The sequence below is a fragment of the Leuresthes tenuis genome, unplaced genomic scaffold (genome assembly GCF_036924035.1).
Source record: "Leuresthes tenuis unplaced genomic scaffold, fLeuTen1.0.hap1 SCAF_6, whole genome shotgun sequence".
NCBI lineage: Eukaryota > Metazoa > Chordata > Actinopteri > Atheriniformes > Atherinopsidae > Leuresthes > Leuresthes tenuis.
This window is the reverse complement of record NW_027325360.1, coordinates 33,877,549-34,165,906: the sequence shown is the minus strand read 5'-3', so window position 1 is coordinate 34,165,906 and position 288,358 is coordinate 33,877,549. Positions and strand designations below refer to the sequence as shown.

At 40.6% G+C, this 288,358-nt stretch overlaps 7 protein-coding genes and 1 pseudogene across 10 annotated transcripts in view; 4 read left to right on the top strand and 4 right to left on the bottom strand.

The window, feature by feature from the left end:
* The window catches only part of ppm1f (protein phosphatase, Mg2+/Mn2+ dependent, 1F), a 27,956-nt gene extending 18,425 nt beyond the window's left edge, over window positions 1–9,531 (bottom strand). The window contains exon 1 of the mRNA XM_072388587.1: window positions 9,326–9,531. The gene's annotated coding sequence lies outside the window, so the exon portion shown is untranslated. The remainder of the gene's footprint in view (window positions 1–9,325) is intronic.
* LOC140309263 (general transcription factor II-I repeat domain-containing protein 2A-like) lies at window positions 2,910–4,579 on the top strand (annotated as a pseudogene).
* Window positions 9,532–42,473: 32,942 nt separating the features above from the next.
* On the bottom strand, window positions 42,474–46,881 carry LOC140309225 (uncharacterized). Its single transcript, XM_072387050.1, has 3 exons — window positions 46,721–46,881; window positions 43,682–43,857; window positions 42,474–42,881 (listed from the first exon to the last, which is right to left on the bottom strand). Exons 1-3 carry the CDS (start codon window positions 46,733–46,735, stop codon window positions 42,653–42,655), a joined length of 420 nt encoding a protein of 139 aa, XP_072243151.1. The 5' UTR covers window positions 46,736–46,881; the 3' UTR covers window positions 42,474–42,652.
* Window positions 46,882–63,631: 16,750 nt separating this feature from the next.
* top3b (DNA topoisomerase III beta) lies at window positions 63,632–136,182 on the top strand. Its single transcript, XM_072388586.1, has 18 exons — window positions 63,632–63,869; window positions 67,608–67,739; window positions 69,139–69,245; window positions 75,695–75,769; window positions 86,898–87,094; window positions 95,015–95,171; window positions 95,648–95,761; window positions 109,895–109,985; window positions 112,854–113,008; window positions 115,812–115,917; window positions 116,765–116,911; window positions 120,871–121,044; window positions 125,665–125,793; window positions 126,053–126,202; window positions 127,487–127,587; window positions 133,173–133,374; window positions 134,188–134,375; window positions 135,130–136,182. The coding sequence occupies exons 1-18, from the start codon at window positions 63,800–63,802 to the stop codon at window positions 135,409–135,411; spliced, it is 2,577 nt and encodes an 858-aa protein (XP_072244687.1). The 5' UTR covers window positions 63,632–63,799; the 3' UTR covers window positions 135,412–136,182.
* Window positions 136,183–145,779: 9,597 nt separating this feature from the next.
* On the top strand, window positions 145,780–200,375 carry man1b1b (mannosidase, alpha, class 1B, member 1b). 2 transcript variants are annotated; one of them, XM_072388583.1, is made up of 14 exons: window positions 145,780–145,990; window positions 146,604–146,723; window positions 147,446–147,554; window positions 147,730–147,848; window positions 149,128–149,261; window positions 156,377–156,471; window positions 156,745–156,921; window positions 157,077–157,225; window positions 181,006–181,194; window positions 182,904–183,094; window positions 184,260–184,380; window positions 190,397–190,591; window positions 195,416–195,547; window positions 197,504–200,375. In XM_072388583.1, the coding sequence occupies exons 2-14, from the start codon at window positions 146,619–146,621 to the stop codon at window positions 197,708–197,710; spliced, it is 1,923 nt and encodes a 640-aa protein (XP_072244684.1). In that variant the 5' UTR covers window positions 145,780–145,990; window positions 146,604–146,618; the 3' UTR covers window positions 197,711–200,375. The 2 variants fall into 2 exon arrangements, with proteins under 2 accessions (XP_072244684.1, XP_072244683.1); XM_072388582.1 differs by having other exon boundaries at window positions 145,781–145,990; window positions 156,742–156,921.
* A 12,873-nt stretch (window positions 200,376–213,248) lies between these two features.
* dpp7 (dipeptidyl-peptidase 7) lies at window positions 213,249–224,686 on the bottom strand. Its single transcript, XM_072388581.1, has 13 exons — window positions 224,538–224,686; window positions 223,798–223,924; window positions 223,585–223,724; window positions 222,667–222,830; window positions 221,131–221,266; window positions 218,934–219,015; window positions 218,555–218,721; window positions 216,055–216,109; window positions 215,197–215,321; window positions 213,979–214,135; window positions 213,610–213,674; window positions 213,456–213,526; window positions 213,249–213,354 (listed from the first exon to the last, which is right to left on the bottom strand). The coding sequence occupies exons 1-13, from the start codon at window positions 224,610–224,612 to the stop codon at window positions 213,249–213,251; spliced, it is 1,470 nt and encodes a 489-aa protein (XP_072244682.1). The 5' UTR covers window positions 224,613–224,686.
* Window positions 224,687–225,435: 749 nt separating this feature from the next.
* Window positions 225,436–263,615, top strand: LOC140310310 (neutrophil cytosol factor 2-like). 2 transcript variants are annotated; one of them, XM_072388584.1, is made up of 16 exons: window positions 225,436–225,534; window positions 230,631–230,819; window positions 233,010–233,092; window positions 233,412–233,520; window positions 238,335–238,469; window positions 245,081–245,188; window positions 245,282–245,341; window positions 245,433–245,470; window positions 245,609–245,747; window positions 247,495–247,563; window positions 247,719–247,806; window positions 250,630–250,736; window positions 256,482–256,645; window positions 257,444–257,552; window positions 262,828–262,951; window positions 263,107–263,615. In XM_072388584.1, the coding sequence occupies exons 2-16, from the start codon at window positions 230,646–230,648 to the stop codon at window positions 263,211–263,213; spliced, it is 1,614 nt and encodes a 537-aa protein (XP_072244685.1). In that variant the 5' UTR covers window positions 225,436–225,534; window positions 230,631–230,645; the 3' UTR covers window positions 263,214–263,615. The 2 variants fall into 2 exon arrangements, with proteins under 2 accessions (XP_072244685.1, XP_072244686.1); XM_072388585.1 differs by lacking the exon at window positions 245,081–245,188.
* Window positions 263,616–279,333: 15,718 nt separating this feature from the next.
* rad17 (RAD17 checkpoint clamp loader component) overlaps window positions 279,334–288,358 on the bottom strand; it is a 52,048-nt gene continuing 43,023 nt past the window's right edge. For both annotated transcript variants that reach the window (XM_072388578.1, XM_072388579.1), the window contains 3 exons: window positions 287,306–287,426; window positions 286,841–286,898; window positions 279,334–279,845 (listed from right to left, as the gene is read on the bottom strand). In XM_072388578.1, the coding sequence (XP_072244679.1) occupies window positions 279,662–279,845; window positions 286,841–286,898; window positions 287,306–287,426 (363 nt within the window). In that variant the 3' untranslated portion in view covers window positions 279,334–279,661. The remainder of the gene's footprint in view (window positions 279,846–286,840; window positions 286,899–287,305; window positions 287,427–288,358) is intronic.

Sequence of the window (288,358 nt, the reverse complement as noted above, 5' to 3'; positions counted from 1 at the left end):
ATATTAAGATTAATCTTAAGTAGTCTGTTTGAAAAATGTTCAACTTAGGAGTTAAAGCACAGTATAATATAATCAAAAGCCCCTCAAGCGGAGACGGGGCACATTCATTTGTGATACAGCTATTTCTGGTTTCATAAGTGCAGCAGATAGAAACGGAATGAATGATGTTGTTAAGGCATATGTCAGGATTCTTGGAGTTCAGCGGTGGATTTTCAAACACAATTAGAAAAGTTCTGAACCTTAAAACTACATTCTTCTGACTCACTTTAAAGTACACCAACATTTGTTATTTACATTACAGATCCTGAAACTGCCCTGGAGCACTGGGGAGGTAAGACACAGTACAGGTTGGTTCTGTATTAGGCAGAAGGCTAGACTCTCTCAGTGCTGTGGTGAAGCAAGAGATGAGGACGAAATTATATTCTGTTTTGGAGAACAATAAACATCCTCTCCACAGCAGCCTGGTAGGTCAGAGGAGCAGCTGCAGTGAGAGGCTGCAGGACTGAGAGGTTCAGGAGGTCCTTTGTCTCCACAGCCATAAGGCTGTTTTTCTTAAATTAATTTATGTATTCATTTATTATTATTACTCTAATATGCAATCATTGTAAGAATTTAAAAAAGTAAATAAAATTTAATTTTTCCCACTAGGGGACGAATAAAGTATATTTCCTATTCTATTCTATAAGGAAAAACATACTTTTTCCATATTAAGTACATTAAAGAAAAATTCCATTGTGCTGCTATTTTTAGGGCAGCATAACAGATCCTTGACCACAAAAAATAAGACTGGATTGGAAAAAAAAGACCAGGTAAAAGAAAACAAACAAATATGGAAGATGCAGCAACAAGACTGAAGACAATAGTATAAGAGGAAGTGAAGAAGGAGAGAAAGTGTAGAAGCAACCTCTAAACATCAGATTTAATTTTATTAAAAAAAAACAGACAGATACAGGGTTTGCTTGGTTGCCATCAATAAGTAATAACTGATTTGCTTGGCTCGGACAGTCAAGTTGCTGACTTGCAGGTTTAAATTCATGTAAATAATAATATCGATAGTTTCTCCTCCCCCTCTCTGTAGGCTTTAAATCAGAAGACATTTAAGCTGTGGTTGATTTCTGTAATTAAACTAATGAAACATGTTAATATAATCTAGAGATTTACTTTTAGTTCTCTGCATCATGACTAATGGGAACACAAACCATAACACCAATATGTTGATCCGTGTTATGGTATGATGAGAAATTTAAATGTAAATTATAAATCATGTCATTATCACCTCTGTCTCACAGATGAAGCCTCAGTTAGCACCTCAGCTCTGTTTCAGACTAATATGGAAATGTGTTCAGTTTGTTCAGTTTTAGCAACTTTCATACCAAAATCTGTCAAAATGTTCTGTGCTGTTATACAACAGAGGACAGTATAATAAATACAATGCATATTTATTGAAATCACACAAACCCCACATTCAAATTCTTCAAAAATGTAGATCAGAAAGCACACTGGATTACAAATAAACTAGAAAATTTAATTTTTTGTTTTGTTTTGTCATTTTGTTAGTATGTTTGTTCATCACGTAAAAAGTACGTAGAAACTGCAGTTATTCAGCTATTTGAATTCTCAAAGGAAAGGCGCTCCAATGTTCCCTAATTATCTCCTTTATCATATAAAGACACACCAAACCATCCTTAATGACAGAAAGGAGATAATTCTGTTCCACAATTCCTTGTGGATGCAACTGTTATTTTCATACAGTCTTACTTCATGAAATTCATGTTTACAAATATGAGGAGTGGAGGATGAGTATGATCTAGGGCTGGGCGGTAAAACGATTGCAAAATTAGATTGCAATTAAATCCATGTCGATCTCAGTGACAAGCATGCAACATTTTCAGTCGATCCATCTACAGACTCAGCTGTATATTCCAAAGAACACTCCAGTCCAATGAGGTAAGGAGCCTCGAAGCTGGTTGCAAACCACCAAGAAAACCCAAAAATACAATAACCTTCCTGTGGACAGAGGACGGAATCTGAGAAGAAACACAGAACTGTAGCTGCAGAGAGCTACAAAAGTGGCGTCAAGGCTGAATTTGCGTAATCTTCCCAGATTGTGGAAGCAGTTGACAAAAAAAAGGTCCCACTAAGTCAGTCATACGGAAGTGGGTTAGATTCAGTAAAAATTATGAATTATCTCGAATTTGATTTAAATTATATCTATATTTATATTGCATCATTACATTTAATGTAAAAACATGAAAATACTACCTTAAACGTCTAATCTAAAGCACTTTTTGTAGAATACTTATTGAATATTTGTAGTTTCACTGCTGCAGACCCACATCACATGTATATGCTATGCTGATGATACTCAGCTGTACCCGTCTATGAAACCAGATGAAACCAATAGGTCGGTCAGGCTACAAGCCTGTCTTAAAGACATAAAGACCTGGATGACTCAGAACTGTCTGCTTCTACATTCAGACAAAACTGAAGTTGTTCTCTTTGGACCTGAGCGCTTCTGGGAGAAATTATCTAGTTATATCAGACCTGGGCAAATTACGGCCTGCGGGCCACATCCAGCCCTTTGTGCGTCCCTGTCCGACCCGCCTGCCAACCTTAAATTACAACAATAAATTAAACAAATATCTATGTCGTGCGTGCAATACAACTGTGCTGCTTTTATTTTGAAAGTGCTACATTTGTGTTACTTCCATGTGCGTGCGTGCGCGTGAGCTGTGAGTGAAGGTGAACAGCCAAGTGATGCTAGCCAGATTACCCCAAGATGTCAGCTCACGCTAAGAAAAGAAAAGTTGATAACGAATGCCGTGTTTTCAACAAGACATGGACTGCCAAGTATTTCTTTACAGAAATTAAAGGTAACGCTGTGTGCTTAATTTGTGGTACACAGGTCGCTGTGTTTAAAGATTAGAATTTGAATCGCCACTACACCACCATGAGGATAAATACAGAAATCTGACTGAGAAAGAGCGCGCAAGGGAGTCTGATGCGTTGCTAGCAAAACTGCAAACCCAGCAAGGACTTTTTACCAAACTTCACACCCCCAAAGATGCAGCCGTCAGGAGAAGCTATGCAATTTCTCACAAAATCGCCAGAAAAAGTAAGGCGTTTTCTGACGGAGAGTTCATTAAGGAGTGTTTTTTTGGACTCTGTTGCACTGATATGCCGGAGAAAAAGGCTGCGTTTGAGAACGTGTCACTCTCCCAACGCACTGTAACGAGGCGGGCTGAGGACATCGCTGAGAACTTGGAGCTTCAGCTGAAGAATAGAGTGGCCGACTTTGACTATTTTTCTCTGGCTTTGGATGAGAGCTGCGATGTACGCGACACCGCCCAGCTCCTCATCTTCTTACGTGGGATAACTGCAGACTTTAAAGTCACGGAGGAGATGGCAACCATGCAGTCAATGAAAGGGACAACCACTGTTAATGACTTATTCACAGAGGTAAATGCATGTTTGGACATGTTAGGACTGAAATGGGACAAGCTGGCAAGTGTGACAACAGACGGTTGTCCAAATCTGACAGGGAAAAATGTTGGCCTTTTAAAGAGAATGCAGGATAAAGTGACAGAAATTAACCCTGTGCAGAAATTGACATTTTTGCATTGTATTATACGTCAGGAAGTGTTGTCCAAGACAGAGTTAAAAATGAAACATGTTGTTGATGCTGTAACTAAAACAGTTAACTTCATCAGAGCGAGAGCATTAAATCACAGGCAATTTGTTGCACTTTTGGAGGAAAATGAGATTGGACGTGGTGACATAAGCTATGACTGCACCGTCAGGTGGCTCAGCCTGGGCAAAGTGCTGAAAAGTGTGTGGGACCTGAGAGACCAGATTCAGGAGTTCTGTGTGAAGAAAGGACATGACATCAGAGAGCTTTAAGATGAAGACTGTGTGGCAGACCTTGGATTCGCTGTGGATGTGACTGCACTCATGAATGAACTCAACGTCAAACTGCAGTGCAAGAGCCTTTTTGTACATGAGATGTACAGTGCAGTGAAGGCTTTCATGAGAAAGTTGCAGCTTCTCTCAAGCCAAGTGAAGGACAACATTCTGACCCACCTGCCAACACTAAAGGAAGCAACAAGATCAGCCGATCACCTACACAAGTACTCATCCATGTTAGAAGCACTGCATGGAGAGTTTGAGGCGATTTCAAGATTTCAAAACTCTTGAAAGTGAAATGCACATGGTTTCTTCTCCCTTCAACTGCAGTGTGGATAATGCACCAAGTGATGTTCAGATGGAACTCACTGACCTGCAGTCTGACATGCTTCTGGCAGAGCACTTCAGGTCAGTCTCACTGCTGGACTTCTACTCCTCCCTCAAAGAGGAGAACTTTCCACACCTGAGGAGGCATGCTCAGAGGATTCTAGTCCTCTTTGGATCTACTTATGTATGTGAACAGACATTCTCAGTGATGAAGTTCAACAAATCCAAACACAGATCCTCTATCACAGATGACCACCTCTCAGCTGTCCTTCACATAGCCACCTCAGACATTCAGCCAGATTTCAATGCCCTTGTTCAAGCCCAGAACAGACTGGATTATTCTCACTGAAGAGTTAAATGAGGTGGAAAACATTACAAGTTATTGTTTGTTGTATTGCTGTATTTCTATAAACTTGTTCAGATACTGTATTTTAGTGCATTTTACAATGGAATAAAGTTGAGCAGAATTAAGTTCAAGTTATCGTCGGTGTGGCCCTCTGACACAATTCAGGTTTCTCATGAGAACCCTTGTATAAATTAATTGCCCACGCCTGAGTTATATAGTTACTCTAGATGGTATTTCCTTGGCTTCTAGTTCTACAGTGAGGAACCTTGGAGTTATTTTTTACCAGAATTTATCATTTGATGCACATATAAAACTGGTTTCTAGGACTACCTTCTTTCACCTTCGTAATATTGCTAAAATCAGGAACATCCTGTCTCAGAGTGATGCAGAGAAACTAGTTCATGCATTTGTTACTTCAAGATTGGACTACTGTAATTCCTTATTATTGGGCTGTCCCACATATTCTCTGAAAAGCCTCCAGCTGATCCAAAATGCTGCAGCCAGAGTTCTGATGAGAACTAACAGGAGAGATCATGTTTCTCCAGTTTTAGCTTCTCTTCATTGGCTCCCTGTTAAATTCAGAATAGAATTTAAGATTCTTCTCCTCACATATAAAGCTCTTAATGACGAGCTCCATCATATCTTAAAGATCTCATTGTAAGATATTTTCCTAACAGAGCACTTTGTTCCCAGAGTTTCTAAAAGTAGAATGGGAGGAGGAGCCTTCAGTTATCAGGCCCCTCTCTTGAGGAATAAGCTGCCAGTAAATGTCCGGGAAGCAGACACCCTTTCCACTTTTAAGATTAGGCTTAAAACTTTCCTTTTTGATAAAGCTTATAGTTAGGGATGGCTCAGGTGATCCTGAAACATCCCATAGTTAAGCTGCTATAGGCTTAGACTGCTGGGGGACCTCATCTGTCACACCTTTCCTCACTTTGCTCCCTGAGTCTGGTTCTGCCAGAGGTTTCTTCTTGTTAAAAGGGAGTCGTTCCTTTCCACAGTCGCCACAGGCACGCTCAGGATGGGAGATTGGACTGAAGACAAGTTTCGGTGCAATCTGTTGGGTTCCTTAGCTAGGATATTATTTTTTGAATTGGCTCTATATGAAACCATTGGATTATGATTACAATGAATTGAATTCCAATTGGCTTGAATTGGACTTTATTACTTAAGTGACTTGAGATGACAATTGTTGTAATCTGGCGCTATATAAATAAAATTGAATTGAAATTGAATGTGTATGGCTGTACATGCGGAGTGCCACACAGAGATTTGCTTTTATGACAGTGTTGTTATATCTCACAGCTGTGCCAACGAGAACAACATTGCCTAATTCTTTAGTGTTACTTTAAAGGGAAAATAATGACTAACCTACAAGAAATACAATATAGTCAAACTGGACAAAATGGCTGTTTTCTTCTGTCGTTGTGAAGCTGAAGTTATATCTAAATTTTATCTTTTTTTTTTTTTTTTTTTTTTTTTTTTTAAAATCACACCTTTGTATTTTGCACACTGACCAGATCACACTTCATTACTCTAGTAAATAAACTGGATTACTCAATCTGCCATAATCCGTGGCCCATGTTTCCATAACTTAGATATTCTACCATCAGATGTTTTATTTTGCAAATACTTCATACCTGGTAACTTTGGTGAATATGGTGAAAATCCTTTCCTTAATTAAATTGAAAGGAAAACAGACCAGAATCTGTGTCCCCTGGGTGTATGGCTTTGATTATATCTCATCATCAGGTGTTTTGTTCATACTTTAAATCATGCCTAATAACCTTGCATAATATGGTGAAATGTCGTCTTCCCTTTCGAATGCATGATGTGATCCACGATAAATCTCACACGATGGTAAATTGTTTTGCAAATGATGACACTTAATAGTTTCATGCATTTTTGTCAAGACCAAAATGAAAATGACGAGACGTTGTTATTACTGAAATGGATGAGGTCCGTCATTTAAATAAGTAATCACTTTTGAGTCCTGAAAGCAATTCTTATCAATAATATTTCTCATATATGTCTCAATGTTTCAACTATGCAGCAGTCAGCTTTTGATTCACAGCTTCCAGTTTGTAAACTAAAGAGATACGTTTCACTGCATTTTTGGAACGCAGATCATGCCAGACAAGGTCCTGTATGAAAAACAGTAGGAACACTGGAGTGACTTATTCCACAGATGGCATAGAGCAATCAATGGTTTGTGTCTTATTTGTGCAGAAATGAGCAATGTCACTGCTTTATCCGCATGTCGATTATCCTAGACTAAATAGACTAAGTTGATCAAATCTAAAATAAATGACTTTATTGTAGATTTTTAAAACACAATTTGTGAAATCTTTCCTTTTCACAAAAGTCCCAGAAGTCCTTGTCTTTCCAGGTTAGTCTTTATTTACATTAAGATCTCCTGCTTCTCACTTCATAGTAAAAAGAGAAGAAATTTATGCATTTTCAGAATTACTTATCTCTAGGATAATATATCCATTTACATGTACCATCATTTCAGACCCTCTCCTTCTCCTTACAAACTTACCTATCAGACTCTTCTGTGAACATCATCACCTGCATTTGATCCTTTTTTTATGCAAGTTCATTCCCATGTACCTCATTCTATTATCTCATCTTGGTGTCCTAGTTTATCTTTGCTCACAAAGTAAACTGATTTTAACCTACATTTATCTGCTCTAAGTGAGGAAGTGAAATCACCATATTACTTAAACTACTGATAGCGAAATACTCAATCTAAATCCAACTATAATCATTTTTAATCCCAATTTTCGGAGTGCTTAAATTACAACTAAAACCTTCATATCCATGTTTGTCTTTCTTTATTCATGCTAGACAAATTTGACATAAAATCACATTTATTTCAGACCTTACAATCATAATTCAGCCTCTTTCGGGAAACTTCAAGTTGTCGTTGAGATTCAAGTGATACTTTCAAGGAGTTGTTAGTGAGAAGGAAACTTCCTATCAAGTTGTTATCATATATATATTATAATGATTAATGTGGTCAGTTAAAATTGTTTATGTGTATTGTTTTAACATATTTTAAACACCCATTGTTTAACAATGAATAAAAAGAAGGTTAATAAACAGAATATTACAATGCTGTTGACCAACCTCTGAAAATATCACATTTAAGATGTACTTGTCTCATAAGATGCAATAATGCAGACCGCAAGAGAGAGTAAAATTAGTAAAAGGGGCTCTGTACTTTTTGTCAGATTTTCGTTTCATTCATAAACAATTATGTTCTACAGTATTTTGCAGTTATAGACTTTGAATATTGTCTAGTAAGCACTGACAATGGCCATTCTCAATTTCAGCACTTTTAAGTCCAAAGCATAGTGTGATATGTTGATCAAATCATTTTCAATACGACAAAGCCTTTATTTATATGTACTTCCCTGTCCCAATGGTAAATGGACTTGTATAGCGCTTTTCTAGTCTAACTGACCACTCAAAGCGCTTCACTACATGCCACATTCACCCCACTCACACACATTCATACAGCACGTCTTAAGATACTTAACTACGTGCTTTTCTAATCACTCATACACACATTCGTACCCCCAGTGATACACTGGGAGGCAACGTGGGGTTCAGTGTCTTGCCCAAGGACGCTTCGACACGTAGCCCGGGGAAGCCAGAGTCGAACCGACCTTCCGATTGGTGGGCAACTGCTCTTCCTCCTGAGCTACAGCCGCTCCCAACCAATGCAACCAGGTAGTTATGGTTCTTGAGGCATTGTTGGTTTGTCACAAAACCCTTAACTCCAATTGTTTTCCCCCACTGGCATAAGACATTAAATATGGTGAAAGTGCAGGAAAGGTCTCAGATCAACTTTTAATTGTCAGTTGGGGATAGGCCTCAGTTAAAAAAAAAGAAAAAAGAATAACTCGCAGGAGGAGCAGGAGAAGAAGAGCAGGGTCTGAAATTTTGACAGTAGTGGAAGGACTATTGAGATGACAAACATATTACTCCACAATGCACAGTAGGCTTTGACAGAAGGATTCTCCAAAAAACTTCAATATCAATTATTGAAGGGCATAAATTAGTTCAGATTTAAAAAGTCTAACTATTGTTATTTTCATACAGGACCTAGTCTAATGTGAAATACATATGAAGAAAGCCAAATTACCCATTTCTGCATTTTCATAAATCAAATGAAAGACTTAACAACACAAAGTACTGATAACCCTTTACCCTCTGCAGAATAATCTAACTGTTGCGGTAAATGTAATGCTAAACAGAGTCTAAGATGCTCTACATGCTAAAAAAAAAAGTACTGAAGTAGACTTTTATGCATATCCCTTTAAATCGCAAACCGGGAGCTGTGAATCGAAGCCAACTTCAGTGTCGTCTCGTCTTACCAGTTGGTATAAACGACAGTTTAATCAGAGCATTAACATGTTAGGAGAAGAGGGTCCTGCACACTTCTGCAGGTTCCAATAAGTAGATCAGTTTCTGCAACAGTGCAGTTTCCAGAATCTGCTTTAGATCAGGACAACTGTCGCAACGACTAACATTAATACCAAGCATCGACAGTCTTTATATTGTACTTGACACACCCATGAGAAATTAAATTCGCTTAATGGTGTGTTGTCGTATTACTTCGATTTTGACCGGAAACTTTGTCAAGGCTGAAGTTACACTCTGTGCGTGTCATCGAGAGCTTGAATAAATATACATTATCTGCTAGGTTGGTTGCAAAATTTCACTGTTTTGCTGTCTTACCTGGGGCTGGGAGCAAAATGCGTACACCCGAGCTCTCTATCAGCACACAACTGAGGGAAGCACGCCTTTAGAAAGACAAAGGGCTCATTTCCCTTTTTCAGTCTCTTCGCTCGACTCATCTGTTTTACGAGCCTGTGACCCGGAAATCGATCTCAGTAAACCATTCGGGAACTTCTGAAATCCCAAATGCACCACGAGGAGGGTGGATCCCGTTGGTGGAGCTGTTTGCGAGAATTACACAGCAACTGTGCATTTCTTTTTCTTTTTTTTTTTTTAAAGCACCTGTGACGTCTGATGGCAGGGGGGGTATATTGTTTGTTTGCTAATCACTTGCCATAAATCAGTATACTTGCTATACTACTTCAAAGAGGGCAACAAATGACAAACCCTTAACAGTTCATTTCAATAAAATGTCTATCTGCACTCAGAAACGGGTGAAAAACCTTTTTTTCCCATCACTCCAGAAACAAACTAAAAGCATTGCTCACTGGCTGTCTGAGTAACTGACTGACTCACTCACTTATGAGCTTAGTATTGAGCAATTACTGCAGAAGCTCACTTTTCTCAGCAATATGTTATGAAGATGCCGGAAAGTATTGCAAAGTAACCATGTGCATAAAAGCCTCCAGATAATGTGTGACAGACAGGGTAAGCAGGCACTTGTATGCAAGGCATGTATCTGGCAGTACTACCAGAGAATACGATAGCAACACAATGGACAGTACACGCAAGATAAGCACCTTTTGTTCATAATCTTCCTCTCATTTGCATCACCCTCTGGTCCAACTTCTGTTATCCTGCTTGTGTATTCGTCAAACTTTTTCCCCATTGTCCTGCAAAACTGCTGAGTTTATTCCATAAATTTGCCACCATAGCTCTGTCATAATAGGTAAGCAAACATTTGGTTAACTCTTAGACAGCTGTATTTGGGAATCCACTGGCATAAGATGTTACATGTTACCTTATAGTCATTAATCTTGTATGACGTTTCAGCACCAGTCTCATCTAAGGACATCTCTCCAGGTAAGATTTTCTTCTTTTCGATCTTTTTTTTTGTGGCAAAAATACTTTAAACTCCATCTGTCTCCTTTTGCTTCTGTGCCTCACTCTTGGTCCACTGTTCAAATGTATTGGCTATTGTTTCAATGCTCTCAAAATTTCTGGCCCTAGCTTTCAGTTGTGTTTCTACAGACACAATCATCTGATGAGCTTTTAGGATGTACGATCCACTTGTATGCAGATATTTTGACTCTGGTGAGGTGATCTGAAAAAAAGTATTGTTTAATACCTAAGTTTGGAGGTACCAAATTACCAAAGTTATTTAACTCAGAGGGTGTGGAGGACATCAACAAACAGAGAAAAATTCAGAATATATAGTATTTTTTCTATGAGAATCTCAAGTTTTTAGAAATATAACAGACAGGATGGTCAATGCCTGCAATCCTTCTGAATAAGAACATGTCAAGCTCCTGCACAGCAAGCATCAACTTCAAGTATGAATGGAACAGCAAAACTGAAAGGAGCAAGAACTAAGGGGTGTTCCACAAAGCTAGATTAAGGGAAAGCCTGGCTTATCTCGATAATTCTGGTTTATTTAAGAGAGTTCCGTTCCATCAACATGGCTTATTTGAATGCCCGCTGAGTAACCATGGTAACTTATGCCGCAAAACAAGACTGCTCCTGGGCAGGCTAACATTCAAGCTTAGCTTAGCTGTGTCTCAAAGAATGTCCAACAGGCTGTAACAGACTCACGAAAGCAAGTTCCACCAGGTAGAATTCCGCGCTCCCGCCACTCATGTCTCGTATAAAAAACAAAACAAAAAAACTTGTGGTTATCATATCACCACTTTCACTGTCTCAATAAATCAGTCAGTGCAACTAAAGAAACACAACTATACAAGTACTGAACATGAAAAAGAACATGGTATTCATTTAAACTAATCAATACCTTATTACAGTGTTTCTCAATTCCGGTCGTCAAGACCCACCACCCTGCATGTTTTCGATGTTTCCCTCCTCCACCACACCTGATTCAAATGATCAGCTCGTCATCAAGCTCTGCAGTGGCCTGATAAGGAGCCATTCATTTGAGTCAGGTGTGGTGGAGGAGGGAAACATCGAAAACATGCAGGGTGGTGGGTCATGAGGACCGGAATTGAGAAACACTGCCTTATTACATCTCCGTCCCATATTTCACAAACACCCGAACTACACCCAACCAGGACCAGAATCAGAAAGATGGGGGACAGGTCCTTTAAGGCCGCTGCTCCACGGCTCCGGGATGCCCTGCCTGTCCAGGCACCTGAGGGTGCCACAGACAGACATTTAAGAAGCACCTGAAAATGTTTTCATTTAGAAAGGCTTTTATATAACTTGAATAATAGTTAGCCTACAAAATTGTGTTTTTATGCTCCTTGTATGTTTTTATGCTTCTGTTGATTTTAACTTGAAGCACTTTGAGATTTTGATTAAAATGTAAAGTGCGTTACAAATAAAATGTATTATTACTACACTATCTCTGGTTGGCTAATAGCAAAATTGGGAACAGCTGAGCCCTTTCCACACAGGACTAGAGTATTTAAAGGGTGCCAGCCAGCCAGCCAGCCAGCCAGCCAGTTAGTTCTCAATGAGTACCTGTGGGAGAAGTACAGGTTCAGATGGCCTGGCAAAGTATACCTATGGAGCCTGCTGGAACCGCATTTCACCAAGACCACACGACGCAGCAAGGCCCTAATCACTGTGCAGTCTGTCTGCATTGCACTGCGGAACTTTGCCTGTGGGACATTTCCTTACGGTGTAGGTGATGCTGAAGGTCTATCCATGGCAAGCGTTTCCAGGGAAATAAGGAGTGTATCCCTTGCTTTGAAGCATTTCTTGAACACCTGTCAAGTTATTCTTAGTGACTGTCGCATCAACAATGATCAGGTTATAACTTTGGCACAAAGCATCAAATGGCAACAATTAAGTTTAGTTGTGAACACGGTTCCTTTACAAATAACAGTAATAAGGAGTCTGCTACATGCTTTGCATCCTCTGACGGACTGTCTGGTGGCCTATGACGAACAGTTCTACTATTTCCTTTATTTTTAAACCATTCAATAAATAGCTTTCAATGGACTGAACGGATGTTGATGGTTGGTCGCCTTCGTCACATTTGAGGCTCCACAGCATCCAGCTGTTCCAGGACTGAACAGAGGTTTACTGGCAACCTCATTAATGTGTAAATCTGTGACAGCAGAGTATGCAGCCAAGCTCCCTGACTTGTTCTACTCGGCCACGGGCATCAGACCCAGATATATTATTAGATTCTACCTGCTCAGCTAATTCTAACAGTGTCTGCACTGTGTCTGCATCTTAGGGAGCACCATGATCTGTGATGCATCCTCTAAAGACCCGGCAATTCAATCAATTTCGCGGCACATTTGCAATGTAATACAATGCAGATGTGCACACCGCCCCCTACCGAACAAGATGGGTAGCTCGGTCAGCAGGGAGCTGAAGAAGAGCTGACGTCACTCTGTTGCGCCGCTCAGATTGCTTTTTCCTTTTCGAATCGTGGGCAGTACTCTGCGGGCAGACCATGAAAATTAAAAAACAATAATGTGCAGTCTTGAAGAAGAAAATGCAAATGGAATAATTGATTACTAATTTTATTTATGAGTCCAATAATGCAGCCACATTCTTAAAATGTTTAATTTTCAAATTTTACATTTCAAATTTAATTTTGGTATCTGTTTGCTGGGGCATATTTTGAAAATTAAATCTCAAATGTCTTTTTCTTATTTATTTTAATTAAGTGAAAGATTGAACACTCTTGAAGAAAATTAAAATGTAAATAGGATGATTGATTACTAATTCGCTTCCATAATTTTGATCATGTTTTACACTGTAAAGTAAATATTAAGTGGCTATTTGACTGTGCAGTTCTTTTATCCTAACATAATGCTGCTTTCACACATATAAATGTCTTCTCATCTATATCATATTCTGTTAAATAATTAAGCCTATTTAAACTAACACAGACTTCTACTCAGCCAACAGAAAGAAGGCAGATGCCCGTAAAATGGGTGGTGGTCCAGCACCGCCACCTCGAACGGAGGCAGAGGAGCTGGCCCTAAACCAGAATATTAGAAGGTCAGTGGCTGAGGGGATCCCTGGAGGGAGCTCATCCTCCAAGTCCACCCCCTAAGACGCAAGTGCCTTGTAATAAGCCTATAGAAGCCTCTTTAAGCCTATTCATACAAATATTTGTATGTATTTTTTTTCTTTTGTCCCAACAGATTCTGATGGTGCCGTTAGATAATTGTCTGGGAATGCTAAAACATCTATTCGCGGTCTGATAGCCATCTCCCGAAGAATATTTAATTCTCTGTGCAGTAATGCTGCACTTTCATCCACGGGATCGTTGTCAAAAGGACATGCCGTGTTCATGAAATGCTGTGCCAAATGGACTTCCAGAACTAGAAGAACTAGGCTACGCTAAAACTCACCTGCTGACTGAACGAATGAATGAGGATATCAAATGGCGTGTGTGGCTGAAAGAGGGCAGAGACAGAGAGAAACTCGAGGTTTATTGAGGGAAAAACCTGGGGGGTATTCCAGAAAGGTTCAACAAACTCTGAGTCTATCCCTGAACTCTGAGTTGACTTGCTCTGAGCTGGGAAACGGAGTATCCGGTTCCAGAACAGCTGGACCTGCGTTAGTTCAATCAACTCTGACTATGTTCACCCGGAGTTAAGCGCGTGCATGACAATAATAAAAAGCCATCATCAATGGAGCCCCAATACCACCAGTCACCATGACAACAGAAAACAAAAGAGCAAGTTATTTCACTGCGATGGAGTTGGAGGTCCTTCTGTAGTCCTACAGCGAGTATGCGCAGTATTTCGCCGCAAATGTAATACAGCTGCAGCAGCAAAGGAGAGAGAGAGATAGAGGGACGGCATGGCAAAAAATTGCTGCCCGAGTCAACGCGTAAGTTTGAATGTACTATTCCACTGACGTTACATTACCACCTCTGACAGAGGCTGAGGAGCTGGCCCTCAGCCAAAACAGCGGTAACCTCATCCTGTCATCAGCCTCGGCCTGTCATCCCCAGGACACAAGTGCCTTCATCAGATGCAAGTATGCACTTGAGTCTTTTTTGAAAATTAAAACTAATACATAAATATATATGTGTGTGTGTGTATAGCCTACTTTTTAATAAATCTATATCCACACACCCAACAGTTATGGATGGTGTCATCTGCCTAGTTCAGCCTCCAACTGAAACAATTGTAAACCCTGCAGCTGTCAGTATTCCATAGTCAGATCTTGCCTCAGATGGTAGTTGAAAGTATTCTGAAACAGTATCTTTTCCTACATCACAGGAGGAGGAGGAGGAGGAGGAGGAGGAGGAGGAAACGCTGTCTGCTGCCACAGGGAGAGATCCGGAGGGGCCTGCTGAAGTGTGTCTTAATATTATGTATAGCTACTGGCAGTGCTCTACCCATTCACATTCCTTTACATTCTTGAGTGGAATTTGGAGTTTGACATGTACACTGAAGTGATGAGCACAGATAATGGCTAACTAGAACATTCTTGTTCTTCAACAGAGCATGGGCAGTCATCACCAGGAGGAGGGTCCATCAACGTACACAGCACAGCTTGACATAGTGAGATTTTCGGTCAATACTGTGTTAAATCTGTATGTAGAACTGTAGGAATTAAATGTTGCCCATATGTAGGTAAAGGAGTTTTACAGGGTGCACCTGATGAAAAAAATCTTTTTTTAAAAACAGAAAGAAATGGTGTACCTGGATTGGCAGATTAAAAGAAAGCTACCTTGAAATTCTATGACTGGAATGCCAGTTGAGTTGGGTGCATTGTCATGGTGAAACAGGTGAATATGTTAATGTTTGGAACTATATTACAAATCCTGACTGTTGCTTTTGTACTCTTAGGGAATAAAGAATCAAATCACGTGAATTTGTCTGTATTTTATTTGGACTCAAAACTAATTTCAGGTACAGCCCTTCCATCCTGGACATCTGCAGGGTGGATGGGATGGTCATCCTCAGGGTAATTAAATTGTACGGCAGGGTGTTGCTCTCCACTAATAATTGCAATATTATGGAGAACAACACATGCCACAATGATGTCACATGCCCTCTCTGGGATGACCCTGAGCTTACGCAGGCACTGGAACCGGGATTTGAGTATGCCTATGGCCATCTCAACCCGGGCTCTAGTCCTGCAGTGGGCTGCATTAAAATGTTGTTGGGGCCCCAGCTCAGGGTCAGAGTAAGGGGTCAGCAGAGAGGGCTGGCATGGATAGCCTCGACCCCGCCCGAGGTCGCAGCAGAATGTACATCACGATTTAAAATAATAGAATATATTTCTACATCGGTCACCTGCAATCCTGTGGAATTCCTCCTAACAGGTTTGTGTCAGGGGAACACCACCATCTCTGGGAACAGGCATTTTAGTGCGAGGGTTACTTTCCTCACAGCTCTACAAACTGTTGCCTTTCAGAAGTGCTCTGCATCCCCGATGTTGTAAAGAAAACTACCATTTGCAAAAAAACCTAACGCGATGCATAAAAGTTCCGCGGTGTGTGAGGTTGGTGATATATGGCAGGAAAATGTTATCAAGATAAATTATACTGTTTGAGGAAAAGCGGTAACGTTCAAACAGATATTTCTCTGGAAATTATAAAAATGTCTAATCTGGGTCGGAAGATTCTCTCACGACGTAAAGCATTTCGAATCAATACGGCTTCGATGTCAATCAGATTTGGTAGCAATGGGCAATCCATTTCTACCAGCTTTCTTTGTGTGGGAGGAAACAGGTAGAAACTCTAGTTTCTTATAGTAAACCTGTCAGCAAGCAGGTTGTGTTCACAGAGTCTGTTACCATGGTGATTGACTTAGTTTCAGGTACCTCTCTTTCTGGAACGGATAACTCAGAGTTTCTCTTATCTCAGGGTTAACTTACTCTAACCCGCTTTCTGGAATACCCCCCTGGTCCCGACCAGGTTAGGTTCATAGAGTCAGTTACTACGGTAGCTGACCGAGAGCTTAAATCATTTCTCTCTCTCTGAAACAGGCTAGAGTTACCTCTCTGGTTTGAGTTACCTGCCTTTGTGAAACGGAAAACTCAATTTCAGGGTTAATAAATTCAGAGCTGTCACTAAACCTGCTTTGTGAAACAGACCTCAGACTAACAGCCAGGCTAAGATTAATCCGAGTGATTCACCTGTATTTCCACTGTCAATCCTGTGACGAATTAATGTATTTTATAGCATGTCCATGGTCTTTCTAAGTAAGTTGCATCATTTTAATTATCCTGCATTAAGATAATACATATATTGTCATTTCATTTAAATCTGTTGGCTGTTTGTAATTGCAACAGTGTTTTTATATTGATTCAAGTGGTAGTATTATTACTCTGGTCAAGTGTTACATTGTTATGCTAATGAAGACTAATGAATTGCTGTCAGAGGTTTCAATGTTTTTTTTGCAGTATTTACGATTACAAAACACAGCTGATGAAGTTGCAAAGGTGTTTTCAAATAAATCTGTGACGAGGGCAATATAGTATATATAAGGTGATTCCTCCCACTCACCTGTTCCCTCTTCATAATGGCTTGCCCCTTTTTGTAGGATGTACTGGATGAGGAAGCCCTAATCCTCAAACGAGCATTTAGGCATGAAAGAGTCTTCCAGGACAGGTGAAATCCATTGGCCTTTGGAGATGACCATCTCATTGAGAGATAGATTCTCAGGTGATGGACTAAGATATTTATGTAGGCTGCTAGGTCCAAAAATACAGCACCAGACGGCGCGGAGCCATGCTCAACACTGTACCACAGATGGTCTGTGTTAAGATGTTGAGATGGTTTGCAAGTGGGAGCTTCCTTTATTCTGTTGGAGATGCAGAGAACCTAAATAAAGGAGCCATTTGCCACACAATAAGATGCATTTGTCTGGCGCTGAAGTCATTCAGCAGCATATTCATCCCCTTCCCTGGCCACAGAAGATCCTCTACATCAAGTTTTACAAGATTGCAGGTAACCTCAATTTCAATGTGCAACTATTAGTTTCTAATTTGATCAGTCACAGTTAGATACTCACCGTTTTCCCTAACATCATTGGTGCAGTGGATGGCACACACAAAAGGATCAAATGCCCCTCAGGAGAACATGAGGGAAATTACGTTAACAGGAAATCCTTCCACAGCAGCAATGTTCAGGAAAGAGTGATTTGTGGTTATTGTGACATACAGAAATTAATTCTGTGCATTTAATGACCTTAATATCTTACAACTTAACATTTCAGATGATCTGTGATGCTGACAGCCTTGTCAGCAATTTAGAGGCAAAGTGGCCTGGCTCTGTGCATGACTCCAGAGTCTTTCGTGCTAGCCCAATTTACGAGTGTCTTTCACAAAGTAAGCCACACATTTTATTTGCACTGGAAGTACCTTGGACATCATGAGTGCAACTCTGCCGTGTTGTTTTCTAAATTATATCTTGTCTGATCAGGCCATCTCGTTCTATGGGCCAGTTTTTTTTTTTAGTTTTTTTTTAAACTGCTACAATATTACAGACATTCAACATGTCAGCAGAAACCTAATCTATTCAGCGCATTTGTTCACTGTTCTACTTTAAAGTCACTTACCAGACTGCAAAATTTTCTTATATTTAATTTGAACTTGCTGCCAGGTCCTTTTATGGCCAGACAAGTTTGTTCTTTATGGAGGATAGAAAGATAAAATAGCTCAAAAGGTAAAATGAGAAAGAGATCAAATGACACATATTGTGGATAATTCTTTGAACTTAATCATACTCTACATTTCCTGAGTAACATGCACCTCTGCTTGCCACTTTTAAAGTTAAGTGTAGTTGATTAGAGGACTTGAAAAGTAACTCCCTTAGTCCTTTAATTGTAGCCTAATTATGTCAGTTCCAGTGGAGTGTACAGTTTTGGACTACTTACGCATTAAACCGGTCCGCTATTGTCTGCCAGGCTTTCTCCTGTTCTTTAATTATGATATTGTCTTTTTTTCTAATGGTGTCTTTCACCTAATCAGAAAACTCCATCAGGAACTATTGTTCAGCGGCGGTGAAGTATGAAGCACGACTTTTACCCATGTTCCCCATCGGTGATTTTGTGAGCGATCGCAAGGTCTATTTAAGTATGCCGTGAACACGCATTTATCCCAACTATCTTCACCTGGCTTAACATTGCCACGCCTTTTCATCATGGCTTGGCAAACATGCAACCAATTAAGCCAGGACACGCCGAGCAGACTAGGTCAAGCCTGGCTTTCTCATTTATCCTGGATTTCTTTATTCTACTTTTGTGCAATACCCCGCTGGTCATTAGTTCAGTTCATTGACCTTGTGCTCAATCCTTTCAGCTGTATCCATCTACTCATCAGGCTTCCCTCAGTATTTAAGCTCCCCGTTTTCCCCTCAGTCATTGTCAGATTCTTTCTGTCGTTTCATCCATGGTTTATGCTTGATGGTCTTCGCTCCTGCCTGTTTTTTATAATTTATTAGGTTTTTTGTTTTCTCACAGTTTAGTTTAATGGTTTTCCAGCTTGGTCATTTTGTTATAGTTTTAAATAAATCAAGTTCAGTTAACCTTCAGTCTTCCATCCGTGCCCACCTTTGGATCCTTTCACCTTCACCCACCCTGACAGTTCCACCATGTAGAAATTACAACATTTATTATACTTCCTCCTCATTTCAGGGCACTGTGACGTTTGGGACAATTGGCTTCTCAGCTGCTTGTGATTACCCATAACTGTTTCATTACTGCACAAGTGCAGGAATACATACCTGGGCTTGCTTCTATATTTCAGAGTCTGTAGTTGCCAATATTCAACATGAGGAGAGAAGCTGTGTCAATGAAAGTCAAGGAAGCTATTATGAGGCTGAAAAACAACTATTAAACCATTAGAGACATCAGTCAGAGTTTAGGATTATCAAAATCAACTGTGTGGAATATCTTTAACAGGATTGCCAGATTACAATTGGTGAAAAAAATAGAACTGCAGAATTCAGGAAAAAGGTGTTATGGATAGACAATACCAATATGAACTCGTTTTAGACTGATGGCAAGAATGAAGTCGAAAGGAACTGTCACAGGTACTGGCACATTAATCTCTATTGATGACGTAGCTGCTGTTGGCAGTTGCACAATGAATTCTGGAGTGTATAAAATCTTATCTTATCTGCTCAAGTTCCTGTAAATGCCTTTAATTCAGTCAACCGCACTTTATCCTGCAACAAAATAATGATCCCCAAACATACTGCTAAGGAAACAGAGTTTCTGAAAGCTAACAAAAAAAAAGAAGAAAAGTCTTGAGTGGTCAAGCCAGTCAGCTGATTTAAATCCAATTGAGCAAGCCTTCTATATGCTGAAGTAGAAACTTAAAAGGGACACGTACCCATAACCAGCAGGAGTTGAAAGTGGCTGCAAGAGGCTTGGCAGAGCATCAGAGAAGATAACGCCTGTCAATCACCGACCTCAAGCAGTCACTAAGTGTAAGGGATATGCAACAAAGTACTAAAGTTGACTGCTTTTATGTACCTAATATTATTTTGTGCAAAACATTATGGTGCCCTGAAACTATTTTAAAACAAACAAAAAAAAACAATAGATATATGATCATAATCTATACTGGAGCAAAATAAATTCCCTTACGGGATTAATAAAATGACTGCTGGGATAGGCTCAAGCCCCCTGCGACCCGACCGACGGATTAAGCAGGTATAGAAAATGGATGGATTAATAAAATATTATCAGACTAGCACTTGGTGACATGAAAGCCCTACTTATGTATGAGGCAGGTAAACAAACAACAGCACCTCTGCGAATGGTCTTGGCTGGAAACAGTGTTGATAATTTGGGCTTTTATAGACGTAATCAGGTCTGAGGAAACATTACCCAGAAAAGATCAATCAAAACTGGAAGGAAAAAAAAACTGTCAACAAAAGTGTCTGCTAAAGTTTTTGCAGGACTTCAAACTTGTTATGGTTTATGGATTTGTGGACTTTGTCTTAGATTTTCTGAAGTTGGTTTAGTTTTTTTAGGTATTGGTTTTTCTGTAGTTTGTTTCTGTCCAGTTTTATTGTTTATTATTTAGTCATTTATGGTTATTAGGATTTTTGCTGTTTGTTTTCATCTTGTATAGAATGGTGCCTTGGTCAAGGGCACCTTGGCCGTGGACTGACACCCCTCCAGCTGTCAGTTTCAGTCTTTTTTTTTTTTGAGTGGCGAGAGTGGGAATTGAACCGCCAACTGTGGGGGCTGACGTGGCTCCCAAAAGACGTTCAGAAGAGTATAGTCCAATCCTCCGCTAGATAACTCCCATCTGCTACAACAATATGTTGGAGATGTGACCAACCTGGACAGGATGTAGGTTGCAGGAATGCCCAGAGAAGCCTTAGGGGGACACTGTGGCACAAGCTATTTCATCACAGCTACAAGAGGAGCGCACTATAAAACTGTTTGGAGGAAATCATTAATAAAGAGCTTTATTTAATCACTGGCCCCTGGAATACATTTGACTATGGTCGCTGGTGTCGCTAATACCACGTTTCTGACTATAGAGCTGTCAATTACCAGGGTTTTGTCCTCAGCGGTTGTGTCGCTGAGTGGGGAAAATCTATTTGAAACATGTTGATGGTGAACCACGGGCTTGACTTTAGGGTTGTGACTCCTCGTCCTGAAAGTCATCCAGCTAGCCTGGGGTCCCAGCTGCTCAGGTTCTGCTCGGGGGCGACTAATGGAGCTAGCTACGCTAATTGGCGCCGCACTGGCTAAGGGGACCTGGCTCACTATCGGGTGGTTTTCAACAATGTAGAGCCGAGCTTACGATTCAGATAGCCTCACCTCCAAAACTGCAAAAAGACTACATTTGTTACGTGTACCATTAACGCTAAAAGAGGCAGAGGAGTAACTAAATATCTGACACACTGAGCAGGTGAAAGCAGGAGATAGAGGAAGAGAACTGGTAGCCATGCTAAGCTAGAGAACCAGACACACCACTAAAAAGTGAAAATAAGGACTTATAAATATCTGTAGGAGTAAGTGTTAGAATAAAACAAGTATGCGATAGAGTTAACTATGCAAAAATGTGTAAATTATAGGGAGAAATAAAGAGATTATTAATAGTCCAAGTGAAGCAAGAAATTCCACAGTACACAAACAAGGTAACAGGAAGAGATGCAATATGTCTTACAGCAAAGCATCAGTGTCACTGATCCTCGTATAATGACAATAATATTATAATTACAATAATGACTATACAACATTATTGTCCAAATTCAAATACTGTGCACCTCTATGCTCAACAATTTTCCTGAATATTTTTCAGCAGCCTCCCTGTGCAGAAGAAATAAGAGGCTGAGCTCTCCACTTTCCTGTGTTCTTAATTTGGGGAAAAATACCAAAGTCCCACTGTACACCAAACATCTGCTCTTTTAATGGTGAGGAATAAATATCTTACCTTCTGGCATTGATAGTTTATCTCTGCTGTCGGTGCCCAGAGGACTCCCTTAGTGGGGCTTCAGATGCCATAGAAACATATTACATGAAAGGATACACAGAATTCCAGACGACAATAGCTTGTGAGATTCTCTTATACTTTCTGATAACATTCCGTGCGTATGTGGCCAAAACCCAATCTCTGTTTGGCACCAGTGTCTAAGATTCCCACATCTTCCGTTATCACCTTGACAGAGAGCATGCTGACCCTAAAAATATGTTGTGTGAACAATGGCAAGGCCCTGCTTCCTCCCACACAGCCACTAAGATTGACACTTACACAAGGACTGATTAACCCAAAAGGTAGCTCCAAAGACTGTGAGCATCACACTCTTTGAACCTAGGAGGAGATGTGCAGAATGAGGCCTACATGTAAAGTTCCAATCCTGTGAAACACTTTCAGTACAAAGGAGTTGTTTGACTCCAAATCCCAACTGGCTTTGCAGTTCATACCCATGTAATAAATCCCCCCCACTAATGAGGGGGCCCCAAAACGACTCCCTACTCAGCAGTGACATAGGCACCTTTAGCTCAGGGAGAGCTGTTGTTCTTCTCCCGGTTCGACTCCTTGCCTCCCTGGACCACATGTTAAAGTGTCATTGGGCAAGACACTGAACCACACATTTTCTGATGCATTCATCGGTGTGTGAAGTGTGTGGTAGAGAGAAAAAAAAAACATCTATGTAGCCAATAACATTGTATGGACTAAGATGTGCTGTTCGAGTGTGTGTGTGAATGTGTCTCGTAGTGTAAAAGTGCTTTGTGTGGTCAACTAGACTAGAAAAGTGCTGTGTAGGTACAGTCCATTTAACATTTATCCAGGTTATAAACACTGCAGTACAGAGATACTGCAATTTGAGGCACTCCATTCAAACCAAGAAACTAGGGTCTTAGTCGTTAACTCGCTGGATGAGTGAAAGACACCGTTCAAAAGAACATTCTGGATCCTACACTACCTTAGCTCTCTGTGTATTTTGCAATCTTCCCTCATACCTGCATAAATGAAGATACCGACTCTGCCTGTGGATGGACCAACCATACCAGTGGACTGCTGGTGAGCACTCCACTCAGCTCTCTTTTGCTCGAGCTCCAAGGACCCACATTCCTTTCCCTGTCCGAGGGGCTTCACTCAACCATCTCTATCAAGGGCAATCTCAAGTAAGAGACTTGTGTCAGGGCAGTAACTTTTAGATTAAAGTGTGTGTCAAGGTTAATTTCTTTTAATCTTCTTGTATTCTCATTTAGAGTTGGACCACCGACTCCTGTAGTTTCCTGTTTGATAGTTATTTCTCATTTCTTGCTGCTGTGTGTTAAACCACTGCATACTTGAGTTGTGTATTTGCACCTACGCTGATGGGTATTTGATGATAGGTTTCATACCATGTGAAGCAAAAGTGTCAGAGTCTATAACTTACAGGGTCGGGGCTGCATGTGGTGAGTTTTACTGATGTAACACCAGTCACATGTAGCTAGGAAATATTGACTAACAAATAATTGGGGTGTTGTAGTACAGTGGGACGGGGCCTGAGATTGTCTGAAGATGGCGCTACCTGTGATAAATGTGATATAAAATAACTTGGCGGTGCCTCCAATAACGTTTAAGTAGTAACACAAAATTTGGTACTTCCCCTTTCCAATAAAAAGTTCACTAACCTATTTAATATTTATCCAAAAAGTATAAACCTTGTAAGTACACAGGACTTAGTTGAAACAATATTACAAAGTTACAAATTGGATTTGTAGATTAGTCAAATAGTTCACTGTTGACCTTTAAGTGTGCATCGATAACAGTATTCAAAACTCTCATATGCTCTGGAAGGTTTGACACAAATAAATGATGAACCCAATGAGAAAATGTGAAATCAAGATAAACAAATGAACTCAAATGTCCACAGCCCAGACTCACACACACATTCACGCAGGGCTATTAAATGTAAAACGTTGCAGGCCTGGTCGAAGCTTGTGAGCGTGGAGGCTGAAAACGAATGGCCGTTTCACTAGGTTTTAACCAGCATGTCACAGTCTGCACTATTAGTTTGTATTGTTATGTCACAGTTTGTTTAACCATGTTATGTTCTAGTCATGTTTTTCCCCTGTCACGTTCAGTTCACTCACGTCACCTGTCTAATTGTTCACTCCCTCCACAGTATTTAGCTTCCTGGTTTACTTTCATTCATCGCAGAATCCTCACAATCCCTCCATGCTTCGTTGCACAGATAAGTCTAGTTTTCCTGCCTCATAGTCTAGCCTTGTTCATAGTATTCATAGCCAAAGTATTTATCCATAGTCCTGTTTCTTTGTTAGTCATAGTTTTGTTTTCACGTCATAGTCCTTTTTGAATCCGGCTCTGCCGCGCTTTGTTTTTGCCTTTGCTCCCTGTCCTTTGTTTTGAGAAATAAACCTTGTTTTGATCTAAAAGAGAACTGCATCTGGGTCCTACCTTCCCATCGATCCTGCTGACACAGCATAAACAAAAAGCACGTGCACAGTGTTAATGGTGTACTCACGAGTCCAATAACAGTCAGAGATTAGGATGGAAAAGGGGCAAAAGGCAAGGTGCAGTTTCAGCGGCAAGAAAATGGAGCGTGCAGCAACACAGTGCGGTGAGCCACGTTCAAGTACAGCAGCTACAGTCTCCCTCCAAAGGTCCAGGGCTCTCCCGGTCCTCACTCTCTCCCTCTTATGGCAAATGTCCGGTCCTGAATCACATAATTCTCCTTAGTAACTAAGTTACAGGCTTACTTATGGCGGAAAACCAACAGTAGGTCTTAAACGAATTAGCAATTGCTAACTGCAATGTAGAATTAACCATGGGCAAGTCTATGAGCAGGCTAAACTAAAGGCTAGCAGCGATTAGCAATTCAGCTCGTCTTTAACAAATTACAATTACATAACAGCACAAAGTACATTAAAACACATGAATTTACCTCTGGCAGCTTCTCAGAGTTCTCACACAAACCACGGGACGACTCTCCGTCCGTCTTGGGAGTTAGGAGTATTTTATTTACTTTAGTTTACAGCTATCCAGCTCGGATGTGATAATGTAGCCTCTGCTCTCGCTAATGTGCTGTGGCACGTTGGTGATGCTAAACACCTCCTCCCTGAACAAGGTGAGGACAGGATTGGCTAAGGCGACATACATTCAAAGCTGAGAGAGTAAAGAGGTGCTTCACTATCCCATAAACAAAAGTGGTCTCCTATCTTTTGTGCCGACAACCATATGGATTTTAAAACTAACATCACCCTTTTATCTCTGACTTTTAACTATATATGAAATTACTTATTAAACATTTACACTTCATGAACTATTATTTATTAGCAACATCCATCCATCCATCATCTGCCGCTTATCCGAGGGTCAGGTCGCGGGGGCAACAGCTTGAGCAGAGAAACCCAGACGTCCCGGTCCCTGTTATTAGCAACACAAACATTTTAATATCTGTATATGAATGAATGGAAATAATACCCACAGGGTTACACTGATGTGCAGCAACTGCTCTTGCCTTGTCTGCTGCTGTCCACCTCTCCTTTCTTTACCAACACACATGCACATCTCTGACAGACCAATCTGTTAGGGACACACGATGAGATTACCAAGAGAGGAATTATCTTGATACAAATACCTCAGCTGAAATATTGCCCTTTTTCTATGGGACTGTGCAAAGGCATATATTAGAGATCAAATCATTTCCTTTACAAGTGACAGGAAAAGAAAAAGAAAAACAGCGAGAGATAGATAACAAAATAAGGCAGCTTGAGCAGCACCACAAAAGAAACCCGTTATTGAATAACCTTAAAGAGGCACGCAGGGACCTAAACAACTTAATTAGTGAAAAATGATAGAGGGCAATTTAATGTTTACTAACCAAAAATACTATGAAAACAGTAATAGAGCAAGTAGTTTACGAGCATTAAGACTTAAAAAACAACAATCATCTAACATAGTACAGAAATTAAAGGATAAGAATTTAACTCTCACCAAACCGGATGAAACATCACAATCTTTTGCAGAATTACAAGACCCTGTAAAAAAATACGGATACTTGCACCAATGCTGAGGCATTAGACCCGTAAACATAACTGGAACCATGGAAGTCTGAATTCTCAGAGTTTTTATCCCAGTTAGTGCTGAGTACAGATAAAGTCATTGTAGTGGGTGACTTTAATATTCATGTAGATGTTGAAAATGACAGCCTAAATATTAACTTTAATTCTATATTAGACTCTATTGGATTTTCTCAAAGTGTTCACAGACCTACTCACTGCCTTAATCATACCCTTGACCTTGTGCTGACTTATGGCATTGAGAGTGAACAGTTAACAGTGTTCCCTCATAACCCTGTCTTGTCTGACCATTTTTTAATAACTTTTGAATTTACATTACTTGACTACACGGTTTCTGAGAAGAATTCTACATATAGAAGGTGTCTGTCAGAGAATGCTGTAACCAGATTTAAAGAGTTGATTTCATCATCCTTTTCTTCACTGCCATGTGCTGATATGACAGAGGATGGCTACCTAAATTTTACTCCAGTAGAACTTGACTCTCTTGTTGACAGCACTACAGCTTCAATGCGTACAACACTGGACAATGTTGCCCCTCTGAAAAGGAAGGTAATCAGTCAGAAGAGGTTGGCTCCTTGGTATAATTCACAGCTGCGTGCGTTAAAGCAGACTGCAAGAAAGCTGGAGAGACAGTGGCGTTCCTCTAATTTAGAAGAGTCTCAATTAGTCTGGAAAGATAGTTTAATAACGTATAAGAAAGCACTTCGTAAAGCTAGAACTGCTTATTATTCATTATTGATAGAAGAGAATAAGAATAATCCCAGGTTTCTTTTCAGCACTGTTGCCAGGCTGACAAAGAGTCCGAGCTCTGTTGAGCCATGTATTCCTTTAACTCTCAGCAGTGATGATTTCATGAGATTCTTCATCAATAAAATTGTTTCTATCAGAGAGAAGATTAATGGAATCCTTCCCATTATTATCACTGATGTATCATCAAGTAGAGCAGCTTTAGAAGTATCTTTAGAACCTGAATTGTATTTAGACAGCTTCTGTCCAGTTGATCTTTCTGAGCTAACAACAGCAATAGTCTCTTCTAAACCATCAACTTGTATGTTAGACCCAATCCCAACCAGACTGTTCAAGGAGGTTTTCCCCTTAATTGACACTTCCATATTGGATTTGATCAATCGGTCTTTGTTGATAGGATATGTACCTCAGACTTTTAAGGTTGCTGTAATTAAACCTTTACTTAAAAAACCTACTCTTGATTCAGAAGTGTTGGCTAATTATCGACCTATATCCAATCTCCCTTTTTTGTCCAAAGTTCTTGAAAAAATAGTTGCAGTTCAACTTTGTGATCATTTACATAGAAATAATCTGTTTGAAGAGTTTCAGTCAGGATTCAGAGTGCATCATAGCACAGAAACGGCACTGGTGAAAGTTACCAATGATCTCTTGTTAGCTTCTGATAGCGGACTTGTTTCTGTGCTTGTCCTGTTGGATCTCAGTGCTGCATTTGATACGATCGATCACAGCATTCTGTTACAGAGACTTGAACATGTTATTGGGATTAAAGGAACTGCATTAGGCTGGTTTAAGTCATATTTATCTGATAGATTCCAGTTTGTTCTTGTAAATGAAGAATCTTCCTCACACGTCGGAGTAAGTCATGGAGTTCCTCAGGGTTCTGTGCTTGGACCGATTCTTTTTACTTTATACATGCTTCCATTAGGTAACATTATCAGACAGCATGGCATAAATTTCCATTGTTATGCTGATGATACTCAGCTGTACTTATCTATGAAACCAGATGAAACCTACAGGTTGGTCAGGCTACAAGCCTGTCTTAAAGACATAAAGACCTGGATGACTCAGAACTGTCTGCTTTTAAATTCAGACAAAACTGAAGTTGTTCTCTTTGGACCTGAGCGCTTCAGGGAGAAATTCTCTAGTTATATAGTTACTCTAGATGGTATTTCCTTGGCTTCTAGTTCTACAGTGAGGAACCTTGGAGTTATTTTTGACCAGAATTTATCATTTGACGCACATATAAAACTGGTTTCTAGGACTGCCTTCTTTCACCTTCGTAATATTGCTAAAATCAGGAACATCCTGTCTCAGAGTGATGCAGAGAAACTAGTTCATGCATTTGTTACTTCAAGATTGGACTACTGTAATTCCTTATTATTGGACTGTCCCACATATTCTCTGAAAATCCTCCAGCTGATCCAAAATGCTGCAGCCAGAGTTCTGATGAGAACTAACAGGAGAGATCATGTTTCTCCAGTTTTAGCTTCTCTTCATTGGCTCCCTGTTAAATTCAGAATAGAATTTAAGATTCTTCTTCTCACATATAAAGTTCTTAATGACCGAGCTCCATCATATCTTAAAGATTTAATTGTAAGATATTTTCCTAACAGAGCACTTCGCTGCCAAACTGCAGGTTTACTTGTTGTTCCCAGAGTTTCTAAAAGTACAATGGGAGGTAGAGCCTTCAGTTATCAGGCCCCTCTCTTGTGGAATAAGCTGCCAGTAAATGTCCGGGAAGCAGACACCCTTTCCACTTTTAAGATTAGGCTTAAAACTTTTCTTTTCGATAAAGCTTATAGTTAGGGATGGCTCAGGTAATCCTGAAACATCCCATAGTTAAGCTGCTATAGGCTTAGACTGCTGGGGGACCTCATCTGTCACACCTTTCCTCACTTTGCTCTCTTTTTCCCCCTGTTTAATTTCAAAATTGATTTTATGTACATGTGACATTATTGTGGTTATTAACTTGTGTTTCCCTGTTCCAACAGATATCCTTTGAATGGCGTTATGGTGTTTTTCCCCCCTCTTTTCCCTCTTTTCTGTCTTCTCAAACCCCAGCTGGTCGAGGCGGATGGCCACCCTTCCTGAGTCTGGTTCTGCCAGAGGTTTCTTCCTGTTAAAAGGGAGTCGTTCCTTTCCACAGTTGCCACAGGCACGCTCAGGACGGGAGATTGGACTGAAGACACATTTCGGTGCAATCTGTTGGTTTCCTTAGCTAGGATATTAATTTTTTGAATTGGCTCTATATGAATTAATTGGATTATGATTACAATGAATTGAATTCCAATTGGCTTGAATTGGACTATATTACTTAAGTGCCTTGAGATGACAATTGTTGTAATCTGGCGCTATATAAATAAAATTGAATTGAATTGAATTGAAGTAAGGTGAGGATTCTGCAATGGACTGAGGGAAACCTGGAAACTAAATACTGTAGGTAGGTGATTAGTGATGGGGTGTAGCTGTGAACGAAAACAGGTGACTTGAGTGAAACTTAACGTGAATAACAAGAAATTGACCTAGAAACCTGAAAGCAAGAAAAAACAAAATTCAAAACGTGACACTTAACAGCTATCCTGGCGAGACATATCAATAAAATCACTACTGAAATCATTCATTCTGATCATACAGGATTCATTAAGGGAAGATACTATGGGGACGCCTGCCGGGACGCACCCAAAAGTTAAGGAAGACAAGTCAATAATACTGTCCCTAGATGCCATGAAAGCATTTGATTGAGTATCCTGGCAATACCTAATTCAAACTCTGAAACGTTTCCAATTTGGCCCAAACTTTATCAAATGGGAACAAATCCTATGTTTGGATCCACAATCTGCGGTTAAGGTGAATGGGTTTCTCTCAGATCGCTTCACCGTAGCACATGGTTGTAGACAAGGTTGCTCACTATCTCCTCTGTTATTTGATATCAGTATTGAGCCAGATTTCAATGTATGCAGATGACGTACTGTTGTATCTTACAAAACCTATAACAACAATACCATACTGAAAGGACCTTATTTTCACGTATGGTTACTTCTCAGGCTACAAGTTAAACGTAGACAAAACAATGGCCATGGACATAGGTGCCAACATCTCAGATACAACTAAATTGCACAGCGGGTTTAAATAGTCTGTAGATGGCATGAAATATCTGGGCATTCATATACCACCTTCATTAGAAAAACTGTACGATTTTAATTACAAAAGTCTAATCCAAAACATTAGTAAGGACTTGGACCGATGGTCAATATTGCCCTTATGTCTACTGGGCCGCATTGAGAGTGTCTGCATGAATGTGCTGCCTAAATGACTATATCGTGTTACAAGTTTCTCGTGTTTACCTCAAATTCAAATCTAGCCTAGCTGTAAATAGGGCAGCTGGCAATAAGGGAAAGACCGTGTGACATATTGGAAAGACAAATGACAGGAGGCAAAGACCCCAAAGGAAAACAAAAGTCTGAAGGATATTAATAACACAGCCACGGAGGTGGAGGAGGAGGTTCTAAGAAGGGATCCAGTTGATACTGAAGTGAATAGGCCAGTTAGAGAGATAAATGTGGAGCAGAAAGCTAGAGAAGTGACCTTGGGCAAATAGCAACTAAGAATGGGAGACAGTCAGTAGAGATTTGTTAATAATATTAGGTAGGTTAGGAGGAAATGCAAGTGATAGGCTAGAGAAGATGGGAGATGTAATTTACTCCTATGTTGTAGAAAGATTTGGGGTGCAAGATAGAAAGAGGGTTGAAAACATACATTTAGTTAAGTCTAGACGGCAAAGAGAGATGGAGAAATTGGTGAAGGAGAGAAGAAATTTAAGAAAGCAGTGGAAAAGAGCTACAGAGGAAGAGAGGGAGGGAATCAATGTTTTGCAGGAAGAATTGAGATGCAGGCTAGCAATACTCAGAAGGACTGAATATCTCAGGAAAAAGAGAAAGAAGAAAGAATATGTAAGGACTGCGTTTTACAGGGACCCATTCAAGTTTGTTAAAGGGTTGTTTAACCAGGAAAAGAGAGGGCACTTTAAGGCAACAAAGTCAGAGGTGAAAGAGTATCTAAGAAATACATATTCAGGTCTTGAGCAGTGTAGAGTAGTAGGCCTTCCACCTGACATGCCACCATTAGGAGAGATAGCTCATAAGATGGATATTAGGCCTCTTGGGTTGAAAGAGGTTGAGGAGGTAGTCAGACGTGCAAAGGCTTTGTCGGCCCCAGGGCCAAATGGAGTCCCCTACCGGGTTTATAACAGTGCACCTGATATCCTAAAGTTTTTGTGGAGGCAATTAAGAATAGTTTGGGAGAAACAGTTTATTCCTAGAGCATGACGTAGGGCAGGAGGCGTTCTTATTCCAAAGGAGAAAGAGTCCTCGGTCCTGAGCCAGTTCCAGATGATCTCTCTCCTAAATGTAGAGAGGAAGATTTTCTTTAGTGTAGTTGCACAGAGATTAGCTAGTTATTTAGAAAAGAAGAGCTTAATAGTACTTTAAATACCAGGTTTTGCAGGGTGTTTAGAGCACACTAGCATGATTTGGCATCATATTCAGATGATGCCAAATCATGCTATCCCCACCCCGCTATGACTGGTGTGGAGTTGGTGAGAGGCTGGGGTAGCTTGTGGCTGTGGAAAAAAAGATGGTTGTTGTGGTGTGAGGAGCAGTGATGGCTGGCATTAGGGGAGTGTCTCTGGGACGCCAATGATCACTGTCTAGCCTTCTAGAGGTGTAGTGGGCCCAACTTGACAAAACACTGATGAAAGGAGGTTTTACCTTATGACCCCAAGGACATGTTGGTCAGCACTGCTCACTGGTATATATAGCGATTATAGGGAATTATCCACTGAGTCTTGTCCATTTTTATTTTATTTTTTTTAACACAAGTTTCTTGTGTTTAATTAGTATCTGTTTCAAATGTTATCTGTTGACATCCCCAAAAATACATTTGACAAACTGGACAAGCTAATCTCAATATTTATCTGGCAAAGAAAGCGACCAAGAATCAGACTTAAAATATTACTGTTATCTAAATCAAAGGGAGGGCCCAGACTTCCAAATTTGAGATATTACTTTTGGGCTGTGCAACTAAAACTGTTAATAATATGGATTCAGGACTCATCATGTACACGCTGGCTTGATATTGAGAAGAGTCCATGTGAAAGGCCTCTACAGGCCTTGCCATTCCTAGATGCCCATTCAAGTAAAATAAATATGGGAGAATGGACTCAAATCACATTAAAAATGTGGAAGACAATAAAATCTACATTTGTCTAAAACAATTTCAGCACTTACAAATATTGGATACATAAATGATTTTGTGCCCTCTAAGGTAGATAAAGAACCTTTATCTACCTTAGAGGTAGATAAAGAACCTTTACCTACCTGAGGTTCTTTCGGACACCTGAAATTACGGCTAAATTTGGCACTATATACTCAAATAAATGCTCTTCTGGCACCGGCCGCACAAGGCCGCTGCTGTAACAACCCCACCCTCATCCCCATCCCCCCTCCCCCTCCAAGATCTCTGCTGTGAGACGCTCTGAACTACTTTTCCTTCCTCCCTTTCTTTGCGGACACCTGGGGCCTCATGTACAAAGGGTACGTACCACACTTTTTCACGTCAACGATCAGATGTATCAAGAGCGAAATGACCGTGGAAATGTGCGGTGCCTCACGCAAATTGCAGGGCTGTCGTACGCACTTTTCTACCGCTGTTGTTTCTTTGGCGACACTTGTGATGTTGGGAAACTGTTATAATAAATAAATGTGAACACAATTTATCCTCAGACTGAGTGATGTGCACATCTGAGACACATGAACAATTAATACACGTGTCTGCAATTACACAAGTGGATATAAAAGCATGCGCAAAGTGTTGCAGTGCATACTTTTAAAAACAATGGCAGTTTTAGCGGTATTAGAAGAAGTGCAATTAGAAAATAGCGTGTTTTAAGAGACTGAGAGGATTTGCTGGCACATGATGACAACTGGCTCATCAGCCGTTTTGAGGGCAATCCTCCTGGAACTGTGCGCAGAGCTGCGGCCGGCGTTGGAGCGCAACACAGCGAGGAGCCATGCGCTGCTTGTGCCACAGGTGATGTGCACACTGGGGTTTAAGAAACCGGGGCATTCCAGAGGGAGCTGGCCAACCGATTGGGACTGTGCCAGTCGACCCTGAGCCGAGCCATGCCAGCTGAGTGGGAAAAATTATCTGCATCTCAGCAGGTATATCACATTCCCACAAGGCAGTTGAACAGGCCAACATTGAAGCGCAATTTGAAGCGAGAGCCGGTTTTCCTAACGTAATCGGAGCTATTGACTACACACACAGTGCTATAAAAGCCCATCACATGATGAATTTGTATATCAACAGGAAACATTTTCATTCCATCAATGTACAGATCGTATGTGATGCGCAAATGCTTTGTGGGGGTGGCCTGGTTCAACGCACGATTCATACATTCAGTAACAGAATTGTTGGGAACAGACTACAAGCTGGCACTGTGCGTGATGGGTGGCTTCTTGGTGAGTAACTTTATTCGTGTAATTGTCCTAATATTATTCCCCGTGACGTGCATTGAGCGTGTGCGCCCCCAATTTCTATCCCGTCTTCACAGCATCATAGTTGGTTATTAAAGTTAGTAACTTGCTGTTTTTGCTGCGTCCACCCTTTTGTACACATGTGGATAAAAATTTGTTATTGTTCCACCATCATCTTGGCATGATGGGAATTCCAGAATTCCAGAAACCTGGTCAGTTACCTGACTTTGAGTCCTGTAGTGGTTCTGCTGCTGATGCAGTTAATTTAACCTGTGGACAAATGTTAGCAGGAAAAAGCAACATATCATCTTTACAATGCTCTACATTCAGGAATTGCTTTTTAATAGGTCTAATTCCCATATTCATTGGTCTTTCATATGAACGCAAAAATAATCATGAAACAAATCATTGAGAATTCACTCGGGGTCATTCAAAGTACTTTGAACTTTAAATGTTATCTGTATCATCATCTCCATCATCCATGTGTCGATCGTTGTCATCATCACCCTCTACCTGTTGATACATTATGCGGGTAAGGATGGTTTCAATCAGTCTTTGGGACAGTCCTCTCAAGCATGTGATACAACATCAAGCACAGGTGGCTACTATGGCTCTTACAATAGACAGAGACCAATGCATCATGTCAGTGAAAGGGTCGTTGATTTTCTATCAGCTCTGCAGAGAGTGATGCGAGTCCCTCTTTGTGATTCTGCCATCTGCGGAAGTATTGTTAGGAATAAAGGAACAGGAAAAAGTTCCAAACATTTTAATTGTTCAGCAATGCCTTGTGGATGTAATTTATCCAATAAACATTTTTATTTATTGTTGCCCACCAGAAAAGAAAAGATTCAAAGTCTGTAGTTACTTGATTTCTAGCTTTAAATTAATCTGGGACTCAGAATTCCAATGCTATCTAGGTACACTCTGTTGTCAAATGAACCTCCAGACGCAGTTAAATGCTTGAGACATTGCAGCTTCTCACCCAAGGCCTTAAAGTCCCCCTCAGGGAACAGACGGAAAGGCATCAGTAGTTGGGCCATTGTGCAGCTGCCAGTTAGGCGGAAGGACGGACCTCAGTTTCATATCCCCACACAGCCACCAGAGGTCTGCTCTCATGGAAGTCTGGTTCCGAAACCAAGATGCTGAGTAGTTACCTGCGTCCTGAGTGACAATAGATGGATTCTTGACAATTATCTGACATGAGTGTACCCACATTCTTACCTGTACCCCTGTGGATGAAACATATATAATTACCCTTATAAGCCAACGCTGAGGGCAGTACATCTCTTTTCTTAACTGCTGGGAACAACAAAGAGAGAGTTTTATATTGCTCTGTGTTAGGTACAAAAGATTCATTATGCAATTGTAATGCAATTGTAATGCTTCATTTCTAAATTTATATTCTGGCTTTTGCACATTCAATACAATTAGATTGGTTATTTTGTCATGCTGTATACATTCTAACAAAATTCCAACTGATACACCGGCGATTCTTCAGAAATTTTGTATTAACATACATTTCACATATGTACTTTTCAGAATACACATGGGCTTTTTGGTTGTCTTTAAATAAAATAATTGAGCATAAGTCAATGTCAGCCACCCCATCTATTCCTGCAACAAAAAATAGGTTGACAAGTTGTCTGTTGGACCTGGAGGACCTCCTATCTCTGTGGTCAGTCTGTGTCATGGGTCTGAGGGTGATTCATTGTAATGCATTATCTTTTAGTTTTTTTATTAATCTGTGCTTAATCCCATAGAATTAGGAATACGATAATAAGAATAATGATTAACAATACACAACTGGTTCCTTTTAACCTACAAAATCCTGGTAATTTAAATGGATGCCACCACTGCTGTCTGTCTTTCCCTGTCTTATTTTAGCCACACCCTATGTTCTCGTTTTAGCCGTTGTTTTCTTCACTGAGGTTGAGACGAACCCCCTCCTGTTGAGAGAATTCCCCTTTGTAGTCAGACTTATGCCTCAGAGAACGGTGGTGGGTAACTAATCTTTCCCTACTTCTGCAGGTCGTGGCCTTACTAGTTTACAGTGTGATAAGTGCATCCAGGATATATTAGTTTAGCTGCTGTGGCTTCTGTAAGCAGTACCTGATATGGACCTTCCCACCTTGGGCTGGAGCAGTTATCTTTCTTTATCACTTTGATGAGGATCCAGTCTCCAGGTCTTAGAGATTCCTCCACAGGGGTCACCTGGAATAGACACTAGACAGAAGAGATCTCTCTACTTGTTAACATTTTAACCATGTATCCTGCTAAGGTTTCTTCTCTTTCTTCATCATGTCCGGTGAATAGTTTTAACTGTGGTAAAAATGGTCATACATTATCTCAATTGGAGTTAATCCTGTGCTAGTTAGACTAATATGCATGTTTAGGACTACTAGTGGTAAACAGTAAACCCAATTCTTCCCAGTTTCTTTAGTCTTGACCTAATTATTCAATTGTGTCTCTCCAGCAAACCTGCTGATTGTGGATGATATGCACAGTGGTTTCTGAGATCTTTTTTTTTTTTAGGTTCTTTGCCATCAGGAAGATAATGTCGTAAACATATTGTTTACAAAGTGCGTCCCTGTTATCACTGTAGATTTTTTTCAGGAATTCCAAATCTAGGTATCATTTAATTCACCGGTGTTGAGAGTGCATCTGCCTGTGCATCTGGAAATACTTCAACTAATTTGGTAAAACATCACTAATCACCAGGGAGACACCATTATTTAATTCAATGAAATCCATACAAACGTGTTGAAAAGGGTCCTCCGGCCTCGGGAACTGTCCTCATCCCAATCCTAGGCCATATGTATGGATCATATTTGCACATATTTGACATGTTAGACAAAAATTCTTTATTATCATATTATGATATTATTATTTATTATAAATAAAACCATACACTGCAAAAACCTTGTTCATTATTGCTACCAGCCCTCCTGTAGAGATGACGTTCTCCATGGCTCGATACTGAAGCATATTTAAACAAACTCTTTGGCAGTATAAGCTCTACATTTCATAGTAAATGGCACCTTTATTTTTCCAGATCTGTCCTTGTAAGTGTACATTTGGTTTTGCATCCATGGTCCAATTTAATGGACTAGTATATGCATCCAGTTTCTCAGAATACTCTATTCCTGGCTCCACCTTCTCCCAATCTGAGGCTTCTTCACATGCAGTCACAAACACACCCAAACGCCTCTAGTGGTCATCTGTGGGTTTGGAGAGTGACACATGGGGTGCATAACATGATCTTAAAAACTTTCTCATGCTGTGGGAGAGTAAGCAGCTGACTGCACAACAATCCTCTTTATTCCAGTAAGTGTTTTAACTTTAGCATGTTTTAACTTTCTCATTTGTTTAAAAAAATAAAATATGTCCTCCCCTTGAGTATATTCGTAAGACATAGTGCAGTGTACATTCAATGTAATCTCAGTTTGCTGTCATACTATAAGATAAGTTCAATTCCCTCTAAGTTTAACACTTTTTCTGGCTTTTCTGCTTCTATCCTGGTTACAGCTCCTGTTTTTTTTCTTATCTAGTCATAACTGACTCCTAAACTCTTCCTCTATCTTGCTCTTGCTCCTGCAGTCTCTTGCCCAATGCCCCCTCCTTCCACACAGCCGACATGCCCCTCTTCTTTTATTTCTCTTTCTCTCTCCTGTCTCCTTTCTCCTGTATTGGCCTGTGTGGAGATTTAAGTGGAGTTTTGGATGCTTACTCTGATAAACTGCATACACATCCTCTTCATCTATCAGCGTCAACACCTCTTTTTGTTGCTTATCTTTCTCCTTTTTTTTTCTCTGATTTTCTCCTCTGTGCCTCAGCGAGCCAGGCCTTAGCTTGCACGAGGCCGTTCTTTTTATTTTTATCTTTATTTCTACGGCCTGCTCTCTCTATATCTTTTACTAATTCTGCGCACTTTTCAACGTTGAAATTCTCTTCAAACCCAAATTTTTTCTCCCATCTGCCTAAATATTTAATATTTTCGGGGATTTTCTGAAACATGATTTTAGCACTCCCACTTAACTCCCGGTTAGCTTTAAAACAGTTATTTCCCATACTGTACTCTTGCAGCTAATCAATTTTCAGTGGAGTTATTTTGAGTACTACTGAATGAAACACTACTTCTGTTGTTATGTCACGAGCAACAACCAGATTCCAATGTTCACTTCAACTCAATTAGTCAGTAATACATTTTTCTGTCGACAACATCAGCAACATCACACACCAGCAGCTGTTTCACTCTTATACATATATAGCAAATAAAACAACATTGCAGCAAAGAAGGAAAAACACAACAATTAAAAAAACAAATAATTCAGCAACCAGCCCTCTTAGCAAAACAAACAATTCTGTCACAAAGCAACAATTCAACAATGAAACAAACAATTTAACAAACAAACAATTAAAAAGCCAGGCCCTTTACCATCAGCAACAACACACACACACAGCTGTTTTACTCCCATACATACATAGCAAATAAAACAACACTGCAGCAAAGACTTTGACAAACAATTTAACAAATCACCATCGATGGGGGGCAACAATTCAACAACCAGCCCATTTAGTAAACAAATGTTTTAACAACCAGACGTTCAACAAACAAACAATCAGACGTATGACACAAACAAAACTAAAATGGATATAATTCTTGCGATATTTCATCGCAAACTCTCTTAAGAAAGATTCTGTTTCTAACGCGCGGCGCAGAGTTTTTTATTCCTGTAGTCTTCTCACACAGACTATGGACTAACCTTTTCTGACTGCATTTTTGTTGTCCTTGGTTAATCCTATACACAGTTACCAGTTAAAAAAGCTGGCCTTTTCTGACTGCATTTTTTGGGTTAACCCAGCACAACTTACACACAGTTAACAGTTAAAAGGCTTATTTCCTTTTGCCTCACCTTTTCTGACTGCTTCTTTTATGGGTTCATCCAGCACAATTTACACACAGTTACCAGTTAAAAAGATGACCTTTTCTGACCGCTATTAGGTTTCTATGGGTTAATCCTATACACAGTTACCAGTTAAAAGGCTGACCTTTTCTGACTGCTTCTTTTATGGGTTAATCCAACACAACCTACACATGGTTACCAGTTAAAAGGCTAACTTTTTCTGACTGCTTCAATTGTGAGTGTTCCAACATAACTTATACACAGTTATCAGTTAAAAGGCTTCTTTACTAGGTTGCATTCGAAATAGTAATATTCTTAGGAAAATAGCAACGCCCCAATTTATTTAAAGGCCTCCCGTTTCCACCAATTGTTAGTTAATTAATCAAATTTTCCCTAATAATCACACTATTTCTCGGCAACAATAGTAACAGAAAAGGTTCCTTACCATAAATCCACTGGTAAGTTAAACAACGAAGAATCCAGCGAGTCTGTCCACTGATTCAAAAATAGATCCTGTCACCTTTCCTCCAGCCAGTGCCAGCCGGCCTCTATCAGAAACTCTGCTGAGAGGACTTCAGTTAGGAGTCCTGGACTCCCCCGTGCATGGTTTCAGCTCCGATTCTGGAAGGTGGAAAGGACTTAGAATCCGGCTTGAGGACCATTATGTTAGAAAAATTCTCTTAAAATTAGGCTCAGAGTCACTGGATACAATTAATACAAAACATTTATTTCTTGCAAGAAAGAGACAAGTCCGCACAAATCCACACAACCTGTTGGGAAGATCGCTCAGAGTTGTCTCTCTGACCAAATGGTGCTCCAGCTATTTATGTTGTTTATGCTTGCTGATCACACAATGTTATGAGAAAAGGCGCTTTTCTCACCATTCATTATTATGGGAAGGAACATTCAATGTTATGGGAAAAGGTGCTTCTCTCCCCATTCCTTGTTATGGGAAGGAACATTCAATGTTATGGGAAAAAGTGCTTCTCACCAGTTAATATCATGGGAAAGACTAGTACCAGAGTCAAAACACTTTTGCTTGAATCATAGAAGAGGAAAAGATGGAGGGACTCTTCTGTCATAGTATAACTATATAATTTTTCCAACAAAATGTTAATAACCCCGTACGTAAAGTGTGAAGTGTCATAATTAGCTTCACCTTTTCCCCAGCGCACTTCTGCTCTGGTTACTGTATGAACATGTTTGTTGTGAGTTACACAAATGTAGGTCTTTACCTTTAATCAGAGTCACCCACACTCCCACACCCAAACCCCTGACAGAGAAGTGTCACCCATAGTTTTTCACCTCTGCTTGTGTGCGCTTCTCAGACGCCTCAGCATTAAAGGCCTCGCTCCCGCTCTCCCACCCACTCCTCTTATGTTTGCTGTTTATATCGTAGGACAGCGTGCCAAAGAGCACATTTTTGCGGGCCTCCACTTCAGAGAGTAGCACTGCCATCTCGATTTCCGTTAAGTTATTCTTTTTCCGTCTTACTCATTCTTTTTTCTTTATTTTCTGATCGTGCAGAGAGAGGAATCGCAGGTGGAGGGTTAATTTAAATATGATTTGCATATTTAAGTAGGGGCGTGGACAGGGAGGAGTCGGGTACTCCGACATGTGCGCTCAGTTCCACGTTGATTGGGATGTACAAAAGAAGTGTGCTTGGATTCATGCGTGCGGACACATTGATACATCCGGATATTTTTGTACGTTGGAGGGCATTTTGGTTTGAGCGTACGCCATGTTTCAGTAGGAAATCCACGCAAGTCTTTGTACATGAGACCCCTGGTGATTGTTGACTCCGACTGGGACCCAATCAAGGACTTCTCCATGGGAACCTGCTGTGGTATCACGATGACATCCTGTGAACTTAGTCACCGGTTGAAAGCCAGACATAGCAACTCTTTGGGCTTACCCCCAGCCCACGCCTTCAAGTTGTTTTTGCGTTTTATGTGTGAAGCGAGCAAATGTTTGCTTATGTGTTGAGTTCATTGTTGGATGGTGAGCTAATATAATGTTGTTGGTGTTGCTGAGGTTTTTTTTCCCGACCCCACATTGTTCTCCCTAAGGAGCATAGTCTGGACACTGTTTTTTTTTTTCCACCCTCTCCCTTCGTTTTCCTCTTTGCAACTCTTTAAAGTTGGCGCATGCATTTGCAAGCTGCCGGGCTGATTTCGTTGTACTCATGTATAATGACAATTAAAATATTTCAGATTTCAGAATACCCTGGCAGACCTGTTTTACCGTTAGCATGTGTAGAAACATTGGGCATGGGAAGCGGCAGGTAGCCCTTTAAAGCAAAAATATGATACCTTTTTTTGACACTATCATCTGTGGTCTTATTGAGATGTATGATGCCCTGTTTACACAGCCGGCTGTGAACAGTGTCTTTGGAGGGGTGGAGAGTGAGCAAGTGCTCAACTCCGCCCACACTCCACTGTTCTGGTGAGGTTCACAAAGCTGCAGGTTGTCCAACTTACAGAACATAACAGTACAACTCAAAAGTGTTCAATTAGCAAAATAATGTTCTAATGATAATGTTGATCTTTCAAAAAGTAACACCAATAACTTCATAGAAGTTGGCGTACGTCATCTTCATTACCTAAGCTGTTAGCATGTGCCTCTGTTATTGATCATGTCATTTACACATGCACAAAAGCTGGTAAATAAAGAAAATACCTACTCAAAACCCCATCGCTTTGGCGCCCCCTCTAGTGCAGCGCTGCATATAGTCCATACACACTTTTTGTGCCACTGAGCAAGAGATACTGCTAAACAAAATAGATAAAACAACCGTGACAAACAATTTCTCCGATACTTACATCACCCTTGTCTGAAGTTCAGGTGCTGAGAGTTCAACTAATCCCTTTTTGTGTCACAGCTCCATTGGTCCACGTTGAACTGAACAAAACTGTTAAAACAGTGGGATGAAGTGGTTGCTGCACATACAGTCTTTTGCTGACTCTTGCTGGAACATTACCTTCAAATATAGTTGATTCACTGTGCACTTATATCCTCTGAGTCTGGTGGTAGATGTAAGGTGCATGCTCCTCAGTATAGATGACAACAGATTACTTCCACTAGAAGCTGGCTTCATTGCTCTAGCAGGTTGGATGCGAATGGACAGGGCTCAGAGTTTGAGGCGTTGCAGAAGAGATGCAGTGAACTTGAGGAATGAAACTAAGACTGGCTTGTTAAATGAGGAATATTCAACAGAGGGTCACTAAAAAAATCTCAGGTTGTGTTTTTGGCACTTGCCAGTGACCGTAGACACCCAAATTGTATGCCCTCAAGAACAGAAAATATTGACTTTTTTTTTCTTTCTGTAAAATGTCCCCTTTAGGTGTTTCGATGTAATCAGTATGTATTTTCTGCTTTCTTTGAATATATATTTCATATGTATATTCTTTCTTTTTTCATTTAGTGCATGTTTTACCTTCTTTGGATAAGCATACAAACATTCCTCCTTAGAAGGAAAAACCTTTTTCTCTCTGATACCACATGCTTGGTGAGTTTTGCATTTCTTGGTGTGCGATCTTGCCAGATGTCACCTTGTTTAGCCCTTGGTCTCAGATAAATATTTTATACTTCAAGAATTTTCTCTTTAGCTTTTCTTTAATTGACGAAAATAACAACACGACTGTATCTACTGCCCCTCTAAAGAGAAAACAGGTGCTGTTTGTTTACATTCTGGCTACTGGGACTGAAAATAGTATAGCCTCATGCAATGAATAGTTATTTCAAAGCCAAACCTGCTTATTACATTGTAAAGGTACTTCATTTTGACCCTGCCAATGCCCTCCCTCATGAAATCCACTAGAAAACATAAATCCTTTAAAAAACAATAATGAGAGCTATGGTATACATGTACATAATTTGCATCTTTAGGACTTAACATCTCCAGGACACTTTAACACTCTGTATTACCATTGGCTTGTTGTAACTTGGCCTAATAAATTGTGAAATATTCTACTGGGTGTTTTTAAAATGTGTTTATGTGTGTTGTTTTTTTGTTAGCCCTCTTGCAACTTTTTCAAAGGTTTTGCTGATATTAAATTCTATTTTCAAAAAGTATTTTCAGTTTCAACATTTGTTACATTTCCTTTGCACCATTTTCTAATAAATAAAGATGATTTGAAAATAACAGTTTTATCTATCTCTCTCTCTCTCTCTCTCTCTATCTATCTATCTATCTATCTATCTATCTATCTATCTATCTATCTATCTATCTATCTATCTATCTATCTATCTATCTATCTATCTATCTATATATATGTATATATAGACACACACACAGTGTGGAGACAGGTTGTACTCTTTGTTGACACAATAATACAATTGAATGTAATATGTCTTTAATCATCATGACAAGCTATCTACAGCAAAGCATTGAAATTTTCACAGGAAAATTATTTAGATAAATAAATTTGACTATTTTTCAGTAATCACTATCTTAACCTCTGATTTTTGTCTTCAACTTCACATATATTTATGAAGTTTCCCCACATCTGAAATTGATATTTGCACCACCAGTCCTGTTCAGCTATGCCGGGAGATGGCACATATACATGCAACAGTGACAAGCTCAAATTCAAGAGAGTAGCTAGCTGAGGGGAAGCAGGTTGGGTTTTTCTTGAGGACAGGCATCCTGAGGGATACAGGGATGGTCTCTAGACCAAAAGCATGGTCAAGTCCCCCACAGGAGTGGCTGGTGTGGCAGGTGGCTTCATGGATGACCTGAGGTATGCGGTTCAAGTTGATGTTTTCCCTGTTGAGCGATAAAAAGCAGGGAGAGATGAGTGATAGGTTTTATTCATACATTCATCCATTTTCTCCACCCACTTAATCAAATTCATGGTCGTGGGGAGCTGGAGCCCATCCTTGCTGTCATTGGATAAGAGATGGGGTACACCCTAAATATGTTGCCAGTCCATCACAGACAAATGACCATGCATTCTAACACTCAACCAAGGGACAATTTGAATTTGATTAACTGAGAACCTCCGGATCCGGCCTCGGCCTTTTCTACTTACGTTTCACTTGTTATGTATGTATATGCCAATATTGTCATTAACTTTGTGTTTCTGTCTTTTATCCTTTTTTGTGGTTGTTTTAGGTTTGTTTGTTGTTTGTTTTACACAACAGATATTCCTGACTTGGTGTTTTTCATGTTTTTGCTTCTGTCTTGGCTCACATCCCCCAACCTGTCAAGGCAGATTGCAATCTGTTATCAGTCTGGTTCTGCTGAAGGTCTCTCTATGTTAAAAAGGGAGTTTTCCTCCCAACTGTCACCTGCTAGCCCATGCGCAGCACAGGAGATTAAGTTGAACTGATGAATAAATTAATTCCTTAAGATTTCTTGACTTGGAAATTAAAAAAAAAAAATTTAATTGGAGGGCTTATTTGGAATTAATTTAACCATAATGATTTGCATGGAATTAGATTTTTATTTGATTAAAGTGATTTGGATTATGATTAGATTTAATTGAATATATGCCAAACCTGGTTAGTACCTTGAAGTGACAAGCTACATAAATAAACTTAATTTAACAGAGATATGGCACTTACACATAGCTCCAGGTTGCGATGCTGCGCTCATTGATGTGGCTGGGCAGGTTAACCAGCTGGCTGTAGTAGTCCTGCAAGTTGTATGTGCAGAATGATTCATCAACACACTGGCTGCTCAGTGGCATGGCCAGATGTTGGTGAAAGACCAGAATGCATATCAGTAAGACGCACAGCAGCTGCACACAGAGAAAAAAACAAGAGCGTACATGTTTGGTTAAGAATCTGTGTTAATCCCCTGGAGATATCGATTGCTTTCCTATTTAGGCAGTAAAACTAGCTACAGCACCAAGTTTAAAAAATGGTGTCATATACATCTTGCCAGCTTGATCTAATTCCTGGTATGACTTATTTAACTGCTTCTTGATAAAGTGAGTTTCTGAGTTTAGACTGTATTTTATCTGAAATTATCACACTGCGACTAAGAGTTTGACACCATTTTTTTACATGGAACATTAATGTAATCTTGTTGTTATACCTTGGAAGTTTGTTTAGCGTAGATCATGTCATCATACTATATGCTTTTCATATAGCACATACTCATTACATTAATTTTGTAGATGCTTTAAATCCCAAGTGACTTATCAGATAGTTAGACTGGGAAGAAAGCAACATTCTAATTAAAGGATGATGACTCATTTGTATGCAAATGAGTTGCAATTCAAAAATATATCCTGCAATGCAAAAAATAGCTTTATCTTTTTTTTCAGAGCTCTAGGGTTAACTTAGCATTTCAAATCAAAACATGATCTGTTTTTTAGACCAAGCAGTTGTCGCTAAACTTTTTTAAAAGTCTAAATCTGACTAAACATGAAATGAGAGAGAAGCTGAAAACTTGCACTACATGGTACTTTCAAGGGATTCAAACCAAAGTTGCCAAGACCAAACCAGGTAAAAACCAACTTTGTATATTTTATTCCGCAGTTATTGGTAATGTTTGCTCTCGATGTGAAATATTGACATAACTGATGGACACAACCTGATTTAACAAAATAGCAGTATCTAATGTGCCAGGAATGAGTTGAATAAGAGTTAAACTGAGAAAGGCTTTGACAGGCTTATATTACCTAAACAAAATTTTTGCGCTGGTCAATAAAGTACGTAGCCATAAAATACAAAAACGATTTTTTGTTTATTTTATGCACAAACATTTTTATAGATACAAATCACTGGCAGCTTGTAACTCAAACTAGTAATAGTAATAGCTCTCCACCTTTCTTTACTTTCTTAGTTTCAAGGAAAAATTAAAGCAGGGAAATGAAACCAGTTTCTTTAAGTTTTTGATCATCTTATTTAGCCCTTATTTTGGTACAGTAATTTTCAGAAAGTTCCAGCACATTTTTTTAAAAAAAAGATTGTAGTAGAACAGAATAGCAGTGGCATATTCCCTGTTTTGCTGATCAGACCAGTATAGCATCACAAGAAATTTGATGTAAAAGCAGTCTGTTGCTTTACTTAAAGGGGTTCTAAAATAATTTAAAACAACTTTTTAAAAAAATGCAATAATTGTAATTACAAAATGATAACTCATACTTACATCTATTCAAACTTGGTTGTCATTCTTTCTGCACTTGAACATTTTCAGTGCAGTTCCAATCACGCAGGAGTCTGTTGCCCATAATGAGATTTAAATAAAATTCTCTGTTTCTGTGGCAGGTCATGCACAAAGCCTGTGTGACATAAATATAGTCATCTCTGCCATCAAAGATTTGTACACACCTTTATCCTTGAGTGTGCAAAGTGATTCAATTCTGTAACTCTGTAGATCCAACCCACCACAGCTAGCAAAGACATCAAGGTCTAACTTTAAGGGTTGCTACAACAAGCTAACGGTTGTGTTGACCAATCCAAATCCATGATGACATTTTGAAATTATCTCTTGGCCAACTTTATGTTAATGCTCTATTCTGATTGTTCATTGGTTATAGTGAATATCCTTATTTAGAATGTCTTTTTTTTTGTTTGTTTTTACCAGTAATAGTTTAGCACAAAAAAAAGATTAGATGCCTCAAAACCCATTTAACAACAACAGACCGTCCTCAACCATATAAACTTTATGTTAAATATATACACACACACTCATAGTTCTAAAACATGAAGCAAGTATGAAGGGGCCTTAATTTGCTGAATCAATTGTGGATACGACGCAGTGTCTTCAAAAGACTCACATTTAAAAAGCTTCCATTTGTCTAATGAAATATAATTACATGAAATCTCTCATAAACATTAAGCTAACTTTGCCAGATATTATTATCTTGACTAATTCTTGCTGATCAGTGTGATAGGGATCATTTCGAAGAAAAAATCTCCAGCTTCACTCTCATATCATGTGGTTATTTTTGGCTCCATAAAGATCAGCATAGTGACCAAATGCTGAACTCAATAACTGCCATTGTACTGCTGTCTGTTTGACTATTTACAGTTGCTTTTTATGTAGGATCTTTCTTTGTAATGAGCAATTAGCTTTCTAAAAATGTATGAGTCCTGTGATCTAACCTGGATTATAAAAAAAAAAAGCTGAAATATTGCAGAGATTGAATAGAACATCTTTGCCATGTAAGAAAAAAGAGCAATGCACCCTGAACAAATGCAAACAGAATTTGCAGAAATTATAAATTATTAATCAAATTGTGGAACACTGGCAGTCTGGTGTATGTTATTTACAAGAGAGATTTACAAAGAACAATAAGCAACATAAGTACATCCCTAATGACCCCAAAAAGGCTAAAATAAATGTTACAAAAATACTTTTAATGATAAAAACCTGTAACAAAACATCAAATTACAGTAATATGTTAATCATCCCCTTGATCTGGTTTGAATAATAGGTATCTTTGCATGACATCAAAGATAATGTATTATTCTAACTATAACCGGAGTCCGAAAATGCATGTGAACATCAACAAATGTTAAATGTTTTCAGAGCACAATAAAATTATACATATATATGTATATATGTATATGCTAAAAGTGAGCTTTGTGTAATTTAGTGTGGTTTTCAAGTGGTTATCATTACCATAATAATATAGATGGGTTTCTTACCTGGCGCTGTTCCATAGTTATTCCAAATTGTAGTTCCAAGTTTATGACGGGATATTGGTGCAGAGGAGATTCTAAGTTTGTCTTTGATAGCTTTTATTTAGATAATTGTTTTTTGCTAGTTTATTTCATTTTATTTTCATTAGTCTTCAATGTATAATTTGGCTTGGAGTCTATCTGTAATTTGTACCTGGACCTGCCTCTATATATATGCCATTTTCTTGTCAAGATTTCTGTCAGCCCATGTTTATTCATACTGGTGGAGAGCGTGGTAATTGGGCCATAAACATCCAAGAGGCTGGAGTGGCTATTTTGGATGATGGAGGTTAGGGGCGGGGGTGATGATGACATATTGGTCCCAATTATATTGCTTTTCCTGTCATTAGCATTTAGCCTTGAGAGATTAGCCTTATTTTAATCAGAAATGTCAGTATAAGGTAATGAGACCAGATAACCAGTGGAAGGCCACACAACCCCCTCATTTATCTAAAAAGCTTTAAGAGCAAGAGGGCCCTCACAGTGCTGTCTTACTCATCCAGTATGACCTTGTGTCAATGTCTGTCTGACTCATCAGCTCTAGTTTCAAGTTTTTAAAAAGAATACAAATGAAGTCACTCTTTAAGTATTTTTCAAAAGTTCAACTTCATGGTTTGTTCATGAATTTCCTCTTTTTTAGAAGTTGCCATCATTCAGGCATATACACCATATTGCCAAAAGTATTCACTCACCCATCCAAATAATTGAATTCAGGCGTTCCAATCGCTTCCATGACCACAGATGTATAAATTCAAGCACCTCTGCATGCAGACTGCTTCTACAAACATTTGTGAAAGAATGGGTCGCTCTCAGGAGCTCAGTGACTTCCAGCGTGGTACTCTGATTGGATGCCACCTGTGTAACAAGTCCAGTCGTGAAATTTCCTCGCTACTAAATATTCCACAGTCAGCTGTCAGTGGTATTACAACAAAGTGGAAGTGATTGGGAACGACAGCAACTCAACCACAAAGTGGTAGGCCACGTAAAATGACAGAGTGGGGTCAGCGGATGCTGAGGCGCATAGTGCGCAGAGATCGGCAACTTTCTGCAAAGTCAAACGCTACAGACAATTTTCATGTGCCCTTCAGATTAGCTTAAGAACAGTGCATAGGGAGCTTCATGGAATGGGTTTCCATGGCCGAGCAGCTGCATCAAAGCCATACATCACCAAGTGCAATGCAAAGTGCCGGATGCAGTGATGTAAAGCATGCCGCCACTGAAGAGAGGAAAAAGGCACCCTTCAATCAAACTAATTTGACAGGTGACCTTTGACATACATCCTGTTGCTCACATCTGGTCAGGTGACCTTTGACCTCTCATCGATCAATCAAACTAATTTGACAGGTGACCTTTGACATACATCCAGTTGTAATTTTAAGTCTCGTATGAGTACGTTTCAGGGTGCCGGAAAGTCCTCCTTTTTTGACAGCTTCAAAGACCGGTCCCTGTAAGGTAAAGATGAGAAAATAATTAGATGTGGGAGGTATTGTTTGATCCGTGGGTTTGGGGAGGGGTTTTGAGTAAAGTAGGGGTGGGCGATATGGCAAAAATATCATATCACGATTTTTTTAAAATAAAATCATGATTTCGATTTTATCACAATCTTAAATTGAAAAATGAAAAACAGACAGTATGGCAGAAGTATTTTCGGCTGGGCAGCTCGTACCGCGGGTCAACGACTTGAAGCAGGCGTTCGAACCCCTCCTTTTCTACCGTCTTGAACGGTACCAATACTTTGCAAGATAAAAGGTAACTGCTTCTGTTACCTCTTTCTATTGCTTGCTTGATTTGTCATACAGAGTGCCTTTGTCAGATGACTGTGCTATTGTTGTCTGTTTTGGTCTTACACTAGCTGCTGCCTCCGACTGCGGTGCTAATGCGGCCGGGCCCGGCTCTGTTTGGCTCTCAGCATACTGTTTGGGATGCTTAATTTTCAAATGATTGAACAGGTTCATCGTGTTGCCACCTGACGTGCGAAACGTTTCTGTGCAAACTTCGCAAATTACATTTGCTTGCGCTTTATCAGTTGCGGAAAATCCAAACTAATTCCATATAATGGAGGTGGAATTTTTTTTTAGCGACCAACTCTGTTTGGCTTTCAGCAACGGCTCTCCATGCGGCTCTCAAAGCGCTTCACTGCCCGTAATTCGCTGTGATTGGTCGGTCAGGTTGACGACGCAATACGTCTGGTGCATCGGTGCATCAGTATAGAACTGCAATTTATAGAATGTGCCCTAGACTATCCCATGATCTCTGCAGTTTGACAGATCATTATGGATCGTCTTCACGTTGCAATCCTTCACGATTCAATAACGTCATATCGCCCACCCCAAGAGTAAAGGATAAAACCGTGAGACAGTCCGTGTGTAGAGAACGACTTCGGTGTGAAAGATAGCTGATTCAAGATGGCCAGGACAAGAAGCAGAATGAGAGTAGAAGAGAAATCTACGCAGGCACCGGAGAGGATATGTACTCGGCGGTCTCTCATTTGTGAGACTCCAGTATCGATATATCAAGATCAGCCCTTGATACCAAATGCTCCCAAGAAAAGTATGGTGTTTCTGTGCAGAACACAGCAACCGCCGCCTGAGTCTCTACAGGAAGAATGGTCATTGGAGCCTTATGAACTGCGGGGAAGATGGGGCTATGTGTTCAAATATGAAAGAGGTGACCTCTGTATGTATCAGCTCAACGAGGAAGGTGAGAAGCTGGGACCTCTGACCACTGTGGGTATGCTAACTTCCAACGACTGAGGAGTGTTGAAACTAGCGATACCGCATTATTTAGGAGGAGGTAAGGGCTCGGCTGAGGATGTGTTAACAGTGAAAGAAGAACTCGAAGAAATCCTGGCAGCGTCTGCAGCCAAACGTCTGAGACTGGAGTGTCCTTTGGATGACGTTGAGCTAGCCAAAACAAGGACGGTTTTCACTGCTGTGTGGCAATCGAAAACAGGCGTTACTGGCCACTGGTTCTTTCGTTCAAGCTACCGGAAATCTAATGAGAACGAAGACAGGGATTTTTTTGTTCTTGAGTGTTTTAACTCTGTATGTGGTGTGTTTAGGACACTGTTAGCAATACCTCATGTAGCCTGGGTGGAGAAGATGAATGAAATATCAGATCGGGTTTCCATGCTCTTCCGCAGCTGCCAGAACTGGGGTGAGATTCTAGCAGTCAAGAAAACCCTGGCTCTGTAGACCTGCCTCCACTGAGCTCCCTCCTCCTCAACCTCCACCCCCCAGGCATTAACCACGCCCCCTTCAGGTTTATAAGGACACACTCCAGTGCACAGGTCATACACTGATCAACACAAGGAACAGGATGGGAACTAGCGTCCAGAAGACGTCGTGCAAGGAGATCACTGACCGCGATCTGGAGAATGCTTCTCCATTGATCTTGATGCTTACAGGTAGCCCTTCTGCGTCATCCACATCGCCGCAGTTTGGAGTGTTTCTTCTCCTCCTCCTCCACCTCTTCTCTCGAGATCGAGTTTTCACCTTCAGCGCCTGATGACTGCTTCTTAACACTTTACCGGGTAGGATCCACTGTGGCCGTAACAGCGGAGGAAGCTGAATCTAACGAGATGGAGGACTCCCAGCTTCCACCAGGGCAGGGGCCCCCGGCAGACACTCAGGATGACGGAGGAGAGGAGGTCGTGGATGTCAGGGATTGAGGACGAGGATGTCAGAGGAGAGGGCGAGGACGAATTTGATGGATGGGTCCCCTCAGGTTTTATCAAAGTTGTAAAAACTGCAGTGATACACCTCTTGAATAAGACCATCAAAAAATGTATGATTGAGTGTTGCTATGGGTGTAGTGTGGACCACCCCAGTTTACGGCAACATCGGTGCAAGGATGTGCTCGATGATGACTTTTTTCATGACCATTACTATGGTCTGATGCGGAAACTTTATAATCAACGATTCATTGCTTCTATTCAGCATCTTCTAACTGTGCGTAACATTTGTGAGGATGATGGCAGAGTCAGGGCTGTGGCAGAAGCTTACTTGTACGAACTAAGTCTGGTGAAACAAATCAACACTTCTATACACGATATGTATGAGCAGTTGATTGGAGAAGATGTAAAGAAATTGCAATAGCTTCAAACCATGACAAAGTTTTGGGAGGGTTAAAAGAAGGGTGTAACATTCTTTCTTTCCATCAGTTGGATGTGTTTAGACTAATATTGTAATCATGTGATGTTGTTATAACATTTAACTTTTCTTAAATCCTATATTACTAGCATTCCCGCTTATCATGATCAGGTGTATGTGTATGTATAATAATACATTAGAGAAAAAATAAAAGTTTGAAATATACTTGCGTTTTGTGTTTTCTGTCATTACAAGCCAGAGTTTGAAAGGTAAGATGGCTGAAACGACATTAATGAAAAAGGTTTTCTACAATCCTATCCACCCTGGTAGTTTTGGGGGAGTAGAGAGGTTGCGTAAAGCTGTAAAAGACGAAACGGGTAAGAAAGTTACGTGCGAAAAAGTACAGGACTTCTTATCAGAGCAAGATGCATATACTCTACATAAACCTGGAAGAACACATTTTCCAAGAAACAGAGTTTTTGTCACCACCCCCTTAAAACAATTCCAAGCAGATCTTTGTGAAATGCTTGCCCTGGCTGAGTACAATGACGGGTATAATTATCTATTATCTATTAACCGTCAAGTGTAACCATGTGATGGATGGTGTACCTGAAAATATTTTTATTATATTACAATTATATATTATTATTATATGTTTTTTATGTTAGTATGTTTGGATTTATACCTCCTTCCAACCTATGCCGTATGCCGAACTGCAGCGGATGAATAAAATTATCAAATTTGTGGAAGGATTGCCTCATTCTTTTGAAGATGAAAATCTGTTTCCTCCTGATCGTAACCATTTGGTTGTTTTGGATGGTGTTATTTTTCAGGCTTCAGACCATCCTGAAGTGGTAAAAATTTCATTAAAAAGAATGGTCCCTTACTCAGAGCTCTGTACCACGCCACACCTCAGAAACGTAAGGACATTCTCAGCCATTGTTCACCCGACTTTCTTAAAGCTTTGTGTGAGATTGCTCTGAATATTTTAAAGGGTAACATTAAGCTATCCCCTTCTCAATATCGGAGTTTGAAAAAGCAAAAGAAGGTTATCAGACTGCTGGCTGATAAGAGAAGTGGTTTAAAATGTAAGCAGTTGGCTCTCAAAAGTCAAGGAGGTGGGTTTATTCTTTCCATCCTAACGGCTCTTGCACCCATAATTGGGGATCTAGTGGCTGGAATCGTTAGAAGATAAGAACCATGTCACTCAGGACAGCGCAAAAGATGTCTCTCATCTCACCTCATCAGTTCAAACGCTTGACTCAGTCAGAGACTTCTATCAAACAAACGGCGGAGGATGATTTGGATAATAAAATGAGAGGGATACTCAACGAGTCAGGAATGAGCTCTTTTGAAAAAATTAAGAAATACGACGCCCTGCTGCAAAGATACCTCACCCTAATCAAGCAAGGTCAGATGGAGGAGCCACGGGTGACTGTGACTCTTAATGATCCAATACCTGAATCAGATTCCCGTGAGACGGACTGTGTTCATGAACCCGATCAGTTAGAATTGGATGCAACGGCGAGTGAGGTATTAAAAATCCTTCCAAAGCGCGATCGCAGAAATGCTGAATACATCTTGAGGAAATTATCTGAGAGAAATGGCTGGACCACCAGAGGAGAATTTGTTTATCAGGGGCATGCTGTGAGAGGATCACATTTGGTTGATTTACTTAAAAATCTTCTGCTCCCTTTTAAAAGAAAAGCCCAAACCATATAACCAACAGGCTGGACAAGTTTTCTCAATGTCCTGAATGAACTGAACATACCTTTATCCTCTGTGAATAACCCGCAAGCCCGTGAACAATACCGTCATCTCAAAACAGAACCGAGCGGAATGGAGAAAATATCATCTGTAAAACCGAAGAAGAAGATAACCCTCTCCCCACATTTTTTAAGATCTGGACATGGTGAGCGAGACGAGGCTGCAGATTAACAAAGTTTGCATAAAAAGATAAAACCTCCACGCTGGGTCACCTTTTCACCAAAAATTTCTGTAAGAAATAAATAAATAAATTTTTCATTGATCCTATAGAGTCATCACTTTCATGCATTCACAATTTGTAACAGTCTTTGAACATCTGTAAAGAACAGGCTCCATGATGAAATGACGTACCACTCTGCTTTCTGATGCATCTCTGATATTTTTTCATAAAGTTAGATACCATCACATCATTTTTAAGAACATCATCACTGTAGGAGGATACTTGTTGCAGAGACATTCCGCACGCCCAGTGGAAGAGGTAATAAATGCACTGTTGACCACACACAGTGGACAGGGTGTTCTGAAGTTGGCGATTATGGTACAATATTTTCAGGGATCGGTCTTTCAGAAATGACACAATGTCTGAGGGGTAGTGAGAAAAATCTGGCGGTAGCCCATAACAGTTGAAAAAGGTGGCTCGACCATTCTCCTCCAAAGTCAGAGCCAGTGCTCCCCAGATATGTGAGAAGGATGTGTGTTCACGATAAAGTAAGCCGGTTTTGTAAACATTTGGTTTGTGGCTTTGCTTTGCGGTAAGACGTATTGCATCACTTGCTGTTGCTTTGTGTGTGCACTGTGATATTTCTTTCTCCTCTTGAACTACTAATAATCACCTTATTTCTCCCTATAATTTACACATCTTGCATAGTTAACTCTATCGCATACTTATATTCTAACGCTCACTCTTACAGATCTTTAGTCTTTATTTTTCACTTTTTAGCGGTGTGTCTGGTTCTCTAGCTTAGCATGGCTACCAGTTCTCTTCCTCCATCTCCTGCTTTCACCTGCTCCGTGTGTCAGAGGTTTAGTTACTCCTCTGCCTCCTTTAGTGGTAATGGTACATGTAACAAATGTCTCGGCTCTGCACTGTTGAAAACCACATGATAGCGAGCCAGGCCCCTTTAGTCAGTGCGGAGTCAACTAGCCTAATAAGCTCTGTTAGCCGTCCTTGAGCAGATCCCGAGCAGCCGGGACTTAAGAGTGGCTGGGTGACTGTCAGGAAGAGGAGTCATAGTCCTAAAGTCAAGCCTGTGGTTCACCATCAAACTGTCCACGTTTCAAATAGATTTTCCGCACTCAGCGACACACCCGCTGAGGACAAAACCCTGGTAATTGGCAGCTCTATAGTCAGAACCGTGGCATTAGCGACACTAGCGATCATAGTCAAATGCATTCCAGGGGCCAGAGCAGGCGACATAGAATCCTATTTAAAACTGCTGGCTAAGGATAAGTGTGAATACGGTAAAATAGTTATTCACGTTGGCAGTAATGACACCCGGTTACGCCAATCGGAGGTCACTAAAATTAATGTTGCATCGGTGTGTAATTTTGCCAAAACAATGTCGGACTCCGTAGTTTTCTCTGGACCCCTGACAGATCCGACCAGTGATGACATGTTTAGCCGTATGTCCTCCTTCAATCGCTGGTTGTCTAGATGGTGTCCAGCAAACAACGTGGGCTACATAGATAATTGGCAATCTTTCTGGAGAAAACCTGGTCTGATGAGGAGAGAGGGGATCCATCCCACTTTGGAAGGAGCGGCTCTCATTTCTAGAAATATGAACGAATTTATTAGTCATCCAAAAACACGACAACCCAGGGTTGAGACCAGGATGCGGAGTTGTAGTTTTACACACTTCTCTGCGGCTTCCCACCTGATGTTGCCCCCCCCCTCAATCAAAAAACACAAAAGGAGCAAATCCTCTTGTGCAAAAAAATTAAAACAAAAACTTTAACTGAACAAAAACATCAAACTATTAAATGTGGTTTCCTGAATATTAGATCTCTCCTTTCCAAGTCTCTGTTTTTTGTTTTTTTTTTGTTTTTTTTTTTGTTTTGTTTTTTCCCCCTTGTCCTGTTCACCATTATGGCAGCAGAATTGTAGTCTGAATACCTTTGATGCCAAACAGATTTGCTTTGCCAAGGGAAGTTTTATAAATGTAAAGCTCCCCTTGATGCCCATTTATTTATTTCTGTTTACAATATATGACATGTAATAGAACTGAACCGGACCGGGGGACAAGGAAAGAAGAAGAGGAAAGAAGAGGAAACAGAACAAAAATAGAAACAAAAACCAGACAACCAGCTGCTACACCTGTAAAAAACAAAACAGACAACAATCCATGGCCTCTGAGGGGAATCCAGCCTTAGCGCCACCAGGAGCACCTGAAAGCAGACAAGCAGAGAAAAAACAAACACACAAACAAACAAAAACAAGCACAAGAAGCGGTAATCGCATACAACACAGCTGTGGATATAGATGACCTGAGACGACATGATAATACATCAACTGCTTAGCGACCATGCTACTGGGCTAATAAATGTGTGTGTGTGTGTGTGTGAGAACATGCAACACCCATGGCACAGGATCTACATGGTAACCGTGGTTAGTTATGAGTGTAGAAGTGTACAGGGCCACAATCCACAGCCCCCCCCCAGCAATCAGAAGCAGGCAGAGAGGGCCACAAGACCCAGGCCACCAGCAGCCCCCACGGAGCACAGAACCCAGGAGGCCCACCGCAGGGACAACCACGCATCCACCCAGAAGACTGCAGAGGAAGCCCCCGGACAGAGCCCCCATAAGCATAGGGCAGAGGCCCTCAGAGAGCCAGGGGCAACAGCCCACCGACCCCGCCAGGCCCCAGCCGCTCAGACATGGGCCGTGCACTGGACCCGGGCCCCGGGAGCCCGAGCGCCCCCAAACCCCCCGGCAGAGGCCCCACCCAATACCCAGGAGGGCCAAGTGCCCCAGACAGCCACGCAGTGGGTCAGCGCCTGCCCCAGCGCCCCTGGCCAAGTGCCCTGGGAGTCAAGACGTGCCCACAGGTGGGTGAAGTCGCGAGCAGCGGGGAGAGGCAACACCGCCCCCCCATCGGGAGAAGCACAAGCAGGCCAGGCGACAGCAAGTCCCAGATCCAGACCCAATCATTACCACACACACTTTCACGTCCCATACATCCACACATCCTCCCTCCCTCGACTCTGCTGGGGTGTAGTGCAGCGGGCACACCAGGGGGCCAGCAGCCCCCCAGCCACCACAGACCCCGAACCAGCAGAACAATTAATTAATCCTCTTGGCCCCTCCCGCCCCGAGCAGCAACCAGGAAGCAGGGGTGTGGGAAGAAGACCCCTCCCCTCACCCTTCTGGCTCTTCAATATTTTCTAATAGTGAGCGATTAAAATTGAGGGGCAGCCCAACTTGTAGGACTGGGAGCGCGGCCCTCTGGGCAGCCTACATACCCAAAGAGCCCCGCCCACCAGATGCCACTCAGTGTAACCACCCCCCAAGACCTAATGTGTGTGTGTGAGTGTGTGTTTGATAAGTAGTAATGTCTAAGGTGTAATTAAAACAGGGGCGGGGAACTGCAGAGTGCAACCAAAGGGGACCACCTACGTGGCCCCATCCACTACACCCCACCGAACACACACGCCCCCAAAACCCTTCATGTGTGAGTGTGTGCTGTGTACAGGAGCCAGAAGGGAGAGGGGTATGGGGATATACACCGGGGCAGCTACTCTCCCCCGGGGAAGGCAGCCAGGGACTGGCTGCAATAGGCATCCCCGCTACCTGGGAGCCAACCCAGGGCAGGAGGGGCTGATGTCCACCAGGCTCGGGGCCTGCAGCGACCATATTGCGGGAGCTACTGTACCCCCAGAAGGTACCCATCCCGCCCCACCCCACCCCGGAGGACCTCTACAAACAACAAACAAACAACAACAAAAAACAAACAAACAAACCTCCCGGTCACACCAGTCGCAGCAGCCCGGGCCTGAGACCCACCATCACCCAGGCCCCCCCAGGCCCTCCCCAACAGGGGAAAAGCACCCCCCCCCCCCCCCCCCCACCGCACGCCCCAACACCCTGAAAAAAAAACAACCATCTGCGGACACCTTGGAGGTCCCAGAGCAACAAGCCCGGCACCAGGACCTGCACCAACCCACCCATACTGTGGCGCGTCCAGGACAACCCAGCCCCTCCAGGCACAGGCAGGGCCCCCCCCCGGGCGCAAGGCAGCGCCCAGCCACCAGGGCCCAAGTCTCTGTTAGTGAATGACTTGATCTGTGATCATCATATTGATATATTTTGTCCGACAGAAACCTGGCTGCAGCAGGAGGATCATGTTAGCATTAATGAATCAACCTCTGACTATTTAAATGTTCACGTTCCTCCAACCACAGGCAGAGGAGGAGGAGTGGCAGCTATCTTCAGATCAGGGTTACTAATCAGTCCTAGACCCAAGATTAGTTTTAGCTCCACCCAAAGTGGAAATCACTTGTTGTGTATCGTCCACCTGGCCCTTATTCTGAGTTTCTGTCTGAATTCTCAGAGTTTTTATCCCAGTTAGTGCTGAGTACAGATGAAGTCATTGTAGTGGGTGACTTTAATATGCATGTAGATGTTGAAAATGACAGCCTAAATATTAACTTTAATTCTATATTAGACTCTATTGGATTTTCTCAAAGTGTTCACAGACCTACTCACTCACTCATACCCTTGACCTTGTGCTGACTTATGGCATTGAGAGTGAACAGTTAACAGTGTCTTGTCTGACCATTTTTTAATAACTTTTGAATTTACATTACTTGACTACACGGCTTCTGAGAAGAATTCTAGGTGTCTGTCAGAGAATGCTGTAACCAGATTTAAAGAGTTGATTTCATCATCCTTTTCTTCACTGCCATGTGCTGATATGACAGAGGACGGCTACCTAAATTTTACTCCAGTAGAACTTGACTCTCTTGTTGACAGCACTATAGTTTCAATGCGTACAACACTGGACAATGTTGCCCCTCTGAAAAGGAAGGTAATCAGTCAGAAGAGGTTGGCTCCTTGGTATAATTCACAGCTGCGTGCTTTAAAGCAGACTGCAAGAAAGCTGGAGAGACAGTGGCGTTCCTCTAATTTAGAAGAGTCTCAATTAGTCTGGAAATATAGTTTAATAACGTTTAAGAAAGCACTTCGTAAAGCTAGAACTGCTTATTATTCATTATTGATAGAAGAGAATAAGAATAATCCCAGGTTTCTTTTCAGCACTGTTGCCAGGCTGACAAAGAGTTGTATTACTTACTTACTTTAACTCTCAGCAGTGATGATTTCATGAGATTCTTTATCAATAAAATTGTTTCTATCAGAGAGAAGATTAATGGAATCCTTCCCACTATTATCACTGATGTATCATCAAGTAGAGCAGCTTTAGAAGTATCATTAGAACCTCATTTGTATTTAGACAGCTTCTGCCCAGTTGATCTCTCTAAGCTAACAACAGCAATAGTCTCTTCTAAACCATCAACTTGTATGTTAGACCCAATCCCAACCAGACTGTTCAAGGAGGTTTTCCCCTTAATTGACACTTCCATATTGGATTTGATCAATCGGTCTTTGTTGACAGGATATGTACCTCAGACTTTTAAGGTTGCTGTAATTAAACCTTTACTTAAAAAACCTACTCTTGATTCAGAAGTGTTGGCTAATTATCGACCTATATCCAATCTCCCTTTTTTATCTAAAGTTCTTGAAAAAATAGTTGCAGCTCAACTTTGTCATCATTTACATAGAAATAATCTGTTTGAAGAGTTTCAGTCAGGATTCAGAGTGCCTCATAGCACAGAAATAGCACTGTTGAAAGTTACCAATGATCTCCTGTTAGCTTCTGATAGCGGACTTGTTTCTGTGCTTGTCCTGTTGGATCTCAGTGCTGCATTTGATACTATGGATCACAGCATTCTGTTAGAGACTTGAACATGTTATTGGGATTAAAGGAACTGCATTAGGCTGGTTTAAGTCATATTTATCTGATAGATTCCAGTTTGTTCTTGTAAATGAAGAATCTTCCTCACACGTTGGAGTAAGTCATGGAGTTCCTCAGGGTTCCGTGCTTGGAACGATTTTTTTTACTTTATACATGCTTCCATTAGGTAACATTATCAGACAGCATGGCATAAATTTCCATTGTTATGCTGATGATACTCAGCTGTACTTATCTATGAAACCAGATGAAACCAATAGGTTGGTCAGACTACAAGCCTGTCTTAAAGACATAAAGACCTGGATGACACAGAACTTCGTAATATTGCTAAAATCAGGAACATCCTGTCTCAGGGTGATGCAGAGAAACTAGTTCATGCATTTGTCACTTCAAGATTGGACTACTGTAATTCCTTATTATTGGGCTGTCCCACATATTCTCTGAAAAACCTCCAGCTGATCCAAAATGCTACAGCCAGAGTTCTGATGAGAACTAACAGGAGAGATCATGTTTCTCCAGTTTTAGCTTCTCTTCATTGGCTCCCTGTTAAATTCAGAATAGAATTTAAGATTCTTCTCCTCACATATAAAGCTCTTAATGACCGAGCTCCATCATATCTTAAAGATCTCATTGTGAGATATTTTCCTAACAGAGCACTTCGCTCCCAAACTGCAGGTTTACTTGTTGTTCCCAGAGTTTCTAAAAGTAGAATGGGAGGTAGAGCCTTCAGTTATCAGGCCCCTCTCTTGTCCGGGAAGCAGAAACCCTTTCCACTTTTAAGATTAGGCTTAAAACTTTCCTTTTTGATAAAGCTTATAGTTATTGTGGTTATTAACTTGTGTTTCCCTGTTCCAACAGATATCCTTTGAATGGCGTTATGTTTTTTTTCCCCCCTCTTTTCCCTCTTTTCTGTCTTCTCAAACCCCCGCCGGTCGAGGCGGATGGCCACCCTTCCTGAGTCTGGTTCTGCCAGAGGTTTCTTCCTGTTAAAAGTGAGTCGTTCCTTTCCACAGTCACCTCAGGCATGCCCAGGACGAGAGATTGGACTGAAGACAAGTTTCGGTGCAATCTGTTGATTTCTATAGCTAGGATATTAATTTTTGAATTGGCTCTATTTGAATTAATTGGAATATGATTACAATGAATTGAATTCCAATTGGATTGAATTGGACTATATTACTTAAGTGCCTTGAGATGACAATTGTTGTAATCTGGCGCTATATAAATAAAATTGAATTGAATTGAATTGAATTGAATTGAATCGAATTGAATTGAATTGAATTGAATTGAATTGAATTGAATTGAATTGAATTGAATTGAAATAAGGCATTATCTGTCTTTATTTCACCAATACTTTAAGAAGAATGAATGAACGAATGAACGTATACTATAGCTCTGTTAGTTCATAGGTGCTATTATGTGACTACTTGCAGCTATAGGAGAGCTATAGGAGAGCTAACGGAGGGATTTCTACACACACACTCTACTGGGACTATAACTCCTCTTCCTGACAGTTACCCAGCCACTCTGAGGTCCCGACTGCTTGGGATCTGCTAGGGGACGACTCATGGAGCTAGCTAGTTCCTTTGCACCAGAAGGCATTCAGGGAGACCTTAGCCTTAGAGTAGGCAGAGACGGGGTCTACCACCTCAGCTGAGCCTGGGCCATTTCTTGCCAGTCGTCACAAACATTTGCACAGCTGGGTGCTTGAGGTACAGACACTGCCAGACCAAGACTCCTGTAAAATGTGCCACATGTGATGTGCCCCTGTGCTTTGTGCCAGGCAGAGACTGCTGCAATGATTGGCATGTTGCCAACAGCAAATAATGTAAATACCAATTGTGAATACTGTTCAGTGTTGTTTGTTATGTCATTATTTATGTACATAAACTAATTGCATTTAGACTGTACTATTTGTTTGTATTTTTTGTTTGTACCGTACTACTTTCATTGTATGAACAAAGCTCTGGTTATAGACCAAATGTGTTTGTACTTCTGTTACCCTTCGTCAGTAATACTGACAGTAAATCTGGATATGGGATAAGACAGTCCCAAGTGTAACCTTTCATTAGAGCCCAAGATAATTTTTTCCCCACGGCTCTCCAAATGGCACACTTTTGGCACAGCTTTGGCTCGCCTGGTCCTATCCTTAGAAAAACCTGTACAAAATACTATTTTTTTTGTTGTATTACAGTCAAATTTAAGACTGCAGGCTGTAGTCCCATTGTGTTTTTCAGTCCGCAGCCCAATGCTAAAGTCACTTTTAAGACACATATTTTGGAAGAAAAATTAGGCAGACATAAAAACCCTTCTCTTTCACTGTATTCAAGCTCATATTACCCTGTGACAGTAGCACCTATCAAGATTCTGACTGTTGTGGGTGAAAATTCAGAGTGTTCTCTTTCCTCATCCAGGCCTCTACTCCAAGTGGTTCAAGAACAGCTTTCAATTTACTTTGGGTATCCTTTTTTAAGAAGTTTCAGTCAAAAATTGCCCGACTGTCAAGGGATTAAAATCCCCAGCAATAATGAAGACACACTCTGGATGTGTTGTTTGTAACTCACTGATGGAATGGTAGTAGAGTACACTCAGAGCCTCCTTGGTGTTAGCACTGCGGGGAATGTAAACAGCAGTGATGATAATGGTGGTAAATGGTGGTACCAAAATAAATAAATAAATTAATATGCATAAAAAAAGACTAGTGAGTAAGTGTACAGTGTTATGATTAGTCATTGTCTCATCCAAGAAATGATATTGGATTCTCTAGATAATTTTTGTTCTAATGTACAGTCACTGTGAATATTTTAATTGAGCTACATGACAATTTGAATTTCTTCCAAGGGGGATGAATAAAGTATTTTCTATTCTATTTCTATTCCATATAGGGGGCTAATTTTGATAGATCAATAGACTGGGATATAAATATCCATCCATTTTCTATACCCGCTTCATCCGTCAGTTGGGTCACGGGGGGCTGGAGCCTATCCCAGCGGTTCTCGGACGCTCACACTCACTCCTGGGGACAATTTTTTTAGAGACACCAGTTAACCTAACATGCATGTTTTTGGACAGTGGGAGGAAGCCGGAGTACCCGGAGAGAACCCACACATGCACAAGGAGAACATGCAAACTCCACACAGAAAGGCCCCAGCTGGAAGTTGAACTTGGAACCCTGTTGCTGTGAGGAGATGGTGCTAACCACCACACCACTGTACAGCCATTAATATAAATATGATGGCGAATTAGGCGATCCATTGATTTGCAGGTCTTCTTATCCTAAGATGATTATGTTTTAAGAGTTCTGAAACAAGTCTGTTGGCCTGTTTTTGAGCCTTAATGTTCACTCAAGTCATGAGGTCATTAACCATAACGGGTGGCAACACCCATTCCGAAATCCCGCCATTCCGACATCCCGCTATTCCGACATCCCACCATTCCGACATCCCACCATTCCGACATGCAAACGTCCCACCATTCCGACATCCCACCATTCCGACATCCCGCTATTCCAACGTTCAAATGTCCCACCATTCCGACAAGGCTTTCCATATAAGGAAATGTGCGTTACTCAACAGGTGAGTCCCTTCTTTCTGTTGATGCAATTTATATGTTTAACACATGTTTACAGATAAGCGTTATTAAAAACACAAAGTCTGGGCAACTGGAGGAGGAGAAGCAGTCCGCGGTGGTTTTCAATCACAGACTCCAATGCCACTTGTTTCAACTTCCGAAAATTTAATCCAGGAATAAAAGGCTTACAAACATGGACCGAAACGGCTCCATAACACGCACAAGAATCCAAAAGAAACGAAAGTTAACTAAAAGAAAGCAAATAAACAGCATGAAGTGGTCAAAATTGGTTTTACGCATGCCTATGTGCGTCTGGCACATGCGTCTTCGGGCTCTCCCACGTTGTTTTGTGGATGAAAGCTATATGTTCAGCTGTAATGCCATGTAAAAACAATCTCTACATGACATTTACTCCCAGGTGTGACCAGTTAGGTCCTTAAGATATCAACAGGCTGTATAAAGCCTTGCGCAACGGCTGTGTGTTTGTGCCAAATGCGCAAAGCCCATCCGCGCTTCCCAAAATTGGAGCGAGTACTCATAAATCACGTGAATAACATGAATAAACGTTTTTACTGCATTTTGTTGTGTTTTATACGTTCTATGCTGTAATTTCTCTCTTCTCCTATTGGCAAGGCAAGGCAGAGTGCTCGCAACTGTGTCCTGTGCAGTAGCCGTGATATCTGTAATTGCAATTATTACTTTGGCATATGATGACAGCGTGCAAAAGACTCATGGGCTCTGTGGAGAGCTCCGCTCCAGCTGGCTGCTGTGATAGCTCACTGACACTGTATTTCTGCTTAATCAGTTTCAGACTCCCCAGAGTTACATTCATATATGTATTTTTATATTTGAAATTCAGGGGATTTTGATAATAGATTATTAAAGTTTGTTTGCGAGGCTGTGGCCTCTGCATGTGCAGAGTTTGTGCGCCAAACTTTAGGGCGTATTTGCGCCGGCATATCATTAGTGCAAAATGTTTTGGGTAAAAAATAGGCTATTAAAAGGAACTGTCGGAATGGCGGTATGTTAAAAAAACAAACAAAACAAACAAACCGCCATTCCGGCCATAGGAGGAAAAAAGTGTCGGAATGACGGGACGTTTGATAAAAAATTAAGTGTCGCCATTCCGACAATTGGAGACCCATGTCGGAATGGCGAGATGTCGGAATGGCAGCATGTAACCTATAATAACAATATCTGAACGATTGCAAGCCGTTTGCAGCGACTGTTTTAAAATATAAGTTTCTGCGACTGGAACTTCCTAGAGAATGGCCTATCACTTACATATAAGTTAGAAAACCCGAAATAATGGAACAAAAATCTATCTACACGATTGTTTTAAAACGCGTGTATCCGCGACATAGGTGATTTTCACGGCAGCGCCGCTTCCTGTTCTTTCCACATTATAGGCGACGTGCTGTTCCTGGCGAGAAAGCATAATAAAACGTTACTTGACACCGGAAGTGAATCACATGTAACCTAGCATTGCCAATTAGCAAGCAGATACAAGTAGCTAACACTCATCACTCATACATATCCTTAATGTTAACTAGTTATTGCTACTATTTCCACTTTAAATTCGTTCTTGCGTTTTGAGAGAAGTGACTGAATTGGAGTTTTATAGAGGAGCTGCTGTACACACTTTATTCAAAATGAGAACCGTTTTGATGGTGGCAGAGAAACCGTCCTTGGCTCAGTCGATAGCCAAAATTCTCTCCAAAGGTGAGCACAAATTTATTGCTACTTGATATGTCATAAAATGAGAGTAATTACAAAGTTCATTGTTTAGAAGTGTGTCCGTTAGCTTGTTAATCTTTGACATTAAGATTGCTAGAAACTGCAGTTCTAATATATTAACCTGCTAAATGCTTCCCTTTATGAGCCACTTTTGATCGATTAAAAGTTTTAATTGTCACTGTGAGTTTTACAATGCATTAAGGATTGCCGTTGTTCTGACGAAACATGCCGCCGTGTTGAAACGTCCGCCTAAAGGCTGTTTTTATAGTTTTATATGTCGATCTGTGCTACCTCGTTAAAAAATAATACCTTGCGTATTTTTCATGCAAATCACGGTTTTCGGCTATTAAACGATCATTCTTTAACGATCATTAATCCACATTAATAGTACCTAATTACGTCATATGTGTTCAAATATCAAACAGCGAATAGAGTTATTCAGGTAGGACGTTTCGACAGTCTAAATGACCCCATCAGAGTATGCTTCCCTTTTAATTTATTCAGGTAGGACGTTTCGACAGTCTAAACAGTCTAAATTAGATAGTTCGAGTGGTACTATGGTGATACAATTTTTTTTCCAAAGAGAAATGTCAGATTTAACAGAAGACGGAGAGAAAAAAAAGATGTCTTCATTTACACACATTTGGAACTATTTCCGTTTCACTTGTCAGAATTTACTTTATACATAGGCAGAACTTTCAAATCCAGAATATTTTTATTTACAACACAGTCCCACATTCTTCACATGTATACTGAGAGTGACTCTTGTCATATTTTGCGTATTCAAAATGTGTGCATCCACCTCACCTGGGAAGGCGTGTTTTAATATGCTGAAACATGCATATTAAATAATCAGTCTTAATGATTTTCTTTACTATTTCAATCATGTTGAGCTCAGTATTCCCTTCCAACATGGAACACACCACGCAGCAATCTTCTATGCCTTAAACTTAATGTGTTTCAAGGGAATGCATATATATATATATATGTGCACTGGTCACTGATCCTGGACAGTGACCAGTGCACATATATATAAAAGACATATATATAAAAGACATGATATGTTAACAATACTGCCTACAATAGTCATGGCTGTATGTCATCATGACATCTGGCTCTTCAGGTAAATTACATAGAAAATTAATAAAACAGATTGTTGCAGACTCAATTTTTTTTAAAGATACAATTCAATTCATATTCCAGAATTCAATTAATTCACTTATTGATGTCAACTTACATGCCAAAGTGGTAAAATCTGGAGCACATGGCAGTTCAAATCTTCTGAACCCCAGTGTGTGGGGACCTTGTGGAGGAGAGGAATGCAACTCATGGAAGAGCCTCCTGGTCTCCTCTTTACTGTTAATTGCCCTTTTTGTTCCAAAATGGAGCTCTCCACCTACATTTATTAGGGCTGGGTACACTAACGCATTATTTTTGCGTTAACTAATGAATTCATTGTCACCAGCAATTATTTGTCTCCCATTAACGCAGTTTTTATTATTTATTATTTTTATTGTAAACAGCTTTTATTTTGAAAAAGTCTATTGTGAGCGAGCCTAGTATGTTGCTTACTGCAGCGGCGCTCACAGGAAACAGTCAGAAAAGAAAAGAATGGCAGATGAAGCGGGATAAACAAACATGGAGAAGGTTACGGAACTTTTACATGGCCATTTTCATTTCAAAGTTTTTCCAGAAGGCGCAGTCGACAGGGCCAAAGTTATTTGTAAGCACTGCAACGTTGAATTGTCTTATCACCGGAGTACTTCAATCATAGGGCTGTACAGTTCCAATATGCTACTTGAATTGATTATTGGATTTTGCCTATGACAATGTGATTAATCACAGGAAATCATGCGATTAAAGCATTAAATACTTTGAAAAAAACACTTCAACATTGATCTGATATTGGAAATTTTATTTAATGTATGAAATGTAATGGGCATCTAATTTTAATTAATAATTAAAGCTGCAAGCAGTGATGATCGGGACCGAGCATGTGCGCATGTCCTGGCCAAGTTTGAAGCCGTTAACATTAAATCTGTCGAAGTAGTGTGATCATATGCGAGATGTGGAAACAGAGGGACGTTTCCAACCACCAGCAGGTGGCGCTTTAGGTGAGTGTCAGTATTTGCATATTTATGCAGTCAGGGCAGAGTCCCGGACAAGCCTATGACGTTTGGTGAAGATTGGAAAATGTGTGAGTGAAAAGAAACCTCTATTTCACATATACGCCTGCTGTTTTGGATCTTTTTAAAAGACTTTTGTCATAATGAAACTTATCTTCTGTTGATGAGTTTGATTCATTCTGTGTGATAAAATACAGATTGAGATCCAATTCATGACGATCACAGTGCTAAGCATCACACATTTACACTTTACCATTGATGGACCAAATTTCTTATCCCTCAGGTTGCCATTGCGACAAGAGCCAGTGTGTCTGGCCATTATGTTAAAATTCATGCTCATTTGGTATACTATAAAACATTAAGGTGCTTGCAGGGAAGAGTATTGAATAGCTGTAGGGGAGAATGTGGTCCTGACAGGAGGTATGAAAACAGAGGTGAGATTGAGTAAAAGTGATATCTGAAAAATTCTTGAACCGTGAGCGCCAGAAGGGATGGAGGAAGCCAGCAGTTTAATATTTATTCTGCTCCTATGTATGGTTTGTCTTTTATGGTAGTTTTAAAATGAGTCCTTCACATTGATTTGATGAGTCGGCCTGTTTATAATGGGGTGGAATGGGAGCGGGAATGTTCCATCTCTGTGCTCAGAGGTGATTTGTAAGAAATCTGTGAGGCCAAGCTCAATGGGGGTGACTTTGGGTGAAATAGGTAAAAAATCCCTACGTTTTGAAGTAACGTTTGTCTAGCTCAGGCAGATATTTTGGACGTGAGAGTCGTTTTTTTCACACTCAAATTTAATTTGAAAAAATAATAATAATTTGCTCGAACAGCGTGAGAGGATGTTCTCCGGCTTCCTAAAACGTAAACTGCCATTGTGTCAAAGCTGTAGAATATATCAACAAGCCCTTTAGGTCAATTAAAGTTGAGTCTTTCCTGTCACGTTTAAATTTGAATGATGTCTCTGTGATGGCGTATGGCTGAGTTATAAGGCATCCAAATTATGATGCTCGTTGAAAATTCCCAGTTTTTCCCATTTTTCCACAATTTCTTTCAAGTAATGAGAGAGAAAAGTCATAGCACACTATTCCGATTGTTGCGCATGCGGCGATGTGCTTTTTATGCCGGTCGGACCATCGTTGCAGGACTTGTAGTGCGCCAAAATTTAGGGCGGAAAAGGGAAAATAATAAGCGTCCAACACAATAGTAATATGTGTGCCCTGCCTTTGGCATTGGCACCCATAATTAATAATGCGTGGAAGCATAGCTTGCAGAATTACACTGTTGCTACCTTCACGCTTCTTTTGCGTCATTAAAGTCTTTCAGTTAACTTTTTCTTTCAATAAGAAAACACTTACAACCATCCCTGGTGCAGATTCGAAAGCAGAAAAAGCTTGCGCAGTTTCTCCAAATATGAAGAAGAAACATGTTAAAATAGAATAAATTCAAATAAAAAATAAATTTTACCAAGTGCAAAGGACCTAGCTGTTGTCTCTGGACTAAGAAGACATTAATGAAATGACTTATAATCAAAGGTCTACAAATGACTTGAAATGATTCTATTGATTTAGAAAAACCTCTTTCTTTTTCTTTTGTCCTTTAGGAAATTGTACAAGTCGTAAGGGGCTTAATGGAGCATGCTCAGTACACGAATACACCGGCAGCTTCCAAGGCCAAACTGTTCGCTTTAAGATGACTAGTGTTTGTGGACATGTAATGAGTCTTGATTTTGTTGGTGAGTATATGCATATATTTTGAGTGTAGCCTTTAACGTTGTCCAGCAACATATTCCTCTAAAACAAGACGAAGAGAGAAGAAACTGAGAATAAGCTGAGAAGCTCTGTGGGGGATTGTCTTACTGTGGGGAACAAATAACAGTCCCTCTCTGCCTCTGTGAGAAGACATGAGATAAAGCTTTAAGATTTGAATTAAATATTTATTGTTGGACCTGCAGAAGCAAATCAGTCATCCATCTAATATGTAGACATCTCTATGTCTGTTTTCAGCCACTAACTTTTAATTGCTGTAAAAATATATAAATATTAAACTTAAAGTAAAACAAAAAAATACACAAATGCAGGGACATGACACTATATAAATATAATTTTTCAGTCAGGGTGGTTAACCCTGTTCAGAAGGGCTCAAATGAGGTTATTTTCCTGTTGACCACCTGGTTTACCCATTTACCCATTACATAGGCCTGTTGTATTTATTTAAAAGCATAATTAGTGTGTGTGTGTGTCTGTCTGTCTGTCTGTCAGGGCTGATCTCAGAAGTGTAAGTTTGATTAGGTGAGTGACTTTTGTGCACTGCCTTTGATCCAGCCAAAAAAATCAAAACATACACCCCAGCTCACAGAACTACAGAGAGTCTACATACAGTAAATTAAAGTGAAGTGTAAGTTTGATTAGGTGCGTGACCTTTGTTCACTGCCCTTGATAGTTAGTGGCTGAAAACAGCCACTAATGTCGTGAAAGAAAGTTTTTATGAAAATCTGATACTGCACAACAACTAATTATGCATCAAAGTCAATTATGTTACTAATCTTTGACATATCTGAGACTGTGATAAAATGTAAAAAATTTCTGATGTCCGATCACTTTTTGTATTATAAATAGGTAATTTTGTGTGTATTTTTTCCCATATCAGTGACTTTATTTTTTTTCAATATTTAGCAGTTTTGATTAGAACTGAGGTTGATTAACAAATTTATGCAAAAAAATTGAGAAAAATATTTATCTGATATATTTTTACAGCAGTCAAAGTTAGTGGCTGAAAACAGCCACTAATGCAGTGAAAGGGTAGTAAATTTGTCGACAGTGTATTATTGACCTAGCGAAAATTTTGAAATCATGATTTCAAATTATATGTCAAATTAATGTTCTTCACCAAAAATCATGCCATTTGCTGCAATACTGTGAAAGTTATGGTCAAATTAAGAGGAAAAATTACCCCAAGTGGACGTTTTTTGTCACCAATACTCAAGATGGGTTAAGTTGAGTGGTATATGGCACAGTGGTTCCATATCAAAGTTTGTGTTCAAGACACTTGAATGACTCAGACATTCTAATCTTAAACTGGTTGATTAGGATTTTCCTTTTATTTTCCTTATAGCTCTCTCATTCTTTTTCAAGGGAAATACAACAACTGGGACAAAGTGGACCCTGCAGAACTCTTCAGCAAAGCTCCTACAGAAAAGAAGGAGGCTAATCCCAAACTCAACATGGTGAAGTTTCTCCAAGTAGGTTGCTGTGGTTGTTGGTTTTCACAAAATATTTGTACTGCATTCAGTAGAACTGTTATGCCATGTATCGTGTACAATCTCAATTTAAAAAAAAAAATAAAAAAAAAGTTAGGACACTGCTTAAGATTTAAATGAAAACGGAATTCAAAGGTTTGAAATCTCATAAACCGATATCTTATTTGAGAAAATTCTTCAAATGTTGAATTTGCACATGTTGTTTGATTGGACTTGACTGAATTTGATAGCAGCAAAATGTCTTAAAATAGCTGGGATTGGATCCTGTTTACAGTTGTATGGCACCCCCTGTTAACAGCAATCTGTAAATGTCTGGGAACTGAGGAGAGCAGTTTCTGGACCTTTGGGTGACAAATTTTGTTTTGTGTGTTATTGTCAGAAATGATATATATCGCATATTATAGCCTCTAAAGTCCTGCCCTTTTTTTTTTTTTTTTTTCCCCCCTTGTCCTGTTCAGTATTATGGCAGCAGAATTGTAGTCTGAATACCTTTGATGCCAAACAGATTTGCTTTGCCAAGGGAAGTTTTATAAATGTAAAGCTCCCCTTGATGCCCATTTATTTATTTTTGTTTACAATATATAACATGTAATAGAACTGAACCGGACCGGGGGACAAGGAAAGAAGAAGAGGAAACAGAACAAAAATAGAAACAAAAACCAGACAACCAGCTGCTACACCTGTAAAAAACAAAACAGACAACAATCCATGGCCTCTGAGGGGAATCCAGCCTTAGCGCCACCAGGAGCACCTGAAAGCAGACAAGCAGAGAAAAAACAAACACACAAACAAACAAAAACAAGCACAAGAAGCGGCAATCGCATACAACACAGCTGTGGATATAGATGACCTGAGACGACATGATAATACATCAACTGCTTAGCGACCATGCTACTGGGCTAATAAATGTGTGTGTGTGTGTGTGTGAGAACATGCAACACCCATGGCACAGGATCTACATGGTAACCGTGGTTAGTTATGAGTGTAGAAGTGTACAGGGCCACAATCCACAGCCCCCCCCCAGCAATCAGAAGCAGGCAGAGAGGGCCACAAGACCCAGGCCACCAGCAGCCCCCACGGAGCACAGAACCCAGGAGGCCCACCGCAGGGACAACCACGCATCCACCCAGAAGACTGCAGAGGAAGCCCCCGGACAGAGCCCCCATAAGCATAGGGCAGAGGCCCTCAGAGAGCCAGGGGCAACAGCCCACCGACCCCGCCAGGCCCCAGCCGCTCAGACATGGGCCGTGCACTGGACCCGGGCCCCGGGAGCCCGAGCGCCCCCAAACCCCCCGGCAGAGGCCCCACCCAATACCCAGGAGGGCCAAGTGCCCCAGACAGCCACGCAGTGGGTCAGCGCCTGCCCCAGCGCCCCTGGCCAAGTGCCCTGGGAGTCAAGACGTGCCCACAGGTGGGTGAAGTCGCGAGCAGCGGGGAGAGGCAACACCGCCCCCCCATCGGGAGAAGCACAAGCAGGCCAGGCGACAGCAAGTCCCAGATCCAGACCCAATCATTACCACACACACTTTCACGTCCCATACATCCACACATCCTCCCTCCCTCGACTCTGCTGGGGTGTAGTGCAGCGGGCACACCAGGGGGCCAGCAGCCCCCCAGCCACCACAGACCCCGAACCAGCAGAACAATTAATTAATCCTCTTGGCCCCTCCCGCCCCGAGCAGCAACCAGGAAGCAGGGGTGTGGGAAGAAGACCCCTCCCCTCACCCTTCTGGCTCTTCAATATTTTCTAATAGTGAGCGATTAAAATTGAGGGGCAGCCCAACTTGTAGGACTGGGAGCGCGGCCCTCTGGGCAGCCTACATACCCAAAGAGCCCCGCCCACCAGATGCCACTCAGTGTAACCACCCCCCAAGACCTAATGTGTGTGTGTGAGTGTGTGTTTGATAAGTAGTAATGTCTAAGGTGTAATTAAAACAGGGGCGGGGAACTGCAGAGTGCAACCAAAGGGGACCACCTACGTGGCCCCATCCACTACACCCCACCGAACACACACGCCCCCAAAACCCTTCATGTGTGAGTGTGTGCTGTGTACAGGAGCCAGAAGGGAGAGGGGTATGGGGATATACACCGGGGGGAGCTACTCTTCCCTCGGAGAAGGCATCCCCGCTACCTGGGAGCCAACCCAGGGCAGGAGGGGCTGATATCCACCAGGCTCGGGGCCTGCAACGACCATATTGCGGGAGCTACTGTACCCCCAGAAGGTACCCATCCCGCCCCACCCCACCCCACCCCGGAGGACCTCTACAAACAACAAACAAACAACAACAAAAACCAAACAAACAAACCACCCGGTCACACCAGTCGTAGCAGCCCGGGCCTGAGACCCACCATCACCCAGACCATCACCCAGCCCCCCCCACCCACCCCCCCAACAGGGGAAAAGCACCCCCCCCCCCCCCCCCCCACCGCACGCCCCAACACCCTGAAAAAAAAACAACCATCTGCGGACACCTTGGAGGTCCCAGAGCAACAAGCCCGGCACCAGGACCTGCACCAACCCACCCATACTGTGGCGCGTCCAGGACAACCCAGCCCCCCCAGGCACAGGCAGGGCCCCCCCCCCCCGGGCGCAAGGCAGCGCCCAGCCACCAGGGCCCAGGCCCAGCACCACCACCCATGCCGGAGCGGCCCAGCCACCCGGCATAGAGCCACCCCAAGGCCTCTAAGGGACCCCGCCCCACACCGCAAGACAGTCCCACCCGCAAGCCCCCAAAACTGCCCTCCAAGCCCGACACACAGTCCCCCCCAGCAATGACCAACCCGGTCCCCACGACCCTAGAGACCACCAGACGCCCGAAGCCACACAGCCCCCCCCAGCACACATCCAACCGCCCAGAGCGACGGGACAGCAACCCACCACCACCACTATGTGATAAAGCTAATCAGAGGGGACCAGAGAGAATTCAATTCAGCCAATTGATGTTTTGAGGAGGCAGACATTGTTTCCATGCTAATATAATCTAAAAGAAAATTTCTAAACTGGTTAATACACAGATTGTTCTTCGCTTTCCAGTTCATGAGAATAGTTTTCTTTGCGATACATAACACTGTGAGAACCATGTGTGCTGAGTTAATTTCCATGTTGATGTTGTCTAAGTCACCCAGTATGCACAGTGTGGGGCATGCAGGGATGCTACACTTTAGCCATGTTGATAGGTCCGCACAGACTTCAAGCCAGAACTTCTGGACAGGCGCACAGAACCACAAAGCGTGTGCATAATCATCAGGTGTGTTATCTGTGCAATGTGAGCAGATGTTTGAGTGTGTTAGACCCATCCTGAACATCCTTTGTCCTGTATAGTGTGTTCTATGAAGGATTTTGTATTGTATGAGCTGTAAATTAGGATTCCGAGTCATTCTGAAGGTGTTCAAACATATTTGTGGCCAGAAGCTATGACTAGAACTGATGGATAAATCTGCCTCCCATTTTGAGGATGGAAGAGACATTGTGTCATCTATTTTAGACAATAATTTATATATTTTTGATAGTAGTTTTGGGGTGCAGATGCTTAGAAATTCTGCTACCCTAATCGGGAGTTGTGAGTCTGGTTGGTGGAGGATATATTTCTTTGTTATTATAGACTTAAGTTGTTGATATCTTTGTTGTATTTTGCACTTTATGGTGCACCAACAGAATGACCACATAATTGTTTTCTGCCTTGCCAAAGTTAATTTTAATTGAGCTTTAGCTCTGAGAAGACATGGCATGGTGAATTATGTCCACAAACAACAAGATCTGGATGTTTTTCTGGTTCCAAGCAGGGTTTTTTTCGACAGTCATATCATGTTTTTAATACATATCACTTTTTTATACCACAGAAAATTGATTATTGATTATTTGGTATCGAAAACCAAAACTGTCATAATCAAAAATAGATAATTATTCTGAACTATTCTGCATTATTCTGAGCTAAGTCAGCAATTTGCCTTTTTTCACCAGCAATCTCCTGATCAGAAGCCATTAAATCCTCTGGGTTTATTGAGAGCTGACTGGTTGTCACTGTTTCTCTTAGATGACCAATCATGCTTTAGACCAAAGTTAGTAATGCCCACCGTATTACCATACACTTGAGGGGGAAAAAAAGGGTGAACAAATGTAATAATTTGGAAAAGTGGGAAACTAAATATGTCTATATTAAGAAAAGTGGAAATAGATTAATAAATACATTTGAAAATGTAAAAATGATGAAAATAACACAACAAGTTAACAATAAGCATGTTTACATCACACTAGAAAAAAAATTGTGTATTTTCTTAATGTGACCAAAACTGGACTTTTAAAATGCATATGCAAGATTTTAAAGTCCAGTTTTGGAGAATTGTCAAACAAATTCAAGGTAGGTAGAGGTAGAACACTCATTTTTATGGTCTCTATTCTTGAACCAATGTCAAATGGAAGGACAGCCCACCTGTCCAAATCGTTTGACGTAATTAGCTTCATATAAATGATCAGTGTTCTGTGTTAAAGTGACCCCAAGATATTTAATTTTTAGTAGATCTAGTAGATCGTCCTAAAGTTATGCTCTCAGTCAGAGAGCCACTTTGTGTCTGAATTGCTGTCGTTCCCAATTGTTTCCACTTTGTTATAATACCACTGACAGCTGACTGTGGAATATTTCGTAGTGAGAAAATTTCATGACTGAACTTGTTACACAGGTGGCATCCTATCACGGTACCACGCTGGAATTCACTGAGCTCCTGAGAGCGACTCATTCTTTCACAGATGTTTGTAGAAGCAGTTTGCATGCCGAGGTGCTTGAATTTATACACCTGTGGCCATAGAAGTGACTGGAACACCTTAATTTATTTATTTGGATGGGTGAATGAATACTTTTGGCAATATAGTGTATTTTATTTTCAGAACCCTCTGAACAACCCTCTGAACCTTTTGTGTTACAACAAAAGAATGGAGAAATGAAGAAATCCATCTATTTTCTATACCCGCTTAATGCGTCACTCGGGTTGCGGGGGGTTATCCCAGCAGTCATTTGGCGAGAGGCGGGGTACACCCTGGACAGGTCACCAGTCCATCACAGGGCCACACAGAGACAACCAACCATGGACACGCTCACACTCACTCCTAAGGACAACTTTAGAGACACCAATTAACCGAACAGAGGCCCAGGGACAGTGGGACAGAGAGAGACTACTTGAGTTCCATTTGTCATCGACTGGGTGTGTTGTCTCAGAGGGCTACTGCCAACCAAAAGTAATGTCTGTTATCTTGTTCTCCCCCTCCGACAGTACAGCGGTGTCAAGAGATACAGCATAATGAATTATCAATTACTTTAAAGTTGTTAGCCATTAAATTATAAATAGTGACTAGACTTAGGACCAAACTCTTGAAATTCTGGTGTATTTTTCCATTCGCCATTCCCCAAAACATAAGTAGTTCCCTTTACCGCCATACATAGTGCACAGGCAATTTTAAGTTTTTGATGGGTTTTGAAGTTGGTTTTGAAGTTAGCTATTTTTGTTTCTAGCTCAGAGAGATAGACTATCTAAATACAAACCAAGTTTAACAGATTAAAGATGCTATAACTGATGATACATTAGTGTCAGTAGGAAGTTGGAATCTTCTCTCTGATAGAAACAATTTTATTGGTAAAGAAGCTCATGAAGTCATCACTACTGAGAGTTACAGGAATACTTGGCTTAACAGAGCTCGGACTCTTTGTCAACCTGGCTACAGTGCTGACATAAAAGTCTGGAACTGCTTGGTAACACTGATTTGAAGATTGCTGCCACACCTCCTCCTTTGCCTATGGTTCGAGAAAGGAGTTGATCCAGTAATGCTAACATGATCCTCTTGCTGCAGCCGGGTTTCTGGAATGCTAGATAAGTCATGATAGTGCTCACCAGTCACCACTTTCACCACTTTTTTACTAATAGAGACTTGGACTTAGGCTTAATGTTTGGCAAATCACATTTGATGGTTTAATTTTTTTGTTCTGATAAATTTGTTGTCTCGTGTTTTCTGAGATTTTCAGAATTTGCCCCTTGTGTTTTTAGATTTATTAGATTTGGAGCAGACACAGTCATAATAGGTTTTTGGATGGTGGTAGCAGGTGGAAGCTGTAGAAAAATGTGTAAGATTGGAGCTGTTCTAGTCTCACCCCTGCGTTGTCATGGTTTTGGATGACTAATAAATTCAGCTTTATTCCTGGAAATAAAAGCTTCGCTATCCAAAATGGCAATGATGTCCCCTCTTAGCCCATTTTTGATTAAGAATTGGCTAATATTGTAAATAGTAAAATGTCTCACTTTCAACAATTGATATGTGTTTGATATTTTATTGTGAATAGACTGTGTCTATGAGATTCATATTCTGTTTTTCTTTACATTTTGCAAAGCAACTTTTTTTTGATTGATTTTATGTGTCTCACCCCAAGTTACTGGTGTTTTGACAGGCTGAATCCAGAGGCTGTGACTATGTGGTTTTATGGTTGGACTGTGATAAAGAAGGCGAGAACATCTGTTTTGAGGTAAGTAGGCACCAGGTATTCACATGACATCTGTATTTGTCAAGTTAGGCGGCTTGATAAGGGAAAAAATCATATTCACAATTATTTGTGAATAATTGTGAATATTATAATACATTGTTGAAAGCAAAAAATGTACTTTTTATTTTTACAATCTTGCTTCAGGGGATGTATGTAAGCTTTAGCTTGTTAGTGATTAACCTGGAAAGTTTATTTTTGTTTCGAACGTTGCTATGGTGGTTACTAAGGACGCTACTATCGCTGTTGCTTCCGCAAACGTCGGAAAGCAGTATAGGCTACTTTTTTGTTTGCTTGTTTTAATTTGCTTTTGTTTTGGCTTCGCTGCTGAAACACGCTGTGAAGGAAATGCATGCAGGCAACGGAGAAATAAGTTTGTTTTGGATGAACAATGGCACACCCTGAAAGATCACTGCCCACTGACATCCCCTGCATCGAATCAGTGCGCCGAGGCAACTGGCTATAAACAGCTACAGACACCACACACTCAGTTCTGTTTTGAGCTAAACTAACACAGTTTGGACAGGGTGAAGCAAATAAAATGGAGCGAATAAAATGAGACCCAGGCTGGCTGAATTTACTGCAAGATCGAAATGTTAAGAAACACTGTAAGTGAACGGAAATCCCTCCATCATCTTCACGTCATCGCTAATAAACAACATTTGTATGTATGCAAAAGTTAAAACTGTATATCCAGATACGTATTGGCACTACAATATACTGAAGTCTTGGTCATCAAGGACCATCCTGTCAGCCTGGGGAAAGTAGGTATATGTAGCCAAATTATATATCGCCGACACACGAGGCACCAACAATATATATTTATAGCGGACACATGTAGCGTGATGTGATAAGATATAAGGATTTATCCCAAAGTTCTCACTATCTGAATAAGCCTTATTTTACCTCGGTTTAGGGCACCACCTTCAATCAAAGGAAAAAGACAGAATCTTACGATTCTGGTATGTTAAATTAATAATCCATAATTAATTAATAACTAATAAATTCCAGTCTCACATAGTCGCTACTCGTGAATTCTCGTTTTGTTGGACTCACACGTACGTAAAGAACACATACACAAAAACGATTGATTTTATATATGTATAAATGAAACATTTATTAAAATGACATGAATAAGACAACAGGAGAAATGCTTTGAATATGGATGATTATATAAGAAACACTTAGTGAATTGAAAAGAACTAAAGGGAGGGGATGGATACCGGAATCATTCAAATAGTCGAGCTTTGTTACTATTTGAATTTAAAGGCTGACAGCTTGGATTAATTTATCATTTAACAGCAAATTCTCTCGACACCCACCGCATACCGTCTGAAATTAGACAAAAGACAACTGAGAAAGAAAATCCTATTCTGCAGATTACAAACTGCAGGTGGTAAAATATGCAGCCGAAAAGGGTAATCGAGCAGCAGAAAGAAAGTTTGCTTTTCGCCAGTCCCTCACAAGTTTCTCACTCACTCCAGAGCTTAATCTGACAGCAAAGAAGAAAACAAAGAAAGCTGAAAGCGAGACGGGCAGAGCTGAAGGAACAAGCCCACAGGTGGGTGCTTGAACAACGGTGTGTCAGAAGCTGCCAGCAGACCTCCAAACAAAGGTCAACAGTTTTTGTGAGTTCAATGAAAAGCAGGTACCTGAACACAATCTATTACCGGATCATATTATCAACATGGAGGAGGTCCACCTCACGTTTGACTTCCCCGTAGGCCGAATATCGCAGAGAAAGTTTGTGAAATAAATGCAATTTACACTCCGGAGCAAGATAGTAAGGTAAATATGGTAATGAAAAAACAGAAGGGAGTGAGAATCTGTGTCTGTCGCCGCATTCGGACAGACGTTCTAAGAACACAGTTCTAAGAACTGTACACCTCGAATTTAGTTCTAAGAACTGCCCTTCCCCAGGAGAACCATTTAATTTTGCATTCGCACATGAGTCAGAAACCTTGACAGGGACTGATGTGACGCAGCCGTCTGCGACAGACGTGTTACTTTAGCGCCACACTCTGCAGTTATTGGGTGTATTAGTGATGGACATGAGGCTGAGTACCAGAAGTTGTGAACAGACGATCCACAGTTGGTCAGGAGCCAAACAGGCTTTCAGTTTCAGAAACCGCCCACCGTGCTTACTTCAGCATCTGTGGTGTTTTCACCCTGGAAGGTGGAGCTGGAACCCGGTAGATGTGAGCCGATATTGCGGGTAGCACAGGCGGTATAAATCTAACAGCATTTGACAATTGTATATTTTGAGATTCAAAATTTTTTTCAAAAAACAAAACAACAAATAAATTCAATGAACCTGGACAGCAGACTGGACTAAAAATGCAACACAGAGGCTGTCTTTAAGAAAAAACCAAAACAGACTGTGCTTCTTAAGACTGCTTCAGTGTTTGCACCAAGATCTTGCATATATTCTACAAGTCTGTGGTGGAGAGTGTAATGTGATTTTCAGCTGTCCGTCTTGGCAGCAGCATCAGAGACAGACACTAAAAGAAACATTGAAAAAACTGATAGAAGGCTGTCTCTACTGGGGACCGCTCTGGAGCCCCAGAACCTGATTTTAAAAAGAAAAATGCTGCACAAGGTAATGAAGATTAGAATTTTTTTTAAAACTCCCTCTAATCTCCACATAACATGTCATTGAATCAACAGGATATGATCAGTATGAGGCTTTTTCAGCTACCCTCAAACACAAAAACATTACTGCAGCAATATAATTACGATAATTAAAGTATTTAAAATTTTATTGCATTTTATTTAGTGCATTCAATTTAATTGAAGTTCATAAAATTTGGTGTGCATCTGCAGCATCCCTATTGGTTTAAGGACATGAACAACAGAAGCATATTCTTCCTTTCACTTTGCAGGGCCAGGACTCTTACCGACTAACAGGGATGGCGATTTACATCATACTGACCTTGTGGTAGAGTAGACATGCAAACTATTTTATTGCTTCCATCTTGCTTTGCTCTATCTTTGGAAATGTAGTGTATTTTTCAAATAAAGTTTTGCATTCAGACTTTTGACGCAACAGCCTATTACAGCTGTGGCAAAAATATTTGGGATGTAAGCTGACTCAATCATAAGTTATCTGACTCAATCATAAGCTCCAAACATGAAACTTTGATGAAGCACAACAAAAGTATAGCACATAAGCTGTACAGAAACTTACTGACAAAGCACAATGAATGTGTCTGCAGAATTTGAAAGACGGGAATCAATTTATGAGTTTGCAGAAGAAATTTTGATAACGACAAATTTCAAAACATCCAACTATATTGTAAAGGAAGAGCTGGCATTCACTTCATTTAATTGAAATGCAAACTCCAAAAGTAAATAACTAGCTCCCAGAGGTGACCAAATATTTTTTCTGTTCATAAAAGTGACACTGACACACTGTTGTCAACTGAATAAGTTAATTTGCTGCTAAATGCTTTAACAGTTTAGCCAGAAGAAATACCAAAGTGCTATTTTATTTTTTTTAAAAGTCATCCAGGTCTTGGATGTCTTTAAGACATGCTTCTAGTCTGACCAACCTATTGGTTTCATCTGGTTTCATAGATAAGTTCAGCTGAGTATCATCAGCATAACAATGGAAATTTATGCCATGCTGTCTAATAATGTTACCTAATGGAAGCATGTATAAAGTAAAAAGAATCCGTCCAAGCGCAGAACCCTGAGGAACTCCATGACTTACTCTGGTGTGTGAGGAAGATTCTTCATTTACAAGAACAAACTGGAATCTATCAGATGAATATTATTTAAACCAACCAAATGCAGTTCCTTTAATCCCAATAACATGTTCAAGTCTCTGTAACAGAATGCTGTGATCGATCGTATCAAATGCAGAACTGAGATCCAACAGGACAAGCACAGAAACAAGTCCGCTATCAGAGGCTAAGAGGAGATCATTGGTAACTTTCACCAGTGCTGTTTCTGTGCTCTGAATCCTGGCACTCTGAATCCTGACTGAAACTCTTCAAACAGATTATTTCTATGTAAATTATCACAAAGTTGAGCTGCAACTGTTTTTTCAAGAACTTTGTAGGTTTTTTAAGTAAAGGTTTAATTACAGCAACCTTAAAAGTCTGAGGTACATATCCTGTCAACAAAGACCGATTGATCAAATCCAATATGGAAGTGTCAATTAAGGGGAAAACCTCCTTGAACAGTCTGGTTGGGATTGGGTCTAAAATACAAGTTGATGGTTTAGACTATTGCTGTTGTTAGCTCAGAGAGATCAACTGGGCAGAAGCCGTCTAAATACAAATCAGGTTCTAAGGATACTTCTAAAGCTGCTCTACTTGATGATACATCAGTGATAATAGTGGGAAGGATTCCATTAATCTTCTCTCTGATAGAAACAATTTTATTGATAAAGAATCTCACGAAATCATCACTGCTGAGAGTTAAAGGAATACATGGCTCAACAGAGCTCGGACTCTTTGTCAGCCTGGCAACAGTGCTGAAAAGAAGCTTGACAGTGAAGAAAAGGATGATGAAATTAACTCTTTAAATCTGGTTACAGCATTCTCTGACAGACACCTTCTATATGTAGAATTCTTCTCAGAAACCGTGTAGTCAAGTAATGTAAATTCAAAAGTTATTAAAAAATGGTCAGACAAGACAGGATTATGAGGGAACACTGTTAACTGTTCACTCTCAATGCCATAAGTCAGCACAAGGTCAAGGGTATGATTAAGGCAGTGAGTCGGTCTGTAAACACTTTGAGAAAATCCAATAGAGTCTAATATAGAATTAAAGTTAATATTTAGGCTGTCATTTTCAACATCTACATGAATATTAAAGTCACCCACTACAATGACTTTATCTGTACTCAGTACTAACTGGGATAAAAACTCTGAGAATTCAGACAGAAACTCAGAATAAGGGCCAGGTGGACGATGCACAACAACAAACACAAGAGGTTTTTGTGATTTCCACTTTGGGTGGGAAAAACTGAGAATCAGAGATTCAAAAAAGCTAAAACTAATCTTGGGTCTAGGACTGATTAGTAACCCTGATCTGAAGATAGCTGCCACTCCTCCTCCTCTGCCTGTGGTTGGAGGAACGTGAACATTTAAATAGTCAGAGGGAGTTGATTCATTAATGCTAACATGATCCTCCTGTTGCAGCCAGGTTTCTGTCAGACAAAATATATCAATATGATGATCACAGATCAAATCATTCACTAACAGAGACTTCCAAAGGAGAGATCTAATATTCAGCAAACCACATTTAATAGTTTGATGTTTTTGTTCAGTTAAAGTTTTTGTTTTAAATTTTTTTGCACAAGAGGATTTGCTCCTTTTGTGTTTTTTGATTGAGGGGGGTGGCAGCATCAGGTGGGAAGCCGCAGAGAAGTGTGTGAGACTACAACTCTGCATCCTGGTCTCAACCCTGGGTTGTCATGTTTTTGGATGACTAATAAATTCGTCCATTTTTCTGGAAATGAGAGCCGCTCCTTCCAAAGTGGGATGGATGCCGTCTCTCCTCATCAGACCAGGTTTTCTCCAGAAAGATTGTCAATTATCTATGTAGCCCACGTTGTTTGCTGGACACCATCTAGACAACCAGCGATTGAAGGAGGACATGCGGTTAAACATGTCATCACTGGTCAGATTTGGCAGGGGTCCAGAGAAAACTACGGAGTCCGACATTGTTTTGGCAAAATTACACACCGATGCAACATTAATTTTAGTGACCTCCGATTGGCGTAACCGGGTGTCATTACTGCCAACGTGAATAACTATTTTACCGTATTTACGCCTATCCTTAGCCAGCAGTTTTAAATAGGATTCTATGTCGCCCGCTCAGGCCCCTGGAATGCATTTGACTATGGTCGCTGGTGTCGCTAAAGCCACGGTTCTGACTATAGAGCTGCCAATTACCAGGGTTTTGTCCTCAGCGGGTGTGTCACTGAGTGGGGAAAATCTATTTGAAACGTGGACAGGTTGATGGTGAACCACAGGCTTGACTTTAGGACTATGACTCCTCTTCCTGACAGTCACCCAGCCACTCTTAAGTCCCGACTGCTCGGGATCTGCTAGGGGACGACTATGCTAGGTGGCTCTGCACTGACTAAAGGGGCCTGGCTCGCTATCGGGTGGTTTTCAACAGTGCAGAGCCGAGCTTCCAATTCAGATAACCTTGCCTCCAAAACTGCAAAAAGACTACATTTGTTACATGTACCATTATCACTAAAGGAGGCAGAGGAGTAACTAAACATCTGACACACGAAGCAGGTGAAAGCAGGAGATGGAGGAAGAGAACTGGTAGCCATGCTAAGCTAGAGAACCAGACCAGACAGAACCGCTAAAAAGTGAAAAGTAAAGACTAAAGATCTGTAAGAGTGAGCGTTAGAATATAACAAGTATGCGATAGAGTGCAACTATGCAAGATGTGTAAATTATAGGGAGAAATAAGGTGATTATTAGTAGTTCAAGAGGAGCAAGAAATGTCACAGTGCACACACAAGGCAACAGGAAGTGACGCAATATGTCTTACCGCAAAGCAAATCCGCAAAGAACTAATTCGTGCCGTTGTTGAATTGGGGATCTCAACAGCTGTCTGGTCACTGTGGCCGTTTTTAAATGTGCCATGAAAATAAACCTTGACTTTACTTGTTTGACTTGGCTCACCGGAGCTGCCTAGCAGCATTTTCTTTAAGTTTTCCTCTTTAAGATAGCTATTGGTAATATCTAACTTTTATCACACATTTTATTGCTATGGTTTTGTTAATATCCTGCTCTGACTCACATTTGAGAATTGTTTAATTGCTTTCATTTAAATAGTTAAATGGTTTAAGAAGATCAAATATAAATACTGATGATAAATATTTACTTAGAATTGGTGAAAATATCACCTCTGTCCCTTTACAGGTTTTCAACAGGTTTAAAGACTTCTTTATTAAAGCTGTTTAAGATATGTCAATAACATTTCATTATGATAATTAAATACTCTAATCTCTGATGAATATGAAATCAGTTACTTTAACAATGGGAAAGTTCACCAATCAGATATAATGAAAGCCATTCATCCAGCCATTTTCTATTATTGCTTAATCCAACTCAAGGTTGCGGGGTGCTGGAGCCTATCCTTGCTGTCATTGGGCGAGAGGCAGGGTATACACTGGACAGGTTGCCAGTCCATCACAGGGCTAATGAATTTTTCTGGTAAAACTTATGAAGTTGTTGCAGAAGAGCTAACCTCAAATTTAGAGGAAATATCAGCTTGGCTTTATGTTTACAAGCTATCTACACATTCTAACTGTTAAAATGTTATAATGAAAGGTGATCTCATTGAGCAAGATGCAGAGGATACATATTTAGATATAATTTTAAACTCATTTTAAATTTTAAAAGTAATTTTAAAATTATCTCTAAAACAATAAAGGCTAGGGGCTGTATGGTGGTGTGGTGATACATGAGATTTTGTGGAATTCCTGGTATTCCTGGTTTAAATCCCGGCTGGGTCTTTTTTGTGTGAAGTCTGCACGTTCTCCCCATGTATGCGTTGGTTCTCTCAGGGACTCCGGCTTCCTCCCACCATCCAAAATTTTAGGTTAATTGGTGTCTCTAAATTGTCCCTAGGTGTGAGTGTGACAGTGGATGGTTGTTTGTCTCATTTGTCTCATCGTGGCCATGTGATGGACTGGTACCCCGCCAGTGACTGCTGGGATAGGTTCCAGTCCCTCCCACAACCCTAAGTTGGATTAAGCGAGTATGGAAAATGGATGAATGGACAATGAACTTATGTTGATAGAACAGCTTGATTCAGGACATTAGAGCAGGTCTTCACCACATCTGGTGAAGCTTCTCACAAAGCAACAATTGTCACACTGGACTTTAGAGGCTGTCACTCTTGCTTATGAGAGTAGGGGGTTACAGTCAGAGTTTAATCAGCTTGCATGCTCATTCCATGTGTGGCGTGGCCTCGTCCTGGGCACTAATCAAAAGCATCTCTGTGGAGTACGTACAGTCACCAGCCACTTTACTAGGTACACCTGTTCAATTGCTTGTTAACACAAATAGCTAATCAGCCAGTCATATGGGAACAACTCAATGCATTTAGGCATCGAGACTTGCTGAAGTTCAAGCCAAGCATCAAAATGGGGAAGAAAGGGAATCGAAGGTAACACCCCATACTTTACTTTCTACAGATTGGATGTCTCAAACAGTACTGAGCGTAGGCTCAATGTCTGTTTTTAAAAAAAAAAAAAAAAAAGTCTTTAAGGAAAACTTGTATTGCATTATGGGAGTCTCTGCATCCCATAGTGAGATACCAAAACAAATGTTGAAAGAGAACTCTGGGTTAGAATTCACCTTGATTCTCTGAAACATGAGTGAGGTTTATCACCAGACCACCCTCCTTGCCTGGAGCAAAGAAGTGATGTGTTTGCCAAGACTTAAAGAGAGGAGGTTACGTCAGGCTCTTATAGTAGGATGAAGTTCCTCCTCTACGGAGCAGACGTCACTTCTGTCTGCCAGTCAGGACTAGAGGAATGAAAAGAGCCAGTGGGGACAACACATAGGGGCGTGTCTCACAGTGAGATACCTCACTCATGTTTGAGAGAATTGGGGTTAATTTCTTAACTTAAAGATTTAGGTGGTGCTCCTAAATTTTGTTCTGGTGCTTTTCTTTTCAGTTAGGAGCAGCAGTGTTGCTCGTGGAAAAAGTTTGTCTGAAGCCATAATTAGTACAAAGAATTTATGCCTTTTGATAGATAATTTTTCCTTCCATGGTACAAAAAATTGGCTTTGAGTATTTTCTTTGATTATTGATATAGTTTGAAATTATAGTATTGTGACAACCCTTTTAGGCAGAAATCTGTCAAGCCAAGAACAAACCCCTGGTTGAACGACACCACCCGTGCTATCAGGCAATGTTGCAGGCAGGCGGAACGCAGATTGAGCCGTACGTGAAGCAAACTCTCAGTACCTCTCTAATATTATTTCTAGCAGCAGTCATTGTCCTAAGGTGTTATTCGATACAATTAATGCTGTTGTTAACCCTTCTGCTGTGACGGATGTATCGATAGCCACTTGTGAGAATTTTCTTCTTTATTTTGTTGACAAAGTTGATTCTGTCAGAACAGACACTAAGTGAGTGTTATTTTGAGTACAAATAAGGATCTGCCTGTTGTCCCAACTCATTCTGCTGTGTTTGATCAGTTTGAGCTGGTTTCCCTCTCTTCTCTCTGTGACGTAGTGAAATGTCTGAAACCTACAAATTGCCTATTGGATATTGTCCCTGCCAACGTGTTGAAAATGGGGCCCAGTCTCCTGTTTTTTTTTTATTAACTCCTGCCTTAGATTAGGAACTGTCCCAGCTGCCTTTAAACATGCTGTGGTCAGGCCCCTTCTTAATAGGCCTAATCTTGACCCCTCAATGTTATCAAATTTTAGACCTGTTTCCAATCTGCCCTTTCTTTCTAAGGTTTTCGAAAAACTTTTTATACAAATACAGTCCTTTCTTGAGGATAACTCTGTTCTTGAGAAGTTCCAATCTGGATTTAGGTCTCGTCACAGCACTGAGTCTGCACTGTTAAAGGTGCACAATGATATTGCTCTGTCTGTGGATGCCAAGTGCCCTGTTGCCTTAGTGCTGCTTGATCTCACTGCAACCTTTGACACGGTGGACCATGCAGTCCTCCTATTACGTCTAAGTAATTATGTTGGCATCCATGGCACTGCATGGAAGTGGTTTACATCTTACTTATCCAGTAGAACCTTCTCCGTTATGGTTGGTGACCTGTCCTTTTCCATTGCTCCTCTCTCCTGTGGAGTCCCACAAGGATATATTCTTGGCCCTATCCTCTTCTCATTATACATGTTACCACTTGGGTCAATTATAGCCAGGCACAACCTTTCTTTTCACTGTTATGCAGACGATTTACAAATCTATCTGCCAGTGAAGCCAAATAGTAACAGTGCACAATGTTCTTTGTTTGATTGTATTGCTGACATTAAGCAATGGTTGGCCCAAAATGTTCTACATTTAAATGATGACAAAACTGAATGTATTGTGTTTGTTTGTATTGGATACTGTGACGGCTGACTTTAGCACCTTGTCTTCAAAGCTCAGTTCAACCGTCAGAAATCTGGGTATAACCTTTGACAGTCATCTGAAGTTTGACAAACAAATTAACAATGTTGTCAGGACTATTTTTTTCCAGTTGCGTCTCCTGGCCAAAGTTAAAATGTTTTTAAGCCGTCACGACCTTGAGAAAGCCTTCCATGCCCTAATAAGTTCAAGGTTAGACTACTGCAATGCACTTTATGTCTGCGTCTCCCAGACTTCTCTCAGTCGCCTTCAACTTGTCCAAAATGCTGCTGCCCGTCTTTTAACCAACACTGACAGACGTATGCATATCACTCCTGTTCTTAACTCCCTTCATTGGCTTCCTGTCCTTTATAGAATTGATTTTAAACTTTTAATGTCTGTTTTTAAAGCTCTTAACGGCCCCACCCCATCATATTTATCTGAGCTTTTAACTGTCCGTAATCTTGGTAGAGCTCTGAGGTCAACAAATCAACTTTTGCTGGAAGTGTCCAGGTCAAAATACAAGCACTGGGGTGACTGAGCCTTTTCCGTTGCTGCCCCCAGGCTCTGGAATAAGAGCCCCACCCCCCACCTCCCCCTAAATCTAGGCTAAAACCTACTTATTTCAGATGGCTTTTAATACCCAGTAGTATGGTGACCCTATTATCTTATCTTATTCAATTTTGCTGTATTTTATTGCTTTTACTGTTATTTTATTGTTTTTTACTTATTGTTTTCTTTATTTATTGTCTGCTGTAAAGCACTTTGGTACACCGAAATGGATTATTGTAAAGGGCTGTATAAATAAATTACATTTGCATTTTGAGTTTTTATGCATTAATTTGCAGAAAAACAACTAAACATTCAAAGCAGTTGTAGGATTAAGTTTACTTTTTTTCTTTGTTAACACTTTAAAATGTGAAAATAATATTAAATCTACTTTTGAGGAGAATATTTGATGTAAAAATTGTATATCATGTAAGATTAAGTTTAAAATCATATAAAACGAGTCTGTAAACACACTTGAAGCAAATTGTTTTTTCTTTGCTCCCAGGTACTAGATGCCATCCAGCCTATGATGAATAAGGGAAGTGTCAGAGATCGAAGCGTTTACCGAGCAAAATTCAGCTCGATAACTGACACAGACATCCTGAATGCTATGAACTGCCTTAGAGAGCCAAACCAAAATGAAGCTCTGTCAGTTGATGCTCGTCAGGAGCTGGATCTGCGCATAGGCTGCGCCTTCACCCGGTACAGTGTCTCCTTCAACTACACACTAGTTCTCCCACACAAAGCCTTGTATCCTCATCTTAGCAGTGGCTCAACTGTTTGAATGTAATTTTCACCAATAGTAGGATTGATATTTTATCAAAAGTTCCTTTAGTTCATTGAGAAAAATGCTGAACTCTAAGCTGTTCATAATGACAGTCAAGCACCTTTCATGGCAGCTCAAATGATCAAGTAAAAAACCTTCCATATAAATGCAGTTAATTTACGATGTTATTATTACTGATGTTTTTTCTGCAACACTCGCAGAATTTGACGTAAGACATGTATTTATTGCCATTTGTCAAATCAGGAAAGACAACTGGACCAAACCACATTGTTAGAGAAGCTAAGAAGAACAGCTGCAAACATGCTGTAATTCCACGTGGCAGGTGTCTGTTAGCCCGATTCTTTCATTGGAAGCCCAAGAACAAGCTGGAGAAATCTTAAGTTTAACAAAGTGTTTATTAGTGGTCACATGTAAAGTATATGGCAGCATTGGACTCGGAGTGACAGAGCTCTCGCAGGAAATCTGTCAGGCTGAGCCCCGATATCCGGAAACATTTCATATTCATATTCAGCTTTATCTCACAGAAGTTGTACTTACACTTGACAGAGTATAATTGACCAGCTTTTAGTGGCATGAGCAGGCCAACCACTGTCCTTGTCATGTTCTTTGGCTGTGATTTAAAAAAAAAAAAAAAAAAAAAAGAAAAAAGAAAAAAAAAAGTGTTGTTATAGGTGTGTATCAGTCTGTCTGACAAGACAGAGAAGCTTCATCTGATCCAGTTATTTAGTCTAGTTATGCTATCTTAAAATCTTGGACCATATTAGGTCATATATTGTGTAGTATGAGCAGAGTGGAAAAGTAGAAACTAGGAACATTTAGTAAAATACAGAATATGAATACATAAAAAGAACAAAGCCAATTATAACAACTCCGTCTTTTGACATGATTTTATCATGTCAACTAAATGAGGTCTATTTTAATATTTAATATCTATTTTTTCAATATTCTGTATTGTGTCACACCTGTTAGCGGCAGCCAACTTAGCAGGCCCCCAAACTGCAAGTGGCCACCGACCTTGAGGTGCAGCACAACCAAATGGGAGATTTTTGTTCTCCCCCTTTTGATAAAATTTTAATACATCAACACTTCCTATATGTGAGCTGTTATGTGTAAGCTGTTCTTCTTTGCATTTATCATCAACAAGCAGGACTTCATTGCATATGCACGTGGAAATAGTAAAACAATTCTAATGCATTAGGAGTGTTTATCATAATGCTGCGAACAGAACCTCTTTCCCAGACTAGTTCAACCTTCTTGACACAAATGAAAAAAATTATGACAAATCATAACTCTGCAATCAGCACATTTCTTGAAAAGCTATAAGTATCACGCCTCTACGTGTATGTAAGGAATATATATATATATATATAAATGTTTTAACATTTCTTAAATTTATTCTCTGTGTTTGCGATCCCGAACCCAATATCTGTAGAATCTTAGTTAATTTTCGCCCAAAACTAAATGTGGTTTGAGCAGTGTTGAGGGCTTGCTCACCCATAAGTACCATCTCAACTCCATCCATCCATCCATCCATCATCTGCCGCTTATCCGGGGGTCGGGTCGCGGGGGCAGCAGCTTGAGCAGAGAAACCCAGACGTCTCTGTCCCCGGCCACTTCCTCCAGCTCTTCCGGGGGGACCCCGAGGCGTTCCCAGGCCAGCCGAGAGACATAGTCTCTCCAGCGTGTCCTGGGTCTTCCCCGGGGTCTCCTCCCAGTGGGACGTGCCCGGAACACCTCCCCAGGGAGGCGCCCAGGGGGCATCCTAACCAGATGCCCGAGCCACCTCATCTGACTCCTCTCAATGCGGAGGAGCAGCGGTTCTACTCCGAGCCCCTCCCGGATGACTGAGCTTCTCACCCTATCTCTAAGGGAGAGCCCAGACACCCTGCGGAGGAAACCCATTTCGGCCGCTTGTATTCGCGATCTTGTTCTTTCGGTCACTACCCACAACTCGTGACCATAGGTGAGGATGGGAACGTAGATTGACCAGTAAGTAGAGAGCTTCGCCTTCTGGCTCAGCTCCCTCTTCACAACGACGGGTCGGTGCAGAGCCCGCAACACTGCAGACGCCGCACCGATCCGCCCGTCAATCTCCCGCTCCATTCGTCCCTCACTCGTGAACAAGACCCCGAGATACTTGAACTCCTCCACTTGGGGAAGGATCTCATTCCCGACCCGGAGAGAGCATTCCACCCTTTTCCGGCTGAGAACCATAGTCTCGGATTTGGAGGTGCTGATTCTCATCCCAGCCGCTTCACACTCGGCTGCGAATCGCTCCAGTGAGAGCTGAAGGTCACGGCCTGACGACGCTAACAGAACCACATCATCTGCAAAAAGCAGAGACCCGATTCTGAGGTCGCCAAATCGGACACCCTCAACGCCCTGGCTGCGCCTAGAAATTCTGTCCATAAAAGTTAGGAACAGAATCGGTGACAAAGGGCAGCCCTGACGGAGTCCAACTCTCACCGGAAACGTATCCGACTTACTGCCGGCAATGCGGACCAAACTCTGGCACCGGTCATACAGAGACCGAACGGACCCTATCAAGGGGTCCGGCACTCCATATTCCCGGAGCACCCCCCACAGGACTCCACGAGGGACACGGTCGAACGCTTTCTCCAAGTCCACAAAACACATGTAGACTGGTTGGGCGAACTCCCATGCACCCTCCAGGATCCTGCCGAGGGTATAGAGCTGGTCCACTGTTCCACGGCCAGGACGAAAGCCACACTGCATCTCCTGAATCCGAGGCTCGATTATCCGACGGATCCTCCTCTCCAATACCCCCGAATAGACCTTACCAGGGAGGCTGAGGAGTGTGATACCCCTATAGTTGGAACACACCCTCCGGTCCCCCTTTTTAAAGAGGGGGACCACCACCCCAATCTGCCAGTCCAGAGGCACTGTCCCCGATGTCCACGCGATGCTGCAGAGGCGTGTCAGCCAAGACAGCCCTACAACATCCAGAGCCTTGAGAAACTCAGGACGGACCTCATCCACCCCCGGGGCCTTGCCACCGAGGAGCTTTTTGACCACCTCGGCAACCTCAGCCCCAGAAATGGGAGGCCCCGTCTCCGAGCTCTCCGACTCTGCCTCTTCCGAGCACGTGTTGGTAGGATTGAGGAGTTCCTCGAAGTACTCCCCCCACCGACTCACAACATCCCTAGTTGAGGTCAGCAAAGCCCCGTCCCCACTGTAAACAGTGTTGACTGTGAGCCGCTTCCCCCCCCTGAGACGCCGGATGGTGGACCAGAATCTCTTCGAGGCCGTCCGGAAATCGTTCTCCATGGTCTCACCGAACTCCTCCCAGGCCCGAGTTTTTGCCTCAGCAACCGCCGAAGCCGCAGCCCGTCTGGCCTGTCGGTACCTATCAGCTGCTTCCAGGGTCCCACTGGCCAAAAAGGCCCGATAGGACTCCTTCTTCAGCTTGACGGCTTCCCTCACCACTGGTGTCCACCAGCAGGTTCGAGGGTTGCCGCCACGACAGGCACCGACCACCTTACGGCCACAACTCCGATCAGCTGCCTCGGCAATGGAGTCACGGAACATGGCCCATTCGGACTCAATGTCCCCCACCTCCCCCGGGATATGGTTGAAGCTCTGCCGGAGGTGGGAGTTAAAGCTCCTTCTGACGGGGGATTCTGACAAACGCTCCCAGCAGACCCTCACAATACGTTTGGGCCTGCCAGGTCTGATCGGCATCCTCCCCCACCAGCGGAGCCAACTCACCACCAGGTGGTGATCAGTTGACAGCTCCGCCCCTCTCTTCACCCGAGTGTCCAGGACATACGGCCGCAAGTCCGATGATACAACCACAAAGTCGATCATTGAACTGCGGCCAAGGGTGTCCTGGTGCCAAGTGCACATATGGACACCCTTATGTCTGAACATGGTGTTCGTTATGGACAGTCCATGACCAGCACAGAAGTCCAACAACATAACACCACTCTGGTTCAGATCGGGGGGGCCGTTCCTCCCAATCACACCCCTCCAGGTCTCACTGTCATTGCCCACGTGAGCATTGAAGTCCCCCAGCAGAACGAGGGAGTCTCCGGTAGGAGCATTCTCCAGTGCCTCCCCCAGAGACTCCAAAAAGGGTGGGTACTCTGAACTGCTGTTTGGCGCATAGGCACAAACAACAGTCAGGACTCGTCCCCCCACCCGAAGGCGGAGGGAGGCTACCCTCTCGTTCACTGGGGTAAACCCCAATGTACTGGCACACAGCCGGGGGGCAATAAGTATGCCCACACCTGCTCTGCGCCTCTCACCACGGGCAACTCCAGAGTGGAAGAGAGTCCAACCCCTCTCAAGAGGACTGGTTCCAGAGCCCAAGCCGTGCGTCGAGGTGAGTCCGACTATATCTAGCCGGAACCGCTCAGCCTCGCGCACCAGCTCCGGCTCCTTCCCCAACAGAGAGGTGACATTCCACGTCCCAAGAGCTAGCTTCAGTAGCCGAGGATCAGACCGCCAAGGCCTCTGCCTTCGGCCGCTACCCAGCTCACATCGCACCCGACCCCCTTGGCCCCTCCCACGGGTGGTGAGCCCATCGGAAGGGGGACCCACGTCATCATTTCGGGCTATGCCCGACCGAGCCCCATGGGCACAGACCCGGCCACCAGGCGCCCGCTGCCGGGCCCCACCCCCGGGCCTGGCTCCGGGGGGAGGCCCCAGTGTCCCATATCCGGGCAAGGGATCACGAGGTCCAAATTTTTTGTTCATCATAAGGGGTCTTTTGAGCTGTTCTTTGTCTGGATTTGGTTCTCCTTCTGGCTGAACCTCAGTTCAGCAGTCTGATTCGGAGCTAACTCGGAAGGAGAGGTTACAAGCACTTCAACAATAAAGCATCCAAACACAAACTGAGTGGTGTCGTGTATGCAGAACAGTGCAGCAAAGAGTGTGCTGACCGAACAACAGCTCCACAAGTGCATGGCACAATGTTGTGCCATGCATCTCAAGGAGAAGGGACACTGAGGACAGTAGTTTCCACATTCTGGACAGAGAAGACAGGTGGTTTGAGAGAGGAGTCAAGGAAGCCATTTATGTTCAACTGGAAAAAACATCGTTGACACAGAGGAGGTGGTCTCAGGTATCACCTTCCCAGCACCTACAATACAGCATTGTCTCTCCTCCCCAGGCAGTTTCACAACCATTCATACTTTGGGTCCTGTAACCAAAACTCACCCTTTCAGGCAGGTAGACAATTCAGAGGTGATAATGACTCAAACAACATGCATATTGGTCAGGGGGTTCAGTAACACACGACTGTAATGACCCTCTCTGCTTATAAGCTGATACTCCCCACCATCTATCTTAGAACTGAAGAAACCTTTCGGATGAGTGGGGAAACGTCTTCAAGATCCAAGAAGAAGTCCTGTTGCCCTTATTCAAGCTCTTATGATTCTCATGACCTGGATGACTGGAATCTTCATCAACTACATCATCTTATATCTATCATCTTATGATCATACTGGATATCATCTTATTTAGCTTTATTTGACATTTTTTGGTTTCATTGCACTAGAGCTGTAAAGTCCTACTTGACTGGTCGACTGATTGGTCGATATGTTCTTAGTCGATCAAAGTTCTGATTGGTCGATATTTTTTTTGGTTGCTGTGTTAATTTCATCAGGAGGAAAGTACCAAGTGCTAATGGGAAACCCGGAAACTTTTTTCCACCTTCAAAACTACTTAATTCTCCGTCACCTGCTACCAATCTAACAGCAGACACCTTTGCCTGATTTTTTTTACTGACAAAGTGGCAGCTATAAGCAAACAGTTTATCAAACCTGGTACCACAAAATCTGCATGCAGAAGTCCTACTGCATCTGCATCAGGGAGAGCACACTCCTGGTTTGAATCATACCTCACTGGTCGGTCCTTCAAAGTATCCTGGCTTGGTAACACTTCTGCAGCGCACCACCTCGCCACAGGTGTCCCCCAAGGTTCAGTACTGGAACCTCTTCTCTTTGCCATATACACCAACTCATTAGGACCGATCATCTGATCACATGGCTTCTCATACCAATGTTATGCTGATGATACCCAGCTCTATCTGTCATTTCCACCTGACGACCACACGGTCTCAGCACGAATCTCAGACTGTCTCTCTGACATATCAACATGCATGAAAGCCCATCACCTCCAACTTAACCTCCCAAAAACTGAACTGCTGGTCTTCCCAGCCAAACCAACCATACACTACAGCATCTGCATCCAAACTGAATCCCTATCTCTTGCTCCATCAAAGGTTGCTAGAAACTTGGGTGTCATGATTGATGACCAACTAACCTTCAAAGATCACGTTACCTCGGTTGCTCGTTCATGTCGCTTTGCATTGCTGAACATAAGAAAGATCAGACCATACCTAACCCAACATGCCACCCAGCTCCTGGTGCAGGCCATGGTCATCTCCCGCCTTGACTACTGCAATGCTCTCCTAACTGGTCTCCCAGCCTGTGCTGTGAAATCTCTGCAGATGGTCCAGAACGCGGCGGTGCGTCTGGTCTTCGATCAGCCTAAAAGAACACACGTCACCCCTCTGTTCATTGAACTCCACTGGCTACCCTTAGCCGCCCGCATCAAATTCAAGTCACTGATGTTAGCCTACAAAGTGCGTAATGGAACGGCTCCCATCTACTTGAATGCTCTTGCAAAGGCTTATGTCACAACTTGGTCCCTCCGTTCGTCCCAGGATTGTCTTCTAGCAGTGCCTACACCACGCCTAAGACAATCCAAACTCTTTTCATGTGTCGTTCCACGATGGTGGAATGAACTACCGAGCGCTACCAGAACAGGGACGTTCCTGTCTATCTTCAAGAAACTCTTGAAAACCCAGCTCTTCAGAGACCATCTCCTATCCTAGCACTTACCTTGTACTTCCCTACCCCCTCTACCTCTGCACTTTATCTTTCTGTACTTCCTTCTATGCCTGCATTCTATCTTTACTCTGTCACCTCTGATAGAGTCGGACTAGTGGGTTCCTTCTATGTAGTTCATTGTTAGCTTTTTATATAGCTTGTTATATCTTAATTTGTAAGTCGTTTTGTATAAAAGCGTCTGCTAAATGCATAAACGTAACATAACATAAACAGAACACCCCTTTGGATTAGCTCAACCCACTAGAGGCAGGTAGATTGAAGAACGTCCACGTTATTCAACGTCTGGTGGTTTGCTGAATATTTATTTTGAGCGTTTCATTTACAGTGAGTTCTCCTCTACCATCCATGTCAAAGACATCGGCAGTGTGGCAGAATTTTACCAAAATAGATGGCGGGAAAAAAGTCGAATGCAAAATTTGCAAACAGTTTGCATATCACGGCTCGACTACAAAGATGGCGTATCATCTAAAAACTGTAATATTTCAATATTATAGGCTATTGATATAATATTGAATATATTTCAATATTTTAGTCTAATAATCGTTTATTTGTGGGGGTGGGTTGGACAGGTCTTTCATTACTTATATTATTATTAGTCTTGTTGTTAGTGTTGCTCTGCTCAGACTCATGAGAGACATGCTTGTTCCCATAGCGATAGTGGCGTGCCAGAGAAATCTATATTATACTTTTTTTTTTCAGCGTGAGAAATACCATGTGTTGGCAGCTCAAAATTACTTGTCCACTCAACATTTCTCTTTGAAGCCCAGAATTTGTGATTGTTATGGCATTATAATTAGATGCACATAAAATCAAGTGAAAGCCAGATATGTTCCACAGTTAATCACATTTGTCCAATTTCCCATTTGGCTAATTTCTTTCTTTACAGGTTTGATTAAAGCTAATGGAAAGTCCATTCACACATGTAATGCAAGCATGTGTTTTATTACTTTTTGTCAGGTTCCAGACCAAGTATTTCCAGGGCAAATATGGCAATCTCGACTCATCCTTAATCTCATTTGGACCATGCCAGACCCCAACACTTGGTTTCTGTGTCGAACGGCATGACAAGATCCAGTCCTTTAAACCAGAGACATATTGGGTTCTCCAGGCAAAGGTACAGAAAATTTTAGATGAAAGATGGGCATAGCCATCGCTTATTGGTTTGTTGACTTGAATTAAAAGATTTTGAGATTAGCATTTTGTCTGCTGACTTTAGCATTTTTTTAACTGCTCTTTGATGAGCAAATGATCCGATTGAGAACCCGTGGAAAGCCAAACCCTGCTTTATTGCTAATTTACTAAAATGTAACTATATGCAATGACATCATTCAGTGCTAAAGAAGACTATTTGAAACTGGCTTCCAATAAAAGTGAATGTAGAAATGCTTACTTAAATTGAAAAGTAAGATATCTATGCAATCAGAGCTTTCTTTTCCATCAGACGTATCACCTTAATCTAGCAATTAGATTTTACACACATTGCACTATCCTCACTCTTCAAACCTAAAGTTTATGTTCATCTTTTTTGTACAATCTACAGTTCTTTTCTCACTCTAACCTATATATACAAACGTGCATTGTTTTGTTTAGGTCTTTAAAGGAAAGGACAATCCACTGATGCTGGACTGGAATAAAGTGAGAGTGTTTGACAAGGAAGTGGGACAAATGTTCATGAATCTGGCCAAGACATCCAGGGAGGCCCAGGTAAGAGCTATTAAAAATGTGGCCATGTCAAGTATCTTGTCAGCTTCTCTGGGTCATTATTGTAAGTGACCTTTTAGCTGGATTGGAAAGCTGGAACCCACCTCACTGTGAGTGGTATCAAGAGGATGCTGAAAATTGCTCATAACAGATCCATTAAATGCACTGAACTGCTGAGGACCCCCTCCTGTGTGCCCACCACAAACACTTCGGAGTGAAAAACGCGATTCTGTACATGCTACATCGGGCACATGCTTATTTAGATGTGCCTGGTTTACATGTAAGAGTCATGTTCTTTGACTTGTCCAGCGCCTTCAACACCATAAGGCCTCCCATGCTGAAAGACAAGCTTCTAGCTATGGGTGTGGCCCACTCACTGACATTGTGGATCATAGACTACCTGACTACCAGACCACAGTATGTCAGGATGGAGAGAATGCAGTACTGGGGCTCCGCAGGGTACTGTTTTGCCTCCTTTTCTTTTCACCCTGTACACATCAGACTTCAGGTACAACTCGGATACCTATTATTCTGACACAAAAACAAATAATTAAATTGTTGCAGGGAGCACAAATTAGACAGTTTAATTTCGTTTCATGAACTGTCGTGAGACTGGGTTCCCATCTCCCATGGCACACATGCCACAACAGCCATATCATCGGAATACTCCTGTATGTGGCAGGAGTTGTACCTGAAGTCCGATGTGTACAGGGTGAAAAGAAAAGGAGCCAAAACAGTTTAATTTTGTGACAATTTTGTGCCGTGAGACTGGATTGGCGGTGGACAGGAGAAGGAGTACAGAGACCTTGTGGAGTCCTTCAATGGCTGGTACAAAAATAACTGTCTGCTCCTGAACACTACCAAAACCAAATAACTGGTGGTAGAGGAGATCAGGAGATCTAAAACTTCATGCCAGTCAGTCTGCATTGATGGAGGGGTGATAGAGACTATTCAGACCTGCAAATACCTAGGGGTGGTGCTGGATAATAAACTGGAGTGGTCTGCCAACATAGAAGCAGTGTACAGGAAGGGCCAGAGTCATCTCTTGTTCCTGAGATGGCTCAGGTCCTTCAATGTCTGTAGTGACATGATATGCATATTTTATCCCACTATCACTGAGAGTGCACTGTTCTATGCTGTTGTCTGCTGGGGGAGTTGCACTACAGACAAAAACTGTAGGTGATTAAACTGTCATGAATAAAGTATTTTCTATTCTATAATATTGAGGAAGTCCACATCTTCATCACATGGTGGAGGGGCAGTTTTTTAGTCTGCAATAGCCTGAAAACTATCAATCTACTGTCCTCCTGGACCTGCTGCTGTGTTTTTGAAGGATTTTAGTGACTTTTTATCCTCCATAATAAAGTTGGAATCTGTTCTAATCCTTGAAGATTTTAACCTTCATGTTGATGACAGCTCATCTTGCTTCGCAACAGAGCCCACACACCAAAAAAAAACACGTTTTAGACTTAGTTTTTACCCTTGGCTTAGACATTTCAAATATGTCTGTACAGGACGTCCACCTGAGCAATCATTGTCTTGTTTTGTTTGATCTGCACTTTAGCCCTGAGCCTAAGCCCTTAGAAGTTAGGTCTCAGAGCCGCGTTATCTCTGGTAATACTGCAGACAGTTTTTCTGCTATGTTTGACCCTGTTTTATTCATGGATTGCCCCAATGTGCACAATTTTATGCACTGTTTTACCAATCACTGTGTAAAAATTCTGGATCAGGTGGCACCTGTTAAATCAAACTTGTCAATGCAGAAAAAAAAGTGTGCCCTTGGACAAATGAAGATACCCTGAGTCTGAAGATACTATGTCCAAAGCCTGAATGTCAGTGGAAATCCACTAACCTTGAGGTGCACAGACTTTATCTCAGGGATCATGTGTCCTCATACAATGAGATAATGTAAAATGCCAGATCTGACTATATTCATCAACTGGTAACAGTAAATAAGAAAAACCCCAAAGTGTTGTTTGACATGATTCATTCTCTTGTATGTCCTGCTGCACCAGTTACTTCAGTTTTTTGTGAAGCTGACAGCATTGTTGAGATTTTTTTATTGACAAAATTAAGATGATAAAGGAGAAAATCCCTCACCCTTTGTGTGGAATCCATGCTGTCATTGAGCCTGTCTCCAGCTTGTGGTCCTCATTTAAGTCTTGGTGATATCTCGGCACTGGTGACCAAGATGAAACCCTCCTCCTGGTCATCCGACGTCCTTCCGTGTGGGCTCTTTGTGAAAGTGTTTGATGTAATTGGCCCCTGGGTTACTGAAATGGTAAACCTCTCTCTTTCTACAGGTGTGTTTCCCAATACATTTAAGCATGCCATAGTGGAGCCTTTACTTAAAAAGACAGGCTTAGAACCGGCTGTCCTCAGTAATTTCAGGCCTATTTTAAAGCTACCACTCTTGTCCAAGATCCTAGAGAAGGTGGTCTCTGAACAGCTGTCATCATTCCTGAATCAAAGTAACATCCATGAAACATTTCAGTCTGGTTTCCGCAAACATCACTCGGAGACAGCCTTGCTGAAAGCGTCCAGTGACGACATGTCTGCCTGCTGATTCAGGAAAATGCACTGTTCTAGTTCTCTTAGATCTGTCCTCAGCCTTTGACACCGTCAACCACCAAATCCTGCTGAAAAGAGGGATGAGGTAGGACTGTCAGGTTCAGTTCTGCACTGGTTCTCGTCATACCTTTCTGGGCGGAGCTTTAGTGTTTCAGCTAATCAAATAAGGTTCTGTTTTGGGTCCTGTATTATTCTTGTTGTATTTCATTCCTTTGGGAAAAATCATTCAGAGATTTTCAGATGTTTCCTACCACATATTTGCTTATGACATCTAGCTTTACTACTCTTTCAAGCCAACTGAGCTCCAGAGGCTAAAATCCTTAGTTAATTTCTTGGCGGAGATAAAACAATGGCTAAGTGATAATACCTTACAGTTAAATGTGGACAAAAGAGAAACACTGGTTATTGCCCCTGATGACTCCATTCCAGGGATTAACCAGTACTTGGGTGACTTGGGCCAGTCTGTGAAACCGAGCCTGAGAAACCTGGGTGTTGTGTTTGACAAAGACATGTCATTAGTGCAACACTGTAAACAGCTCACCAAAAACTGCTTTTTTCAACTGAGAAAAATCTCCAAACTCAGAAAAATGGTGTCACAACAGGATTTAGAGTTGATAATCCATGCCTTTGTGTCTTCACATTTAGACTAATTTAATAGTTTGTTTTTATGTCTAAACAAGAAGGAACTGTCTCGCCTGCAGTTAGTGCAAAACTCTGCAGCGAGAATTCTGACCCGCTCTAATAGGAGGACTCACATAACCTCTATTCTTAAAGCTCTTCATTGGCTGCCAGTTTCCTCTAGGATAAATTTTAAAATTCTGGTTTTAACCTTCAGAGCATTACATGGTCAGGCTCCACCCTACATTAGTGATCTGATCCAGCCTTACACCCCAGCTCGGGATCTGATCTGTGGATCAGAATTTACTTATGGTGCCACGCACTCGTTTTCGGACCAGAGGAGACAATCCTTCCTGTTGCTCTCAGGCTTTGGAACGATCTTCCGCTCTCTCTGCGTTCGATGGAGTCTATTGACTCCTTTAAAAGACAACTTACGATCTATTTATTTGTTTAGTTTTTTTTTTGCTTAATTGTCTTGGGGCTGATATGATTGTTACTGAGTTGTATTGGCCTTTTAAATTTAAAATAGTTTGTATTTCCTGTTTATTGCTCTGTTGTAACTAAAGTACATATCTGTACAAATAAAGCTTGCTTACTTACTTACTTATTCGTACAAACAATAACTTATCCTCCTCCTTACAACTGCGCCGTGGGACCAGACAAGGCTGCCCTTTATCGCCACTATTATTTGCTTTGGCGATTGAACCTTTAGCGATTGCTTTACGTGATAATATCTCGATTAAAGGCATATGGAGGAACAACACTGAACATAAAGTAGCCCTTTATGCGGACTATATGCTCTTGTACATATCTGAACCAGTAAGTAGCTTACCATTGATACTTACCCTGTTAGATAAATTTGGAATGTCTGGTTATAAAATAGACACACTAAAAAGATAACTCATGCCTATAAATCCTCTTGCCAAACAGATTGTGCTTAGTTTACCTTACCCTTTTAAAATAAGTAAAAATGAATTCAAATATTTGAGAATCTGGTTTATGCATAATTTCAAACATCTTTTCAAAGCCAACTTCCCTCCAATTATCGAATCTATGAAAACTGATCTTGAACGTTGGAACTCATTACCATTATCATTAGTAGGTAGAATTAACACTATCAAAATGATTGTGCTTCCTAGATTTTTGTATCTGTCCCAGGGTATTCCTGTCTTTTTGACAAAATCTTTCATTTTTACTTATTGATAAACTGTTCTCCTCATTAATCTGGAATAATAATAAAAAAAAGTTTTTAAATTAATACGGAAGAATATCTTACAGCGGTACCGTGAACACTGAGGATTTTCCCTACCCAATTTACAATATTACTACTGGTTGACTAACATACGCGCTATGCTACATTGGCTTAACCCATCACAAGATAATGGCCCAAAATAGTTATGGTTAGAAAAGATGTCATGTGGACCTTCCTCTTTACAGGCCTTGCTCCCATTACCAGAACCTATATCCAGATATTCTATGAATCCAGTTGTTAAGTACTCCTTGAAGATATGGGCACAGTTCAGAGGAGCATTTTCACTGAATAACATGTTAATTAATGCCCCTATATTAAGAAACAATATGTTCAAACCTTCCATTATAGACAGATCTTTTGATATCTGGACCAGGAAGGGATTAGTTACATTAAAATACTTCTATATTGATGATAATTTTGCATCCTTTGAGCAGTTGAGATTAAAATATGAAATCACTAACTCACATTTTTTTCAAATATCTGCAACTTTGCACCTTTGTTTCCTGAGAATCAGTTGAGTTTCCATTTATACTGTCCAGATCTCTCCTTGATTCTCTTCTGCTGCTTAGCCCCGACCACAAAGGGCTCATCGGAAAGATCTACATGTCACTCAATTCTCACAACTTAGAACCTTTAACACGTTTAAAAAATGAACGGGAAGAAGAGCAAGGCATAGAACTTACTGAGGATATATGGGACTCCACATTAGATAGAATACACTCATCTTCAATTTGCTTAAGTCACAAGGTAATACAATTCAAGATTGTACATAGGTTACACTGGTCTAAGGCGAGGCTGGCAAAGATGACACCAAATATTGACCCCAACTGTAACCGCTGTGGAGCAGCAACAGCCACTTTATCACATATGTTCTGGTTCTGCCAAACTGAACAGAGTTTTGGCAATCCATATTCAAATTCTTCCCTGACCTGCTAGGAGTACCCACAGCACCTCTTTCCATAATAGCAGTAATTGGTGTTATACCGGTAGAACTCCTGCCCCACACTCGACATGGCAAAAACATAATAGCCTTTACTATCTTACTGGCTAAATCTGGCTAAATCTCCTCCAACCTTCAATCAATGGATCAGGGACCTCCTGCACCATCTGACTTTAGAAAAAATCCATTATGCTACGAGAGGTTGTGCCCTTAACTTCTATACTATTTGGCAACCAGTTCTAGATCTTGTTGAAAAGATTGATGCCTCAGACATCTTAAATGTGTAGAAGTAACCCCTCCTTCTTTCTCCTCTCCTCTCCCCACAGTTTTTAATTTAAATTTTTTTTTATTATTTTATATATTTTTATTTATTTATTCATGTTTTTGCATTTTGATCCTATGCTGTAATGTTAACCTGTGGGGGTGCAATGGGATGGGGTTGTCTATGGGGTGTCAATGTCAAGTTGTATCTTTTATAACTAAAAAAAATATAATAATACTTTGAACAAAAAAAAATAAAAGAGATGATGCGACACAAGCACAAGTCTCTGTATTACCAATGTCAGAGTATGGTCCGCATTAAGTCATACGTGTTACCGGTGAGGGTTGGACTCTGTCAGGGCTGTCCTTTGTCACAGATTCTGTTCATAATTTTTATGGACAAAATTTCTAGGCACAGCCAGGGTGTTGACGGAGTCGGGTTTGGCGACTTCAGAATCGGGTCTCTGCTTTTTGCGGATGATGTGGTTCTGTTAGCGTCGTCAAGGCCGTGACCTTCAACTCTCACTGGCGCGGTTCGCAGCCGAGTGTGAAGCGGCTTGGATGAGAATCAGCACCTCCAAATACAAGACCATTGTCCTCAGCCGGAAAAGGGTGGAATGCCCTCTCCAGGTTGGGAATGAGATCCTTCCCCAAGTGGAGGAGTTCAAGTACCTCGGTGTCTTGTTCACGAGTGAGGGACGAATGGAGCAGGAGATTAACAGGCGGATCCGCATCGAGAGGAGTCAGTTGAGGTGGCTCGGGCATCTGGTTAGGATGCCTCCTAGACGCCTCCCTGGTGAGGTGTTCCGGGCTCGTCCCACTGGGAGGAGACCCCTGGGAAGACCCAGGACACGTTGGAGAGACCATGTCTCTCGGCTGGCCTGGGAATGCCTTGGGGTCCTCCCAGAAGAGCTGGAGGAAGTGGCTGGGGACAGGGACGTCTGGCTTTCTCCGCTCAAGTTGCTCCCTCCGCGACCCGATTCCCGGAGAAACGACAGATGATGGATGGATGGATGGATGGACAAACATAAGGCTGAATAAAATTTTCCATTACACATTTACTTCATTCATCATCCAGAGTTTCTGGTTAGCCCATGTGATGATGCTCTTTGTGATGCAGAAGTCTTACTGTTGTATGTACTGGTGATATATGGCTTGGATGTAGCTGCCAGAAACCCATTCCATGAAGCTCTCTATGCACTGTTATTGAGCTTATCTGAAGGACACATGAAGTTTGGAGGTCTGTAGTGACACTGCTAAAAGTTGGCGACCTCTGAGCACTATGCGCCTCAGCATCCGCTGACCCAACTCTGTCATTTTACGTGGTCTACCAGGTGTACTGTAAGTAATCAGAGTCTGCTATTACATATACTATATAGGATTTGGTATAATTAGACTTTTAGCAATAGTGGTATCATTGCTCATGACACTGCTCATTGATGCTGATGTTTATCGATACTGTTAAGATTTCCAAGTCACATCTTTGCATTTTTTGGCCATACAAAAAGGAATGAGGTCTGAAAGAAGAAAAAGTGTCTTTTGACTATTGCTAAAGTCTCGGTTAATTTTTGTAAGATTTCCCAGTAAAGTTTCAGGTCCACAGGGCTGATGACTTGAGTCAGCACAGTTGAATTGAGACATGGTTACAGCTTGACTGGGAAATTTAACTGGTCAACTATCTATTGTTCCAGTCTACATGCACTGGAGCAGAACGGAGTCATTGACTAAAGTACGTTTGACTCTACAATGTTGTGGACTGTATGGGAAATGTTTAAGAAGTTCTTTGTTTCTAACTTTCTCTGTGGAAGATCAATGTACATGTTAGTAAAGCCAAATTTATTAGACAGATGTAGTTGAACTTACTTGAGTGGTGTTTTTGTCTGATGATGCTGTGGTTATAAAATCAGGATTTTATTAAAGCAGAATGCAGTCTGGAAATGGAAATGTAATTTAAGCATTTGAGAGGCCACTGTAGGTTAGGAGGAAGAACAGTTATCTGCCAATCGAAAGGTCGGTGGCTTGACCAGCTTTTACCATTTAACCATGAGTTGACACATAGTTTTAATTATCACAATTTTCATATGTTTGACAAAAGGAAAAAACATGTCAATGAGAGCAGCTTTTTTGAGAGTTAGGCTGTATCTATATGGACCTATGCTTTATTGTTTGTTAAAAAAAAATGCAAAAACACTTTTGAGCCATTGTGGAATGCTTTGGCCCATTCAAGTCTAGTCTCATCCCTCTCTGACACACTTAAATACATATTTTGGAAAGAAATTAAATGCATTTCCTCCATAAAGTAAATTGTCCACGGCAATGGGTACTTGAAAGTGTATGCCAAGGAATGAATTTTTGGAAAAATCTTTGGTAAAAATAGAAAAATAAAGTCTTACTGGAAAGTCATACTTCTAGGGATTTCCCAAAAAGATTTTGTGTCCCCCAATACCGGTCGAAGTCATATAAGATAGATATATCTGCTGATACAGAATGTTATATGATATAGAGGTCGTTGTTTTAAATGAAGCTATGTCACTCTGTGAAATAAATCCGTTTTAGAATTTTAGATATATTCATGTGTAGAAAAGATTTGTATTTCTTAAGTCACTCAATGAACAGAAAGTACAAGTGCTTTTGTGAGCATTTGTTCACCTATACAAAGCATAAAACTGTGTAAAACTTGCGTTTTACATTGCCACACTGCGTATGACTCTTCTAGTGGAAATTAAACATTAGATGAACTTATTATGTGAAGACCTGGTTTATAAAGAAAAGTCATAGCACACTATTCCCGATCGAGGGATCACTAGATGAACATATTACTATTGTGAATATTTATTATTCTCCCGTTTCCGTCACGATTTCAAGGGCATAACTAGTCCCGCACGGTTTCTCCGACTGAGATGAAAAGCCTATCCCTACGCGGAATAGTGTGCTATGACTTTTTTCTCTCATTACTTGAAAATTGAAAAAAAAAAAAAAAAAAAAAAAAAATCACGTTTTTCTCACAAATCGCCTCTGAGCACAGAGAGCGATCACTCAGGCTCCCGTTGACTTCCATTATAAACCAGGTTTCCTCATCTCCTTCTAAAATCAAAGTGTTTTTAAACTGCCATAAAAACTATACTGTACATAGGAGCAGCATAGAAATGACATGTGTGAATCACATCTTACTTTAAGGAATATACAGAGACCAAGGCCTATTTAGTCAGATTTTCACAGTAAAACCCTCTGTTACCTACAGTAACATACCATCAGGAAGGCTTATTCACTTTAATCTTAAAATAAAGAGCCCAGTGAAACAAACCAGGAGTTTTCTCAGCTATGTTATACTATCATGTCTCACTGTCAAAGAAAAAGATTTCTCAGGTTTACCTCAAGGGGGAATTTTTGTTCTGAGTCTGTCTGCCTTTATCTGACTAAAAAAAACTGCATCACCATAGCAGCCTGTCATTCAACCGGACCTCGTCTTTTCCCAATGAAGCAACCTAATACACACACACACACACACACACATCACGACCTTTCTCTCCATCTCCCTATGCTGAAGAGATTCCTTGCTGCCTTTTCCTCTGGGGCACAACCTGTCCTCCTCTGTGTCTGTCTCTGGCTTACACAGTGCTGTCCCTCCCTCGTGCTGCCTAAAGCAGGCAGGTTTCACCATGGAAAACCAGTATCTCATATGTCAAACTATCTTTTAGTTTATCTCTGTACCATAGCTGTTTCATGTTGGATTTGAAGTATCTAATGTTTGACTGGCAACAAGCAGGTCTCTCAGCATGCAGTAGCTCCATTGGCACCCTTCAAAATTTCTTCAGAAATGTTCTAGTTATATTTTGCAAGCTGGACTCCCACCGTTATTACAGTATGACATTATCTACAGTTATTACTTTGCCAGTGAAATGGTTTTGAAATGAGTAATCAAAGAAATTTTTTTATATATATTTTTTTTTTAACAAGTGTAGTGCCATATTGTGACGCAGAGTGTGACACGCACATCAGTCTTTTATCTAGTAAAAGAGCCTGAGGTATCTTGACTGTAGCTTGTCAGTCATGACAGTTATTATTAACTTCTATTAACATTTAACTTGTTATTAAGTTATGTTAAAGCTACTGAAAGCAAAATCACGCATTATGTAGTAAACTTACCATTGCAAGTTAATCATCACTGTGGGTCTCTGTCCAACGTACTGTTCTTGTCATCATGAATTAGGAAACTTTTGCTATATGCATTTGTACATGAACAGAACACATGCAGCTTAAAGAATGGAGAAAACTGTGATATCGGTGAGAAGGGAACTACTTAAAATCTGGTGTAATCTTGTGCTCTGCAAAGTACGTTTATATGAAGATAAAGATATTTTCGCTATTATATATGTTCAGGTTTTTACCATCATATAACTATCAGACATGTGTTGCACAGAATATAACTAACCAAAACGCATCAAATTAGCAAAAGAAAAAAAGAAGTCGTCAACTATCTGCACGTTTCCGACTAATCGATTAGTCATGCACATCCCTGTATATATATATATGCACATATATATATACACATACATACACACACACACATATATATATATATGTTTGTGTTGACTGTATGTGTTTATTTGTTTGTATATATATCTAAATATGTATTAATATTCTAGAATATAATTTAAAATTCTTCTTCTCACATAGAAAAATCTTAATGACCAATCTTCGCTCTGAGGTCTACTTGTAGTTACTAGAGTTTATTTGACAAATTCTTAAACAAGAAGCCAATGGCTCAGTGGTGAGAGTGGTGGTTCAATTCCCACTGTCACTAAAGCAGACTGCAAGAAAGCTGGAGAGACAGTGGCGTTCGTCTAATTTAGAAGAGTGTCAATTAGTCTGGAAAGATAGTTTAATAACGTATAAGAAAGCCCTTCGTAAAGCTAGAACTGCTTATTATTCATCATTGATAGAAGAGAATAAGAATAATCCCAGGTTTCTCTTCAGCACTGTTGCCAGGCTGACAAAGAGTTCGAGCTCTGTTGAGCCATGTATTCCTTTAACTCTCAGCAGTGATGATTTCATGAGATTCTTTATCAATAAAATTGTTTCTATCAGAGAGAAGATTGATGGAATCCTTCCCACTATTATCACTGATGTATCATCAAGTAGAGCAGCTTTAGAAGTATCTTTAGAACCTGATTTGTATTTAGATGGCTTCTGCCCAGTTGATCTCTCTGAGCTAACAACAGCAATAGTCTCTTCTAAACCATCAACTTGTATTTCAGACCCAATCCCAACCAGACTGTTCAAGGAGGTTTTCCCCTTAATTGACACTTCCATATTGGATTTGATCAATCGGTCTTTGTTGACAGGATATGTACCTCAGACTTTTAAGGTTGCTGTAATTAAACCTTTACTTAAAAAACCTACTCTTGATTCAGAAGTGTTGGCTAATTAACGACCTATATCCAATCTCCCTTTTTTGTCTAAAGTTCTTGAAACAATAGTTGCAGCTCAACTTTGTGATAATTTCCATAGAAATAATCTGTTTGAAGAGTTTCAGTCAGGATTCAGAGTGCATCATAGCACAGAAACAGCACTGGTGAAAGTTACCAATGATCTCCTCTTAGCCTCTGATAGCGGACTTGTTTCTGTGCTTGTCCTGTTGGATCTCAGTGCTGCATTTGATACGATCGATCACAGAGACTTGAACATGTTATTGGGATTAAAGGAACTGCATTAGGCTGGTTTAAGTCATATTTATCTGATAGATTCCAGTTTGTTCTTGTAAATGAAGAATCTTCCTCACACAACAGAGTAAGTCATGGAGTTCCTCAGGGTTCTGTGCTTGGGCCTCTTATGTCACACCTTTCCTCACTTTGCTCTCTTTTTCCCCCCCGTTTAATTTCTCAAATGATATTATGTACATGTGACATTATTGTGGTTATTAACTTGTGTTTCCCTGTTCCAACAGATATCCTTTAAATGGTGTCATGGTGTTTTTTTTCCCCCCTCTTTTCCCTTTTTTCTGTCTTCCCAAACCCTAGCTGGTCGAGGTGGATGGCCACCCTTCCTGAGTCTGGTTCTGCCAGAGGTTTCTTCCTGTTAAAAGGGAGTCGTTCCTTTCCACAGTCGCCTCAGGCTCAGGACGGGAGATTGGGCTGAAGACAAGTTTCGGTGCAATCTGTTGGTTTCCTTAGCTAGGATATTATTTTTTGAATTGGCTCTATATGAATGAATTGGACTAATTTTGAAATGAATTAATTGGATTTGATTGGATTATGATTACAATTAATTGAGCTCCAATTGGCTTAAATTGGATTATTATTGAAGTGTTTTGTTATAATTTAGGACGGACAGTGTCTTCCTGAGGCTCTTGGGTCCAACAACAGAAACTTGTGTGAATTTAGAAGCAGAAAATTCAGTCAGAAAAGTTTTCAGGCCTATATCTGTTCAAGCAATGCCCACAGTCTAATCAACTGGTTTCATCTGGCTTCATGGATCAGAACAGCAGAGGATCATCTGTTTAACCAGGAATATTTATGCCATCCTGTTTAACAATATCACATAAAAAAAAGCATGTACAAATTGAAAAGTATTGGTCTAAGCACAGAACCCTTAACAACTCCATAACGAGCTTTGTTTTGTGGAAGATTAATTATTTATGTGAACAGACTGGCATTGATCATATAAATATGACTTAAAGTCTAATATGGCTCTGTGATGTCATTTTGTGAAGCACAGACACAATTACATTATATGAAGCCATGAGAAAATCATTGGTTACATTTGACTAGTACAGTTTCTTTGCAATGATCTGCTCTGAATCCTGATTTATTTATTTATTTTCAAAATTATAATTTCTGTGCAAGTAGTCACATAGTTAACTTAAAACATTTTTAAGGAATTTTAAATGTAAAGAAAAAATTGGACAAAGGTCTATAATTAAATAATAATAATAAACAGTTCTCAATCAACAGTAGGTTTTGTAAATAAAGATATAATTCCAGAAACAGAAAAGTTAGTCAAGTTAAAAACCTTGAACATTAAGGTTAGGATAGAGTCTGAATTACAAGTTGATGATTTGGATCAGGGGTGTTCAAACTCAAATACACAGTGGGCCAAAATTTAAAAACTTGGACAAAGTCGCCAGCCAGCCTTGATATTTATTGGGGAAAAAAACATCTACAAAAGTTTTTCCTTTTCATTAGAAATAACCATGAAGCTTTTCATTTGGAAACAAACTTAAGTTTTGCTTAAACATTGAATCTTGAATATCAACAGAGGTATTAACGCACTAATTCACCAGCAGAGCCTTCTGGGATCTGTAGTATTAGCGGTGTATGCACAGTTTACCGGCAGGTCAGCTCTAGTTTGGTATTATTTTGCGCGCCAAATATGATTAGACTGCAGGCCATCTTGGCATGGTGGGCAGTTTTTCTTTAAAATTAAGTTGAGGAAACTCGACAAATGTAGCACATAAAGAAAATTCCAATTATTTTTATCTACATTAGATGAACAGTATATTAAAGTCATGTTAGGAGTATAGGAAAAAATATAGACCTGTTGGACCTTTAACATGCATCTGACCCTTCAGTTGATTGAGCTACTTGAAGTAAAGGTTTTGTATGACATATCAGTATGTCACATTGTTGTGAAGGAATTTTGTCCCACTCTTCTTTACAGTGATGCTTCAGTTTGTTTAGGTTTGTGGGCATTACTTCCTGCCAGAACATTTCAATCAGGTTGAAGTCTGGACTTTGAAAGGGTCATTTCAACACCTTCATTTTTTTTCATAATCAGCCAGTGTGTTGTAGATATGCTGTTGTACTTTTTTGGGCAACATGAAAATCATTCCAAGTTTCAGCAATTTTTAGCAGTCTGACAGGTGACCTCACATTTCACTCTAGAATACTTTGGTATTCAGAGGAGTTCATGGTTAACTCACTGACTGCAAAACAAGCCCAATTTGTCATCCCTCCACTACCGCCACTTAACTGTTAAACTATGAAATGTTTGTGCTGTTTATTGTGTGTCTGTTTTGTGACTAACTTTGCACTGTGTATTGTTACGGAACATCTCCATTTTGTCTTATCTGTTCAAAGGAACATATTCCAGAAGTCCGATTTGTTGACTTGCAACAACTTTCAAACTTTAACTGTACTGCTATGCTCTTTTAGAAAGAGGGTTCTTTTTTCCTGGTAACCTTTTTCTGGTAACCTTTCCAGCTGTATATGGTAACCTTAGCAGCTGCACTGTGTGGAAATCCCTGAATATAATATAGTAACATAAAAATGCAATGAAATAAAACCGTTCAATTAGGGAAAGGTTATAATCAGATGTAGCCATTACACAGTATATCTACTGTGTCTCACCCTCGTACAGTAATGAAAAATATTCTGTAAAGGTATTCCACATATCCAGACCCAAGGTACAGCCAACCAGAAATATACTCTACTGGATGTAGGTGAACTTTCTTAACTTTGGTTTAAGCTCTTATTGATTATCTCTCTTAATGCAGGTGGAGTCGGTGAGTAAAAAAGAGAAGACCAAGCAGAGGCCTCAGGCTTTGAACACAGTGGAGATGTTGAGAGTGGCCAGTTCTGCCTTAGGTATTTATATTAATGTGCCATTATTTTTATTCTATCTTCCTATTAGTAGAATATTTGTTCTCTTCTAGTTAATGAAGGTAATGGGAGGGTAAATATCTGTAATAATCAGTTTCTTACAGGTGTAGCGCCGGTGCTGATTTTTAGCACTGACCCAGCATTTAAATGCTATTATGTTGAATGTGTGTTAATCCAGTTCAGATTACAAGGAATCTGATTTTATTCAGATTTTAAATCAGAATTTCACATTAAACATTGTTGGAGAAGACAGATAGCCCAGATCTGAAGCAAATCTAAGTTTGAGTAATTCCCATGCATGAACACAAAGACATGAATTCCTAGGCTTGTGGACACATCCCAATCTCAGACCTAATATTTAGCATTTTTTTTATTCAGGAGCAGTAGGTCAGGAAGGACTTTTATGATAATAAACATGCAACACACATGATAGAGAGTATGGTGAGGAAACTGCAGTTCTCTCCGTTTTAGCTGAACATTGGTGAAAGCATCCATGACTCTTTGATTTCCAGTGTACAGTATCATAATAAACTCAAGAGAGAAACCAGTTCTCCTCAACTGTTAGGTGAGCAAAATTGATCAATGTATGTTAATAATGAGTGAGACTTGTCTGCATGACAGATTGAACAGATTTAATCAGACCAACTGGAGGTTTAGTATCACAAAAAGTCTTGTAGTGTGTGAGACCTGCTGCAGATCCTTCATGTAATGAACACAAAACTCCCCAAAGGGAAGAACTAGACGGGTCGACACTGAAAATCTTGTGCTGTTAAATTTGCTTAAATTCACTGGTCACTGATAAACTAACTCTTTGGTCTACGCAGTTCAGTTTACCACAGAGAAAACTACTGATCACAACCGAGAAGCTGGAATGAATAACAGTTAGCAATATTTTTAAGATACAAGATTAAGTTGATGATAGTTTGATTCTCTGTTTATTGTTAATTGATTAACCAACTAATCATTAGTGTAAAGTTGTATATAGATAAATAAGACTGACATCACTGTTGCTGCTAACAAATCCCAACAGTGGTATGCAGTAATCCAGGAAAATATTATTTTGATGCTGTGATCCTAATGTTAACCATGTCCTTTTTTTTTTTATATACCTAATAGGATTGTCAAAAACACAGCACAGAGCTGCTACTGTCACTAGCATAAAATGAACTAATAAATTTAAAATAATTTTGTATTTTACAGTGGTATACCAGCGCAAATTAATTCAAATGTGTGGTTCCTCATCTACTTGTGTCCATGCAGACAAGTATTTAAAGTGCTTGTAATCTTCTTGGTTCGCTTCCCACTTTGAGCCATTCGTTCATTTTTCAAAGAAACTAGTTTTCATGCCTCCTGTGGCACAATTGTCCAAGCTGACAATGGCTATAAGAAGGTGAGGTCTCCCTTCATTGAGAAACTGTTGCAGAGTTTAAAAGGTAAAGATGTGAATGCAAGGAGTGCTTTATTTCATGTCCCACTATTGCTGTGGCCCAGCATTTGTGGAGATAACTACTTTGCAGACTCGATGACAAACTTTAAACCTGAGATACTAGTGAGGGCAAAAACAGCCCAATGCATCAACTACACTGGTGAACTGCAAGTCTGTCAGCATCATTTTAAAAGGCAAAGATCGACCGATCAGTCTGTAGGACAAACGGAAATGACAATAAAAGTCATCACATGTGATCCCACATGTGTACCCTTACACATCACTGTGGAAGGGAAGAGCTGCCATTCACTGGTTTACTTAATCATTCAAATCACAAAGTTTAAGGGAAGCTGACTGTCAAAAAGACAGTATGCGTACAGCTCATTGAAAGTGACACTTATGTGTCAACTAAATAAATTAAGTAATAATTTAAATATTTATATTTTACATAATTACTGATAACATTTTGGTAATGAACGGACAGCTTAACCCACAGAAATGACAAAGCGCTTTTCTTTTTTATTACTCTGTGAGATTCTGAATAGGGCCGGGACTTTAACGCTTTAATTAAGATTAATTAATTACGCAAATATTAACACGTTAAAAAAATATGGCTTTTTCTCACTTATTTTTGCACCGTGGAACGTTTCTCACTGGATGAGTTTCAGGTATATCGATTATACTGGAGCACCAACTAACGTTCATGACTTCAGATAACAACAAACCACAGTGAACAATAGTTAAACCTGAACGAAGAAGCTGCTGAGACCGCTTTCGTTGGCCCCATGGACGGGAGATTTGGTTTTAAAAAACAGAGGGATGGGGTGGTCGGTAGGGTAGTAGTGGGCTGTGCAGGCGTCCCGTGTATAGAGGCTACAGTCCTCGCTGCAGTCGGCCCCCGTTCGAATCCCGCATCGGACGGCCTTTTACTGCGTGTCGTTCCCCCTCTCTCTGCTTTCTCTTTTTTATCTGTCCTGGCCATTAAAAGACATAAATAAATAAATGAACAAAACTGGACGGATGGATGGAAGCGTGGATAAGAGCATGGTTGGTTGAGTACCATTGGAAAAAAAAAAAAAAACAATGTTGTTGCTTAAGCTGATGTATTCAGTTATTATTCAATGGTATACTAAAATCCATGTGAAAAAATTGCTTCTCACAGTTTCCAGGTCAAATATTTATATGCGATTAAAATGCGATTCATTTCGATTCATTAATTACAAAGCCTCTAATTAATTAGATTGATTTTTTTTTTTTTTTAATTGAGTCCCGGCCCTAGTTTTGAAATTTTACATTTTTAGTTTCACACTAACCTCAGTCATGAAAGAGTTAGAAGTATAAGTAAGTAAGCTTCCAGTTTTGTCAGGGATTATAAGAAAGACATGAATGAATTGGAAAATAAGATCTGATATTTCATTATGTTTAAGGCATGGGTCCCCAACATGCCATGCAGATTGCAGAGCGCCTGTACATACAGGGCTACATCAGCTACCCACGCACTGAGACAACCCACTACCCAGAAAACTTTGACCTGAAGGGAACACTGAAGCAGCAGATCAACAATCCAATATTTGGAGTGGAGGTGAGGGTCTCATGCAGGGTCAGTCACATTACAACTCCATTGCCCAAAAAATTTGGGAAGTTGTGTAAAATGTAAATAAAAAGAATGTTATGAGATGCATTAATGAATATTTAATTCTCAAATCAACAAAGAAAACAAAGTGTTTAAATTTGATGAAAAGTATTAGCTCATCTTAAATTCGATGGCAGCCGTATCAGAAGTCTCAGAAAAGATGGGGGGCTACAAATGCCTGGAAAAGTATATGGTACTAAAAATAGATCGCTAGAAGAATATGTTGCAACTAATAACGATAACTGGCAACAGGTCAGTAAAATGAGTGGACCTACAAAGACAATTTAAAGAGTCTCTCACAAGTAAAGCTGGGAATAGATTCAACAAAATAGACACTGCCCAAAATCAGTATTTAATGCCTGTCATCCTTGGGACCTCAAGTGGCAATGGCAGTAATGGACACAGTGTCTTTGAAACTAAAATGTAGAGGCACCATCCAGTTTGTTACCAGTGCTCAGTTTCAAAGTCTGCATCCCTGATGGTATACGTGTTGTTATTATTATTATTATTATTATTATTATTATTATTATTATTATTGTCTGTGAAACTGGCAAGTTGCCATCTGGAAACTTACAAATTCTGAAATGTATAAGGGTTTAGAGCAACACATACTCCCCTAGATGACATTTGCTTCAGGGAAGGCTTCCATATTCCAGCAAGACAATGCTAAATTGCATCTATTAGACCAGCATGGCTTTGTAGTCAAAGAGTCTGGGTGCGGGATTGGCCTGCCTGCAGTCCAGAAACTGTCACCAAGTGAAAAGCTTTGGCACATTATGAATCACAAAATTTGACAAACAAGACTGAAGATGAGCTAATATTTTTCACAAAATAGTAAGATGTCTCACTTACAACATTTGATATGTTTTCTATGTTCTATTGTAAATATAATAATGGGTTTATGTGATTTGGTAAACACTGAATTCTGTTTTTATTTCAATTTTACACTGCATCACAAAATGTGGTTTGTTTGTCAGGTAGTCAACAATCCAGGCAAATGGGGAGGGATTCACATCTATTTTGTGGAGCTTCTTACATAACAGAATGAGCTTCCCTGTATTTAAAAGCAATGGAGAAATCAAAGACCGCGATCCAGTTTGACTATAAAGACGCCAAAGGGCCCAATTCAGTCCCTAGCTCCTTGAGTCAGCATTGCATCAGTGTGTGAGCAACTGAAAAATGTGCTCCATTTGTTGTATAAAAAGTGTAAAAAGGGTTGCATGAAAATGTGTAAATGAAAAATGTAAATTTCCAAATGCAGACATTCAGAAAACAATATACATCCCAGCCAGAGCTTGTTGACCCTGCTGCCATCTGGCAAGTAATAAAGTAACCACTGAGACGACAGAATTAATCTTCTAAAGTCCATGTTATGTTTGGATCATCTATTAATTTAGAACTATTACCTTTTTATAAAAGTTATATTTTAAGAGTAAAGTTAAGGGACTAAAGCTGTAAATTCAACATACAGTACAATCTTGATAATGATGAACTGATTCCCTAAATGTTACAGCTCAGACAGCACAGTTACATACAGAGTTGCGATTAGCTGTAACTGTAGGTTGACTAAATTTGGACATATAATTTAATCCCCGGCATAGTCCTAGAACTGGAGTGGAATTAAGTTATCGTAACCACCTAAGTCTGGAAATGATTTAAACAACCACGATTTGAAACATAGCCTTAAGGAGCTGATTTTCAATCACAACTGTTGATACATATCTGTCTGACAAAAGACACAGTAAATAAGATTTGTGAATATGTGCAGCGTTCGTGGGAATTTGGCTGTATTTACATACACTTATGCTTTACTGTTTTTCACAGAAAGATAATATTATAAGTACAGTACAGGGCACCTAAGCCCATTTTAGTCTAGTTGAGTAGACACATGAGTTGTAAAATTACAACTGCATTATCTGGGTGTGCTTGAATAAGGCAACTGGACTTCTGTTTGGATCATGAAATCTTGGATCATCAACATTATCTGGGTGTGTTCGTCCGGTTTGGAAAAATTTGATATTGTACAATTTTGGTCATATTAATGTCTTTACTTGCATTTTTAAAAGTTAGGTTTTTTTGGACTGGCAACAATAATTCCGCACTCCCATGTCAGAGTTTAATTATCCAGCCTCCTGAGCTTTAACTCCACCAAATTTCAAGCACAAATTATGCTGTATTCGTTATACCTGAGAAGTAGGAATATGAAACTCTTTTGCTTTTGCTCCTGCTACTTTCTACTTTTCTATTTGTAGCAAAGTCTCACCAGTAGTCATATAGCTCACTTAAGAAAGAAATTAGCTACTCATACCAATGAAATTGCTAGTCAAATATTTTTCTATCAGTTTGTTGTGTGGTAGAGCTCAGTTTGCTGCATTTGCTAGTGTGAGCTCTCAGGGTATTTACTGTATGCGCCATCATACAGTAAAAATATGACTCAAGGTATATCAAAAGAGACAAACCCTGTGGAACAAAGGAATGGAGTGAAGCTGATTTGATCACTCTGCCCTAAAACTGGCTGCTCTGAAAGGAGGTGTACATTTATGGTGGAAGTTCAAATTCTGTCAGCTTATGAAGAAAGGGTATAATATGTGTCTTTAAGCCTATTAAATGATTAATGCATACATAAACATATTGTTCAATATTTTTTTAGAATATAATTCTTGGAATGTGGTTGCAATTACATGTAGGTTTCTAACACATTATTTGTTCTTTTTTTTTATTTATTTATTTATTTTTTTTATATAAACATCAGGTGAAAGCTCTGCTTTCAACTGGGATAAACAGACCTAGAAAAGGAACTGATGCTGGAGACCATCCACCTATTACACCCATGCACACTGCCTCTGAGGGAGAACTGGGTGAGTCATGCAAGCAACAACAAGAAGCAAATACCATCTCAGAGACATCTCAGCGAATTACTTAAGGCAATACCTTATTTTTTCTAAATGGGATTTTGTTTAAGTGTTTATCTATAGTTTGTCTATATAGCGCCAAATCACATCAAATGTCTCAAGGCACTGCAATGATACAGTCCAATTCAAGCCAATTAGGAGTCCAATTCATTGTAATCATAAATCAGTCAAATCCAATTAATTAAATTCAAAATTAGTCCAATTCATATATACAGAGCCGGTTTAAAAACAATATCCTAGCTAAGGAAACCAACAAATTGCCCCGAAACATGTCTTCAGTCCAATCTCCCGTCCCGTATAAAGCAGCTTAACTATGGGATGTTTCAGGGTCACCTGAGCCATCCCTAACTATAGGCTTTATCAGAAAGTTTTAAGTTTTAAGCCTGATCTTAAAAGTGGAAAGGGTGTCTGCTTCCTGAAGCCAAACTGGCAGCTGGTTCCACAGAGAGGGGCCTGATAACTGAAGGCTCTGCCTCCTATTCTACTTTTAGAAACTCTGGGAACCACAAGTAAACCTGCAGTTTGGGAGCGAAGTGCTCTGTTAGGAAAATATCTTACAGTGAGATCTTTAAGATATGATGGAGCTCGGTCATTAAGAATCTTAAATTCTATTCTGAATTTAACAGGGAGCCAATGAAGAGAAGCTAAACCTGGAGTATAAATATGTGTCATTTTTATTTTTGTAGTTCTTATCATGTGCTCTAAAACACAGAGTTGTCTGACTGCCCCCCCTCATGATCAAACAGCAACATACCTTTTGATACCAGGTTCTTCCTCTTGTGCTGTTTCACAGGAAGTGATGGCTGGCGCCTGTACGAATACATCACACGGCATTTCATTGCCACTCTCAGTCAGGACTGCAAGTACCTCGAAACCACAATAAACTTCAATATCGGCACAGAGGTCTTCTTTTGTAGTGGAAAAACACCCATATCACCAGGTAAAGCCTCATATCTAGAATTGTCATTTTGCAAAGTTCTCATCTCCAAACTGTAAGAAATTGACAAGAAAAACACACTTTAGTGACACTTGTGGTGGTTGCTTGTGAACCTACATAGTTCCCCTATTAGATCACAAAACTTGTCTTTGTGGCCAGATTTTTGGTGTGGCAACATGACTTTATCACAGTTTCTTCTGGGATCGGTTAAATTTAAAGAAACTTTGGAGACAATTTAAACTCATGGTAATATTGTGAATGTGGCATGTAGTGCAAAAAGCACTCTGAGTGACCTCGATATGAATACTGACAACAACAACAACTTCTGGTCTTTTATTTGTGCTCTTTAAGGCTGGTTTATGATCCTGCTGATTCTCATTTCAGAGCATCAAGATTGTAATTCCTGAGACATTTAGATTTTACTAAATTCTGGAAAAGTTTAAAAGTTGTTGCCTAATTTTAGAAAAACTATTTAAAACGGACATATTATTGATTAAGAAATTAAGATTGGGAAGGCGTGTTTTTAAATTTCAAAGTATTTTATGCATACATAGTTGACTGTGACAATTGTTTACAATTGCAATTTTGTACTTCAGCTGTTTGAACACAGATGAAAAGTTTAGACTTGTTTCTTGAGGTCTAGTGAGCATTATTTGCTTGAAAATATTATTTTTTCTTGTTGAACTTCAGCATTTTCTTCTTTTTGTTGAACCACTTGGTGCTTTGGAACCCTTGCAATAAAAGATGAAGTCAGAATTAAAAAGCAAGCCTAATAGTCAAAGTAGTCGTGGTGATATTTAAAGTTGGTTGATTGATTCATAACATTTGTACAACTCGTGCGGATAACTACCACAGCTGACTCCCTTCGATATGGGGGAGCTCTACTCCAAGCAAAAATGGCCAAAAACCACACTGTTCCTCCTGAATCTGAGGTTAGAAAATCCTTTACTCTTCATAACTGGCACCGACAACCGGCAGACCACAGCTCCTGGAAGCACCATCCACAATGGAGGTCCTGAACATGATCCATTTAGATTCCATGTCCCCAGCCTTCACTGATATATGAGAAAATTCTCTTGGAGGTGTGATTTGACAGCTCTGCCCCCAACTAATCTGAGTGTCCAAGACATACAGGTCTCAAGATGCAACTACAAAATCGATCATGGTACATTTATGAACCACCTTTTGCTTGAACAGGGTGTTCATAATGGACAATCGGTGACTAGCACAGAAGTCCAAAAACAAAACACCACTTTGGTTCAGACAACAAGGACGTTCCTCCCAGTCCCCCAGAAGAGCAATGGAGGTAGTCCCTCTAGGACACCACTCATTCAGTGCGGTTACATGCGTGCCATCGGATCGGATTAATTACAATAAGACTGAGTTATTCAGTTTATGTAGACACCTTAATCTGACAAAAAAAACAGATCAGATCAGGTTTCTCGCGATTGAATTAAGACCCCGATATAACTCAATCCAAATGCCCACTGAACGTTCCTGCAGACGACCGTGGATCGGATCGAGCGTTCTGCGCATGCTCGAGATTTTTTCCCGCGATCGTCACCCGGAAGTGGAAGGAGACGATATTACTGTTGCTGTCGTCAGAAAGAAAGAAACAACGCGATGGAGAATGCGCCGTTGTGCATCGTCTGTTCCATAACCAGCTCATCACAGATGTAGAGGGACGCAGCTTCATCTCGCTCTGCGTTCGCCATCTTTCTGAATGCCTGAGTTTGTTGTTGGTGGTGGTGAAGACGTCAACAGGAAGTGGCTCTATTAGCGATAGCTGAAATGGGTACAGCGCCACCTATCGTACCGGGGTATGACATGCTTTGTGATTCCATTCATTCACCGCCATATATCCAAGGATAATTACCCTCAGATAAGGAGCAGAACCCAACTGTAGCTATAATCCAGTTAATCTCATCATGTGGACCCACTGATAGACTCCTGGAAGGTTGGATAATCTGAGCTGCTGTGTGGTGTATATGCACACACAACCATCAGAACCTTCCCTACTGCAACTTGCATCCACAGCAAGGCGACCCTCTTGGTAACTGGGGAGAACTCCAACACTGAGGTGCTCAGCCAGGGGCTTGTAAGAACAGCAATACTGAAGCACAGAGCATGCCTCAAATCATTTTTAAATGTAGAGAATTCCATTTTATGATTTAATCCACGCACAAAATGTCAGACGGGCGAAAACTTGAACTGTTCAAAATGTTCACATACAACCAGAATATTCATCAGTGGGCTCATTGCCTTCATTTCCCTTCATTTGAAGATGGACCAGATGTCCAGACTTTTCTGTGCTTTAAGGCTTTGCTTTTTTCATTTCCCATGTGTAGATATGAGGTACTTATAAACAGAAGTAAACCCATTTTCTTGCATGATGTTAATGCCTGTTGTCCACTTTTTATTTTGCAGGTTGCAAGGAGCTTGGTTGAAACAAACAGGCTTCGGTTTAAGATAATATTAATCTGTCATACTCTCAATCCTGGGGCGGTAGCAATCATGTTTAGTGTTTTACTACTGAAGGGGTGTGTGGATGGAACAGTGACCTAAATGCATTCCGTCTATATAGGTGGAAGTGATTCAAGATTCAAGATTTTTAATAGTCATTATGTTTCTGGAACATAACAAAATTGCAGTGGTGCTTTCAGTGAGAATAATGAAAAGGCATGAAAAAGAATGAAATATGTATACATATAGATGCAAAAATATATGTACAGATTACACAAATTGTTTATATTGCGCTTGTAGTTATTGCATTGGAATGGTTAAGAATGTGAGAATTATTGCACTGATGATAGAGCAGCGTCAACATTTACAGAAACAATATAAAGTACAGTTGGTCCATTAGTGCAAAAATTCTTTAGGGGTCTTTGAGGTGCAGCAAGCATGTGTGAAAGAGTCTGCAGGGGGTCCAGGTGTCTGTCTGTGTGTGTGTGTGAGTCTGCAGGGAGATGGGGAATGTGTGTGCAGAGGGTGATGGCCTAGCTCTCCCATCACATCTTTGCTGGACTGAGCCTTTTCTATTTTGTGAAATGATTAATTTTTCTCACATTTTGAAATACAACTCATTGTTTCAGTGTGTTTCTAATGTTTCTAATCAGAATATGTTGGTTTGTTTTAGTTTTAGTTATTTTTGGGGCCATTAAAACCTTTTGAACCCCAAGTGAGGAGAATAAATAAAGTGATTCTCTTAGAAGAGACAACATTGAGGGGTATCCTTACTTGAGAAATATATTAGTATTCAAAGAATGTCAGAGTATCTATGTGATCGTCAAAAGGATTTTAGCTTTAATGTTCAAGGGATTGAAGACTCATTTTGAATGTCAGATGGCCTAAACATCATGCAATTGCATGATTGTATGATGGTGCATGAACATGATGGGGGTGCTGTAGCTCAGAAGGAAAAGCAGTCATCAGCTAATTGGAAAGATGGTAGTTTGATTCCTGGCTTCCTAGGACCACATGTCAAAGTGTCCTTGGCCAAGACACTGAACCACATGCTTCAGATGCTTTCATTGGTGTGTGTGATAGAGAAGAAAGCACTATGTAGCCTTTAACATTGCAATAGACTAAGATGTGTGTGTGTGTGAATGTGGCATGTAGTGCAAAAAGCACTTTGAGTGACCTCGATATGAATACTGACAGCAACAACAACATTTACATAAACTTGCATTTGAGCCTATTATGCACGTTTGGTGTGAGTTGTTCTGGCAGGTGCATTCCAGTACTTTAACAAATAGTACTACCACCCTTTTAGCTCCTATAGGTAGCCATGCTGAAAAAGTCAGCTTATACAGTGTATAGAATACAGTTTGCACACTTTACAGTACCTGTTCATTCACTCCTTCTGTTGAAAATAAACTTGTACAGTTTGGCATTCACTGAAGAAATACACAAAGCTGCAGATGGTGCAACCTAATTCTTTCTAAGCTTGTATTCTTTCACAGGTTACACAACAGTGATGTCATGGCAGGGCATCCCTTTGCAAGAGGCCATGCCAGCTTGTGAACGTGGAGACACTTTTATAGTCGAAGAGGTCAAGCTGATTGAAAGGCAGACAAGCCCACCTGACTACTTGACAGAGGCTGAACTCATCACGCTCATGGAGAAACATGGCATTGGTACCAGCACTTCCCACTGTGGATAACTGCTATTCATAAAGTCTTACAAACAAGAGAAAAAGCCACCTAAGCACAGTGTTGGCCTCAAAATAGCATTACAAATTTAATATGGGATCAACATCAGTACAGAAATTTGGATTAAACCAGCAGATTTTCTGTAGTGAGAAATGCAAAGGAGATATGTAAAATATACACAGTTAAAATGGCAATGAGGGATTTTAGTGGTTATTTATTTACTTGTTTATATATTTATTTAGTTATGTTACTTGTAAGACAAATACAGAATTTTATGTCCGCATGTTAACTCCCCTTTTTAATGTTGACTCACTTTCCTTTACTCTTATCTGTTTAGTCCTCTATGTTATGTTCACCAGAGATTTTTTTTAAATTACAGCTTGTATTGTATTGTAGCAAGAAGAATGCAGTGGGTTTGCTAGTGTTATGAAAAGTAGCTGCTAGAAACAATGTCAGTAATAGTGAAAGTCAAGGCTAGAAAACTACAACAATGAGATAAAGACGGAAAAAACTTTCTTTAGATGTAGAGAGATGTTGAAAATGGGTTTATCACAGGCTTCTTTCACTTCATACAAATATAATAATTTTGATTCAGTTCTGTTTTATTTATATAGCACTAAATGTCAACAAACAAATGTCATGTCAAGCCTATTCAGGTCCAAGACAAGCCAATTATAATCAAATCAAATCAAATCAAATTAATTCATATCCAGATTAGTCCATTTCATAAAATGCCATTAAAAGGAAAGAAAACCCTATCTAAGGATGCCAACAGATTGCATCCTTATTGCAACTTCTCTTCAGTTCAATCTCCTGTCCTGAGCATGCATGAGGCAATGGTAGAAAGAAAAGCTCATTTTTAACAGGAAGAAACCTCCAGAAGAAACCTTAAACTGTGGTACATAGCCTATCAACGAACATTGATTAATCAAATCCAATATGGCAGTGCTAATTAACCTCCTTGAACAGTCTGGTTGGAATAGGGTCCAAAATGCACGTTGATTGTTTTAGAAGCTATTGTTGTTGTTAACTCCACAGGAAGGACAAAGTCTAAGTACAAATCAAGTTCTAAAGTCACCTCTACGGGTGCTATACTTGATGATACATTAGTGAGAATAGTAGAAGGGATTCTGCTCATTTTGTCTCTTATAGAAAAAAGAAGCTCATGAAATGATCACTACTGAAAGTTTAAGGAATCCGTGGCTCAACAGAGCTCTGACTACAGTGCTGAAAAGAAACCTGGGATTATTCTTATTCTCTTCTATCAATGGTGAATAATAAGCAGTTCTAGCTTTACAAATGGCTTTCTTATATGTTGTCAAACTGTCTTTCCAGACTAAGTGAGAGTCTTCTAAATGACTGGGGTGCCATTTTCATTCCAGCTTTTTTAATTCTTCTTCAAAGCACAAAGCTTTGAATTAAACCAAGGAGCCAGCCTCCTTTGACTGGATGCGTACAACATTGGGCAAAACTGTCCTTAAAATTAAATTAATATTTAACTTAACAAAAACATAAAACCATTAAATGTAGTTTGGTTAACATTAGATCTCTGCCAGTCTCTTTTAGTAATTTACTTGATTGGTGATCATCAAAATTTAATTTGTTTAATGTATTTTGTCTTGCAAATACCTGGCTGCAGCAGGAGGATCATATTGGCATCAATGCATCAAAACCCACTGTTGTGGAGGAATGACCAGAGTAGTCTGAGCAGCCTCTTAGGGAAATTTATTATCAGGCATACATGTTACACAGCAGCATACAAGGAATTCCCAAAGACAGTGGACTGTGGTATTCCCCTAAACTTTCTGATAATGTTCTGTGCATACATGGCCCAGTCTCTATCTGATGCCACCTTGTCTTAGATTTCCACTAACATCTTCTGTTGTTGACCTTACCAGAGAATACCCTGACCCCAAACAATATGTCGTGGGAGCAGTGGTAAGGCACACCACTACCAATTTGAATTTTCACAATCCTAGAACCACAGGTGAAGGAGTGTCTTCAAATCAGAGTTACCAATCAGTTCTAGACCTTTTGAATCCCAGACTCAGTTAGTGCTGATCACAGATAGTTATTGTAGTGGGTGACATTCACATAGATTTTGACAGCCTACAAAGGTAGGGCCGAGGCCTATTGTATCTGATTTATTTATATTTAGGCCTGAGCACAGAAGGCAGTGTCAATGACTATTGTGTCTTCAGTTTTTTTGGGGGGGTTTCTTGGCTAATGAATTGCCTTTTTCAGGGCCTGAACATGTCTTAAAAGTGATGAAAATTTGCACAAACTTCAAGTGAAAATGTTATTATTTTATGGTTCCCAGAAATGGGCATGGCAAAATGGCTCAACAGTGCCCAGTAAACTTCAGCCCCTCCAGCTAATTTCACCGACATGCATAAAAACTGGGAGAGCTGCCAGGACGAACAAAACAGCATCCTAGATTCGAAGTCAAAACTCAACAGGAAGTCAGCCATTTTGACTCTAACATGCGATTTAGGCCAATTTTTGCGTTTTAATGCATCATTAATGCGTCATTTTAATGCAACTACAACAGATTTCAGTCAGAGGCCTGAAAATTGGTCCATAAGATATGTTATTAAAAGTTATCAAACCACCTTCTACTAAATTTTATTCGAGGCTGGAGCTCAAAAACTCTTTGGAAATTTTGGATGCCCCAAGGGTATACGTAAAATATTTTTGGGGGTCTCATTCATTTTTGGAGGAAAATGACTCCACTGGACATGTCACTGTGGGGGGTGGGGGGGGGCATCTCTGCACCCCAGCACCCCAGTTATTAGAGCTGTTGGCTGTGAGTTCCTGTCCATGTTCACTGCTAAGAGAGTTAATCTGTGTTATCTGTCAATGCTGTGTGACATCATCAGCCAAGTTATTGTCAGCCTACAAAATCAACAACCCAATTCATTGCTGGTGATCTCTGAAGACATTTATCCCACCTCTCTCTGCTACACTTCAAATTTCTGAAAGTTTGTCAGCTGGCATAGCATTTCTTCACTAACAATTTATACTGCAGTAAAATAATTTCCCTTTGTGGATTGATAGATTATTATTGAATTGAATTAAATTAAAGTTGAGTGAATTGTGCTGACATTACAGTGAACAATTAATAGTATTTATTCACAACCCTGTCTTATCTTTATAGTAGATGTCCATCAGACACTGCTGTAACCAAATGTTGAAAAATCAATTCCATTATCATTTTCCTCAGTACGACATGCCAATTCAATAGAGGGCAGCTCTCTAAACTTTGCACCTAAACAACCTTATTATCTTGTTGATAAAGCTACAGTTTCAATGCATATGGCATTGGTCAATGTTGCTCCTCTGACAAAGGCTGTAATTGGTCAGTGGAGACTGGTTCCTTGGTTTAATTCAGAGCTTCATGGTTTGAAGTAGACTTCAACAAAGTTGGAAAGCGTAACTAATTTAGAAGAATCTCACTCAGACTGTCAAGCTCCCTGAGCTAACAACTACTATAGCTTCATCTAAAACATCAACTTGCATTTTAGACTCAGTCCAACAAGATTGTCTAATTGTCAAGATTTTCCTTAAATCAACACTTTCATATTGGATTCTGATAAATCTGTCCTTGGCTTTGTCCCACAAATTTTTAAGGTTGCTGTAATTAAACCTTTGCTTAAAAAAATACTTATTCCAGGATTTTTAGGTAATGATAGACCTATATCCAATCTTCGCTTTTATGTCTGTAGCTCAATTTTGTGGTCATGTACATAAACAATATTTTTTAAGAGTTTCAGTCAGGATATAGAATGCACGGAAGCATCACCAATGAAAGTTACCAACAAACCAACAATGGATTTGTGTCTGGGCTTGTCCATTTTAATTTCACTGCTGCTCAACCACAATACTATTACAGAGGCTTGAATATATCATTGGGATCAAAAGAACCGCTTTAGGGTATATTCCAGTTTGTTCTTGTAAATGAAGAATCTTTCTTACACACCAGCGCAAGTCATGTTAGTCTGCAAGGTTCTTTCCTTTGACCGATTCTTTTCCCTTTATACATGCTTCCATTATGTAACATTATCAGACAGCATGGCATAAATTTCCATTATTATGCTGATGATACTCGGCTGTACTTATCTATGAAACCAGATGAAACCAAGCAGTTGGTTACACTACAAACATATGCCAGAGACGTAAAGACCGCTTCTTAATTCAGTCAAAACTGAAGTTGTTATCTTTGGACCTGAGCGCTTCAGGTAGGCACATTCGAGCTATATAGTTACTCTAGTGTAGTGTAGTGTACATTAGGTGCCATATAAATAAAACTGCATTGAATGGAACTGTAGAGGATAAAAAAAAAAAAAGATAAGCTTGAAAAAAGGGTGGACATTTATAGCAGGAGAAAGACTAGGTCCAGGTGTCTCAACAATCATCTGCTTCCAATAACATAATTTCAAACTTGCCAAATTCCAGGAATTTGGAACAGTAACAGGAACATTTTGTTCACTCACTTGATAATGGTTCTTATAAAGCCCTAATTTGTAAAGAGGATCTGCATGATGGTATTTTTTGCAATGGGATAATGATACATGTTTTACACGTGTCTTCTCCTTCCTCCTTCAGGTACTGATGCCAGCATTCCAGTCCACATCAATAACATTTGTCAGCGGAACTATGTAACCGTAGAGAATGGACGCAAGCTGAAGCCAACCAACCTGGGCATTGTCCTAGTACATGGCTACTACAAAATAGGTCATTTTACTTAAGTTTTTGCATGCACTCTTAGATGTACAAGGTTTGTTGTGCAGCCTATATTTGGGGTTTTTAGAATATTGCTGAATCATCTTTGAACACTATGGCAACTGATAAAACATTGGATCATTAGGACATGCAACCAAATTGACTTAATTAGAATATATGAGCCACCGTAATTATGAAAATAGGAAATTTTAAGTGGCTTTTAAAGATTGCCATTGAAATATCAAAGTCTGGCTGCGTGGCTATTTTGCAGATGCAGAGCTGGTGCTGCCGACCATACGTAGTGCTGTGGAGAAGCAACTGAATCTTATTGCTCTGGGGAAAGCAAACTATCAGCAGGTTTTACAGCATGGACTGGATATCTTTAAGAGGAAGTTCCACTACTTTGTGGATTCCATCACAAGTAAGTTCTGTGTCCGCCGACTCTGGCACCTGCAATACATTTGACTATGGCTGCTGGTGTCGCTAATGCCACATTTCTGGCTATAGAGCTGCCAATTACCAGGGTTTTGTCCTCAGCGGGTGTACCGCTGAGTGGGGAAAATCTATTTGAAACGTGGACAGGTTGATGGTGAACCACGGGCTTGACTTTAGGACTATGACGCCTCTTCCTGACAGTCACCCTGCCAACTTGGGGTCATTTCGGGTTCTGCTAGAGGGGCGACTAATAGAGCTAACTATGCTAGGTGGCTCCGCACTGGCAAAAGGCGCCTGGCTCGCTATCGGGTGGTTTTCAACGGTGCAGAGCCGAGCTTCCACTTCAAATAACCTCGCCTCCAAAACTGCAAAAAGACTACATTTGTTACATGTACTATTACCACTAAAGGAGGCAGAGGAGTAACTAAACATCTGACACACGGAGCAGGTGAAAGCAGGAGATGGAGGAAGAGAACTGGTAGCCATGCTAAGCTAGAGAACCAGACACACCGCTAAAAAGTGAAAAGTAAAGACTAAAGATCTGTAAGAGTGAGTGTTAGAAGTTAACTCTATAGCATACTTGTTAGAACAAGTACTATGCAAAATGTGTAAATTATAGGGATAAATAAGGTGATTATTAATAGACCAAGAGGAGCAAGAAATTTCACAGTACACACACAAGGTAACAGGAAGTGATGCCATACGTCTTACGGCAAAGGGTCAGCTTAGCATTTCTCAGTTTTGAAGTTGCACTCATCGTTGTCCTTCTTTAGCTCGACAAAGCTACCAGGAATACACTTGTAATAGTATTCTGGCAACTATTTAACACACTTACATACTATTACGGAGTCATTTGATTCACTTTACTGATTAATTACACAGGTTTTCTCACGCATGCATCTCGTTTCTTGGTCCCATGTGACTCTTTACTGCAGCTTTGGTGTACATCAGCTTATTGGTCTCTGTGGTGATCCGCAAAGGTATAGTATGTTGTGCTACATTCACATCTTCTGAAAGACTTGCGGAATGCTTTCAGATGCTTGGTCTCTTAGCCTTGTCAAAAGGCCTTGCAAGCTCCCAGTAACCCAGTATGTGTTTTTTTCTTATAAGTTCACTTTTCTAATTTGAATGACTAGGTACAAGTCCAAGCCCCAATTTAAATTACAGTTGTTACAACAAAATGGGAAAACACCAAGACAAAATGCACACCATTGTAATATATGTTACAGCTTTATTCCAGTCCAGCCTAACTGTTTGTATTGTGTTGCAGGCATGGATGAGTTGATGGAGGTCTCCTTTTCCCCAATTGCATCCACTGGAAAGCCCCTTTCCCGCTGTGGCAAATGCCACCGCTTCATGAAGTACATCCAGGTCAGTTGACAAAGTTAAAGCTGTTCTTTGATTTTTGAGAAATTCTGGCTACAGTTTCCATCATTGGCAAGACCTTGGTGTATTTGTGCATTTTGAGACTGGTCCTGTCCAACAATTAATAATAAATAATGCAGACACAAGACAACAACACAGATCTTGAAAGCACATGAACCTTCCTTTGTAGATATGAACATCAGAGATTTCTGGTTACTCAGGTCACTTAGGTGCTATCAAGATAGTACAGTGAGATACCGCTACTTTCTTTACATCAGATGGTATGTAGAATCATGTATGAATGAAATTAATTTATTTGTTCATGTATATATTTATATATGTATATGAATATAAAAACAAACTCCACACTCTTGTTCTTACCGGAATCTGCTGGAGCCACTATACCAGTTCAGGAGTCACATCCCTGAGTGCTCTGATTACCACTTGTACTACTAACTTTGATTCCCACATCTCTTCAGCTTTTTCCTTCAGACCTTGCTTTTTTCAAGCTTCTCGTGTTTGTTCTTCTTGATGTTGCTGTCACTTGGAATTGCTGCATTGAACTACTGCCTTCTTCTGTAGTTTTTCAACCACTACAATGTCCATCACCTGGTTATCAGTATGGATATGAAAGTCCCACAGGATCTTAGCTCAGTCATTCTCCACTACCTTTGGAGGTGTCTCCCATTTTGACTCTGGGACTTCCAATTCATACTTGGCACTGATGTGGTAGACCCTGCCTCTATTGCTCATGTGCTCAGGGCCTGTTCTTGAGCTGCTATTATTATTGCCTCTGTGCTGTCTTTCAGAACAGCTTTTCTGATAGGACTTCTCGATAAAAGCCACTTCTTCAATCTGTTGGTGGTATATCCTTCCGTGACTATTCCTCCTCTTCCTCCTTGCTTCCCCTGGGTTTCATCAGCTGGTGACACTCACTTAGCAGTTCATCACTGGAGGCCATCTTCCTTGTTGACTTCCTTGCAGCCTCCCCGTGGTTTCCATTTGCCTGTGGGATCCCAAGGTATTTGTAGTTGTCTTCAACGTTGGTTATGGTGCTCTCTGGTAGTTTGTATCCGTCAGTCATGATCACCTTGTCTCTTTTTTTATATCATTCGGCTGCATTTATCTAGTCCGAATGACATCCCAATGTCTTATATCCTAGCTGTATATCCTAGTGAGGTGTATCAGTGAGTTGATGTCTCACTTGGTCCTGGCATACAGCTCGATGTCGTCAATGCAGAAGAGGTAGCTGTTGGTCACTCCACTATCGGTAATCGGTATCCTTAGGCACTCTTTGTGATGATGTGGCTCCAGGCTCCAATTAGTGAAGAAAAGGATGATGAAATTAACTCTTTAAATCTGGTTACAGCATTCTCTGATAGACACCTTCTATATCCAATCCTTGTATTAAGGCTTTCAGGCCTTTCTAATGGGGCTTGGTTCAGACTTAGCTTTCAGTGAGATGACATGAAGGGTGATTAGTGAGTGAGTGCAGCTGATGACAATGAAACCAGTGACATGAGTGAAACCAAGTGGCAGGGGAAAAACATGACAAGAACACAGCTGGGCTGGAGTCAGCGGTGGTCGTGGAGCTGACAGGTGATGCCGTGGAGTCCATATCTGCAGGGATCCCAGGAGGACCGGCATTAATTGCGACTACGGAATCAATAAGAGCTTCTTCCTCCCTGATCCAGGTTGGATATCCGCTGCTCCAGCTCCGCGATCTTCTGGGACTTGTGGAGGCAGCTATTACAGTCATGTGAAAAGGTGAGTGGACCCATCGGGAGCAGATGAGATAGTCTGAGAAAGAGAGAAAAAACAAACTCTGGCAGCAACGGTGTCATACGTGATGACGTGACGTTTGTGTGTGATGACGTAGGATTGTTTACATGGGGAAGGTAGTTGTTTGTAGCTGTTAGCAGTTGGTCAAACAGCCAGTAGAAAGAAAGAAACTTGCGTGCGGGGACCCCGAAAAGGGGTCCGCGGCATTGTGTAGTCACAGATGTAGGGTTTGGATCGGCAGAAAGCAGCACTTACCGGCACGGGCCGAGGACAGTGGGCTCGTTTAGGTGTCAGGGAGAGCCGCTAGTAGAGCTGGGTTAGCTGCAGTCGCTCCGGCGTCACTTTGTTGTGAGCCCTTGCTTCAAACATGCCCACATCTTCCTCCCATCATCAGTATAGTGTAACGTTTCGTTGTGTGCAATGTCATGAGGTCCTTTCAGGTGCCTACGTCCAAAAACGTTGCAATAGGAAAAAAGAATGTCCTTCTGAGATGAGCCTGTTGGAGCTGTGTAACCCTATTACTTTGACACTATTCCTTTGATTCTGGCAATGTTTTTTTATAGTAAAAAGCTGCTGATATTATTGATTTAATGTGTTCAGGTCTGAGTCCAATTAGAGTTGCATGGTACCCCACGGTGCCAAATCGTTACGGTTCCTACTATACTAGAAATTCTACACGACGATACTACCGTGGATTACTATACTAACGGTGCCAGTTTCCGCTACACAGCGGCCGCCTCGACCATCCTTACGGCTTCTCACCGCTTGCTACTCCTTTGTAAACAAACTCACTCAGCAACCACTGCAACCAAACTACACAGCTGCTGAATGATTGGCTCTTTGCCTGTTACTGGTGGTCTCCGGGATATGATAGACTGTTTCCACACGCTTGGTCCGCCCTTAAGACTCTATGGCACAACCACCCCCACCCCACTGGTTTTCTCGTGTTTCAAATTGAAGTTAGGTGGATGAGACTCAATCAGGACTGCATCAGCGGTGTTTTTGTCGAGCCATGTCTCAGTTAAAAACATAAAATCAAGATTGTGAGAGGAAATAAAACTATTAATCTAGAATGATTTGTTACTTAAAGATCTGACATTGAGTACAAATTAGCTAGAGTTCAACTGGACGCTGTGTTCTTGCAGGGGATATGGATAAGATGACTGATTGGACAGTCTGTCTGTTCCTCTCTTCACTCCATCCCTGGACCTCTGGTTGAGATGGTGCTTACCAAGACAGAGGTCCTTAGCGTTCTAGACAACAGCATTGACGCTGCTGGAAATAACAGCTGTGGGCATCGATGGTGGGGGCCGAGCTGGGAGGGTGCTTTGGTCGGTGGAGTAGGCTGAGGAGGGAGAGGGGCTCGATGCTTCTTTGAGGATAGAATTCTTGATCTTGCCATGTTTGGCGTGAGAGGAACCATTTGAATCCCTGATTTCACCAAGCTTTCAAGGTGATCAGGAAGTCTTATGGCTGACATGGAGAAAAGAACAATAGTGAAACATTTCTGGAGGGTGTAGATGCAGCAGGTGGGTCCCAGGCCTGTGGTGAGGGCCGTGGTGAGGGCGATGGAGGAGCTGCTGAATCCTGTGTTCGGGATGCTGGAGGTGCTGCTGTGGCTGCAGTGGTTGAATAATTTTTTGGGTCCTTGGGTGGTGAGACAGGAGCTCTTCTCTCTCGGCAGCAGCACAGGACCCGGTCCTGGTCCATTCTGATGCCTCAGAGCGTGGCGGATATTATCCATCAGTTGTCTCTCTCCACCTTTAAACAGATCATCTCTTTGCCAGAAAAGATTAAAGTTCTCAATGAAACGCAGTCTTTGAACAGCCATGTGTTCAACTGAAGCAGCCAGCTGAATTTGTTTATCATCCTGTTGATGTTTGAGGTCCACTAATCGCCATTTTATCAAGACTCTCAAATAGTTTCTCAAAGTCTTTTTTTAAGATTTCAGACTGATTCTCTCTGATGTCCACTGCACCCACGTGCACAATCAGCTTTCACCCCGTGGTGTTTTGCCAGTACCTCAGGTAGTAGTCTTATGATGTCAGAGACAGTGGCTCTTGGATAGCTGCAATTAACTATTCTGATCATATGTATGTTAGATATGACTCCGTCTCCAAGCACAAGAGTATCTTTGACCTTGACACACGGCATAGTTTTTCTGTCCATCTGCTGCTTTGTGTTACGAAGTTACATGCTTATTTTGCCATAATTTTACATGACCAAAGCATCTTTTATGTGCTTTTGTGGACCAGATGATGTCACATTGTTGAGTGCTGACCTTCAGAAACAAACTGACAGGATCTATTTACTGACTTTTCCATTTGATGAGAGGGCCACTTTCACATTCATGATTGAATTGTGAAGTTGCGGAACTTTTGTATTGTATTTGCATTGTATCTGAATGTGTGCATAATGGGTAGTGTGACTGTAAAGGGGAGTGCTGTGGTAGACGCCACAGTTCATCCTTGTAAAAATACATAAATCAGTTTGCGTGTTGAAATTGCTTCATGTGAACTGAAGCTGTGCATTTGATCAGATTGCCTCTCTTTGGTTTGAATGAACTTTGTCATCTGGTTTAGCGAAAGTTTCTTGAAGTTAGATCCATATGTACTTAGATACTTCGAGGTATCCTGGCACTGTGTCTGAAAAAAAAAATCTTCACCCCTCTTCCATCTATTTTAACAGTTCATTTGGGGTTTATATGCTAAAATACTGTGTTTTGCTTTCAACAAAAAAACATCTCTACTTCAGTCTTGTCTGTCCCAATGACAATGATTGTTTCAGAAGTGTAATTCTGTAAACCTTAACCACGCTGCCATGTTTTATAGAGGATATGCTTTCTCCTGGCAACCCTTCCAAATATGCCACACTTGTTCAGTCTTTTTCTAGTTCTGTTATCATGAACTTTAGTGTTTTAACACGCTTAATAAGATGTGTGACTTTGCAGTTTTTCTGAGCATTGTACAGTTTGACCTTGGAGTAATCTTGCTGAGATGATGTCCACTTCTTGGCTTACAACCATCTCAAAATAATTGAATGGTTGCTTCTTTAAGGTCATACCTGATCTCTTTGCATTGTTAAAACATGCACCTGAATGCTTCCGACCAGCAAACTGTCAAAACTTCTGCTTTTACCGAGGTGGTCACATTTGCTGATTTTAAAAAAAAAAAAAAAAAAAAAAAAAGAATCAAGTGCATTTGATTAGCAGTGCCCGGCAACTACTTGCTCTGATGATTCCTTTTGAAGTTGTACGGGAGTCTTTGCACTGCCCCTGCATTTTGGCTTAGTTTGTGTTCAATAAATAAAAACAGTAATGTGTTGACATTCACCAGAGGTTGGGTTTACCTCATTTTAAGACTTGGTAAGAACCAGATGATTTTTTAAAAGTCCTGATATATGGATACTATAAGTGAAATGTGACGTCATTTGTTTTTCACATGACTGTGACTGTAAATAAATACTAACACAACGTTTAAGTCTAGGTGAAAATATCAGCATTCAAGTTGGTCAAATCCTCATTAATGGTCTTGGACCAACTGATAAAGCGGGATGCATTTTCAATAGGATCTTTGATTTTAAAAAACCTAATCTTAAGGGGTGCAGACCCTTGCCATCGCAGTAGGAGATCGCTCCTGACAGCAGGTTGAGAAGAATTGTAAGTTTTGGTCCCAGATACAGCTTTCATCCAGAGCACATTTTGTTTTCCACAATTGTTTTCCAGGATTTCATGTCATGGATCACCCAGAGAATTATGTTTTTAACCAGTGTAAATTTACTTAAAATCTGAACTCAAGATGTGCTTGCAGGCCAAGCCCAGCAGGCTCCACTGCTCCCACTGTGACGAGACCTACAGTCTTCCACAAAATGGAGCCATCAAGCTATACAAGGAGCTACGCTGTCCACTGGATGACTTTGAGCTTGTGCTTTGGACCTCTGGGGCCCGCGGCAAGAGCTACCCACTGTGCCCCTACTGCTTTAGTAACCCACCATTTAGGGACATGAAAAAAGGTTGTCTCATTATCTCTTCATCACCTATTTTTCTTTTTCATATTCATAAACAAATTTTAATACATTATAATGTAATTAATGCAGAATATCATGACCAGTGATATATTTTTTTTTTTTAATCCAAATTACAATTTTTGGGTTTTGATTTCAGTTTGGTGATTTCTTTTAAATCTAAAATAAATGAACTAATTAGCCTATGAATTGTTCTTTTGCAGTGGCTGTGCAAGTCACGAGGAACAGTAAAGAATCAGTGAATATAGAAAAGGCTTAATACACACAATTTCTTGTTGCAACCTCTTGGCAAAGGCTAGATCCATTATGATTGTTCGTATGTATGTTCGCCTCACCATCCGTCTTGATCACCAGTTATATGTTGGTGATCAGTGAATAAGCTGCACAGTGGAGTGATGTTTAAAACAGCCAGAAGGCTCCTGGTGTGTATCACAGCTAGGGCCTTTTTGTTTCATGTTTGTAAGCATGTTCGGTTATTTGGTCATTCTAAATGATCGTAGGTGTGATTGTGCATGTTTGCTCATCTCATTTGTCTTGGTCCTGGGATGGACAGGCAGCATGTCCAGGGTGTACCCTGCTTCTTGTCCGACGACAGCAGGGATATGCTCCAGCCCTTCCCACAAGACTGAATTGGATGAAGCATATGTAGAAAATGGATGGCCAACAAATGTCTTAAGAAGATAAAATGATGCTTGGTTCCATGTCTGGACAAACCTGGATGTAAACTTCAACTATAAGTGGTTGACAGACGCATACAAATGAGAGATGGAATAACTCAACTTTCATATCTGCTTTTCCCAGGCATGGGATGCAATGAATGTACCCATCCATCCTGCCAGCATTCTTTGAACTCTTTGGGGATTGGACAATGTGTGGAGTGTGATAGTGGAGTTTTAGTGCTGGATCCTACTTCTGGACCAAAATGGAAGATGGCCTGTAATAAATGCAATGTGGTGGTGCATTTTTTTGAACATGCACACAAAGTGCAGGTAAGAAAATCTTGTCCAATCTCAACATAATATTATTTAGAAATGGTAAAGGCACAGCCACGTACACAGCACAGTCATACAGTATACACAGTATACAGTCATTCTAATATTAAGAAATCAGCTGCTGATTTCTTAAAGGCAGGATGCACACAGGCACAATACAATAACAGGTGGTGGTGGCATGTGATCAGTCAGGCAATCTTATTGGTCTGAGATTTTATTTTCTCAAAGTTCCACTTCCAGCTGCACAACCAAAACAAGGTAACAGACCCAGAATTCAGTTTGGCCACATAAGACATTGTCCCATTCAGAGTAAATAAGTTAGACTGTTGATGTCTAAAAACACATTATCTGAACCCTGTCAATTTAATGCAACTTCAGAGTGACTCATGGGCTTTGTAGCACATGAGTTGTTTTACGTGCAATTTTACATTTAGGTTCATTCTTTGTTTTACTTATTGTCATTATGTTCTTATTGATAATAAAAAAATCCCATATAATGATGCAAAGCAACAATGTATTAAGCAGGAAATTATGGCTCTGTCAAAATGAAATAATCAATTTATTGGTGTGCGTCTCAAATCTCTACTCCAACAACTTCCATAAAGACATGGATTGTGCAGGGAATTTGCATTTTTCAGACTTCCATCGACATTGTTGTGCTCAGTTGTTTAAAAAAGTGACAAATCATCATGTAAAAAAGTAAATAGGAGAGCTATAAAGAAAAGTGTCATGTTCTTGTCTCTTCTTTTAGGTTGCTCAAGAGAGCTGTGAAGCATGTGATGCCTCTCTGGTTGCAGTGGACTTCAACAAAACTCGCACTCCTCTTCCTGCCAGTGAGACCCAACACACTGGCTGTGTTTTCTGTGATCCAGTCTTCCAAGATTTGGTTGAGCTCAAGCATGCCACAATGAGACATTCCACGCATCGGGGTGGAGGTGCGAGACAAGGAGGAAGGGGGCGGGGCAGGGGACGTCGTGGCAATCCTAAAAAACCCAAAGATAAAATGTCTGCCCTGGCAGCCTACTTTGTATAGTTACAGTGCAGTGTGAAGAGGGCCCTGTTAGTTGTTTGTTAGGTAATATTACAAAGCATTTGTCAATACATTGTTTTCTGTTTTTGTGTATGTTTGTGAATTATACTGAAGTAAACATTTATTTAGAAAAACGTTTGCCATAAGAGTGTTTGTTCACCATGAAAAGAGTTGTATATTCCTACTGTGTATGGTCGATGTTTTTCAAGGCATGTGATCACATTCAGTTAAAACTGCGTCACAACATTTACACAGAGAGGGATTGTTTTTAATGGACATTCTGTATGTAACACTTAATTATCCATTCCAAAGAGGAATGTACATTTAAGAATTGAGTGGTGTAGAAACCAGGCAATTAAATTCCAATGCCAGGAAATTGCACCACTTGCACTACATACCTGAAATTCAACATGGTATGTATTGAACTTGTCATTTTCTATTGTCAACCTTTGTAATCACATCAGAATTTTGGGAATTTTGTTTGCCTGTCTGAATATATATATATATTATACATTGCCTCTTAAACGGGTAACACCAAGTCGCACTGGCAGAAACGTTTAGATGAAAGTACCATAACACCCAAATGTTAACTTTAGATAAGAGGAGACCAGGCCATGCAGACACCCCCTTTGGAAACAATTGGTTCCTGGTATCTACTGACAAAAAGACATATCAGTATAAATTTTTACTTTTGTGTTATACCTGTGTAACTGCGTCACATTTCTTGGTATCATGCAATCCTACAAACTGTTAACATAAAAAGGTTTAACTGTTGTTCTGAGTGGTTTGTTTCAAAATTGGCACTAATCACACAAGGGATTTTCTCGGCAGCGTTATCTAGCATAGAGCGACAGGGCCACCCAGTGGTTCCTCCCTGTAAACCTCAAACTGAGAGACTGGAAAGACTGAAAGCAACAATCGAGAAGTTCGTGAAACTTAAAACTATGTGCTTCTGACTCGCTTTGAAATACACTGCTCAAAAAAATAAAGGGAACACTAAAGTAACTTCCTAGATCACATTGAATGAAATATTCCAGTTGAAAACTGTTATTCATTACATAGTGGAATGTGATGAGAACAAAATAACATAAAATGATCAATGTAAATCAAAATTATTATCCCATTGAGGTCTGGATTTGGAATCCTACTCAAAATAAAAGTGGAAAATCACATTACAGGCTGATCCAACTTCAGTGGAAATTCCTCAAGACAAGTCAAAATGAGGCTCAGTAGAGTGTGTGGCCTCCACGTGCCTGTATGACCTCCCTACAACACCTGGGCATGCTCCTGATGAGCCGGTGGATGTATTCCTGAGGGAGCTCCTCCCAGACCTGGATTAAAGCATCAGACAACTCCTGGACAGTCTGTGGTACAATGTGGTGTTGGTGGATGGAACGAGACATGATGTCCCAGATGTGCTTGATTGGATTCAGGTCTGGGGAACTCGCAGGCCAGTCGATAGCATCAATGCCTTCATCATGCAGGAACTGCTGACACACTTCCGCCACATGTAAATGCATCAGAAGGAACCCAGGACCCACTTCACCAGCATATGGTCTCACAAAGGGTCTGAGGATCTCATAACGGTACCTAATGGCAGTCAGGGTATCTCTGGCTAGCACATGGAGGGCTGTGCGGCCCTCCAAAGAAATCCCTCCCCACACCATTACTGACCCACCCCAAACCGGTCATGCTGGAGGATGTTACAGGCAGCAGAATGTTCTCCACAGCATCTCCAGACTCTGTTACGTCTGTCACATGTGCTCAAAGTGGACCTACTCTCATCTGTGAAGAGCATAGGGCGCCAGTGGCGAATCTGCCAATCTTGGTGTTCTCTGGCAAATGCCAATCGCCCCGGAATGGTGTTGGGCTGTAAGCACAAGCTCCACTTGTGGACGTCGGGCCCTCATACCACCCTCATGGAGTCTGTTTCTGACAGTTTGAGCAAAAACATGCATATTAGGGTCCTGCTGCTCCTCCTTGCACAAAGGAGGAGGTAGCGGTCCTGCTGCTGGGTTGTTGCCCTCCTACTGTCTCCTGGTATCTCCTCCATGCTCTGGACTCTGTGCTGAGAGACACAGCAAACCTTCTTGCCACAGCTCGTACTGATGTGCCATCCTGGATGAGCTGCATTACCTGAGCAACCTCTGTGGGTTGTAGACACCGCCTCATGCTACCTCTAGGGGTGAGAGCACTGACAAAATGCAAAATTGACCAAAACATCAGTCAGAAAGGATGAGAACAGAAATGGTCTGTGGTCACCACCTGCAGAACTGTCTTGAAAGAATTGTCTTGCTAATTGCCTCTCATTCCCGCCTTTTGTCTGTTCCATTTGCACAAAAGCAGGTGAAATTGATTGATTCAGTCAGTGCAGTTACATGTGGGCCATCGGATTAATGGCTAAATTACAATAAGATCTGACAAAAAAACCAGATCGGATCTGGTTACTCGCGATTGAATTAAGACCCCGAGATAACTCAATCCAAATGCCCACTTAACGTGCCTGCAGACGACAGTGGATCGGATCAGGCGTTCTGCGCATGCTCGAGATTTTTTCCCGCGATCGTCACCCGGAAGTGGAAGGAGACGATATTACTGTTGTTGTCGCCGCCATCAGAAAGAAAGAAACAACGCGATGGAGAATGCGCCGTTGTGCATCGTCTGTGCCATAACCAGCTCATCACAGATGTAGAGGGACGCAGCTTCATCTCGCTCTGCGTTCGCCATCTTTCTGAATGCCTGAGTTTGTTGTTGTTTTTGGTGGTGAAGACATGACAGTTGAAATGGGTACAGCACCACCTATCGTACCGGGGTATGACAGGCTTTGTGCCAGTGATTCGATTCATTCACTGCCATATAAGTATAATTACCCTTGCTCAGATAGGGAGCATAACCCAATTATAGCTATAATCGAGTTAATCTCATCATGTAAACCCACTTGCTTCCTAACTGGACAGGTTGATTTCACAGAATTGTGATTGATTTGGTGTTTTGTGTTGTTTAGGTGTTCCCTTTATTTTTTGCGCAGTCTTCAGATCAACATACAAAATTTTTCCCCCTTTTTCCTTCCCCACACAGTAAGTGCAAACAGAAAATAAGTCACTTGTACATTAGCAGGGAGATAACAATGTTAGAACCCCTTTCCCTCCCCCCGATGATTCTAATGAACCTACCACCCAGGAAAAGAAAATCAAGGTCGGCCGTGCTGCACCCTCTCTTTAACCAACCTGTGTGCTGACTCTCAGGCATGCAGTCTTATGGCTGACCCTGTGCATAAGGGCCACAGACCACTCCATCAAGACAATTTCAAGAAATTAGTTGCCCACTGCTGCCAAGCCAAGGAATGTGGCGGTTGCCACCTGAGGGCCAGCATCTTCTTGGATGCTATGAGGCAGGCCCATAGAATGCCTCTATGTTGCATGGACAAATTTAAGAAGAGTCATCATTAAGCAGAAATAAGGCTGGGAAGGTTGGTATCTTGATCTTAAGAATGTCACTTGGTGTGACAGATATTTCCTTCCAGAATCTAATCACGCTGGGGCACTCCCAAAAAAACATGCAAGAATGACCCCTGGGTATTAAGTGGGCACAGATCACAATTTGGAAATGTGGTGCTAGGGCTGCACAATTCTGGAAAAATTAGCAAGAATCACGATCTTTTTTGCTTAGGATTGAGATCACGATTCTCTGGCATGATTTATTTTTTTCACGGGAAAAAGAAAAGACTCTGTACAACATCAACTATTATTAGACTTTTCAAAAGTATTATTATTGTTGTTGTGATACAAATAGAATACAGTTATTTTTTTGTTGTGACTTTATAAAGGAGCTCACCTATTGCCAGATGGAGTCTATGGCCAAAATATTGCAGCCTGGTCCAATCATTGAGGGAGAAGGCCTTTACTATGTTTTGACTGTTGTCTGTTGTGATGCAGGTCAGTTTATCCTCTTTCAGACTCCAAGATGAGAGGACATCCTTTAATCCCTGTGCTAGGTTCTCTCCTGTATGGTCTTCAGGGAAAAAAAGCCGTCTGTAAGCACTGGCTTTTGATTGTGAAATCAGGCGCTATAGAATTAACCGTCATGCTCAAATATGGCGCCATGGTGACTGGACCACAAATCAGCTCATGTTGTACAGTGTTTATGGGGCCATATCTTTGGCCAGGTGATATGTGATAGCTGCTGTGATCTCCTTATGTCTACTGGAGTTAGGTGGGTAAGACATTGCATTGCACATTGTTTTTGACGTCTGTCTTTGTTTCTTGCTTTGTATTGTTTTATCGCCCTGTACTTTGTGGTGACGTTTAAGGTGATTGAAGAGATTTGTGATGTTACCTTGTGGTGCTGCAACCAGGGCAACACACACTTTACAATGTACCTCACACTATTTGTCATCCTCTGGCTTAATTTCAAAATACTTTCACATCACCGAATGCGAGCCTTTTTTGGGCACGAGTTCGGTTCGCTTGGGTGGGTGACTCTCGTCACGACCACTTTGTTTTTCGTTGCCATTCATTTAACCCTCCTCACCGCAGACTTTCCTCTGCTCTAACTAAAGACGCTTTACTATAGGTTGAGGGAGGAGGCAGAGGCAGTGCTGCATTTGGGGGCGCTTGAAAAAAATCCGGGAGCAAATAGTGTTGGGAAGTTGGGAAGTCATTTCGTTCATTTTTGCTGTAGCCCTACTGTGGGTGTTGCATAAAAAGGCCACGGTTCTAAACACTTAACACTGAAGGCACCATAGTTATAAAGTAAAACACAAAATCAATATGTTGATATAATTTTCAAAAGTATTTATTTACAAACACACTTCACAGATTATATACACAATAACAATATACACATTTACAAGAAGCAAAGACCACTAATTAATTATGATTTCATGACAAATGAATGAACATCACAAATCAGACATCATTCATTTCCTCCTTCGTTTCTCAGTCCACAGCCCAGTAGCTGAGCTGCAGTCACATGACAAATGAACGAAAGAACGATCCGAATGAACGATCCAGTTTGTGAACGAACTGTTGTGCCTACTGCTCTTCAGCCTGAGCTGACTGTCACGTGACAAATAAACGAGGACCTGAGGAGTTGAGTCGTGAACGAATCATTTCTGTTTCCTCTCCTGCTGACTGAGTTTATGCAGCTGCCGCCTGCCATGTGGCGAGGGAGGGTACTGCATGAAAATGAACGAATCACTCACTGAGACGACTCGTTACTCCTGAGTCATATAAAAGATTAGTTCATGGTGAACAAATTGTTCACGAACGACACATAACTAGAGGAAAATAGGGGCATTGGTTTGTGATGCAGCTCGTGATATAACATGCTTCAGAATCGCTGGGTGTAGAAATGACGTGTGTATGTGTGAATCGAAATTGAGATTTTATAACGATTAATTGTGCAGCCCTAGTGCCAACCTGCTTCATAACAGTACGGTAAGATGTGAGTAGAAATGAAATAACGGGGCCTAAACATAATTTGGCTTTTTTCAGTGGTATGTTAGCATACACTAGGTCCTGCAACCTATGAAGCAGAGCATTTTTTTTCTCAATTGGTCTCAAAGAGACGGAGGAACTAGGGTTAAACCATGTTGATAGATGGCGTAGCACGTAAGACCAGAAGTAGATTTTAAAATCTGGCAGAGTTAGCCCCCCTTGTATTTTGTCTTGCTGGAGAGTTGTGAGTTTCTTTCCTTTCCATATGAATTTAGGAACTAATGATTGAAGTTTATCCCACTATCCCAATGAGGGAGCAAGAGGGATCATAGAAGAGTAAAAGTTAACACGAGGGTGCATATCCATTTTAACTATAGCTTTTCGGGCTTGAAGGGAATTTGGTAGATTCGACCAGCGCTAAAAGTCCTTCTCTATCTGACTGTATATACGCTGGAAATTTTTATTGCAATGGACGGTGTGGAGGGAAAAATTTCAATTCTAAGATATCTATATATCACAAAAATACTGTTGAAGTCCTGTAATTTTGTAACCCGAAGTCCTTCTTCGAATACATGTTACAATACATGTTGTTTCACCAAAGGTGTACTACAGTTTTTTTGGTGGGTGGATAAAATATGGCTTCAGTTTTTCTTCTGTAAACAAAAGATGAACACTACCTTGTACCTTGAAATAATATTTGATAAGATTTGGAGCCATGTTAATAAATGGGTTTTGTCCCTGTCTGCCAATGCAATGTCAGTATTCATACCATGTTATTTGTTATATCCATATTCCTCAAAATTATTACTCAGACTTTAACCACAATGCAGTTTTTTTTCTTTTACAGCTATTCTGTTCTGCACTTTGTTGGAAACCAGGGTAATGTATCATAAAGTAACAGAGATTGTTGCTTCATGCCATGAAGCTGTATAGATAGTCTATTTAATGCAACTAAAATAAGAATACAAAGTTTAGTTTCATTACTCTTTACTTCTGATATTACCTATCAGATAATGGCATATTCATGGAAGTCTTATTTAGAATAAGGTCTTCACTGGGGTAATATCTGAAAATTTCTGTTCGTGTAAAGATACCAAGAGATACCAAAAATAAGAATCTTGGAACTAATTTTAAAGTAAAATGCATGAACAGCTTTCATTTTTGTATGTAATGAAAAGCAGGAGATCTTCATGCAAAAAAAAGAACATTGTGGAGAGACAAGGACTTTTGTGAACAAGACGACAGGAAAGAGGAATCAGGAAGCACCTCAACACCAGACCTGGGATACCTACTCACAAAGAGAAACACAAGTTAATGACAACAATAATATCATATGTACATGGAGAGTTAAGAGAGCAGAGAAAATTGGTGCATCATCGGAGCTCCCCCAGCTGTCTAAGCCTATAGCAGTATAACTGTGGGATGTTTCAGGATTATCTGAGCCATCCCTAACTATAAGCTTTATCGGAAAGAAAAGTTTTAAGCCTAATCTTAAAGGCAGAGATGGTGTCTGCTTTTGGAAGCCAAACTGGCAGTTGGTTCCACAGAGAGGGGCCTGATAACTGAAGGCTCTGTCTCCCATTCTACTTTTAGAAACTCTAGGAACCACAAGTAGACCTGCCGTCACACTTCAAGCAGGGATGGACTCCGAGACTAAGCAGTAGTAGTACCACAGTTGGCTACACAACAATCTGGCGCTGTACAAAAGGAAGCCCAGTCCTGAAGTATCAGCACCTGGGAATCAAGGTGACGAGGATCAGGTGTGCAGGTAGTCACGTGTCCTCAGCAGGTGTGACACCTGCAGTCTGAGAGCGAAGTGCTCTGTTGGGAAAATATTGATCTATGAGATATCATCCCTCCGCTCCAACCTCTGTGTCTAACTATAGAGGAGGTTGGAGCTGAGCTCAGGAGACTTCAGTCAGGGAGGGCTGAGGTGCAGATGGAGTCTGTCCAAAGCTTCTGGGGGACTGTGCTGGTCAACTAGCAGTCCCTCTTCAGAACTCTTCAATATGAGCCTTCAGATGGAAAAAGTCCTGGTGCTGTGGAAAACTTCTTGTCTCATACCGGTGCCCAAATTAGGGAAACCGGTGGAGCTGAATGACTACAGACCGGTGGCTTTGACATCTCATATCATGAAGACCTTGGAGAGACTCCTTGTTTGTCGCATGAGACTGCAGGTTGCTGAGGATCTTGACTCACTCCAGTTTGCCCACCAGAAACACAGGAGTGGAAGACGCGATTCTGTACATGCTGCATCGGGCATATGCTCATCTGGATGTGCCTGGTTCATATGTGAGAATCATGTTCTTTGACTTCTCCAATGCCTTCAACACCATAAGGCCTCCCATACTGAAAGACAAGCTTCTAGGTATGGGTGTGGCACCCTCCCTGACATCGTGTATTATAGACTATCTGACTGCCAGACCACAGTATGTCAGGATGGGGAGATGTGTTTCTGGAAGACTGGAATACAGTATTGGGGCTCCGCAGGGTACTGTTTTGGCTCCTTTTCTTTTCACCCTGTACACATCAGACTTCAGGTACAACTCAGAGTCCTGCCACATACAGAAGTATTTTGATGATACAGCTGTTGCAGCTGATGACACCCAGTAACATGGTTGTGTAGCTGTTGTGTGCGCGTTGGACAGGAGAAGGAGTACAGGGACCTTGTGGAGTCCTTGAACACTACCAAGACCAAATAGCTGGTGGTGGACTTCAGGAGATCTAAAACTCCATACCAGTCAGTCTGCTTTGATGGAGGGGAGATAGAGACTGTTCAGACCTGCAAATACCTAGGGGTGTTGCTGGATAATAAACTGGAGTGGTCTGCCAACATAGAAGCAGTGTACAGGAGAGGCCAGAGTCGTCTCTTGTTCCTGAGGCGGCTCAGGTCCTTCAACGTCTGCAGTGACATGATGAGTATGTTTTATCACACTATCACTGAGAGTGCACTGTTCTATGTTGTTGTCTGCTGGGGGAGTTGCACTACAGACAAATACTGTAGGTGCCTGGACAAACTGGTGAAAAAGGCTGGTTCTGTAGAGGGTAGAATACTACACCCTCTCAGTTTTTTTAGACATTTTTTAGCTACTTGATTTATTCCCCCAATAAGGGATGCATAAAGTATTTTTCTATTCTATTCTATTCTATTCTATTCTATTCTATTTTATGAAGAATTTTGAATTCTCCTCTGGATTTGACATGGAGCTAAAACTGGAGAAATATGATCTCACCTGCTAATTCTATAATTCTGGCTGCAGCATTTTGGATCAGCTGGAGGCTTTTCAGAGAATATGTGGGACAGCCCAATAATAAGGAATTACAGTAGTCCAATCATGAAGTAACAAATGCATGAACTAGTTTCTCTGCATCACCCTGAGACAGGATGTTCCTGATTTTGGCAATATTAAGAAGGTGAAAGAAGGCAGTCCTAGTAACCAGTTTTATACGTGAGTCAAAGATTCTAGTCAAATATAATTCTAAGGTTCCTCACTATTGTACTGGAAGTCAAGGAAAAGTCATCTAGAATAACTATATAACTTGACAGTGTCTTCCTGAAGTGCTCAGGTCCAAAGACAAGAACTTCAATTGTGTCTGAAATAGGAGACCAAAAATTCTGAGTCATCCAGGTCTTTTTGTCTTTAAGACATGCTTGTAGACTAACCAACTGACTGGTTTACTCTGGTTTTCGTAAGTATGGCTGAGTGTTATCAGGGTTGCAATAGAAATTTCCCCTTGCTGTCTTATAATTATACCTAATAGAAGCATGTATAAAGTGAAAAATCAGTCCAAGCACAGAACGTTGCAGAACTCCATGATACTCTAATGAGTGAGGAAAATTATTTGCTTACAAGAACAAACTGGAATCTATCAGATTAATAGATTTAAACCAGCCTAATGCAGTTCTTTTAATGTCAATAAAGTATCTGAGCCTCTGTAATAGAATGCTGTGCAGCACGAGGATTCAAGAAAACAAGCACAGACACAAGTATGTTGTCAGAGGCCAAGAGATCATTGGTAAGTTTCATTAGTTCTGTTATAATGTGCTCTGAATCCTGATTTAAGGGATACTGGATATAGGTAGATAATTAGCTAAAAGTATTGTGTCAAGAGTAAGATTTTTGAGTAAAAGTTCAGTTGCAGAAAATGTAAAAGTCTGTGGTACACAGCCTGTCAACAAAGGCTGAATGATGAAATCCAATATCGAAGTGTTGATCAAGGGAAAAAACTTCTAATGTGATCTACATGCAAAAAAGGAGCAATATTGCCCTTTTTGAATTTTCACAAATAGTATAAATGTTTCACAAATCACAAAGTATATTCTAAATAATTTGTACCCTCTATGGAATAAGTCAGTCCAGAATTGGTCAGTCTTACTATTGTGGTTTGCATGCAGGATGTAGTGCAGAATGATCTACATGTGAAAACAAAGCAGTCAAATTACACTTTTCTGCATTTTCTCAAATCAAATAAAGGTTTAACAAATCACAAACAAGTTATTAATTAAACAACACTCTGTAGAATAATTCAGTCTACATTTGACCAGTCTTACTACAGTGGTTTTCATACAGTACCTAGTCAAATGTATTCTGCATGTGGAAAGTGCCCTTTTCTGCATATTCACAAATGAAATCGGAAGATGCATATTGGAACCAAACTTAAGAATCACATAGACAAGTATGTTTTTTGCACATGACAAATATATTATATTGATAATCAAGAGAAATATAATACTACTGATCGCAAACCTTTCATAATATGGATGTAAACAAATGTTTTCATATCATTATCATACCAAACTCATTTTCAAGATTTTACAGTTCTGGTATCATGCTATCGAAGTCCTCGTGTTTACGATATTTCCGACAGGCATATGAATGCATCATGGGTCAATGTTATTGCTTGTGAAAGGAATCACAACTAAACTGGAGCAAATTTAGAACATTTTTTTATATAATATTAGCAAAAAATTATATTATTATTGGAATATTGGTCGATAGTTATACGATAGTAGAATTGGAGAGTGTTTTAAACATGAAGAGACCCCCCAAATTATTTCATCAACACTGGGCTATTTGCCGTTAGAGCACTGACTGCTATGCGCCCGTAGTGGATTTGGCAGGTTGTATATTTGACTTTGAAAGGTAATAAAATGCAGGTTACTTTTCATTTTCTCTGACCTGCTTTGAAATACTTTGTGCAGTGACGGTATTAAAATGATATTTCTGCTGTACAAGTGCCTAACTTGTTATATGTTGGTATTTATAGGCCTCGAGCCATTCCTCGGTTCAAAATTAGGATGTGAATCCGGCAAGAAATTAACTCGAGGCCGTGAGTTAGTGTAGCGGCTGCTACAGAGGGCTACATCACACTTTTCCCTCTTGCAGAAACATAACTCTCTTATGTTGTTATTGATTGCTACGCCATGTACAAGTTATTATTAAGTGAATGAGCTTTTTAAAATGGGCATTCGTTCTACGTTGAGTTAACAGGTTAGCCTGTTGATAGCTACTTGGTGGCGTCTGTATCTGATATTTAGCTCGTTGTGCTATGCTAACCATCGGCTTATGTTATCGTGTGTTACTCAGCGCTGGGCTGGCACTTTATGTCAGTGTGGAAAAGTAAGACGAATAGGGGCGAAACTGTAGTTTTGTTTTCTGCCCCTCCCAGCCAGGATCACATGCTAATGTTAAACTGTAGTAATATCACTACCGTACCTGCAGCTTCCATCTAGCTCTCCTCTCACTATTCTTTCAGGGCTTAATAACAGAAATGCACCCATCATCTCGGCAAGATTATGTTTCTATAAACCTTGCTGGACAAGGGAGTGGGAGTTACAATAATAATAAGCAGTGGAGGAGGCAGTCATTCTGGAGGGTAAGTTGGTTGCCTATATGAGCTGGAAAAGCAGTTCCCCTCTTGACTGGTTTGCCAACATGTGTCCCACTTTTCCCAGTGCTGGCATAGATGCTGTTACTTTCCTTTTCAGTGAACAATGCTTGCTCCTGTTGTTTGCTGCAACTGCTCATGTGACAAAAATGAAATATTTAATTTATTTACAGACTCTTTAACAGCTATTTCATCTCTAGAATTCCATGGTTTTGCCTGAAGTGTATTAGTTAATTTGATGACCTACATTGCTGAATTTTTACGACATGGAATCATGGCGTTGTCCCTGAGTTAGATGTGAATGGAGAAAAGGGGTACAGTCAATACCCCAAAATCAGCCTTTTTAGCTAGATTGCGCAGTGTGATCAGCGTCAGTGACGGTGATAACCAGCCCTGGTGTTGATATGCAGTTTACAGCATAAGCAGAATATTTAACTGTTAACTGTTTTCACAGTGTTGAGGCCAAGTGGAAATAACTTGAGATTTTTCACACCTTGGTTAAGCAATATGCAATTAGAGCATTCAGTGTATTGTTGTCCTGTTGAACACTTTGCAGCAGCTGAAGACCACAAAATCCAGTGAAATCAAGTGAGACTTTACAGTTGAGTTGCTCGTTTGGTCCAGAGGAAAGCTGCAAATGCTGAACCATTAAATATTTTGGATCAAAGTTGATGTTGTTCTACATTTTTGTCTATTCTGTGTGCTTCCAGAAATGGAAGCAGCTGTCCAGGCTGCAGCGAAGCATCATCCTCTTCATCCTTGTTCTCCTTTTCATTTGTGGACTTGCTTCCTCTCCCACTGTTACTGAACACCTTAAAGGTAGGGCAGCTTGTACATTAACATTTCTCACCATATCCTATGCACATAAATCGCTGGTAGACTGTCAATGATTTCAGGGAGATGGAGTTGTATGCTGAGTTTGTCTTGGGGTTTTTTTGTGGCTGGCCATGCTTGAATTGTGTTATACTGAAGTACTACATCTGTGCTGAGGCAGGCCTTACAGAAAGGGAGCAAGACTCAGGCAGAAGCAGCATCCTGAGACCCTTCAGTTCTCATGTGCTCCCTGATCCTGTTAAACAGTGGCACCAGCTGCTGTCAGAGCAGCCGTCTGAGGTTTGTATATCTAGTTTGGATTATCCAACTGCAATATTTAGCACACCATCATGTGGTTTTAGTGTCACAGAAAAGTACCACATTTCAACTGAGCTCTGAAGTGGTAATAATACATTTTGACTAAATTAATTTGGGTGTTATAACCTAGTCTGTTTATTGGCAACAAACCACTTTTTTGGCACCAGAAACCAACAAATAAAAGAATTCTTATTCTTAAATACAGTTCCAGAGTTTAGTACGGTATCTGCCATATGTTAATAATTGATTTTTCTGTCATTTTCAATATTCTTTTCCATTATCCATTATTTTGATTTCACACATGAAAGTGTAAATGGTGTGTAAACCTTCTCTACGTTCTACTTTTGCATTTACAATGTGGTTCTCATTCACCCATTCCCACAAATACTCATTTGGTGCTTTTTGATATGCAGTATAATAGCACCCTTAATGATGCAGCTCTTTTTTCCTCTACAGTCGCACAGATAAACATAATGGGGGAAATGTGGTGGTTCCGTGTCTTGTATTGCCTTGAACTGGGATCAGACCGTCAGTTTTAGACTCAAAGACGAGCACTCTACACAACTGAGCTGCTCTACACTCAGCTGATATGACATGACACAAATGAGCTGTTATTGAAATGTAGCTTTTCAACTTTGATTTTATGTAGTTTACCACAAAGAAATTGCAATAACTGTTAAGAACTTGCTGAGGGAGTTCTGGCCTCTTCTTGGCTAATTCCTTACAGGTAATAGGTGTTGAGATAAATAAATGATGTAATGAAATACAGTAAATATTTGTGAGATAACAGATCATTAAACACAAAAGTCCCAAGTAGGCCCTCAGAACTTAAATGAAACCTTTAACAAACAGCCACCATCAACCAATGCTTTCATGACTTAAACATGCAGTGTAGATTTCTTAAAGCAATACATGTCATCTAAACTTTTGCTGTTTGTATGTAGATTCAAGTTGTCTTGTATTCTAATTTTAATCATGGTATAACATTAATTAGTATTGTTGCCATGCAGAAAATGTGTTAACAGAGCAATTGGTCTCTCTAAAGCCTTTCAAACTGACACTTAGTTTAGGTGAAGATAGAGCTTATAGGTAAATTAGAGGGCATAATAATCTATCCTTACCTATAAGGATCTATCCTTACCTCTATATATAATCTTACCTATAATCTATTGGTCTGATTTTTTTTTTTTTCAACACAGTTGCTTCTATGAATAAAGAGATATTGTAAATGGTTTCTTGCTTGTGTTACCATTCACCACAGAGGAAATTGTCCAACAAGAGAGGACCCCCTGTCCTTCAGAATGGTGTTGAGAAGAAAGGAAATACCTCAGATACTGCGGTTAAAGATGAGGGAGCTGACAACAAGAGGGAAGGAGAAGAGTGGAGAGTCATCAGGTAAGACATGAAGTGTGTCAGGTTCTTAACTCCCAGTCTGGAAATGGCAGAATGGAAAGCGTAAACCTTTCGGGGTTTAAGTTTTGTAATTTTGATTTGATGTAGCTATTTTGCTTTTTACTGCTATTTATTAGGGATGTACTTTTTAAGTTGAAATAGTATTCTAAATCATTGTCTTTATTTGACTATATGCACACAAACACTTAGAAAAGAGCGAGAACTATTCACTCTTTTCACCAACCTTGTATATTTTGCTATGGGGTTTATACTTCGATTATAGACTGGTTGGGTGTCATCACAGACGTGTGTGCAGTTAGGGTGCAGCAAAGCAGCCTGTTTGCTTGGCAGAGTTGAGCACCTAAGTAGCTGCTAAACGTTACTAGTTGCCTAAAAAGATGGATGAAAAGACTCCACAGTGCTCCTCAGTGTCTCAGAATGCCTAACTCTGATCCCATGTCATGAGGCTCATCTACTAGAACTACATAAAGAGCATGAATATATGTGGAATGGTTCACAACAACAGTTTAATTTTGTTTTTGTACGAACACAAGTACCCAATGGCATTGTTTATGTTGTATATCAGATTATGCAATTACTCTCTTAGAAATATGACAACAATCTCGGTCTGAGTTAGGGTTATTGGCTGGAAAACTGTATTCATTGTTAGCTTATGTTACTAAATCTGTCATCATGGACTGCTTCAATAGTCTGCATAGTGAACAAAAATGAATGTTAAACCAAATGATATTGCAGCACTTTTTCTGCCTGTGAGTGATTGCTTTGAGCTCTTCTGTACAGTGGTATCATGGCTGTTAAATGTTGCAGGTAGTAAAGCATAGCTTCACATGGACATTATTACATATTGAGCTCAGTGAAACTACCATGTTACTGATGTTGTCAGATGAGACTTGAAACACAACCTGTAAAAAATCAGGTGAGATCATTCAGACAAATCGTCCATATTTAAAAATGAACTACAGAATAGCATTTTATGTTTTCAATTGTTAAGTTAAAAGAAATTTTCAAACAGTTCAATTCAATTCAATTTTATTTATATAGCGCCAGATTACAACAATTGTCATCTCAAGGCACTTAAGTAATATAGTCCAATTCAAGCCAATTGGAATTCAATTCATTGTAATCATAATCCAATTAATTCATATAGAGCCAATTCAAAAAAATAATATCCTAGCTAAGGAAACCAACAGATTGCACCGAAACTTGTCTTCAGTCCAATCTCCCGTCCTGAGCGTGCCTGTGGCGACTGTGGAAAGGAACGACTCCCTTTTAACAGGAAGAAACCTGAAGACTCAGGAAGGGTGGCCATCCGCCTCGACCAGCTGGGGTTTGAGAAGACAGAAAAGAGGGGGGAAAAACACCATAACGCCATTCAAAGGATATCTGTTGGAACAGGGAAACATACGTTAATAACCACAATAATGTCACATGTACATAATATCATTTGAGAAATTAAACGGGGAAAAAGAGAGAAATTAATAAAATGCTTTGGTAAAAATACTTAAATACACTGCACTTATATTCTGTATATCAGAGAGTATGTAATATACCAAAAAAAATAAAGAAACTGACAGTTACTAAAAAAATCTGAGTTACCTCATCTCTAATTTCCATCAGGGCCATGATAGAGAAGCAAAGTGAGGAAAGGTGTGACAGATGAGGTCCCCCAGCAGTCCCCCAGTCCCCCAGCAGTCTAAGCCTATAGCAGCTTAACTATGGGATGTTTCAGGATTACCTGAGCCATCCCTAACTGTAAGCTTTATCGAAAAGGAAAGTTTTAAGCCTAATCTTAAAAGTGGAAAGGGTGTCTGCTTCCCGGACATTTACTGGCAGCTTATTCCACAAGAGAGGGGCCTGATAACTGAAGGCTCTACCTCCCATTCTACTTTTAGAAACTCTGGGAACAACAACTAAACCTGCAGTTTGGGAGCAAAGTGCTCTGTTAGGAAAATATCTTACAATGAGATCTTTAAGATATGATGCAGCTCGGTCATTAAGAGCTTTATATGTGAGGGGAAGAATCTTAAATTCTATTCTGAATTTAACAGGGAGCCAATGAAGAGAAGCTAAAACTGGAGAAACATGATCTCTCCTGTTAGTTCTCATCAGAACTCTGGCTGCAGCATTTTGGATCAGCTGGAGGCTTTTCAGAGAATATGTGGGACAGCCCAATAATAAGGAATTACAGTAGTCCAATCTTGAAGTAACAAATGCATGAACTAGTTTCTCTGCATCACCCTGAGACAGGATGTTCCTGATTTTAGCAATATTACGAAGGTGAAAGAAGGCAGTCCTAGAAACCAGCTTTATATGTGCGTCAAATGATAAATTCTGGTCAAAAATAACTCCAAGGTTCCTCACTGTAGAACTAGAAGCCAAGGAAATACCATCTAGAGTAACTATATAACTAGACAATTTCTCCCTGAAGCGCTCAGGTCCAAAGAGAACAACTTCAGTTTTGTCTGAATTTAAAAGCAGAGAGTTCTGAGTCATCCAGGTCTTTATGTCTTTAAGACAGGCTTGTAGTCTGACCAACCTATTGGTTTCATCTGGTTTCATAGATAAGTACAGCTGAGTATCATCAGCATAACAATGGAAATTTATGCCATGCTGTCTGATAATGTTACCTAATGGAAGCATGTATAAAGTAAAAAGAATCGGTCCAAGCACAGAACCCTGAGGAACTCCATGACTTACTCCAATGTGTGAGGAAGATTCTTCATTTACAAGAACAAACTGGAATCTATCAGATAAATATGACTTAAACCAGCCTAATGCAGTTCCTTTAATCCCAATAACATGTTCAAGTCTCTGTAACAGAATGCTGTGATCGATCGTATCAAATGCAGCACTGAGATCCAACAGGACAAGCACAGAAACAAGTCCGCTATCAGAAGCTAACAGGAGATCATTGGTAACTTTCACCAGTGCTGTTTCTGTGCTATGATGCACTCTGAATCCTGACTGAAACTCTTCAAACAGATTATCTCTATGAAAATTATCACAAAGTTGAACTGCAACTGTTTTTTCAAGAACTTTAGACAAAAAAGGGAGATTGGATATAGGTCGATAATTAGCCAACACTTCTGAATCAAGAGTAGGTTTTTTAAGTAAAGGTTTAATTACAGCAACCTTAAAAGTCTGAGGTACATATCCTATCAACAAAGACCGATTGATCAAATCCAATATGGAAGTGTCAATTAAGGGGAAAACCTCCTTGAACAGTCTGGTTGGGATTGGGTCTAAAATACAAGTTGATGGTTTAGAAGAGACTATTGCTGTTGTTAGCTCAGAAAGATCAACTGGACAGAAGCCGTCTGAATACAATTCAGGTTCGAAAGATACTTCTAAAGCTGCTCTACTTGATGATACATCAGTGATAATAATGGGAAGGATTCCATTAATCTTCTCTCTGATAGAAACAATTTTATTGATGAAGAATCTCATGAAATCATCACTGCTGAGAGTTGAAGGAATACATGGCTCAACAGAGCTCGGACTCTTTGTCAGCCTGGCAACAGTGCTGAAAAGAAACCTGGGATTATTCTTATTCTCTTCTATCAATAATGAATAATAAGCAGTTGTAGCTTTACGAAGTGCTTTCTTATACGTTATTAAACTATCTTTCCAGACTAATTGAAACTCTTCTAAATTAGAGGAACGCCACTGTCTCTCCACCTTTCTTGCAGTCTGCTTTAACGCACACAGCTGTGAATTATACCAAGGAGCCAACCTCTTCTGACTGATTACCTTCCTTTTCAGAGGGGCAACATTGAAGCTATAGTGCTGTCAACTAGAGAGTCAAGTTCTACTGGAGTAAAATTTAGGCAGCCGTCCTCTGTCATATCAGCACATGGCAGTGAAGAAAAGGATGATGAAATCAACTCTTTAAATCTGGTTACAGCATTCTCTGACAGACACCTTCTATATGTAAAATTCTTCTCAGAAGCTGTATAGTCAAGTAATGTAAATTCAAAAGTTATTAAAAAATGGTCAGACAAGACAAGGTTATGAGGGAACACTGTTAACTGTTCACTCTCAATGCCATAAGTCAGCACAAGGTCAAGGGTATGATTAAGGCAGTGAGTAGGTCTGTGAACACTTTGAGAAAATCCAATAGAGTCTAATATAGAATTAAAGTTAATATTTAGGCTGTCATTTTCAACATCTACATGAATATTAAAGTCACCCACTACAATGACTTTATCTGTACTCAGCACTAACTGGGATAAAAACTCTGAGAATTCAGACAGAAACTCAGAATAAGGGCCAGGTGGACGATACACAACAACAAACACAAGAGGTTTTTGTGATTTCCACTTTGGGTGGGAAAAACTGAGAATCAGAGATTCAAAAGAGCTAAAACTAATCTTGGGTCTAGGACTGATGAGTAACCCTGATCTGAAGATAGCTGCCACTCCTCCTCCTCTGCCTGTGGTTGGAGGAATGTGAACATTTAAATAGTCAGAGGGAGTTGATTCATTAATGCTAACATGATCCTCCTGCTGCAGCCAGGTTTCTGTAAAACAAAAATATCAATATGATGATCACAAATCAAATCATTCACTAACAGAGACTTCGAAGGGAGAGATCTAATATTCAGCAAACCACATTTAATAGTTTGATGTTTTTGTTCAGTTAAAGTTTTTGTTTTAAATTTTTTTTGCACAAGAGGATTTGCTCCTTTTGTGTTTTTTGATTGAGGGGGGGGCAGCATCAGGTGGGAAGCCGCAGAGAAGTGTGTAAGACTACAACTCTGCATCCTGGTCTCAACCCTGGGTTGTCATGTTTTTGGATGACTAATAAATTCGTCCATATTTCTAGAAATGAGAAGAGCTCCTTCCAAAGTGGGATGGATGCCTTCTCTCCTCATCAGACCAGGTTTTCTCCAGAAAGATTGCCAATTATCTATGTAGCCCACGTTGTTTGCTGGACACCATCTAGACAACCAGCGGTTGAAGGAGGAGATGCGACTAAACATGTCATCACTGGTCAGATTTGGCAGGGGTCCAGAGAAAACTACGGAGTCCGACATTGTTTTGGCAAAATTACACACTGATGCCACATTAATTTTAGTGACCTCCGATTGGCGTAACCGGGTGTCATTACCGCCGACGTGAATAACTATTTTTCCGTATTTACGCTTATCCTTAGCCAGCAGTTTTAAATGGGATTCTATGTCGCCCGCTCTGGCCCCTGGAATGCATTTGACTATGGTCGCTGGTGTCGCTAATGCCACGGTTCTGACTATAGAGCTACCAATTACCAGGGTTTTGTCCTCAGCGGGTGTGTCGCTGAGTGGGGAAAATCTATTTGAAACGTGGACAGGTTGATGGTGAACCGGGCTTGACTTTAGGACTATGACTCCTCTTCCTGACAGTCACCCAGCCACTCTTAAGTCCCGGCTGCTCGGGATCTGCTCGGAGACGACTAACAATTAAAATGTGCTTTGTTCTCCGATGATTTATAGCAGACTTTTGGTCTGGACGAGTTGTTTTTTGTATTTTTGACGGCGAGCCACAGAAGTTTTTATAGGCTGTGTTCTCTGCATGTTGTTCTTGTTTGTACAACTCTAGCATTACACTGGCAGCTGGTAAACGGCTTGATGCATTACTGGCCATCTCATGTTGGTAGTAAAGCTTTACTACTAGATGCCGGTTAAAGGTTTTTTTTTCACGAGCAAACACAATTTCCTGAGGGTTTAATGAAATGTTTGTTACATGCTTTGGTCTAAATAAGACAGACAGTACAACAGATCCTTTTTCTTCCATGAATTTACACCTCCATTCAAATGGATCATTTTAGGGATGTAGAGTGACCCACTCAACTCCTCTCTGCCCCCTCTGCCTTAGGGCCAGCCTCTTCTCAGGTCTTCAGTACTAAGCTGTACTAAGCTGCAGTGGACCATATATTCCCATCCCATCCCAATAAAAAAAACTACATGTTGCAACTACACAGCTGAAAAATCCCACCCTCTCCCCTCATAGTTCCTCCAAAGCCACACCTTTACAATGTATGCACATGTACCAGGAGAGCAGGGACGTAGACGGGCTAACACCAGAAACTGCAGTTTCCTTAGTGCAGTCATCACCTAACACACAGTTTACCTACATAGCTGCACTCACTGTATAGTACTGAAATCAACTAATTCCTTGCAAAACAAACTAAATTATGACCGTTCGGGCAGAAAAACAGCACCCGTGGTGTCAGCTGTTAGGCTGTGTGGTTCACTGAGCTGTAGCTTTTGTGAAAAAAATCTTTATCCAAACTTTTTTGTAGTTGTAGCCTTTTCTGTCCAATACAGTCTACATTTTCTTGCCTGCTGTTGTTGATGCTGAACGTTTAAGTTGCTCACTACTGTGTACTCATCCAATACTGTGGTGTCTGCTTCCTGCTCTTGCTCTGTCCCTGCAGCGATCTGTAGACGCACACAGGAGTAGAAAATAAACGGAAAGAGGAGCTGGTAGGCCATCAAATAATTGCGTTTGGCCCAAATGCAATAATTGGCTGACCTTTTTACATGCCTGTGGCAGACCTAAGAGACGGATTTTTCACTGGAGTTCACTGATACATTGACAGATTTGATGAAAAGTGCATTTAGAGAGGAGCAGTGAGTGTGCCTTTAATAACCCTTGGAGCTACTATTGTAATAAGAGTCACGTGGAACTGGCGTAAGTTGTTGAAAGATGCACCACAGAAGAAAATGGCAGCTGTCTGGTAAATAATACCACTGAGAACTTGTGTTGTAAATCTGTTGTTGCATATCGGCTCCATAAACTCTGGACTTTTGAAAAGTGCTATGTAAATGAAGTTGTATTGAGTTTAGAATTTTTAAGCATCTTAAGCTTTTCACGGAAAGTACTAATAGACATTATATTGGCAAAATATTTAATTGCACCTCTTTGGTAGTCTGTTTTGTTTGCTATCCAGCCCCCTTCACCCCAATAATCACATTCCCTGATTTAATCTGTCAGGCTTTGCATTCTTTTAAAACTCTTTGAAGTTTTGTAAAATGAATTCATGAGTGAGCTTTCTTTTTCACCTGACTGTATGATTATATTACTCATTTCTTTTTGAAATCTTATGATGACTTCAAGCTGGCATAGGGCTGTGATTGATACTGAGCAGGCCACAGAAGGCCGGAAGGATTGGGAAAATAAGGATTCACCTGCCAACATCTCAGATGATTCTGGTATCTGCTCTTTAATTCACCACTTCCTGTCTGTGTTGGTTCTGGATTGTTTTAAATTTTATTCCAATTTAATTACGCTAATATTATTCTATATAATAGTGATAATAATGACAATAATAACAAAAGTATGAATGTGATGTCTGTAGCCATGAAATGTAATGAGTGTAATCATGAAATAAATAAACAGAATATTTCAGTCTGCTGAAATCAGTCACTTGATATCAGAGTTCCTCTGTACACGGTGATAAACAAGCATCTTGTATGTTCCAGAAGCTAGCCGGCAGGAGGCAGTGCGGGAAGCTTTCAGACATGCTTGGAAGGGTTATAAAGATTATGCTTGGGGCCACGACGAGCTGAGGCCAATCTCCAAGTCCTACAGTGAGTGGTTTGGTCTGGGTCTGACACTCATCGATGCCCTGGATACCATGTGGATTCTTGGACTTAAGCAAGGTATGGGGATTTTTATGCAGTGCATTGTGAACATCTGCACCTTGGCTACATCATGACTTAGACCAAGAATTTCTGTTTTATGTTTTAAAAAATGTACTGGAAGTAATTGGTTTTGAATATTCTAACTATTATGAAATTCATGTTGCTCATTTCAGAATTTGAAGAAGCAAAGACATGGGTGGCCACAAAGCTTACATTCAACAAAAATGTAGATGTCAATTTGTTTGAAAGCACAATCCGCATCCTGGGAGGCCTGCTGAGCACCTACCATCTGACTGGAAACACTCTCTTCCTGGACAAAGCTGTGAGTCTCCACTTGTCTATTCATTTCGTGTTGGGGGAACTTGCCAGTGCAGAAAGTGGCGCTCTCTCCATGTCTTTAACTTTTAATAAATGTATAAATTGAGCTGCCCCCTACGGGTACTTTTAACTTCTGTCTCTGAGTTCACAGACCTCTTATTAGTGTACAGAAATTGTGAATAACAAAATTTCTAGCACCTTTGTGTTTGAAAAGTTTTTGAACTTCATTGTCCTGTGAGGACTAAATTATCTAGTCACTTCTTGTAAGGAATAGCTGTCATTAGGAATTGCCAGTTGATTATAATCCAAGAGTTTATGCGTTGTCAGACCGTATAATAATGTCACAGGAACTCAAAGCTACCGGCTGATGTTACTAAATGAAGTTGATTTATTCCCACAAAGCTGCTGAAAGCTGGAAAATAAAACAAAAACTTATTTAAAGATTTAACTTATGATTTAAAAGTCTTATTTAAAAATTCTCCAAGTACAACTTTAGGATACACAAGCCGAATCTTTTAAATGTGGCCCTCACCATACTTTTACTGTAAATCTGCAGTTATGTGCACAAGATCAAATGGTCCAAACCATAAATAGATATTCCTAAATGGCAACAAAATGCTTTCAGAAAGTATCTGTTCAAATGCCACCCAGATGTCAAAATAGAAACAAATGGTCAACATTAGGATCACAACTCGTCAAAATAAGGTTGTAGATTACTAACCTTTGATCCTCTGACTGCTCTAATAAAAGCCCACCTTTCATATATTTTCTTCCTTCCTTTTTTTTTTTTTGAAATTCTCTTTTTATTTAGAATATTGCATATTTCCATCACATACATTAATTACAACTTTAGTTTGTTTGACATAGGAAAGGATGGATGTAGAAAGTTTGGGTGATTTTGTTCATACTGCCTTTCTGGAGTTTTCTTTTATGGACATAAATTACTGCAGGTGGGAACAATGGCAAAAGAAAAGAAAAGAACAAAACCGGGGAGCACACATCACATTTAAAAAAAACAAACAAAAAAACGAGGGTAGGTTCACGCAAAGCACAAGTATAGTCCAATAAAATCACATCTGATTGGCTTTACATACTCGGTACACTTGGTCCATGTCTTAGAAAAATGTTCTTTCTCAACTTAAAGGGAAAAATAAATCTTCTCCATAACATAAATCTCATACATAATTTCCATCCATTCATCAATGGTGGGAGGTTCCACTTTAAACATTTCTACGTAACACATTTCTTACTAACTGCCAACAGTAGAGCAAGCAGTTTTATGTCTTTTATGTTCCACGTTTCAAACAATATATTGCCCAAAAAACTAGCTTCATATTTTAGGGGAGTTTACACATTAAATACATTTTTAATACGTTTGTGGCATCTGGCACACAGGGGTGGCATCTCTCAGTAAGACCATTGTTTGGCAGTCCCAAAAAATATGAAAGTGGTTGGCCCCATTAGCTCCACAGAGCTTCCAACAAGTGTCTCCGCTGCCTTGGTGTCGTTTTTGTACGGGTGTATTTTTCCAGCAGAACTCCCGCCATGTATTTGACCCGGTTGAGAACCATTGTAGTTGACATATTTTCTCCCAGCTCTCCGTTGTGATCTTTACCCTTATTTCCTTTTCCCATTTCCTCTAATGTATTCTGTATTCTCTTGTTTGGATAGTTGTATGACATTATATAATTTGGAGATGATTTTATTGCATGTTCTGGATTTAGTTAATGATAAAAATACCTCCATGAACCCTGACTCATCTTTTCCTAACGCCTCTTTAATATTTTTGTTAAAATGATGTCTCACTTGCAGGTACCTAACAAAAAAAATTTAAAAAATCATCTCTCCCCATCCTGATTGATTCTATCCGGTAGCTTAAACTTAAAAAGTAAGAAAATATACAATCTTGTGAAGTCCCTAGGTAATGAGAATTAAAATATTTAATGGACTCAGCATCCCAATTCCAGTTGTACATGGTTTTAATTGAAGCTTGAGGTTAATAATTAAATGGTAATACTTGAGTTTTGTTAATACTAATTTAATAACCAGAAATTAGACCAAATTCCTTTGGAAGTGTCTGAGTAGGTCTTGTTATGCTTATCAATAAATCGTCTGCAAATAGGGCCAGTTTTTGCTCCCCGGATGTCATTGTTACCCCCTTTATATCAGTCCTCTGCCTAATTAGTTGACTCATGGGTTCTATAAACAAGGCGAAGAGGAGCAGCGACGCACAACACCCTTGTCTCGTTCCTTTTTCCAGAATGAATGAATTTGTTAAAGGGGAACTCCGGTATTTTTAAACCTAGACCTTATTTCTGGCATGAAATATGTTCATCTACTCACCGAGAACAGTTTGGCGAAAGTCGGCGTCCTTCAGAAGATATTTAGATTCCTCGAGATCAGTCTTTATTTCACCAATACTTTAAGAAGAATGAATGAATGAACGTGTACTATAGCTCTGTTAGCTCATAGCTGCTGTTATGTGGCTACTTGCGGCTATAGGAGAGCTAACGGAGGGATTTCTACACAGGCACTCTACTGGGACCACTTCATCCACACGCCCCCCCTGCAGCACAATTTAATTACTCCTTTCTCTGTGACAGTCGGCTAACTTCACACAGAGTTTGCAACATCGCAGGATATTCATCAGATTTTGACAACGTGAACGGCGACTTTGAGTAAGATGGACGTTCTTACCGGAGTGAATGAGAAAACCAGGCTTTTGTTCCTCCCGTCAAACTTACAACAAAACAAAGAATATGCTCTGCAGGAGGATCGCTGTACTGCAGGCTCAAGGATTCTGTGGATCAAGGCGCTAGAGTGAGGCTCATGAAAGGAAACAACATACTGGCACAAGATAAGGGAGACGCAGACTATTTGAGCACATGAGGAACCAAGGGGAACAGGTGGAAGCACTTTGGGAATCAGGGAAGACAATCAGACACAGGAGGAAGGGCAAGGTACGTGAAACGAGAGGGAAGTTAATATTTCAAAATAAAACAGGAAATGACGAGACAAGACATGAATCAAACCTAAATCGTGACAGTTTCTTATTTCATATGTAGTCCTGTCCGCTTGTTGTTTCCTTAACCTATATGATAGAAGTTTCAGTGATTTCCCACCTGTCTCATAGTATTTTTGCTCTGTAAACAGAGGCTTTTTTAAAAATGATTTACTAATTAAAACTATTTCATTTATTAGGGGTCTAGCAGCGAAGCTGCAGAACCCTATTGTTTTAGTAGCTTTTCTTATTAGGGGTCTAGCAGCGAAGCTGCAGAACCCTATTGTTTTAGTAGCTTTTCTTATTAGGGGTCTAGCAGCGAAGCTGCAGAACCCTATTGTTTTAGTAGCTTTTCTTATTATTATTAGGGGTCTAGCAGCGAAGCTGCAGAACCCTATTGTTTTACTAGCTTTTCCTATTATTATTATTATTATTATTGATCTACTTTCCGCTGCAATTGAAGTCTATGGCAGCCCCATTAACGCAATGGTAAAAAGTTGTGAAATTTGGCACATCTAATTAGGACAGTCCCATTAGCAAATTCAACAAATTTCGTGCCCAAATTCTAAACTCTCTAGCGCCACCAACATGTCAAAGTTTGAAGCCCATTCAGCTAAATAACTTTTGACTCGTTGATCCAAATTTCAAAAACAACATATCGCTGGAATCCTTGGATCATGACAAGTCCAACGCACCCTATGACGTCATTTTCCGTCTAACTAGATTTTCCGCCATCTTGGATTTTGTTGAAAACCTTCAAAAAGTTTCACAGGTCACAAATTTTGACCAATTCTCATGAAAATTGGCACACAGTATCTTTGGACGAATCCGCACAAAGGATACGAAGCGGATTTTTCAATTTCGACTTTGTTCACCCATTACAACCAATCAAAGTTAACGGCGACAACGCCAAAAAGGACGTGAGGCCATATCTCAGCAACCGGTTGGTCTTTTGACATCAAACTTATGACACTGACTCATAACTCGATCCCTAACAGGCCCAAGAATTATAGTGATCTTTGACCTATAGGTGGCGCTATATTTAGCAAAAATGCATTTTTGCTCATAACTTTACACCTGTTTGTCCAAATATCACAAATCAGGTACCGTTGGAGTCCCTGGATATAGCCGAGGTCAATCAATCTCATGACGTCATGCGCGCCATCTTGGATTGTCCGCCATTTTGAATTATATCAAAAACCTTCAAAACGCATTACAGGTCACCCAGATTGTCTGCTTTCCACGGGACTTGACATATAGAATGTTCAGACCAAGCCTCACAAGAGCTATCATGTTAATTTTTTTATTTCGTTTCCGTTTGCCCGTAGCAGCCAATCAAACTCAGCGCTGACACGCCAAATAGGACGTGAGGCCATATCTCAGCAACGATTTAATCTTTTGACATCAAACTTATAACCCAGACTCATGACCAAGTCTGTAAGAGGCCCAAGAAGTCTGGTGCACTTCCACCCAGAGGGGGCGCTATAAGTAGAAAAACTGCATTTTGGTCATAGCTTTGGAGCCGTTGGTTCAAATTGGACAAATGAGGTACCGTTGGAATCCCTGAATGAAGACGAGTTCATCTCAAACACCAAACTTGGTCTGTGTACTCATAATGCCTTCCTGAGCAGCCGCAGGCTTACCTGCTATTCTGCTAGACCCCGCCATCGCTGCTTGCAGCTATATTTAGGGGTCTAGCAGCGAAGCTGCAGAACCCTATTGTTTTAGTAGCTTTTCTTATTATTATTATTATTATTATTCTTCTACTTTCCGCTGCAATTGAAGTCTATGGCAGCCCCATTAACGCAATGGTAAAAAGTTGTGAAATTTGGCACATCTAATTAGGACAGTCCCATTAGCAAATTCAACAAATTTCGTGCCCAAATTCTAAACTCTCTAGCGCCACCAACATGTCAAAGTTTGAAGCCCATTCAGCTAATTAACTTTTGACTCGTTGATCCAAATTTCAAAAACAACATATCGCTGGAATCCTTGGATCATGACGAGTCCAACGCACCCTATGACGTCATTTTCCGTCTAACTAGATTTTCCGCCATCTTGGATTTTGTTGAAAACCTTCAAAAAGTTTCACAGGTCACAAATTTTGACCAATTCTCATGAAAATTGGCACACAGTATCTTTGGACGAATCCGCACAAAGGATACGAAGCGGATTTTTCAATTTCGACTTTGTTCACCCATTACAACTAATCAAAGTTAACGGCGACAACGCCAAAAAGGACGTGAGGCCATATCTCAGCAACCGGTTGGTCTTTTGACATCAAACTTATGACACTGACTCATATCTCGATCCTTAACAGGCCTAAGAATTTTAGTGATCTTTGACCTATAGGTGGCGCTATATTTAGCAAAAATGCATTTTTGCTCATAACTTTACACCTGTTTGTCCAAATATCACAAATCAGGTACCGTTGGAGTCCCTGGATATAGCCGAGGTCAATCAATCTCATGACGTCATGCGCGCCATCTTGGATTGTCCGCCATTTTGAATTATATCAAAAACCTTCAAAACGCATTACAGGTCACCCAGATTGTCTGCTTTCCACGGGACTTGAGATATAGAATGTTCAGACCAAGCCTCACAAGAGCTATTATGTTGATTTTTTTATTTCGTTTCCGTTTGCCCGTAGCAGCCAATCAAATTCAGCGATGATGCGCCAAACAGGACGTGAGGCCGTATCTCAGCAACCATTTGCTCTTTTGACATCAAACTTCTAACACAGACTCATGATCAAGTCTGTAAGAGGCCCAAGAAGTCTGGTGAACGTCCACCCAGAGGGGGCGCTATAAGTAGCAAACATGCATTTTGCTCATAGCTTTGGAGCCGTTGGTTCAAATTGGACAAATGAGGTACCGTTGGAATCCCTGGATGAAGACGAGTTCATTTCAAACACCAAACTTGGTCTATGGACTCATGATGCCTTCCTGAGCAGCCGCAGGCTTACCTGCTATTCTGCTAGACCCCGCCATCGCTGCTTGCAGCTATATTTATTATTATTATTATTATTCTTCTACTTTCCGCTGCAATTGAAGTCTATGGCAGCCCCATTAACGCAATGGTAAAAAGTTGTGAAATTTGGCACATCTAATTAGGACAGTCCCATTAGCAAATTCAACAAATTTCGTGCCCAAATTCAAAACTCTCTAGCGCCACCAACATGTCAAAGTTTGAAGCCCATTCAGCTAAATAACTTTTGACTCGTTGATCCAAATTTCAAAAACAACATATCGCTGGAATCCTTGGATCATGACGAGTCCAACGCACCCTATGATGTCATTTTCCGTCTGACTAGATTTTCCGCCATCTTGGATTTTGTTGAAAACCTTCAAAAAGTTTCACAGGTCACAAATTTTGACCAATTCTCATGAAAATTGGCACACAGTATCTTTGGACGAATCCGCACAAAGGATACGAAGCGGATTTTTCAATTTCGACTTTGTTCACCCATTACAACTAATCAAAGTTAACGGCGACAACGCCAAAAAGGACGTGAGGCCATATCTCAGCAACCGGTTGGTCTTTTGACATCAAACTTAAGACACTGACTCATAACTCGATCCTTAACAGGCCTAAGAATTTTAGTGCTCTTTGACCTATAGGTGGCGCTATATTTAGCAAAAATGCATTTTTGCTCATAACTTTACACCTGTTTGTCCAAATATCACAAATCAGGTACCGTTGGAGTCCCTGGATATAGCCGAGGTCAATCAATCTCATGACGTCATGCGCGCCATCTTGGATTGTCCGCCATTTTGAATTATATCAAAAACATTCAAAACGCATTACAGGTCACCCAGATTGTCTGATTTCCACGGGACTTGACATATAGAATGTTCAGACCAAGCCTCACAAGAGCTATCATGTTGATTTTTTTATTTCGTTTCCGTTTGCCCGTAGCAGCCAATCAAATTCAGCGATGATGCGCCAAACAGGACGTGAGGCCGTATCTCAGCAACCATTTGCTCTTTTGACATCAAACTTCTAACACAGACTCATGATCAAGTCTGTAAGAGGCCCAAGAAGTCTGGTGAACGTCCACCCAGAGGGGGCGCTATAAGTAGCAAACATGCATTTTGCTCATAACTTTGGAGCCGTTGGTTCAAATTGGACAAATGAGGTACCGTTGGAATCCCTGGATGAAGACGAGTTCATCTCAAACACCAAACTTGGTCTGTGTACTCATAATGCCTTCCTGAGCAGCCGCAGGCTTACCTGCTGTTCTGCTAGACCCCGTATCGCTGCTTGCAGCTATATTTAGGGGTCTAGCAGCGAAGCTGCAGAACCCTATTGTTTTACTAGCTTTTCCTATTATTATTATTATTATTGATCTACTTTCCGCTGCAATTGAAGTCTATGGCAGCCCCATTAACGCAATGGTAAAAAGTTGTGAAATTTGGCACATCTAATTAGGACAGTCCCATTAGCAAATTCAACAAATTTCGTGCCCAAATTCAAAACTCTCTAGCGCCACCAACATGTCAAAGTTTGAAGCCCATTCAGCTAAATAACTTTTGACTCGTTGATCCAAATTTCAAAAACAACATATCGCTGGAATCCTTGGATCATGACGAGTCCAACGCACCCTATGACGTCATTTTCCGTCTGACTAGATTTTCCGCCATCTTGGATTTTGTTGAAAACCTTCAAAAAGTTTCACAGGTCACAAATTTTGACCAATTGTCATGAAAATTGGCACACAGTATCTTTGGAGGAATCCGCACAAAGGATACGAAGCGGATTTTTAAATTTCGACTTTGTTCACCCACTACACCCAATCAAAGTTAACGGCGACAACGCCAAAAAGGACGTGAGGCCATATCTCAGCAACCGGTTGGTCTTTTGACATCAAACTTATGACACTGACTTATAACTTGATCCTTAACAGGCCTAAGAATTTTAGTGATCTTTGACCTATAGGTGGCGCTATATTTAGCAAAAATGCATTTTTGCTCTTAACTTTACACCTGTTTGTCCAAATTTCACAAATCAGGTTCCGTTGGAGTCCCTGGATATAGCCGAGGTTAATCAATCTCATGACGTCATGCGCGCCATCTTGGATTGTCCGCCATTTTGAATTATATCAAAAACCTCCAAAACGCATTACAGGTCACCCAGATTGTCTGCTTTCCACGGGACTTGACATATAGAATGTTCAGACCAAGCCTCACAAGAGCTATCATGTTGATTTTTTTATTTCGTTATCGTTTGCCCGTAGCAGCCAATCAAATTCAGCGATGATGCGCCAAACAGGACGTGAGGCCGTATCTCAGCAACCATTTGCTCTTTTGACATCAAACTTCTAACACAGACTCATGACCAAGTCTTTAAGAGGCCCAAGAAGTCTGTTGCACTTCCACCCAGTGGAGGCGCTATAAGTAGACAAACTGCATTTTGCTCATAGCTTTGGAGCCGTCTGTTCAAATTGGACAAATGAGGTACCGTTGGAATCCCTGGATGAAGACGAGTTCATTTCAAACACCAAACTTGGTCTATGGACTCATGATGCCTTCCTGAGCAGCCGCAGGCTTACCTGCTGTTCTGCTAGACCCCGCCATCGCTGCTTGCAGCTATATTTATTATTCTTCTACTTTCCGCTGCAATTGAAGTCTATGGCAGCCCCATTAACGCAATGGTAAAAAGTTGTGAAATTTGGCACATCTATTTAGCACATTCCCATTAGCAAATTCAACAAATTTCGTGCCCAAATTCAAAACTCTCTAGCGCCACCAACATGTCAAAGTTTGAAGCCCATTCAGCTAAATAACTTTTGACTCGTTGATCCAAATTTCAAAAACAACATATCGCTGGAATCCTTGGATCATGACGATTCCAACGCACCCTATGACGTCATTTTCCGTCTAACTAGATTTTCCGCCATCTTGGATTTTGTTGAAAACCTTCAAAAAGTTTCACAGGTCACAAATTTTGACCAATTCTCATCAAAATTGGCACACAGTATCTTTGGACGAATCCGCACAAAGGATACGAAGCGGATTTTTCAATTTCGACTTTGTTCACCCATTACAACCAATCAAAGTTAACGGCGACAACGCCAAAAACGACGTGAGGCCATATCTCAGCAACCGGTTGGTCTTTTGACATCAAACTTATGACACTGACTCATAACTCGATCCTTAACAGGCCTAAGAATTTTAGTGATCTTTGACTTATAGGTGGCGCTATATTTAGCAAAAATGCGTTTTTGCTCATAACTTTACACCTGTTTGTCCAAATATCACAAATCCGGTACCGTTAGAGTCCCTGGATATAGCCGAGGTCAATCAATCTCATGACGTCATGCGCGCCATCTTGGATTGTCCGCCATTGTGAATTCCATCAAAATCCTTCAAAACGCATTACAGGTCACCCAGATTGTCTGATTTCCACGGGACGTGACATATAGAATCTTCAGACTGAGCCTCACATGAGCTTTCAAGTGGTATTTTTTAATTCGCTACCGTTTGCCCGTAGCAGCCAATCAAACTCAGCGATGACGCGCCAAACAGGACGTGAGGCCATATCTCAGCAACCATTTAATCTTTTGACATCAAACTTATAACACAGACTCATGACCAAGTCTTTAAGAGGCCCAAGAAGTCTGGTGAACGTCCACCCAGTGGGGGCGCTATAAGTAGAAAAACTGCATTTTGCTCATAGCTTTGGAGCCGTTGGTTCAAATTGGACAAATGAGGTACCGTTGGAATCCCTGGATGAAGACGAGTTCATTTCAAACACCAAACTTGGTCTATGGACTCATGATGCCTTCCTGAGCAGCCGCAGGCTTACCTGCTATTCTGCTAGACCCCGTATCGCTGCTTGCAGCTATATTTAGGGGTCTAGCAGCGAAGCTGCAGAACCCTATTGTTTTAGTAGTTTTTCTTATTAGGGGTCTAGCAGCGAAGCTGCAGAACCCTATTGTTTTAGTAGCTTTTCTTATTATTCTTCTACTTTCCGCCACCATTGAAGTCTATGGCAGCCCCATTAACGCAATGGTAAAAAGTTGTGAAATTTGGCCCATATCTTGAGGACAATCCCATTAGCAAATTCAACAAATTTGGAACCCAAATTCAAAACTCTCTAGCGCCACCAACATGTCAAAGTTTGAAGCCCATTCAGCTAAATAACTTTTGACTCGTTGATCCAAATTTAAAAAACAAGGTATCGTTGGAATCCTTGGATCGTGTCGAGTCCAACGCACCCTATGACGTCATTTTCCGTCTGACTAGATTTTCCGCCATCTTGGATTTTGTTGAAAACCTTCAAAAGGATTCTTCGTTCACAAATTTTAACCGATTCTCATGAAAATTAGCACAGATTATCTTTGGACAAATCCGCACAAAAGTTAGGAAGCGGATTTTTCAATTTCGACTTTGTTCACCCACAATAATCAATCAAAGTTGGCGGCGACTACGCCAAAAAGGACGTGAGGCCATATCTCAGCAACAGTTTAATCTTTTGACATCAAACTCATAACACATATTCATAACGCAATCTTGAAAAGGCCCAACAATTTTGGAAACCTTTGACCTATAGGTGGCGCTGTATTTAGCAAAAATGCATTTTTGCTCATAACTTTCGACCCCTTGGTCCAAATTTCACAAATGAGGTACCGTTGTAATCCGTAGATAGAGCGGAGGTAAACGAATTCTATGACGTCATTCGCGCCATCTTGGATTGTCCGCCATTTTGAATTATATCAAAAACCTTCAAAACGCATTACAGGTCACCCAGATTGTCTGATTTTCACGGAACTTGACATATAGAATCTTCAGAACAAGCCTCACAAGAGCTATCATGTGAAATTTTTATATTCATTTCCGTTTGCCCGTAGCAACCAATCAAATTCAGCGATGACGCGCCAAACAGGACGTGAGGCCATATCTCAGCAACCATTTAATCTTTTGACATCAAACTTCTAACACAGACTCATGACCAAGTCTGTATGAAGCCCAAGAAGTCTGGTGCACTTCCACCCAGTGGGGGCGCTATAAGTACAAAAACTGCATTTTGCTCATAGCTTTGGAGCCTTTGGTTCAAATTGGACAAATGAGATACCGTTGGAATCCCTGGATGAAGACGAGTTCATCTCAAACACCAAACTTGGTCTATGGACTCATGATGTCCTCCTGAGCAGCCGCAGGCTTGCCTGCTGTTCTGCTAGACCCCGTATCGCTGCTTGCAGCTATATTTAGGGGTCTAGCAGCGAAGCTGCAGAACCCTATTGTTTTAGTAGCTTTTCTTATTATTCTTCTACTTTCCGCCACCATTGAAGTCTATGGCAGCCCCATTAACGCAATGGTAAAAAGTTGTGAAATTTGGCCCATATCTTTAGGACAATCCCATTAGCAAATTCAACAAATTTGGAACCCAAATTCAAAACTCTCTAGCGCCACCAACATGTCAAAGTTTGAAGCCCATTCAGCTAAATAACTTTTGACTCGTTGATCCAAATTTAAAAAACAAGGTATCGTTGGAATCCTTGGATCGTGACGAGTCCAACGCACCCTATGACGTCATTTTCCGTCTGACTAGATTTTCCGCCATCTTGGATTTTGTTGAAAACCTTCAAAAGGATTCTTCGTTCACAAATTTTAACCGATTCTCATGAAAATTAGCACAGATTATCTTTGGACAAATCCGCACAAAAGTTAGGAAGCGGATTTTTCAATTTCGACTTTGTTCACCCACAATAATCAATCAAAGTTGGCGGCGACTACGCCAAAAAGGACGTGAGGCCATATCTCAGCAACAGTTTAATCTTTTGACATCAAACTCATAACACATATTCATAACGCAATCTTGAAAAGGCCCAACAATTTTGGAAACCTTTGACCTATAGGTGGCGCTGTATTTAGCAAAAATGCATTTTTGCTCATAACTTTCGACCCCTTGGTCCAAATTTCACAAATGAGGTACCGTTGTAATCCGTAGATAGAGCGGAGGTAAACGAATTCTATGACGTCATTCGCGCCATCTTGGATTGTCCGCCATTTTGAATTATATCAAAAACCTTCAAAACGCATTACAGGTCACCCAGATTGTCTGATTTTCACGGAACTTGACATATAGAATCTTCAGAACAAGCCTCACAAGAGCTATCATGTGAAATTTTTATATTCATTTCCGTTTGCCCGTAGCAACCAATCAAATTCAGCGATGACGCGCCAAACAAGACGTGAGGCCATATCTCAGCAACCATTTAATCTTTTGACATCAAACTTCTAACACAGACTCATGACCAAGTCTGTATGAAGCCCAAGAAGTCTGGTGCACTTCCACCCAGTGGGGGCGCTATAAGTACAAAAACTGCATTTTGCTCATAGCTTTGGAGCCTTTGGTTCAAATTGGACAAATGAGATACCGTTGGAATCCCTGGATGAAGACGAGTTCATCTCAAACACCAAACTTGGTCTATGGACTCATGATGTCCTCCTGAGCAGCCGCAGGCTTGCCTGCTGTTCTGCTAGACCCCGTATCGCTGCTTGCAGCTATATTTATTATTCTTCTACTTTCCGCCACCATTGAAGTCTATGGCAGCCCCATTAACGCAATGGTAAAAAGTTGTGAAATTTGGCACATCTATTTATCACATTCCCATTAGCAAATTCAACAAATTTCGTGCCCAAATTCAAAACTCTCTAGCGCCACCAACATGTCAAAGTTTCAAGCTCATTCAGCTAAATAACTTTTGACTCGTTGATCCAAATTTCAAAAACAAGGCATCGTTGGAATCCTTGGATTATGACGAGTCCAACGCACCCTATGACGTCATTTTCCGTCTGACTAGATTTTCCGCCATCTTGGATTTTGTTGAAAACCTTAAAAAATTTTCACAGGTCACAAATTTTGACCAAATCTCATGAAAATGGGCACATAGTATCTTTAGACCAATCCGCACAAAAGTTAGGAGATGGATTTTTCAATTTCGACTTTGTTATTTAGCTACATCAATTCAAAGTTGGCGGCGACTACGCCAAAAAGGACGTGAGGCCATATCTCAGCAACAGTTTAATCTTTTGACATCAAACTTATAACACATATTCATAACTCGATCCCAAACAGTTCCAAGCATTATAGTGATCTTTGACCTATAGGGGGCGCTATATTTAGCAAAAATGCATTTTTTCTCATAACTTTGGACCCGTTTGTCCAAATTTCACAAATGAGGTACTGTTGTAATCCCTGAATATATCCGAGGTCAACCAATACTATGACGTCATGTACGCCATCTTTAATTGTCTGCCATTTTGAATTATATCAAAAACATTCAAAACACATTACAGGTCACCCAGATTGTCTGATTTCCACGGGACTTGACATATAGAATGTTCAGACCAAGCCTCACAAGAGCTATCATGAGGAATTTTTTATTTTGTTTCCCTTTGCCCGTAGCAGCCAATCAAACTCAGCGATGACGCGCTAAACAGGACGTGAGGCCATATCTTAGCAACCATTTGATCTTTTGACATCAAACTTCTAACACAGACTCATGACCAAGTCTGTAAGAGGCCCAAGAAGTCTGGTGAACGTCCACCCAGAGGGGGCGCTATAAGTAGAAAAACTGCATTTTGCTCATAGCTTTGGAGCCGTTGGTTCAAATTGGACAAATGAGGTACCGTTGGAATCCCTGGATGAAGACGAGTTCATTTCAAACACCAAACTTGGTCTATGGACTCATGATGCCTTCCTGAGCAGCCACGGGCTTACCTGCTATTCTGCTAGACCCCGTATCGCTGCTTGCAGCTATATTTATTAGGGGTCTAGCAGCGAAGCTGCAGAACCCTATTGTTTTAGTAGCTTTTCTTATTATTCTTCTACTTTCCGCCACCATTGAAGTCTATGGCAGCCCCATTAACGCAATGGTAAAAAGTTGTGAAATTTGGCCCATATCTTTAGGACAATCCCATTAGCAAATTCAACAAATTTCGTGCCCAAATTCTAAACTCTCTAGCGCCACCAACATGTCAAAGTTTGAAGCCCATTCAGCTAAATAACTTTTGACTCGTTGGTCCAAATTTCAAAAACAAGATATCGTTGGAATCCTTGGATCATGACGATTCCAACGCACCCAATGACGTCATTTTCCGTCTGACTAGATTTTCCGCCATCTTGGATTTAGTTGAAAACCTTCAAAAGGATTCTTCGTTCACATATTTTGACCGATTCTCATGAAAATTAGCACAGAGTATCTTTGGACGAATCCGCACAAAAGTTAGGAAGCGGATTTTTCAATTTCGACTTTGTTCACCCATTATAACCAATCAAATTTGGCGGCGACAACGCCAAAATGGACGTGAGGCCATATCTCAGCAACAGTTTAATCTATTGACATCAAACTCATAACACATATTTATAACTCAATATTGAAGAGGCCCAAGAATTTTGGAGACCTTTGACCTATAGGTGGCGCTATATTTAGCAAAAATGCATTGTTCCTCATATCTTTGGACCCGTTTGTCCAAATTTCACAAATGAGGTACCATTGTAATCCCTGAATATATCCGAGGTCAACCAATACTATGACGTCATTCGCGCCATCTTGGATTTGCCGCCATTTTGAATTATGTCAAAAACCTCCAAAACGCATTACAGGTCACCCAGATTGTCTGATTTCCACGGGACTTGACATATTGAATCTTCAAACTGAGCCTTACATGAGATTTTAAGTGGTATTTTTTAATTCGCTACCGTTTGCCCGTAGCAGCCAATCAAACTCAGCGATGACGCGCCAAACAGGACGTGAGGCCACATCTCAGCAACCATTTGATCTTTTGACATCAAACATCTAAGACAGACTCATGATCAAGTCTGTAAGAAGCCCAAGAAGTCTGGTGCACTTCCACCCAGAGGGGGCGCTATAAGTAGAAAAACTGCATTTTGCTCATAGCTTTGGAGCTGTTGGTTCAAATTGGACAAATGAGGTACCGTTGGAATCCCTGGATGAAGACAAGTTCATCTCAAACACCAAACTTGGTCTATGGACTCATGATGCCTTCCTGAGCAGCCGCAGGCTTACCTGCTATTCTGCTAGACCCCGTATCGCTGCTTGCAGCTATATTTATTATTCTTCTACTTTCCGCCACCATTGAAGTCTATGGCAGCCCCATTAACGCAATGGTAAAAAGTTGTGAAATTTGGCACATCTATTTAGCACATTCCCATTAGCAAATTCAACAAATTTGGAACCCAAATTCAAAACTCTCTAGCGCCACCAACATGTCAAAGTTTGAAGCCCATTCAGCTAAATAACTTTTGACTCGTTTGTCCAAATTTCAAAAACAAGGTATCGTTGGAATCCTTGGATCATGACGAGTCCAACGCATCCTATGACGTCATTTTCCGTCTGACTAGATTTTCCGCCATCTTGGATTTTGTTGAAAACCTTCAAAAGGATTCTTCGTTCACACATTTTGACCGATTCTCATGAAAATTAGCACAGAGTATCTTAGGACGAATCCGCACAAAAGCTAGGAAGCGGATTTTTCATTTTCGACTTTGTTCACCCATTATAACCAATCAAAGTTGGCGGCGACTACGCCAAAAAGGACGTGAGGCCATATCTCAGCAACCGGTTGGTCTATTGTCATCAAACTTATATCACAGACTCATAACTCGATCCCTAACAGGCCCAAGAATTGTGGCCATCTTTGACCTATAGGTGGCGCTATATTTAGCAAAAATGCATTTTTGCTCATATCTTTGGACCCGTTTGTCCAAATTTCACAAATGAGGTACCGTTGTAATCCCTGGATATATCCGAGGTCAACCAATACGATGACGTCATTCGCGCCATCTTGGATTTACCGCCATTTTGAATTATGTCAAAAACCTTCAAAACGCATTACAGGTCATCCAGATTGTCTGATTTCCACGGGACTTGACATATAGAATCTTCAGACTGAGCCTCACATGAGCTTTTCAGTGATATTTTTTAATTCACTACCGTTTGCCCGTAGCAGCCAATCAAACTCAGCGATGACGCACCAAACAGGACGTGAGGCCATATCTCAGCAACCATTTGATCTTTTGACATCAAACTTCTAACACAGACTCATGACCAAGTCTTTAAGAGGCCCAACAAGTCTGTTGCACTTCCACCCAGTGGAGGCGCTATAAGTAGACAAACTGCATTTTGCTCATAGCTTTGGAGCCGTCTGTTCAAATTGGACAAATGAGGTACCGTTGGAATCCCTGGATGAAGACGAGTTCATTTCAAACACCAAACTTGGTCTATGGACTCATGATGCCTTCCTGAGCTGCCGCAGGCTTACCTGCTATTCTGCTAGACCCCGCCATCGCTGCTTGCAGCTATATTTATTCTTCTACTTTCCGCTGCAATTGAAGTCTATGGCAGCCCCATTAACGCAATGGTAAAAAGTTGTGAAATTTGGCCCATATCTTCAGGAACATCCCATTAGCAAATTCAACAAATTTCGTGCCCAAATTCAAAACTCTCTAGCGCCACCAACGGGTCAAATTTTGAAGCCCATTCAGCTAAATAACTTTTGACTCGTTAATCCAAATTTCAAAAACAACATATCGCTGGAATCCTTGGATCATGACGATTCCAACGCACCATATGACGTCATTTTCCGTCTAACTAGATTTTCCGCCATCTTGGATTTTGTTGAAAGCCTTAAAAAATTTTCACAGGTCACAAATTTTGACCATTTCTCATGAAAATTGGCACAGAGTATCTTTGGACCAATCCGCACAAAAGTTGCTCGTTTTTTACTTCAAATTCGACTTTGTTCAACCAGTACATCCAATCAAAGTTGATGGCGACTACGCCAAAAAGGACGTGAGACCATATCTCAACAACAGTTTAATCTTTTGACATCAAACTCATAACACTTATTCATAACTCAATCTTAAAGAGGCCCAAGAATTTTGGAGACCTTTGACCTATAGGTGGCGCTATATTTAACAAAAATGCATTTTTGGTCATATCTTTGGACCCGTTTGTCCAAATTTCACAAATGAGGTATTGTTGTAATCCCTGGACATAGCCGAGGTCAACCAAACCTACGACGTCATTCACACCATCTTTGATTGTCCGCCATTTTGAATTATATCAAAAACCTTCAAAACACATTACAGGTCACCCAGATTGTCTGATTTCCACGGGACTTGAGACATAAAATCTTCAGACCAAGCCTCACAAGAGCTATCATGTGGAATTTTTTATTTCGTTTCCCTTTGCCCATAACAGCCAATCAAACTAAGTGATGACGCGCCAAACAGGACGTGAGGCCATATCTCAGCAACCAATTAATCTTTTGACATCAAACTTCTAACACAGACTCATGATCAAGTCTGTAAGAAGCCCAAAAAGTCTGGTGCACTTCCACCCAGAGGGGGCGCTATAAGTACAAAAACTGCATTTTGCTCATAGCTTTGGAGCCGTTGGTTCAAATTGGACAAATGAGGTACCGTTGGAATCCCTGGATGAAAACGAGTTAATCTCAAACACCAAACTTGGTCTGTGGACTCATGATGCCCTCCTGAGCAGCCGCAGGCTTGCCTGCTGTTCTGCTAGACCCCGTATCGCTGCTTGCAGCTATATTTATTCTTCTACTTTCCGCTGCAATTGAAGTCTATGGCAGCCCCATTAACGCAATGGTAAAAAGTTGTGAAATTTGGCCCATATTATTAGGACCATCCCATTAGCAAATTTAACAAATTTCGTGCCCAAATTCAAAACTCTCTAGCGCCACCAACGGGTCAAAGTTTGAAGCCCATTCAGCTAAATAACTTTTGACTCGTTGATCCAAATTTCAAAAACAAGGTATCGTTGGAATCCTTAGATCATGACGATTCCAATCCATGACGTCATTTTCCGTCTAACTAGATTTTCCGCCATCTTGGATTTTGTTGAAAACCTTAAAAAATTTTCACAGGTCACAAATTTTGACCAATTCTCATGAAAATTGGCACAGAGTATCTTTGGATCAATCCGCACAAAAGTTGCTCGTTTTTTTCTTCAATTTCGACTTTGTTCACTAACTACAACCGATCAAAGTTGGCGGCGACTACGCCAAAAAGGACGTGAGGCCATATCTCAGCAACAGTTTAATCTTTTGACATCAAACTCATAACACATATTCATAACTCGATCTTGAAGAGGCCCAAGAATTTTGGAGAACTTTGACCTATAGGTGGTGCTATATTTAGCAAAAATGCATTTTTCCTCATAACTTTTGACCCGTTTCTCCAAATTTCACTAATGCGGTACCGTTGTAATCCCTGGATATAGCCGAGGTCAACACACCCTATGACGTCATTCGCGCCATCTTTGATTGTCCGCCATCTTGAATTATATCAAAAACCTTCAAAACGCATTACAGGTCACCCAGATTGTCTGATTTCCACGGGACTTGACACATAGAATGTTCAGACCAAGCCTCACAAGAGCTATCATGTGGAATTTTTTATTTCGCGTCCCTTTGCCCATAACAGCCAATCAAACTCAGCGATGACGCGCCAAACAGGACGTGAGGCCATATCTCAGCAACCAATTAATCCTTTGACATCAAACTTCTAACACAGACTCATGACCAAGTCTGTATGAAGCCCAAGAAGTCTGGTGCACTTCCACCCAGTGGGGGCGCTATAAGTACAAAAACAGCATTTTGCTCATAGCTTTGGAGCCGTTGGTTCAAATTGGACAAATGAGATACCGTTGGAATCCCTGGATGAAGACGAGTTCATCTCAAACACCAAACTTGGTCTATGGACTCATGATGCCCTCCTGAGCAGCCGCAGGCTTACCTGCTGTTCTGCTAGACCCCGTATCGCTGCTTGCAGCTATATTTTTTTAAATGTTATAATAATACATTTTATAATTTCAAATGTAACAAATTACATTTGTTGTTGTCTTTGCATGTTCTTTCTGTAGCCTCTTATTTTTTTTTGTTTTTGCGCCCGAACTTTCTTCTCATATGAGGAGATGGCTATTATTTTGCCCCTCATCACTGCTTTTAATGCATCCCAGAGAATGGGTGGGGTCACTTCCTCATTATCGTTTAATAACTGGGTTGTTCAGGATGTTTGAGTTCAGTCTCAAGAGGGTGGATTTCTTATTATTATTCAGATGGATTGACATATAGATGGGACCATGATCTGAAATTGTACTGGGTCCTATTTCACAGTTATCCACCCTAAAAAGATCTCCTTTAAGCATAAAGAAGTAATCGATGCGTGAGTAGACATTGTGAGCGTACGAGTAATGTGAGTGTTCTCGGTTCGTTGGGTTTCTCTCTCCACACGTCCAGAATCCTCACTTCACGCATCCAAGTATTTAATCTTCTGCTAATGTTTTTTGCGTCAGATTTCCTGTTTGATGAGTCAATTTTGGGATTTAATCTGATGTTAAAATCTCCACCACATATTGTAAATCCCTTGCTCTTTGTCTCCCTTCCGCCTCGTCCAGTCTGGTATTCGCCTTAACAATTTCTTCTTATGTTGACGCGAGTTGTTCTTTGTTTTCTTGTCGAAACCCTCCTTAGCTCTTGCAGAATCAGTTCGAAGTTGGCCATTTCTCCGCACTGCACCGTGCTGTTTGCTAGCTTAAACCTGTTAGCTGCTAATTATTGCTGCGCCCGTCTTCCTCACCCACCTGTCTTCAGACATTTCCTGCTCTAAGTGGTGATATGGCTTTTTATCCCCTTTCTCTATGCTTTTTGCGGAATGATTTATTTGGATTGTATGGGAGTATTTCTCTAATCTTGATGGTGTTCCGACCAGAAGTCCCTCGTATCTTTTCTATAATTGTAGGTCAATTCATCAAAATGAATCAAGCCAATAATCAAATTTTTGTCTGTTTTAAGAAGGAAATGCAACATTTAACTGAAAAAAAATTCTTTTGAATATAAGGCATTTCTTTTCCTGCAGTATTTATACCATGCCATGCAGTACTTAGAAACTAAGCTGCTTGTTGCTGCTGTTTCCGGTTCCTGCTTCCATTACCTGGTATTCCTGGTAAAACTCAGGACTATCCACCTTTGCCTGAGTCACTGAATACTAGGGCTGTAGCAATAAACTAATCTCACGATACGATACACGATATTCAGCCAACAATTTGATACAATACGATTCGATACACTTACATCATTTTCTGAAAGATTTTAAAGAGACAGTGTGATTTTTGGTGACATCTTGTGAGTGTTCATTGGATTGAATTAATTGAACTGAAAACTGACAGCATCAATTACACAATATATGGCTCTGACTGGACATAGAGAGTATAGAGAGAAACGGCATAGAGAGAAATGCAGGACAAAATGAATCAAAGATGTGGTGAAAAATGAGTTTATTGAAACAGCACAAACTGTAGCTTACAAGCCTTTGAAAAGTAAAATGTACCCTAACCCGATTCAATTTGATTTTCGATTCGGTTAAAAGATTTTTCAGACGCAGTACCAATTTTACTTGAATATGGAAAAGATTCTCTGAGAACTAATGCTGGAAATAGTAGAAACTAACTTGGTACATTATCGAAAATCTTGTTTACATTAAGAATTGAGCCCAAAGCAGTTACATTAATCATGTACCTTTTATTAAACATGACGTGACCAAAACAAAACACATAAATGACAGACAGACAACCACATAAATGCATAAATAATTAATAAAAAGAAGTAAACAACCAGAAAGTAAAAAGGCACTGTATTGTCCTATAGTGCAATAAGTCAGGTTTTTGGTACATGTTGTAAAAGTCTTGTTCCTGTGAACAGTAAACTTCAAGTATACAATAATATATTGAAAAAGCCCTCTGTCAAACAATATGTTAAATGAAATTCTATTTTACTTTTGAGGCATTTTCATCCTGAACTCTGAACTTCCCCTTGGGTCTAATTACTGTCAAATTGTTCCTGCCAAATCAAATCAATCTTTTGACAAATCAAAAGAACATCACACACGAATATTGGAAAAGGGCTCTGAATTGCAAATGACAGTGTAATGAATTAAACTTTTTTTGGAACATGTTAATGAAAAAGTCTTATAAACCTCAGGGTATTAAACTCAAACTGTCCATGAAACTGTCCAGGCACAGTTTCCTCAGCTGCATCAACAGCAGATTCTTCCTGTTGAAAGATGAAAATATTTAGGAATAAACCTAATTGTAAAATCAATTAAGTACTCACTGTGGAAGTCAGCTGGTTAATATTGATGCTAATACAAAGAAAAAAGTATTTAGAATTTATATGTAAACACTGTAGTGTACAAGAACAGTCAAGAATCAAATATTTATAATTCTATTCGTGTAATTTAACTTACATTAGATGCCTCTGCCTCCACTTGCTTCCCACCAGCAGCTTCAGCCATCAGTCTAGAAATTGTGTCGTCACGGGCGTCATTAGACAAGAAAGGAAGGGCCTTGAAGCGAGGCTCTAATGCTGGCGCTACATACAGCTTGTCCATCATGGACACATATCTTAAAGGAATTGGACATACTTAAATTACATTTATATCATGACATTGAATATTGTAATATATATGCATGCACAGCAAGACAGGCACTTAGGCATACCTTGAATTTAAGTTGTTATATACAGTAGTCGTGACTTCTTTAATCACTGTGGGGTCATGGGGGGCACAGCTCATCTGGTCCAGCAACTGTGTGCGCAGAGCTGCTGAGATTGCTGTTTGCTGCTCCAGGAAACGACCCAGCATCTCCATTGTGCTGTTCCACAATGTCACCACGTCAATCACCAGCTTATGTACAGGCAGCCCCAGTAACTCGATGAAAAAATGACTCACTCTGCCAAGCAGGCGCACAACAGCTGCCATTTTGAGAGCTGCTTGCGAAGCTAGATTGAGTGTGTTCGCGAAACAGCCGTGTAACAGCTCCATCATTTCTACAGCACGGACAATATTCGCAGCATTGTCCATTACAATGGCTGGCCTTTTGTCTGTCAGCTCCCATTCTCCTTTGGCTTCGAACAACAAAAAAACAGTTAAACAACACATAAATGACTCACTGTGTGGCTGGTTTCAACTGCCGTAGTCTGTAAGACATGAGAGTCCATTCATTGTTGATGTAGTGAGCAGTAATGGTCAGATATGAATCCGTTGCTCAGGATGTCCAACTGTCACAGGTTAGGGCGACGCTCTATTGCCGTTCTATGTCTCACATCCGCATACATGTTTGGGACTGTCACTTCACTCAACTATTTGTGTGTTGGTAAAACGTAGCGTGGCTCCAGAGTCTTAATAAGGCTGTGGAAACCATCATTTTCAACAACCCTGTGTGGCCATATGTCCTTGCATATGAATGTTGCGACAGCCTCGGTTATTTTCTGGGCTCACGGAGAGCTTGCTGGTAACTTACATACAAATGCCTTATCCAGCTGCGTTTGTTTCGGCCCGACGTCTTTGCAGACTGCGTTTATGGTTTATGGTTTATGGTTTATGGTGTCTCATTAAATGATTTCGGAGATTTGTTGTGTTTCCACATGTTGCATATCTTGCATATAGTTTTGCTCTTTGTGTTTTTAAACCCAAAATGCATCCAGACATCTGCTTTCAAGTTTGTTGGTGGTGCCTCCAGTTCCCCCGCCATGATGTCAAACAACATATTAAATGATCGATTTTGATGGGATTTTATGAATCGATTCCGGATCTTTCAAAGGAAAATCGATTCAAATCTATAAATCTTTTTTTTTTTAAACCCAGTTTTACTGAATACAGCATTTATATCCTGTTTCAGGGTATTCTAGCAAACTTGATTCCTTATTGGACTTAGGAGTACAGTATAGAATGTGGTATAAAGAGTTTAACAAAAAAAGTCTATAAATAAATATAAAGTCTTGTTTAATCTAAACTTTGTTTTTCTGAAATTTTGACAGACTAAATTGGTGTTGCTTTCATGTAGTAATACTTTTTTATTTTTTTATTTTCATCTTTAATTTTACTCATCAAAGTTTATTTCTTCAAATAACAAAAGTAAAATGTTCCATGTATCAATTAAGTAAATCTTAGATGATAGACCTATATAAGGTGTATTTTTGGTGTTTGTACATGACAAATTAGTGAAAAACCTGAAGACGTGGACGTGGATTCGTTTTCAGTCAGCTGCTTGACTTCTGTTAATGACAAGCAATAAAAGCCCAGTAATGATAACCCAATCACATTCTAATCCTACAATATGGAACTCTACTATGGTAAAATAAGGACTGGAAACAGCCAATCAAAGAATTAACCTGTCACTTATTCAAAGATGGAACAGTACAAAACTGCACACCTTATACAGTCCATACAACATTAGTTTTTTGTCTTGCCACAAAGTCCAGGCGGGGTGCAAAAGAATGCTTCATCTTATCACCTCGTCAAGAAAAAACACTCCCATCATCCCCCTCGTGTGAGTTTTGATTAAATAACTGTCAATAAGCTTGTAAGTCTTTATTACACTGTGATACAGTACACAACGCTAATCAGCAACGCTCAGCATCTGGACTGTCAGTCCCTACAAATGGGCTTTATGGTATTGTTAGAATTCCTGTCTGACAAATAATACTAGTTAAACTTCTGATAAAGAGACATGGCCAGAACTGCATCTTGTCCACTTTCTTAATTACAGGGGTGGCAATTACTGTTCATATGATCGGTTGCCTGAAAAGTTGTGACGTTGATGACACCAGTGCCTACCTGAAAGGTTCCCAAGTTAGTCATTATTTAGAAAACTATCATTTAGTGGCTTTCAGCTGCAAACGTCCACATGTAATGGACTTTTTTTCTTCTTTTTTTTTTTACATTCACAGAAAGACATTGGCTCTCGGCTGATGCCAGCTTTCAACACGCAATCCAAAATCCCTTACTCTGATGTCAATATTGGGAAAGGTACAGCCCACCCCCCACGGTGGACATCAGACAGCTCTGTTGCTGAAGTTACGAGCATTCAGCTCGAGTTCAGAGAGCTCAGCCGCCTCACCCAGGAACCTCACTACCAGGTAAACAGTGAGTTTTCAGAGTGTCTTTGCTTGTCATCTCAACAGGCACCGACACAAGCTGATATAGTTTTGTTTGTTCTTTTAATTTGATAGTTATTGTTCTAACTTTGTAATGTTGTTTAAACACATGATTGTAGTTTTGTTAATAGCGTTTGACAGGTGCCACATCTGGTGTCGTTATAAACTTTAAAAGTCAAGATTAATCATATTGTCTTATCAGTATTACGGGCTCATGTTAAGCTAAAAAAACTGAAAATGTACTTGGGTTTTCATCGATGATTTTGAAGTTTAGTACAAAGCAAAGCTCTTCGTGGTTGCTTGTGGTAGTTTTGACCTGTTGAGAACTTATGCACATCAGGGCAGATACAGACCTGCTCGGATGTAGGGAATATGTTACATGACTGATCACATGAATGATCAGCTGTTTCTCCTTCTTGAAAATAAACACGGTGAAAACCTGCTGACATGACAGAATAAACGCAGTTCACTCAGTGGAAACAAATCTCAAGGAGCTGTCTCCATTTTTCTCTCTTATATAGGCCTATCAGTTTTATTTCCTCAAAGTTGTGTTCTCGGTCAGTGGCTACTTTTCAGCCGTGTGGGACCAAGCCACACGGCTTGTACTGCCAACTGCTGATGACACGACACACTTTAGTGTATTCGCTCCAAACTAGATTATGTGAAGGGACTTAACACACTTTTTCTATGAAGCAATAATACAAAACCTGGCTTCTAGTTTTTCTAACAATTAGATGGAAACACAGCTAAGAAGTAGTTCATTTTGGCTTAAAAGTGAAAGTACAGCAACTAAAGCTTAGGGCTGTGGTTGCTAAAACAATGGACACAAAAGATTCCACAATACTTATCTGCCAGTCAGACAAACTTTATAAAAATATCCCCATCATCTTCAAATATAAAAAGTATTTAATTTCAGTATTTCTCAGGCATGTAGTAGTTACTATGTGTACCAGGTCAAACATTCAGTATTTGGGGATATGGGTGTAAAGTGATGGTACATGTTGTTTCATGGCTGTATTTTTCTGTTAGGCAGTCCTCATACACACATAGTTACACCATAGGCCTAATTGAGCTCACAGTACAGATTGTCAGACTTTCTGGTAGGAAAATGCCATGTCGAGTACAAAGAACCGGATTTTTCTTTTAATTTAACATTTGCATTTATATTTTGTTCTGTTGATTGCCTTTGTATTGGAAGTTGGATATCACTAAACGGCATTCTGTCACAACAGCTACTTCAGCTGCGAAGTACATTGTTTTGGGGACATATCTCTTAAATGGTGTGAGAGCAACAATATATCCTTTTTATCCTTATATATATTTATTTCCCATAGTTGACCATTGCCCGACAACAGTACAAAGTATTGACATGGCATTTGTGTATCTCAGACTCCATGATCATTTCTTCAATTCTCACTGCTTTAAGTTAACTGGTATTTATTCACTGTAAGAGGTGTAATTGTTGACCACTCTGGTTTCTAACTATTTTTTTTACTGAAACCCACACAAGCTTTATGTCAAATATACAGTCATATGTTGGTAGTACCTACTTGGATAACCTGAGAAATATGGTTAATTGTTAAAATTGCACTATAAAGTCTTGCTTTGAAATTTGAGGGGATAATTTATGTTTCTCAGTAAGTTAATTTTATAGATATACTTACAGCCTAACTCACCTGACTTCTGTCCAGTCTGCAGTGGCTGAAGTCATGAAACGGGTCCACCAGCTGGATGGCAAATTGGATGGTCTTGTGCCCATGTTCATCAACACAAACAGTGGACAGTTCACCCATCAAGGTATCTACACAATGGGAGCCAGAGCAGATAGCTACTATGAATACCTGCTGAAGCAATGGATCCAAGGAGGCAAGAAGGAGAACCAGTGAGTCCCTCTTGAGATGCCAAAGATTAACATACACACACACACACACACATATATAAATATAAATGATATATTCACACATATGAAGATGTCGACCTTCTTGTGAAGCACTGCCTCGTCAGGCTTTTGTAAATATCTGTTTTGTAATTTGAGCTAATTGTTAATATTTTAATATCATCGCTCCTGCAGACTGATAATAATAGAATATTTATTCAAGATTATATACTTTTCTCTTTAAGGAGCTGTATTTAATGCCCTAGGGACAGTTTAAATTAATCAATTGCATGTAGAAACTAGGCTTGTTCATTATACTGGTACTAAATTGGTACGGGGGTACTGAGGCATTTAAAACGGTACAATACTGCACTTGGATGAGATGGGTACTTTTTTTTTTACGTCGCCATGTGACGTCACCACATTGTATTTTGAGCCGAGGCGAGCAGCGTGAAGCAGCGAACGGAGCAGGAGTCTGGCGACTGAGAGAGATAAAGGAGAGAAAGACAGAGAGACAAGAGCAGGGAGAGAATGGCAGCTGCTGCAACCTCCACCACGTCGCAACTTGTAGATAAACCAGGTGCGCCAAGTGCTATATGGAATTACTTAGGCTGTAAAATAAAAGAGCACGGTGAATCCACACCGAAGCTGTCTGGCCAAGGGTGGAAACATTTCCAGCTTGGCAAAACACTTGAAGGACAAGCCCCCAGACCTGCATAAGGAGTTCAGAGAACAACCGGTAAAAACTTATAGACCCATGAAAAAAAGCAGCATTCAGTGCTGAAAGCAGGCAGTGCCAGCACCCTTCACTCTGCACAAAAGTGTGAAAAAAATTCAAGCTGCTTTTCACTTAGCTACCACTTTCTCTGGTTTAAATAGCCCATTTATATTATTTTATGTTATATTTTATTTATTTTAAAATTGTGTTGTCTGTGCATTAGAAAAGCCTGTCTTTGGGGTGTTTTATTTCATTTACTGATCCATAGTTATAGTTCTAAGATTTTCTATTAAAGTCAAGTCAATAATGACATTTTATGTTCTCTTTTTATTTGGAAAAGTATGGAAATACATGTTGGTATTGGTATGGATACCAAAAGTAGAAACTGTGATCTTCAGTGATAGCATGTGGTGTCCAAGAAGTGACATCTCTTTATTCTCTTTATTTTTTTAGACTCTTGGAGGATTATTTACAAGCAATAGAGGGTTTAATGAAGAACCTGTTGCAGAAGTCTTTGCCGAGTGCTCTCACTTTCGTTGGAGAGCTCTCACATGGACAGTTCAGCCCTAAAATGGTCAGTAATATAAGTATTTTTTTACAGAAAGTTTGAAATTGCATGAAAATTCAAGAGTTGTCATTCACTAAATTCAAGGGTCACATTGAATGATTTGATATAAATAAATTCAAGCAAATGCCACAAGTTCATTAGTTATTGCAGACGTACTGAAGAAGACCAGTGAAAAGAAATGAGAATAATAAAAAAACTGTAAATTATATTCCACTTGTCTCTCTGAGCCATGTGGAAGACTCTGCCTCTCATTCTAGTCGTAGTGATTCTGGGAGCAACAAGTGTGAACAAGAGTGAAGCCAGACCGAAGCTGAGAGCGAGGTGATCTTGTGGGGTGATGGGGAATAATAACATCTTTCTTACAAGTACTACCTTGGCCATGAAATACTTTACATATAATAAGAAGGATTATAAAACCTATTCTTAACTTTGTAGGGAGCCAGTGTTGAGAGGAAAGGGTGGACAGATGTGATCTCTCTTGGCAGTGTTGGACAGTACTCTGAAGACAAAAGCTTTTAATAACTTTTAATCACACGTTTTAAGACTGACCATTTTTTTAGAGTAATATGAACAGGATTTTGTTCAAATGTACTGCATATAAAATGCTAAAACGTTGTCTTCCTGTTGGGTTCAGAGAATGGCTCCAAGATCATTTTGTTGTTGGACTCGGGATGTTGTATAAATTTCATACATTTCTGTGAGGTGCAGTTCCAGTACTGTCACAGTTGGTGGTGTTGATGTTTGTTGATTTGAGAAAAATATTTGACAGAAAATTATATTTAAAGTAAAAAGAAGTGCAGCAAAAGTTTCAGTATTAAATTAAAAAATTAAATTTTATCGTCATTTTAATATAGATCTATTTTTTTCAAATTTAAGATTTTATTTCTTCAGAATTCAGAATTTCAGTTTTCCTGGAGTTTAACAATGGATTTTAAGGATTTATTTATTCATTGTGCAGTCAGCAATTTCTCTGAAAATGGGAGCTTTGGACACATTCCATTTATGTAGGGACCGTTTGGGATTAATAAAGTATTGTTTCATTTAATTATAGGTATATAGTTTTTCCTTTAGGAAATACCCGTACAAATCTTCTTAAGGTGAAATAAAATGACTAAACACTGAAAATGTGTTGTTTAATCAAACCATCTTACGCCCATTTTATGAGGACACTGGAGTACCTGAAGGTATCTTCATGTGAGAATAGGCTGCTGACCCCAAAGATCCACGCTGAGCTGTGGATTCTGATCAGAAAGCTTCAATAAAGTCATAACTGGGAGCTTTGTTCACATGTCACTCTTCCAGATCATGTCAGTCATAGATCCTTAAATTTACCACAAGCATTTGGTTCACCTGCCTGTTTGAAGTGCATGGAATCATCCTGATGGAAAGATCATAATCTACATATAAGCAAACAAACTGTGCTAGTTACAAAAACGCATTTAAAAGTCACAGCTATGAAACAGCTGAGAGAGACTGAAACAAGGGGTCTGTGTATATATGGAGCTTTGTCAAACCATTCTGTGCCACCTGTGCCTCCTTACATGTTGTGGAAACTACTAATCATCTAAAAGTAAAAGTTAAAGCAAACCCCTTTATTCATCAATAAGATCTGTGGCCAAATAACATTATCATGATACTTTTTATTACCAGGATTTAACTGAGTCTTGTCTACAGCACAAGAAACGTGTGGTAGTAGACTACACTAACATATTGAACAAGCCACTGAATAAAGAAAGGAACAGTAACCTGTGTGAAGCTACATGTTGACTAAAGTTACTTGGTCAACCCATCAGTCACTTCAAGCTTTGAGTCAGATATTCACTTTAATCCTGTTCTCTTAAAAGTATATATAAACTTAAAGCTATAAGGAGAGATGAACAGCCCTCACACCTTGCCGGTGCTCTGGCCCTTGTCACAATGGAGTGCCACTGGTGTTCAGGTCTAAGCTGGCTGTGGACCTCTCTTTAAGGAACATGCCCTCTAACAAAATGTTCAAGTTTAATCATCTTTTGTTACCTGTTTGATTACATTTGAAGTTTATGTGGTGTACAAAGTTAGAGTCATAAGTCAAAGACCAAATAAATAACCTCCTATCAAATGGTGAAACATCAAAATTCCAGGTGGCTCCATGACCACTCCAACATAGTTTTCAATTACTTTTAATGAGAAGGGCCTTGTGCTTATGCAGAACAGGTTTCAGGGTGATATGATCAAATATGTTGGAGATGTAGGTTGAAATGCCAGCTCTAGGAAAAAGGCCTTTTATTAAGCCACCTAAAATCAGACTCAAATGTAAAATTGCAGACTTCCTCTTTGATTTAGCATATGGCTTTAGAGCAGGGGTCTCAAACTCCATTTACCCGGGGGCTGCTGGAGGTAGAGTATGGGTGAGGCTAGGCCACATCAGGTTTTTCACAAGAAAAGCTCTTACAAAAACATTCCAATGTTATCAAATGTCTTTATTTTTATTTTTAGCACAAAATAAGATGAAAAATAAATTATTGATTAATAATTCATAAGAAAAAAATCAATCAGTAGTAAATAAATAAAATGATAATTCAAATAATAATACAGCAGATATAGAAGACTGAAGAAATCACATATAGTTGCTGACTATAGAAATGTAATTATTATTACTCAGATTCAAATGTCTGTAATTTTTTAACCTTCGACTTTCTGAACATGAATGGAACATTGAACATAAACTGTTATGACCATGGCTTCTTCTGCCTACTTCTTACTGCGTGAGATCTGGCAGCGGTTCCTCTCGCATAGCCGAGCCACATTTGGCTTCAGGAAGGAGGCAGTTGAGACCCTCAGTAGGGCTTGAAGATGCTCATCAGTAAGTCTGGACCTGTACTTGGACTTATTGAAGTTCAAGGTAGAGAAGAGCTTTTCACACAAGTATGTGCTCCCAAAAAGACACATGGTCCGCTTGAACATTCGGGAAAGCTCAGGGAAGCTGGGGGGCAATTCTCTCAAAAATTGCCCGAGCTTGTCTGCTTTTCCACTCACCTCCCTGAACTTGGCTTTGAGTTCAGAGTTGCATTGCTGGTCAACGAGTTCCATTTGAAGCACAGGAGGGGCGTCTTGCACATCAAAGGAGAAGGGGTCAGTAAAAATTTGAAATGTAGCTCTGTGCGTCTTGAAATCTGCAAATCTGTGATCAAATTCCTCCTGTAGCTTCAAAATGACATCCACATACTTCTCACCACTGAATGGTGGGCCTACATCCATGAGTGCCTTGCATGCTGGGAAATGGCAAAGATTTGTCTGAGAAAGCTGGGCAGTTTTGCAGAGAATGCTCTCACATTGTCATAGGCAGCACTGACAAGTTGCCCCTGGCCTTGTAACTTCTTGTTCAGGGAGCTTACACATGAGCTTACACATTAAGCTCATTTGTAATATCAACTAAAAAAGCTAAGTCCATGAGCCATTTGGGATCACTTAGCATGGGAATAGCAACCCCATCTTTCTCCATGAAGGCTTTCACTTCAGCTCTCAACTCAAAAAATCTCTTCAACATGTTTCCCTGCTGAGCCAACATACCTCGGTGAAGTAGAGCACATCCCCATATTCTGACTCTATTTCCTCTAAAAAGGCACGGAACCTTCTGTGCTTTAAGCCACTGGATCTGATTTGGTTGATGCATTTCACAACGACAGACATCACATTGTCAAACTTCAGACATTTGCCACAAAGGGCCTGCTGATGGATAATGCAGTGCAGAGCAATGGCCTCCTCCACACTCTCCTCTTCCAGTTTTTTTTTTTACAAGTGCCACCAATCCATTTTTCCTCCCTATCATTGATGGCGCTCCATCGGTTGTTATTCCAACAAACCGGCATTCTCATTGGCATCACACAGCTGGTGAAATCTCTCCTGAGCAGTGGTCTGGCCATGCATTGGAATTGCTGTGAGCAACTCCTCTAGGACTTCAAAATTGTCATCACCACCACGGACATAGATTGCGAGCTGGGCAGTGTCGGTGGTGTCTGTGGTCTCATCAAGAGCGACAGAGTATGCACTGAAACATTTTGCTTTCTCACACAGTTGATCACTTGACACTTGACAGGTCAGAAATACGCTCTGCCACGGTGTTGGCAGAAAGGCTGATGTTGCTAAACCGACCTTTCTTTTCTGGACAGACAATACTTGCAGCCTGTAATATGCTCTTTTTGACAAATTCACCTTCTGTAAATGGCTTTCCTGCTTTAACAATCATCTCACTCATCACATAGCTAGCTTCGACTGCTGCATCATTCTCTTTGGTTGCTTTCTTAAAGAAATCTTGTTGCCTTAGTAGACATGTTCTAAGATTAGCAACGCGGTTGGCTCTCTCATCTCCCTGGTATTTTGCATACTCCTCAGCAGGTCTAGTTATATAATGACGTTTCAAATTGTATTCTTTGTGCACTGCAACTTTCTCTGTGCAAATAAGACACGTTGAGATGCCCCTGTCCTCAACAAAGAAATATTGCACTTCCCACTTTTCCTGAAATTGTCTGTGCTCATCACCAACCTTTCTCTTCACTGCAGGTTTTGAGAAATACATGTTTGGGGCTGTGTAATATAAATAATTCCACTCTGTGTCACTGTCGCGTTGAAGTTTCAGTTTCAGTGTTTAGCCGATGCGTCTTTACCGCTTCTTTTTCTGCCTCGCTGAGCAGCAACTTCCGGGTTCAGACTGGACGCCGAAGCGCGTCATAGATATATGCATGTAGATACCGCATTCGGGCTTGTCAGGCACGTCAACACGGCCGCCATCTTGGGACGGGGTTTCTGACAGCAGTCAGGCTGTCAGAGCGGGTCTGACAGCTGTGCATCTGGCAAAATGACTTTTGTGCCGCTTACAGATGTTCCCGTGAAAGAAACGCAGAAACGAATAAACTTGGAATAACATTTCGCAAGTAAGAAGTTGTTTTATATTATTTAACTGTTATGAACGTGTTGGATTTGATGCATCTCTTAAGATAACATAAATTAAACTAGCTTATTACTAGCTTATGTCAGGACAAGAAAACAAAAGATGTTTTTGTTAGTAAGACATCAGTAAGATGATGAAAGTGACATTTGGCAATCAGCCACTGTATATAATTGGGATAAGTAGGCCATGTTATTCCTAAATGATCTATTAAATCAGTTTCATAGCACTAACATGAACATTAACTGCTAACGTAAGTTATGAACCTGAATTGTAGCTCCATAAGCATGGAGAACTGAGCGTTGTTCAGATGGAGCTGTTTTGTGTGTAGGTTTCTAAAAGGGCAGCACTCAGGAGGAGAGGTTTTATCCCAAAGGACCGTTCAGTGAAAATCGGCTGAAAATTCAGTGAGTTGTGGTGATTTTAATCGTTGATAGACCTCTGGCTCTGTTGACTAATGCAGTAAGGAGACACGGCTTCCCCCGTCCCAAGATGGGACGTATAGTTCCAATGGACAGCAGCGTCTGAGGCAGCATCTAGTGTATATATGGAAGCACATGAAGTGGGAGCAGCCACGCAAAAAATAGAACAGACGGCGAAACTATCGCAGCACTTTACGGCGCGTCGCAGCTGGTCTGGTCAAACTCGCGGGCCGCACTAACACTAAACTTTCATATTAAGGTGGAGGCCACAAACTATCGTCCCGAGGGTCGCAGTTGGCCCGTGGGCCGCAAGCTTGAGACCTTTGCTTTAGAGGCTTTTTTGTAGCTCTTAATAGGTTACACATTTGCACCAAACTCCATCCATGTCAGTGAACTTGGGGGGCTGAGTTGCGTACTTGATTTGTCATAGGGAGCTAGAGAGCTGTTTTGGCACACCAACAAAATATTTTCATGGTATTGTGTTCAAGGCATTACTATCATCAAAATATGCAAAGCTGGTGAAGACTGGTGCTAGACTCCTTCAGAGCAGGTTCAGCATATGTTACCATTATGATCTGGCCAGATTGAAATTTCGAGTAAAAAATTTGAGGGGGTCTGTGAGTTTTCTAAATTCTCTGGTAACTTCACCTTTAAAGTGACAACCAAACTTTTTCAGGACCATCTTGTGTGTTTCCTGCCTGGCACTCTTGCCCTTGGTGCTCACAACGGTTTGCCTGCTGAGCACATGAACCTGGCCAAACAGCTAATGGAGACTTGCTATCAGATGTACATACAAATGGAGACGGGCCTCAGTCCAGAAATTGTTCACTTCAATATGCATCAAGGCAGCATAGGAGACATCGATGTAAAGGTAAGTGCTGTCATTATGTTGTCACTGTGTCTACATTAATTCAGGAAATGAGAAATAATAGTAATTACATAGAATAAAAAAGCAAATCTGAATCAGAAATGATGAAAATGAACTCAATAGAATTCAGTTTGACTGATAAAGCGCCAAATCACAACAAATCAATGATAGAGTCCAATTCGTTGTAATCATAATCCAGTCAAATCCAATTAATTAAATTGGATTTGACTCGATTTGACAAGCTAAGGAAAGCAACAGATTGCACTGAAACTTGTCTTCAGTCCAATCTCCCGTCCTGAGCGTGCCTGTGGTGACTGTGGAAAGGAACGACTCGCTTTTAACAGGAAGAAACCTCTGGCAGAACCAGACTCAGGAAGGGTGGCCATCCGCCTCGACCAGCTGGGGTTTGAGAAGACAGAAAAGAGGGAAAAGAGGGGGGAATAACACCATAAAGCCATTCAAATGATACCTGTTGGAACAGGGAAACACAAGTTAATAACCACAATAATGTCACGTGTACATAAAATCATTTGAGAAATTAAACAGGGGGAAAAAGAGAGCAAAGTGAGGAAAGGTGTGACAGACGAGGTCCCCCAGCAGTCTAAGCCTATAGCAGCTTAACTATGGGATGTTTCAGGATTACCTGAGCCATCCCTAACTATAAGCTTTATCAATAAGGAAAGTTTTAAGCCTAATCTTAAAAGAGGAAAGGGTGTCTGCTTCCCGGACATTTACTGGCAGCTTATTCCACAAGAGAGGGGCCTGATAGCTGAAGGCTCTGCCTCCCATTCTAGTTTTAGAAACTCTGGGAACAACAAGTAAACCTGCAGTTTGGGAGCGAAGTGCTCTGTTAGGAAAATATCTCACAATGAGATCTTTAAGATATGATGGAGTAAGGTCATTAAGAGCTTTATATATGAGGAGAAGAATCTTAAATTCTATTCTGAATTTAACTGGGAGCCAATGAAGAGAAGCTAAAACTGGAGAAACATGATCTCTCTTGTTAGTTCTCATCAGAACTCTGGCTGCAGCATTTTGGATCAGCTGGAGGCTTTTCTCTAGTTCCTCACTGTAGAACTAGAAGCCAAGGAAATACCATCTAGAGTAACTATATAACTAGACAATTTCTGTCAGGGACGATAGTGAAGGTAGGACCCAAATGCAGCTCTTTGAGTTCAAAAAGGTTTATTCCAAAAAACAAACACAAAACAGGGAGCGAGGCAAAAACATAAAGTTCAAAAATACTTAAACTGAATTAACGATAAACAAGACTATGAATAAATAACTTTGAAACAAGACTATGAATAAATAACTTTGAAACAAGACTATGGCAAGACTATGAGGCAGGAAACCAGACTTAGCTTCTGTGAACAAGACATGAAGGGTTAGTGAGGAATCTGCGATGAGTTAAAGGAAACCAGGAGACTAAATGCTGTGGAGATTAGTGTGATTAGTGAATGACGTGCAGCTGATGACAATGAAACCGGTGATGTGAGTGAAGCTGATGGCAGGGGAGAAACATGACAAGAACTGAATCTAAGAACATAACAGAAAACCTGAAAACATAACAAATGACCTAAAAACAAGATTTAACAAAACATGAGCTGTGACAATTTCTCCCTGAAGCGCTCAGATCCAAAGAGAACAACTTCGGTTTTGTCTGAATGTAGAAGCAGACAGTTCTAAGTCATCCAGGTCTTTATGTCTTTAAGACAGGCTTGTAGTCTGACCAACCTATTGGTTTAATCTGGTTTCATAGATAAGTACAGAGTATCATCAGCATAACAATGGAAATTTATACCATGCTGTCCAATAATGTTACCTAATGGAAGCATGTACAAAGTAAAAAGAATCGGTCCAAGCACAGAACCCTGAGGAACTCCATGACTTACTCTGCTGTGTGAGGAAGATTCTTCATTTATAAGAACAAACTGGAATCTATCAGATAAATATGGCTTAAACCAGCCTAATGCAGTTCCTTTAATCCCAATAACATGTTCAAGTCTCTGTAACAGAATGCTGTGATCGATCGTATCAAATGCAGCACTGAGATCCAACAGGACAAGCACAGAAACAAGTCCGCTATCAGAGGCTAAGAGGAGATCATTGGTAACTTTCACCAGTGCTGTTCCTGACTGAATCCTGACTGAAACTCTTCAAACAGATTATTTCTATGTAAATGATCACAAAGTTGAACTGCAACTATTTTTTCAAGAACTTTAGACAAAAAAGTGAGATTGGATATAGGTCGATAATTAGCCAACACTTCTGAATCAAGAGTAGGTTTTTTAAGTAAAGGTTTAATTAAAGCAATCTTAAAAGTCTGAGGTACATATCCTGTCAACAAAGACAGGTTGATCAAATCCAATATGGAAGTGTCAATTAAGGGGAAAACCTCCTTGAACAGTCTGTTTGGGATTGGGTCTAAAATACAAGTTGATGGTTTAGAAGAGACTATTGCTGTTGTTAGCTCAGAGAGATCAACTGGGCAGAAGCCATCTAAATACAAATCAGGTTCTAAAGATACTTCTAAAGCTGCTCTACTTGATGATACATCAGTGATAATAGTGGGAAGGATTCCATTAATCTTCTCGCTGATAGAAACAATTTTATTGATAAAGAATCTCATGAAATCATCACTGCTGAGAGTTAAAGGAATACATGGCTCAACAGAGCTCGGACTCTTTGTCAGCCTGGCAGCAGTGCTGAAAAGAAACCTGGGATTATTCTTATTCTCTTCTACCAATGATGAATAATAAGCAGTTCTAGCTTTACGAAGGGCTTTCTTTTACGTTATTAAACTATCTTTCCAGACTAATTGAGACTCTTCTAAATTAGAGGAACCCACCTGTGGGCACGTCTTGACTCCTGGGCCACTTGGTCAGGGGCACTGGGGCCTACGCTGGCCCACTGTAGCTGTCTGGGGCGCTTGGCCCTCTCGGGTATTGGGTGTGTTCTCTGCCGGGGTTATTTGGGGGTGCTCGGGCTCTCGGGGCCCGGGTCCGGCGCACGGCCCAGGTCTGGGTGGCGGGGGCCTGGCGGGGTCGGTGAGCTGTTACCCCGGGGGCTTCCTCTGCAGTCTTCTGGTGGCCTGGGTCTTGTGGCCCTCTCTGCCTGCTTCTGATTGTGTTTTTTTTTTTTTGCGTGTTTGTGTGTTTGTTTTTTCTCTGCTTGTCTGCTCTCAGGTGCTCCTGGTGGCGCTAAGGCTGGATTCCCAACAGAGCCCATGGATTGTTGTTCTGTTTTGTTTTTACAGGTATAGCAGCTGGTTGTCTGGTTTTTCTTGTTTGTATTGTGGTTTGTATCTTTCTATTTCTGTTTTCCCAATCAAATCTGTTTGGTATAAACGGTATTCAGATTACAATTCTGCTGCCATAATGCTGGACAGGACAAGGGAAAATAAATAAATAAATAAAGTAAAATAAAAAAAAATACAAATATTTGAAGGAAAATAAGAATCTGTTTTAAGTACGAATTTAAAGGAGGTTGCTGAGATAAACACCTTATTTTCCTCTGGCATATTGTTCTAGAGCCCCAAAGCTCTGAATTCTACCACTGTCGGGACACTTCGGGACATCTAACGACTCAAAGTCTGAGAGATCTCAAGGAACAGACATTGGCATAAATACTAAGGGATCAGAGGTAGAAGAGAGAGCCAGTGGAATTTTTTCCTTAAAATTGTAAAAAAAAAAAAAAAAAAGTTTGTTAGTTTTGTGCAGGCTTGAGGTCAAAAGATTAAAGATGGAGAATTAAACAGCATTAACCTCCCAGAGCCTAAAGTCCAGAAAGCACCAGCTTGGTCTCTTGGGGTTGACAAAAAAACCCTCAAAACTTTGCAGACTAAATAGACATAATAGTATCAAATATTGCTAATGTGAAGTAAAAAGTTATTGCTTAACGGTTATATAAAACCAAATATCTCATTCCTATCATTGTTAATGTGTGTGCTGCATTCCCGTCCCATTAATAACAGACACAAAAAATTTGACCAAACAATTTAGCAAATTTGAAAAGGAGTATAAATGAAGCTGGATAGAACATGCACACAACTTAAATTACAGTTTTCGTTGGGTCCTTGTTTCCTTTCTTCAATTGATTGATTCTTATGAAGAAAGGAAAAGGCTTGGCACAGTGGATGTGAAAGGAATGCAACAAAAAAAAAGATAAAACTATAATTATGACAGTACGAAAATAAGGCAGTAAGGAAGAAAAAAAACGGCAATACAAAAATACAGAGTGGCCGATGGTGGCGCCGGTTCTGCCAGAGGTTTCTTCTTTGGATTGAGGGGTGGCTGTGATGCAATCTGCAAGTTCACTTAACGAGGCAACTTTTTGTAAAATTGGCTTTGTATGAACTGGACTAATTTGGAATTGAATGAATTTGATTTGATTGGATTATGATTGTATTACAATGGATAATATTGGATTGTAATTGGCTTGAATTGGACTGTATCTTTGAAGTACTTTGAGATGACACTTGTTGTGATTTAGTGCTCTCAATTTAACTGAATTGAAATGAGTCACCACACTGCACCATAACATCTCCTTGTGTGAATATTGTGCTGACTAACTCTTAAATGGTGAAGGATTAAAAGAAAATTCCTCATTGCCAGCCTCCACAGCCGCTTACGTTCAGAGAGCTCATTCTGTTTTACTCCCAAATGCCCTCTGAATACAGTGAGATCACCCTCATCGAGATGACAAACTACACCCCCTGCTGTTCAAAACTGGTAGCAAACCAAAGTGGTTCTTGTCAATGAGTTTTTCCTCCTGGTTACAAATAACTTAAATGTGACTCATGTCTATCTTTTTTTTTTTTTTCAATAGCTTGCAGACAGACATAACCTCCTACGACCAGAGACCGTGGAGAGTCTCTTCTACCTGTACAGGTTCACAAAGGATCACAAGTACCAAGACTGGGGCTGGGAGATTCTCCAAAATTTTAACAAGCACACCAAGGTAAGTAAAATGAAATGAAAGTCAAATTGAAATGGAAGGATCAGTACTTCGGGTAGACTCTTGTCGAACAACATTGTGTCAAATGCTGTTGAATACAGAGCTTTCATACAGTTGAGTTACATGTTTTGTCATTAATCACACAGCAACATATAACATGTCACAGAGACAAAATCTAAGGAAAGGAGGAGTGATACATTTGTTAGAAATGTTTCTGAATTGTGTCAGGAAAGCTATTTTCTGTGATAAACCAAGTTCGTCTAAGGTTTGGGAATAGCTGATCCACAGAGGCTCTATTTCAAAACTACCTGTGCATGGAAAGACTAAGGATAAGTTAGATAAGTTAATAGGTTAAGGACAATGGTTCTTCATAGGTTGTTCTGATTAGGTACATATTACCACTGAATGAAATAAGTGTGTGTGTGTGTATAATATAAAGACATACAGACAAAGGCACTTACAGGATAAAAAAATCCAAGCAATCAGTATCATCAGGACCCCTGCAAAAAAGTCAAGAATACCGATTGATAGCTCAGTTCACCTGCTTATTATGGTAATATTTCTGTCCTCTGATGCCACAGAAGGTCCAGAAAATGAACAACTCATGAGTATTCAGATTTTGTTTATATGTGGACATGATTAAAGTTGTATGTGAGGACTGAGCAAGACATCAACTCACTGATATACACAGCAAGGATGTTGAAATGTCATTCGGACTGATGTCTAAGAGAAGAAAGATGATCACAACAGAAGTGACTGAACATAAGAAGGAAATATAGACATTCCTACAAAAAACAAATACCTTAGGATCCCACAGGCCAATGGCAACCACGATGTCGCTACAAAGAAGTTATCCACAACTAAATTCCTACAAAAGAGGTCCTGAAGAATCAGCTGAACATGAGAAATGAAGTCTGAGCGGAGATAGAAGCCAGTCAATATCAAGAAAGCTCCCCACAATGCACAGAGGATTTTACCCCAAGTCCAGCTCCCAGAGTGCACACTAAGAGGAAGGAGGGAGGCTGGGGGCTAGTGATTGCTAGAGCTTGAAAAGCCTGTCTGAAAGACAGCATGGACGCAATGATCATGGCAGCACAAGAACCAGACCCAGAGCACAAGAGTAATTGTTTCCACCACACCAGACAGGACCCCAGGTGCAGTCTGCACATAGGAGCAAGGTGCAGCAGGATGCAGGCAGGTACAGTATACATGGAACGCCATACCCAAGTGGTGGGAATAATGTACAGAAACATCTGTGCCAAGTATAGGTTGAAAGTGCCAAAATCAAAGTTGGAGATGCCTCCAAAGATGGTGGAGAATGACGGAGCTAAGATGCTGTGGGGCTTCCAGATCCAGACTGGTGATAGCTAACCGTTGACAAATTACAGATGAAAGCAGAAGTGATAGATGTGGTGATTCCAAGTAACGGCAACATCAAGAAGAAGGAACATGAGAAGCTTGAAAAATAGTGAAGTTTAAGGGGGAAGTGGTTGGGGAGACATTGCATTTAACCAGTGCACTCCCCAGCACAGGCAATGATTCGAAATGTAGCACAAAAACAAGTTGGATGAACATTTTCTTAATTTTATTCAAAGATATTGCACTTACAAACTTGTAACAGCAACTAATCAACTTTTTAAAACAATGAATGGTGGAAAAAAGCTAAATGTCGAAAAACCTATCTGAAATCCTCAGAATAGACAGAGGAGGGAGAAAGGTAAAGTGCCAGAATAAACTGGTAAATAAGTGTAGGTAATCTCAACATAGATGAAAACTGATTTATTATTTGTACAGCCAGTTGTACATATAAATGAATTCAATTCATACCTACATTAACACAAACAAGGTGAAACAATAATCAGCCATCTGTTTCCTCACAAACACACAAACCTTCCTGGAACACATTCATATTTATTATGGCATTGTGTTGATGTGAACAAACCTTTGTATCTACCTTAGGTTTCTTCTGGTGGCTACACTTCCATCAACAACGTGCGTGACCCAGAGTATCCGAGCCCCAGAGATAAGATGGAAAGCTTCTTCTTGGGAGAGACTCTGAAATATTTATACCTGCTCTTCTCAGATGACCTCAACCTTATTAGTTTAGACCAGTACGTCTTCAACACTGAAGCTCATCCCCTGCCTATATGGCCTCCCACTGTGTGAAAACCACAGCAACACAACAAAGTTCTCAGGGTTGGTGTAACACCAAAATAAATGCTTTGTTTTCTGTGGGAGTGACAACGTTTCTGAACAGTGGCCCTGAACTCATTCCCCAGATGGAAGAACCTTCCTTTATGCTGTGGAGTCATTGTTACTACTGAAAGAAGTTAATTCTTGCTGTTTGTGTATTCATTACGTGGACTTCTCGTAATGACTGCATTAGTGCAGAAGGAGCAGAGCAAGGTTTCTGTCCCCTCGAACATTCCGATATCAGCAGAGATGAACAATCTGACAGTGATTCAAACATATCTGGATGTCACATTTTAAGGAATGTAGAATGATTCAGGTATATGCAAACTGATGCTGACATTTTCACTTTGAAAGCTCACAATAGCTGTTTGTCTATAGCTACCAGTTTTATGATAGAAAAAGTATTCAAACCAACTTCCTAGTTGCCCCCCATACCCACCCAAGTACATTATAAGACAGCAAGTAGTCTCTTGCATCTCCATACTGAGACATTCCATGATAGAAGCTGTCAGCTGCCTGAACTGAATACAATGTGCTTCTCGGCTTTACAGCATCGGCTTGTTCCAATTCTTCATTAAATGTTTGTTATTAACAGAAACAACTGTAACTCAGTTTGGATGCACAGGACATGTGTTTGGGACTTCAGCTGTTACAAAGTTCATTTGTATCAGGATCAGCCAAACACAAAGACTTCTGTATGCTTACATTCTCGAAAATGCACTATATCAGGAAAACACCACTGTAACAGTTTACAATGATATACAAAGTAATTCTATGATATGGTCCTTGTATATTACCTCTGCTTCAATTTGACTTTGTCACGTTGTTTTTATTTAAATTGCATTTGAACGCATAAATGCTATAAATCTAATAGCTCGGCAAAATTAACTTAATTTACGTTTGTAGGAAGCTAACAGTCATCATCTCTAAAGAAAATTCTTATGATGGCTTATGTTGCACGCTGTGGACACATAGTTTTGATGCTCTTAACCTCCCGACCAGTGCCACATTAACACTTCGCTGTACCCTGGGCAACGATATAAGGGCCCCATGGTCACGAGCCCAGGATCACCATAATCTGGCAAAATACAGAATAAATTACAGTAATATAAATATACGCATTATTTCAATAACTAACTGTCATCAAGTGCATTTTGATGTACAGATGTGCAAATGCGCATAGAACTACAAATGCACCACTATGTCTTCTTGTCAAGGCCACTCACTCACATATGATGTTATGAAAACAGAACTCATCAGCATCAGTATAATCTGGCAAAATTGACCCACTAAATAAAGAGGGAAATAAATAAGCAACCACTTTCAAAGCATTCAATATTTATTTAACATTTGTTCCCAACACAAATGTTTTGAACTGATAGACCCATCACAGAGGAAGTTCATAGACAACACAATCAAGTTATAGTCCAATATAAACATTTTAAAATCTGCCTGTTTTCTCTCAACAACAATAAACAATTTACAGCATTTTCATGGAGCCACCACAAGGAAAAAATAAATAAAATGCAGTAACATCTGTAAAGATCACAATTCAACTAGACAGACAAGTGCAAGATAAACAGTTTGAAATCTGTCAGTTTCTCTCAATTAGACAAGACAAAAAGAAATGCTACATAATCTGGAAAAATACACAATTTGAATTAAAAATAATGGGGAAGTGCATGTTTAGATTTTAAATGCTTGATTTAATTTGGCAAACACATCTTACACTGGCATTTTTCTGGACTTAGGATGTGCAAACTGGTGTACAATATCTTCGAAATCAAGGGCACTGACAAGTTCATGTTTGATGGCCAAGGGAGAAAGCGCAGAGAGCTGTGCCTGTGACATTATGGTCCTCACTCCCTTACTGAAGCCGGATACTTGGCAGCCTGGTTCTGGAAAGCTGCAGGCCCCAGTAGATCGCCTCTTCCCGGAGCTGCTTCGTAACCGGACCCCACAGTGCAGGATCCCCAAGGGGTAGAAGAGGCATTGAGGTACAGGGGCAACTCGCAGACTCGCAGACTCGACGAACCTCTCAGGTGGCAGTGAAACTCGAGGCCCATCACCGCTTCCCTCAACGGTTACAGGGCCCTTTAGAGGTCGAGGGCCCCTGGGCAGTTGCCCAATTGCCCATATGGTTAATCCGGCTTTGCTCCCGACCCTCTTTACCTTCCCTGATGACATGAATGCAGCATCTGCTGTGTGGCTTTCAAATGGCCTTGATCTCATTTGAGTTGCTGCACATAATATATGTACTAACAAACTGTGAAACTTGTGCTGTCTCATAGCAGCATTTTTTATGTATATTTTTGTGGAAATAAGATTATCAGTCTCTTTTAAATGAAAGAAAGTTAGTTATACATTTAGAATTGATTTGTAATGCGTATTTAAAACTGCAATTGCTAATGGAAAGTACTTTGTATTTACAAAGCATTTCACTTAGTTTTTCCAGGAGTTGTCCTTATACAATACACACCACTGATTTACATTCCAGCTCTTTTTGTCCAGATCTTTTTTAAAGATCTTGATGAATCTGTATTGAGACCAAACTTGTATATTCAGTGCATTTTTTCTGTATCATGTGACAACATGTGCCTTTCATGTTTGCTCAGATAAATTCATTCCGTTCAAACTATTTGTATGTGCATGTGTTGCGAATTCACCACAGATTTGTGGTCATTGTGATCATTGCAGATTATTTTTCCAGGTGAAATAAGGGACATTTTTCAAAAACCCCAGACCAGTCAAAAGGATTTTTATAATGTTTATCTTTGCTTGATGTAGTCTTGTGGTCTCGGAGTAGAATGAGAGTCTGTTTCATAGAGCTGACTGTTCCTTGGGAGGACTTAGTAGTAGAAGCATATGAAAGAAAAAAGCTTAGGTAGGTGGAGTTGGGGGTAGAAGCAGAGCAGCGAGGATGGAAAGTTAGGATATGTCCAGTGGAAGTAGGACGTAGAGGATTTATTGCAAAGTCTGTCGTCTCATAGTTGAGGGAGTTGGGTGTAAATGGACAGAGTGTGAGGAATATAGTGAAGGAAGTGTCAGATGAGGCAGTAAAGTCCAGTCAGTGGATTTGGATTAGAAGAAGCAATAGTAGCTGGGGGCCCAACAGGGGGAGCACTTAGGGTCAACAGACTAGGGAGAAGCAAGGAAGAAATCCAGGATGTATTTAAGTTGAGGGTGTGGCCCATGTGTAACCAGGTGGCCATTTCAGTTGAGTTGGTATTTGCTGGCATTTTTAGTGACTATTTAGGTGAGTTTGTCTGCTAAATCTACTAGTGTGCCTTGTCCTGCCTCCACCTCTGGAACCCTCTATACTTTCATTGCTGCCTACCCGAACCAGGGTTTGTATTCCCTCCCCGGTATGACTGGTGTGCAGTTGGTGAGAGGCTGGGGTAGCTTGTGGCTGTGGAAAAAAGATGGTTGTTGTGGTGTGAGGAGCAGTGATGGCTGGCATTAGGGGAGTGACCCTGTTACACCAGTGATCACTGTCTAGCTTCCTGGAGGTGTCATGGGCCCAACAAGATGAAACACAGATGAAAAGAGGTTCCCACCTGATGACCCCAATGACATGTTGGTCAGCAATACTCACTGGTCTATATAGGGATTATAGGGATCAGGAGGTTATTCAGTCATAAATACTGAGCTAGTATAAGAAGGTTAATTGTTGAATTTAGGGAATTATTCACTGAGTCCGGTCCATTTTTTTTGTAGCACAAGTTTCTTGTGTTTACCTTGAATTCAGATCTAGCCTAGCAAGTGACTGCTGTGAATAGGGCAGTTGATAACAAGGGGAAGACCATGTGACAGATTGGAAAGACAGCTGACAGGAGGCAAAGACCCCAAAGTTGCTGCCATGGGCTAGTAATCCATGGTAGCAGTAGTGAGGCCTAGCAGCTTTGTTACAACCAGCATAAGCTACGACTAAATTAAGGGGAATACCTCTCAGGTCAGCGACAGCAGGGGCGGAAGATGACTCGCAGGCAGACTACATGGCAACTGACACTGGAACGAACATGACTATGAGTTTGAGATGTGACTGGATGTGAAGGATAGGGGCACGGACCTATTCTTTAGAGCTAGAACTCGGCAGAATAGTTTGTCAGAGGAAAGAGAGCGTAGCTGGAGAGAATAAAAGTGGTAGACGAGAGGGAAATAAGCTTCAGGTTCATCCTTAAAATGCATTGGGGAAGAAAGAGATGTGTGGCAAAAGAAGGGCAGTGTGGCCACATCAATCAGTACTTTTTAAGAAGTCAATCGAGTAGGATATCAATAACGCAGCTACTGGTTCTAAGAAGGGATGAAGCTGATACTGAGGTGAATAGGCCAGTTTGAGAGAGAAATATGCAAAAGGCTGGAGTTGCAAATAGCAACAAAGAATGGGAAGCAGTCAATAGAGATTTGTCGATAATATTAGGTAGGTTAGGAGGAAATGCAAGTGATAGGCTAGAGAAGATGGGAGATATGATATAATATGGTGTAGAAAGATTTGGGGTAAAAAAAAAAAGAGGGTTTAAAGAGTACATTTAGTTAAGTCTAGATGGCAAAGAGAAATGGAGAAATTGGTTAAGGAGAGAAGAAATTTAAGAAAGCAATGGAAAGAGGGAGAAGGAGGGAGCTCCAAGATGGCTGCAGCTGTATTTCTCTGAACTTGTGGCTGTTTTTCTATCCAACAATAATCTCAGGAATCCTACGTAAAACTGAAAATAGTAAGAAGAATCTAATCAAATCAATCAATCAATCTACAGTAAAATTGCGGCCTTTGTTTGTATTTTGTGAAGTGTTTCTGGGACTCTACTGCTCAATCTTCAGGCCTTGATCATCAAACAATGCCACCTAAAGCTTTCAACACCATCGAGGAATATGTTACCATGGCTCAAGTGCGTTAATTGTTGGATCAGTAAAAGGATTTTTACAGAACTTTGCTTGTACAACAAGATAAGAGCTTCAAATCTTGTGTACAGATGACAGTTGATTCTTCTAATAAGAGGATTGATGATCTGTCAAAGCAAGTTTATGATTTCAAGGTGAGTCTGGAAGTGACTCAAAAGGAATTTGATGATTTTAAAATCTCTTGTGGCACTTTGTCCAAGAACTGTAGTGAAACAAGGTCAGATTTGGACACAATTTGTAAAAGTTTGATTTCAGTCTCAGACAAGACTGAATATCTGCAGGAACAGACAAGACAGCATAATATTGTTGTGGATGGCATCAAAAAGTCTGTGAAAGAAAAGGTGTCTGAATCTGAAGAAAAAGGGAGAAAACTATTAAGTGAAAAATTACAACTGGATCACTTGAAAATAGAGCTGGACTGGGCTCATAGAACTGGGAAGCCGGTGATGTTGCGGAGAAAAGAGTAGTCGGACTGACCTTTGCAGCTTCTTATGGGGAATTTATAGATCAGAAAGACACAGAAACATGTACATGGCAGCATGCACGGAAATTCCCAATGACCATAGTTTTTGAGATCTTCTGATACCTCTTGATATCATTCTGTATGTATGTGGCACAAGCCCAATCTCTGTCTGAGTCATTGTCAAGACGGAGTTCATTCTGGTCCTTAACAATATGTGGTTTGAGCAGCGTCTCGGCCCTGCTCTCCCCACATAGTCCCCCCTAAAATCACATATCAGTGATTAAATAAAGAAATAACCTAAATTATTACCACACATAATTAAAACAAAATTAGATAATAAATTAAAACTTCCTCCAGCTCTTCTGGGGGGACCCCGAGGCGTTCCCAGGCCAGCCGAGAGACAGTCTCTCCAACGTGTTCTGGGTCTTCTCCGGGGTCTCCTCCCAGTGGGACGTTTCCCCGGAACACCTCACCAGGGAGGCGTCCAGGAGCCATCCAAACCAGATGCCCAGCTGAGAACCATGGTCTCGGATTTGGAGGTGCAGATTCTCATCCCAGCCGCTTCACACTCAACTGCGAACTGCTCCAGTGAGAGCTGAAGGTCACATCCTGACGACGCTAGCAGAACAACATCATCCGCAAAAAGCAGAGACCCGATTCTGAGGTCACCAAATCGGACTCCCTCAACGTGCTGGCTGCACCTAGAAATTCTGTCCATAAAAATTATGAACAGAATCAGTGACAAAGGGAAGCCCTAACAGAGTCCAACCCTCACCGGAAACACGTCCAACTTACTGCCAGCAATGAGGATCAAACTCTAACACCGGTCATACAGAGACAGAACAGCCCCTATCAAGGCGTCCAGCACTCCATATTCCCGGAGCATCCCCCACAGGACTCCCCGAGGGACATGGACAAACGCCTTCTCCAAGTCCACAAAACACATGTAGACCAATTGGGCGAACTCCCATGCACCCTCCAGGACCCTTCTGAGGGTGTAGAGCTAGTCTACTGTTCCACGGCAAGGTCAAAAACCACACTGCACCTCCTGAATCCGAGATTCAGTCCTCCCCTCCAGTACCCCCAAATAGACCTTACTAGGGAGGCTGATGAGTGTGATCCCCCTGTAGTTGAAACACACCCTCCGGTCCCCCTTTTTTAAAAGATTTTTTTTATTAACCTTTATTTATACAGGTAAAATCTCATTGAGACCCAGGGTCTCATTTGCAAGAGAGACCTGTTTTAGGTAGGCAGCAGCAAAACACAAAGTTAAAGATTAACTGAACGTACAAGAGACAAAAACAAAACAGGAACATATGATAATTAATAATAATAAAATTAAAGAAAAAGGAACTAGTTAAGTACAGTACATTTGCAGACCCCCACTGACTGTCTCACCAGCCTTCCTGCAAGTAATTTGAAGTCCTCTAGTGAAATAAAGCTGGACATCTTCAGCTTCTGTTGGAGCCTGTTCCATGTTATAGGCGCAACATAGGAGAACGCCTTTTTGCCAAGTTCAGTACGGACTGAGGGGATGGCAAATGTGATGTAATCCAGAGACCGGAGGCTATGATCAGACTGTGTCCGTGTCAAGTATGTGGACAAATAGGAGGGGAGTAGTCTAGTCCAATGATGGATTTGTAGATAAACAGATACCAGTGGGTGGTTCTGCGCATGGAAAGTGAAGACCAGTCAGTGAGAGAGTACAAAGTGCAGTGATGTGTAAGGGGTTTACAACCAGTTATGAATCTCAAAGATCCGTGATATGCAGCATCCAGTAGATGTAAGGAGTGAGCAGAGGCATTCATATAAACAACATCACCATAATCCAGAAGTGGCAAGAAAGTGGCTGCAACAATACGTTTTCTTCCATTAAAAGAAAAACAGGCTCTATTTCTGAAGAAAAACCCTAGTTTTAATTTAAGTTTCTTCAGTAATTGGTCAATATGGCATTTAAAAGAAAGGCTATCGTCCAATGTTATGCCAAAGTATTTATAAGTGAATGCCGCGGCTCCCGGCGGCCCAACCTGCGGCCCGACCTGCGGCTCCTCAGTGGTCCGGAACAGGGTGGACATGATCGGGGAGTGTCGCAGCCCTTCCACCACCATTGCTCTGTCCGAATTTCTGCTCAGACTTTTCAAACTGCTAACAACTAAGCTAGCTATACACTGAGTATAAAAATGTAGACACTTACACTTCAACACCGATACACAACATGTGTGAAAGAACGATACACGATGCATAGAACTTAATGCTGCGTACACCTGTTTGACTGTGTTAGCAGTCCAAGGATAAAGGTGTACCCCCACCCCAATCTGCCAGTCCAGAGGCACTGTCCCTGATGTCCACACAATGCTGCAGAGACGTGTCAACCAAGACATCACTACAACATCCAGACCTCAACCACCCCTGGGGCCTTGCGACCGAGGAACTTTTTGACCACCTCTGCAACTTCAGCCTATGCTCTCCGAGCTCTGCGACTCTGCTTCCGCTGAAGGTGTGTTGGTAGGATTGAGGAGGTACTTGAAGTATTCCCCCCAATGACTCACAACGTCCCAAGTTGAGGTCAGCAGAGCCCCATCAACATCATACACGGTTTGACGCCGAATGGTGGACCAGAATCTCTTTGAGGCCGTCCGGAAGTTGTTCTCCATGGCCTCGCCGAACTCCTCCCAGGCCCGCGTTTTCACCCACAGCAACTGCCGAAGCTGCGATCCGCTTGGCCTGTCAGTACCCATCAGCTGCTTCCAGGGTCCTACTGGCCAAAAAGGCCCAATAGGACTCCTTCTTCAGCTTGATGGCTTCCCTCCACCAGCAGGTTCGGAGTTGCCGCCATGACAGGCACCGACCACCTTACGGCCACAGCTCTGGTCAGCCGTCTCAACAATGGAGGCACGGAACACGGCCGATTCGGAGTCAATGTTCCCCAGGACATGGTTGAAGCTCTGCCGGAGGTGGGAGTTAAAGCTACTTCTGACAGTTGACACCAAATGTTCCCAGCAGACCCTCACAGTATGTTTGGGCCTAACAGGTCTGATTGGCATCTTCCCCCACCAGCGGAGCAAACTCACCACCAGGTGGTGATCAGTTGACAGCTCTGCCCCTCTCCTCACCCGAGTGTCCAGGACATACCACCAAGTCGATCATCGAACTGCGGCCTAGGGTGTCCTGGTGCCAAGTGTACATGTGGAAACCCTTATGCCTCAACGTGGCGTTTGTTATGGACAGTTCATGATGAGCACAGAAGTCCAACAACAGAACACCACTCTGATTCAGATCGGGGGGACCGTTCCTCCCAATCACATCCTTCCAGGTGTCACTGTCATTGCCCACGTGAGCATTGAAGTCCCCCAGCAGAACGAGGGAGTCTCCTGCAGGAGCACTCTCCAGTGCCTCCTTGAGGGACTCCAAAAAGGGTGGGAACTCTGAACTGCTATTTGATGTGTAAGCACAAACAACGGTCAGGACCCCTCCCCCCACCCGAAGGCGGAGGGAGGCTACTCTCTTGTCCATCGGGGTATACCCCAAAGTACAGGCACACAGCCAGGGGGCAATGAGTATGCCAACACCTGCTCTGTGCCTCTCACCACAGGAAACTCCAGAGTGGAATAGAGTCCAACCCCTCTCAAGGGGACTGGTTTCAGAGCCCAAGCCATGCGTTGAGGTTAGTCCGACTCTATCTTGCTGGAATCGCTCAGCCTCGCACACCAATTCAGGCTCCTTGCCCAACAGAGAGGGGACGTTCCACGTCCCAAGAGCCATCTTAAGTAGCCGAGGATCAGACTGTCAAGGTCTCCGCCTTCGGCTGCTACCCAGCTTGCATTGCACCCAACCCCCTTGGCTCCTCCCACGGGTGGTGAGCCCATCAGAAGGGAGACCCATGTTGTATTTTCAGGCTGTGCCTGAGCGAGCCCCATGGGCATGGGCCCGGCCACCAGGCGCTCGCTGCCGGGCCCCACCCCCGGGCCTGGCTCCAGGGTGAGACCCTGGTGACCCGCGTCCCGGCGAGGGATGATGTCCCCCCAGAAAAGCTGGAAGAAGTGGCCAGGGACATCTGAGTTTCTCTGCTCAAGCTACCCGACCCCCAAGAAGTGGTAGATGATAGATGGATGGAATCAATTAAAACATATTCACCAAAACCTGAAAATCATATAAAGTGTCAACGTAAACCCTGAACCAAAGATTAAACACTAACAAATCTCAATACTAAAAATACTTGAACCCAAAAATTGTTTAAGACCTTTAACATTTCCCACTCAGCGACACACCCGCTGAGGACAAAACCCTGGTAATTGGCAGCTCTATAGTCAGAAACGTGGAATTAGCGACACCAGCGACCATAGTCAAATGTATACCAGGGGCCAGAGCAGATGATGTAGAATCCTATTTAAAACTGCTGGCTGAGGATAAGTGTAAGTACAGTAAAATAGTTATTCACATCAGTGGTAATGACACACAGTTACGCCAATCAGAGGTCACTAAAATTAATGTTGTATCGGTGTGTAACTTTGCCAAAAACAATGTTGAACTCCGTAGTTTTCTTTGGACCCCTGACAAATCTGACCAGTGATGACATGTTTAGTCGCATGTCCTCATTCAATCGCTGGTTGTCTAGATGCTAATATTGAAGAACAAATGTTTAAATTGCAAATGTTGAAGCCAGGAGACAGAGAAGACGTTCGCGGGGGTGGTCTGTACGACTGGCCGAGGCTAGGAACTGGTGAATTTACAACACTGGTTATGAATTCACTGGTGTGAATTTACAACCTGGATGAACAAATGCATTTTAGATCATTTCATGGTTGTTTCAGGATCACCTGAGCCATCTCTAACTATAAGCTATATCAAAAAGGAAAGTTTTCAGCCTAATCTTAAAAATGGAAAGGGTGTTTGCTTCCCGGACATTTACTGGCAGCTTATTCCACAAGAGAGGGGCCTGATAACTGAAGGCTTTGCCTCCCATTCTACTTTTAGAAACTCTGGGAGCAACAAGTAAACCTGCAGTTTGGGAGCAAAGTGCTCTGTTATGACAATATCTCACAATGAGATCTTTAAGATATGATGGAGCTCGGTCATTAAGAGCTTTATATGTTAGGAGAAGAATCTTGAATTCTATTCTGGATTTAACAGGGAGCCAATGAAGAGAAGCTAAAACTGGAGAAACATGATCTCTCCTGTTAGTTCTCATCAGAACTCTGGCTGCAGCATTTTGGATCAGCTGGAGGCTTTTCAGAGAATATGTGGGACAGCCCAATAATAAAGAATTACAGTAGTCCAATCTTGAAGTAACAAATGCATGGACTAGGTTCTCTGCATCACCCTGAGACAGGATGTTCCTGATTTTGGCAATATTGCAAAGGTGAAAGAAGGCAGTCCTAGAAACCAGTTTTATATGTGCATCAAATTCTAAATTCTGGTCAAAAATAACTCCAAATACCATTACTAGTAACTATATAACTAGACAATTTCTCCCTGAAGCGCTCAGGTCCAAAGAGAACAACTTCAGTTTTGTCTGAATTTAGAAGTGTCACGGTTTATGTTCTTTTCCAATTCTTGTCTCGTCATTTCCTGTTTTATTTTGAAATCACTGACCTTCCTTCCTCGTTTCAGGTATCTTGCCCTTCCTCCCGTGTCAGGCATCTGATTGTCTTCCCTGATTCCCAAGTGTTTCCACCTGTTCCCTTTGGTCCCTCATGTGTTCAAATAGTCTGCGTTTCCCTTGTCTTGTGCCAGTATGTTGTCTCTTCCCATGAGCTACACTATCAGCCTTACTTTGAACCACAGATTCCACAGTCATAGTTCCACGAGCCTGCAGTGAGCGATCCTGCTGCAGTGCTATCTTGTTTTGTAATTTATTCTTAGTCATAGTCTTAGTTCATTTATTAATACGGTAAGTTTCATAGCCTTGATTGTTCCTCCGTTTTCTTGGAGAGATTTTTCGTTATAACATTTCATAGTCGTTTCCGTTAAAGGAGAGTTTTAAGTTTATAGTTAAAGTTTATAGTGCCTCTGTTTTTCGAGTGCGTCCTTTGTTTAATTCCGCCTCGTTAGGAGAGCGTGTCTTTGTTTTGTAATTTGTTCATAGCATTTCTGTTTTCCTCCCAGCATGGAGAGATTTATGTTTTGTAACTTTCATAGCTGCGCTCGTCCTCCGCCATAGTTACCGAGAAGAGCGCTTAGGTTTTCATAGCCCTTTGCTCTGCTTGGAGATCGCCCTGCCTTGCTGTGCTCTGTGTGCTTTGCTCTCCAATAAAACCCCTTTGAATCTGAAAAGACCCTGCGTCTATGTCCTGAGTCCACGGTACCTGACAAGAAGCAGACAGTTCTGATTCATCCAGGTCTTTATGTCTTTAAGACATGCTTGTAGTCTGACCAACCTATTAGTTTCATCTGGTTTCATAGATAAGTACATAAGAAGAAGTATCATCAGCATAGCAATGGAAATTTATGCCATGCTGTCTAATGTTACCTAATGGAAGCATGTATAAGGTAAAAAGAATCGGTCCAAGCACAGAACCCTGAGGAACTCCATGACTTACTCTGCTGTGTGAGGAATATTCTTCATTTATAAGAACAAACTGGAATCTATCAGATAAATATGACTTAAACCAGCCTAATGCAGTTCATTTAATCCCAATAACATGTTCAAGTCTCTGTAACAGAATGCTGTGATCAATCATATCAAATGCAGCACTGAGATCCAACAGGACAAGCACAGAAACAAGTCCACTATCAGAGGCTAAGAGGAGATCATTGGTAACTTTCACCAGTGCTGTTTCTGTGCTATGACGCACTCTGAATCCTGACTAAAACTCTTCAAACAAATTATTTCTATGTAAATGATCACAAAGAGCTGCAACTATTTTTTCAAGAACTTTAGACAAAAAAGGGAGATTGGATATAGGTCGATAATTAGCCAACACTTAAGTAAGTTTTTTAAGTAAAGGTTTGATTACAGCAACCTTAAAAGTCTGAGGTACATATCCTGTCAACAAAGACGATTGATCAAATCCAATATGGAGGTGTCAGTTAAGGGGAAAACCTCCTTGAACAGTCTGATTGGGATTGGGTCTAAAATACAAATTGATGGTTTAGAAGAGACTATTGCTGATGTTAGCTCAGAGAGATCAACTAGGAAGAAGCCATTGTTTTTAGCAGTTTGCTCTCTCGCCTGATTTTAAAGAACTTACAATCCTTTTTAATATACTTTTATAACTTCTTAATTTAGCATACTCCATACCACCCTATGGTGGCCCTGAAGTGTAAAGCACAACAGCAAAAGAGAAAATACAACGACATATCAAAAAGCACAACGGCAAATCAAAACACACAACGGCAAAAGAGAAACGACAACAACATATCACAAAACACAACGGCAAATCAAAAAACACAACGGCAAAAGAGAAACGCCAACAACCTATCAAAAAACACAACAGCAAAAGACAAAACACAACGGCAAAAGATTCTTTCTTGGTCATTGATCTCCAAACATCATTTGTGTTCTTTGTGTTTCTTTTGTCCGATTACCATGCATTAATGCTAAACTGCTAGACCTATTCTGTCGGTTCTCTTACTTCTTCTGGGGCCTCTTCATTCTTAGGGTCTGACTCTGGGTCTAACATATATCGTTGCAACAGTGTGTAGGCAGCCATGACCAGTGCTCGTGCTCAACTGTTGTCATAGCAGCCTGATCCAAGGTCAGCATGTTGGGGTGGAAGTCGGGCCGTGTGAGCAGCAGCCAGCAGCAGCTCATTTTCATTTAAAGGGACGGACACGAAAACCAACTGTCTGTGCTACAGACAGTGTAGAGGGCTGCTGTGCTTGATCCGTTAGGAATTTCACCAAATTATTTCACAGACATGTCATTAAGGTGCCTGGGACCAGTGTGAACTGGTGTAAAAGGTATAAAATTGTTCTCCTTTAAGTGGAGGGTGTGGCCCGTGTGAGCCTTTTGAAATCAGGCAGCCATTTCAGGTGACTTGAATTTGCTGGCATTCTTAGTGACTGTAGGACTGTTTAGGTGAGTTTCTCTGCTAAATCTGCGAGTTTGTGTTGTCCTGCCTCCACCTCTGGCACCCTCTTTACTTTCATTACCCCCTACCCGAACCAGGGTTTGAATCCCATTCCTACTTATCTTTACCTCTTCTATTTCTACCCCCTACCCACACCAGGGTTTGTATTCCCACCCCGCTATGACTGGTGTGCAGTAGGTGAGAGACTGGGTTAGCTCATAATAATTATGCTTGTGGAAAAAGGTGGTTGCTGTGGTGTGAGGAGCAGTGACGGCTGGCATTAGGGGAGTGACTCTGGGACGCCAGTGATCACTGTCTAGCCTCCTGGAGGTGTCGTGGACCCAACTAGACGAAACACTGATGAAAGGAGGTTCCCACCTGATGACCCCAATGACATGTTGGTCAGCACTGCTCACATATATGGATTAAAGGGATCAGGAAGTTCTGTATTAGGTACTTAGGTTAATTGTTGAATATAGGGAATTATTCACTGAGTCTGGTCCATTTTTGTTTTTGTAGCACAAGTTTCTTGTGTTTACTTTGAATATCAGCGTGAGTGTAAATCCTGTCTGCAAGAGCTCTGTGAACTCTGCACCGAATAATGTGTAGCAGCATAATTCTTGAGGTAAGCTGAAAATGTATTTGTTGTTTACTTGGGGGTTTAAATTATGAAAAGTCATGCTTCCAGTGGCACCACTTGAAAATATATCAACTATTCTGAAAAGGCTTTCATCAGTGGGTTTGAAGGATTTTTAGACTGATTGTGCTCTGTTTCACCTAAAACAACAAGGCAGACCACCGCAGACCGCACACACGCCTCACCATATATACATCGGTTTGAAGATGTCATGTTCATCATCACCGCTCAAAATGGCTTTGTTCCAGCCTCCAAGCATTCCATCTTAGAATGGACCAATTCAAATCTGTGCGTGTGCAAAGGCAGAAATGTGTTTTGAGTGCTTTGATTTTGTTTTGTTTATGTTTAAAAAAGAGTTTGCTTCACAAAATATTGGCAGACATGGCAAGGAAAAAGGAAAAGAAAAGGTGCATTTTGACTGGAGTTGAGACACTCATCAAGGAAAAGGAAGTATTGTATAGTCGTCCATTTTTGGAACTGGGTAATGAAGAATAACAGAAATGCTCTGTTCAGAGCAAAGGATCCTGCCCAAGGTTAGAAAAACCAAGAGAAGTCTACAGATGTCTGTGCAAGAGCATAATTCTTACAACCAATACATAGCAATACATAGACTAGATAAAATTAATGCTTTAAGTGAATCGTAAATTGCTGATCCAAACAGAACAAAATCAATTAGGAATAAATGAGGAAGACTAAAACTCCCTTTCCCTTCACCGATTCAATCGTCATTTGCCTTTAAGAACCCCCCCCCCAACACACACACACACACACACACACACACACACACACACACAGACGTACAGATTTCCTCTAGAAGTCTCAGTTCATGTATTTGAAAGGCAAACCTGTTTTTGTGCCTACACAAATTAGAAATTCAGCCCTGGTGTCGCTGCACAGAATATGTTTGGAATATTGAAAAGTTCTCACTGTTTTTGTTTCATTCTATTTATTTCAATCAGTCACCAGTCAGTAAGAATTTTTTTTGATGCATTCATAACTGGCTGAGTTGCTTTTATCTTTAAAAATGAAAAATGTTGATAGGAAAGAGATTACTGAACAGAAACAGAATATTTGTGTTGATCATTGACTTAAACAGATGGTTGGTGGTACGTAAAGAGTTTTTCATGTGAATATCATGTGGGTTTTGGTCTGTTGGTTAGGCATCAGCTTCAATTTGGGAAGGCATTAAGCATCTTTCTGATTTAAGTCCAACATTTGGAAACCTGGTTTCCATGTTCCATTTGAGTTCCTTCTGCAATCTTTAGTCATAGCCCTCAGACTAATGGAACATTCTGATATCAGGTCCACCACTTCCTTTTCCAAGATCAGTATTGCAGGTATTGTACATATTTTCAGTTTGTATACAGAGTGCATGAATGTAAACTAAATTACCTCAGTATTTTCCAACACAACTTTGTACATGGCTTTAAAGTGATATTGACTTTTACCAAAGAAGTTTTGTAAATAAATTGTACATAAATCCCAGTAGAGAAAAAAATGTCTTCACTCCCGTAATCTCATCCTTTCCATCTTCACCCACTGTGCAATGAGCTCCGACTCTGTCTTTCTAACACCGGTAACTGATGGTGGGTCAGCCTCATTATGTCCTCTGCATAAAACAACCATAGAGAAAAGTCCCATTAGATTTTGTTTGATGAACATAATGTAAGGGACAGGAAGGACTCTTGAAGGACCAACACTTTATTCTACCTCAGGTCCAGATGATGGGCCCCTCCAGAAATGTTGAGGGCTATCAGTGACGAGCTCAGGGACTTGCGCACCTGGAACAGTTGAGACCTCATTAACTCAGACAGAAAGCAAAGAAAAGTGAAGTAAAAAGTTCTTATTTGGGTTAAACACTCACCCCTCCATTGGCCCATGGGTCCAGGTCACCATTGGAGAAAATGATGTTGCTTGCTGTGGAGAGTGCTGAACACAGGAGAGCTCATTAAAGCATAAGACAAGTTGACAAGAAAGTTTTGAAGGCTGTTGTTTTTGTACCATGTTTTTCCTAATAATATCAATATAATTGTGTCCAGGAATACATAAAATGTTAGCACTTTTTAAGTTCACTCTGTCAAAGCCATTTAAGACATCAGTAATGTGCCCTTGTTTCTGAAGGCATTTTAAAATCTGTTCCCACAATAAGTGCCTATTGTTCTGATCAGGATTGTGAATGTCAGACATGTTTTTAAGACAGTCTCGAGTGAGTCTTAGTATTTTCAGTGCTCACCGTCACCCCAAAACTGAATTTGAAGCCAGCCAGGTCTCGGAACCACACCCCACCGTTTGGAGCAGTAAATTTCACGGTATTTCTCAGTGAATGCCATGGGAGGAAACATGTCTGTCAAGTTGTTGCTCTCATAACACAATTCAATCTCTGTGCATGCCTGCAATCATAAAGAAGAATGGGGAGTGTCAGAATTCTCTTCAAAATAACACACCACAGATGACTTGAGATATTGTTCCAACATGATAAAAAAATTAGGCAAAATTATATCAGATATATTTGTGAGGAATGCTATCATTTAGGCTACTGTCTGCATCATCAAGTTTCTACTCTGCAAAAAGTTGGTCTTTACTCACCAGACACTTTATCTAGAACATTTCAACTGTTTGTTAAAACAAAAATCTTTGAAGATCAGCCAGTTACATGTGGAACAGTCAGTGCAAGTCAGTAGAGTTGGTCAAGAGGATTAATGAAGTTCAAAATAACATACACAAACATAGGTAAAGTATGTGACTTTAAACATGGCACTGCAGTTGAATCTAATCAGATTTGAACCCACAACAATCTCTTGGGTTTATGAAATTCTTTTTGACAAGTAAGCAACTGCTCTCTAGGTAACAGTCAAAGAAAGTCCAGACTGATTCGAGCAGCTGTGTGATAACCTAACGGACATCTCAGTTCAGTGTATCAGCACTTCTGGGATGTGGCAAAACAAGAGTTTTACATAATACAACAAGTGTAGAAGCTTATTCGTTATTTGGGTGTGATTCTCTGAGGAATGCTTCCAGCACCTTGTTGAATATCAGGGTAGTTCTGAAAGCAAAGCAAGTCTAATCTTTTTAACCTTTTCGAGGTTCTACAAAGTGCAAAGTTTGCAGTGCAATGCATCCATTTTGTATCCATAGTGGATACAACCACTTTGGTAGTAAAGGGAACCACACAGTCAAAAGACAATACTCAAACAAGTTGCAGCACTAAAATCATGACTGGCTGTTATCAAGCTCTCAGCTTGTGCTTTGTACTGCTGCTTTGTACTCAGCCATGATTGGGTGATTGGATAACTGCATGAACATGCAGGTGAAGAATTGTAACTCTGCATCAATGACAAAGTTAAGCAGTGCAAATTGATACCAACCTGAAATCATAATATCTTTGCATTTACTATAAATGCTCTTTATAACAACGACAGAATATATTGTGTCTCAGTGCATATTGAAGTACCTGGTAGTCCCAGGCCAGACTGTTGAAGCCCAGTCCGCATCCAGTTGGATCAGCACACTCAACATACAGACTGTACAGATCAAAACAAGTCAGCAGCCCAGTAGAGTTGTATACAATCCCTGCAGGTTGGAATACATACATGACTTATTTAAAAGTGTGGCTCTGGGAGTTATTTGCTTTTCAATGCAAGTCCACATTTTACTTGTGCTCTTTTTCTTAAGCAGATGGATTAATAAAAAGTCTTTTGGCCCTCATACATTTTTTCAGACGTTTAGAAATTTAACTCTGAAACAGTATTTGCAAGTTAAGCTGAAGCACTCAGTAAGGAGACAGAATATGAATAGATAATTCCATTTAACACTTAACTCAACATTGCCTACTGATGTGTCCATCTGTTTGTGAATGTGCGATAGAGGAAAAAAGCACTGTGTAGCCTGTAACAAATATAGATTAAGATGTGCTGTATGAGTGAGTGTATCTGTGTGAGAGAATTGGTGAATGTGGCTTGTATTGTATAAAAGATTTGAGTGGTCAACTAGACAAGAAAAGCCCTATATAAGTACAGTTGATTTACCATCTATTCAAGTTGTAGAATCTTACTTTTGATGCAAGGGCATGTATGTTAAAGAAAACCTACAATGCAAGTAGATGTTCCACACAACCTGTACACAAGAAGCTGTATGCTCTGTACCATTTCAAATAAACATTTCATTTTGAAACAAACTTCCATGACTTCAGACATTAGCTACAAGCTACTCAGTACAGCAATTAAGAGTTTCTCATAATTCTGTTAAAAGCAATGCACGCAAAATTCTACAGTTCATCCTACAAGTGTTGATTAGCATTATGTACCTGCAGTGTCCCTGAGGTTAGCCAGCAGGTCAGATCCTCTAAGCATGGTTTTACAGGCCACCTGAAAACCATGTCACATGATGCGTCACCTTCAGTTCTTTTAGAGTTCTAAATTAAAAGATCTTATCTAGCAACCATCACTGTTTTCCATTCATTGGTCATTATATAAATAACAGAAACTTTTTCAATAACTAATGTGTATACAACAATCTACAGTATATTGAATGAATATCATACAGATCACATTTGTAATATATTTTCATATATCAGTGTTATTTATGTTTGGTCAATATGTAAAGATGCAAAAGTGTAAGTCTTAATGACTTTGATTTTTAAGTGAAAAGGAGTGACGAAAACAATTTTTCAAACATTAAATGGACTTCACTTAACTTAATTTAATCAGCTTGAAAAACTGACATCAAGCCCATTTATGAAGTTGCAGAACTTCATGAAGTTCTTAGGCATTAATTATCAGTAAGATTAATTATGCAGACCAAGAACTAATATTATGTAGATAGTAGATAGTAGCTGATAGCTGACAGACTACTCTAAGCAGTAAGGGAAAGTCATCTGATGCCTGACCAGCACTTCAAGTACACAGTCTCCACTGTGTAAAATGTCATTAAGGTAGGTGAACCGTTGAGTTGAAAGCAAGAATAAAAAAAAGTCTGCTTGGAAGCAAGGCAAAACAAACCACCATCTGACAGCAGGGTGTTTCACAAACCTGCAACCTACACAAGAGGATATGCATAGTACAGCACTGTTGCACAAGCAGGGTCAACATTAAAAGTAGCATCAGTAGAAAAGAACCTCGTTACGCCATGTCATCACTAAAATCAGTACGTGCAGAAACATTGCAGAGATAAAGGGAAGAATGGATTCCACCATCCATCAGCAAGTTCTGCTCACAAATCTCAAGCTTTCAGTCAAGAAGGTAAAACGAGACTGGCTTCTTCAACAGGACTATGATTAAAATCACAACATTTTTCTCAGTCTCTTGACCTGAACACTGAAATTCATTGTTTAAATAAGCGATGCCTCCAAAACAGCCGAAAATATCTCATACTTTAAGGGAATTTGCAGGGAACACAGAAAGGCTTTCATTTGAAAGTATAATTAGTTTATACTGTGTTTATACTCTTTTGTGAACTACTATATGAAGTCAGACCACTAATAAATCACTATTACATTGCCATTCAATAACATAATACAGGCAAAGGAAGGAAAGAAACAAGAAAAGAAAAATGGGGAATTTTGACTATGTAAATCTTCAGTGTAAGATTTCTGTGCAGATGTAAACCAAAACATACAAGACATGACTGTTAGCAGGCACATATCTAGGAAAGAATACAATAAATATTTTGGAGAATTTAAAGTATTGAAAGCACAGCAGTTAGTAGTAGTAAAGATTTGGATCCTCAAACAGACTACTGAACTGCTTTTCACAAAAAGTTCTTGGAGCTAGTGACACTTTTGTTGAACTAGTTCCAGCAAAATCCTCACTAGTAAGCTTTTTGACAGACTAGCGGCACCCTGAACCAAACTAGTAACAATCAAAGTCTTGCTAGTTAACTAGTAATCTGCAAAAACTCCAACATGTTAACACTTGGCAGTTTTTTTTTAAGACTGTCTTCTTAAAAAGGTGCATAAGTAGGACTTACGAAATTTATCCTTAAAAACTGTTGTTGAATGATGCCCAATGAGAGAACCCTCTGGCCAGGACATTCATTTATGGGTCAATAGTTATTCATTCAGCCATTGCCATTTGACACTGGAGCCTTTCCACAGACAGTTTTGCTAGTTTTGATTTGTTTTATTCATTATGGGTGCACTGTAATTATGGCTTGTGGTTCAGTTAATTGAACTCTAAACACTTTCTAATATACAATTCCTTTATTAAAAAGGAATTTATTTTCTTAATAGTTTGAAAATGTAACACACTTTGCAATCAATTCTAATGAGTGGAATGTGAGTATTTTCTTAAATGTTTTGAAAATAGGGAGGACCATTGCTGTTTTAGGTATTATGAGAGTTTACATAAATTACAATGCACTCAGCTGACCAAGGTCACACTAGCATTTGCTGATAACATAGACATCCCATAGCTCATCCAGATAGATGGTCAATTCTGGCCCCAGAAATCCCACAAGCCAACAATCAAATGGAAAACTTTCATATAGAATGGAAAATCAGTTCATAAACCAGTGGAAGACCTCATAGTAGTTACGAACATTTTGTACATGCAGTTCACATTTCAAATGTTCTTGACTCCTCTGCTTCACTAAGTAACCGCTGATAATGCCCCTGAATCTGATGCATAAGCAGCTGTGATTGGTTTACTTAGTTTGTGGATGGAACCCTGGCTGTCTGAAGCTATGTTTTGGTACACTAAAGTTCTCAAATGGAAATGCTTAAACATGATGTTCACTGCTTATTCTACTCTTACATGTTAGAGACTTAATTTATTATTATTTTGTTTCTTTTACTCCTCATACAACACATTTACCTTGACAGGGTTGGCAGGCATGTTGCCCATGAAGGAAGTACTGTAAGGGTAGTCTAGCATGGCCATCAGAGTAAAGACATTTCTCAGAAGGCCATTGAGCTGGTGGATGTCCCGAATAGATGATGGAGGGTTACACAGGGCAAGTTCTGACTGGATGCGACTGTAATCTGACACCAGCAGAAAGACTGTAGTGAGTGTTAGTTCTTTATTCTGACTTGGGTCTGTATTAAGATTTCCACATATAACACTGTCAGAAGTCCTTGAAATCAAACAAAAAGCCTAGAAATCAATTGATCAATGTCATTTAGGGCATGCTACATTAGCTGAAAACATCAAATTACAGCCAGCCTCTTCAAAAAGACTGCTACCAGAGAGTTACCTTGACACTCGGCTAATTCTTTCAGCTCATGAAAAGCTCCTCTCACAGCATCACTGCATTCTGTCGCAATGTTCTCGAAGTCCTGAGAATGAAAAAGCAAAGCATTGTATTTTCCAGCACGCATGTGTTATATTTCTATGTACAGCTCATGGTTTTAAATGAATGCCTACAACAAATGCTCAGTTTATTGAAAGCATTTGAATGATTTTAAGAGAAAAAATATAGTGGAAAGAACATTTACAAGATCCATAGAGCTGTCTAATCCTGGATGCAGGCTATCCCAGCTGTAAAAGGATGAATGGCAGGGCACACTCTGGATAAGTTGCCAATGCATCACAGGGACAACAAAAAATACGGCCAAGCACTCTCACTCACATAAAATAAGGTCAATTTAGAATCCCCACTTGAATGCTAACCACCATGCAGCCAAACAATATAAAAAAGTTCTTGTTTTATTATATAGTCAGATCTAGAAATATTTGAAAAGTGACTCTATATTTTTAGCTGTTAACCAAATATTAAAGTTACTTGTATACAGTGTAATGGTGTGGGCTTTACAGACTCAGCTTTAATTTGAAAAACTGTCAGGCAATTGTTAGGGAAAGCTGTTTTGTGGATATGTGTAGACTGATCCTTTATTGATTATCCATCATTTCAAGAGGTTATAGATCGTAAATTGTTTCTGGGTTAGGAAGATGACATTTGCACTTGGAACTTAACATGTGGTCAGTGCTAGTAAAACAGGCTAGAACATTTACAGCTCCCATCTGAAAGGCTGATTCGGGTCTAAATTAGTTGGTGTGGAGTTTCAGCTTATAAGTAATTGATACAATTAATCAAACCATTCTATTAAAGAGGCTTGAACATATCATTGGGATTAAAAGAACCAAATATCTATCCGATCTTCCTCACACAATATACGAATTATGTTAAGACAGAATTTCAGGTTCAAGACAGAACTCTTATCTATAAGATTGCTGAATTCAAGGGCTTCTATGGTGAAATGGCATTGTATCATTCTACTGAGATACCACCTCCAGGACACATTTTCTGAGGCTGTGGCTCTGTTGAACATCCTCATAACAGAGTAGCCCACGACAACAGCTGAAGCGGAGAGGTAATAATCAAAGTTAAAGAGAATCAAAACATTCCTGCAAAATGCAATGGGCCAGGAACATCTCAATGCATTGACCATGCTTTCCACAGGGAGAACTGGTTAGGAACATGCCTGACTTCACTGAGAGGGTTAATGATAATTTGGCTACTTTCAAAGAGACACAAGTAAAATTTCAATACAAGTAAGTATACTAATTTAGAGACACAAGTTGCTGGTTCTCTCACACACATACAAAATCTGTTGATGTTGATTTATTTATACTAATCATTTTAATTCAAATTCAATTCTTAAGGCAAATAATGTTCATGTTTGTTCATAGTCATTTTAAAGATTTCATAGGCATTTACACAAACCTTCTTCAAAAATAATATTCTTCAACTTTCTTCATTAGCCTTTAACAAAAAGTTGAACATAAAAAAACACCAAGAGCTCATTTGGTGTAAATTTGGCTGTGGTGTATGTCGTTTGCATTTCAAACTTTCCTGACCTTGAAGCTCCACATCTTCCTGTTTTGGTTTCAAAGTGTAATGCACTGACCACACTAGTGAAAAGCCACCTGGGATTCCCAAACTCTGCTTTTGTTAAAGTAAAAAGTTTTGTGATCACATCTTTGAGAATTATTGAAAAGGATATGCACATAATCATCTCTGCTCTGTGTAGAATGTAAGTCAGATGAGATTAAAGCTGTGGTTGCTTTCTATAACAAAACTCATGAAACATGTTTATACACTACATTTACTTTGGTGCTCTGTATCATGACTCAACGGGATTACAACAGCAACATTTTGCATGCTATATTTTTTATCAGAAGCTGAAAAGTAAATTATGAACTTAACGTTCCGATCTGTGCCTTATGCATTAAGCCATATCATGTCTGTTACACACTAACATATTTATAGCCTTTTATTATCTAAAGCACACTATGTTTGTCTATACTTGCAACTTAGGTGAAGCTCAGATCACCTTTCTATGACCAAAAATTACACACATTTTATTGTCAGTGTTCTTGTCTTCAAATCACACAAAATCCAGAAATCACAAATTGTCTACCAACAAAGGAAAGAACATGGAGGCACTTACAGCTGTAACATCTCTGAAAAACTGTCTTGTGTCTCCCAAGCCAGCAGTAGATAGGATTGGGGCGCTGGCTGCCAGAGCTCCAGCCACAATGTTTGGATACTTGAGTCTCATATAGACTGACAGCATTCCACCATAACTGCAGGCACACATGAGGTAGTCTAGGATTAGCAAATGAAACAGAATACTAAGAATTGACTTTTTTTGTCATCCAAGGGGCTCAAGACAAAAAAATGGGTTTCTGCCAAACTGGTCAATGAGGTATTAGAAGGAGAAAGAATGTCTGAGCTATTGTTATATTTGGTCTTTGCTTTTCAACAATAATTGAGAGTGAACGCTTTTGAAGGATTACATGCGGTAACTAAAACTCACTAGAACTACAGCTTCCAGTTTAGCTCAAATGATTTCTTTGCAGAGGTGGATACATGATGATGTATGTCAAATCTAAAACTGGAATGCTTTGTTAACATGCAACAATGTGAATCACGATATTAGTCAACAACAAATAATATATTAATTGAGTGAAGCCCTTTTCAAAGATCTCAAGGGGGAGGCTTTTTTTCATTGTCTGAAAAAAACACCCAATTTCAATCAGTAACAGTAACTCAACAAAAATAACACTTATATGAACAACAATGGGCTCCAAGGGTAAAAACTATTTCAAATATAGTATACTAATCAAAGCTACGAGACAAGCCTGATTTTGCATTTTTAAATTTGAGATTGATCAACAATATAGTTTAGTGGTATTCTTCTTCTTCTTTTCCTTTCAGCTGTTCCCTTCAAGGGTTGCCACTGCAAATCAGATGCCTCCATCTAACCCTACACTCTGCATCCTCTTCTCTCACACCCATTAACTTCATGTCCTCTTTCCCTACATCCACTAATCTCCTTTTTGGTCTTCCTCTCGGTCTCCTGCCTGGTGGTTCCAACCTCAGTGTCCTTTTATCTATATATTCAGTATCCCTCCTCTGTACATGTACATGGCTTTTCTGAGTTTCTTTTTAAAATATGTAGTGTTAGAAGCGCTTTGAGTGATCAGCTAGACTAGAAAAGCGCTATACAAGTACGGTCCATTTACCATTCCATTTACATGCGCTGTTCCTCAGATGTTCTAATTCCCGATCCTGTCCATTCTTGTCACTCCTTAAGAGAACCTCAGCATTTTCATCTGTGCTACCTCCAGCTCTTCCTCGTCTTTTCCTCAGTGCCATTGTTTCTAAGCCACACAACATCGCTGGTCTCACCACCATCTTATACACCTTTCCTTTTATTCTTGCTGATACTCTTTTATCACACATCACCCCTGACTCTTTTTCCAACCTACTTGCACACGCTTCTTCTCTTCTTTTTTCTCACTCTTCATTGCTCTGGACTCTTGACCCTAATATTATTAATATGTTAATGCCATGAACGCTGGTTGTATTGCATAACATAATTCCTAATTAAAACACCCTGGTAATAACACTACCCAGGAAATGTTTAGCTAGTAACATAAATGGACGACACTAACATCACAATCATTCAGGTGAATATTACCTGCCACCAAACACGATCACTGGACAGTCAGTGGCTGCCAGTTGCTGTTTCAGCTCAGTGATCATGACGGCATAGTCAGCAAGAGCTTGCTCTACTGTTAGCAGGCCCACTTGAGGGATGTTAAAGGAGTCTTTGCCAAATGGCAGAGATCGGCCATAGTACCTCTATGAGAGAGAGAGAGAGAGAGAGAGATATGAGGGCACTCAAGAATTCAAAAGAAATACAGAAAGGCTAAAGCTTTTCTGTAAATCTGTACATTTTCTATCCATTTCTATAAATGGTAGCTCTAAGAGCTGTATGTGATTGTTATTTGTCAATTGTCAAGTGTTCTGTAAAATCGTTTGTGCCCTGCTATATGATATAGGACATGCACATGTGCCAATTAAACTGATCATCAGTGGAGGGCCTAGATGTCAGCAGTAAAAACAGAGAACTACAAACACCCATTAGTGAGAAGGATTAGCTGTATTATCAGATGTATTCAGGTCTACAGTAGCATCAAACCGACTATAGATGTAACCAGTCATACTCCAATGAGCTGTAATTATCACTCGTCAAACAAGATGAAGTGATGGAGCTTTCTAACACCAGAAAAATCAGTTTTCTTGTAAATGTGCTCCGTGTTTTATCTTCTTCTTCTGTATTTTGAATCTTAATAATAATAATCACAATTCCATTTCATGTTTTGTTTTATATCTTATGAAAACAGAAAAACTGACTGTATAAACTGACAAAACAATTCCAGCACAAACAGCCTTGTAAAATTCCTCTGACAAACTGAGTCCAACTCTAACCATCCATCTAGACATTGGACATTACACTTTATCAAATGATATACTTCGCCTCAGCCATAACTTGTCAAAAGAAACTCTTCCATTTTACTGTGATGTTTCATTAGTTGTACCAGTGTTATCATACATGTTCACCAAATATGACCAGTGCTTTCTGTTGAGCAGCTAACTCTATTATGAATCCAGAGTTCAGAGCAAATTCCCAGATGTCCCCTTCATTGCCAGTGTAGAAGAAGATGGGACCATAGCCTTTCTTCCAGTACTTCTCTAAAGGAGAGGAAATGAGAATCAATTATTTGTTGTTGCATTTGTTATGTTCATCATAGAAAGCTCCTTTCACCCGTGATCAGGTAACGCTGATTGAAAGTTCCATTCCCCATGCTGTTAAAGTTGAAGTGGTCCACAGTCTGACTGAAGTACTTCTCTGTGAATTGAGGATCTGACTTGACATCGTGATGTTTTCTAGACTTGGAAAATAATTGAAATGCACAGCACATGTCATACAGAGCATGCACAGCACATGTCATACAGAGCAATCCTGTTATTCCTAAAGCTCTTTAGATGATAAGCAATGTGGCTACAAATGCACACCAAAAAATGCACTTGCAGTCAGTGGTGTAGAGCAGGCCTTACTCAGATATATGGACAAATGTTCACTAAAGTTCAGTCATATTATACTATACCAAATTAACCGATGTGCATCACATTCAGTAGTGAGTTGCAAGTGACTTTCTATTATTCAGACTTTCTTTCTCTGCCTTTGTCTGGCTAGTAGCAACTGCCTTCATTGGAAGGTTGGTTAAGGTGAGACACTAATTCCATACTGATCTTTATTCCCTGATATCAAGAGGAAAAAGCTATGGGCAAAAACTAGAAATTTATACGAATCTCCATTCATTTAACCGTGTCAAAAAAGAGTAAAAATACATGTGTATATGTATTCTCTGGCGCTTCGATCCACATGCAAATGAACAAGACGGTTTATGTCACATTTATGTCACATTAAACTAATATCTTCCGAATGAAACGTCCTCCATACAGCACACATAAAAGAGCAAACACGGAAGAGAGAAATGTTACCTGTACATAACCGTGCAGTGTGCCAGCAGACAGCAGGACTGCTGTCACCGACATTAAAGCTAATATCCTGCTCATTTTTCAAAGACAATATTACAGAAACTAATGAGTCGTTAGACTTTTTCCGTTTATGGCATAAATGCGTCGACAACGTATGTCACATGACTTCTGTTTTCACGTGTGCTACATTTAAGTACGCCTCGTAATTATGTGAATGTACAACAATTTATAAAGAAAGTGAACTTCCCGAGGAGTTTCTGTGGTGGGAGGGTAAAAAAACTTGTACAACTTGTGCAGCAGGTTAACCCAGCAGGATAAATACTGGAAATGTGACAAATGGGGACTTCTGGAAAACAAAGACATTTTTCTCTTGACTTCCTTCTCAAAATAATCTCTTACACTGGGATTAAAGGTCACTCTGAATAGCCCTCATAAAAAAATTTCCCAGCAATTCTATGATGTAAAAGGAAATATCTACACCATCCTGCACTCAGGAAGGGTATTACTGTGACTCAATTACACCTAGTACAGAAGCCTTTAACAAGCATGTTGTTACTGTACAGATGGCATGATACAAGATTTCACTGTGACAAAAACCTACAGTACAGTCAAATAATAAATAGTGAATACACTCGAGTCTGTTTTACCTCACATCTGTTGTCCTGAGACAGAAACGGTTCACATGTAAAAACAGTTCATAAGATAAGATAAGAATGATAAGATAAGAATATATTGATCCTCACTGTGCCATCAGCTATAACTGTTTTATATAAATACGAGCTGTCAATAGATGTGGATATTTTCATGTATATATACCACATAAACAGGTGAATTCTACAGCCTGCATAGGTCATCTTTGGGGAATGTGGACAGAAAACTTCCTTGTAGCTGCTGGGCGGAGACTCCTTATGAGGCTAGTTTCTCGTTTGCACTTCAGCATCGACAGCAGGTACAGAGAGGCTGAAGGAACTCTAACCAACTTCACATTCTGGAAAAAGTGGTAAGTGTGTATACATGTCAAAGATTTATGGCATTTCTTTGGGAGACTATTCATCTTGTGTATACACAACTGAACAGCCTGGATTGACAGACACTGGAAAAGCCACAAGGAAGTAAATTTTCTGTAGAATGGAAAAGATTAGAATCAAGATAGTTTGCCAGTAGCTTTTTCTTCCCTTTTTCATTTTTTTTATTTAGTTTTTTTTTTAACATGATTTCAGAAAATTGCAATACATTCTGAGTTTTGTGGATTACATTTATTCATATCTCTTACATGCGCACTCTCATCTTTCTGCCAGGAATTTCTTCAGCTCCTCTTCTATTGCTTTTTTTTAATGCATGACATATTTGATACATGATACATAATATGAACAAATACATAATACATATATTCCGTGTGTCACATACCATATTTTGGTACTAAGCTATATAAATACTGTTGTCAGCATTTGAAGATTTTTTTATACTTAAGGATTTTACATTGACTGACCATTTACACTTAATGATGGTATAAATGCTTACGTACTGCATATTGCTGTGACTTTACATGTTTCCATTGTAATATTGAAATTTTTTGTCTTATTATCATAAGACAATTTGGAAATGTTTGTTTTTTGGCTCCCACTATAATTGTGGGGTATAATGCCAGTGTCAATAAAAACAAGCCTTAAAGTAGAATAATGTTAAAGAACCTATCAAAAATAAACATATTCTTATGTACTATATGTTATGAACAAACATGCTCTTTTCTCTTTACATTTTTCATGGACTTGAATGTGGTGTATGTGTGAAATCAATATTTGTGAGAATTCTATATGCATAATATATATATTCAACGTATTCTCATGAAAGGGTTCGTATGGAAACGTACGAAAAGTTAGGTACAGATTTTCGTGCATTATTCTACAAAGATCCAATGACACAATCGACAGTGCGCATGTGCAGTTCCTTCAGTGAACAATGGCTTCTATTCGTTTCAGCTATTGAACACGCCCCTTTCCTTTGGTGACACAGAGTGGCAGGAATCATGTCTAAATTGGCATATTTTTATGTTTTCATAACATAGCTTTTCTCACGACATAAACGTACATGTTAGGGTTATACTTTTTCAGTTGAAGAATGCACAGATATTTGTTTTTTAAACCCTAATTTTGCAACTCTGACCCTAACCCAGAAGCATGATATAAAAACTACAATTTGTACTAAACTGCCATACACAGTGGCAGGCAGCGCCATATGTTTTGTAGTTCAAAGGGGTGTCCTCTAAACTGTGGCCAGGAAACTTTCAGACTTATTATAGGTTTTGGGGTTGGGAAGCACATCTGTTTGGTTAGATTTGATCTTGCTCATAGTTAAAGGGGTAAAGCCTTCAAAAGTGTCTCAGGTTCAAGGTTCAAAGGTCACCTCAGAGGTGCAGGAGCTGCCCACAATTTTCATATTGACATATGTTACTCCCTGGGTCAAGACCTTTCCAGTGATGTCTTCACTTTTGTCCTACCCCAAAGTTTAATTATCATCTTGCTCCAAGGCCCTTTGAGGTGTGCATTCTCAGAACCTTATTAAGACCAAGCTGGATGAATTATTTCAAACATGTTTTAAGGGGTAGTTAGTGGTCACATGTTCAAAATACTGACTTCTGCTTAATACACTGTCAGACTTTTAAATTTGGACTAAATTTGGAGACGGTTTTCCCCATAATTTACAATGAGTTTCACATTATATTTCTAATTACCTAATATGGCCAATTATACCTACTGAAGGGATTTCCGTACACTTAGTGTTTCTTAACATCTTGCAGTAAATTCAGCCGGCCTGGGTCTCATTTTATTGGCTCCACCCTGTCCAAACTGTGTTTGTTTAGCTCCAAACAGAACTACTACGAGTGTGTGGTGTCTGTAGCTGTTTATTTGTTAGAGCACCTATTTAATGATCATTTGTATCTGTTTTATCCCTTATCATATGTGTCTGTTTTGATTTATTTATCCATGTTTCCTTATTTATTGGCAAAATTAACTGCACTGATCTCCAAACGGTGGATCTGTGAAACACAATTTAATTTTTATGTGACACAGAAGAATGACTAATAAAACCTATCTTTATTTAGTTTTATATATGTATATTTATATATTTGTTCATATATTAGTTGTCTGTAAATACATCTTCCTGTAAATATAATTATTCCGGCTCTCTCCATTCGCCTTGGCGCTCTGAGTCGATGCAGAAGCAGAAGATGTCAGTGGGCAGTGATCTTTCAGGGTGCGCCATTGTTCATCCAAAACAACTTATTTCTCCACTGCCTGCGTGTATTTCCTTTATAGCGTGTTTCAGCAGCGAAGCCAGAACAAAAGCAAATTAAAAAGCAGCCTATGGTGATTAACGTGACGTTTACGGAAGCTACAGCGATAGTAGCGTCCTTAGTAACCACCATAGCAACGGTCAAAACAAAAATAAACTTTACAGGTTAATAACTAACAAACTAAAGCTTGCATACATTCCCTGAAGGAAGTTTGTAAAAATAAAAAGTAAATTTTTCGCTTTCACCGACGTATTATAATGTCGAAACTATTTTAAAATGTTTATCATCCTCTGTGAATAAAAGGCACGTGAGAGTTGTGCAACACACACGAACACACACACACACACAGCTACATTAGAGTTATGGTTCCACAACAACGCTAACGTCCCGTAGGTTTTATCTTACCACAAAAGATTAAAGTTGACCATTGACCTACCAAAATACCCTAAAGTTATACAACAACATTATACAGCAACAAAAGCGCCATGAGATGTAAACAAAGTTTTTCATTTATTGCATTTATTGTAACAACGTCATTTCACTCAACGACATGACGTTCCAACTTCTGATCATTAATCATCTCAAGTAATTCAACATGTCCATTTATCTTTAAACGTTCGTAGTACGTGTTTATGTAGAGGGAACAACAACATGAATCCGACAGTCATTTTGCGCTGTTTCGACAGTGTTTCTGAATTCCCGACATTCCCTGAACACACCACAATGACGACGTGACATGGGCGGGACTGGACGTCCAGTCCAGGCCGCAGCCGTTACCCTCTCCCGTCTATACAAGCGCGATTTACTGGGGCTTCCTGCAGTTCTCTTCCTTAACGGTAGGCTTCGCTGCTGAGACAATAACGCCCCGCTACCTCAAGAATAGTTTCGGAATAAGTCGTAGAGGAAGTAGAAAACTCATAAACAAATGTAACTACACAGTGAACATCTATTTTACACTTTTAGGCCATGCTTTATGTTAAAGTAACATTTACAATGGTTTTGCCTTTTTGGATTTTGATAGGTCCTCCAGAGGCCTATAGAGACGGACGTACTTGCACGTACGCTTCCTTGCATCTCTGTTTTTCCAAACACGCCCTTTGCGCAGGTTGCGCAACGTTAACAGTTTCATTTAAACTTTATTGTTAAAAAACGCAACAGATCCCACAAGCATACAAATTGTCCTGAAATATACATGCTGCTAACTACGTATACACATGTTTGTCATTATCAAGGCATCCTGCGTTCATTTGGTGTGCATCCTCAGAAATGATTGTTACGCATATACCTTACAATATGTAGGTGGGACAATGTAGGGTGAGATGCGTGAATGCGAGATGAAACAGTATATTTCAAGCATGTAGGAATGATAAATAAAATTGTACAGAATCAAAAGCCTTGAAAAAGTCTAGAAAGAACAAAAAACTAGGAATAACTAAATTAGTCTCAAATTAATCTTATATTATTGGAAGTGTGTCTATTAGGTATCCTGTTGCTATCCTGATGATATCACTTTTTTTTATTCTTCTGGAGAAAACTAAGGCTAAAATTTTATTGTCATTATTTAATAAACTTTGGGAACAAGGGTAATTAAGCCTTGGTCATACTCCAAGGTAAAGTATTGGCATGAAATACAGGAAGGGTGCCATCTGCTGGGGAAATCATTTATAAAATTCAGACCACCAACCATCGGTACCTGGAGTTTTGTTATCCTTTAAAAGTACTATACTATTACAGATTTCTATAAGGGATATGGCAAGATGACATAAATCCTTATCTGACCAATCCAGCTGAGGAGCGTTCTTTAAAGAATTGTGAAATGATAAAGCGTCACTTCCAGAGTTATGGGTACAAGCTTTTGAAAAAATTAGAACAAAAATTAAAAATAATTTTCTGGTCATCAGATATAGTTTGTTTAATTTTTAAATAATTTATATTATTATTCTATTTTTTGGTATTGTTTCAGACGGAATAAGTATGAGGAGACTGTTCTCCTTGTTCTAGCCATTGTTTCCAAGACCTAATAAAAGTTCCTTCAGCTTTTCTCTTATTTATCTTGTCTAAGTTCTCCTACAAATTAAACCGTTCTATTTTCTACTCTTTTGTTACAGTGTCTGGTGAGATTGTCTGGTGTAATGTTTTGTTATTCTAATTTTCCATTTCTTGCCAGGTTACTCCCAAATTTTCTTAGGTATTTCTTTCCCAGTTTGTCCTAATAGATTTCTCCACTTTATCTTTGTTGAGGAATTGTGCTATTAGCTGAGAGTTTTTTGCCTTCACTTCCTCAAACTTAAGAAGAGGTTTGCTTACAGCCACCATCCATGAATAATATAATATAGATGTAACTGACTTTATGATCACTTAAGGGACGGAGAAGAATATTTACTGACATATCTTGTTCTTTAAGTTTTCTTGAAACCAACCAGAAGTCTGAGCGTGATAACATTGTATTTTCTCTATTACTCCAAGTGAGTGATACTGCATCTGGACATTTTACTCCATGTCTATTAAATCACATCTTTCCATAAAATGCTTATACAGTAGATGTTTGGGAAAGTAGTTATTCAATGCTTAAGTCATTTTTCCATGTCAAAGATTAATTGGATATTCTCTGAATATGAATTGTACTCAAACACATTAAAAATAATCAGTATAGACTTGTTGTATTTGACTACTTCACAGATGAAATGCCCTTTTGGGATCAGTGTCTGTTTGTAAAATACCACTTTTAAGTTTATATTTTATCATAAAATTTAAAAGACTTCTTTATGTCTGATCATATCCTTTATTTTGCTGTGCTCCAGTCTTTCCTACCCAAAATGCTTTACAGTGATTTACTGCGGATGTGGAATGAGTCCGTTGTGGCCGTGGATGCCGGCGACTGGCAAGGAGCCCTGGCAAAACTTCAGCAGATCAGTGAACCCACTTCTCGCATACTGTTTAATGCTGCCTCAGCTCATATGGCCTTGGGACAATTGGATATGGCTTTGAAGGTTAGTATTTGAAATTAAACAAATTTAATTTAATTTAATTAAGTTTAAAATAATCTTATGAATAACAATTAACCACAAATACTGTGTATATCAGTGGCTATCAGCACTTGTAAACCAATAACACAGACCTTCTCTCTATTGACGCTTCCTCTGCATGCTCCAGACCTGGTTTAGGAATACCAACTAATCCTTACGCTCCCTTTCCACATACATGTGCTCAAAAGCAAATCAATTCTCTCCCTACATTCTCTCACATTACATTTTACATTGGTCATATGCCAAACGGTTAGGTTTAGGGTACAAATATAGGGATTTATGTCATTATCTCACAGCACATAACATGAATTCTTTCTTTTGTCTGCTAATTTGTACTCCCCCTCAATAGCAATTACGAAAATGAGGGTCCTCAAACTATGGTCTTGAAAATGCAGCCTCCGGTTTTGCATAAATCTCATTTTCCCATTGATGAATATCAGAGAAGCAAGTACAAACTCATTCAGGGTATGAAATAAGCCAAAATTATGGATCCTATGCTCTCAAAGTCTAGATTAATTTTAAAACCAGTGAATGATACCATGTGCACGTTGTGGTGCGTCAAGAGCAGCTTATAGTGGCAGGGATCAAATATACCAGCTACTGGGATAGCATAGCATAGTGGTATGATTGCCACCATTCATGTGGGAGACCTGGGTCCAAATCTCCTACATGAAAGGTACTACCTCCAGTAGAGGTCCCTAGGCAAGACCCCTTACCCTACTTGTAAGTTGCTTTGGATAAAAGGGTATGCCAAATGCATAAACATAAAAATGTCCCAGTGTTCTGTCTCTCCCTGATGCTCTGTAAAACTTTTAAATATATATATGCATGCCATGTATATATATATATATATATATATATATATATATATATATATATATATATATATATATATATATATATATATATATATATATATATATATATATATTACAGTAGACAATAAGTGATGAGTCTTACTATCTTGCCATTTGCAAATTGACAAGTGATTGTCAACAGTGCCATTTTCATTAAAATTTAATGAATATATCCCATTTGTTCTTTCCTCTTTTCTGTCCATACCAGTTGTCACTGTCAAATGAAGACCAGAGACCAGAAAATATATGTCCATAGATTAATTACTTAATAAATTTAACAATATTAAAACATTTATTGAAAATATTTGGATAGAAAACATATGTATATGTATAAAAAGTAAAAATACAAACGTAAAATGTAACTTGGATTACTGGCACAGTTTTGATCAGTTTAAACACACACATGCAAAGAAGAAAAAAGTGGTCTCCGGTAGATTTAAAATAACTTGAACACATAGCAAAGAAAAAGTTATGTAAATTATCAGCGCAAAGCTGCAAGAAGCCCCTAGAAGGTTTCAAGGCATATCAAGAGACTTTTTTTTTTATACTGATTATTTCAAGTTGCTGCTGTTGAAGTATATATGTTTGCATGTGAATTTAATGAATAACACCTTAATATTTATAAATAAAAGAAAAAATAAAAGATAAATAAAAATGAGGAAAAGTAAAGTAAAAATAATTTGAAAAAACTGTACAAAAATGGGAGGTGTAACAGAGAGACTGGCATGCTTTTAATATCCAGAAATAACCATAAATGTAATGGAGTGCTGTGTTTGTAGCAACAACACCCCAACTGTGCAACAACTGAGGTGATGATGTTGGCAGGGGGCTACCAAAATAACAGGGTTATAAAAACTGTGTTTTTGACAGTGCTCCAAGCATGTCCATTTTGTTTGGTGGGACCTTATATTCCACATTATAATTGAGTGAAGAGATCATTTAAACGTCTTCCTAATTTCTCTCTATTTTTCTCCTGCCCTACATCAAATTCCTGAACTAGTCTTTTAAACTTGTAGGGGACTTGGGCTCTTATTTTATCAGTTAGTTGTGCTTTTAAAAGCAATTAGCTGCTCCCATCTTTAAACAACTCTCTCAATAGCATGGTTATTCATCACAACTGGTTCTCAAGTATCAGCAGAAATCAAGTAGCACACACGTTTAAAAAAAGGCTGTGTAAGTCTGGTATATTGATATATAATTAACTATAACTGAATGATTTAAGTGGAAAATTAAATGAAAGCACATGATGATGTCTTCATCTACTTATCCTGAACCTTGTCCCCACTGTGATGTCCAGTCTTTAGATCTCACCGTTGCTAAGGATGAACGCCTTGCTGTTGGCTTCTTCCAGAGGGCAGCAGTGATGATGCAGATTGACAGGTAAGACTTGCAGCCCAGGGATAGGTTATCTGAATAGATCTTATAACCTTTTCAACCAATGTCACACAAAGGTCACAAACAAAAAGAAAGTATTTAGAATTCTCTCAGGACAATTAGTGCTCCTACATCCTCTAACTTCTGATTGTAAGACTGGATTTATCTGTCTCTTCTATCATGGAGGACTGAAACAGCCATAATCCAAAATAAAAACAAAAATATATAAATGGCTAAATAAATAAGTTTTGATGATAATAAATGCTCTTAAAATAAATAAAAATAATGTATGCTTTAATTCTGTTTATCCGTGTCAATGTTCCAGATTAGATGAGGCACTCTCAGACTGTATCTGGGCACAGAAGCATATGAGAGGCAATACTGTTATTGACTACAGACAGCTGGGACTAAGATTCAAACTCTTCAGCTGGCAGGTCAGACGTTCACCCTAACACACCACATACTCATGCACCATACATTTACATTCTAACTCTGCACATGATAATAATAGATAGATAGATAGATAGATAGATAGATAGATAGATAGATAGATAGATAGATAGATAGATAGATAGATAGATAGATAGATAGATAGATAGATAGATAGATAGATAGATAGATAGATAGATAGATAGATAGATAGATAGGCCAAACTTTCCACTTGCCACTATGCAGTCAGAGTGTGCCATTCTCCTGGCAACCGCCAAACCAAGACTAGTCTATCACATTGCCAGGCGTCTCCACTGCTCTACAGTCCAGTGACGGCATGCTTTACACCACGCATCCGACGCATCCGTTACCATGGAAACCCATTCCATGAAGCTCTCTTCGCACTGTTCTTGAGCTAATCTGAAGGCCACATGAAGTTTGGAGGTCTGTAGCGATCGACTCTGCAGAAAGTTGGTGACATTTTACGTGACCTACCTTTTTGTGGCTGAGTTGCTGTCGTTCCCAATTGCTTCCACTTTGTTATAATACCACTGACAGCTGACTGTGGAATATTTAGTAGTGACAAAATTTCATGACTGGACTTGTTACACAGGTGGCATCCAATCAGGTACCACGGGGCGGCTGTAGCTCAGGAGGAAGAGCAGTCGCCCACCAATCGGAGGGTCGGTGGTTCGACTCTGGTCTACACTGAACCCCACGTTGCCTCCCAGTGTATCATTGGGGTATGAATGATTAGAAAAAGCACGTAGTTAAGTATCTTAAGACGTGCTGTATGAATGTGTGTGAGTGGGGTGGCATGTAGTGAAGCGCTTTGAGTGGTCAGTTAGACTAGAAAAGCACTGTACAAGTCCATTTACCATTACCACGCTGGAATTCACTGAGCTCCTGAGAGCGAGTCATTCTTTCACAGATGTTGTAGAAGCAGTTTGCATGCTGAGGATTGCGCGCTTGAATTTGCGCTTTATCAATGAATCAATGAATGATGATCCAAATTTGTACAATAAAAATATCCAATTTACCAGATCAAATGCTTTTTCTGCGTTGAGACAGATGATTGTGGTTTCGAAATTGTTAATGGTAGAATAGTCTATAATATTAATCTGTTTGTTAGTGACCTGTTTGGTAAGGATTTATAATGAAAGGGGTTATTTTTTTTCTAATCGTCTAACAAGAGCTTTGCAAACTGAGATCTACATTTACAAATGATATTGGGCGCTAGCTGGATGGAAGTGTGGGGTCTTTGCCTGGTTTTAAAAGTAGGATAATGTTAGCAGAGTTCATGTTTGGTTGTAATCTGTTATTCTTCTTAATTTCAGATATCATTTTATGAAATGGTGCCAAAACAGTCCAAAATTCTTTGTAGAACTCGGCTGAAAAACCATATATGCCCTCCAACGCACAAAAATATCTGGATGTATCAATGTGTGCGCACGCATGAATCCAAGCACATTTCCTTTGTACATCCCAGTCAGCGTGGAATTGGGTACCCGACTCTTCCCTGTCCACGCCCCTATTTAAATATGAAAATAATATTGCAATTAGCCCTGCACCTGCGATTCCTCTCTCTCGGAAAATCAGAAAATAAAGAAAAAAGAATGAGTAAGACGGAAAAAAGAAGAACTTAACGGAAAGTGAGATGGAGGTGGTACTTTCTGAAGTGAAGGCCCGCAAAAATGTGCTCTTTGGCACGCTGTCCTATGATATAAGCAGCAAACGTAAGTGGAGTGGGTGGGAGAGCGTGAGCGAGGCCTTTAATGCTGTGAGGTCTGAGAAGCACACACAAGCAGAAGTGAAAAAGAAGCGATCCGATATTAAGGTGGATGTGAAGCGGAGACTGGCTGCCCACCGCCGAAGTGTGGCCAAAACAGGCGGGGGGGCTGTTTGAACAGAGTCGGCACAGCTATGGGTGACACTGCTCTCTCAGAGATGGTGGGTGTGGGAGTGTGGGTGACTCTGATTACCCCCAAGGTAAATACCTATATTTGTGTAACTCACAACAAACGTGTTCATACAGTAACCTAGAGGAGAAGTGCGCCGGGGAAAAGGTGAGGCTGATTAAGACATTTCATACTTTACGCACGGGGTTATTAACATTTGCAAACAGAGACGATCAGGGGCTTGTTAGAAAGATCTTAAGCTGTTGTTTAACCAGCACCGACATGCAAGTCTTTGTACATGAGGCCCCAGATCTTTTTACACCACTCTGGTGTGGCCAGTTGCATTTTAGGAAAGAAAAACAGCAACAGTGGATTACAAAGCCTAAAAGGAATGAGTAACGACAAGCTTCCTAGAAATGTAGTGGAATTGAAAGTACAATATTTGTCTTTGAAATGTAGTCGAGTTAAAGTCACAAGTTTCTGAAAAAACAAATACTCAAGTAAAGTACAGATACTCAAATCTGTACAGATACAGTATTCAAGTAAATGTACTCCGTTACTGTCCACCACTGGACAAATGGGCATCAAAGTTGTCGATGGACAAGAGAATATGAGCTCCAGGTGAGTCCACATTGCTGCAGAGAAAGCTTTGGATGCCGCTGGAGTGACTGTGTTGGATTTCCTCAAGACAATCTGCTCAAAACACGAGTTAATGTACTCCTTTAAGAAATGCAAGAAATTCAGTCACTGCAGAATCCTCACCAACCCTTCATGCCTTGCCACAGAGAGTTAAGTTTGGTTTTGCCTCATAGTCATGTTCCGTTCCGTTTCGTTTCATAGTTAAGTATTTTTGATCCGGCTCTGCCGCGCTTTGTTTTTTCCTTTGCTCCCTGTTCTTGTAAATAAACCTTTTGATTTTGGAAAAGAGCTGCATCTGGGTCCTACCTCTCCATCGATCGTGACAGTTCCAGAGTGTTTGGTACGGAGAAATATATCATTAGAAAAATAAATGATTTGCTTTTAAATAGTTTTAGATAAGTTGGCAGAGTTTTACAAACAATGAAATGTTTATTTCTCGCAGTACTACGGCATTGCTTACCCGTCTCTGGAATTAAAATTAATTAAAATGAATAAAAACAAACAACAGCCTAGATAAGTTAAAAGATACATAAGACACATAAGAAAAGAAATGTTTTTAACCTGGATTTAAAAATGTCTACATTTGGTGACAGTTTAATCTTAACACAGGCTTTTACATTAGAAACATTGGAACTTCTCTTCATATTTTTAAGCAATGCCTTTGGTTGAGCTTTTGGAGATTGTGTCCTTTCTCCTAACATTCAAGACATTGATCTACTAAAGAAAGTTATAAACTTGTTCACGAGAACTGTTAGAAAGGAAGGAAAACTGCACACTTTTCTTTAGCCACAAACTTTATGTCTGCATTGGCCACCATTTTGGTCTCTGTGGTTGTGTTATCATAAAAAGGTCCGCCCCCCTGATTAGCATGAGGCAGAAATGCACTGAGGAGTGTAAAACGAGAGACAGGGAAATGTTATAAGAAAACTTACATAAATACAGCGAGAAAATGCACTGGGGAAATAACAGGGAAGTAAATATAATCTTTTCATAAAATCTATAAATAAAATAAATTGGAAATGTATGACAGTCAATAGAATAAATAAATTGTTTTAAGGAAATAAATAGATCAATTCAAAGTATGGAAAAACAATTCAGAAATAAATACAGCAATAACAAATTAACAAAGAAATTGAATCAATTTCAGTTAAAAAAAAAAAGTATTTATTTAACATATTGATTATTTGATTTATTCAAGTAGCATTTGTTATCCATCAATCCATCTTCTATACCTGCTTAATCCAATTTAGGGTTGCAGGGGGGCTGAAGCCTATCCCAGCTGTCATTGGGTGAGAGGCAGGGTACACCCTGGACAGGTTGCCAGTCCATCACAGGGCCACACAGAGATAAACAAGATAAACAACCATCCACGCTCACACCCACTCCTAGAGACAATTTAGAGTCACCAATTGACCTGACATGCATGTTTTTGGACGGTGCAAGAAAGTCGGAGTACCTGAAGAGAACCTATGCATATATGGGGAGAACTCCACACAGAAAGTCCTCAGCTGGGATTCTAACCTGAAACCCTTTGCTGTAAGGTGATGGTGTGCATGTGTAGAATAATAAATAATATATGGCTGTGTGAATGAATGAATGGGAAACTTCATTCTGCTTTCCGCTGAATCCGTGTGATGTTTGTTATTGCTTATTGCGCTACAATCAGTGTCCCTCCTCTGTATTCTGTTTAAAAAAAAACATTTTCTTAGTAAAAGATTGCTGTTAGTTCTTAATCATTATCATTTGAACCAAAGGTTCTGCTGTGCTGCCATCATTTGTCCACTTAAAAGAGTAAACATTTAAAATATAATCCATACTGAACTCAAACATCAGAAAGATAGCTTGTTCATTTTTATGATACAGAAAAGGAGAAACAGTGCACCCTGCTACATTTCTCCGATAATGTTATTCTTCAAGGAGGAAAAACTGGAATAAACCTCTCTTAATTTAAAACACGGCTCCAACAGAAACCTTTATTTTACAGACATGTCACCCTGATAAATACTGGAACAGTAATGCTGCTACTCTGAGTTCAGGACTATGGAAGAATTATATTCCTCAATCAAAACTGCAGTGCAAGGGGGGTTCCAAAACCAGGAAAAAAAGTTTGGCAAGACAAAAAGAAAAAAAAAATCATAAAAAAAGAAGAATCATATCATCTCTCATACTGCCAAGTACTATTTCCTGTAGAAAATTCTGCTATAATTGAGAATTGAGACTTTTCATTAACCTTACAATTAAATAGATATTAGTTGAATTTATAATTGTAATGTGTCCCCTAGGTATTACATAATGCAGCAGCTGTGTACTGTCGGATGGGCCAGTGGGAACAAGGCAGGGAGGTTCTGCTGTCAGCCTCCCAGGACAGAGGAACAGGACGCAGAGGAAACATAGAGTTGGCTTTGGACAACATTGAAGTGAGTGTTGCAACCTTTATTTCACACTGGAAAGTACTTATGACTTGTAAAGTCACAAAAATACAATGTGCATCAGAGTTTGTAAGATGGTATAGCCCCATTGTCCCCATAACCAAAGAACAACAGGTAGTAGTAGTGACAATGACAATTCTGGTTGAGGATGAAATGCATACTTAGAAATACAGAGAAGTTAAGTATGCAGCTTAGCCACAGCCAAGAGGCAGATGGGGCTCAGCTGATAGACTGATCTATTTGATCCCCAGTCCATCTAAGGGTGAAATAAAATTACTTACTTTTTTAAAAACTTTTATTCCAAAGGATCATTATTATCAGAAGCTGTCATAGTTTTAACATGCACTAAGCCTTGGCAGCCTCACTCTCATCCTCATGCTGCTCCATTGGCTACCAGTCAAGTCCCACATCTCTTCCAAAGTTCTCCTCACGTAAAAGTCACTCCATGCACTTTCACCTCAATATCTTCCTGATATCCTCTGTCCCGATGCTTCTCATATACTGGATGTAGACTGGATTGTATTAAAAGCATTGAAGAGGTCACAGAACATGATTCTGACTATGTTTGCGGCTTTGTCCAGATTGCAGTGGGCTTGCTAAAGCAGGTACACAATGGCATTTTCAGTACTAAACCCATGACCATAGGCAAACTGTAGTGGGTTCTACAGGGGGGTCACTTGTTTACTAAGGTAAGCTAATAGTAGTCTCTCTAGGACTTGGTGTGAGATGCAACTGGTCTGTTATCGAGGGCAGATGGATGAGATTTTTTTAAGAATGAGAATTAGGCAGGGTATTTCACACTGCATTGGAGTTTTTTCCTGACTCAGGTTGAGGTTGAATAGGTGCTATAAAATCCCACATAGCTATTCTGCACAGGCCTTGATGATCCTTGGGCTGACCCCATAAAGATGTATAGTCTGATTCCATTTCAGCCACATTATTATCTCCAGCAATTTCTTCACCCGACTGCTGACAGGGGGTGAGGGGAGGCAGAGGAGATCTTAATGTGTCCTGATGTGGTATGTTGTTGAAGCTGTGTTATGTACCATGATGGAGATACAGGGTGACATTATGGAGGTGTGACAGGGAAGGGTGTGAGGTCTGTGTTGCTGGAGGTAGGTGGAGAGCATGAGTGTTGTTCTGAACTGAAAGTATTGAAATACATGTTGAGATCATTGGCTCGTTCCAGACTGCCCTTAGTAAAGGTCTCCTTTCATCTTAAAACCTGTGTACTTTTTCATCCCTGACGACACATCTCACACATTGTTCTGCTGTGAGAGTGGGGAAAAATGGCTGGAAAAATCTAACCTGCTACATTCTAGCTTTTTCCTATGCCCATCCTTGTTCTCTGTTATCTTCTTTTTCAGCCGTTTTTGAACAGCTCTCAAAAAGTCTCTTTTTCTGATTGCTTTCTTCTTCATGCTCAGCAGCTTTTTCAGGTCAGTGGTGATCCAGGGTTTATTACCGGGGAAGCCACCACCTCACTGTCCTTATGGGAACAATATCCTGTATATAGAATTTAATGTGACTGTGACTTTGACAAAGATTTGACTAATTTTAACCATTAACAAGACCAACCTGACAAACATGAAAGATGGTGAGGATCTGGCAAAAACTACGACAAACTTACTGAATACTGAGAAACCTGATGAGTGAATGGAAAGCAGCTGTGAAGATTGGACACAGGTGAGTGAGAGAAACTAATGACATGAACATGGAGACTGAGGAACCTGAGTGAGAATGTTACACAAGAAACCTAGATGACTGAAAACAAGACTAAAACACCCTAATGAAAACCAACCCTAATGGGATGAGTGAATGGAAAGCAGCTGTGAAGATTGGACACAGGTGAGTGAGAGAAAAACTAATGACATGAACATGGAGGCTGAGGAACCTGAGAATGTGACACAAGAAACCTACATGACTGAAAACAAGACTAAAACATCCTAATGAAAACCAACCACCAAGGTTGAAAAGAAACAAAACACAAAACCCACATATATATGTCTCTAAAGATCTATATATATATATATATATATATATATATATAAAACAAAGAAATTGTACACTCTGCCATAATGCCCATTTCTAGTCTCTGTCTCTTTCTAGTCATGTTGTGAAAACTGCTGTACTTAGTGTGCCTAAGTACAGTAGGTTTCACAACATGTTCCAGTCTAGTATCCTGGAAATAAAATATTTTGTAAATAACTAGCCAATCTACACTAAACAACTAAGCAACTACAACTACACTAAAGAAAACTTCCCCTCTACATTTAGGAGAGAAATCATCTGGAACTGACTCAAGTCCAAAGACTCTTTCTTCTTTGGAATAAGAACGCCTCCTGCCCAACAACGTGCTCTAGGAATAAACTGTTTCTCCCAAACTATTCTTAATTGCCTCCACAAAAACTTTAGGATATCAGGTGCACTTTTATAAACCTGGTAGGGGACTCCATTTGGCTCTGGGGCCGACAAAGCTTTTGCATGCCTGAGTACCTCCTCAACCCCCTTCCACCTACGTGGTCTAACATCCATCTTATGAGCCATCTCTTCTAATGGTGGCATGTCAGGTGGAAGGCTTACTACTCTATACTGCTCAATGTCAGTTACCAGGGGACTCAGGACACAGATGCAGGGTCTTTTCGGATTCCAAGTGGGTTTTATTTTCAAACAAAGCACAGCAAGGCAGGGCGATCTCCAGGCAGAGCAAAGTAAAGGGCTATGAAAACCTAAGCGCTCTCCTCAGTAACTACGGCAGAGGACAAAGTTGAAAGTTGAAAGTTACAAATCATAAATCTTGCCACGCTGGGAGGAAAACAGAAAAGCTATGAACAGTTTAACAAAACAAGGACACACTCTCCTAACGAGGTGGATTGAAACAAAAGACGCACTCTTTAAAAAACAGAGGCACTATGAAACTTTAACGATTAACTTAAAGCTCTCCTTTAACGGAAGCGACTAAGAAAAATCTCTCCTTGAAAATGGAGGAAAAAACAAGACTATGAAAACTTACAGTATTAATAAATAAACTATGGCTAGGAACAAGAATAATTTACAAAACAAGATAGCACTGCAGAAGAATCGCTCACTGCAGGCTCGTGGAAGCTATGGATCAAGGTAACTATGGCTCAAGACAAAAGGCTGGTAATGAAGCTCAAACTGAGACAACATACTGGCACAAGACAAGGGAAACGCAGACTATTTGAACACATGAGGGACCAAGGGGAACAGGTGGAAACACTTGGGAATCAGGGAAGACAATCAGACGCTTGACATGGGAGGAAGGGCAAGATACCTGAAACGAGAGGGGAAGGTCAGTGATTTTTCAAAATAAAACAGGAAATGACGAGACAAGACATGAAACAAAACGTAAATCGTGACACTCAAGATCTGAATATGTATTTTTCTTAGATACTCTTCCACCTCTGATTTTGTTGCTTTAAGCTGCCCTCCCTTTTCCTGGTTAAACAACCCTTTCCACTTGCTTTTATTATTGTAATATTGGACGTTACTGCATACTGTGTGTGGTATGTTGGCTCTTGGGCGTTTCCTCCTTAATGCTGGCTTGGTTACGTCATCAGCTGCACCTGATGGACGTCAGTATTGGGACAGATGCGTCCGAGGTAAGTCGGTTCCTTTTTAGCAGTTTGTATGTGGGAGTTCTTTTTAAGTTCCTTCATTAAGCATTTCCATTCCCCTGCAGTATGTGTGAATTAAACGTGCCTGACCAGCATTCTCACATGTTATGCAGGTAAATGTGTATTTTGTTCATAGTGTATATAGTCAGTATTGGGACGGATGCGTCTGAGTATGTGTGAATTAACCGTGCGTGACCAGCATTCTCACGTGTTATGCAGGAGAGAATAAACGGCCGGTGCAGGTGAAATCCAACCAGTCTCAATACCATTCCTAAAACACAACGCAGGGTACTATCAGAGAAAGAGATATCTGAACCTGCCAGTACCAAGGACTGGCATGGTTACACTTTCCTTGACCAATTTTTCCATCTCCTCACCAGCCATCTAGACTTAACAAAATGTACTCTTTCAATCCTCTTTCTATGTCCTCAAATCTTTCTACATCATGGGAGTAAATTATATTTCCCATCATCTCTAGCCTATCGCTTGCATTTCCTCCTAACCTACTAAATATTATCAACAAATCTCTATTGACCCTCCCATTCTTTGTTGCTATTTGCCCCAGGGCACTTAACTCTACCTTTCTGCATCCCTTCTTAGACCCTCCTCCTCCACCTCCGTAGCTGTGTTATTGATATCCTTTGGACTGTGGTTTTCTATCTGCCACTGGACTTCATCTGACTTACTTGATTGACTTCTTAAAAAGTACTGATCGATGCGGCTACACTGCCATTTTACAACACACCTCTTTCTTCCCTGATGCATTTTAAGGTCTCTAACTGACTTTACTTCCTGCCGGTTACAAGGACAAACCTGGAGATTATTTCCCTCGTCTACCACTTTTATTCTCTCCAGCTATGCTCTCTTTGCCCTGAGAACTATTCTGTCCAGCTCTAGCCCAAGAAAATAGGTCCATGCCCCTATCCTTCACTGAGTCACATCTCCAACTCATAGTCATCTTTGTTCCAGTGTCAGTTGCCATGTAGCCTGCCTGTGAGTCATCTTCCGCCCCTGCTCTTGCTGACCCTAGGGGTATTCTCCTTAGTTTAGTTGTAGCTTATGGTGGTTGTAACAAAGCTGCCATGCCTACTGCTACCATGGATTGCTAGCCCATAGCCCTTTGGGGTCTTTGCCTCCGGTCAGCTGTGTTTCCAATTTGTCACATGGTCTTTCCCTTGTTGTCAGCTGCCCTATTCACAGCAGTCACTAGATAGGCTAGATTTGAATTCAAAGTAAACACAAGAAACTTGTGCTACAAAAGAAAATGGACCAAACTCACAATGTCCCTAGTTGAGGTCAGCAGAGCCCCATCCCCACCATACATGGTGATCAGTTGACCGCTCCACCACTCTCTTCACCCGAGTGTCCAGGACATACGGCCTCAAGTCAGACGCACATATGGACACCCTTATGCCTGAACATGGTGTTCGTTATAGACAGTCCATGATGAGCACAGAAGTCCAACAACAGAACACCACTCTGATTTCAGGTCTCACTGTCATTGCCCACGTGAGCATTGAAGTCCCCCAGCAGAGCGAGGGAGTCTTCTGCAGGAGCACTCTCCAGAGCAGGCCCCAGGGTCTTCATGACGTGCAACATCAGGACCACTGGTCTGAAGTCCTCTGGCTGGCTCGGGTGTGGCTTTTTGGGGACTGAAACCAGACAGGATGTCTTCCACATGGAGGGCACTGTCCCCTGATTAGGGATGGAAATTGTTAAGAATTTATCAATTCCGGTTCCGTTATCGATATCTCTTATCGATTCGGTTCCTTATCGGTTCTCTTATCGCTTCCCGTCCAGTTTTATATAGTACAAATGGCTTTGGTTGCAGTAACACTTTCATTTAAAGTATGCACCAACATTTTATCTAATTTCGCCTTTGTCATTTTACTTTTCCCCGCCTTGATGAAAGGGGTAGCTACAGGTATGCGGGAGCCTGCCTCTGATTCTGCCTCATTTTTGCAGTCCCTGTCAACTAAATATTAATATCAGATGGAAACTATTCATACAGTATGTCTAACATTACTTAGATGTCTATCATTATTTCAATCAACAGGACCTGGAAGTTTTACGTTGCAGGGCTCTCAAGTTTTGAATGCAGGCAAGAGTGACAACCCCCCCCAAAACCCTCCGTTGGGCAGGTCGGTTGGATGGGTCGCAGGCATGGGGGTCTTTCATTAATAATATTATTATTAGTGTTATTGTTATTAATAATTGCTCTGCTCAGACTCATGGAGACGTACTTGTTTCCTGCCATTTCCATAGCGATAGCGGTGCGGCAGAGAAATGTTTTTTATAATTTTTTTTCAGCGTGAGAAATACAATGTGTGGCAGGAGTACGTGAAAAAAGACCAAAAAGTGTGACTGTCACGATCAGTGCGTGACACTTGAGAGCCCTGCGTTACCTGGGACTTTTGAGACATGACTGAAAACAAGACTAAAACATCCTAATGAAAACCAACCACCAAGGTTGAAAAGAAACAAAACACAAAACCCACATATATATGTCTCTTACAAGACATTCTCTCCTGCACCATTGCTTGGCAGCGTGTCAAAGACTTTACATTCGTGCTAAGTAATTGCATGTTGTGCGGTCAAATGTTTCAGCATGTTGGGGATATTTCCCCCCTTTGATGTGATCAAACGTCTGCACGTGTTGCAATTGGCCCTAGTATTGTCCTTTTTTTAAAAATATAACCAAACTTTGGAGTGCTTCTGCCTCGACGCCATGTTGGAAACATTCTGAGCCAAAATACGAGGCATGTACATGACGCCATCACACAAATGCGTCATACATGAGCAGAACCTATGAACAGGATCGTTAGGCAGGTTCCCATTCCTGTTGCAGGTTCATATTGTAGATCGTTACCATTCTGGGACACACTGTCCAGACCTGCAGCTTACTTCTGATAAATGGTGTCTCTAAACATTGAAAACATTTTATTGTGATTTTGAAAACAGAGGAAGATCATCCCAGTTCCTCTCTTGGTCCCTGAGGGGGTGGTGTTTCGTCCCAGGAAACAGGACATTGAGCAGCTACAACAAAGAGACTTCTTGGGCAAGCCAAAGGTAGTTGGTCCTTGTAGTAAATAATATCTTACAGGAATATGATGCTACGATTCATCATTACCAGTATAATTGGAACTAATCTTGTTACTACAGGTGATTGCTTCACTGATTCCCAATGATGATTTTGGAGGCTTTGAACCTCTGAGGCAGCAGGTAAGTCTTACCATTGTGTCATTAAGTGTATGACTGATGATGTGGCTTCCGGTCATTCCAGTTGCTAACTGTCCCAGTGTATTTTGCACAGAAACCTGGTTTCTATGAACCCAAGATGGGTGGAGCTCAGTAAGTATTCCTATAATCACACAGAAAGGATTTACCTGAGCATGACTATGTGTGGGTAATACAACTATTAAACAGTACATTGTAGCAAAACAATACGTGCAGACATGTGAATCATTTTGTCTTTTCACTAATGATTAGGGATTCTCGATATATGCGTATGCGGGCCCCTTACATGGCTCGGAGCCCAGAACAGCTGACTGTACCTGGAGGAGCCTTGGTGTTTTTGTTTGGAGAGGAGGACAGAGATGGAATGATAAATGTCATATTTGATGGACAGGTGAGTGGAGATCCGTAATAAGTTAATGATAGTGAAAAATATTTATAGAATATTATATATAGAATACTTGTCAAGTTAAATACTGTATTACAATAACCCAATTAGAAATTTAACTCTAAATAAATGAGTTTCAATGAAAATAAATGCTATTAAAATAAATAATGAAATAATTTATGTTAAAATAATTGAATAGTATATGAAATAATGAAATTTTGAATTTAAATCTCTAATTTAGAAGTTTTCTGCTGTAAACTGCATTCATTTAAGCTTATGTAAATGTAGCTATTTATTTACTCTGTCACTCACTTTTAAATTTTATTTGTTATTTTAAATTGAATTAATTCAATTTAAATTAAATGTGTTATTCCTGTATTTATTTCTGAATTATTTCCCCTTATATTGTATTGATCTATTTGTTTCCTCAAAATTATTTCTTTCTAAAATGTTTTCGTACTTTTTAAAAAAAATGTATTTATAGATTTTGATAAAATATGACATTTATTTGTAACTACATTAACTACAGTTACTTCTCCAGTGCATTTTCTCCTCTTATTTATCTCCCCAAGCCCATTTATTTCCAATGTTTTTTTTTTAACATTTCTCTGTCTCCGTTTTTACATTTCTGTGTGCATTTCTGCTTCATTATGTTGATTAGAGGGGGCAGACTTTTTAGCGTGTCATGACAACACAGCCACATAAACCTTTCATATGTATATGTGTTGTTTGGTTCCCTTTCTTATGCTCCCAACAAATTATGTTACTTGCATATTCATAAATCTAAATTCTATATTCAAAAACCTTATTTTCTAATTTTTGAAAATGAAAACAAACAATACATTATAACACTGATCATTTATTTTATGCCCCTGACATTATTTGGATTATCCCTTACATTGTATTGATAATTCATTCAAGATTATTTATTTCTCATTTTATTTTTACTTTGTCATGTATTTTTAATTTAATTAAATTTTTTATATTAATTTTATACAGGGTTGTATTAACTTCTATGTTTTTTCTCCAGTGCATTTTCTCCCTCTATTTATTTCTCCTGGCCCATATATTTACGTTTTCTTTTTACATTTCCATGTTCCTGTTTTTACATATACATATTTCCTTATGTGCAAATATATGGAGGGCTGAAACTATTTAATCTGACCACATATGTCCATAATAAATGACAATTAGTCAATCTCTGTTTAGTCAACTCATCCTCCGCAGAGCTCAACATCGTCAACAGACAAACTTAAATGAACTTTTCATATTTTCTGCTTCTGTGAATACTTTACCTATTGAGCGTTTTTGTCAAATATTTCTTTGTTGTTGAATATTGAAATGAAATTCTATTTTAAATGCCAGTATAAGTTTTTATGTTTAAAGTGAGAAAAAAATATATATATTCATTCTATTTTCTGATAGGCAGGCCAGCAGACTGATAAGATCATGATGATAATGATCATCACAGCATTTTCTTTGATGATAGCATATAACAATTTTTCATCAAGTCGCTGGTTACATTGTAAGTCCAAAAGATTGACAATGCCAGATGTGTAAATAATTTTGTTTGTCATTTCATTTGTACAAACAAGCAATAATCATTTTGCAAGAAAACTCTCCTTAAGGTTTCAAGAACACTTAAATTTGTATTCAGAATACAAATAATTCAGTGTCTTTGACACCAAGGGCTTATTACAAAGCTGTAAAAATTGTTACATCATGTATTTATTGGTAAGTCTTTCATTTTCAGAGGGGACTTCTGCCAGTGTCTATGCTTGAACATGCAGATGTGAGGACGTCAAAAGACAAAAATGAGAATGTAATGTATTTGTCTATTTTGTAAAGGTCATGACATTACACTTGTTGTTTAAACAAAGGTATAGGTGTCCTGCAGGAAGATAAATCCAATGTCTATCTTTTTTGGTTAACTCTAATGATGGTTCACTGACCCCTCTGTCTTGGCTTACTCCACAGAGAGCTCCCAGTGGAATCCCCCTTCCACCAGGACTTAAGCCACCTACTCGCCCACAGGTCCAGCCAAGCCCTGCTGCTCCACCTCAGTGTAAAATTCTAACTCACACTTCTCTTGATTCTTTTTCATCTGAAATCCTTCCATCTCTGGTGAGGGTGAACCCTTTTTCTCTCCCTGATCTTCTCCAACAAAGCACTCTTTGGGTGGGTTGGGGGTGGGTGGGGCAATGGGGTGATGCTGAGAGAGATATGTCTAATATATATATATATATATATATATATATATATATATATATATATATATATATATATATTATGAGAATGTTTTGTAAAATCTGAACATGACTCTCTTCGGCTAACGCAGCAGAAACAAGAACAGTACTTGTACAAATTACAATAATGGTTTATGTGTGTAAGTGCCAGGATGAGGGATATAAAGCTTAAGACATGTACAGTGAAATCTACTTACGCAGTCAAGCAAATTAAATGGATCTGCTTTTCAAATAAATAAATATCAATTAAGACATAAAGGGAGAAGTGATGGATGGTGAAAGTGATACCACCACCATGAATGGAGGAATCCGGGTGGCTCCCTCCATCCATACATCATTTGCCGCTTCTCTGGGGATCGGGTCGTGGGGGCAGAGTAACCTAGACGTCCCTGTCCCCGGCCACTTCCTCCAGCTCTTCCTGAGGTGTTCCTAGGCCAGCCGGGGGACATAGTCTCTCCAACGTGTCCTAGGTCTTCCCCAGGGTCTCCTCCCGGTGGGACGTGCCCGGAACACCTCACTAGGGAGGTGTCCTCATCTGGCTCCTCTCGATGTGGAGGAGCAGCGGCCCTACTCTGAGCCCCTTCCAGATGACCAAGCTTCTCACCCCATCTCTAAGGGAGAGCCCAGACACCCTGAGGAGGATGCCCATTTCGGCCGCTTGTAACCGCGATCTTGTCCTTGCAGTCACTACCCACAGCTCGTGATATACCGTAGATTGACCGGTAAATCTTTACCATGACAGGCTGATGCAGAGCCTTCATCACTGCTGACGCCGGAACAATCTGCATGTCTCCCGCTCCATTCGTCCCTCTCTCGTGAACAAGACCCCAAGATACTTGAACTTTTCCACTTGGGGAAGGATCTCATTCCCAACCCGGAGAGGGCATTCCATCCTTTTCTGGCTCAGGAGCATGGTTCTCATCCCAGCCACTTCACACTCGGCTGCGAACCACTCCAGTGAGAGCTGAAGATCATGGCCCGACAACGCTAACAGAACCGTATCATCTGTAAAAAATAGAGACCCGATTCTGAGGTCACCAAACCGGACCCCCTCAACGCCCTGGCTGCACCTAGAAATTCTGTCCATAAAAATTTAGAACAGAATCGGTGACAGAGTCCAACCCTCACTGGAAACACATCCGACTTACTGCCGGCAATGCGGACCAAACTCTGACACCGGTCATACAGAGACCGAACAGTCCCTATCAAAGGGTCCGGCATCCATACTCCTGGAGCACCCCCCACACAACTCCCTGAGGGACATGGTCGAACGCCTTCTCCAAGTCCACAAAACACATGCAGACCGATTGGGCAAACTCCCATGCACCATCCAGGACCCTACTGAGGGTGTAGAGCTGGTCCACTGTTCCACGGCCAGAAAGAAAACCACGCTGACGACCACAGAAGTCCAACAACAGAACGCCACTCTCATTCAGATCGAGGGGGCCGTTCCTCTCAATCACACCCTTCAGGTCTCACTGTCATTGCCCACATGGCCATTGAAGTCCCCGAGCAGAATGAGGGAGTCTCCTGCAGGGTGGGTACTCTGAACTGATGTTTGTTGTGTAAACCCCGAAGGAGGAGGGAGGCTACCCTCTCGTCCACCGGGGTAAACCCCAATGTGCAGGCACACAGCCGGGGGGAAATGAGTATGCCCACACCCCCTCTGGACCTCTCACCACGGGCAACTCCAGAGTAAAAGATTATTACATTAGGGGAACCACCCGGCTGCTCTGTTTTACTGTTTTACTTCCCCACCTCACTAAGATGGCATGGTGGGCACTGAGCATGATCTGGTGTAACTTTATAGGATTCCTTATGAAAAATTTATGCAACACCTCGCACCCTGTAAAGTTTAGCATGTTTCCACCTACAATGGATGATGCTGTAAACATGCACTACAACTGATACACCGCTTTATATAAAGCTTAGGAATGAAGACAGGTGTTTTGCATTCAGAAGTTGTCATGGCCCGTCTTTCAGGGAACGTGTTTCAACAGAAGTTGGCTGAAGTTAAAGCAAAAATAGCAGGCAGGTGATTTCCACAGAAAAACAAAAATAATGAAGGGCTCTCTAACCTGTTAGTTTGAGCATAGTACTTTTCGAGCTAATGTGGAGACGTGGATTGCATCTTACCTTGGACAGGAAGGTCTGTGCTGACTTGTGTGCTCCCATGTGTATGGGTACTCGTACACATACAACGCAAACCTGGTCCTGCCAATCACAAGCACAGCCATCAGATCACACTCTCTGCAGCATAACATTTTCTACTATATGTAATTTATGTTTAAAAAGTCATAGATAAATGTGTTTTAAATAAACATCCACAAAGGGTAAATCAACACGCAGGTTTCTGTAATGCTCAAGTTTAAAATGCGTTTATGATGGCTTACTATTGCTGCTTTGAGAGAAGAGAAATGACAGCCACGCCAGTGCATTACTAGTGTGTTATTTTATGTTCATTTTAGCAGAAGGCTTTTGTCTACATGAAATTTACTGTTACCCTGAATTTGCTTAGGAAAGAAATCCTTTCTGAACCACTGTGATTATATAAAGTATGTAATGTAGAGTACTCTGCTTGTAGACCAAGATTTCACATTGTTAGTCTGTAAGTGTGTTCTAACATGGTATTTTCCCTGCAGTAAATTTTACCACAGACACCCCACCTCCATCCTACACCACTGCTACCCATGCACCGCCACCACCCTCAGGACCCCCCAAGTATACAGCCAACGCAACAAGCAATCAGGTAACATAAAGCTTCATTAGAACAGATTCATTTGGCATGCTAGAAGTTTTGTCACAGTTTATTTCTTTGCAAATGTTAAATATGGGACCCACAAACTCTCTCAAACATTGACAATACAATCTCTCTTTTACTTTCTGCCTGATCTAAATAAAGAGGGATTTTTGCTGACTTGTGAAGAAACTGCTTTGTTTGTAACTCTGGCTCTTTGTTTTCTGCAGGGACCTTTACTCTGAACTTACAGAGCTGATAGCTTTTTTTTTTATTCAGTAGTTTTTATTTTATTCATGATGAGACCACAAGATGGTGTGATGGTCAGCACTGTTGCTCACAGCAGGAGGGTTCCTGGTTTGAATCCCAGCTGGGGCCTTTCTGTGTGGAGTTTGCATATTTTCCCTGTATATGCGGCGGTTCTCTCCTGGTTCTCCAGCCAAAAACATGTGTCAGGTTAATTGGTGATTCTAAATTGTCCCTAGGAGTGAGTGTGAGCATGGAGTGTGAGCAGGGATGGTTGTTTGTCTTGTGGCCCTGTGTTGAACTGGTGACCTGTCCAGGGTGTACCCTGCTTCTCGCCCAGTGACAGCCGGGTTAGAATCCAGCCCAACCCCAAGTTGGATTAAGTGGGTATAGAAAATGGATGGATGAATGGAGACTCTGTGTCACTGATTAGAGTTATATTTACATTTAGTGATAATTCTTTACTTTGACTTTGATTTGGCTGTGGTGCAAATGATATGAAAACAACTTCAATAAGGGAGTATCCATCCATTCATGGTTATAACTGGGAGTGGAAATCAGGTTGATACAAGTGTGGATAGTTTTATGATGATTGAGTCTTCATAACTTTGCTGAAAATAATAAGTATGTGCATGTCTATGTGTGTACACACGGTTTTAGTCATGAAACTGATTTATCTGGCCTCCACATTTCAGACATTTTATGCTATTGTAAAGTTTCAAAATATAAACAGTATGAGGATAAAACTCTACAGTCTCTAAAGTCTACAAAATATGGTATGGTGTAAGGTACAAATATCAAGCATAAGATCTAGGGAATTTCCATCTGACCTGGATTAATCTCCATTTGTGGTTTCAGTCAGTGTCATAACACTGGAGCCAAGGAGGATATCAAAAAGGAAGACATCAAAAACTTGCACAGACAAGCTATTATTTTCTTGGATGTTGTGTAGACAGAGGCCAAAACAGTAGAGCTCTGTAGTGTAACTGCATAATTTTGTTTACAGGTGAAAAATTTTATTTCATAAGAAAAATAACACTCTATCTACTGTATAGTAAAACAGCGATGGAGTTTTTATCACTCTGTGGAACTGATTTGCTGCCTCTTGTACTGTTGTCACTGAATCTATAAAAGGAATGATTAAATCTGAAGACTACAAAGGAGCTGGCTCCGTTGGTGGGGGAGGATGCTGATAGACCTGGCAGGCCCAAACATATTATGAGGGTCTGCTGGGAACGTCTTGTGGTATCCCCTGTCAGAAGGAACTTTAACTCCCACCTCCGGCAGAGCTTCAACCATGTCCTGGGGGAGATGGGGAACATTGAGTCCGAATGGGCCATGTTCCGTGCCTCCATTGTTGAGACGACTGACCAGAGCTGTGGCAGTAAGGTGGTCGTGCCTGTCGTGGCGGCAACCCCCGAACCCGCTGGTGGACACCAGCGGTAACGGAAGCCGTCAAACTGAAGAAGGAATCCTATCTGACCTTTTTGGCCAGTGGGACTCCGGAAGCAGCTGATGGGTACTGACAGGCCAAGCGGAGCGCAGCCTTGGTGGTTGCTGAGGCAAAAACTCGGGCTTGCGAGGAGTTTGGTGAGGCCATGGAGAATGACTTCTGGACGGCCTCGAAGAGATTCTGGTCCACTATCTGGCGGCTCGGGGGGCAAGCGGTGCACCGTCAACACCATTTATGGTGGGGACGGGGCTCTGCTGACCTCAACTAGGGACGTTGGGAGTCAGTGGGGGGAATACTTCGAGGACCTCCTCAATCCTACCGACACGCCTTCAGATGAGGAAGCAGAGTCAGAGAGCTTGGAGATGGAGCCTCCCATTTCTGGGGCTGAGGTTGCCGAGGTGGTCAAAAAGCTCCTTGGTGACAAGGCCCCAGGGGTGGATGAGGTCTGTCCAGAGTTCCTCAAGGCTCTGGATGTTGTAGGGCTGTCTTGGTCTACATGCCTCTGCAACATTGCGTGGACATCAGGGACAGTGCCTTTGGACTGGCAGATCGGGGTGGTGGTCCCCCTCTTTAAAAAGGGGGACTGGAGGGTGTGTTCCAACTACAAGGGGATCGCATTCCTCAGCCTCTCTGGTAAGGTCTATTCGGGGGTACTGGAGAGGAGAATCCGTTGGCTAGTCAAATCTCGGATTCATGAGGTGCAGTGTGGTTTTTGTCCTGGCCGTGGAACAGTGGACCAGCTCTACATCCTCAGCAGGGTCCTGGGGGGTGCATGGGAGTTTGCCCAACCCGTCTACGTGTGTTTTGTAGATTTGGAGAAGGTGTTCCACCATGTCCCTCAGGGAGTCCTGTGGGGGGTGCTCCGGGAGAATGGAGAGTTAGGAGCTATTTGGTCTCTGTATGACCAGTATCAGAGTTTGGTCCACATTCCCGGCAGTAAGTCGGACATGTTTCCAGTGAGGGTTGGACTCCATCAGGGCTGCCCTTTGTCACCGATTCTGTTCATAATTTTTATGAACAGAATTTCTAGGTGCAGTCAGGGTATTGAAGGGGTCAGATTTGATGACCTCAGAATCGGGTCTCTGCTTTTTACGGACGATGTGGTTCTGTTAGCGTTGTCGGGCCGTGATCTTCAGTTCTCACTGGAGCAGTTCTCAGCCGAGTGTGAAGCGGCTGGGATGAGAATCAGCACCTCAAAATCCAAGACCATGCTCCTCAGCTGGAAAAGGGTGGAATGGCCTCAACGGGTTGGGAATGAGATCCTTCCCCAAGTGGAGGAGTTCAAGTATCTCGGGGTCTTGTTCACTAGTGAGGGACGAATGGAGCGGGAGATTGACAGGCGAATCGGTGCGGCGTCCACAGTGATGCGGGCTCTGCACCGGCCCATCGTGGTGAAGAAGGAGCTGAGCCAGAAGGCAAAGCTCTCGATTTACCGGTCAATCTACGTTCCTACCCTCACCTATAGTCAAGAGCTGGGAGTTGTGACTGAAAGAACAAGATCGCGAATACAACTGCAGCTGAAATGGGCTTCCTCCAAAGGGTGTCTGGGCTCTCCTTTAGAGATGGGATGAGAAGCTCAGTCATCCGTGAAGAGCTCGGAGTAAAGCCGCTGCTCCTCCACATTGAGAGTAGTCAGATGAGGTGGCTCGGGCATCTGGTTAGGATGCCTCCTGGACGCCTACCTGGTGAGGTGTTCTGGGGAAGACCCAGGACACGTTGGAGAGACTATGTCTCTTGGCTGGCCTGGGAACGCCTCGGGGTCCCCCCGGAAGAGCTGGTGGAAGTAGCCGGGGACCGGGACGTCTGGGTTTTTCTGCTCAAACTGCTGCCCCCGCAACCCGATCCTCGGAGAAGTGGCATATGATGGATGGATGGAGGGAGCAACCCGGATTCCTCCATTCATGGTGGTGGTATCACTATAAAGGCTTTTAGGATTTTAGTATAACAAATGTTACTGAGTAAGTAGGTTTGACATGAATATACTCGGTCTTTGAGTAGGACAAAGAGAAAAAAAATAGACAGGCTGTCATAAATAGCAATTAGTGGGTAACATTAGAACATTCAATGTAAACATTTGAAAAGAGCTAAAATATACCACTGTTCCACAACTTTTAAGGTAATAGTGTGATTATTGCTTTTGGGAACACAGCTTACAGTTGGGGGCCTTATGTATTGTGGGCCAACAGGAACCAGTCAAGGATATGCATACATCTTGGAATATGTGATCGCATAAGACTGGTTGTATATGTTAATTTAGATTACAAAAAAGAAATATAAGATTCACGGTTTGTCTTGAACACATACTGTATATTCTATTGCAAAATACAGCACAAACCAAAACTATAATCTTCTTTCAGCCTCACCCTTTATCAGGGGTCGCTACAGTGAATTGATCTCGTATTACTGATTTTTTACGCCGGATGCCCTTCAATTCAATTCAATTCAATTTTATTTATATAGCGCCAGATTACAACAATTATCATCTCAAGGCACTTAAGTAATATAGTCCAATTCAAGCCATTTGGAATTCAATTCATTGTAATCATAATCCAATTCATTCATATAGAGCCAATTAAAAAAATAATATCCTAGCTAAGGAAACCAACAGATTGCACTGAAACTTGTCCAATATCCCGTCCTGAGCGTGCCTGTGGCGACTGTGGAAAGGAACGACTCCCTTTTAACAGGAAGAAACCTCTGGCAGAACCAGACTCAGGAAGGGTGGCCATCCGCCTCGACCAGCTTGGGTTTGAGAAGACAGAAAAGAGGGAAAAGAGGGAGGAAAAACCCCATAACGCCATTCAAAGGATATCTGTTGGAACAGGGAAACACAAGTTAATAACCACAATAATGTCACATGTACATAAAATCAATTGAGAAATTAAACAAAGAGAAAAAAGAGCAAAGTGAGGAAATGTGTGACAGATGAGGTCTCCCAGCAGTCTAAGCCTGTAGCAGCATAACTAAGGAAAGTTTTAAGCCTAATCTTAAAAGTGGAAAGGGTGTCTGCTTCCTGGACATTTACTGGCAGCTTATTCCACAAGAGAGGGGCCTGATAACTGAAGGCTCTACCTCCCATTCTACTTTTAGAAACTCTGGGAACAACAACTAAACCTGCAGTTTGGGAGCAAAGTGCTCTGTTAGGAAAATATCTTACAATGAGATCTTTAAGATATGATGCAGCTCGGTCATTAAGAGCTTTATATGTGAGGAGAAGAATCTTAAATTCTATTTTGAATTTAACAGAGAGCCAATGAAGAGAAGCTAAAACTGGAGAAACATGATCTCTCCTGTTCTCATCAGAACTCTGGCTGCAGCATTTTGGATCAGCTGGAGGCTTTTCAGAGAATATGTGGGACAGCCCAATAATAAGGAATTACAGTAGTCCAATCTTGAAGTAACAAATGCATGAACTAGTTTCTCTTCATCACCCTGAGACAGGATGTTCCTGATTTTAGCAATATTACGAAGGTGAAAGAAGACAGTCCTAGAAACCAGTTTTATATGTGCATCAAATGATAAATTCTGGTAAAAAATAGCGCAACCCTCACCATTTATCCGCTTTGAACTAGAAATGCACTGGCTCCTGCTCTCCAGTGGCTGGGCGCTCACACTCACTCCTAGGGTCAATTTAGAGTCACCAATTAACCTAACATGCATGTTTTTGGGGGGTGGGAGAAAACTGGAGTACCCAGAGAGAACCAATACAGACATGGGGAGAATATGTAAATGCCACACAGAAAGGCCCCAGCTGGGAATTGATCCTGGAACCCTCTTGCTGTGAGGTGATGTTGCTAACAACCACACCACTGTGCAGCCCCTAAACCAAAACTATAATAATCCCAAAGTATATTAATAATATAGTGACTACTAAACTGTAAGTGATTTATTTTATTTATTTATTCATAGTATTGAGGTTTATTGTGCAATGTCTATTAGGATTGCCCAGAGAAGTAATTTAACATGCATTAAAAATAGTCTGAGTTTCATTATAAACAAGTGACAATTGGGCAACAGTATATTCTATCCTGAAATTGTCTTTTGTTTCTTGGTCCTAGGATGCTGGCTCACTGGCTCTGGGAGCAGAGGCAGGGAATGTGGTGGTTAAGGTCCACTACACATACACCATGGCTCTGTCTGTTCCTCTGGACACACCATGCCATGAACTGAAGGAACAAATCGCAAAGAAATTGGGCCACACAGCATCTCAGCTGCGCCTCCGGTATACAAATGCCCTACCATCCCCTGTCCACACCGTTGAATTTCAACAAGTGCTGCTTCATTTCCAATTTTCAGTTTAATTTTATTTGTATAGCACTAAATCACAATTAATGTAATCTCAAGACACTTCAAAGATACAGTTCAAATTAGTTCAGATTAAATTTAAACTTTTCTTTAATCCAATCCCTTGTCCTGCATGAGGGCGTTGATGGAAAGAAAAAAACTTTTTACGGTAATATATCCCCAGCAGAACCATATTCAGGAAAGGCAGACATCTGACTTGACCAGTTGGGGGATCAACAATCACCACAACACTAGGCCAAGGATACCTCCTCAGAAAAAGAAACACAAGTTAAAGACAACAATGTCATATGTGCATGGAGAGTAAACAGAGCAGAGTGAAGAAGGGTACGTAATGGGAGGTACCCCAGAAATCTAGGCTTATAGCAGCATGATTAAGGAATGTATCAGGGTCACCTGAGCCAACCTCTTGCTATAATCTTTTATTTTTCTCTGGCAGCTTCACTCTCTTTCTTCAATATCTGTTCCTGTTAAGAAAACACAACATGAGCATACTGAAGCTCCTGTTCCAGTCAAGCATCATGATAGGATTACAAAGATATCTCTAAAATTTTACATAACTTTATGTCTAATAACAAACAAATTGCATTAGAGCATCAAGGCTTTAGGACTTTAATCCTCTGACATTTATTTTCCATCGTCTCGAAGAGTTTGCTTCTATGATTCCCTTAATTACTCAGCTCTATCTCCCTTTCAATCTTCTTTTCTCGTCCATCAGACATAAACAGCATGGCTCCCGTGTGTTGACACCTCTGATGGGGGACATGGAGCCAGGCCGCACCATGCAAGAAGTTGCTGAGGCTGGCAGAGTCACCCTGTGGTGCCAGGTAAGGATTTTAACTCACAACATGTAAGAAACACATCAGTAAACCCACCAGATTTACAATGCTCCATAACATTATCAAAACTTAACTCACCACCTAATAGTTATGTTACTGTTTTCATTGTCTTTGATTTAGCCACTGTTCCCAACGGCAAACAATTGAGGAATATTTAGCAAGAACATGATTTCAAGTTAGAAAAGGGTTTTTCTTAAAGGTGAGTGAAGATGGCAACATCAGCATCACACTGATCATTAGGTTCTTTCCACTGATCCATCCATCCATTATTTTATAATAATGAGGTTAGGTTGTAGTGACAACAGGGAAGCCCAGACACCCCTCTCTCCAGCGACACTCTCAGCTCCTTCTGGGGGACTCCGAGATGTTCCCTGGGCAGAAGGGAAAATTATCCCTCCAGCTAGTTCTGGATCTTACCTGGGGTTTCCTACCTACTAGATGTGTCCAGAAAACCTCTGAAAGGGAGGTGACCGGGAGGCACCCTAATTAGTTGCCTGAACCATCATAGCTGACTCCTGATGTGGAGAAGTAAAGGCTGTACTCCAAGTTCCACGCAAGCTCCTCAACCTACTTCTGAGGTATCCTCCATAGGAAACTCATCTCAGCTGCGATCTCATTCTTTTGGTTACTACCCAAATCTCATGACCATAGGTCGGGGTTGAAACAAAGCTAGACCAATAAATTGAAAGCTTTGCCTTTTGGCTCAGTTCCCTCTTCACCACAATGGTCCTGAGCAGCGCCTTCATCACTGCAGAGAAAGCCACAATCCATCTCTCCATCTCCCACTCCAACTGACTACCATCACTCGTGAACAAGATACTTAAATTCTTCCCCTTGCTGCAATAACCCATATCCAGAGAAGGCACTCCACCCTTTTCTGGTTGAGTACCATGACCCCAGACTTGGAGGGGCTGACTTTCATCCCAGCCGCGTCACACAGTTGCTAACCACTCCAGTGCATGCTGAAGGTCATTACATTAAGAGGCCAACAAACATGGTAGATCCAATCCTGGAAAGGACAGCTCTGCCCAAAGGCAGAGACAAGAACAATTCTGCACACCACTCCACCTGGAGGGAAAACACAGTGAGAAACAGTACGCCCCCTCAACAGATGCCTCTAGGAGACAGGCTTGTCCAGATGCCACCTGTAGAAGTCAGAGAGGAGTGAGGGGTCCAGGATGAAGAAGTGAGGGATCCAAGAGTCCTCCAGACCATAACCATCCCAATGCTCCAGAAACTGGAGGACCCAACCCACATAATCAGACATCCAAAATCTGTCTCACTGTACACATAGGATGACCATCCACCACCCAGGCAGGAGGTGGAGGATCAGCAGGAGGGTACAGAGGATTCAACTGGATTCAACTGAGAGACATAAAAATTGTGATGACTCTTCAGGAGGATGCTTGAGATGGATAGCAACAGAATTTATGACATTATCAATGTCGAAGGGACAAAGGTATCGAGGTGAAAGTTTTTTGGACATAGATTTTAAAGGAATGTCTTGAGAGGGTAACCAAACTTTCTGACTTGGGTGGTATTATGGAGCCATGCTCCTCCTTCTGTTGGCCAGGTGCTGGATCTGGTCCTCTACACCGTCTCCTGGCTGCTCAGCTCAGCCAGTCTCTGGTGCTCCCCATGGGTCCCAGCAAAGGACGCGGACCTAAGAGACAAAGAACATGACCGGCAGACAACTATGCAGACAGGAGGGTCACTCACTCTCCTCCGGAGTGGAGTCCAGCCTACAGTTAACAGTGCATTGTACATCAGGGACTCACAGCTTTCGGGCAGAAGCTTTCGGGCAGAAGCTCCAGCTTCTGCCACTGCGTCCCAACAGCTTCCAACGCACTGTTCCGGCGTCTCTGGCCAGCCCTCGAGTTCTCCTGCCGCCGCCTCTTGCTTGTCCGCGTCCTTCTTGTCTCTTTTCCTTCCTCCTTCCTCTTTCCGGCTACCTGGCCTCCTTAAAAAACAATCTAGACGCCAGTCCCAGCACCTGATTGGCTGGCGCCACGGTCAGTCAACAGGTGTATCCACTTACTTGTTAACATAAAAAAACAACAATACATGCAATAACTCAAATCATAATAAACACAATTGTAACAAAAAATCCAAAACACAAAATATAATCAACATGCAACCTAAACCAAATACACAACGCATAACAGAACCAAAACATAACAAGCTGTGGATCACACTCGTGACACGAGCTGTGGCAAGAAGGTTTGCTGTGTCTCTCAGCACAGTGTCCAGAGCATGGAGGAGATACCAGGAGACAGTAGGAGGTCAACAACCCAGCAGCAGGACCACTACCTCTTCATTTGTGCAAGGAGAAATAGGAGAAGCACTGCCAGAGCCCTGCAAAACGACCTCCAGCAAGGAACTGATATGCATGTTTCTATTCAAATTGTCACAAACAGACTCCATGAAGGAGGTATAAGGGCCTGATGTCCAAAATTGGGGCTTGCGCTTATAGCCCAACACCGTGCAGGGCGATTGGCATTTGCCAGAGAACACCAAGATTGGCAAATTCGCCATTGGCGCCCTGAGCAGGTTGACACTGAACACATGTGATAGATGTGACAGAGTCTGGAGATGCCGTAGAGAACGTTCTGCTGCCTGCAGCATCCTCAAGCATAACCGGTTTGGTGGTAGGTCAGTAATGCTGTGGAGAGGCATTTCTTTCGAGGGCTGCACAGTCCTCCATGTAATAGCCAGAGGTACCCTGACTGCCATTAGGTACCTGGATGAGATTCTCAGACCCTTTGTGAGGCCATATGCTGGTGCAGTGGGCCCTGGGTTCCTTCTGATGCATGACAATGCTAAGCCTCATGTCACTGAAGTGTTTTAGCAGTTCCTGCATGATGAAGGCGTTGATGCTATGGACTGGCCTGCCCATTACCCAGACCGGAATCCAATCGAGTACATCTGGGACATCATGTCTCGTTCAATCCTGGACAGATGGGTACTCAAAGAGGCAAGGTTGGTTAAAACTATTCAGTGGAGGGCTATTTCCAATTCCCAGTTGATTCATTCTGTTTGGACATAAGATTGAGGGTAGTATCTGCAAGTCAAACTAATTAAGGATGGCACCCAATAGCTCACAAAACGTGCGTTCTGCACGTGAGAAGTTAATTGTGGACTCCAGTCAGAGACTGTTAACAGAGATGCCATGGACATGGAATGCATGATCAATTATCAGTTTAACCTCTTCCAGGGCTGAACGCAACTTAGGGAGAGAAATTAAATGTGCTGGTTTGAGAAATCTGTCAACGAGAACGAGAATTACTGTGTTGCTTTCTGAGGGGGACAGACTGGGAACAAAATCAGGTGTAATATGTGACCAGGGTTGACTAGAAGTGGGTACAGGACAGAGGTGACCTGCAGGCAGTTGTCTGTTACAGAAACCAGGGCGGTAAGTTATGGTGAAACTGAAATAACCAAATAACTTATAACCTTAATTCCCAGAAAGCTAGCTGCCACCTACCAGCCACCTATATATGACATGTTTTTGTGGTCAATTCATATAATGAAAGGCTGCTTGACCCTCCTCCACATCATAGTTTGTTTCAGCTGGTGTTAATTTCTGAGAAAAGAAAGCAAAAGGATGTAGCTTATCAACAGGGTCTACACATTTAGATAACACTACCCCCACCCCACAGTCAGAGGCAGCCACTTCCACCACAAACTGTTTCTGAGGATCCAGGAGTACCATTACTTCTTGAGCTGAACTTTTCTTTTAGCTTCTGGAAGGCTTGATCTGCCTTGGGTGATCATGTGAAAAGCCTGGAAGTTGAAGTGAGTCTGATTACAGGCAAAGCAACTTGACTGTAGTTTTAGATTAAACTACTGTAGAAGTTAACAAAACCCAGAGAACGCTGAAACTGTTTCCTGGTAGAGGGAATTGGTCCAGATCAGTGCTCAGCTAAGAAGATCAGATTTTATTGTCATGTACAGAGAATACACAAATTTGTCCTCCACTTTTAACCCACCCTGGTTGGTACCTGTTGAATACACACATGCACACACTAACCCCTCATAGAGACAGATACCATACACTGTAGAGCTAGCCTCTCTCTATAGAGTATGATACTGTACATGCTGCACCGGGCATATGCTTATTTAGATGTGCCTTGTTCATATGTGAGGTCATGTTCTTTGACTTTTCCAGTGCCTTAAACACCATACGGCCTCCCATACTGAGAGACAAGCTTCTAGGTATGGGTGTGGCCCACTCCCTGACATCATGGATTATAGACTATCTGACTGCCAGACCACAGTATGTCCTGATGGGGAGATATGTTTCTGGAATGCTGGAATGCAAATGCAGTACTGGGACACCACAGGGTACTGTTTCAGCCACATACAGAAGTATTCTGGTGATATAGCTGTTGTGGCATGTGTGCGTGGTGGACAGAAGGGGGAGGCCTTTACTGACTGGACCAAAAAGAACTGTCTGTTCCTGAACACCACCAAGACCAAGGAGCTGGTGGTGGATTTCAGGAGATCTAAAACACCATGCCAGTCAGTCTGCATTGAGGAAGAGGAGATAAAGACTGAGCAGTCCTACAAATACCTGGGGGTGGTACTGGACAAAAAACTGAAGTGGTCTTCCAACACAGAAGCAGTGTACAGGAAGGGACAGAGCCGTCTCTTCCTTTTGATACAGCTAAGGTCCTTCAATACCTGTAGTTTTATCACACAGTCATTGAGAGTGCACTGTTCTATGCTGTTGTCTGCATGTGTACCTGTCCAAATACACAGCAGCATGTTCTCCACTGTGGCGACTCAAACAGGGAACCCCGATAGTGGAGCAAACGCAGGGCAGAGTTAATTTATGTGAATAAACTCACCCTCCTTCTGCCATCTTTCCATGAGAAACAGAATATCCAGGTTTTCTTTGGTTAAATGCTTATTAAGAGAGTATGGTTTATTGACGATAGAATGAGTGTTCAGCAGGGCAATCCAACTAGATTGCGACAGCACAAGTTTCGCATCAGCTATTCAAAGCAGGATTGACAGCAAATACCTTACGCAGTCACAACATATCCAGCTGCAGCAGGACGTCAGGAGCTTGTCCAGCGGTGTGAGTGATGAAGGCCACACGATCTGACCACTGTGTTTCTATCAATATACAGACCCAGAGCATCAGACGAGAAAAAACATGGCTGTGGTAGCGAGGGCGCTTTACCAACCACATCTGATTGTACTCTGTACTTTACAGCTTAAATAATTCTAATTCCTTCATTGTTCTGTTGTTTTTTAGAGGGAAGATCCCCTGGTTAGTCGCACCATCCTCTACCAGATGGTGGCGCTGTATGACTATGCTGCTCAGGGCCCAGAGGACCTGGAGTTCAGTGAAGGTGACACCATAGATATCCTGGGTGAAGGTGAGGTTCTCAAGGTTAATGACAAACATTTCTGAATTGCTGAATCATAAAGAGTTTTATCTTCTTGAATGTAAATTAATGCTGCTTTGTCTTCGACTCAGATGCAATAAGTGTTCATTGCTTTTTTTGTGTTTCCTTCTCACATTCTGTCATAGTTAATGAGGAATGGCTAGAGGGACATTGTGCAGGAAATATTGGCATCTTCCCCAACTGCTTTGCCTACAGGGAGAATGACAGCATCATCCAGAGCTCAGAAATTTAGCTTGTTTGGGGTTATCTCTAATAAACCCATTAACCTCTAAAATCCTAACAATACCCTTCCATAAAGTGCAGTAGTATTCCTATTTTAATACTTTGAATATGAATATGTCTAATATGCTAGTATTGTTTTTTCTGTAGTGGCTCTGAATATTAGTAATCTTACTCCACTCTGGGAATACATCTCCAGATATTTCGAGAGAAGAGTTTTATGTTTAAGTGTAGGTCACATTAAAATGTGAATTAGATGTGTTTACTGAAGGTGAATAATTCCATCTTATGTATATGATAGCAAAGAATGTTTATACTAAACGTGCAGTACTTTCATTTTTCTGTCGGGCATCATTTATAATACTGCTCTTGTATCTTATAATACTCACATTAAAGTTTCTACTGACCTAACTGACCTGACCTAAATTTGGCCTTCTGTCTGCCTCTGTTGTGAACCAACATAGAGCAACAACTTTTTTATTTTGTACCATTAACTAAACAAAGGAAAAGGTAATTAGTGAGCCCCTGACGTGATTCAGGGGATAGCTGCTTCAGTTGTGAATGTAAATGTTGTGTCTCAGTCTATGCTAACTCACATAATCTAATGATAGCAGCTGAAATAACTCCACAATGCTTTTGACACACAAGACAGGTTGCCTATCTTATAAAAAGAGAAGTGAGCTTTATTTCTGTTCCATTACACTCCCCAACACACTTGGATAGCACATTTCATGCAGCGATTCATGCAGCGCTTCATGCAGCGCGTTCTTGACGCATGTTTAGGTCCAAGAAATGACGCCTTTTCCAATGAAACCATTACCTTTCTAGACTCCATCTTGTTGTCTTGATTACAACATTTGTCACTTCTTGGTAGGGATTCTGAAATAAAATAAACTTTAGAAAATAATCATGGAAAGGGCTAAAATGACTTACAACATGACCGTCACAGTTATGGATACGATTTTTACACATGCAGTGGCTTTCACAAACACTGAAGGTTGCTTTGGTGCTGCTTTGGGAAACCTCAGGAAAACGTATCGCTTTTTGCAGTAGTCGGGATGAAAGTAAGACCTTCCAAATCCAAGGAAGTTTTCAACTGGAAAATGGTGGAGTACTCCCTCCTGGTCAGGTATGAGAGTCTGCCTCATGTAGAGTTGTTTAAGAATACTGTGAATTTGTTAACATGCCATCACTTGAGAGCAAGATTCCAAGATACTTTAACTCCTCTACTGGACAGATGGAGTGGGGCTTTGTCAGCAGTAATGAGGGCCCTGTGTCAGTCAGTTGTTGTGAAGTGGGAGCTGAGCCAATTTCCAAAGCTTTAGATTTACTGATCCATCTTCACTCCAGACCAAGGTCATAAGGTAGTGACCGAAAGAATAAGGTCACAGCCACAAGTGGCTGAAATGACTTTCCTTTGGTGGCTGTGGCACCCACTCAGTTACCTGGACAGACCTTGGAGTGGAGCTGCTTCGTCTGAGAATCAAAAGGATTCAGCTGGGATTGTTTTTAAGAGTGTTTAAGTGATTTAGCACCAGGTTCTCCACAAACATGCGGTGCACAATAGGAGAAGGGCATCCATCCTCAGGCCAGACCCCAGCTCCTTCACGAAGGGCTCTCCTCATCGGCTGCTGCTGGCTATCCAAGACCAACCAAAGATCCGCAGCACTACGGTATTGTTACGTCTCGGCGGGATTCTGACATAGAGGTGTTCAGTCATAGTTCCACAAATGGTAGCTTTGCACCATTTGGTCCTCAGCCAAGCACATAAACTAAATGTCTGAATTTGACATTCCTCTTGTAATGACCAGGATTACTATTGCAACAACACATAAGTAGGGTAAAACTAACCTGTCTCATGACGGCCTAAACCCAGCTCACGTTACCTATTAGTGGGTGGACCCCTGTCCAAAAATCTACCCTGGCACTGGAAGCAATCAGGTATCTACAACCTCCCTCCAACAACAAAGTCGAGGGTGGAGACAAAACTTGCACCAAAAAGCCAAAGTGTGTAAGTGGGACACTTATTGGACCATAATCAATTTTTATCTTTAAAATTGTCACCGTTCACGTGACTGACAGGTTTTCAACTTACCGGACAACTGTTTTAAATTCTGGTCAAATATTATCTAAATTTATTGAGCTTAGAATGGTAATTGATATGCAGGTTATAAAACAATGTAAAAATAATGATATCAAAGCATGTCAATTAATAATCCTTTTTATTGAAAAGTATAGGCTGTCTCAGATGAACTGACCATGTCAATTCTAAAATAAATATTGCACAAGCCTGCGCTCATAACCTACATAAAGAACATAAAGAAACTGAATGCCTATTCTCAGATACAACAATTTGCAAACATAACACACATCTGGACTGGCTCATTTCATTATAATGTGGCGTGCTGGCATGATAATATAATATAATATAATAAATGTGTGGAGGACGCGCATCAAAGTACCAGACACATAAAACGTTATCTGAAATTATCTGAAATGTTGGCTGTCTCATTATAATCAGATAGCAAAGCGAGCAGATTTAAACTGTACTTACTTCAGAAGGTAGACCACCGTGATGCCCCGCCATTGCCGTCTTCTTGCCTCCCGATTTGACTGTCAAAGTCCAGCCAAAGTCCACCACCAAGCGGTCCTTGCTTTAAAACATTTAATTTAATTTGTAAGGCATTTATGCGTATTACATTTGTATACGCATAAATGCGTATCTGTCCATATAAGGCATTTTAGAATATTACAAAGTAAATGTGTTGTAACCATGGGGTGCTGAGATATTCTCTTTTACACAGATCCACAATTTTTCACAATTCGTTACAAGTTTAGAGGGAACTAAGTATCGAGGGAAATATCGCTTGCCTCAGATGAAAATTCAGATGACCCAGCTTTCCACAAGTACTTAAATGCACCATGTACGGACGGATCTGTGAGGCTGAAAAGAGTCTCAAAACCCTTCGTGCTGATCTATAGCTTTGTGCGTGTGTATCAGGCGATTCGTGCGTGCGTATTTAACGATTTGTCTGTGTATGAGACTTTCGGAATTCCTAATTATCGTTTTGTCCATAACTTCCAGAAAGTTACACACACACAAATCAAATAGTACACACAAATCAGATAGTACGCACACACAAGTCAAGTGCTACGCACGCAGAGTTTTGAGTCGGTTTTCTCTCCATACTAAGCCTCCATAACCGCGGAGCGCTGTCATTACAGCAATGGCGTCTCGCTGCACACTTGTGGCATCGATGAGTGGGGCTGTAGATGCAGCCGACTCGTCCTCACTTCCATCCATCCATTTTCTATACCGTCAATCCGTTAATCGGGTAGCGGGTGGGCTGCAGCCTATCCCAGCAGTCATCGGGCGAGGGGCGGGGTACACCCTGGACAGGTCGCCAGTCCATCACAGGGCCACACAGAGACAAACGAGACAAACAACCATGCACGCTCACACTCACTCCTACGGACAATTTGGAGTCACCAATTAACCTGACATGCATGTTTTTGGATGGTGGGAGGAAGTCGTCCTCATTTGTATATAGTATTTTCATACAAAATAAGATTCAGTTTTGCATTGTGTGTGTGCGTGTGTGTGTTTATTTATTTAATTATATTTTTTATAAAATTCAAATTGTGCTCGGACTCTGAGGGAGGGAATATTTTCACGGGATATTTTGACCGGCGGGGTTAGAAAATACTGGACTTCGGCAGATTTTTTCGGTCAAAGACAACGGAAACCCAGTTTATATGTGTATATGAAGACATATACATGCAGTATGTACACAGTAAAAATGCCAGTGTTAAAATCTCCGGTGTAGAGTTAAATAAAAAGTTTGAATGTTGTTTTAACAACACACATCTGTACAATAACCTTGTCAGTGTAAATTCTGACATATCTATGTTGTTAAATTCGAGCGATAATTGGTCGGTGTTTCTTAAGCCACGCCTTCGCGTGACGGCGGCAAAGCTTTCTGTCGGCTCCCCAGCAGGCACTCAGTCGGTGCCGCTTCTTTTCCCACGCAAAAGACAAAATTATTTCCTAAAGGTAAGACATGATTGGTATTTCGATGGACATGTGATTTTTAGTTAGTGACTTCGACAAATATACTGTATTTAACCCAGTATTTTGCATGTAAAATTCACCAAACTGAAGGTCCCGCCATCTTGCCACATCTCATCGAACGGTAAATTTTAATTCTAATGTTATATTTGGTCGGTTCTAGTTGTCATTTTACATCATATATGAGTCTCGTTTGGCTGTGTGGCCTTAAACATTTCTGATGTGTGCATTTGAAAAGCTCGCACTGCAAACTGCTAATGGTAGTATGGAGACTCCTGGAGGACGTTGGGGACTTTTTTTTTTGCATTCCCTCGCAAAAGTTGTTCCTTGAGAAAGCTGATTTCCCTCAAAACTAAAAGGTTAACGTTCTTATTCCAACATAAATGCCGAATTTTTTTTACCAATATTTCATATGATTTACTTTTTCGATGGAGTTTATAGAGCTGTCATTAGAGCCAATGTTTTTAAAGTGATGGTGGAAGTGATAAAGTGCTTCTTTAAAATATCTGTAAGGTGTTGTCAAAGCTTGGATTGTGTCCCTTTTTGTTCCAAAGAAATGCTGGTGCAAGTGGAGTATCAGGGAGTCCAGAAATGGGTGCAAGTTCCAGTGACAGGTGACTTCTATGATTACTTGAAATTCATTCAAGAAGGTAAATTCTGTGGGACTTATGTTTATTTGGCAGCTGCCATTAAATGAAGCAAGCTTAGTTTTTCTATATCAAATGTTTTTCCCTGTCATAAACATTGTTTTGGCCGGTAGGAATCTGCAGTTCCATGTCAAGACTGTTTATTAATTTCCATCTGTCCTTGATATAGGCTATGTCAAAGTAATAATTGATTCATTATTGTTCATAAAAATGGTTATGTAAAATTTTGATGAACTGTGTGCCAAAAATGGAGGCAAGACTTCATGATAAAATGTACTGTTTAACCCTCGTGGCACCTTAGGGCCCAAAAGTGTACATTTTGCTTTTTTTTTTTTTTTTTTAATCCTCAATATCACGGTCAGTTTTAAGGCTAACTTCATGAAACTTCCAAAAAAGTGTTTATTTTATGATGATTTCTAATATTCCAGATCCCCACTATTGTAAAGTCTACAGAATAGGAAATACACATTTTACATACAAGTGTTACCCTTATGTAACAGAGTCAATTATACAGCAGTAATATGTAGATTTATAATTACACAAAATCTGTGTAAATAGTTATTACCTGACATGTCTGACCTCCTGAGTCAATATGTGGAACGTTTGAGACTCGGTTTTTGTTCCTCAATGTTCACTTTCGAGGGTCCCTCCTATATATGTGTCTTACGCTTTTGCCTCTCCCCTTTTTGCTGTTGTACTCCTTGGGAGAGGTAAGCGAAACTGTGGTCACAGAAATTTCAAAGTTTTAGCCTCTGTTAACTTGCTAGTGCGCTAACATATTTCTGTGTCATTTAATTTGTAGTTGATCACGATTGACTGGAGGATTTTGTTGTTTTTAACACCTTTCGTCAGGTATGTTTTCTGTGGTCTCATGTGTTGAAGCCCTTTTTGCTGTTGTACTCCTTGGGAGAGTTGATCACAATTGACTGGAGGATTTTGTTGTTTTTTACACCTTTCGTCAGAATAAAAGGAGAAAGATATCCTGGTCTGGGCCTGTTCATGTTCATAAAAACACAAAATGCAGACAACACTAGAACCTAACCGGTTACACTTAGACCCAATTTGGGAATATTGACTCCCATTGTAACCACTTATTTTTTATATACTGTAATCCTGACATATTATAATGTTTCCCCGCAATAAATCTAAATCTAGATTTATATAATAAATCTAATACACTGCAATAAAAGAACCTAAAAAAGAACTGAAAAAGAACTGAAAAACATGAAAATGGTCTGGGTGTGTTGGGAACAATGTAAAGTAGTGGTGTGAAAGTGTGTGCGAAAATGTCTTGTCTGTGTGTGCGTGTGTGTTTGCATGTGTGTGTGAAAATCGAGTCATCAAAAGGCTTTGTTTGAAAATTTTCTCAATCCTACTGGCTGCTTAAAGAATGTTTATACAGGTGCATCTGTGGTCCAGTCAGTGAGAATTAGTAGTGGAATAGTTGCGGTCTTGTCTAGTCATTTCTACACCAGCAGACATGAAGAAAAGATGGACAACGGAAGAGGTTCTTGCTGTAATTTTGCAGCGTGAGGAGACAGGTGGACGCTACCGAGGAGGATGACAGTGAGGAAGCTGTTTCCACTGACAACCAGGAGGAATCAGATGAGGAATTCCTGCCAGGTAGCTCATAGGAAGAGGAGGAGGGGGAGCAGCAGGAGAGGCAGACCAAGAGCCTGTGGGGCAGAGAAACTGGGCGGCCATTGTTTGCAGGCACCATGTCACAAAAAAGATTCCTCCAGATCAATCTGGTCGTACGGTTTGATGACAAACTGTCACGACCACACCGCCACAGGAGGGACAAGCTGGCCCCAATCGGGGACCTGTGGAGCCTATGGAGCACCCGCCTGCCAAAGATGTTCAACCCACATGTGTGGATGAACATTTAGTCTCTTTTAGAGGTCGCTGTTTTTTCAGACAATATATGCTCTCCAAACCGGGGAAATATGGTTTGAAGATCTGGGTTGTTTGTGACGTGAAGACCTCGTACGCTTTGAGGCTCCAAGTGTACACTCAGAAGTCTGCTACAAGCCAAGCAAAGCCAATTACTCCAATAATAATGATGTGTTGAAATCAATGTTGTTATTAATTATTGACATATTCAAGGCTGTAATAACCTCATATGGAGTATTCCACTTTGCACCTCATTTTTGGGAAATATTGCCTATTTTGTTTTTTTCTCATAAAAAAATCAGTCTGACAAAAAGTGCATAAAAACATCTATTTTCTATACCCTCTTAATCCGTCAGCTGGGTTGCGGGGGGGCTGGAGCCTATCCCAGCGGTCATTGGGCGAGAGGCAGGAAAAAAAAACAGTTTGGACCCAGAGAGAACCCACGCATACACAGGGAGAACATGCTGACTCCACACAGAAAGGCCCCAGGTGGGGATTGAACTTGAAACCCTCTCACTGTTAGGCAATGGTGCTAACCACCACACCACTGTGCAGCCTGCATAGAAACACAATAAACATTAAAAAAGATAATAAACTTTATATTTATGGTTATGTCTGAAGTTGCAGAACAGATCTGATGTGGTGAAAGTAAAAAAAAAATTCATATATGACATTTAAGAGGGCCCAATTTGGGTACTTAGGGAAACACGTCTAACTTTTCTTAATAAATGCTAATTATTCCAAAAATAATAATGCATTAAAATCAATGTGGTTATCAATTGTTGACATCTTCAAGGCTGTAATAACTTCACATGGAGTATTCCACTTTGCACCTAATTTTTTGGGAAATATTGCATATTTTGGGTTTTTTCCTCATTAAAAAAAGCAGGGGGTTGTCTGACAAAAAGTGCATAAAAACATAATAAACATAAAAAAATAATAATAAGCTCTATATTTATGGTTAGGTCAGAAGTTACTGAACAGATCTGATGTGGTGAAAGCAAAAAAATATTCATATATGACATTTTTATTGCACTTTTATGAGAGAGCCCAATTTGGGTACTTAGGGAAACACGTCTAACTTTTCTGAAGGCTACCACGAGTTAAACTAGAGGAAAATGTTATTTGAAGCATTTTGTAGGCCTAATTGTAGATGTAATTCCCCTTCACAGTTCTAACAAAGTGAAAAATTTAAAAAACAAGTTAAGATAAGTATTTTTGTTCCCTTCCAGTTCATGCTAAATTCAACTTGGCAAATGGAGTCTGTGTTGACCTGAAGGACTCATCTGGAGTTGATGTGGACGCTGATGTTTTTGATGAACTCCTGAGGTCTGCTATAATATCTTTCAAAGTAGTCACTGAGCACTTTGGTAAGACATAAAGACATTAAAACTATGACAAGTGTTCCTTCTAATGCATTTAAAAATGTATATAAATCAAAAGTTAATTTTAAGTTTACTAATGAAGCTTATCATTTTATACAGCGACCCCTGTTGATGAGAGTGAGGTAACTGATGTTTCCTTCTGTTCTGAAGATGGGTCAGTTGAGTCTCCAAGCTCAGCAAGCTCATCTTCTACAGTAATTACAGAGAACACCAAAGCACAGAGAAGATGACTAGTTGAAGGACCACCTGACAGTAAGATGGCAAATAGAAAGTTGATCCATTTTTAAAATTCATAGCAGGATGACATGTGAAATCTGTTGCAGATTGTCTATGTAGCACTGCACCAAAACCAGGGGGATAAGCTGTATTAAAAGAGTACAACAAGACCAAAAGTCTCTCTGATCCAACAAGAAGGAAATTTGTCAACATTTTGGATATGATATGGTGGATATGATTGAAAGTCATGGGTATGTAACCAAAAAGCCTCAGCCCCCTGTATGGGGGACAGAATTAGTTTGTAATTGCTGAGAAAAGTACCATAAAGTAGAAAAATTAAGTAAACCGGGGTAAGAGGCTTAGGAGGTTTTAAGTTTACTTGTTAAGTACGTGAACTATAGTGTTTCTATTCATAACACTTTGCACAGTAAGTTTGTTTAAGCACTATGTGAAATGGCATTATTTTTATAGAATTGTTTTTTGTGAGTTTGTTTTTTTAAGAGAGTTCCTCCTGTCGATGTCTGCATTACCTATTCAGTTTTTATTTATATAGCGCCAAATTACAACAAATTCAAGCCAATTGGAATTAAATTCATTGTAATAATAGTCCAATGAAATCCAATTAATTAATTTAAAAATAATCCAATTAATTCATATGGAGCCAATTCAAAAACAATATCCTAGCTAAGGAAAGCAACAGATTGCAGCAAAACTTGTCTTCAGCCCAGTCTCCCGTCCTGAGCGTGCCTGTGGTGACTGTGGAAAGGAACGACTCCCTTTTAACAGGAAGAAACCTCAGGAAACCAGACTCAGGAAGGGTGGCCATCCGCTTCGACCAGCTGGGGTTTGAGAAGACAAAAAAGAGGGGGGAAAAACACCATAACACCATTCAAAGGACACCTGTTGGAACAGGGAAACACAAGTTAATAACCACAATAATGTCACATGTACATAAAATCAATTGAGAAATTAAACAGAGAGCAAAAAGAGCAAAGTGAGGAAAGGTGTGACAGGTGAGGTCCCCCAGCAGTCTAAGCCTATAGCAGCTTAACTATGGGATGTTTCAGGATTACCTGAGCCATCCCTAACTAAGCTTTATCAAAAAGGAAAGTTTTAAGCCTAATCTTAAAAGTGGAAAGGGTGTCTGCTTCCCGGACATTTACTGGCAGCTTATTCCACAAGAGAGGGGCCTGATAACTGAAGGCTCTACCTCCCATTCTACTTTTAGAAACTCTGGGAACAACAACTAAACCTGCAGTTTGGGAGCAAAGTGCTCTGTTAGGAAAATATCTTACAATGAGATCTTTAAGATATGATGGAGCTCGGTCATTAAGAGCTTTATATGTGAGAAGAAGAATCTTAAATTCTATTCTGAATTTAACAGGGAGCCAATGAAGAGAAGCTAAAACTAGAGAAACATGATCTCTCTTGTTAGTTCTCATCAGAACTCTGGCTCAAGCATTTTGGATCAGCTGGAGGCTTTTCAGAGAATATGTGGGACAGCCCAATAATAAGGAATTACAGTAGTCCAATCTTGAAGTAACAAATGCATGCACTAGTTTCTCTGCATCACCCTGAGACAGGATGTTCCTGATTTTAGCAATATTACGAAGGTGAAAGAAGGCAGTCCTAGAAACCAGTTTTATATGTGCGTCAAATATGACTATATATATGTGACCTTGTCTTGTCACTTCCTGTTTTATTTTGAAATTAACAACTCCTCTCGTTTCAGATAACTTGCCCTTCCTCCCGTGTCATGTGTTTCATTGTCTTCCCTGATTCCCAAGTGTTTCCTCCTGTTCCCCTTGGTTCCTCATGTGTATTTAGTCTGCGTCTTCCCTTGTCTCATTGCCAGTGTGTTGAATTTGTCTCTCGAGCGTTCTTCCTCTAGCCTCCACAGTAACCAAAGTATAAGTATCAAAGATCTTGTTTATTGATGATTTCCTCTTTGAGAGTGATTTTCTGTTGTAAGAAAAGAGGGGATGGCATAATGGCTGATAAGGGATTTTTGAGATGTGAGCAGTCGGACTGCAGTTAAACCTGCCACCGTTTTCAAGGTTTATGAGGCAAATGCCTGCTGGAGATGTGCTGGTGACAAAGCGCATTGCAAAGCACAGGGTGCACGTAGAGAGTGTCCAATTTTAATGAAACTAATAAACCTGTGGGGGCAATCTTATCTACAACGACAAGTAGTGCTACTTGATTCTGACTGGCTTGCTTGAATGTTCTCCAGCTCATCTCACCCGGTGGCTTAGACCACACCCCACTGCATACTTCCTGCCTCCAACTTCTACCTTAGGTGCAGTTTCATCAACAATGTAGCTTAGAAGTGCATCTGACATCTCCCTCAGTGGACCATACACTCCTGTCCCTAACTCTTTCCTATAACAAATACATTCAGTGGTAAGTATTATTGACTATCATGTCACACAATACACAGGATTATATTCAGAACAGTGTGACTGATGGTGTTGCTGAAGAGTACATGTAAGGTAAAAGACTTACTTATTGTGAATGTAGGAGCAAATACTATGTTAAAGAAAGTTGAGATCTGATTGTAGATCAGAACATGTTTTCTAGTGGTGTTGGTTGTTATGACATTATTGTATAAGTTTCAAATTTACCATAGCACCCGAAGTAGGCGCTGCTCATGCGTATTGCGTTAGGTGCTGCGCATCCGAATGGCATGATTCTGAAGAACTTTGGAAAAGGTAAAAATGTGGATTAGTAGAGTGCTAATAGGTACATGGAAAAAAGTTTTTTTGACCGTCACTTTCAGATGTGTTACTGTTACTTTAAAGATGTTGTGGACCGTTGTGAAAACCGAAAAAGCTTGGATGTGTATTAATGGAAATACCTGGATTCAGCAACAAGAAATAAAACAGCGAAACTACGACTTTACTATGGTGGTTTGTGAGTAGTTTAAGGAACACAAAATCAGTAACATGCGAGTCGAGCAAGCTGTACCAGCCTACTGCTAATAAATCGAGTGGCTTTGGAGTTAATATTGAAGTTTGCCACTACAGTGGATATAACTGGACATTAGGGCTGAACGATTAATTGCATTTGTGATAAAATCGCGATGTGAAAAAATTTGATTTTCTGATTGCGATTTGAGTCATGTGACTTTCAATATGCAAAGGCCCAAAAAAACAAAAACAAATAAAAATCTGAGCAGACGAAGATGGCCTTAGGCACAACCACAACAGCAGCCAACACCAAATAAACTTTAATGTATTTAAATGGCTAAGAAGAGTAGTATTTCAGTTGTGTGGAATTATTTTGGTTTTAAAAAAGATGATGCTGCATAGCGCCAGGTATTGTGTAAAACATGTCTTGCTACTGTGCACGGCACAGGTCCAAGGTGTGCATAAGGCCCACAATATGAGAGCAAAAACCTGGTGAACTAATTTAAGCCAGAAGTAGCATTAGCTGTTTGTTTTGGAATGCTATTTGCAGTGACTATGAATTGCTTTTGTCAACCAGCCATATGACAATAATGTTACTAGCTGATTACTGCTACTGCAATATTAGAGTGCCTTGACATATAACCTTACATCCATGGACCTAGTGTAACACGCTAGGTTCTTGGGGGTATATGGGTTATACAACTAGGATAGTTTAAAGGATGTTGACTAGCTATCTAACGGATTTGCTTTGCGGTAAGACGTATTGCATCACTTCCTGTTGCTTTGTGTGTGTACTGTGATATTTCTTGCTCCTCTTGAACCACCAATAATCACCTTATTTCTCCCTATGATTTACACATCTTGCATAGTTAACTCTATCACATAATTGTTATATTCTAACGCTCACTCTTACAGATCTTTAGTTTTTATTTTTCACTTTTTAGCGGTCTGGTTCTCTAGCTTACCATGGCTACCAGTTCTCTTCCTCCATCTCCTGCTTTCACCTGCTCCGTGTGTCAGATGTTTAGTTACTCCTTTGCCTCCTTTACTGGTAATGGTACATGTAACAAATGTAGTCTTTTTGTAGTTTTGGAGGCAAGGTTATCTGAATTGGAAGCTCGGCTCTGCACTGTTGAAAACCACCCGATAGCGAGCCAGGCCCCTTTAGCCAGTGCGGAGCCAACTAGCCTAGTTAGTTCTATTAGTCGTTCTATTAGATCTATTAGATCTATTAGATCCCGAGCAGCCAGGACTTAAGAGTGGCTGGGTGACTGTCAGGAAGAGGAGTCATAGTCCTAAAGTCAAGCCCGTGGTTCACCATCAACCTGTCCACGTTTCAAATAGATTTTCCCCACTCAGCGACACACCTGCTGAGGACAAAACCCTGGTAATTGGCAGCTCTATAGTCAGAACCGTGGCTTTAGCGACACCAGCGACCATAGTCAAATGCTTTCCAGGGGCCAGAGCGGGCGACATAGAATCCTATTTAAAACTGCTGGCTAAGGATAGGCGTAAATACAGTAAAATAGTTATTCACGTTGGCAGTAATGACACCCGGTTACGCCAATCGGAGGTCACTAAAATGAATGTTGCATCGGTGTGTAATTTTGCCAAAACAATGTCGGACTCCGTAGTTTTCTGTGGACCCCTGCCAAATCTGACCAGAAATATGGACGAATTTATTAGTCATCCAAAACATGACAACCCAGGGTTGAGACCAGGATGCAGAGTTGTAGTCTTACACACTTCTCTGCGGCTTCCCACCTGATGCTGCCCCCCCCCCATAAAAAACACAAAAGGAGCAAATCCTCTTGTGCTAAAAAAAATTTTAAACAAAAACTTTAACTGAACAAAAACATCAAACTATTAAATGTGGTTTGCTGAATATTAGATCTCTCCTTTGGAAGTCTCTGTTAGTGACTTATTTGATCTGTGATCATCATATTGCTATATTTTGTCTTACAGAAACCTGGCAGCAGTAGGAGGATCATGTTAGCATTAATGAATCAACTCCCTCTGACTATTTAAATGTTCACGTTCCTCCAACCACAGGCAGAGGAGGAGGAGTGGCAGCTATCTTCAGATCAGGGTTACTAATCAGTCCTAGACCCAAGATTAGTTTTAGCTCTTTTGGATCTCTGATTCTCACCTTAAGTGGAAATCACAAAAACCTCTTGTGTTTGTTGTTGTGTATCGTCCACCTGGCCCTTATTCTGAGTTTCTGTCTGAATTCTCTGAGTTTTTATCCCAGTTAGTGCTGAGTACAGATAAAGTCATTGTAGTGGGTGACTTTAATATTCATGTAAATGTTGAAAATGACAGCCTACATATTAACTTTAATTCTATATTAGACTCTATTGGATTTTCTCAAAGTGCTCACAGACCTACTCACTGCCTTAATACCCTTGACCTTGTGCTGACTTATGGCATTGAGAGTGAACAGTTAACAGTGTCTTGTCTGACCATTTTTTAATAACTTTTGAATTTACATTACTTGACTATATGGCTTCTGAGAAGAATTTTACATATAGAAGGTGTCTGTCAGAGAATGCTGTAACCAGATTTAAAGAGTTGATTTCATCATCCTTTTCTTCACTGCCATGTGCTGATATGACATACCTAATATACCTAAATTTTACTCCAGTAGAACTTGACTCTCTTGTTGACAGCACTATAGCTTCAATGCGTACAACACTGGACAATGTTGCCCCTCTGAAAAGGAAGGTAATCAGTCAGAAGAGGTTGGCTCCTTGGTATAATTCACAGCTGCGTGCGTTAAAGCAGACTGCAAGAAAGCTGGAGAGACAGTGGCGTTCCTCTAATTTAGAAGAGTCTCAATTAGTCTGGAAAGATAGTTTAATAACGTATAAGAAAGCCCTTCGTAAAGCTAGAACTGCTTATTATTCATCATTGATAGACAAGAATAAGAATAATCTCAGGTTTCTTTTCAGAACTGTTGCCAGGCTGACAAAGAGTCCGAGCTCTGTTGAGCCGTGTATTCCTTTAACTCTCAGCAGTGATGATTTCATGAGATTCTTTATCAATAAAATTGTTTCTATCAGAGAGAAGATTAATGGAATCCTTCCCACTATTATCACTGATGTATCATCAAGTAGAGCAGCTTTAGAAGTATCTTTAGAACCTGATTTGTATTTAGACGGCTTCTGCCCAGTTGATCTCTCTGAGCTAACAACAGCAATAGTCTCTTCTAAACCATCAACTTGTATTTTAGACTAAATCCCAAGATTGCCAATTATCTATGTAGCCCAGTTGTTTGCTGGACACCATCTAGACAACCAGAGATTGAATGAGGACATACGGCTAAACATGTCATCACTGGTCAGATTTGGCAGGGGTCCAGAGAAAACTACAGTGTCCGACATTGTTTTGGCAAAATTACACACCAATGAATTGAAGCTTTGAAAACAGGGGGCATAGGATCACTGGGGGAACAAGCAGGTTTCATCTGATCAATAAACTTCTTCAGAACTGTGTGAGACACAGGCTCAAACTGGTTAAAAGCAGCAGAGCAGAAAACTGAAACAGATGGGTCATTTGAAAGAAATAAGTGGTCTAGTTAAGGACACTTAGTCAACAAAGAATGGAGAAAATTCTCACAAATTTCAGGTGAGGCTGACAAACTGGGGAACATTATGAATTGAGTTTATAGTGCTGAAGAGAACACATGGCTTTTGACAGTGGGGTGAAATTATTTCAGAAAAATATTTTTGCTTCTCAGCTTTTACAGTGATCTGATAATGACATCAACTGTCTTTCAACATGTCAAAGGACAACTGAAGCTTGTCCTTCTTCCACCTGCGCTCAGCTCACCTGCAGGCATGTCTGACAGAAACGGTGACGGCATTCAACAGCTGAGTGTCAATTTCGAACTCCTGGTTTTTAATGGAGCCACCATGTCATAAGATAAGACAAAGAGTGGTAGAAACTGTAACATCAACTCTTTTGTACCAAATCATGTAGAGGAACCAGAGATGAACACTATGTGTCACTCAGTTTTTTCACCTTCTGTCAGCTTTTTATCTCATTCATGTAAATTGCTTGTTAGACTGTAAAGATAATATCTGAAAATATCTTGCATCAAAAACAGTTTCCTTAGTCGTTATTATGCCAGTCAGTGTGGCCAGGCTGTTTGACTGAAATAACAATGTAGGTTGCAGATTTATATTCCAAACACCACACTGTCTTGGGGAAAAAAAGCTAAATAAATACAAGAAAACAAAAAAAAATCTCCAGGTGGACAGTATGTCCTGTTGATAAGTTGGAATCACAGAAAACATTTTTTCTTAATGGAAATTGTTCTATACATACGGTGCATAAAGATAAACATACGAAAGAAAGGAAGTCTATTTTAATTTATCGTAGCATCAAATCAATGTTGAGATTTCAACAAGGCATGCTTTTGGCAGCAGATGTGATACTTTGGCTGTTATGCCAACAAAAACATTGGATGTACAGTGAGCCTTTTGTTTATTTTGATGAGTTCATGTTAACGAAGCACTATCTTTTAGTGATACCAAAGATTTACATGAATGGGCATGATGAAGTTGAAAAGTAAGCACGCCCCTTTGGCTCGAAGGTGGCCTGGAACTGACTTTACAGTGAAAAAACAGAACACAACAAACCTACCAAGTACCACATTAGAACATTCCCTTTCTTCATTCGAGGTTGAAACCAATTCAGTGAATTTGTCATTTTTAATGACACACTCGTTTACATCTAATCAGGTCTGAATAAACATTGCTGATTTTTTTTCAGCCATGGGAAACATCAGAAAATAAGTTTGTGATAAGTCGTTCTTGTTTATGGTCCATAAGAGGTTACTTGAGCTTCAACAGTCACAGAGAAAAAATAATTCAAAATATTAAGAAAAAATAGTGCTAAACATGCATTTAAAATACTGTAATTATTTGTCTCAACTGATGGAATCTGTTAGGATGTTATGGATCTGTTAGTGCCACTTGAGAAGATTATTACAACAGATTGCCATCAACAGATTCACACTTAGGTTTCTATGGATAAGCTTCTTTGAACTTTTGCTGAAGATGACATCTATATGAAGCCAAAAAAAGAGGTTGCAATCACAATTGTGAAGAAAAGCATCAAAATTTATTTAGTAATATAAGAACTATAATAACTTTGACAAAAATATTTTCTTCTTATGAGAGAGGAATCATCTTTTTTTATTTCACAGCATGAATCTTTTCACATAACAGTCAATAATTTATATATATGTATATACATAATATACATATAAAACAAACAAAAAACATTCCAGCATGAAAAAAAGCTGTAGCAAAGAAAGAATGGTGGAGCTGTTTGGATTAATCACTTGTATATTCCTCTATGATCAGATCCTCGTCCTCCAATAGAACTTGGTTTATAACAGGTTGGGGCAGACTGGCTGGTTGACTGTCATCAGCCCCACCTCGACCTCCTTTCTTCTCCTCCTCCTCTTCTTCTTCCAGCTGACCCATCTCTTTGTCTGCTAGAGTCTCCAGTTTTAATCTACACACATTACAAAGCCAAAGAGAGAATTTTAGATATTGTGGAAAAGTAATGCATGACCATATTTATGGAAAAACACCTGTGTGAAATTTAATAGCATATTTACATTAACAGGACACCATACAATTGTATCCAATTAGTGCTTCATGTTATGTGTGTTAAACTACAAGTGTGATTGGAGACAATCTGTGACCTCCATTTGGTTTCACAACTTATGGACCACAATGCACACACTCAGCATGGGCTTTCAAACAAAGATAATACATACATCTGAAAAAAAACTTAAAAATATAGACTGTCAATGCCACCTGCTCAGCTTTTCTGCAAGGCAGCGAAGCCCTATTGTTCTTCAAGCCGTTATTATTAGGACCCGAGTTGCAAGGCAGCGAAGCCCTCTTGTTCTTCAAGCCGTTATTATTAGGCCCCCAGTTGCAAGGCAGTGAAGCCCTATTGTTCTTCAAGCCGTTATTATTAGGCCCCGAGTTGCAAGGCAGCGAAGCCCTCTTGTTCTTCAAGCCGTTATTATTAGGCCCCGAGTTGCAAGGCAGCGAAGCCCTCTTGTTCTTCAAGCCGTTATTATTAGGCCCCGAGTTGCAAGGCAGCGAAGCCCTATTGTTCTTCAAGCCGTTATTATTAGGCCCCGAGTTGCAAGGCAGCGAAGCCCTATTGTTCTTCAAGCCGTTATTATTAGGCCCCGAGTTGCAAGGCAGCGAAGCCCTCTTGTTCTTCAAGCCGTTATTATTAGGCCCCGAGTTGCAAGGCAGCGAAGCCCTATTGTTCTTCAAGCCGTTATTATTAGGCCCCGAGTTGCAAGGCAGCGAAGCCCTATTGTTCTTCAAGCCGTTATTATTAGGCCCCGAGTTGCAAGGCAGCGAAGCCCTCTTGTTCTTCAAGCCGTTATTATTAGGCCCCGAGTTGCAAGGCAGCGAAGCCCTCTTGTTCTTCAAGCCGTTATTATTAGGCCCCGAGTTGCAAGGCAGCGAAGCCCTCTTGTTCTTCAAGCCGTTATTATTAGGCCCCGAGTTGCAAGGCAGCGAAGCCCTATTGTTCTTCAAGCCGTTATTATTAGGCCCCGAGTTGCAAGGCAGCGAAGCCCTCTTGTTCTTCAAGCCGTTATTATTAGGCCCCGAGTTGCAAGGCAGCGAAGCCCTATTGTTCTTCAAGCCGTTATTATTAGGCCCCGAGTTGCAAGGCAGCGAAGCCCTATTGTAATTCAAGGCATTATTATTAGGGTCCGAGCTGTGAAACTCGCCATAAATTTTTTCCAGTCTGAAGGTTGTGGCCGTGGCAGACCGTCAAACTTTGAGGACTCACTACTGCTCGCCACAAAACACACTCACTTATAACTTATAACTTATAACTCCCCAAACTTTATAGTCTGCACTTGGGCTCCACCCCGACCGCATACATATGACCAAACTTACACAACCTTATAGCGCCACCTACTGTTGGCCAAATAAGTCACTGATAACTTCTCCATTCATTGTCCGATCTTCACCAAACTTCATAGGCTCCACTTGGGCTCCACCCACAACACATACATATGACCAAACTTACACAAGTTTATAGCACCACCTGCTGGTGGCCACAAACATCACTTTCTACGTCCGGTGGTACTACGCCTGGCCGGGATTCTCACATCCTGCTCTAAACTTGACGGACGGCTGCGCATCGGACGGAGTCCAGCGTATATACCGTGCGCACGTGCTCGGACCCGCTCATCGCTGCTTGCAGCTTTAATTATTATTGTATGTGGATTGGACGCGATTTACGGTGCTTTCGCGTGCGTGAAAACTCACCAATTTTGGCATGCGTGTCAGGCCTCGTGTACACTACATCATAGTGAAGTTGCTTCAAAGGGACTCTGTAGCGCCCCCTACTGATTCACTAAATACACGTCACATCGGGGTTAGTTTTGCGTAGCCGGACAAAATTCGCTGCACGACTACGTCATGCCCAGACGCACAAAACAACCATTGGACTTTATGGCATCGGATCAACAGGAAGTCTCACATTTTGAGTTGAACTGGCAAATTGTTGCCATTTTGCCTTTTTCCACACCTGATCGAACTCCTCCTACAGATTTAATGTTGATGGCTTCAAACTTGGCGAATGTTGTGTTATGGCGTTTGTGGTTTGATAGCCATATCATCATCTCCAGGTCATGAAACTTGGCACACACATCCATGCTGACGACCTCATGTATTTTTTCTATGCTGATTTTGAAGCTGTGCTGCTTGAGTGATTGAGTGACCATGCAAAAAGATCAGTTGTTCACAAACTGGAGCTTCTGACTGAGCTTTCCAAAACCAAACTAATGCCTGGAATAACAGGTGAAATCCTTGTCAAGCTATCGAGAAAATGCCGTAGATATTGAGCAAGAGGGAGTTTAAACAATTTTCCTTGTTCTTAGGGTGAATGTGAGATCACAAGAAAACAAATTTGACAATCTTTGGAGCGCTCATGAGGATACAGCAGAAATATTGAAAATACAGTATTATTAGTTTCACTGAGACATGGCAGCAGGAGCATATACCAGACTCCAATGTTACTCTATACAGACAGACAGACAGAGACATCAGAAGCAGCAGAAAAACAAAGATGGAGGTATCGTGGTGCTTGTTAACAATTATCTGGTGCCGGTGCTAACCCTGTCTGTAACACTTTGCAACAACTCTTTTGCCAGGCTACAAACACACCACAACAAATTTGTGCCTTAAGATAACAATTGTTGTAATCTGGCGAAATATAAATAAAATTGAATTGAAATAAAATAAAATGAATTTATGGCGATTGTTAGAAATTTCAACAATGTCTCCGCCTCTGCTACACTTCCAATCTTTTAAAAGTTTGTTAACTGCTCCACCAAAGATTCTTTTTTTCAGTCAGGGTCAACACAAAAGAGAATGATGATAGCTTATACACCCCTTCCGAAACCCTCCAAGTATGAAATGAAGCCATGCAAACAACACAACAAAACTAGGTGACTGTCTCTGGCTGTGGAAAACAATATGTAATCTTGTTGGGTCAGTTTTAGGAGCGCTTTTATTTGGTTTTTAACATGCTTCCTCTTGGTCACATTACCCAGACACATTGTAGGTTTTTTTCCTTGTTAGAGCCTGATCGTGGTACACGACTGCCTATAAGATATTAAAAACTTAAAAACTGTGTGTCTCAAGATTTTCTAGAACTCAATCCTAGCAGTAATTGGCAAAACAAATACTACCATCTGCTGGCTTCCACGGAGAACACATAAAGCCTGTTGCAAACAACCCGCTGTTTGGTTTGACAGTAACCTGAGTCCTAAACATCACACCAGAAAACCTGTGCAGTTGAGTTTTTATAGGCTTAGAAATATTTTTAAAACATGATCTATCTTTTAAAGAGGCCATTCTGCACGCTTTCATCTCCGTACGCCTTTCATCAATTTCTTTTTGCCACAACCAAAAATCGATTCACTGGCTGCAGATTGTTCAAAATTCAGCTGCCATACAAACCAGTAAAGAACCAAGAAAAGACAACACATTACTCCTATTTTGGCCCCCTTGCAATAGCTCCCAGTGTATTTCATAATTAACTTTAAAATCTTTCTAAGATCTATTGACTATTAAAGCCCTTCATTATGTTTCACCTTCTTATTGATAGTATCATATTGGTCTGTATGTAGAGTTCTGGCAGGCCCATATGAAACCTATGATACAGCCAGCAGAGGACTTTATGTCCATAAGTGAAGGAGCATTTGTGGTTGAGGACCATAAAACTCTGGAGCAAGCAACTTGAGAAGATCAGGTCTCGAGTTAGTTATTTTTAAAAAATTCTTCTAAGAACACACAGTACTTTCATTGGAGAAATTTTGCTGATTTTTCTTATTTTGTTCTTACTGATTAAATGGAAAACTGCCCTGCAATTGTATCATATTTTACACTGTTGTATTGATTAGTTTCAATTACTTTTTACTAGATTTAATTTCTATGTGAAGCACTTTGTAACACTAAAATAAAGTTCATCATTATGCATCAACACTATCTTTAGGGATGGGAATTGAGAACCAGTTCTTGAAGAAAAGTCTTTGACACGCTGCTAAGCGATGGTGGAAAATCTAATGGGGGAGCTTGTGGCACAGCGTCCTCCGTCTCAAAAGTCCCATGTAATGTCAAACTTCCAGGTGGCTGTTGATTATAACAGGGTTCTCAAGTCACGCTTTCAGGTCTTTTGTCACGCACTCACGCCACACGTTGTTATTTATCATGCTGAAAAAAAATTATAGTGTCAATTTCTCTGGCTCGCTGCTATCGCTATGGAAACGGCAGGAAACAAGCACGTCTTCCATGAGTCTGAGCAGAGCAGTTATTTATAACAACAACAATAACTAGAAAATTTCTGGAAATTTTGATATGGGCATGCCCTACTGCCCATTTCTGCCCCCTTGCTGCTTTGCTTATGAGGTTACAATATGATCCAAATCGTCCCGAGTCTTTAAATGTTTGTACGATGTGTGTACGATAAACTATGGCTGAGCAAAAGGCTTCCGAAATCAGCATGTGTATTCATTAGTATTCAAATTACGATAGAAGTAACGTTGAAAATTCTCAAAAAAAATTAAAAAAAATCTAAAAAAAAATAAAAAAATAAAGTTTGGCCGAGCAAAGCCTCTCCAAAATCAGCATGTCAATCATTAGCATTAAAATTATGACCAATTTAAAGTGTCACATCTCAAAAACCGTAGTAGCCAGCATAATATGTTGTAGTCCAAAGCGTCCCGTGTGTTTGAACATTTGAACGATGTCTTTACGTTATAGTGCGGTCAAGCAAAAGTCCTCCAAAAATCGGCATAATAACCTCATAGGATCAGTTGGTTGGTTGTGGTTATGTCTGAGGTGGCTCTGGTTATATTGCATTCACTCTGAGGCTCCCCCTTAGGAATGCATAGGATTTGTGTTGCCACGGTAACAAGCCTCATGTTAACGGTTGGGCAAATTTTAACGTTAAATTTCTCAGAAACCGTAATAGCCAGCATAATGAGACTGAAATATGTTGTAGTACAACGCGTCCCGGGTTGGGGATCCTGTTGCCTAGCAACAAGCGTCCAAAATCAAATTTACACTTTTTTTAAAATTTAAACTTAGCTATCGCAAAAACCGGAGCACCTAGCGTAACGAGGCTTAATGACCATTTAGTACGAAGCGACCCAAGTGTTTGAACGCACGAATGATGTCTCTACGGTAAAGTTGGGCCAGGCAATAAGCGTCCAAATTTCTTCGCTTCCTGGCTTCTACCGTTACCATGGTAACGCTTTTGATTGAGACAAGTAAGGCCCATCGAGGCACGATGGAGACGCACGTAATGACGTATGCATTACGTGGGTTGCGAGTTTTGGTTCGGGCCGAATTAACAGATTAATTTTTTTCGTTTTCGTGGTAACAAAATGTTCAGAATCCTCATTGGATGACTGGACAAAAAAAAATAAAAATAAAAAATGTAATCACAGCTTCATGAGATTTGAATGTGTTGTAGTCCACAGTGGGGCGAGTCGTGGAATATATTAATGATGTCTCTACGACAACCTGCTGCCTAGCAACAAGCGGCCAAAGTCAAAATGACGGTTTTTAAAAATTCAAAGTTCAAAATCTCAAAAAGCGTAATAATTCGCATAATGAGGTTGTACGGGCGCTTAGTACCCATCAGCCTGAGTCTTTGAAAGTTTGAACGATGTCTCTACGATAAAGTATAGCCGAGCGATAAGCGCGCAAATTTTCGACCTTTTTTCCCGGTTTTCGGCACCTAGCATTGCCACGGTAACACTTTTGAACAATAAAAGTAATGCCCATCGAGGCATCGTGGAGACACACGTATTGATGTATGCCATGCATGGCTTCACGTTGCGGTTCGAGCCGCATTAACGGACGAAAAAGCATGCAGAATAATAATAATAAAAAGAAAAGGGAAACTTTTCTAGATACTAATAAATCGCCTTCTTTTTTCATGTTTTTTTTTCCGGATTTTTTTTTTTTATATATCAGAGTGGGGCCATAATATACACCCGCTGCTTGGTAGCGGGCTTTTTACGACTTTAGCTTGTTAGCAAAATGCTAGCTAAAGTAGCCGAATTTTACATGTAAAATGTTTTTTTTCTCGGACTTTTGTTTTTTTTCCCCGCAATTTTATTTCAGGGAAGTTCTTGGCACGCATCCACTGCTCCACAGGGTGTGTTTATTTTTTTTACCTACTTATAGGCAATATGGGCCTGCCAAAAGGGTTTTTCGTACGTTTTTTTTTTTTTCAGATTTTTTTTTAGGGTGCTCCGCAGGGGGTATTTACTTTTATTTACTTTTGTTGTAGTTAGTTAGTGGGGAGGTTGCAATATGGAGGTTGCAATATGGTCATGCCATTTCTTGGCATGCCCATAATAATATTATGAATGAAAGACCCCCATTCCTGTGACCCGTCCAACCGGGCCGCCCAACGGAGGGTGGGGGGTGGATGTCACTCTTGCCTGCATTCAAAACTTCAGAGCCCTGTTGTAATAATGTTGGTGACATATCCCACTGTGTGAATAACTTCCTTCTGATCCTAACATTTACTTAACGAGGAAGAGTGCAAGAGTGAGGAAGAGTTAGATATATAGAGTTATATCTTTTACTATATAACTGGATGAGAATCGATAAGGAACTGAATCGATAAATGATATCGATAGTGGAACCGGAATTGCTAAATTCTTAACAATTCCCATCCCTAACTACCTTTTTGCGTTTACATAAACGAGGTGGTTAAAGTGCACATATGTTTCTTCTGGTGTTGGATATCTAAGTGTATGCTCTTTAAATTGTGCAGACTCCACGCACTCAACACACTGCTGATTTACTTTCAGCAGTTGCTGTTCAGAAGGTTACAGTATAGATTACTGCTGTTTGAAGCTGGTTGGTTCTGTTCTACGGCAGACCCCCTGACATTCTTGAATCAAATGGCAATGCATGAAGATCAAAGGTGTGCGGTACCTGCTGGGGTATCTCCTCAATGACATCTGAGCCACATCCTGGATAAAATTGATCTGGGCTTGGGAACAAAATGTAGGGAATGACACATGAGTTACCATTCATCAACAGTCACATTCATTCAAATAGTTAACAAAGCTCCATGGATTATTATGAGATGCCACAACATGTCAATTAATTGCGAATACTCAAAAATATTTTTAAAAAATGTTTTCTTCATCAATACATTTTTATGAAAGTTGAGTGAAAAAGTATAACAGTCTTAAAAAAATTCAACAATATGAACTTGAGATGAAGTACAACAATAATTACTATATTTAAAGTAGGTCGATAACAGAATGTGATACTTTTAATCACATTTTACACAGACCTTTGATTTTAATTGCCAATGGCTGATACTAATGGGATGATGTGAGCAGATGTAGCTTAGCAAATTACTTTTTCAGTGCATGTGTGAGAGAGTGTTACCTTGGTTCCTCAGAGGGTGGATGAGTTTGGCCAGATATGGCAGCAGTTGAGTATGCAGGTTGACTGGTGTAAGCCAGAAGCTCATGAACAGGGACTGGGCAGCCAGGCAGTTGTCACGGTGCTATAAGAAACAGTGACTGTCACTGCACTGATATTTACAGTTGGTATTTTTTAAATCTACTTTGACCTGCTACACATAAATACCAGCAGATGACCATTAACATTGCCCAAATGTTGGGGAGAGTGTATATGCTGGAGGTAGTTATGTTGGGGGTATAGCTACCTACACCCTTGCCCTTCTTGTGGGTGTTCACCCTTTCAGGCTCGGGTCCTCTACCAGAGGCCTCGGAGCTTGAGGGTCTCTTGTTCCTGAGATGGCTCAGGTCCTTTAATGTCTACAGTGATATGATGTGCATGTTTTATCACATGGTCATTGGGAGTGCACTGTTCTATGTTGTTTTCTCCTGGGGGAGTTGCACTACAGACAAAAACTGTAGACGCCTGGACAAACTGGTGAAAATGGCCACTTCTGTGATAGGCAGGGAGCTGGACCCTCTCAGAACAGTGGTGGAGCAGCGAATGAAGTTCTATTCTATCAGAGAATCAGAATCAGAAAATACTTTATTAATCCCCTGAGAGGGAAATTATTTTTGCAACAAGCAGCTTGCAGCTAACGCACATGCGCACAATTAAAGAGTTGCAAAGGGGAGAGGGGAGGTGGAAAAACACAGCATCCAGACTATGCTCCTTGGGGAGTACAATGTGGGGCCGGGAAAAAAACCTCAGCAACATCAAGAACAGCAAACATAAGCTCACCATCCAACATAGAACTCAAAACATAAGCAAACATTTGCTCGCTTCACACATAAAAACACAAAACAACTTGAAGGCGTGGGAAGAGTGTAAGCCCAGAGAGTTGCTAAGTCTGGCTCCCAACCAGTGTCTCGGTTCACAGGATGTCATCGTGATACCACAGCAGGTTGCCATGGAGAAGTCCTTGATTGGGTCCCAGACGGAGTCAACAATCACCAGGGGCCTCGTGTACAAAGGGTG

Excerpts from the sequence above, each read along its gene's own strand:
- LOC140309225 (XM_072387050.1), bottom strand. Across the intron at positions 42,882-43,681 it reads ATCGCAACCTGGAGCTATGT|GGAAAACATCAACTTGAACC; the intron begins GTAAGTGCCATA and ends ATCGCTCAACAG.
- LOC140310310 (XM_072388584.1), top strand. The coding sequence starts at position 230,646 with ATGCTTTACAGTGATTTACTGCGGATGTGGAATGAGTCCGTTGTGGCC. Across the intron at positions 245,471-245,608 it reads CCCAAGATGGGTGGAGCTCA|GGATTCTCGATATATGCGTA; the intron begins GTAAGTATTCCT and ends ACTAATGATTAG. Across the intron at positions 247,807-250,629 it reads CCCTGCTGCTCCACCTCAGT|TAAATTTTACCACAGACACC; the intron begins GTAAAATTCTAA and ends TTTTCCCTGCAG.
- top3b (XM_072388586.1), top strand. The coding sequence starts at position 63,800 with ATGAGAACCGTTTTGATGGTGGCAGAGAAACCGTCCTTGGCTCAGTCG. Across the intron at positions 116,912-120,870 it reads AAAAACACCCATATCACCAG|GTTACACAACAGTGATGTCA; the intron begins GTAAAGCCTCAT and ends ATTCTTTCACAG. Across the intron at positions 133,375-134,187 it reads ATTTAGGGACATGAAAAAAG|GCATGGGATGCAATGAATGT; the intron begins GTTGTCTCATTA and ends TGCTTTTCCCAG.
- man1b1b (XM_072388582.1), top strand. The coding sequence starts at position 146,619 with ATGCACCCATCATCTCGGCAAGATTATGTTTCTATAAACCTTGCTGGA. Across the intron at positions 149,262-156,376 it reads GAAGAGTGGAGAGTCATCAG|CTGGCATAGGGCTGTGATTG; the intron begins GTAAGACATGAA and ends GATGACTTCAAG. Across the intron at positions 195,548-197,503 it reads ATTTTAACAAGCACACCAAG|GTTTCTTCTGGTGGCTACAC; the intron begins GTAAGTAAAATG and ends TATCTACCTTAG.
- dpp7 (XM_072388581.1), bottom strand. The coding sequence starts at position 224,612 with ATGAGCAGGATATTAGCTTTAATGTCGGTGACAGCAGTCCTGCTGTCT. Across the intron at positions 223,925-224,537 it reads CACTGCACGGTTATGTACAG|TCTAGAAAACATCACGATGT; the intron begins GTAACATTTCTC and ends TTATTTTCCAAG. Across the intron at positions 218,722-218,933 it reads AGAATTAGCCGAGTGTCAAG|ATTACAGTCGCATCCAGTCA; the intron begins GTAACTCTCTGG and ends TGCTGGTGTCAG.